At 41.4% G+C, this 288,358-nt stretch overlaps 4 protein-coding genes across 4 annotated transcripts; 1 reads left to right on the plus strand and 3 right to left on the minus strand.

Annotated features, from left to right (window-relative positions):
- The first annotated feature begins 13,132 nt into the window (after window positions 1-13,132).
- On the plus strand, window positions 13,133-121,678 carry MAOB (monoamine oxidase B). Its single transcript, XM_058658862.1, has 15 exons — window positions 13,133-13,348; window positions 54,848-54,942; window positions 56,067-56,204; window positions 85,998-86,102; window positions 87,984-88,075; window positions 92,643-92,784; window positions 93,890-94,039; window positions 95,387-95,546; window positions 103,007-103,103; window positions 104,424-104,477; window positions 106,807-106,864; window positions 110,583-110,680; window positions 118,412-118,523; window positions 119,072-119,134; window positions 120,735-121,678. Exons 1-15 carry the CDS (start codon window positions 13,303-13,305, stop codon window positions 120,885-120,887), a joined length of 1,563 nt encoding a protein of 520 aa, XP_058514845.1. The 5' UTR covers window positions 13,133-13,302; the 3' UTR covers window positions 120,888-121,678.
- A 15,536-nt stretch (window positions 121,679-137,214) lies between these two features.
- Window positions 137,215-191,149, minus strand: LOC101517490 (amine oxidase [flavin-containing] A). Its single transcript, XM_012927779.2, has 15 exons — window positions 189,674-191,149; window positions 178,694-178,788; window positions 175,250-175,387; window positions 159,301-159,405; window positions 156,576-156,667; window positions 153,683-153,824; window positions 151,423-151,572; window positions 150,949-151,108; window positions 150,006-150,102; window positions 145,880-145,933; window positions 143,848-143,905; window positions 142,471-142,568; window positions 140,651-140,762; window positions 139,809-139,871; window positions 137,215-139,648 (listed from the first exon to the last, which is right to left on the minus strand). Exons 1-15 carry the CDS (start codon window positions 190,983-190,985, stop codon window positions 139,502-139,504), a joined length of 2,823 nt encoding a protein of 940 aa, XP_012783233.2. The 5' UTR covers window positions 190,986-191,149; the 3' UTR covers window positions 137,215-139,501.
- An 8,479-nt stretch (window positions 191,150-199,628) lies between these two features.
- On the minus strand, window positions 199,629-202,679 carry LOC131478535 (endogenous retrovirus group K member 8 Rec protein-like). The gene is made up of 2 exons (XM_058658713.1): window positions 201,730-202,679; window positions 199,629-200,057 (listed from the first exon to the last, which is right to left on the minus strand). The coding sequence occupies exons 1-2, from the start codon at window positions 202,120-202,122 to the stop codon at window positions 200,040-200,042; spliced, it is 411 nt and encodes a 136-aa protein (XP_058514696.1). The 5' UTR covers window positions 202,123-202,679; the 3' UTR covers window positions 199,629-200,039.
- Window positions 202,680-236,483: 33,804 nt separating this feature from the next.
- Window positions 236,484-237,236, minus strand: LOC101517246 (UV excision repair protein RAD23 homolog A-like). The gene has a single exon (XM_036497755.2). It carries the CDS (start codon window positions 237,234-237,236, stop codon window positions 236,484-236,486), a length of 753 nt encoding a protein of 250 aa, XP_036353648.1.
- Window positions 237,237-288,358: the final 51,122 nt, after the last annotated feature.

The following is a 288,358-nucleotide window of genomic DNA, read 5'->3' on the forward strand; positions in this document are numbered from 1 at the left end:
TGTATTCTATTTCCCAATTCTCCAGATTAAGGAAATTTTCATTTATTATTTCATTGAATACATTTTTTTTTATATATTTATTATTTAACTTCAGTAATTACATTGTATTATGTGACACAATTACATAGATACTTGGGTTCTCCCCACCCCTCCCCAAACCCTCCCACCATGGTGGATTCCTCCACCTTGTTGCATAACCACAGCTCAAGTTCAGTTGAGATTCCCCCATTGCAAGCGTATACCAAACATAGAGTCCAGCATCTTATTGTCCAGTCAAGTCCAACGGCTTCTTAGGTATACCCTCTCTGGTCTGAATGCCCATCAACAGAGGATTGGATAAGAAAGCTATGGTTCATCTACTCCATGGAATACTACTCAGCTATTAAAAACAACAAAATGCAGTTCTTTGTGGCCAAATGGGCCAAACTGGAAACCATAATGCTAAGGGAAATGAGCCAATCCCAAAAGGTTAAATACCACATGTTTGCCTTAATTTAAGATGATATGATGTTATGTATAACATGTTATGTTTTGAATGTTATATGTTGTGTATAAACTAAGATTGAAGTATAGGTGAGGTGGTCACAGAAGGTGACTGGGAACTCGCATTTACTTTTAACATATTGGTTACTCATTACTATGTCAATTAATTCCATAATGATGTAAATTTTTGCTGATGGTATGTTGGAGCTTTCAATTGACTGGGATGATGCTCTGCTGGCTCTGTCTTCATTGAATACATTTTTAAACCCAGCTTCTCATTCTGCACCTTCTGAAACTCTCATAACTCTTATATTTAGCCTTTTGATAGTGACTCCTAAATCTTGAATATTCTTTTTTAGTTTGACCCAGCTCTGCTTCCAGCTTTTTGAATGCTTCCCATTGTGGCAGTAAATATCGTAAATTCTGAGATTCTCTCTTCTCCCTCATTCATTTTGTTATTGAAACTTACATGGAATTTTTAATTTGCTCCATTGTGTCCTTCATTTCCAATAATTCAGCTTAGATTTGTTTCAGTGTTGCTATTTTCTTTGTGACATATTCCTTAAACTCCTTGAACTCCTATATGTGCTTCTGATTGTTTATAACAAGATTTATAATGAGTGTTCTGAATTCTGTATAACTCATTTCCTTGATGTATTCTCTGTTAACTCTGATGTATTTCTCTGTTAACTCTGATTTTTGGCAGGTTTCTAAGCTGTGTCACCCACAGGTCAGTTTTACTTACTACGGTTGGTACCCGGTTCTTTGTTTGCAGTCACTTGTGCCACTCTCTCCAGTGAGTTTCAGGTCTGGGCTCTTATGTTAGCCTTCCACAGTGATCTCCGTAGCCCCAGCTCCTGGCTTGCCACTCTCCACCTCCTGTGATCCCGTGCTGAGGCTGTTGTTGCTCCGTTGTCTGTATAAACTTTCTTGTACATCTGGTTCAAGCAGTTCCCAGGATTAGGGAGACACCAGGTGCCCTAAATAACGAGGATGTAGGTGGTGCTGATCTTGTTGGAACCTGCTGGCCATCAGGTCTGAGGGCCACCCACACCTATTCTGACCTGTAGGATGCCAAAGTTGGTATTATTTTCCCTTTGGGATCAGCGCAATGCACTGAGCTGGAAGTGAGTTTGCTCCCAGCTCAGCACATGCACAGCTCACTGTTGTCCTTGCAGTCTCACAGCCTTTGCCACTTTGTACAAGATGGCACCTATTATGCCACTGGAGGAGTTCTGGATTTGCTGGCCGTTAGATCTGGGAGCTACCTGGATCTATTTTGGGTGGCTCCTGTAGGATGCCATATTGGTGCAATGTATTGAATGGGAAATGAGTTTGCTTCCAGGTAAGTGCACACATAGTCCCATGCCTAAGCCTTTGCCTCCCTAAACACAAAATGGCCCCTGATGCAGCTCTGGTGAGAGTCTGGGCTGCGAAATCCACCCTGTTCCTGTACTGTTTGTTTGGTTCCTGATACTCTGTCTCGTTCCTCGAATTAAACAAATCAGCAAGATGGGCTGTTCTTTTTCTGGGCTCACCTCCTGAGTTCCTGGAGAACTCCTCTTCCCATTTGGCTTTGTTACTGGAGCTTTGGCCACTCATGGTGCTCAGATTGCCACTTGCTGACTGCCACTGGAATATCTGGTCACTGCAACAACACAACCTTGTCTCTGCTGGTTTCCCACATCATCAGTTTCCAGGTGCCCCTCTGCCATCTGCCTGTCCTTTCTTATTTCCTGGAATATGCCTTCTCTTCTTCACCCTGGCTAATGATGTTTGAACATGCCCTTACTGTATTCTGGCAATTTGATACCCTTGCTTTTGTTTTTCAAACCCAGATTTCAGGCTGAAATATATTCCTTTAATTCTGCTTCCAAGACAGGTTGTTTGTGACCAATGAATCCTTCCATTTGTTCTCTCTGTTTAATTTTTGGACCTTATTCACAAAGCTCAGCTTAAGTATTATTATTATTATCATTATTATTAAGATCTTTTTTCCCTGCAAGATTCAGATTTCTTGCTGCATTAGTTCCAATTAGCAATGAATCTTGCATTTTTTCTGCTTATCCCCTGGAAACATCACTCTGTTTTCTGTGTTTATGAATCTACCCATTTTGAATATTTTACATAGAAGAAATTACACAATATATAACTTTTTTGTCTGGTTACTTTTATTTAGAAAAGCATAATTGCTAAAATCTTTAAATTAATGTATTTTTTTGAAGTGATAGATTTCCAGACAGAAAGAGAGACAGAGAAAGCTCTTCTATCGTTTCACTCCCTAAGCATCCACAATGACTGGGACTGGGCCAATCTGAAGCCTGGTGCCAGAAGCTTCTTCAGGATCTTCCACGCGGGTGCAGCTCCCAAGGCTTTAGGCTGACCTCTACTGCTTTCCCGGGTGACAAGCAGAGAGCTGGATGGGAAGTGGAGCAGCCACGACATGAACCAGCACCCATAAAGGATCCTGGCACTCAAAAGGGGTAGGATTAGTCAATCGAGCCACTATGCTGGGCCCTAAAAATTTATCTAGATAGTTCAACTATTTTGTATTGGAGGGCCTTCCAGGGTATGTGTTATATACTGTTGTTTGATATAAAAGTCCTCCATCTGAATATTGCTTAATGTTACTATGAGTAGGATTCTGAGAAATTTTACTGAAAATCCTTTTTGGCAGATACCAATCATTTGGCATTACAAAACTTTCATACAATATTGTACTTTTTCTCTCTTTCTTTTTTTTTTTAAAGATTTATTTATTTTTATTGGAACGGGCAGATTAACAGAGGAAAAGATCAAGAGAAAGATCTTCAATCTGTTAGTTCACACCCCAAGTGGCTGCAATAGCTGGAGCTGAGCCTCCTCTGGGTCTCCCACGTGGCCGCAGGGTCCCAAGGCCTTGGGCCATGCTCTACTGCTTTCTTAGCCATAAGCAGGAAGCTAGATGGGAAGTGGAGCAACTGGGATGCAAATCAGTGCCCATATGGAATCTTGGTGCATGCAAGGCGAGAATTTACCCACTGAGGCATCCTGTCAGGCCTGTGTCTTTTCTTTTCAAAGGCAAGAATAACAAAGTTTTTTGTACTATTTGGTCAACAACTTTTAAATAGTCAGGAATAAAAAAGGATTTTGTGAAGACTATACTTTCTTGTACCAGGAAAAATTCACTGGTTGTTACCTGGGAGAGTGTATTGTTTATTTCTCACTTAGAAATCAAGTTGTAAGAGCCCCCAAGTATTAATCAAAAATAACAGTTTGTTTCTCAAAATGATGAAATGATATCTCTAGTATAAGATAACCAGAGTCAAACTATATGAGACCCCTCTGTGTAGGTAGATTGATATTGAATGTGTAAGTTTTCAAAATGTTCTTAGAATGATAGAATTCAATATTAATTTCTTAAAAGAAGTTGTCAATTGGGAAAGACCTCAAATTTCTAAGGTTTCCCCCACTTTCCTTTAGCACCGGCAATTTTTCTTGTACACAACATTGTAGAGGCAGAAGCACACATTAAAAGGATTGTCCCGGTAATTAGCTTGTAACCATTTGCCTTTCTGGGTCTACCGCTAAGTGCACTTATTTCAGTGAATGCACCCAGCCGAACCTGACCTAGGACCATTGAAGTCTGGACCTTTGAAGTTACTGTGTGCAGTCTTAATGGCTATAGGTCATTATTTCCCTTTTCATCATCCAGCATTCATCTCTGGCTGTACCTCTATTCATGTTTGAGGCAAGATTCTCAAATGCATAGGCTCTAAGTGCTCAAATTGCTTCTGATTTGCCTCAGTTGCATGGCAAACAATTACAGTAGAGACTTTTTAGTCATCTGATTCAACTGGGATAGAGTGCTTTCATCTCCAACAATGGCTTACAACAGGGTATGATTTTGCACCCCACTGTGATATGTGGCAGTGTCTGGAGACTTTTTTGTTTTTCAGAAACAAATGGGGGAGGAGTGTCATTGGTGTTTTTGGTGTCTTAGTCAATGTGGACTGTTATAACAAACTACTGGATACTTGACGCTGCTATAACAAAGTAGTGGTACAGTTCTAGAGTCCACAATCAAATCTTGGCAGATTCAGTGACCAATGAAGGTCTGCTTGCTGCATCATCATGTTACAGAAGCTATGAAAGCTATGAACTTGGGGCCGGCACTGTGGCACTTCAGGCAAAGCTACTGCCTATGTTGCTGGAATCCCATGTGGGCACTGGTTCAAGTCCTGGCTGCTCCACTTCCTATCCAGCTCTCTGCTAATGAGCCTGGGACAGCAGTAGAGGATGACCCCAATGCTTGGACCCCTGCATCCACATGGGAAAGCACAAGAGGGTTCCTGGCTCTTGGTTCTAAACCAGCCTAGCTCCAGTCAGTAACAACTGGAGAGATGAAACATCTCTCTCTCTCTCTCTCTCTCTCTCTCTCTGTCTTTCAAGTAAGTAAACAAATTTTGAGAAAAGAATGAAAGCAAGAAAGCTATGTGCTTACATGATGAAAAGCAGAAGGACCAAAGGACAAAGGAACACATTCCATGTGAAGCCTTTTTTATATCCTTTTTTTTCATCTGATTCACAAGGAAACACAGCCAATCACTGCCCTGGAGATTGAGTTTCAACATGAATTTTGGGGTGAAACAGTATTCAAATCGTAGAAAATGGCAGAAGCATGAGATACCTGTAAACATGCTATAGTATTTAGAGTGACCCATGCTAAGATTGAGAAACCTCATTGTGTCGTACCTATAAAACTGTGTCACATAATGCAATGTAATAAAAAAAAAAGGAAAAAAAAAGAAACAAGACTAGAATTAAACCTTGTTCTTTCTTGGTTACAAATAACTTTAAATAACATACTGGAATTCTTTCTTTCTTTCTTTCTTTCTTTCTTTCTTTCTTTCTTTCTTTCTTTCTCTTTCTTCCTTTCTTTCTCTCGCTGTCACTCTTTCATAGGAATACAAAAATTATTTTTAATGTTGACCTAATATTTGGTCTCTTTTCAATTTTCTAGCTCAAGAGGTTTAGTGACTATACTGTGGTTTGATGTTCCTAAAGATACAGTTCTTGAGCTACCAGTGGGTTACAAGAATTCCTTGGAGAAATATAAACTCATCTAAAAATGTAAGCTAGTTTTATAGAAGCATTACATACAATTTCATAATTTTTTTCTAATTTTGCTTTGTAAGGTCTTTTTATTTCTATTGCAAAGTGCAATTAGTAGAGTCAGCAGCTATGGAAACTTTTATTCTTCCCAAATCATGCTTAGTCACAAAAAGTTCTGAGAACCCTCCAACTGCTAGGCCTCTTTCTTTCCTAAGTCAGCATATCCCTCCTTCTCATTGCTTCTGTTATACAGCTCTTGATTTTCCTTTAAAACTCACCTCAAGTCCTGTCACATCAATGTATTCATTTGTCCATTTGTTAAGCACACTGAGGATCTATTAAACCTTACCACCTCCATGGACCCAGAAACATCCTTAAGACAGTTTCTAGAGTATTTTTTGTTGAGGAACTGACATCTGTTAATACTTGATCATATTTTGTCACTTATTTCTCTCAGATTGGCATCTACATACTGATTTCTTATCTTGAATCAGAGCAAATCTTTCTGGGTTAGAAATGGCAGAGTAAATAGGATGCATCTAGCTCAATTTGAATTTTAGGTAAACAGCATTTTAAAACTGTGAGTATATTGAAAATGTTGTATGAGACATTTTCCTGCAGAAAAATGTTCCCAATTCAAATTTATAACTAGGCATCTTGTACTTTTATTTGCTAACTCCAGCAACTCTGTATAAGATGAAGTTTTGCAATGTTCTTTCTTTATCTCCAAGGGTGTAACACAGGACTGAATATGCAGCTTGTACTCAAATAACCATCAATTGTCTTATTCCTTTGAAGTACATAGAAAATTAACCTATTCTTGTCTCAAAGAAAGGACAATGAACAATTTGTTCTAGTTCATACTCAACATAGTCAAATCGACTGTGATGTGAAGTAAGAAGGCATCCAGGATAGGTCAGAGCTTAAGATATAACTTTTAAAATACCAAATTAGGAGACAAGAATCAAGGCCCTAGGGATTTTTGTGGGATTGTCTTGGTAGGATAAGATGGATGAGAATTTATGCATTAGTTCCTAATATTGCAAATCTGCCTTTCACATGAGCCCTTGATTTATCGGCAATCTAGGGAAACATTGTATGCTAATCTTATTTACTTAGATAATTAGTCATAGACATGTAGAACATCACAGCATGTATAACATTACACCAAATGTTATGACAGTTTACAAGACTTGAATTTCCTCATGCTTGGAGAGAGAGAGCAACAGAGACAGAGAGAGAGAGGCTGATTTCTCTGCTGGTTCATCACCCAAATGCCTATAACAACCAGGGTTGGGGCAGGCTGAAGCCAGGAGCCAGGAACTCCATCTTGGTCTCCCTACTGGTAGTAGGGATCCAAGTAATTAAGTCATTATCTGCTGCTTGCCACGGTGTGCATTACCAGGAAGCCGGATCTGAAATGGAGCTGGGACTCAATACCAGGTACTCCATTAATACTAGATTTTCTTAGCCAGGAGTCCTGAGCTCCAATCCTAGCTGTAAATGGAGGACTTCAAAAAGTTTGTGGAAAATTGGCATGAAACAAAACAATGGTTGTTGAAACCTGTGCATAGTTTTTCATGTGTATTTCCCCTGAATTTCAGAAGACCCTTTGTTTAACATGGATGTTTGTGTAGCTAGGAGGAAAATCTGTCAGACCTGAGATTTCTTTCCCTGCCTTAGGTGGACTACTGCAGGAGGGTGATAGAAGCGTTAGGTCAGGTGGCACCAAAGATCTTCTCCAGTTCTCCAAATGGCTCACATCTTTAGCCTCTTAAGAGTAAAAGGAATGCACTTGTCATCTATTCTGAGAAGGCGGAAAGGTTCATCTGTGTTCATTCTAGGTAACATCCAGGTACAAAATCAAACTGAATGATTCACTGCAGTGAGTAAGATAGAAAAACTTTATTTTTTTTAGAATACAGCAAAGCCTCAATTACCCAACCTAGATGTCCAGATTTGTCAATGGGATACCAATTTTCAAATTATCTGAGCATTCTAAATTATGCTTGATTAAAATGAAAGTTAATGTATTTCTGAATATTTTTATTCTGTAGATTTTCATGAATGAATGCAAGTAAAATGAATGGTATAATGACTTTTCCCAGGTTCATGTCATTTAGCTTCAATATGTCTTTTGTCAGCCCTGCTTTATCTATGACCACCTCTAATTTCCCAGAACTATTTTTTTTTAATTTATCTATTGGGGCCAGCATTGTGGTGCAGTGAGTTAAGCCGCTGTCTGGGATGTAGGCCTCCAACTTCCAGTTAAAGAACCTGGGAAAACAATGGAAGATGGTCCAGTGTTTGGGCCCCTACATTCATATTGGGAGACCAACATGGAATATCAGGCTTCCACCTGACCCAGCCCTGGTTGTTACAATCATTTGGGAAATAAACAAGAGATAGAAGATCTCTCTCTCTCTCTCTCTCTCTCTCTCTCTCTCTCTCTTTCTCTGTAACATAGTCTTTTGAAGAAATACATCTATAAAAATAATAGTTATACTACTCATGGTTAGATACCAGTGAATACATGGTCAAAATATACATCCAGCTCTGGATGTTGTAACCATTTGGAGAGTGAACCAGTGGGTGGAAGATCTCTCTGTGTCTCTCCTTCTCTCTGTAACTTTGCCTTTCAAATAAAAATTTTAAAAAATATTTTAAAAGATGTGTAAAGGATCTGGATACACATTTTTCCAAGGAAGATGTCCTAAAGCTCAACAGACTCAGCATCATTGTCTGTGCACCTGTCTTCTTTCTCTCCCCAACGTCTTTTCTCCCCCACCTCCCTCTCAAATAAATAATTGCTTGAGACATCATCACTGCTTCCCCAAGTCTGCATTAGCAGAAAATTGGAGTCAGAAGCTGAGCTGTGTATCAAATCCAGGTATTCCAATATGGGAAGAAAGCACCTTAGCTAGCATCTTAACCACTGGGAAATAGCACTGATATGCCAGGCAGATGTGGTATCTGGATTCAATTTCTAGCTCCTGGCTTTGAGTGCAGCCTGTCCCTGGCTTTGTGAGTATGTGGAAAGTCAACCATATTTGTGTAATTGGGAATGTTCTCTCTTCCTGCCTTCTCTCTTTTTTTTTCCTCTCTCTATCTCAAAAAATAGATTTTAAATTGTGACTATGCTGATGGATGCATCAATTAATCTGAAGGAATAATTTCACAAAATGTACACATATCAAATCATCTTGTGCTCCTTGAATATAAACAATTTTTATTTGCCAATTATACCTCAATAAAGATGGACAAAACTCAAATTTAAAAACTATTCATGTTTTTAGTCCGCTAAGGTAAGGCCATTGCCTCCCTTTATTTTGACTCTTCTTTTTCAAAGTCTCCCCAGGCATTCTAAGGCCATGCTATCTGTATTTTCAAAATCTTAACTTGAAAATCCAAATACATTTAAAAAGGCTGCAAATGACAAGAATGTTTAATGAAATAAAGTCCTTCATTCAAAAAAGTGTCATGGTCAAAGATATAACAAAATAAAAGGACTCATTCACAATAGAGAAAAAGTAAGTAAAACACCTAGACATAAAATCAATTACTTACATTCAAAACCGGTATGAGGAATATTATAGACTGTTTGGAAATAGAGAAAGTTACATTGGAACAAATGGAAAAACACTCCATGCTTTTGGATAAAAATAATCAATATCATAAAGATGTTCTTCTCAATTGTCTTATTTTTTCAAAAAGCAGGGTTTAAATAGACGCATATATGTATACATATAATTATGTATATAGATGCATATAATAACATATATAATGTATATATATATAAAGAGAGATGAGAGAAATCTCTTCCATCTGCTAATTCACTCCCCAAATGCCCACAACAGCCAGGGTTGGAGCAAGCTGAAGCCAGGAATACTGTTATTAAAGAGCTGTGGTGACTTAACCTTACATTGTTGTATCACTCATTGCCTGTTTTTTGTTGTTTGTTGTTTTGTTTTGTTTTGTTTTTATTTTTTGCTTTTAAAGATGAGTAGAGTATTGGGTAAGCTCTAAAGAATCTAATTCTAAAACAAATTTTCTAGCCACTGTTAAGCTTCCAGCATCAAAAAATAAAGGCAAAATGTACAACTTAGATCATATCTGGTGAACAATGTGGGCACAGCCTGCTTTTTTTATTGAAACCTTCTGTGGAATATCATAAGAGAAATATCTGTTAATAAAAAGCTGCACAGCAAGAAAGAAGTAATAAGGATATTTTATCTCTTTGGCCATCTTCTAATAAAAAAATCAAAGGAATAGATGTTCATTTTAATTGACGGTAGAAAATGAATTTTATCAAGTTGAAAAGCAAATAAGTAGCACTAAAGGTAAACAACATTGCCTTGTGCACCTTGCTGACAGGTGCCGAGTGTGGCTCCTTTGGAATAGGAATTAGGTTTCTGGTCACTGTCTATTTTAATATTGAATTTCCTAGAACTCACCCCATCTCTTGTTTACAATGGCATATTTCTAAAGATGGGCACAATGCCTGACACAGACTTGGTGCTCAATAAATTATCCTTGAAGGACTAAATAAACAATACAATGCATTTATCCTTTCTAGTTGGAACGTGTCAACACAAACCCACACATAAATAAATGCGTTTCTTGCCAATTCTACTCACTATTAATCATTCACTGTTACTATCTTATTATTCACTGACAGTTTTGTGGTGGGCAAGTCTTAAGGGTGATAGAAGATGTTCTTTCTCCACCAGCCTGTTCCACTTCTTCCAGTTTCAAATTTGCTACTCTGTCTAGAGTGTTTATCTTCCTCAATAACTAACCACTAGTCATCATTCAAGTCGCAGTAGAAACACTGTTTTTCAAAGTCCTTGACCAAGATAACTTGCCAGAGCAAAGTTATCTGACCCTGCTATTGTGATCCAGAGTAGTGTTCAGAACTCTGCTTGTGATCACGGTCTCCAGATGTCCCCTGATGGAGTGTGAGCACCACGAAGTTAGAGCCAACCTTTGCCTTATTTATTGCTAGCCAAGGCTCAGCATAGTAGGTGTTCAATAAATCCCAGTGGAATAAATAGATACCTTCTCAAGCCCAGTGCCCAAAGATAGGCAAGGAACTCCAAAGCATGGGTGGAGGTAGTTCTGGCATTGATGGATAGGCAGAGGCCTAGAGTAAACAAGAATGTGCTCAGAGTGTGGTCCACAGGCCAACAGCAGTAGCATTAGGTGCAGATGGTCAGAAACACATGTTCTCAGATCCCACCCACAACCAGGATGATTTGTGCGCAAGTTCATGTTGGAAAAACACTGCTTCTCATCTGGCCACAAGATGCAGTCATCCCACCTAGGAAACTGAGGGTTCCAGTGACGGCACGGTGCAGAGGGTGGGAGGGTTGTGAGGGTGTCCTCAGAGCCCCTCTAAGGTCTCCAGTTTGCCTTGTGACAAAGACAAAGACTTCACATTACACTTATTTTTTAACTTCACAGAGTATAAGATAACTAATTCCCTCTGTGTTGGGAAGATTATTTGTTGCTGTTTTCTCCAGGTACTATTAGAACTGCCAGTTGCATATAGAAAAGCAAGTCAGTGCTTTGTGTAGTGGCTAGGATGTCCCTTGGGAGGCTCACACCCCAAATTCCAGGGCCTGGTTGGTTCAAATCCTGGCTGCTCTACTTCAACCCAGCTTCCTGCTGATATGCACCCTAGGAAGCAACAGATGATGGCTCCAGTGCTTGGAGCCCTGCCACCCACAAGGGAGATCCAGATGGAGTTTCAGGCTTGTAATTTGAGCTAGACCTAAACCTGACTTTTGTGGACACTTGGGGAGTGAATCAATGAACAGGAGATCTGCTCACTTCCATCCCTACTGCACCTCATCTCTGTCTTCCCAGTAACTAGTTAACTAAAAGGACCAGTTAGTCTGTGCATGCCCTTAGCTAACCCAGCACCACTGGAGCCAAATAGCAAAGAGACAGATTCCAAGTGGATCCCACAAGGGGCCACTCCATGTGCCCCATCTCAGCTGAAAGATGATTCATCACAGACCAGGAGATTGGGGGACAGTGACCACAGCTCAGGAGTGGCCCAAAGCTTCAGAGCCCTGTGGTCAGAGATGCACCAGGAGGATTTGACAAGCCTTCCCTGCAGAGCAGCCAAGGGGCCAGGCCTTGGGGTTCAGGCCCATGGTTTCTAGGTTGCAGGTGCTACTGGGCTCTGGGAGACATTTTGAGCAGTAGCACTGCAGGCTGGAGAACTGCTGGGCAGGAGGGAGGAGGTGCCAAGGCTCTGAGAACAGCACACTCTGAGAGCTAATAAGGAGCCAGCAAGTAGAGACTAAACATCAAGCAGGGATTTTTAAAAAAGATTTATTTATTTTTATTGGAAAATCAGATTTACAGAGAGAAGGAGAAACAGAGAGAAAGATCTTCAGTCTGCTGGTTCACCCCAAGCAACCACACTGGCAGGAGCTGAGCTGATCCGAAGGCAGAAGCTTCTTTCTGAGTTTCCCACACAGGTGCAGGCTCCCAAGACCTTGCCCCATCCTCGACTGCTTTCCCAGGCCACAAGCAGGGAGCTGGATGGGAAATGAAGCAGCCGGGACAGAATCCCAGTGGTTGCAAAATGGGGATCCATGCTGGGCCTGATTTTTTTTTAAGATTTATTTATTTATCGTTTTTATTGGAAAGCCAGAGTTTACAGAGAAAGAGAGACAGAGAAATAACTTCCACCCGCTGGTTCACTCCCCAAGTAGCTGTAACAGGTCCACTGCCTTCCCAGGGCACAAGCAGGGAGCTGGCTGGGACATGGAACAGCTGGGATAGGAACTGCCACCCATATAGGCTCTCAGCGCTTGCAAGTCAGAGGCTGCTGTGCTGGGCCCAAGCAGGGAAGATTTACAAAAGCCTATTGTGTACCAAATAATCAATCCAAGGCCCTTGCTCCTTACAAAAGGCTATCTTGTACTAAATAACAAATCCAAGGCCCTTACCCTGCAGGGAGTGGGGAAAGATGTTCCTTGATTTTTGGGAATTTCCTACATGTTGATGTCAAGCCCCAGAAAAACTTACCCCTGCCCACAGGTTGCTGGATGTAGAGCCAGCCTCCCACACAAGCTCATGTAACACCCCATGACTCCTCAGGGGACACAGGTAGTGCAAAAGTGGAGGAGGGAATAGGGAGGAATTCTTTCTTATTTTTAGCTTACCTTTCTCACTCACTACTTTCACTTTCCTCATCTGTGAAATGTGTTGCCCTGAAATTGCCCAGGAATCATACATAAAGCTCTCAGCACAGAACCTGGAACCTGGAAAGAGCTTAATTAGTATCTGTGATTTTTCGCACTGTAGCGAGGAGGCCTTGGGGCACAGCAGAAGATACCCCAATCTGTCAGTAGCCCAGCCGCCAAGCTCAACAGCACATGAGGTTGGCATATGTAAAAACACGTTGCAGAAGGTCGAGGGTAAGGAAGGCTGCTTTGAGCTCTCTGGTGACCTATGGGCCCAGGTGCCACCCCTCCTCCCCTGGGCCTGGAAGGCCGAGCTGCGGGCGGGGCCGGTGGCCGAGCTGCTCCTCCCGGCCTGTGCGTCGGCGGGCGGGCGTGGCTGAGCGTCCCAGTGGCGCCTGTCCGGCAATATAGCTGCTCGGGACGAGGCATTGGAGCGTGGGGCCAGAGCGCGGCGTGAGGGCGGGAGCGGCGACCTGGAGAGCAGAACAGCAGGCACGGGGCGGCCCGGAGTGAGGCGAGCACCATGAACAGCAAATGTGATGTGGTCGTGGTGGGGGGCGGCATTTCAGGTCAGTGGCAGCTGTGTTCCCTCCTTCCTCATGGTGCGTTCAGACAGGTGGCCGCTGCCCGGGAACGGGTGGAGGTTGGTGGGGAGGCGCTACAGGACGGCCTGGGGGAGCGCAACACGACCTTGCAGATCCTGGACTTTACGCCGTGCCCGGCAGGAATCGGTTCCCTCTGGGGTGGCTAGAGCTGATGTGGCCCTGCGCAGAAGCTGGGGGGATGGGATGTCCGCAGCTGAATGAAGCCTGTTGAAGGTCTAGGGTCAGGCTCTGAGCTAAGCTTGGAGCCTCAAGGCCTTGCTGAAAATTTTCGAAGCCAGGGGAAAGGAGCCCAGCGACTGGGCGACGTCTATTGAGGGGTGCTGCAAAAGTCACTTATTTGCTGTAACTTGACCTGTGCTTGCAGCACAACCCTGGCAGTGGCCTTGGCCAGAAGGAACGTTGAACTGCCAGACTTCTCAGAACCTCCTGATCTTCGGAGGCTCTGTGGTTATGGAAAAGGTCGCTCTGAGGTCGCAGGGGCCTTCTTAGCAAACATCTCTTTTCTTCCTTTTCTTCATTCCTCTACCCCAGATATGAAGCACGGCATGGCCAAACTGCGACTTGGCTCTTGGGCCCAGCCTCTGTATTTGGCAAGGTTAGACAGAGGCTAACACTCAGGGTCCCCTGGTGCTTAAGCAATGATTTGGTCATCTCCAAAATTTGCGGGTGTGTTATCCAAGACTCACCATCAATCCCTAGATCTCAAATAGCCCTGAAGAGCAAGGTTCAGCCTGGCACCGGGGGAGGAGGGCAGGGCTGAGACATTCTCACACTTCTGTGCCTGGTGAGGTCAACAAGCCTTCGCGTATTGGGGTGCTGACCTTGGACCTGTGCTGCCACTGCCTTGGCTGTCACCCTCCTCCCCTGTGTGTCCGATCTCAGGCTACCTCCTCTGTTCCGACTGCACTCCTCATGAGCTCGCCCTTGCCAGGCCCTGTGCCTGGCGCTGCAGGTGCACGGATAAATAAATGCAGCGGTGCTTAGGTCGGCCAAGGCTATGCATGTACAGATTGTTTTCTTCGAGTGTTTTTGTCATCTTCTCTCCTTGAGGAAGTTTTAGAAAAGCTCCTCTTAGGAAGCTCTGGTAGATCTTTTCTTACCTAATGGGTTCAGATTCTTCTAGCTTCCTCTCCATTATCTTTCTGATAAATTAATTAATTTTATGATACAGTTCCATAGGCTCAGTGATTTTACCTTCCACCCCCCCCAATTCCCCACCTCCATCAATTGCTTCTACATTATTACAATAGTATAATCCTATAAAAAAGTCACAAATCCATCATTCTGCCATTTAAGTGTATCCTGACATTGTAGGTATAGACAGTGGTAGAGAGTTCAGTATCCTATTGTCAAAATACATATAGCAGTTCCAACTAGAGACCAATGAAATAAACAAATTATAAAAGGACAAATATCATACGTTCTGTTTCATATAAGGCAACCTTCATGCAAAACACAAGATCAAGAGATATATAGGTAAACATGCATGTACATATAGTCATCTAGAGAAACAGTATAATAGAGACTATCATATTGAGAAGTGAAGATACAATGCAGTATGCATCTCTTCTCCTGAATTAAAAACACCCATTATTTTGCCCTTTCTGATGGGTACGCAAACTCTGCAGCTCATTCAGATTCTTTAGGTTAGATGCACATGAAGAGGGCATGTATGATTTTAGTTGTTTTTACAAGCATTCTCCACCCCCACCCCCAACCTCTGAGGCAACGAGCTGATGAGTAGGTCTGCCTTCTGCCTTTCTCAAAAACATTACTTAGAACAGTGCTTGTTCTAAGGCCCAGCTTCCTTCAGTTGCTTGACTGCTACATGAAGCTCACACTAGTTAGTCACAGCTAGATTGCAGGGCACAGTTCCCCACATCATTTTAGTCATTTTTTCAGACAGTAGGCAGTAGGATAGGCTGTAGTAGGGGATTAAAAAGGGAGCATGTTGTTCCTGCCTTAGATGATCTGTCAGTCCATGAAGGGCCATGGACTACTCCAGAACAATATAAGGAAGGGAAGGCGGCGCATGCCCTGAGAGGAGTTCATTCATTAGCTCATTATTTATTCATTCAATACACATTTGTTTCCTGTCCTAAAGAGAATAAAAGATGAATTATACAAGACCATTGCCCCTGGGGCCCTCACACGCCAATGCACAAGACACAGCAATCAGCAATTAATACTAATAACCCGTGATAGATGTTTTTGAACAGCGGTGAGAACTCCAAATGGACAGGGGCCATTTGGATATCTACAATATTATTCACAGGCCATGCAAAGTTATCAGACTCAAAATTAGCCTGATATAGATTTGTTGAATTTTGACTCTTCACCTGTAGTAGCCTTGGCAGAGCCAGAACTAAGTGTTTCGAGGGCCTTGTATGGCCTGCAGGCTGATTATTCCCTACCCCTGCTGTAGAAGAACATGTAAGGGTGATTTACAGAGCCTATATGAACTCTGAGAAAGTCTGGAAAAACTTCACAGAGGAGGTGACATTTGAAATCAGTGTTCATGGATGACTGTGACTTCATCAAGAGACTAGATGAAGAAAGCATTTTAAAATAAAGATTGGCTTTTATGAGATCACAAATGCATGAAAAAACCCGAAAAACTTTGGTGTGGAGAATTGGGGGAGGTACTCTAGGAGGAGACAAAACTATATATGCCAGTTTGGGTGGCTTATGGGGAGCTTTGTATGTTTTATCCAAACGATGTAACTCCTTTTGTGGTTAAAGGTTTTTGACTGAGTGACATACATATGATAGCTAGGAATGTGATGATAGTGTTGGCATAAAGAGGAAGATGAAGGAGAGAACTGGTTTGGGGTAAAGATAAGCTATCTTGAGTTGGAGGTGCTGGGAAGACACCCAGGGAGCAGTTGGAAACAAGAAGAATAAACTCGGCATACAAATGTGATGACAAAGCTTTAGTTGAAACCACAGAAGTATGTGAAAAGAAACAGTGTGCGAGTGGAGAATCTCAGAATGAGTCAATAGTCTGTTCAATGATTGAAAGTCTGCATTTGACCCTTATTTGCCGACTTGATTAATTATTAAACTGAGAACATTCTGATAATTTGCTGTCAGCAAATTTTAATCAGTGTCTATGGGACCAACCAGTGAATTGAGAGCGTATCTGGCTAATATGTAACTTTGTTGGAGCTTGATGAGTTCCACAGAGATTATAGGATAGTTTTTGTTGAACATGCATATGATACATAATTAAGGTTCTACTGGGATCTTTTCCACCCAAGAGACAGGTTGTCACTGGGGACATGCCAGCTCAAATGGCCTCAACCACAGGGAACCGGATGGCTGCCCATTGCTGCATGTTGCTTCCATCCCTAGGATTGGCTTAAGCATTTGGGTTGGTGCAACCATGGAATGGTTCTTGCTCAAGTTTCACAATAAAGGTTTTAAAGGGGGGCAACTTGAAGCAGGAATGAGAGAAAATTTTTGGGAGAGGTGATCTGGCCATGGGAGGGTGGCAGGCCCTGGTCTGTGATTCCTGGGAGAGCCAGAGCCAGTTTTTGAGATTGTATCCCATGTCTGGCAGGGTATCTATGTGTTCCCAGTGGAGTAAGCATGGCTTCAGGCTGCTGGAGCCAGCCTGAGGAGTGAACAAAAAGAGGCCTCTCAGCAGGGCCCATGAGTTGAGGTTCATGTGAGCAGAGTGCCCCTCCCTTCCCCGTGTTAATGGACATATATGCTGGATTCACACTTGGCAAGACAGGTGAACTTCCTTGGGATCCTCTAACCCATTTGAATGTTGTAAAATAAATATGCTTGAAATGTGTATATTGCAGTTGAGAAAATATGAAGATACTCCAAAGCTTTTGGAAAATAAAATTCAAAGATGACTTAATTTTGTTGCAGTACTTTTTGTATCTATGCACAATTTTTACATAAAATGTATTTTCCATGAGTTTTTTTTAAGAGAATCCCCCCTTTTTTTCTAGGCAGCATTATGGCAATGTTGAAAACAGGGTAGACTTTGGTATCAAACAGATTTACTTTTCACCAATTAGTGACTTTCTTGGAGGGGAGGGCTCTGTAGCTCAGTAGATTAAACTGCCTCTTAGAAGCCTGCATCCCACTGTGGGAGTGTTGGTTCAGGTTCTGGCTCCCCCACTTCGGATCCAGCTCTTGCTGATGCATATAGAAAGACAGCAAATGATGGCTGCCATGCACATTGGAGAGCTGGATGGAGTTCTAGGCTGCTGGTTTCAGCCTGGTCCAGTTCTGGCTGCTGTGACTAATTGGAAAGTGAGCAGGCAAATGGAAAATCTCTTGTCTGTCTGTCTGTCTGTCTCTCTCCATCTCCCTCTTTCATTGTCATTCTGCCTTTCAAATATGGAAGCATTTAAAAATATTTTTTTTTCAGAGTGTGATACACATGCATATCCTATAGTAAGTTCAGGAGAAACTGGCCTGGTCCCAGCCCCACTGTGCCCCAATCCATCCCTTTATTCTCCTCCACTGTACAGTGCAGAGTCTGAGGAACTGAGGCTCAGCTTGACCTGGGACCCTCAAGGCTCTTTGTCGGGAAGCATTTTGCAAGTCCTAGATCTGTACAGCATGATGCCTGCCATTCAGATCTGGGCCTTATTTCAATCACCTGATTCCTGTCTTAAATATAAGTAGAAAGAAGTGCATTCATAGCCAATGAAATTCTTTATTTACTAATTGTTCTGCGTCATCATTAATCATATAAAAGAAGGAACATTTCAAGTTCTGTCTCCATGCTGGGCCAGTTATTCAGAAGTTAATTTTTCACAGCAGTGCTATAAGGATTGAAAGTGAAAGCCTTGTTTTGTATTTCCCTAAGTGCACACCTATGGGGCACAGTGATGGGAGGAGTTGGTGGATAGGCACCATGGGCAGATCCTGGTGTTACTAGATTTCTGTGCTCCCAGGCCCTCATACATTCCTAGAAGTCACCAAGACAGGATCAAGGCCTGGCTTAGCCCTTCACAATGAGCACAGTTTCCTTCTCCTCTGATGGAGTATTGTGGCTCCCTGCCCTACAGGGCAGTACAAGAGCGGAGAGGTTAAGAGCAACGTGTCTGCTTAAGTTCTGCCACTGACTAGCTGTGCTACGTTTGGCAAATGTTCCCATGCCTTTACTTGCTCATTTGGAAAATAATGATAGCAATGGTATCTCTTTTAGAAAGTAGTTAGGAGGAGTGTAAAAGGAAACAGGGGCTAATGTTGTGGTGTGGCACAGAAAGCCACCACCTGCAGTGCAGGCATTCCATATGAGCACCAGTTCAAGTCCTGGCCACTTCACTTCTAATCTACCTCCTTGCTAATGTGCCTGGGAAAGAGAAGAGGATGGGCTCAAGTGTTTCAATCCCTGTCCCTACATGGGGGTTTCTTTTTCTTTCTTTCTTTCTTTCTTTCTTTCTTTCTTTCTTTCTTTCTTTCTTTCTTTCTTTCTTTCTTTCTTTCTTTCTTTCTTTTCTTCTTTCTTTCTTTCTTTCTTTCTTTCCTTCTTTCCTCTCCCTCTCTCTTCCTTTCTTCCCCTTAGGGAATATTACCCTGTTGTTGGGATGGATGCTGTTTCCACATCCTGATGTTCTTGGCTTGTGTGTATGGTGAAAGAAAATCAACAGCCACATTAAAAGGAAAAAGCTTAAAACTTTATAGTACATATATATGTGATAAATATGTCAAAAACTATAAATAACACACATTGCTAGGCAAAAATTTTTAAGACCTTTTGATGCCCAACAGATGTTAATATTAGGATTGCTTTACTGTTACTCTATTTAGCCTTTTTTCCCTGTTTGATTTTTTAAAATAAAATGTTTATTTAGTGTGTGTGTATGTGTATGACAGAGAGAGAGAGAGATCTCATCCAGTGGTTCACTATCCAAATGGGTATATAAGCTTGGACTAGCCAGGCTAAAGCCAGAAGTTAGAAACTCAATCTGGATCTCCCACATGGGTATCAGGGACTCAAGTACTTGAACTGTCACCTGCTACCTCCCAGGGTATGCATCAGCAGGAAGCTGGAGTAAGAAGTGGTGTCAGAACTTGAACCCAGATACTGCAATATGGGATGCTGCCCAAATGGGAGGCCTAGCCTGAGTTCCAGGGTCCTGACTTAGCCTGACCCAGTCCTAGTTTTGGGGGGCTTTAAGGAAGTGAGTCATTAGATGAGTAAAAGATACTTCTCTATTTGTCTCTCTTTTCCTTTTAAATACAATGAAAATAAATAATACATTAGGACAGTTTAAGAATGGTGCAAGAATTAGAAACTTTCAGGACACAGACTCTAGTTCACAAGTGATGTTTATATTTATAGGACAGCAGAGAAGCCCAGTATGGATAGTAAGTCCAGATGGCTAGATATAAGGAGCAAAAACCATAGAAGGGGGAGAGAATCAGAAAATGAGATACTGAAAAGCAGTGAGAAGTCATTTTTCTGTGGTTGGATAAAGGGAGCTCTTGAAAATTCATGCTGTTTTAGATAGGGGGAACACTTGTGTGCTTGATGGACAGGGAAGGCAGAAAATGCGTAGAAATTCAGGAATAGGTTCAGAGATGATCTGCTGGTAATAAACAGATTCTCCTTAAAACCCAAGGGTGGTTGCAAGGAAAACAGGGTGAGGAGGAGTCAAGAACAGATAAGAGAAGGAATCCAAAGACGTACTGTGAGAGTCTATCAGAAGAAGAAGCATGAACAACAGCTGCTGCTTTTCCTGTGAAATTTTTTTAAAGATTTGTTTATTTTTGTGGGAAAGGCAGATATACAGAGGGGAGGAAAGACAGAGAGGAAGATCTTCCGTCCAATGGTTCACTCCCCAAGCGGCCGGAGCTGAGCCAATCCAAAACCAGGAGCCAGGGGCTTCTGGGTCTCCCACATGGGTGCAGGGTCCCAAGGCTTTAAGCCGTCCTCGACTGCTTTCCCAGGCCACAAGCAGGGAGCTGGATGGGAAGTGGAGCTGCCGGGATTAGAACCGGCGCCCATATGGGATCCCAGCCCGTGCAAGGTGAGGACTTTAACCACTATGCTACCGTGCCGGGCCTTTCCTGTGAATTTAAAGAACAACAACACAGGCTAGCATTGTGGCATTGTGGTACCATGGCTTAAGCCACTGCCTGTGACACCAGCATCCCATATGATTGTCAGTTTGAGTCCCGGCTGTTCCACTTCCATTCCAGGTCCCTGCTAACGCACTAGGTGATGAAGCAAGTGCCACCCAAATTGGAGACTCAAGAATTCCATGCTCCTGTCTTTGGCCTGGCCTAGCCCTGCTGCTATGGCCATTTGGGGAGTGAGCAATGGTTGGCAGATCTTTCTCTCTCTCTCTAACTCTGCCTTTCAAATAAATAATTACATTTTAAAAAAGATCTTTAAAAAGTTTTCTTCCAGAGGATGATGACCCTGTTTACTAAGTGATAGCAATGTATTTTGAACACTCTTTTAAAAAAACACAAGTCAGTAGTTCATCTTATTCAATAAAAACTGTCATTGAGACCTTTTGTTTTGAGACAGAGGGAACACCGTGAATAAGTCTTCAGGTAGGTTTGATCTTTCAAATATTAGCCATTTTACCATAGTGATTGTTTAATGGCATGTTAAATGTCATATTCTAGCTAATTTTCACTTTGTATCTGAGATCAAAGCTCTTGATCTTGTGTTACCTAGATCATTTTCTGTTGCTTTTCTGGCCCCCTTATTATCAACATTGATCAGAATTGCTCAAGAGTTGTCTCACCAGATCCTTGGGCTAATGTTATTTCCTTCCAACCTAAATAATCCTGCCTGGTAAGACTCACTTGTGTAACATTTCTAACGTTGATTTTAAGTGAAATTTGGACTCCTGACCTCATCTTCCTGAGTTGGGACAACTTTCGATCCCTGTGATCTCCACTATATTTCTGCTGTAAATTGTGTTTTTATATACATACATATCTTTAATCATATCTTATTTGTGCAGTTTCCATTTTGCTATATTAAAGCAATGAACTCTTCTGAAGGGCTTTTGTCATTCCAAAAAGAGCATCATCTCCCAAAGGACATAGTGAAGAATTAATGGTGAAATTAATAAGCAGCCCAAAATACCTCAACAATTTGCAGAGGCAATCAGATTCCATCTTGGTGATTCATAGCTTGAAGAATTGTAGTTTTAGAGGGGGAGGAATAGTTTTTAATAACTTAACTTGCAGAAATAATGCATATTTATTGGGAAAATACATAAATTATAGAAGATGGTAAAAACAAAATGAAAATCATCCATAATTGAAGCCTGAAATGAAGCAAACAGTACTACGGTTGCCACCAAGATTTTCTTTATGCAACCCGTACCTGGCACTTGGTATTCTTTTCAAAATAAATAACGTTATGAAAGTTAAGCTGTGTATTAATTGCTCTTCTTTATGATCATGATAACTTTATAATATCGCTTCATATGAATGTATGACTATTTAATCAATTTCTTATTGCTGGACATGCTTTACTTCCAAATTTCTGCTATGTTAAAAAAAGCTATTTTGGGGCAGTGTTGTGGCCTAGCAAGTAAAGCCACTAAATGAATTGCCAGCATCCCATATGGGTACCAGTTTGAGCTCCCTGCTAATACACCTAGGAAAACAGCTGAGGATGGCCCAAGAGCTTAGGAGATACAGAGGTAGCTCCAGGCTCCTACCTTTGGTCTGGTCTAGCCCTGGCTGTTGCAGCCATTAGAGAGGGAGTCAACAAATACAAGATTTCACTGCCTCTATCTCTGTCTCCCTCCCTCTCTATAATTGTGCCTTTCAAATAAATATATAGGAGCCGGTGCTGTGGCTTAGTAGGCTAAGGTTCTGCCTGCAGTGCAGGCATCTCATATGGATGCCAGTTTGAGTCCCAACTGCTCCGCTTCCAATCCAGCTCCCTGCTAATGTGTCTGAGAAAGCAGTAGAGGATGGCCCAAGTACTTGGGCCTTTATATCCATGTGAGAGACCCAGAAGACGTTCCTGGCTTTGGATTGGATCAGCTCTGGCTTTTGTGATCCTTTGAAGAATGAATCATCTGCTCGAAGATCTCTCTTTTTTGTCTCTCCTTCTCTCTGTGTAACTCATCTTTCAAATAAAAATAAGTAAGACTTTAAAATACATAAATATTTTTAGAAAGCCAAATCTCCTATTTAAAAATCTGTATTATGAACCTAAATTGTTACATATAATTCTAATAACTTCCTTAGGAAATCTTTGGAAATAAATGGTACCATTCTTTGAAGGCATTTAGTAATTACTGAAAAATTGTTGCCCAGAAGAGTTTTATCAGTTTAATTTGTGGTGGTTTTAACAATGTGTTTATTTGCCACCTCAGTATGGACTGAACCAATATCCTCTTCCTCTAAGCCCTAGCATAACATGATGAAAACCACTAATCCTCATTAGTTTGTGGGCAGAGTTTATTGAAGTTAGAGGTACTGGGAATTTCAAATATTCACGTGTGTAAAACTTCAGTGGTGGCAAGTAAATTTTGCTGTCAGACACAAGCAAGCAGACTAGTTTTTGCAGTTGCTATCCTTATGCCTGGCATTATTTGCCAGGAACATATAGTTTCATGAAGCTTTTAAATGTGTTGGTTACCATTCTTTTGGGAGTCTGACATCATTATTTACATAGCTGTTGTGTTTCAGAGGAGAAAAGGAAAGAAAATAGTCCATAAGAAACCATTCGTATGATTATTTTTATAGATAAGACATGACTATAACCTTGGTCCGCAGTCGATTGGAACAGCTGATCAAACAAGTATTATATGTTTTACATTTTAATTTCCTTTCTAGTTTGCATTCAGATGCTGTGTTCAGTTTTTATTTATTTAGGTGATCCAAAGATGGTGTCAGAATAGGGCTTTTACGCTACACCAGTTGGTTAAAATCAAACAGCCCTTGTTAAACACTGCCAATAGGTGTACACAAAGCCATGCTCTTTAAAGGTATTCACTACAATGAGTTACCCTTTTTCAGGGGAGAAAACTAAGTTTGTTCACTTATTTATTCATTCAACAATCTTTGTGCAGTGCTCTAACAATTGCTTGGCTAGATATGGAAGTAGCACCGACAGGTAATGCACGCCCCATGTTTGAGGATTATACTAAAGCAGGGGGTTGCAAACATGTACAGGTGAATGCTGTGAGGGATGGTGGAGATATGTTTATCTGGTTCAGATGAAGCAGCTTTAAATGATTAGAACTTAATCTATTTTCTAACATCCATAGGGTGTTGAAATTTTAGTTCTGTTCTTTTTACCCTGGGCCCTGAAATAGCCATGTAGTGGATGTTGTAGTGGGCTGCAGGAGTCTGTTTCAGGACCAACTCAGAATGTTAGGTGCTGCTTGCCTTCTGCTGAGCTCTTCCCTGCAAATTGCCCCTGAATGATGGGAGCTGCCTCACCCAAAGGCTCCCCTCTTCTTTCCTGGGGACATGTAGCAGCCCATCAGCAGGTATGAAGGCTTGACTCCTTGTTTCAATTACGGATAACTCTGAAAGGCCATCTCCACTTCAGAGCTCCCCATGCAGACACTGAGTGGGACCATACCACATTTTAACTGCTCCCTCTGTGTGGTGCTACTTTCCTAATTTCTCTACATGTGTTGAACCTTGCTCAAGCTCTCTGTGTACACCTCTGTGTCAGAAACTGAATGCCAGAGATTCTCATCTAGACAATGATTGAACAACGTTTTAGCTCTGCACATCACAAAATAGTCTCATTGTGACATTTCAACCAATTGGAGGGAATGCTAAAAACCAGTAAGGCCTAGGAAAGTCCATCAGTTCTGAAAAACTACTCTTTAGCACATTGAGAGCCTCCTAAGCAGAGGTTGAAAGCAGAGGCTGATCGTTACACTGAGGCAGATATACTTTGGGGAATTCAACTCTTGTTTCCATTTTATGGGCTGATTTATGAGTGAGATTCAGGTTGGCTAGTGCTGGGACACAGTAAGCTATGCTGCCACCCCGAATACCTGCATCTCATATTGGAGCATCAGTTTGTGCCATAACAGCTTCAATTCTGACCCAGCTCCCTGGTGTTGTGCCTGGGAAACTTGCAGAAATTGACCTAAGTGTTTGGGCCCCTGCACCCATATAGGAAACCTGGATGAATCTCTTCGTTTGAACTTTGGCCTAGACCAGCCCTGACTGTTGTGACAATTTAGGAAGTGAACCAGCAGATGGAAGACCTCTCTCGCTCTGTCTCTCTATATCTCTCCTCTTCCCATCATTCTGGCTTCGAAATATTGGAAAATTGGATATACAGAGGAGAGGCAGAGAGAGAAAGATCTTCAGTATGCTGATTCACTTCACAAGTATCTGCAACAGCTGGAGCTGAGCTGATCTGAAGCCAAGAGCCAGGAGCTTTTTCTGTGTCTCCTATGTGGGTGCAAGCTCCCAAGGTTATGGGCCATCCCAGACTGCTTTCCCAGGACACAAGCAGGGAGCTGGATGGGAAGCGGGGCTGCTGGCACATGAACCGGCGCCCATATGGAATTCTGGCATGTGCAAGGCAAGGACTTTAGCCAGTAGGCTACTGTGCCAGGCCCAAATAAACAAAACTTTAAAAAAATAGCTAAGATTCAGGACCTTTAGTACTTATTTTTGTATATGAAAAACAGACTGGAAGAGTGGTAGAGAGAGAGGGAGAAAGAAAGAGGGAGAGAAAGAGAATTGTCCATCCACTGGTTCACTCTCTAAATAGCTGCAATAGCAGGGATTGGGCCAGGGTGAAGCTAGGATCCAAGACTCATCTATATTTCCCACTATTTGGATCACCACCTGCTTCTTTCCCAGGTGCCCTAGCAGGGGGCAGGATCAGAAGCAGAGTGAACTTGCCAGGACTGGAACTCACACTCTAATAAGGGATATGGGCGTTACAGGCAGCAGCATAACTTACTGTGTTATGCCAAGCCTAGATTCATGGTTCTAAAGAGACTAATACTGTTGATGCACAGTTTGATTCTTCCTCCTCTGGCCCTCATGCTGTATAACAGAAAGCTGTATAGCTTTCTGTAGGGGTTTTCGTGGAGACTTGAGATACTGACAATGACTTAAAAATAAATGATGGCATCCATCTAATTTTCTTGAAGATGATTCAAAAAAGCATAAGGCAAGGCAGATTCTATATAACTGAACATCATTGAAAGTTGGGGGGGGCAGCACGGACAGCGCTTTGGCCAATTCCATAGCAAAGGGACAAACAGGCAGAAATCTTGAGAATGTGTGTGTATGTGTGTGTGTGTGTGTGTGTGTGTGTGTGTGTGTGTGTGTGAGAGAGAGAGAGAGAGAGAGAGAGAGAGAGAGAGAGAGATCTCCTGTCTCTCCTTTTTCTACCAAACCGAAGCTCATGGAGCTGGTCTGTTTGGATGACAATGTCATGAACACTTTGAACATTGTGTCCTATGATTGAAAAACAAAGGAAACAGTATTTGGAGTGGTGGCGGGGAGGTGCCTGTAAAAGGAAACTGCAGGCTAGTTTTTAATCTTGTGATTCAACTCCTTACATTTACTATCTACCCGAAATCTTGGCTGGCAAAGTGCCATTCTAGTCCAGTCTGTCTGCTGGAAACCATTAATTGAATGCCTTTTTATGTGCTAGGACTGAACAGTCAACATAATTGAACGCCTTTTTATGTGCTAGGTGCTGGGAGTGAACAGCCAACAAGCAGTCCCAGCTTAATACATGCATCAGGGATAATGTGAAGTTATAGTTTCTGTGCCTAGTTTTTCTTGGGGGAGGGGTGGCTCATCCACAAAAAAGATGCACTTTTTGACATGAAAGGAGCCTCATGGTGCCTTGAAAGAGCTTACATATGGACAAATGCCAAAGGGATGCCATGATCACTTTGGTGTTGGGATCCATGTGTTCTGTCCTCTGTTAGATTTTTCAGTTGTCTTCATAGGTGTTGGTACGATTTCTGCCCATAGGAGGGCTAAGTAGAATAGCATACATTCCTTTTATGTTATCAGAAATCAGACTCTGCACAGGAGCAGTCAGTGTCTGAAAGGAAATCACATGATCTTAGTTGATAAAAGGCAAAACATCCAAAATACACTGCCTGTGTTCTGTTTTTCTTCTCTTGTTCTTTTTTTTTTCTCTGATTTCATAGAGAATGTGTCCAAGGGAAAAATGAATTTTCTGGAGATAAATGGGTCTGCCAGTCCACAATACTGAGCTGCCAGCAGACAGCGTTTAGAAATAGGGAAAAGTATAAAGAGACTGAGGTGACAGAAAGGTAGCGAAGGCAAAAGCATTACTTATGGAAAATAAAAATCAATGGGGACTTGTGCTTGCTTTATTTCTGAGATTCAGTTTGTGGGCAGAAAATGAGAAACTAATGAAAATGAAAAAGCATTTTCCCCCTTCTTACCAACATTTTTTTAAAGGTATGTTTCAGCAAGCATAGAGTCTTGAACTATGCATTCATTCCCTCTACATGTATGTCTTTGAAAGAAACTTGATTTACAGATGGACTTTTAACCTGGTTAAGACCCCCATGACCCACGTCCATGTAGCTGCATTCGGTTTCTGCCTCTAACTCCTCACTCCAGCTGCCAGCCTATTGAGACCATGGGAGGCCAATGGAGGTGCCTTAAGTAATTCGACCCCTGCCACCTATGTAACAGGACCTGGATTGAGCTCCTGCCTCCTGGATTTGACCTGGTCCTGCCCCAGCTATAGTGGACATTTGAAGAGTGAATCAGCAGATGGAAGCTTGCCCTTCCTCTCTCTTTCACCCACAAATAATGTTTAGAAGATTACTTGGGAATGAATTTAAAACTGATTTTTAAAAGAAAAAAAACATGAATTGAATTTAAATCTTGAGCATTTATATCTATATCTATATCTATATCTATATCTATATCTATATCTATATCTATGTTTTGCTGTGTGCTAAGATATTTGAATATAGGGCTTTGTAAAAAAAATGTTAGTACATGGAATTTAAAACAGTCTCCAAATGATGCATTCTCCCTATGCATTTTTTAGCATCATTTTTCAATGCTTTTGAAATATAATGGCAGAATATCTCAGTGACAATGACAATTATCTTTGTGGGTAATTTGAAAAATGAAAGCTTATTCAATCTTGCTGCTAAAATGATTGCAACTTAATGGATAAGCAAAATACACATATGAAATACAGTAACAATATTATCTACATGGTATTTCTAAAGGACCTTGGTTATAGCTCATTGTTGTCTGCATTATAAGAAAGTCAATGTTATAGTTTTTCTAAATAAATACATCCTTTCTGTAAGGCAATATGAGCGTTCCATTGGTTGGGGTGATATATACCAGAAGTGGATGCCAGTAAGAAATGACAGGGAGAAGCGCAGGTTGGGAGATCATATTTATCTCACATTGTTGCCTTCTCGGCTGCTGGCTTGCCATTTGAGGATCGTGGTACCAGGCAGGACACAGATGTTGGGATCTTCTAACCTTTGTTTATCTAATGCTGTTATCCGCATTAGTTCCTGTGAGCTAAAAGATTGTTTAGTTCCTCATGTTGTGTTTTCGTTGGCCATTCTAACACATGCCTTCTCCCTGTCGCACACATGATTCCAGTTTCCTGCCTCCCTCATAAATCTCTAGCTGGTTCTTTAATCCCCTTTGCCAGCTGTCTTCCTGTGCCCACTCCTGAATGCTTTGCCTTTAGTTTTTCCTGTCTGGGGAAATGGACCCACCTACAGGCTGATTGCCAAACCAGGAGCCTTGGCAATTGTAGCAAACATTGTAGGGGGCGCTTCCTTCGGCGCTTATTTGCACACACACAAAGACTTACAGCTTCTGTCAGCTGCAGACTATTTCCTGGTGGCTTTCTCTGCCCACAGGAGCCCCTTCGGGCTCATTTACAGGGCAGGCAGTGATGGGGATGTGGTTGCTCCCAGCCCACCAGGAGCAGCTGTCAGCCTGTGACTGACAGGACTGCAGGAATCAATCACCCAGCTTCCCTGCCTCTCAGAATAACTGAGGCATGTGCCACACTGTCTCTCAGATGTTGACACAGTTGACCCACTTGACAATGCCCCTTTTATGGGATTCCTTAGAGCACCTCCAAAAAGAGCTGGTTGGGCCAGATTTTCTTATTTCAGTGTTTTTAAACACACACACACACACACATTTGAGACACACACACACATTTGAGACACACACACACATACAGAGAGAGAGAGAGAGAGAGAGAGAGAGAGAGAGAGAACACTCCTATCTGTACTCCCCAAATACCTGGAATAGACAGGAAGGCAAAATCAGGAGCTGGAAATTCAATCCAGGTCTCCAACATGGATGGAAGAAACCCAATAAACTGAACCATCACTGCTGCCTCCCAGGGTCCCCATGTGCAGGAAATTAGTCAGAAGGTAGAGCCTCTGATACAGGAGACAGGTGTCTTGGACCAGCATCTTCATCTCTAAGGGCAAAACCCTATTCATACAGCTTGCTTTTGAATGAACTGAAACCAAGACAAATTGATCCTATGTATGTTCCTGTTTGATTTTAAGATTGTTCCTCCTAACAATATTTGAAATTTAAAAGTTCCACTTTCAGGATAAATCTCAGACCCATCAGCCTCATTGTGCTCAGGCACCTTCCCAATCAAGGGCTCCTTACACACTGCTCTGTGGTTCCCAGAGAATACTCATTACATCTCACCATTCAGTCCAACTCATGCTAGTCAGTTTGATTAATTTTATTTTTAAGATTTATTTTTATTTTTATTTGAAAGGCAGTTAGAGAGAAAGAGGGAGGAGAGAGGCAGAAATCGTCCATATGCTTGTTCACTCCTCCAAAGTCACAATGCTGAGAGCTGAGCCAGTCCAAAGCCAGGAGCCAGGAGTTTCTTATGGGTCTTCCACGTGGGTGCAGGAGCCCAAAATATTGAGTCATAATCCACTGCTTTTCCAGCAGAGCTGGATGTGAAATGGTGCATCCGTGACACAAACCAGAGCCCATATGGCATGCTGGTACTGCAGATTGAGCATTAGCCTACTACAAGATGGTGGCATCCCAGTTTGATGTATTCTTATCGGAGAAAAAGTATGCATGACATACATTGACTCTTCTAACCATGTTTTGAGAAAACGGCTCAAGAGCCGGGCCTGGTGCTTGCTAGAGCATACAGGAATCTGATCTGGGAAGATCTCAAAGTTTCTTTGGAGATCTCCTCAATCGAACTGCTGGACTCAGAACCCTAGCCAAGAAGGCACAGAAGACAGAGCAAGTCAATCAACCACCTCAGCTATCTGTTGGGCAGCCTAATACTGGGCAAATGAAGACTCTGCGATGGACTGTAACAATCAGTGGATTCTTCAATGACCTCATCGAGCTGGGAGTGGTGAGATTGGCAGTGATCCATAACTGGAGAACTATTAAAACCACTTGAGCAAGTATCTCAGAGCATGCCCCACATCTGGGACTTTGGGCGATGGGAGACTGGGTGGGGCTTCTCCCTCAATATCCCCCTTTACCTCAGATACATGAAGGAAACAATATGGACATAAAAGTCTTGCCCACTCCCCTATAACCCCTGAACCTTTGTACCGTAATTAACTATGTAAAGATTGTCAACAATAATAAAAAAAAAAAAGAAAAAAAAGAAAATCCTCAAAAGGTTCATGGAAAACTACATATTAGGGAAAAAACATGTATGGATTTCCACATTTTTTTCACTAAAACAAAGCAAAACAACAAAACACAAACCAATCTTGTAACTCAGTTTTTGCATGAACTTTCTGAAGCACCATGCAGCACAAGCATTGCAACCATTCTTTTCCAGCATTCCAAACAGAAACTGTAGCCCTTAAACATTAATTCCCTCTTCCTGTCTCTTCTCAGCTCCCGCTGACAACCATCATTTTTTTACAACCATCATTTTTTTAAAGATGTATTTGTTTTTATTGGAAAAGCAGATTTACAGAGAGAAGAACAGAGAGAAAGATCTATTTGCCACAATAGCTGGAGTGAGCCAATCCGAAACCAGGAGCCAGAAGTTTCTTCTGAGTCCCCCACATGAGTGCAGGTTTCCAAGGGCATGGGCCAGCCTTGGCTGCCTTCCGAGGCCACAAGTAAGGGGCTGGATTGGAAGTGAAGCAGCTGGGACACAGACCGGTGTCCATATAGAATCTCGGTGTCCAAAGGGGGAGAATTAACCAATTGAACCATTGCGCCAGGTTCAGCCACCATTGCTCTGTCCATCTCTGAGAATGTGGCTCTTTGGGGTCCTCATGAGTGAAGGCATCCAGTCTTTGTCCTTTGGTGTCAATTCCTGCACTCAAAGAGAACAAATTGTTAATGGAGAAAATCTTCAAATTTGCTATTCTGAAGGCACACACCATATATTTATCATCAGAAGCAAAGCAAACACAGTAGTTCACAGACAAAGATCATTATTTGAAGGCATTCTCCTCAGCCCCACCCTCCTGAGGCCACACATGGCGACAGTCTAGTTTGTAGCCTTTGTCGCGTTTTTCTGCTTTCTCGGTAATTTTTTAATGTCAATTTTATGAGGTTCCGCCTCCGCTCTACACTCATCAGTGGCCCTCTGTTATCACCAGGATGAAGTCTGGAATACTGATTACGGTCCAGACACACAGCAGACCTGACCCCTGCCTGCCTCAGTGCCTCATCTCCTGCTACTTTTTCTTCCTTTGGTTCTGTGGCCCCACTGGCCACTTTCAAGCTCTTAAATAATCTATCACAGTCCCTGGCCTTTGTACTTGGCTCTTCTCCTGTGTACAGTCTCTTCCTAGCTCTGTTCCCTCCAGCCCATCAAGTTAAATAACTGTCACTCATCCTTCTGAATTTATTTTAAAACGCTACATTAACAGGTCTCTTTGTCTGACAGCCCTATGCAGACTACATCAAGTCCCTCCATTTTACCTGTGGCACTTCCTTTTGCATCTTTTCTGTGATGCCTGTGATATCCTGGAGGGCAATCAATGGATCTATTTTCCCCTCCACCTGGCACAGTGGAAGGAGAAGACTTCAAAAATTTGTAGAAAATAAGGTACAAAATAGTTTTCAATATTCACGCATATTTTTTCCATAATATATATTTTTCACAAACCTTTTGATGATTGCTCATCTGCATGGATTTGAATTTTTTAATTCCATTTTCCAAATGTTTTGAAATACTCCTGCAGTAGGTTCACATTAAATATTGAGTAGCTCATTGCACCTTTCTTTGAGAATCTTCTTTGTATTACATCTGATTCCTTCTATGATGTCACTGCTTTCTGAGTTACTTTACTATAGATATTTTGATAAGCTAAAGGGTGTCAGTTGTTCACAGTTATTTTGAAACAACCTAGTTGGCCGGGAAGGACATAACACAATGAAGGGTATGTCCTAATTTCCCCTGAGTCTTCTTGTCCCATTTTTCACATCTATGTTCTCAATACTTCTTTGATAATGGTGTGGCCTTAATCCATCTTAATATTACTGGGTCACAGTCCCTTTTCTGTGTTTTCCCCAATCCTTAGGACTCTGCAAATGGAAAATGCTTCCCGAGATTTTTTAACAAAACCTGGCCAAAATGAATGCGTCTAGTTTGCAATGATTTCTTGTGTGATTTCCCACAGACACAATAATGCAAGTGATTACAAGATTGACCAGTTCTCATTAGGGCTATTCTATATTATACAAAAATGCACTGTATTATCTCACTCAAATCTAAAGGAATCACAATCATGAATGCATTTGCTTGCAAGATAAGATCAGGGTTGCCACTTAAAACATACACTAGGAGTTGGCATCCTTAGGGAAATAAAAATACTGAGGTCCTGCACACTTATGACCATCATGAAGTTAGTGGGCCTTGCTCACTGTTCTCACCTTTTTTAAAAATTACTTTTATAAATAGCCATGGCTGTGAATGGCCATGTGTAAGTTTTTGGATGGACACATTTTTATTTCTCTCAGACTTATACTTAAGAATGAAACTGCTGCATTATGTGGTGACTCTATTTAACGTTTTGAAATTGTGTTCTTAAGATTGTAAAACATGATCTGCAGTGATTTCCTGGGTGCCACATAATGTGGATGTACATAGACGGAATTATTGTCTTCTGGAAGGAGTAGAAGTGCCCAGCTAGTCCTGTGTATTTCCCAAGATGCCTGGTACTGGCAGAAATTCTTTGGAAAAAACTCTTAGTCACCTGAACTTTTTCAGGTAGAGTACTGCTGCAAGACTGACAGAGCTCTAATCTTAGCCTTATCACATGATAAAGGGGCATCCATGCTCATTATCGAACTATATCTCTGCTATCCTTTAAAAGCTGACCCTGGGCCATTTTTGCGTGTTGAAACAATAATCAGATATAAACCTCTTCTATGTAGGTAAGCCCAAAGTCCAAATAAAATCTCATATTGATAGGAATAAGCCTATTCATCCAAGTGCTATTTATATACCTATTTTTAGGTGATTATTTGCTGAATTGCCCATTCATTATAGATAGTCTTGGGAAATGTTGTGAAGCAAGGTATGCAAACTAAATGGAAATCCAGACACACTTTAGTTTACAATTCATAACTGGCATTCATGAAGCTAATGAAGGCAAAACATATTAGTCACTAAATAATTATGTCAATTAATTGATAAGTGTTAATATTTTATATATGAAGTAATTTTTATATATGGAAATGAAATTAAACTATATGCTTATTCTAATTTTAAAAAGTTTGAAAGTCATGGAGCAGGGCTGGTGCCATAACATATTACACTAATCTTCTGCCTGTGGTGTTGGCATCTTATGCGGGTGTCTATTCATGTCCTGGTGTTCCACTTCTGATCCAGCTCCACGATAATGTGCCTGGGAAAGCAGTGGAGGATGGCCCAGGTGCTTGGAGCTTGCACCTACATGGAAGATCCAGAAGAAGCTCCTGGCTCTTGGCTTCAGATCAGCTTGGTTCTGGCCATTGTGGCCATCTGGGGAGTGAACCAATGCATTAAAAAAAAAAATCTCTTTCTGTCTCTCCTTCTCTTTCTGTAACTGTACTTTTAAAATAACACATAAATACTTAAAAAAGAAAGCAGTGGATGCAAGGAATATTCAAAATCTTATGCAAAATGCATGGAATACAATTTTTGAATAAAAATAAACTTGTAATTCCATAAACTTTTAAAAGTCCTATTGTATGTGTACATAGATAATATATGCATATATATATAATTTTATACATGTATTATCTATTCACTACTTCACAAATTCACTAAAATTCATGTGAAAACTGACTGAAAAAGAAGCTTAGGGGCCAGCATTGTGGCACATCAGGTTAAGCTACCATCTGTAACACCTCAATGACATCCCATATGGGAGTCAGTTCTGCTCCCTGCTGCTCCACTACCAATTCAACTCCCTGCTTATGTGCCCGGGAAAGCAAGGGAAATGACCCAGGAACTTAGGCATCTGCCACCCATGTTAGCCCCTGGTTTCAGGCCTGGCCCAACCATAGTCATTGTAGCTATTTGGGAAATGAACCCGTTTATGGAAGATGTCTCCCTCTGATTTTCCTTCTTTCTCTGTAACTCTGTCTTTAAAATACACAGAAATATTTTAATCATATATTTAATTGTATGCATATGGCTAAGATGTGTACATTTACATGAATATATATTGTATTAATAAGTAATAAATCTTTTCCTTAGTCACAGTTCTCATGTGAATTTGTAAGTATATATGTTGGACTAGGAATCTGAAGTTAAAGATAGTGATGCTAACCTCAGTCCCTTAATTGGTGAACAATAATTGCATTATATTCATCACTTTAGAAAGCACAATATAAACAGTGTTATTAAATTCCAAAGTTTACAGTGTAATCTAATAAAGATGTATTGGTGATGTTAAAGAAAAAGCAATTAAGGGAAACCACTCCCTGGCCCTGAAAAAATGATGTGCTGCCTGCTCTCCATTCCCCAATCCACTCATTCGGTTATAATTGAAGTAAATTTCATAAAATATCAAATAGCGGAGTCTATTTTTATCTAACTTGATATTGAGTTGACCTTTGGGAAAGTATTTCTATCAATTCATTCATTTCCATTTTTTCCCCCTGAAACAGAGAATTGCAGTGGCAAAGACTGATTTATAGAAGAAGTTTGCAATGATGTGACTCTTAAATGCTTAAGTTTAGATAAATTAAAAAGTATAAATGTATAAAGCAATGTCGGTCATGTATATTCAGCAAATGAAACTGCACACATGATACCAGGATTAAACAGGTTTTAAAAACATACTTTATCTATTTATTTTCATCTTGTTTGGAAGAGAGATAGAATGAATAGATGGTTCTTTGCTGGCTCATTTTCCAAATACCTGCAACAGCTAAGGCTAGGTCCTTGAAGCCGGGAGCCCAGAATTCAAGTATATGGGCCATTACCTGCTGCCTCCCTGGGTGTGCATTAGTAGGAAACGCGAACAGTGAATTAGAGGCAAACTGACTCAGACTCAATCCCAGGCACTCCAATATGGAATGTCTGCATCCCAGGTGGCTACTTAACCGTTGTGTCACATGCCTGTCCGTGAACAGAGGTTTTGCACTTATTGTAGCTGATTTCTTTTTATAAGTTCATTTTAAATCTTACCACTCAAAGACAGCCTCTCTATCCTTTGAGTATGTTTTCTTCCAGCCTTTTTTAGTACATCTGTTTATTTCATGTGTGTGTATGTGTATGTGTATGTGTATGTGTATGTGTATGCATATGCCACACATTTACATTTTTAGTCTTGTTATAGACATAATTTTTATCTGGTCATCTGTTGTTACAACATAAGCATTTTTCTATTATTATAGTTTTTTGAGCATAGTTTAAGTAACATCAAATAAGGCATCCTATATTTTACTTAACTAATATTAGATTACTGAGCATTATATATTACTTGGTGTCTGTTGTTATAAATGACACTACTCTAAGGATCTCTAGGAATAATTACTTTTTTCATATCTGGTAGTATTTCCTTAAAATTGAATTATGAAGTAATAATTTCTGGCTTTAAAATATGGACAGTTGAATGTTTTTGACAGACACTGCCAAATTGCTTTTCTCAAATGCTTTACCAATTACTCTTCCAGCCAGCATTGTTTCATCACACTGTTGGGAGCATTTAATATCATCTTTTTCTTTTGGTCTTTCTCAATTGAAAATGAAAATGTTATTCTCACTTGAAAGGTGAAAATAATGGTTTTTCATTTTTAATTACTATCAAAGTTAAACATTTTTCTTGTGTCTCTTATTCAATTATATTTTCTCGGAAGGCTGTTATATTTTATTTTTTCTTGACCCGTGGTTAGATTATGAGGTAGAATCCATTATTTTTTTGAATAACTTCGTGTGTACTTATGTTCGTGTTTCTGAACTGCCCGGTCTCTCATATAGGAAACATTTTAACCAGAGTGCTGAACTGTTCTCCCTGCGTTTTCCAGGCCTTATGTTTTTCCAAAACACACAGATTTCCGTGAGCCCCATGACCACTTTCAGTGGATAAATTTCATACCCAGGTGCATGGCCAGTAGCCACTGGGTGATTCCTGATACTACAATTAAAATGGCTTAATCCAATAAGTAGACTTCCTTGAACATGTTTTCTGGTGGTATTATTCTGTGTCCGTTTTATTCTGTGATTCTATTGCTTTTACAAATCACCTGGGGAACTTAGTGATTTCTTAACTCCTCTTTCTTAATATGATCCCCAAATCTCTGTATATTTTCATCTTCTCCAACCCATGTGAAAACAAGCATGTATTTGTTGGCTTGGCATTTAAATCAATGAAGGGAGGCAGAGGATTTGGGGAAAGGTTAGGACACAGAAGAGTGTAATATGACATAGGCCTCTACATGGAAATGTGCACGAACAACGAAGGAGCTCCAGAAATTAAGAATTTCAGGGAATCAAACAAAAATTCAGAGACATAGACACAGAACAACATACAATCACAGCATAACTTTCTGGCTTTAGAATTTTGCCATTAAAGATTTTGAAACTGTTGTATTTTTTACAACTATAGCTGTAAATGTTGACATCACCCTTTTTACTCGGAAAAGGATTTACTCCTCGGTTGGGAAGGATTTGCAAATGGCCATGGGTTTTCAGAGCTGAACCATACTTCCTTTCAACACAATGAACTTTGCCTCTCTCATTAGAAGTGTCTTTACTTTTCAACTTGGAATGCTGACTGCTATGACAATTTGAGGCCCTGCCCAAAGCTTGTGAGGACAGAGACCTTGTTAAAACTGCTTAAAAATGCAAACACACACACACACACAGAATATTTTAGTTGTAGCCTATTGTTAAAACATTTCATGTGAAAGAAATTTCTGTAAATACCTAGTGCAGCATAGACCAGGTATCTTTCTTTTCAACAATCTAACAGTGCAGGCAGAGAATTAAAATCCCCTAGAAGAATTAATAATTAATAAAGTCCTTAAAATAACTTGTTAAAATTTCAGGTGTTCAAGTGACCTTCAGTAGAGGAAGCATTTTAATTTTCTGACAAGTGTTCAAAACGATGTTACCAATTAAAGGGATCTCCATAGATTTGAGACCCGAGGCAGACAAGTTATGGAGCTCACATTTTTACTGTTGATATTTGAGGGTCTTTTTTTTTAATGAATCCTTGTCCAGGTGGAAGATTGCACTTCTGCCTTGGTATTTTAACCTTTCACTTGAAAAGAAAGCATGTTAAAATTTTAACTGGAGACATTTAGAGCAGAAAATATGAGGCTGAAGATTGCAAAAGACATCTGTGATCAAATAGTCACATAAACCTTAAAATAAATGTGTTTTCTTTGATACCTGCAGTACCACATTTAGTACCTTAGGAATATATTCTGAAGGTGGGCTTTCAGATTAGCAATTAAGATGCTTGCATCCCACATCCATGTACCTGAATTTAATTTCTGATTCTAGCTTCTGATTCCTGCTTTGTGCTAATGCAAACTCTGGGAAGCAGCAGTTGAGAACTAAAGTGGTCAGATCATTGCCAACCACGTAAGTGCCTGCCTAATTCCCAGGGTTGCTTAGCCCTGCCTTGGCTGTTGTGAGCATTTGGGGATGTACCAATGGATGAGAGTACTCTTTCCTCCACCTTGAATAATTAGTTAATTTAAAAAGAGATGCATTCTGATGGGTCCATCAGAGTAAGTCCTTTACAAAAGAAGTCACTTTTCATCCATGCCAGTTGAACTATTTAATTTGTCTGAATCCTTTCATGCCAACAATAAACATGAAGGTACCTCAAAAAGTTAATGTCTAATTGTCTTTTTGGGTCTGATTTCTTTCACTAATAAGCATAACGATCTTCAGTCACATCCATTTTGCTGCAAAAGACAGGATTTCATTCTTTTTTTTTTTTTTTTACAGATGTGTAGTATTCCGTTGTGTATAAGTACCATAATTTCTTTATCCAGACATCAATTGATGGAAATTTGGGTCGATTCCATATTTTAGCTATTGTGAGTTGAGCTGCTACAAGCTTAACTCTCTCACCTGCTGATTTCATTTTCTTTGGGTAAATACCCAGGAGTGAACTGGTCATATGGTAGATCTATTTTTATATTTCTGAAGATCTCCATACTGTCAAGTGATAACGTTTATTTTGGTGTAAACAATTTTGAAGCTTCTTTGTAATATGTAGTTTCTTTTTAAAAAATATTCATTTTTGTTGCAAAGTCAGATATACAGAGAGGAGGAGAGACAGAGAGGAAGATCTTCTGTCCGATGATTCATTCCCCAAGTGACTGCAATGGCCAGAGGTGAGCCAATCTGAAGCCAGGAGCCAGGATCTTCTGGGTCTCCTATGCGGGTGCAGGATCCCAAGGCTTTGGGCCATCCTCGACTGCTTTCCCAGGACACAGGCAGAAAGCTGGACGGGAAGAGAGGCTGCTGGGATTAGAACCAGCACCCATAGGGAATGCTGGCTCATTCAAGGCGAGAACTTAAGCAGCTGTGCCACCATGCCAGACCCTGTAATATATAGTTTCTATGAGCTTCTTGCAGATTCCTCATATATATTGTGGATGTGTACATGCCAAATACTCTCCCCAGATCTGAGGATAAAGTAGGAAAAATACACAATGTCCCTGTCTCTATATAGAGACACTCTAGTGGATAATGGGTTATTCCATACATAACAATTGAACAAATCAAACCTATAAGCTAAGTTAACCTATCTACAAAGCACTTCTAGTGGTAAGTAATTCATTAAAAAGAATATAGAATAGGGTGGACAGGGCAGAGTCATGGAATGCCTCTGTTTTAGATATGAAATGTGAGCTGAGCTATATAGAGCTATATAGAGCTATATAAAGCTATATAGAGCTATATAGAGCTATATAGAGGCACTCTAATGGATAATGGGTTATTCCACCCATAACAAATGAATAAATCAAACCTATAAACTAGGTTAACCTATCTACAAAGCACTTCTAGTGGTAAGTAATTCATTAAAAAGAATATAGAATAGGGTGACAGGGCAGAGTCATGGAATGCCTCTGTTTTAGAGATGAAATGGGAGCTGAGCTCTTTGATGCTGGACACACAAATGTCAGGAGAAAGAGCATTACAACAGGTGGAGACAGTTTCCAAAGCTGCTAAGGTGGAACAACTCTTGCATATTCACACAACAACAAATAAATGTTACTGGAGTGGAATTAACAAGAGGCAAGAATGAGGTAAAATAAGTAGGAAATAAAAGAGGTTATCAGGGGTGCTGTATCTTAAGTAATCTGGTGGGACCTCCTGTTTGCATTGAAGACACTGATGCTTTGAAACAGGGATTTCTCATGAGTAATATTGCTTTAAAAGATACTCTGTGCTGTATACATTGCAATCTTAATAGCAGTCACAATGGCAAGGCTATTGGATTAACTTAAGGGAGAGATTGTATCATCTTAGACCAAGATGGTGGTAGGGATGCAAAAGAATGGTGGTATTCAGAACTGACTAATTGATATATTGTTTGGACAACATTTTCATCAGGGCAAAAAAAAGCCAAGAAAATTCCTGGATTATGGCCTGAGCAACTGGAGAAATCATGGTACCATTACTAACGGGAAAAAAAAAAAAAAGAAAAAAACTACAAAGGAGGTGATTTAGGGGAAGGCCTAGATGACTGTATTTGGAACGTGTCAAGTTTGAAGTGATCTTCACATAGCTGAAGGCACAACAAATAGGCGCTCTCTCTCTCTCTCTCTCTCTCTCTATATATATATATATATATATATATATATATAGGGTGTTGTGTGTGTGTGGAGGGGTGTGTATGTACATGCACATATGTGCGTGTGTGTGTGAACTCTGGGGAAATGAGGCTGAGTGAGATCACTTGGGAATGATTTTTTTTAAATGAAGGGACTAAGAAATGAGTCCTGGGACTCTGACATTTACAAGTTGAATGAGGAGAAGGATTCAATAATGGTGTCTGAAAAGGACAGTGAGTTGGGAGGGTGATTAGGGAATTAAAGCCTTGAAAGGAATGTGACTGAAATCGAGCGGATGCTCCCTTAAAGAAATGACACTGGGCTGAAATTGTAGGAGGTGAAGCAGTACATACAGGAGTAAGTGAAGAGGTGTAAATGGGTTTGGTAGAAAGCTGAATGAGTTCTTTACATTTTCTCCATCAACAATGAACCAGGTCCCTGTGCTGGAGTGGTGTGATTTAGGAAGCTTCCAAAGAACAGGTATAAAACAGCCATTTTAGGCAATGGACAATCAGACACTCAGATTTTGCAATGCCCATTTTATAGCAGAAAATTAACGGTCAAATGTAGTGGTCTTACTTTTACAAAAGAGTGGTTAAAGTAGACCTGATGATGATGGTGATTAAACAAGATACTTCTTAGCTTGTCTCAAGTCAGTGATAAAAATATTGTCAACAGAAGATAGCTGCTTTGTCTTCTGTCTGCTGTGATCAGAGGGCATCTTCCATCCATGACACAAGGTAACCACTTGTTTTGCTATAGATTAAAAAAGATGCTCTTTAGACCTGGTCGTTTCTGTGGGGCATGTATAATTTGAAGAATTATTAAAACCTAGGTGGTTATGCCAGTCTTGTAAGATTTGACTGTGGATAAATCATCTATATATAATCAAAGGGTGATAAGAGAGGCTTACATTATCGATGAGCCTCTTTCCAGTGGATGAACTATTAATTTTCAAGCCCCGCTTACTCAGTTAGTTACAGCAGGTCCATAATCTTTGCACCTGCCTAGAAGGATATAGTCCTTTGTTTTACGAACTGGAATTAGAAGTGAAGAAAGCTACTTGTTCAGGATTCCACGGTGACTAACAATGAGATTATAAACTAGGTTCTTCTGACTTCAAAGCTAAGAGCTTTCTAATGTATTAGGCTCTTTCATTCATTGAATGGATATTTGTTGGATGTGTGCTCTGATGTCCCATAGATGAGGACCCTTTGAAAAGTTCATGGAAATAAATGGAAATAAAAGTTAGGAAATCCATACATGATTTTTTTCAAATATACATCTCCATGAACTTTTTGAAGACTTCTTCTTTGTTGCTTCATTTACTTTTTGCAACTACTTGATACAGTTGGGATGAATTTGTACGTTCTTGTACAGATTTGAAATTTAGATTCAAAGAAGATAAAACATTTTATCACCTATACAATGAAAGACCTGGAATAGAAAAGCTAATTTTGACACATAATTAAACTTATACTTTTGATGCAATGGAATCCTAAGCAGAGCCAAAGATAGGAATTAATCAAAATAGTTGTATTGGCAAGGATTGAGCCCCACCACTGAGTCTGGCATCCAGCTGTTCTTGCTGAAAGAACCTTTGCTTTGGGCTCAGGAAGAGAAGTGAATGGAGAAACCAGATCTCAGGTACAGACATCCTTGAAATCATTTTCCCATATGGCAAAGGGTATTTTGTTTTTCTCTGAATCTTTATTCCCTAGTACTAACTTTTGTGTTCCAGGTCATCTGACAACTGAGTCCAGAACCTCTCACTAAGAACTGTCTGTCTGTGTGTGTGTGTGTGTGTGTGTGTGTGTGTGTCTCAGTATAATTTTCTCTAATAAGGACCCAATGCAATGAAAGCATAAACAATTTCATCTGTGTTCCATTTGAAGCTTTGGCTTTGCAAGCATTGCCAGCTTGCTTTGGCTTTCTGTTAAGTCTTTTATCAAACCACGAGCTGGATGTTGGCCAGACATGGAAAAGTTTTAGCCTATCTCTAGTTAGTTGGAATGAAATAACAGGAAAAACCTCTTTCGAAAATAATTTGAGTGAAAAGTTCAACATTGTGGAGCTTCCAAAATGATTCTTGTGGGTTTATAAGCTGATCCTTATGTTAACCCATCTTTTCCTGATCCTAGCACAGTCTCCTTCTTATTGTAGGTGATCAACTCATCCATTGCCCTGAAAACCATATCTGAGCTCCTAATACACCCTGAGAGATGGTTGGGACAAGTTATCTAAATGAGATGACCACTGACTTACATTTTGAGGGAGAAGGTGGAATTAGGTGACATCTCAGCAGAACAATGGCCTGCACTACACAGCATGAAATATATATATATAAAGAATCACCAGGGTAGGTGGTAATTCAATATTGCTGGAGTGTAGAATGCAGAGAAAAGGCTAGGGAAAACTTGCAGGTGGCACGTTGTGCTGTCTCTTTTAGAGCAAGATAGAATGAGAGCCCAGAAAGACTGAAGGCTAGGTTTCAGCCTTCAGCTCTTGGACTGATGACTGGACCCAATTAATAAGCCAGAAAAATAAACCAGAAGAATGGAGAGGATTTGATCATTCATTATTTTTCAGATTTGCAAATGGATTCTACATTATAAGTATGCTGAAAATCAGGAATTTCCTTAGTGGTTTAATGATGAACTCTGCTCGGGAAGAGGAAGTGCCATTCATGGAGCTATGCAGGGAGATGACATAATGAGGACTCAGGAAAATAGTATCCTCTGCTCATGCCACATCCCCAGTAATGAAATGAGCCCCATCTGGAAGCTTAGGACAGATGTTATAAGCAAGTAGTCTGCAGGATATGTCTTTCACAAGTTGAATGTGGCTCTTAAATACTTCATAGTGTGATTTTGTGCTTTTTTTTTTTTTTAGAGCATACTCTGTTCAGCTTTTCATGCTTTTGCACCTGCCTGCTTTACACTCAATCTACTCCCTGGGGCATTTGGGTTTTCAAACTCTGATTTGGAATAAAACTGAAGGCGAGACCTCAATAGAACCTCAATGTCTATCTCTTAGATAAGCCCAGGCAACATGACTTGGTTTACAGAGCAACCAGAAATGGGGAACAAAATTCTTTGCAACCGTTTTGGCAGAATTTTTGAGAACACTAGACTTTCAAGCAAAGTTTAATCCTGAAATAAAATTGATTCTTTTTAAAAATATAAACTGATTTTCTTTTTTTTTAAAGATGTGTTTTTATTGGAAAGACAGATCAGATTAATGGATAGAAGGAGAGACAGAGAGAAAGATCTTTCATCTGCTGATTCACTCACCAAATGACCACAACAGCCGGAGCTGAGCCAAGCCAAAGCCTTGGAACTTCCTCCAGGTCTCCCACATGGGTGCAGGATCCCAAGGCTTTGGGCCATCCTCTACTGCTTTCCCAGGCCACAAGCAGGGAGCTGGATGGGAAATGGAGCAGCTGAGACATGAATCACACCCATATGGGATCCTGGTACTTACAAGGCGAGGATTTAGCCATTGAGCCATCATGGTTGGCCCCAAATTTAAAGTAGTTGAATCTCTGCTAAAACATTCTGCAGAGAGGGTTTTTTTGTTTGTTTGTTTGCTTGCTTGCTTGGTTTTAATTAATTAATTAACTTGCTTTGTCAAGGCCGAGTTCCTGATGACTAGGTGGGATTGCTGGCTCTGCCTGGTGATACAAGATACACAAGGATGCTTCCAAAAGTTCACGGAGAAGGTGGAATGAAAAGATGGGTTTGTTGCAGTGCAAGAAGTTCTGAAATGTTTACATAAGTTTTAAAATAATATGTATTTTCATGAACTTTTTGAAGACCTCTACCAAATGAATTTCAGGTTCTTATGCATGAAGAACCTGAAGCAGGGAGAGTTAGCTCCCAGGCAGTGGGCCAAAGGCCATCAGCGGACACACTGGTGCCCACCTCCCCTCCTGCCACTCCCCACATTACACTTGCCTTGATGGAGTTTGTCAAGAGAGCCATACGTTCTTTTGACTTTTCTTTAAAGTCCTTTGTCTGTTTAGAATTCTGGATAAATGTCTGTTCCAGTTCAGTCAATAAAATGAATCTCTAAGAATTTTCTTTTTTGTTCTTCTCTAACTATGGTTACACATTACAGTGGTTATGTGTCATTTCCTATTTAACAAGAAGGGTGGCACTCAATCCACAGTGACAGCTGAAGGAGTAGTAATGGCTTGTATGTTGCTTTCTTGATCTTTCCTATACCTCCTAGTAGTGCTCTTAATCTTGTACATTGCTCACAGCTTTGTACATGCATGTGTCTATGTGCTTTCATGCACATACATGCACATACTTGCGCTAATATACTAGAAACTGGCATTGATTGGTGTGCATCAACAGAGGACTATGCCATGGTGTGGAACTAGAGTCTTTACATGAGTCTTTCATGTTAGCTTTTTTTTTTTAAAAAGGAAGAACCTACTTGGCCAGCCTATTTGAGCCAATGTTTAAAGTGCAATAAGAAGTACAATAAGAAAGTGCAATCTATTGACCTGTGATTAATTGGGAGTCAGTATTTTAACCCCAGAACTGGTTCCTCTCTCTCCTTTGGCTTCTGTTTGAAAATGATTAAGGCCTTAAAGGACAGAGTTTCCCAAACACATGTTTCTGAATGGTTTATTTATAGTCAGGTCCACACTGTGTAGTTGTTTTCTTTGTTGTGCTCAAAGACCCACAATGCCTGAGTTGGAAGGATGGAAGTTCTAGTATCTGGGTGTTTTGTAGCACATTCATGGCACTGAAAAAAGAAATGCAGCTCTGCAGTCCGGCTTGGTGGCCTAGCTGCTTAAGTCCTCGTCTTGAACGCGCCAGCATCCCATATGGGCACTGGTTCTAATCCCGGCAGCCCCGCTTTCCATCCAGCTCCCTGCCTGTGGCCTGGGAAAGCAGTCGAGGATGGCCCAAAGCCTTGGGATCCTGCACCCGCGTGGGATACCCAGAAGTTCCTGACTGCTAGCTTTGGATTGGCTCACCTCTGGCCATTGCGGTCCCTTGGGAAGTGAATCATCAGACGGAAGATGTTTCTCTCTGTATATCTGACTTTGCAATAGAAACAAGTAAATCTTAAAAAAAATGCAGCTCTGAAGGCAGAATATTTCTTGGTGAGTTAATAGTTGCACAAATGTCCTTGACGAATCCTTTAGTTTTACTGTAAGGTTTAATGAAAGTCTTAAATATTTGGAATTCTAAAAATGCTGCAAAATACATAGGAAGCATATAATTTGTCTAATCTCAGAAATAGATATTTAATGCAATCCCAGAATGTGTAATTCCTCACCCAGCTTCTACATCACACATTCACATGCCCTTTGTAACTTGCTGCTTTGTGTTGAATAATGAAATGCCTCTAGTTTTTTTATGCTAATAATGCTTCCAAGGCTGATGCTCAGATTCATAGGCTTTGTCATCATGATACTCACACAACTTCCTGCGTGCCACCTATTTGCGCTAAGACCCCATTCACCAGGTACAATAAGTCACCTGAAATATGCTTCTGTTAAGAACTCTTTCTCTGCCCCTCACCGTTAACAATACCCAAGTACCACTGAGCATGTAAGAAACACAGCCTAGCCTGGCTAACTAGGACTTTCATTACTGTGCCATTCTCAAGTAAGTTAACAGTGATGTTAACTTGTTATGAAAGATACAATCTCCCACACATATTAGTTTGCTAGGACTGCTGTAACCAAAGCCCCACACTGGCTGCCTTTAAACAACAAAGTCCAAGATCAAGGTGCCAGTAGGGTTGGTTCCTCCAGAGGGCTATAAGACACAGTCTGTTCCTTGGTCCTCCCATTAGCTTCCGGGGGTTGGCTGGTCATTCTTTGAATTCTTTGACTTTTGGTTGCAATGCTCAGATCGCTAGCTTCAGCAAGGAAATTTAGACTTTAACAGACGAATGAGGGTGGACATGGCTTCACAGGTATACTTCTGGGGCAGACAAAGCAAAGCTACTCTGCCAAGATCCTTGGCTCCCTAAGCTTATAGAAGACAGAGGGAAGGCCATAGCCAGTTTGTGTGTATGTGTATGTGAGTGATATAATTTTTTCCTTATGGTTTTTGGAGGGCCTTTTTGGGTATGGCCAAATGGTCCTTTTTTTTTTTTAATAAAGACTGATTTCATGAAGAAATAGTCAGTTACTGGGCTGTGAGGCTTTTGATCTTCATCTTGCCATTCACAACACCAATCCATTTTAGGGAGTGGGCCCTGGGATGGGCTACAGGGATTGTGGTGGCTATCTGGTTTTATAATCTTCCTGAAAGATGTTTATGATTCTAAAATTTGGCTTCCATGGTTATGAGATATTTGCATCCTTAAGATCACTGTCAAGGTTTCTCTCATAAAACGTCATAGGATCATGTTCTATTCAAGGTGACTTCAAAAAGTCCATGGAAAATGAAATGAAAAGGTAAGGTTCGTTTTGGTACAAAAGAATTTGAAATGCACCTATACCTTTTTCACCATACACATTTTCTGTTATCTTTGAAGAGTTGTAATAGACATGAATTTAGGATTTTTTTAGATCAAAATACATTTATCTTTTATCTTCCTTTCATGATGTCTTTGAAATCCCCTCATAATTACAAGAGCTTTTTTAAAGAGCATAATTATTTGTCCAACTGTATTTCATGTAACTCCAGGATTTAAGACAGGTGAATCAAAGTTTCTTCTTAGAAAAGAAGTTTCAGAAATGAATAATGTAGCAGAGCAGCCTGAGAGAAATAGAGCTGTAATTTGTGGTTTTTCTTCTTTTGTTCGTGATAAACCATAATGAGATTAAGGCGAAAACAGATTTTGTCTACCATAATTACTACACACAAAAGAGATGCAACTTCTTTCAGACAACAAAGGGTAAAGACAAAAGCTACACAATGAAATAAGTCTCATTATGATCAGTGACATTTTAGGAAAATGTAGTCATTTACGTATAAAGCATCATGAAGAAACAATTTTTATGGTTTTAGACATATTCTGAAAAACCTTGGAAGTTAATCTCATTCTAGTATCTCGATGCAGCTGCATCTGGAGAAGGGTTTCTATGGCAACTTATGAAAGCTTGATGCTTTTCATCCTTTTCAAAAGCATAAATCATCCCTTGGCCTGGGGCTTCTGTAAAGGTCTCCTTTATGTTATAAGAGGTTGCCATTTGTTTCTGTGTTATATGTTTTGATTGTCTTAGAGAAAATAGAACAAAGGTTACCAAGCTTCCAAGAAGGCTTTGGAGTCAGTGTTTTCAGTTTTGGGGACCAAGATGCAAATAGTGTAATTCTGAATTTGGCTTCACAACCATCACAATGACAATTCATTATTGGCAGTTTGGGATTTTGTCATGTGATGCTTTGATTTTTTCCCCCTAAGTCGTGATTGATGATTCCCCAGGGAAGAGTGGTCTAAAGAATTTCAACATGGCATAAGGGTTTTTTCCCACCAAAACTGTGTCACATAATGCAATGTAATAAAATAAATAAATAATAAAAAAATTCACTCTAAAGAAGAAGCACTCTTGATGGGGAAGAACTGTTTGGTCAAAGTACATTTCAATATGCAGTTAAGTGAAGCTGCCCTAGAGGGCGCTGTGCTGCTGCTCCAAATGCCTTCGGATCATCCTCTAATGATAGGGTCCCAAGGACTTTGGACAGTGGCAGGCTTGGGTGATTTAACAATACATTCTTTGCAAGGAAGTCAAAGAAAGATTTTCTGATTGTGAATTTTCTCCATAGGCCTTTGTATGTTGGAGGATATAATGTTACCAATAAAAAACCTACAGGACATGGAAACTTGAGTTCAGTTTCAGATCCAGCCCTGGCATGGTTAGTTGTATAACTCAGAACAAGCCTTTCAGTCTTTCGAAGTGTCTGTTTCCTAATCTGAAGAATGGAAATAATAATGCCAACTTCACAAGGTTATTGTTATGCATGGAATGCATGTGCATGCTGAAAACCCACACAGTGTTGCATAAATATGAGGTGGTTATTATTATGGATTGGCTGTCTTTCTTTCCCTTTGAAAAAGTCAGGGGCGTCCATTACCATATCCAGTGTGACCAGAAGAAATCAATTCCAGCATAACTAAGTATTTTAGTCTCTTATATGTTGAGGGATCTTTTAAATTCACAGGAAATATGCATTCTGAGAAAAACTATGCATGAGTTTCCAATTTTTTGTGCCAAAAAGAAATCTTTTAATTTCATTTTCCACCAACTTTTTGAAGTATATATTTAAAAGTACTGTAGTTATATAGACACCCTGTAGTCATTTATTGCTTTATTGCTAAGTAATTAAGCATCAATTCTGTTGAAGGATATTAACTAAATACATTTAGCAGACATTTATGTGCTAGCTGTGTGATAGCTCTGAGGAGACAAAGAGTAGAAAATTAAATTCTTAATGTTCAGGAAGTAAACGTTCTGAGCTTCAAGGCCACAGCATCAGCTATTCAGGGCATGCCCTGTGTGAGGCCACTGGGCAGGTACAGTAAGTAAAAGCAGAATGGTGTCCAGTCCTATTCTACCATTCAAGCCCCTTGCACCCCAGTGAGCTGCATTCAACTGAAGGAAAGCCATCCCTTGGAAATTCTCCTTGCTGGGCACAGCATGTGCTAGCCAGCAGCAACCTTGATGCCTGTATGGTCTGTGATGGTAAAGAAAGAGTTCAGTGTTTCACTGTTACGTACAATGAATGCTGCTGGTATGGCTTATTACATGGAGTTGGATTTCACGCTTTTGAGAAGTCATCCCTCGCTATCTGGGGGGTGGGGAGAATTAGTTCCAGAATCCCCGAGGGTACTCAGATCTGTAGATAACCCAAGTCCCTTATGTAAAATGGTATAGCATTTCTGTTTCACCTGTTCACATCCTCCCGTGTCCTTGATATCAACTCTAGATTACTTGTAATACCAATACACTGTAAGTGCTATGTAAACAGTTGTTATATTTTGTTGTTTAGGAAATCATGACACCAACAAAATGTCTGCAAATATTTTTTGCCGTTGCAGGAATTTTCTCAGATATTCCATGCCTGTGGGGTTTTTTTTCATGGTGGCAGAACTGCCACATACAGAGGGTTCACTGTCCTGATCGTGTTACTTGCTCGCTGCATGCCTTAGGCACAATACTTGCCTTCTCGAAGCTTCCTCACTTTCTATAGTTGCTCTTGTTGGCAGGATAAATATGTTGCTGTAGGGAAACCCTTAGAAGGGACAATGCCACACAATTAGTGCTCAAAATGTTAGCTGTTTTCAGTCCTGGCTTTGCTGGTTCAGGGTCTCCTCACTACTCTGTGTTGGAAAGCTCCAACAACTGAACATCTGAATTCTACTTAGACATATCACTTTAATGAATTTGGTTTCAAATTGAGGAGAGTTTTCTTCTTGCCCCTTCCAATAAGCAACAAGCGTGCTGTTTAGAGACATCCAAGCATTCCAGTACTTTGATCAGGTCACTTAGTTTTTTGAAAATTTCCTCATAAAACTATTGCGTTGTCAGAAGTGACAGAGGTGATGAAGACTATTTGCGTATTCTTGACTTTCATCGGCCCTGAGGGAGTGCCTGTATCGTGTACCAGGGTTACAAGGTTAGAGACTTTTTTGAGGTACAGTGAATTTCATTGTCAAGTTTGGTTAATGTGATTCTCATTCCCTCTTCTTCTCCTTTAGAGTGATGTTTTAAAGTGGGGGAAGAGTCCTTATGCCATGTTGAAATTCTGTCTCACAATGTTTCCAAGACAATTACTTTGCATTTTAAAACATTTAAGAAGCTTGGTTAAATGTCAAATTTCGACAAGAAGGGCATGGAGCAGATTGACAAAGCAAAGAACAAGGCAGATGGTGGTTTTGATTTTACCCTTCCCTCCATATCCTCAACTCCTCCAATATTCTTAAGAAGAGGTCCCTTCCTTATTACCTCTGCTGTATACGTCCCAGAGTTTAACCTGAACGAATTTCCATGGCACGAATCTGGAAACCCAGAATGCAAATGCCACATGCCATCGATTTCTTGGCTTTTCAAATAATTTGGGTCTCTAATCCTAATTGAAATAGCCATCATTTTGACAAAACCTTTCCCAAGGAAATTGCTTGGGAAAAGGATTGCAGCATTTTTATAATTGTGTGGCCTTAGACATTATATGTGTGTTCTGGGCTGTACTGGTTCATCCCAGAGCCTGTATGGGACACATAGGGACTACTTCTGAAAATGCCCAAATTGTCATTTGTGTGTGAAATATGCATTGACCATGCATGTAAAATTCAAGTGTCATTAGTTTCACAAAAGGACAAAATGACTATAAACTTGTTCCTAAATTCTTTAAAGAATTAAGTGAGTATTTATTTAGGAGAAAACTAGTATTTTGGAATTCTTATATTTAACTACAAAGCAGGATATTTCAAGACCATGTTGCATTGTTTGGAGTATAGAGATACTTATTTTTAATTTTTCCTTTTTTTGGCCTATCATGTTCAATTTTGGGGTTAACTCTAATCTTGCCACTTACTAATTATATAACCTATAGCAAGTCACTGAAGGTCTCTAAGCCAGCTTTTTTTTTCAAACAAGGAGAATAATATAGGTTGAGACTCCCTTGTCTGAAATGCTTGGGATTAGAGATATTTTACATTTTGGAAGTTTTTTGAATTTTAGAACATTGGCATATATATGATGAGACATCTTGAGATTGGAACTCAAGTCTAAATACAAATTTTACTTATGCTTCTTATACACCTGACACACATAAGGTAAAGGTAATTTTCTATGGTATTTTTAGTGTGCCTGTGCCTGTCTTTGACCACAGCACCATCAGAAACAAGTGTAGAATTTTCTACTTGTAACATTACATCAGGGCTGAAAAACATTGGACTTTGAGATATTTCAGATTTTGAGTGTTCAGGTCAGGTCAGGAACACTTATTATTGCCATGAGGATTAGCTAAGCTTTGTGTGTAAAATGTTTTAAACAGATCAGAGTAAGCACGCCATACTTTATGATGTTAGGATTGTTGATATTTTCGTTTTTTAAAAAAGCCTTATTTTGGTCCTGGTGCCATGGTGTAGTAAGCTAAATCTTCACCTGTGGTGCCAGCAAAAACCTATATGGGCGCCGGTTCAGTCCCACTGGCTCCACTTCAGCTTCCTGCTGATGTGCCTGGAAAGACAGTTTAACGGGGCCCAAGTCTTGGGGCTCCTGTACCACAAAGGAGACTCAGAGGAAGCTCCTGACTCCTGGCATTGGACTAGCTCAGTGATGGTCATTGTGGCTATTTGGGGAGAGAACCAGTGAATGGAAGATCTCTCTCTTGTCTCCCTCTCTGTCCTTCCTCTCTTTGCAACTCTACCTTTCAAATAAAATAAATAGATCTTTTTAGAAACTATATTAGTGCATTTATCAGTGAACTATCACTTAAATGTTTAAATGGTGTCAGGCATGTTGTCTGGTGTTTTTAGGTTACAATTAATTTAGCTACTTTATGACTTTTTTGCAATAGCATTTACTTATTGTACTTAAAAGGTTTCTACACTTCCCAGAGAATGTATCATCTCTTCTATTTCTGTTTCCATGACAGATGTGCTAAAACTTTCAGACACGGGTAATGTTTGGCGCAATGGTTAAGAAACTGTTTGGGACACCTGCCTCCCATGTGGTCGTGCCTGGGTTCAAGTTCCCAGCTCCACTTCCAGTTCTAGCTTCCTGTTCATATATACCCTGGGAGGCAACAGATGATGGCTCTGGTGGTTGGACCTCTGTCGCTCCTGTGGGAGACCTGAGTCCCTGCTTGGTGGCCCACTCCCATCTGGCTGTTGCAGACATTTGGGGAATGAATCATCAGATGTCAGATCTCTCTCTCTCTCTCTCTCTCTCTCTCTCTCTCTCTTTCTCTCTGCTTTTCCAAATTCATGGATATTTAAATAAAAGATTCCAAACTCGTTGGAAATTACCCTCTTGTAAGGCAAAAACTCTCAAGAGTTAATTGTTAGCTTTTTCTTTGAGCAGTCAACCCATTAGTCTTTTTATTCGTGATCACTAAGGACTCCCTTCAGAGTCACCTCTTCTTTGCAATCTTAATTACCTCCTGCCCAGGAAATTTTGTCTCCCCAAATTTCCTCCTCCCAAATTGCAGAGACTTCCCCACGCCACTGATATTTCATTCAATTGTTTTTCAAATTGGTTTTTGTCGGTTTATACCAGACAAGAATTTCAGATGACCCCTGTGAACATTAGCAAGATAAATTGAGAGATTTCCAGCACTGTACTTTTGTGTTGTTTTCTTTCAAGATTGTGGACTTTTTGATTTGTAATTATTAAGGCACACTAGCATGGAGAACTCTGTTCATTGGTAAGGCCTTGGTTTTAATAACTGCTTATGTGTAGCATCAGATACCATGGGGTAACTGCACTTACAAGAAGATAGTACCTTTTGTGGAATATGAAATGCTAGTGTATACAAGCAATGTTGCATTTCCTTTGGGATCCATTTCTTTAAGCCTCCTCACACTCAGGTGGTTTATCTGAATTCACAGATAATAGCTGTTACTATGGCTACATTGTTGTTTCATTTGTTGAACTGATGCTTGATAAATGTCATTGAATTTTCTACAATTTTGAATGTTAACAGATGTGTGCGTTTTTTTTTTCCTTACAGAGGTAAAATTAGAAAACTGGAATTAAAAATGCAAGTCCTGTGTTCCTAAATCAGGCTTGGGCATCACTTGTGTGCATTACACAAGGGCCATGGTCTTTGGAACTATTCCCTCCTACACTCAGAAGCCTTGGCCCTGGCCCTGGGGACAGAGTGGGAAGATGGATTAACTCAAATAATGAAATGTCAAATCAGCCTCTCTGCAAAATGAGTTTCTTGTTTTAAAAGTGCTGACAGATGGTGACTGAAGCCTTGGCTTTCATTATGGTTTTTAACGTGGGCTCATATTTTATGTTCTACAGATTCTTATCAAACTGCAAGACACAAATGTGTCTTCAAAACATGTTGATCCAAATAAAGTGAAAACAAGATCTTTTGAAATGTGCTTTTCCCCCTGGTAAAAATCAATGTGAAGGTACAGGCAATGAAGAGGGTGGGCCCGCAGAGAAAGCAGTGCTGTGTAGCGGATCTGAGTACAGACACTAAAGTGGAACCCGCTTTGCCATCTACTCCTGATATGACCTTGGGCAGCTCTTTGTGCTTCAGCTTTCCCAATGATAAAATGGGACTATCAGCAGTAGTAACTTATCTCATTCAGTTATTGTACAAATTCATTGAATTAATTTGTTTAAGCATACAATGGCCCAAGTGTAGTATTATATAAGCATTAGCTACAATTACAAGATTTTTTTGCACTAGTGAGAAGCCAAAGAACACAGGACTACTTTCCATTGTTATATCATTATGTATTTATTTGAGAGGCAGAGATGCAGAGAGCTCTCATCCACTGGTTCACTTCCTAAATGTGTACATAGATGTTAAGCCAGGAACCAGGAATTCAGGTCAGGTTTCCTAGGTCAGGGTAGGACCCCAATTGCTTGAACCATTACCACTGTTTCCTACGCTCTACATTAGCAGGAAGGCAGAGTCAAGGAGTAAGGGGCTGGAAATTGAACCCTAGCATTCCCATATGACACACACAGGCAACCTAACCAGCTTCTTAGCTGCTAAGGGAAATGTTTGCCCCAAAACAGTTATTTTTGAAACACAACATAGAAGTTTCTTTGTGTATCTGAGAGACATATCAGCATCTTGGCATGTCCTTGATTATGTTTGTTCTCATAAAGCAAGTGAGTAAGGTAATTGGAACTGAACAAATTCAGCTTATCATGGGAAGAACATCAGACTTGCATTCACTGAAGAAAAACAAAAGCCTCTTTCTGATTACTGTAAGAGTGGCTTTAAACTGATAGGATTTTAAGAGTTCTAAGGCCAAAAACTACATCCAGGATGAATTAGTAGTAAGAACCACAGATGTCCACACTTATATTAAGTTTGCATTCTTTCAAAATTTACTGAGCTCTGTGCTTAAATCAGTAAAGTTTGTTTACAAACAATTGCCTGAATGAATCTGTATGATTTTTAAAAGCTAAATCCATGGTGATGAATATTGCAGATATTTAATGCATTTTTTACTGAATTAACAATACAGTGGCTGCATATTTTTATTCTGTAGTGATCGATTACATTGGGAAATAAAGAATGCATATAAAGTTCAATTTTCTGTTTTGTTTTATAACTGTGCCAACTTCTACAAGTTCAATTTTCATCATCATTATTATATTTATTACAAGTAATAATTGTACTTGGGTATAATGTGATAGTTCCATGCATGGATACAATATATGTAATGATCAAAAAAGGATAACTAGAATTTCCATCACCTTAAACATGTATCATTTCCCTGTGTTGTAAACATTCAACATCCTTTCATCTAGCCACAGAGGCCAGTTTTAGCAGTAAATCGCAGGTCTGTGAACATGCTTTCAAGGTTCACTGTTTTTAAGATTTGCCCTGAGAATGAAGTCAGTGTCCATGCTTTGGCCTGTGTCTGCTGCACTTGTTGTTCCTCCGGAGTGTAACCTTGTGTTCTCATTTACATTGTTAGACGTGCAGCTGTTAACATAACATACAATCTGCTATTGTGACATGGAAAGCTTTTAACATTAGACACCAAAAAAGAAAAGAAAGAAAGAAGGAAGGAAGGAAGGAAGGAAGGAAGGAAGGAAGGAAGGAAGGAAGGAAAGAAAGATCCCTTTTCTTCTTCCCAGAAATTGTAGTTGCTATCTGAGAGTTGGTGTATGAGAAATTCAATATGTGTAAGGAATGCAACACTAGGCTGTGTTTGTGAGCCAACATAGATTTTTTTTTTCCATTAAAGTGAAAAACTTAGGCCCAGCATTATAACCTAGTGCCTAAATTCTCTCCTTGCACCGCCACGATCCCATAGGGCACAAGTTCATGTCCTGGCTGCTCTACTTCCCTTCCAGCTCCCTGCTTGGGGCCTGGGAAAGCAGTCAAGGACAGCCCAAAACCTTGAGACCTTGCACCCGCGTGAGAAATACAGAAGAAGCTCCTGGCTTTGGATCAGTTCAGCTCCAGCCATTGCAGCCACTTGAGGAGTGAACCAGCAGACAAAAGATCTTTCTGTTTCTCCTTCTCTCTATAATTCTTTTTTCCAATAAAAATAAGTAAATTTTTTTTAAAGTGAGAAACTTGATCCAAATCCCTATAAAATGTCTGGTCCTGATATTTCCTTTGTGCTTTGTCACAGGTATGGCAGCAGCCAAACTTCTGCATGATTCTGGACTGAATGTGATTGTTCTGGAAGCCCGGGACCGTGTGGGTGGCAGAACTTACACTGTTAGGGTAAGACATTGCAGATGGAGTGAGCTAGAGTGAGCCTAAGGCTGGTTTTTGTTTGTTTGGTTGGTTTTTTTCCCCCTGTAAATGTTCATTTTCAATTGATTCTTTCCGAGAGGGTGAATATTATTCTGGAACGTTCTTCACTGTCTTCTCCATTTGCCTCCCTCTCAACACTTTTGCTCCTTTTTGTCTTCTCATCTCAGGGAATTTGACATCATATTTGACATTTTGGGGAGTCTGTCTCATTTATATTTTGATAGTATTTTATTAATATTAATTCATATTATTTTTAAGTGACAAGTCATAATGGTATTACCTTTTTAGAGTACGATGAGAAGTTTTGATATATTTATATAATGTAATACGATTACCACAAGCTCATGAACATACCTATCATCTCACTTCCTTGATTAGTTTTTGTGGTGATCCATTTGAAATTTACTTTTGTATTATTTTAAAATCTACAGTACATTTTATTTGATTATAGTCACTTGCTGTCGGCGTGGCCTAGCAGCTAAAGTCCTCGCCTTGAAAGCCCCAGGATCCCATATGGGCGCCAGTTCTGGTCCCAGTGGCTCCACTTCCCATCCAGCTCCCTGCTGGTGGCCTGGGAAAGCAGTTGAGGACGGCCCAATGCACTTGGGACAATGCACCCGCGTGGGAGACCCGGAGGAGGTTCCAGGTTCCCGGCATCGGATCGGCGCGCATCGCCCGTTGTGGCTCACTTGGGGAGTGAATCATCGGGCGGAAGATCTTCCTCTCTGTCTCTCCTCCTCTGTGTATATCTGGCTGTGATAAAATGAATAAATCTTTTTTAAAAAAAGCAGTAAGTCTCAAAACTTCTCCTGTCTAGCTGACATTTTGTATTCTTTGATCAATAATTCTCCATTCACTTGTTTCTCACCTCCAGATTGGTAACCATCACTCAACACTCTATGCATTTAGCCTCTAACCTAATAGGAAGTCAAGTGAATGATTTGGAGTTGAGACTAGACTCCAGTTTTCCATGTATACAGTTCAAGACATATCTAAAACCAGTAAAATATTAATTGGCTTATTTTAGGACTTTATAATTTTATAATTATTTTCCCGAATCTTTGCTTTTATTTCTTCTCATGGGGAAATAGAACCCAAAAGTAAAATATGTGGACCTTGGAGGAGCCTATGTTGGACCAACCCAGAATCGGATTTTAAGATTAGCCAAGGAACTAGGATTGGAGACCTACAAAGTGAATGAAGTTGAGCGTCTGATCCACCACGTAAAGGTAAGCCTGCCCAGTCCTTCAAGGATTTGAATGCTTTTGTTATGGGCATTTTCTTATATGAGTTCCAGATTGTTCTCTCAAAGAATTTTCTGTATCACTGAATGATGTATACTATTTAACGAATGTTATCAATCATTTGGATTATTTATTCAGTGTTAACAAATCATAATTAGATGGGAATTCTAACCCAATTTAGAAAGGTTACTGATGAAATGGCATTCCATTTGGCAAAATGTTTAACAATGGAGAAAGTGTTTGTGATTTATTTATTAAATGCCTCTAAATGCCTGGGACTCTTTCGCATTTTATGAAGATATTCCAAAAATTTTTACAAAAATGAAATTGAAAAACACAAATTATTTTTGCTCCAAAGAATTTTTAAATTCATGCATATTTCTTCCATAATGCACACTTTTTGGATCTTTTGAAGAACCTTGGTGCAGAAACCTGTGGGCAGTTTTACAAGTGTTGCTTTAGACTTCACATTGTAAAGACTAGATCTAGATTTACTTATTTGAAGTGGAGAATGACAGAGAGCAGAAGGAGAGAGAGGAAGACAATGAATGAGCTCTTACCTCCACTAGTTCACTCCCCTAAATGGGCACAATGGCTGAAACTGGTCCAGACTGAAGCCAGTCTGTAGGTGTCAAAGGGTCCAAGTCCCCGGGCCATCCTCTCCTGCTTTCTCAGGTACAATAGCATGGAGCTGGATCAGAAGCAGAGCAATTGGGACTGAAATCTGCACCCTAATATGGGATGTTTGCATTGCAGGTGACGCTTAACTCATTGCACCCCAACACTGGCCTAATAAAGGCTATTTTTTAATACACATAAGGAAATATTTTGAAATTTTACTATTGTGTGCTTTGTATCGGCTAAAGCTATTCTCCTTTGGACATTAGCATAATCTCTTCTTTTGTCAGGGAACCGCACTGTTCTCCCCAAGACTCCTGTGAATTTATGGATCTCTCATTCCAATGATTGTTCCCACTTCCATGACACCGACACTTACTCATGACCTGTGACTTTTGTCTCACCTTTGCTCTGTACAAACTTGGGATCAAACTTGTGTCTTTGTCCGACTTTTCCTCAGATCACCCTGATTCCTCTGCGCCCCAGATATGACTGGAGTTTCAAGAAGTGGCAATGGATGGTTGGGAGGGGACTTCGAAACTGAAGCAACACAAACAGCTTAAAAATGACTATTGAATATTATTCTACCAACTCTTTAGACCAAAGCACCCTTGAGAATTTCTCACCGGTCGTGGTTACCAGTAAAATCCAGTCTCCCACCATACTGCTGGGTCTCAGATTCTCTTTGCTTACCCCTGGCTCCTGCTCCTCCAGATCCTTCATTTTGGTCCAAAGTCACGGATAGTCTCTAACAAGCAAAGGGTTTGGGCTCCAGGACCCACTCCAGAGTTCCATCAAGAGCTGACAGAGGTTTTGAGTTCCAGTTGTTTTTTTCTTGCTCATTTAGAAGTAAGCAATATAGAGATATGTGGGAGGCCTTCGAGATATATGTTGAAAATGTATATTATGAAATACCATGCATGGATTTTTTTAAAATGCGCCAAAATAAACCATCCCCTAATTGTGCTCTCCAGTGAAATTTTTCATCCCATTATATTCCTCACTGGTAGAAGTCTTCCCCTGAGAAGACAGAAGAAATTAGCAATTGTCAGGTTTTATTTCTGTAACAATTTTGACACCCTTGTATCATTTGTGAGTGATACTAGCAATGACAATCAACAGACCATCCATTTTGAATCATGTAATAGAACAGAATCTAAGCAACTATTTGATTTATCATAATGTAGGTAAAGGTTTTCTTAGTTTATATATACATGTTTTGGTGGACCTTAACATTTTGTTTTGCACACTTTTTCACTTTGCTTTCACTTGTGTCTAGTAGAAAAACAGATGCATGAATTATAAATGAGAATGTGTCATGCTAATGGTGAGATCTGATAAAAATCAATCAGTAGTTCGTAGTAAATATCCTTTGTGGAGTTATTTGCTTTGTTAAGTGTGTAGACCATGTTGACTGGTTTGCTATGTCTTTCTTATTCTACCATGAACATTTGCAGAGATAGATTTCTGAGAACACTAGACTCTCTAAGCTTTCTCCAAAGGAAATGACCAGACATTATATTTGCTTTGCTGTCTTTGTGTGTGCAGGGATTCATCTCAGTTCAGAGCTATATCCAGGATAATTTTTTTTCTGGTAATCTTCTGGTTTGACATTAAATCCTTTGTGTGAGAGGGATCGCTCACAGGACTCAGTTAATGAGAATGGTGTTAAATAAGTCTTCACAGTGATGAACAAATATGTTATTTTCTTTGATGATTTCCTATCTGTACGCAGTTAAGAAAATCCAGGTACTAAAGCATATGGCAACAGTGTTCTTTATGAAACTTAAATGTTACCACTGTAAAAATGTAATTTGAAAATATTATTCACAAAAACCAATTTTAAAAACGTTTTCTTAATTCTGTATTGAGAAAAATCACACTAAAACATTGTCTCGGTTTGTAGATTTTCACATTTCTGTGTTGGTATTTCCTGACCTCTGCTGGAGGAAGTGGGAAACATCGGTGCGTTAAAAAATGTCATATGCATATGCATAACTGTATTTGCAACACTGCCTTACGCCCTAATTCTCGCTAATCAGACCAGTCGAAACACTAATGACTCAGTGAGGCTAAGGTTTTTGGAATCGGCGCAGGAGCCAATTTGACCTCCTCGTGGTCATATTTGGTGAGGAACTGCATGCTAAGAAACAATCATAAAGACCTTAGAGTTAAGAAATGTTTCTCAAACTAAATGCTGGTTCTCTACTAGCACCACTCATAGCCATCTTCAGCCACATACCATTTTTCTCATTTTTAACCTATAAAAATAATCTTGGATTGAGAGATACATTTCTAGGGTGATTGGCAAGTGCTCTGACTTTTTATCTCCTACATCATGCCAGATAACGGAGTTCAGAAATTTGTCTCTTCTATCATAGAACATAGGGCCTTGAATGTCTTGACATTGCTTTCTTTTTTTTAAGTGCTTTTTAATTTAGTTTTATTTTTTTAAAAATATGTTTTAATTGGAAAGTCATATATACAGAGAGGAGGAGAGACAGAAGGGAAGATCTTCCATCTGTTGATTCACTCCCCAAATGGCCGCAATGGCTGGAGCTGAGCTGATCCAAAGCCAGGAGCCAGGAGCCAGGAGCCAGGAGCCAGGAGCTTCCTACGGGTCTCCCACACAGGTGCAGTGTCCCAATGCTTTGGGCTGTCCTCGACTGCTCTCTCAGGTCACAAGCAGGGAGCAGGATGGGAAGCTGGGCCACTGGGACACAAGCCAGAGCCTACATGGGATCCCAGTGCGTGCAAGGTGAGGATTTTAGCCGCTAGGCTACCGCGCTGGGCCCTTTAATTTTATTTTTGAGGATGTTTACATAGTTAATCAGTGTGTGACCCTATCTAAGGTTAGGGGAAAGTGGGTGAGACCATTGTTTCCAAATTTTCTTTTTCTTCTTCCTGTATCTGGAATGAGGGGAGGGAGAGAGAAGGAGAGAAGTTGCACTCAGCCTCCCAACTGCATCAGTACCTGGGAATGGGGAACAGACACCCGATGTCACCCTAGGGTCCCCGATGTGGAACATGCTCCAAAGGTTCTGCCCAAGTGGTTTAGACAGTTCTGAGATTTTGTTGATCTCGCTACTCCAAGGAAGAGGAAATCTTTCCCAGGCCCATCAGCTGACACAGTCAACCTTGGAGGCTCTAATCACCCAGACATTGCTGTCAATGCCTGGCCAGGGTAGTTAACTGATTCGTTCTGCCCTCCATCTTCTGTTATGGTACCAGGTGTTCTCTGCAGGTCTCAATGGACTGCTGTATCCTCTGTGTGCATTTAGGTATGCCGTCCACTGCTCTGTCTGAGCCACTGAAGCCCAATTCTGACACATGCATTCCAATCACCAAATACAGTGACCTTGTCGATGGAAGCACCTCAGAAGTGATTCTTCACCTGCAACACACTCCTTCAGCAGTCCTCTCTCCCACATATTCCCTTGCCCTGTTCCCTGGTCAATCTATAGTCCCTGTGCCCAGGAATGCACAGGGCACCCAGTGACAAATGGCATAGGCATGGGCTGTCCTGATGTGAGTTGTGGGCTCGTGGCTCCAAATCGCAGTCCGAGCCAGGCTGGGGCCCGCAAAACCAAATCCCCCCACTTATCTTTAAAAATTTTTTAAATTTAATTTAAAAATAGGCAACTATGCTGGCACACTGATATAGTCAACACTAATTTGGTATTGGTCAGGCCCAGGATGCCCCCCAATTAGTGGCTACTTTTCTCCCAGCTGTGTAATACTTGCCTAAGTTCAAAGCAACCTAGATCGTTGCCTACAGCTAAGAGACATTGTTTTCTATTAGCTGTTTTAATGATTGCCTACAAGCACAAATTATGGTTCATGTAAACACATAGTACAAGACATCTTCTAAAAACCTATGGAACATTCTTCTGGAAAAGAAGAAAAAATACATGGACTTCAGAATTCTTTGCATAGTAATTAATTTATTTTAATTTCATTTTCCAGCATTTATTTTTGAAATATTCTGTTGTATAGCCATCCCTGGTTCCTTCAGCAGACCTGCAGTATTTCTTAACCTAAATCCTGAGGGTATCAAACCAGTTTGTGAGATCCTGCTGTTTGAATCAACCTATTGAAGGGATCTGCTTTGTAAATTTCATACGTGGTTGTTACTGGCAGGTACTTTTATATGCAGCCATATTAACACTAGGCTACGGAACTTGGATCTGGTGGCTGATACTGGAACTGACAAATTTAGCTACCTAGAAAAGGAGAATGATATGGTGGCTCATGGTGTGCTAGCTACCCAATGAAACAGCATCTTTCCTTGAGAAAAGATGACTTTCAGTGTCAACAGTTTCTTGTCATTGTAGACAAGTTGCTCTACTGAAAGGTTGAGTTTATTCATGCAGGTTCCATAATAGATATTGATGCACCCATGGTATGTTTTGTATCTTCTGTATTGGACCTGCCAGAAACATTTTTATCTGTTGAGTGGTCTTCATTTTTAGTGCTACTGTAAATGTGCTTTATGTTATTAAAAATAGCATTCCAACAATGACTTTGTGAATAAAAAGGTATGATGTCAAACTCTGTGGAACTTTAATTGTGGCAAAAGTGCCTCAGCTCAAATCTATGTAATTTAGGTGTTTTCTTTACTGTTTCGAAAAAGATTTATTAATTTGAAAGTCAGAGTTACACACACACACACACACACACACACACACACGCATACAGAGAGAAAGAGAGAGAGAGAGAGAGAGAGAGAGAGAGAGAATCTTCTATTTACTGATCACATCACAAACAGTTGTAACAGCTTGGGCTGGCTGAACCAGGCTGCAGTGAGGAGCCTGGAACCCCATCTTCATCTCCTACATTGCTGCAGAAGCCCAAACATTTCGACCATCTTTCTCTGTTTTCCCGGGCACATTTCCCAGGTGCGTTTGCAATGGACTGAATTGGGAGTGGAGCAGCTGGGACATGAACTGGTGCCTACATAGGATGTTACCATAGAAGACAATAACCCTCTAACTTTCTGTACCACAATGCTAGTCTTTTTTACTGAAGTCAGTGGTGCTATCATTAGTGTTTCATTGTTAAACATCTGCTGAGGTTTTTGATCTGTTTTACAAATAAATGCTGATTTCTACTGACCTTTTAGAAGGCAGTTGTTTCTCTGCCTTGGAAGTGACTCAGAAAATTGTTCCCTTTTAAGGAATATTCACAGTTTAAAAAGATAAAACTTCATAAGGAGTATTGCTATGCACTATTTTGACTTAAACTACTTCCTCTTATGAGTTCTCATGCACACATTCTTTAAATTCTTTTGTTGCTCTTCTTTGAAGAAGTTGAAGAAAATTCTGAGATTAGGAATGATTTAGGCTATAAACACAATTTCTCAATTTCAGCTTTCATCAGTCTGAAATCATTGCTTTAGGACAAAAAGTTGATGTGGATATTAGTTTGGATGTTAACTGTCCCCTAAAGACCCATGTGTTAAAGACTTGGTCCCCAAAATCTTACATTAATGATACTAAGATGGTAGAAACTTAATACAATTACGGCATGCGAGGGTAGTGTTTGACAGCTGAATAGACTGCATTAGGCTGTAAGCCTAGAACCCCTCCCTCCCCATGGTTGAATCATATTGGCTTTCTTAAACATCTATTTTATTTGAAAGGCAGAGTTATGAGAAAAGGAGACACACATATAGAGGTCATCTTTTTACTGGCTCACTCTCCAAATGGCCACAATGGCCAGGGCTGGGTTGATCCAAAGTCAGGAGCCAGGGGCCATTACCAGGTCTCCCACATGGGTTCAAGAGCCTACGTACCTAAACCATCCTCGTCTACTTTCTTAGGCCATAAACAGGGAGATGGATTGATAGTGAAACAGCCAGGACATGAACCTGGGATGCCAGCATGGCAGGTGGAGTATTAACTTAGTATGCCACACTGCTGGCCCCATAAATACGGGCTTTATAAGGAGAGAGATAGAAGTATGCTACCTCTTGCCATGTAATGCTTTGCACTACCTTGGGACTCTACCAGCAAGATCACCATAACCACTCAATGGGTCATCTAATCTTGAACTGAGTCTCCCAAACATATTCTTTCATAATTACCCTTTATCAGCTATTACAGTAATGAAAGTTAATATCAGTGAACTGTAATGACTTTGATCATTTTCAGGACGCAGAGCAACTTAAAATTAAAAAGCTCAATGCCATACTAACAATCATTTCCAAACTTCAGCTATGTGAAGAAAATGAGCAAAAACACTCTTGGCTTAGCCTATTTCTTAGTGGACAGAAACCAAGCTCATTGTTAAAGTCCCTTTTGTGTTGTATTTGATCAACTTGAAAGTGACAGAAGTCTCAAAAAGATAAGCTATTTGTTTCTGTAACCACTATTATTCTAACAGCTTCATGGAGGAGAAAGCATTTGGTTCAAACCTGCAGTCTTGTTGATAACTTGAAGTTACAGTACACAAAAATCACATGCAGGCATACAGAGCTAACTGCAGATATCTATCTACAAGACCATTCCAGTCTAACCTCTGTCAGTATCAGGGAACTACACCAGAGAGTGGAAATATTGAGAAATTGAATAACTCAAGTCATAATTGCATTTAGCAAATGGAAATTGCCATGTTGCATGGGGAACTGCAAACAGTTCATGGAAAACAGACTTAGAGATAAGCTTATTTTGGTGCCAAAAAATTGTGAAATCTATGCTTTTAAGTAGATGTTCAAAAAGTATATGGGCAAAGCATATTACAAAACAACTGTGCATAGCTTTCAAAGTTATGTTTACACCAAAATAAATTTATCTTTTAATTCCATTTTCTATGACCCTTTTGAAGTCTCCTCATGTAAGACCTTGGCCTGCTTTAGAGAGCAGTGAGCCAGAAGTAGACACTTTTGCAGGCCCTTAACATTCTCTTCTTCATGCCCCATCACCAATCCTGTTAATCCAGGGAGGCTTGAATCAAAGTGCAGAGTGCACTTGTGTCTCTGATGATTATAGAAATCTCCAGCTGCCCTTTCGCATGAGCTTCACACTTGCCATGCTGATCTTGCCAGCTCCACAAGTCTGCTGTATCTGAGGTGGGCTTAACGAATCTTTGCTTCCACCCTCACCCACAGTACATTTTATTTCTCATTTATGGGAAACAGCCATGTCTTATTGCCATGGGAAATTTTTTCCACGGGAAAAAATGTGCAGAGTAGTAATTTCCTCCTCATCAAGTGAAACTCGCTTGGTTAGTGATCATTCTGAAGCTAACGCTAATTTATTCTGGAAACCCAAGTGCTTATTTGTGTTCTTTGGAGAATATAGGCAGATCTACAGCAAGTAATAATTTGTTCAAAATTACATCTTGCTGCATTTGGAGCAACATTTGGGAAGTGAGATGCATTTATTCTAGGCCTCCATAGATTACATTTGGAACTTCAAATGTAGCAAAATCAATAAATATACTCCCTGTGCTCATGCACACACATACATGCACACATCTGGATAAAGTTATAGGAACTAGAGTTGTGGGTAGCACAGAATTTTTTAAAAGATTTATGTATTTACTTGACAGAGAGAGTGAGAAGCAGAGAGATCTTCTATCCACTAGTTCATTCCCAAATGACTGCAACAGCCAGGACGAGGCCAGGCCAAAACCAGGAGCCTGAAATTTCAACCTTGTCTCTTTTGCTGTTGCAAAGGCCCAAGGTCTTGGGCTATCCACCAACGTCTTCCCAGATGCATCAACTGGGAGCTGGATTGGAAGTGCAGCAACTGGGATGGAACTCAAACTGGCATCCATATGAGATACCAGTGTACCCTTCTGGTCACAGTGGTGGCCCCATGCATAGTATTTTTAATTACATATACAATAAGCCTTTTCCATGAACTTTTAGAAAGTTCCTCATATATATGATTTCAGAATTTTTGTACCATAATGAACTTATCTTTCAATTCAGTTTTCCATGAGCTTTTTGAAGTACCCTTGTGTGTATGTTTATATAAAAATATATCTATATATGCATATATGTGTGTATAGATATTCACTATATATATATTGTATTTGTTTACATTGAATTTTCTCTATTTTCATATAGAAGAAAAACTGAAGTCTTCTTCACTTAAGAATATTTTATTTTCCAAATGTCATTCAAAGTTCTTTGTAAATGCCATCATAAATAAATACATATAGTCAAGTTTAGCTCATTAGTTCCTATTAATTATGCATCCACACTTTATTCAAAGCATGCACTAAACATCAAATATATGGAAAGTATCAGGGTAAATAATTGATAATGAGACCATTCAGAGCACAGATGGTATGGTATTTGTGGGACCAAAGTGTATCTTTTCCATATGAAGCCAACAGAAAAATATTTTTGAAAGTCACTGAACAAAAAGAGTCAAAAAAAGAAAAGTAGATTCCTATTTCACAAACAAAGAAAAGCAAACAATATTAGATCATACTGTTTGAAAACTGATGACTAGAAAACTTAAGGTTCTTAATCTTAGCTATTCAGTCTCCAGAGCTATACCATTGTTGACAGATTATATGTAAGTAGAGCAACAATCTTTTTAGCGGTTTCTTTTTGAACTTCATGATTGGTAAGTACTTGATCTGCCTCTCAAATTATCCAGACAATGGTTTAACCAATTCTTTGTCATTGTTCTCTACCTTTCAGTCCTGTGGCATCTATTGTCTGTCCACTAAGCCACTGACACATAATTGAAAGTTTTATCATAGTAGCACTCCACTTGAAGTTATCCACTAAGTGTTGACTCAAAGCATTCCGGAATGGATTGGCTCTGGTGACACTAGTATTAGACATTTAATACATTTATATAATAAATGTATGTAAATATAAAGAATCGATATGATTGCCTATAGATGTAAATGCTATAAATACTTTGTAGGGTGAATTATATAATTGACAAAATCAGAATGTAGGGAAGGAGAGAATGAAAGAAGTGTAAGAAGGTAGCAACTACTTAAATCTTATTTCATAGCATGGATTCAAGTCATATCAAAATTAAGCTTGGAGTTAATTCTAAAAAGTCCTATCTGTTACTGATTTTCATGATCTTTTGACATAATACAGTGCTCTTTCCGGAATTAAACATCTCCTGGAGTTTATGAAACATATTTGAAGCTTAGCACTTCCTTCACTTTATTTCAGTTTGTGTTTCTTCTATTAAGTTCAAGTACATTTTAAATCAGTGAATGCATTATGCTTCAATTTTTGTATATTCTTTTTTACCCTTTCTTCCTTTTTTGATGTTTTTCCTTCATCTTCTAATTATCCATCTATTCATTTATTTATCCATGGCAACCATCCATCCATTCATCTCCCCCTCTTCTATTTAGCAAATCCTTAAAAAGAACTATGACATATCATATACCAAATGGCATAGCTTTGGCTTTTATTTGGATGGTGCAGTATGAGATAATTTGGTGATTTCTTCATTGTACGTTTTAGTACTATTACGACTATGTGTAGAGTTCATCTCATTTTTATTTTTGAAACTATGATTAGAAACAGACTGTACTGTACAAAGTACATGATCTATGAGAAGAGGCTAGGTCTACTGCTGCCAACAAAACTGTGTGCCTCCCACCTGCTCAGGCAGCAGTCTCCTGGATTACATATCCACTAGCAACAGCCAAACTGCTTCCAGGCAGGGTTAGTGGCTGAGCTTAGGTCCTTTGCATTTAGACAGTCTAGATCCCAAAAAGCAGCTGGTCACATACAGATCCTCAAGGGTTTTTATCCTGATATGGCGGGGATGCAGATTTATCCCTTTTGTCTAACACACACACACACACACACACACACACAGATACACACGCTGTTGATCATTGACCTTTTGCATGACCTTGGCTATGTAATTTATGCTCCTGTGCCTTGATTTCTCCATTTGATCAGAGGGATGTTTGTACCACTCTCTTAGTGCTTTAAGATTTAAAAGAGGAAATATATTAGCGGAAGACATTGTTTAACATCACTGTCACTGATACGGCTATTGTGATACACTAAATAGAGAATACTTGAATAGAAAGGGTATCTTGTGTCTACTTTGTTTTTGAAAAAATACTTCTGGAATTGGCTTATTATTAAAGAAAGAATTTCAAAAATTAGACACCAGGCAAGATGAAACTCCATGAATCCTTTTGCAAAGACAATCAGACCAATAAACTCTACTAAAATATTTTATAGATTCCTTATGCATTGAAGTATAGGCTTTTCTTTTTCTCGTGTATGAAGCATTTAATGAGGGATAGTAGATATTTTCAATAAAGATCTTTTATCTTTCTTTTTTTTAAAAAAGAATATTTGCATCATGAATACTTACTGCTTCATGTGCCAATCAAATTTTAACATCTCACGATTTCATAATGTTCTTTGCATAAGTATTGTAGATTCAGCAGCTATAAAATAATTTTTATCATATCCAGGGTCTTTAAAATTCTCTCAATCATTTGCATGTATGTTTCAGAGAGTTTTGTGACTCAAATTATTTTTGAAGCATAAGCTTTTATCCTTTAAATCTACTTTTGTCTCCACTGTTTTTGGTTTCTGTATTATGAGTAGACTGGGAGATCAGCATTTACCTGCAACTAAACTTGCATATTTAGACAAACAGATTAAATAGGTTATAGTAAAGAGTAAAATGCCTTTTTTCTGGTTGTGATATCTTTTGCATTTCCATCAGCCACACTGTAATCTTTTTGGATTATACAGTATGAGATTGTGGTTCTGAGCAGGCCAATTGAGACTCTTTCCTCTGAGTTACTAAGCGACCATATTGACACTCTTGTAGAGGAATCAGGAAGCAGTAGGCATGCCAGGGTTTACCAATATCACAATAACTTAACTCTGCCTTCCAAATAAATAATAGATCTTTTGAAAAACATGGAGGCTGGCATTGTAGCACATTGACATTATAGCTTAAACTGTTGCTTGTGATTCTAGCAACCCATTTTGGAGCACTGATTTGAGACCTGGCTGCTCTGCTTCTGATCCAGTTCCCTACTAATGCATCTGGAAAAATAGTAGAAGACAGCCCAAATGCTTGGGCCCCTGAATCCATGTGGGAGACACTAATAGAGTTCCAGGCTCCTGGCTTCAGGTTGGCCCAATCCTGGCTGTTGAGACCATTTGGGAAATGAAATGGCAAATGTCAGGTTTCTCTTACTCCTCTCTCTCTCTCTCTCTCTCTCTCTCTCTCTCTCTCTCTCTCTCTCTTTCTTTCTTTCCCTACTATCTCTGTCCATTTGGCTTTTCAAATAAATAAAATAAATTTAAAAATACAATCAAGAGTCCAATCAGAGAGAGTCATACAGAAACTATGTCTATAATTACATGAAAGAAGTTTATTTCCTCATTTTGTCTTTCAGCACATATACTTTATGCAAAATTCTAAGCAAAAGGGCTGTAGACTGACCTGGAACCTTTTACTGCTGACATTTACTATTTCTCCTTTAGTTTTAAGTTGGCAAATGTTAAGGACAGCTGCTACAGTCAGCTTCTAGTCATGTGCAAACTGAGAAACAAATACAATTCATGATTACCTATACTTTAGACTTTCAAGTTAAACCAAACACACATGTGCATGCTGGCTCTGACATCCAGTTCAAATATGAATTTAATAATAACAATGGCCGGGCCCGGCGGCGTGGTCTAGCGGCTAAAGTCCTCGCCTTGAAAGCCCCGGGATCCCATATGGGCGCCGGTTCTAATCCCGGCAGCTCCACTTCCCATCCAGCTCCCTGCTTGTGGCCTGGGAAAGCAGTCGAGGACAGCCCAATGCTTTGGGACCCTGCACCCGTGTGGGAGACCCGGAAGAGGTTCCAGGTTCCCGGCATCGGATCGGCGCGCATCGGCCCGTTGCGGCTCACTTGGGGAGTGAAACATCGGATGGAAGATCTTCCTCTCTGTCTCTCCTCCTGTCTGTATATCTGGCTGTAATAAAATGAATAAATCTTTAAAAAAAAAAATAAATAAATAAATAATAACAATGGCCATATTTTGAGATTTTAGTATGTTTGCAGAGCACCTTTCCAAGCATAAACGTATCTCATTGAATATTCAGAAAAGCCCCATGACAATCATTGTCCCTCCTTTATGATGGAGAGCATTGAGGTACAAAGCATTTGCATGACTTGCTGCAGATTCCCCAGTTGATAAGTGATAGGTTTGGGATGTCAACCCTGATTGTCTCATTCCAGAGTTTGGGAATTTGGCATTTCAACTGCCATATTGCCCTATTTATACATGTGCTCAAGAACAAGTGATGTCTCAAGAAAAACAAGGAAAAAGCATAGAATACTGAGGACCGAAGTGCAGGGCAGGTTATTGATCTCTGCTTTTTCTTCTCAGAATCTTGCTTCATAATGTCATCATAGGCCCCATCACTGAATTTCTGTAAAATCTCCATTTGGACTCCCTTGATACTTTTGATCTCTCCATATTACCAGGAGCCCATTGATACAAATTCTACATTTGTTTAAGTTGAGGACTATTGGGAGACAGTAAATCAACACATTTATTTGTTAATCCAGGAATTTAAAGTACAGACAATCCCCCAACTTCTAGTAGTTTACTTTGCCACTTAACTTTATGGTGATAGCGATTCAAATTCAGTAACTCTATTGTTCCAATTCTGAGTTTGGATCTTTTGAGTCCTTTCCTCTGTTGTGATGTTGGGCTATGGCAATGCATGCTGCAGCAAGGTTCTGCAGCATGTGGTGGTGCTGCAGAGCCGGGATGTGTCCAGGGTTAGGGGTTCCAAGCATTCACAACTTACAATGGTCACACCCTACAGTGGGCTTTTGGGAAGGGACTCCATCATAAGTGGAGGAATATCTGTATACCAGTGAGATTGCTGGAACTTTGTGTCACAGGAGAGAGAAAAATGATTAGACAGCCATATGCATATTTTGAGTTCATCACATGTTTCCATTGCAAAATGTAAACATAAGAAGATTAGAAGAGGTGTCACTTTATGAATGCCCAGTGTAGATTGGATGATCTGGCAATCAAATGATGCCATTGTGATACCCGATGCCATTGATCCTTTGGATTAGAAAGGATAAGAGTCTATCTAAAAACAACAGGCTGTTTTTTAACCTCCTGTGCTTCTAAGGCCAGGGTAGTTGTGCTGCTACTATTTTAGGGGCCTCAGTTTCTCTCTGATTGATTCCAGGCATATTCTCCACATCCCTGTTGACATCTTGTCTGTTTTCTAGGCTGGAGCTAAAGTTTCTTGATGGTAGAACTCTGGGAGAAAACACAGTAGACTTAAGTTAAAAGGAGAATGAAGGTCATCAGTCTTTATCATGGCCTATAAGTGCTTAATGCTATATCCCCAACCAGCTTCCTGACCCAGCTGTATTCCAGTCACTTTGGGTTCTGAAGTGCCAAGTTTATTACTCCGCTGGATTTGCACTCCTTGAAGCATAGTAAAGGTAGCTGGCAACATGCTCTTTTTAAAAAATATTTATTATTATTGTAAAGGCAGATTTATAGAGAGTAGGAGAAGCAATGAGAAAGATCTTCCATCCACTGGTTCACTCCTCAAATGGCCACAATGGCCAGAGCTGAGACAATCCGAAATCAGGATCCAGGAGCTTCTTTTGGGTCTCCCACATGGGTGCAAGTTTCCAAGAATTTGGGCTAGCTGGGACAAACTGGAAAGAACTGGGATTCTCAACTAACTGGCATCTGTATGTGGAATGCCAGCAGTTGGAGCTGGAGGATTAACCAGTTGAATCAAAGCGCCAGCCCCTGGCCACATATTCTTTTTCTGTTCTCCAATGAAGAGGGAGAAATGGTTTCCATACCCCCTTTTTTTTGAATCCTGGAAAGCTCAATCACTGCTCTAACCAAGAGAATTTGACAGAAGTGTTGCGATTTCAGTTTGGAGGCCAGGGTCTTAAGAAATTGACATATTCCACCTCCCTCTTGGGGCCTTGAATTACATACATCACTTCAGAAGTGTAAATACTGTGAAGCTATCATACTAGAGAGGCTACAAGGAGTAACTCAGACCCTGTTTTGGCTGAACCGAGTGTCCCAACTCCTGCTCCAACTAAGCAGCTAGATTTGTAAATGAAGCTGTTTGTGCATCCTGTCCAGGCAAGCCTTCAAATAACTCTAACTCCATCTACTATTTGGTGTAGCCACATGAGCCTCTCAAGCAAGAATAGCCCCACTTAGCCAACACAATGTACAGAAATGCAAAAGAAAATAATAGATTTATGTCTTAAGCCATTGAGCTGTGAGTTTATTTATGCAGCAATAGATAACAAAGAGGTGGGCATTTGGTGCCAGAGTTAAGATGCCACTTGAGATGCTTACATCCCGCATATAAGTGTCTGGGTGTAAGTCCTTGCTCTGTTTCTGATTCCAGCTTCCTATTAATCAGCACTCTAGGAGGCAGGCAAGTGTGGCTCAAATTATTACATCTCTGCCACCCATGTGGGAGACTCATATTGAGTTCTGGGCTCCTGGCTTCAGCTTGGCTCAACCCTGGCTCTTGTGGGGATTTGGGGGTACTGAATCAGCAGATCGTAGTCCTCCCTATGTCTCTCTACTTTTAAAATATGTAATTGAAAAAATAACTAAAACACATTTTCTTTTCCCTGTACTTGGGACAGTCCTGTTTATCAACTCAAATACCATCTTCTCAGAGAGGTCTTCCCTGATAAGCCTGTGTTAAGGAGTAGCCTCTCCCACCTCCATCAGGTTTTCTTTGTTCCTAATTTATCCTTTCACTGCTATACTGTTAGTTTCTGAGCAAGTCTTGACACTACATAATATGGGGTAACTTCAAAAAGTTCTTGGAAAATGTGTATTAAGAAGACACTATACCTAGACTTCAGAATTTTATTCCAATATAAACATCTTTTGATTCCATTTTCCATGAGCTTTCTGAAGTACCCTAATACACATATTCCTTGCATATGTACCTGTGCCTGGTAGAATAGAAACTTCATAAGGGCAGAAAGGTGTTTGTGTTCTCAGTTTGATCCACTGCTCAATCTGCAGCACTTGAATCAGGGCATTGCACCTGCTAGACCTGAGGAGGGTGTTTCTTATAGGAGTGATGGAAACAGCGACTCTTTGCTTCTAAGTGAACCTGCCCTCATGGAGACTGCATGCTGGTTGGGGAGAGCATGTGATATGCAAGTAAATAACATATATAAGAAAAACATAGATACCTAAAATATGATTAGCATCAGCTGTGTTAACTTTCTTTTTCCTATCACTTGCGCAAAACAGACAGAATCAAGAAGTATGATTAAGCACAGAATAAACACTGACCTAAGCCACGGATTTTCTATGATCAAGTATTGTACCCAAAATTCACTATTGCTTGTCTGAAACTTAATAATGCTTGATTTTCAAGTGTATTTTAGAGGGGAAATTCAGTTCCCCATGAAGTTACCGAATTATGAAAAAAAAACTTCAGTGTTTAAAAATCTATTGCTTGTGTCAAGATTTAATAATTTCTACTGAAGGTTTGAACATTCCAATCAGATCTGCTAAATCTCCTTTAAATAAAGTACTTCAAAAAGTTCAAGGAAAATTAAATCAAAAGATGTTTATCTTTTCTATAAAAATATTGAAATTCTTGCATAAGAAAAAAATCTTCAAAAAGTCTGTGGGAAATGCATGTTGTGGAAGAAAATATGCATGCGTTTGAAAAGGCCTTTTGCCACAAATGTGTTGAAGTACCCTTATATATATATATGAATAAGAGATTACTATGTAAAAAAAGGGGGAGCAATGCATTAGGTAACATGATTAAGATGCTGTGTGGGAATCCCATATCCGACAGCTTGGGTTTGAGTCCCAGCTCCACTTTGGAGTACATCTCCCTGCTACTGAACATCCTGGGAGGCAAAAAAATGAAGGCTCGAGTACTTGGGTCCCTGCGACCTACATGGAAGACCTGACTTGAATTATGAACTGGCTTCAGCCTGGACCAGCCCCTATTGTTATGGGAACTTGGGAAGTGCATTAGAGGGTGGAAGAACTTTGTCTATTTCTGTCTGTTTTTCAAGTATACTGAAAATCAGTAATAAAACATTTACATGAAGTTAAACAATCTTTTAAAAATATTTATCTTATTTAAAATATTTATCTATTTTATTTGAAGGCAGATTTACAAAGAGAGGGGGACACAGGCAAAGACAGAAAGAGAGATCTTCCATCCACTTGTTCACTCCCCAAATGGCCAGAACTGAGCCAATCTGAAATCAAGAGCCAAGAGCCTCTTCCGGGTCTCCTATTTGGGTATAGGAGCCCAAGGCTTTGGGCCATCCTCTGCTGCTTTCCCAGGGAGCTGGATTGGAAATGAAGCAGCTGGAACTCACCGGTGCCCATAAATATTCTTTTAAAAAGCAATATCTGATAAAACATCTGCTTAGCTACAGTTGTAAAAATACATCTAGTATCAGACTCCTATCCAGACACTGCTATTGGATGCAAGCATCCCAAGTGACATTTTAATTGCAGCACCAAACACCATCTCCTTAGATGAGTTTCTTTGCCAACTTTTCATCCTGAAAACAGTAGTTTCAAGCAGGCAGATGCCTCGGATTCCTTTCATCTCAGTAAAGCTTTTAATTCCCTTTAAGTGTCTCTATAATAGTGATTTTCACCTAAAGTTTACAAGTTACTTCTGGGCCAAATTTGCCTTCCTTTATCTAACTCTTAAAGCATGTCTCTCCTTCTGTGTCCCCCAGAAAGTTCTTGTAATCAGGGTCTATTCAGAAACCTTTTCACTGCCTGAAGAAATGAATATTCCTTTGATCAATACAATTTCAACAGGAAGATTTAATATTGATAGCAGGAAAGCTTCTTCTGGGGTCAAGGAAAGTCTTCTTCTGTTTGTTCAGAAAATCTCTGGTTTCTTTTAAAGTGCAGTTCTGGTTATAAGGCTTTGAATTTCTTTGTGGGAATTTTCTGACTCATCTCAATGACTCATCATTTTGGTTTGTACTGCTCAAAGAGGTAAAAATTTCTCCCAAAGAAGTTATGGAGTGAAAAGTTGGCATCTACTAGAGGTAGACCTTAAAACTGGATGAGTTGTTCAATAAAGAGACTACCTATTAGGCATGGTTAAATCCAAGGTTATGGAGTTTCATCTTGTATGGATCTCTTCATAGAGATTTGCATTTTAATGTTGGAGTCATAGACCTCTGTTATACTACTGGGCTTTCATTAAATTCATGTAGACCCTGTCAAGTATTGTCATGCTTTTTAGAACTTCAATTTCTGGTCTGGAGAATGGAAGTATTAATTTTTACCTCTCAGTTTTGCCAGGAAAAATTAAATACCATAATATACAAAATAACTACAAATATCAGAAACTTTCTCATTGTTTTAAAATCTTATATGGTAGAGACATGCTTTACAGACACAATTTTTCCCACACTTGGATAAAGGCATATCCTCATATTTCAAGATAATTGTTTGGCGACCTAAAGGTAACAATTGAATTGGAGAGAAAATCAACTTTGAGAAACATCATTTATTTCAGAAGCCAATTTTTTCCCTGCCATCCTCCCTCTGTCCTCTTATGCTCTAGGCATGTGCCCAGGTTACAGAGAGTTTTTTCATCTCCTCATTACTCTATATATTTCAGGGACATCAAAAGCATTCGGATAATATCTTTGACAGATGAGAGCACACCTGTTGTCCGGCACCTGCGACTCCAGTGAGGCTGCAGTTTGCGATAGGAAGAAGAGTGCAGTTGTTTTGGATTAGCTGAACTACTCTCAGAGGCTGGGGTTCCAGGTCCAGTCCTAGAGGTTTAGAGGGGCCTGTTGGAGAATGTCACTGGATGAGCATCTTCCCCAACAAGGAGATATCAGGGTGAGCAGTTGGGGATGGAACTTCCTGATGGTAAATTTCAGTATGCTCTACTCACTGATGCTGTGAGGCTGGAAAGCTTGGGGCTTCAGCTACATAGTCATCTGTGAGCTCACATAGTGGAATTGCCCCCAACAAGGCCTGGAGAGTTTCGCATCAAGGCTGACTCACGTTGGACACAGAGAGGAGCTTTGTAGTATTTATGAAAATCACTATCACACCAGTAGTTTAAAAATTTGAAAATACAGAATCCAAAATGCTATAAAATCTGAGACTTTTTTCAGTGTCTACATGAAGCCACCAGGTGAAAATTTCATCTGTTGAGTCAGTCATAAGCAAAGTTCAGGTGCAGTAGAAATGCTAAGACTTGCCATCAAGCATTACATATGGAGTATACATGACTAAAGTGAATTTTATGTTTAGACTTGGGCCCCATATCCAAGTTATCTCATGATTCATATGTGGAAAATCCAAAACTCTTCTGGCCCCAAGAATGTTGGATAACAGATTCTCACTCTATTATAACCAAAGTCTTTGTAAAGACTTTGCAGATGTTATCTCATTTAATCTTTGCTGCAGCCCAAGAGGTGGACATAATCTACATTACACAGATGATGAAAGTGTCAGTGGTGTAGTTTACCTAAGGTCATTGAATTGGAATGGCTGTTTTTTGGAATCAGTGTTTCATCCCCTAAATGCCAATTGGCAAAAAATTTTGTGGAAGGAAAAGTATAGGGTCAGGAATCATGATTTTAGTCAATATTTTATGCACTTACTATGTGCAGGGCAATATGTTAGGATATGTGTTTGTATTAGCCCACTGGCCACTGTAATATCATGGTATTGGTTCTAATTATATACCAAGTGCCAAGCAGTTTGTCACACATCTTAGTTCATGAGCACCTATTGATTGAATGTTGAGCCTCACAACTGTGTTTTCTCTCAGAGAAGGAGAAAAACTTGTATATGTACTTTGTACCTGTAGGCAAAAGTGGACCTTGTTCAAGTGGTTTCTGGTATTTTGATATGATAAAAGGAGGGTTTGCAAAGGTGTGGCAAAGCTGAGGGTCCATTTTTAGCTCATGATGTTGTGCTTGGTTTAGTTCCTTACTGTCCCAAAATCCAATCACCATAAAAAGTATTTCATTTCTGTAGTGAAAATTTCCAAAGCTTAACACATCTATGTGAACATGAAATTTTATAACCCTTTTAATCTCAGCTTTTTAAACAAGCACTTTGCTGCTATTTTTGTCTATGAAAAAAATGTTAAATTTACTAATTAGAACATTAGAGCTGGCAAAACTACCTTCTGTGTAAATTATTTGTGAAAGATCCTATGAAGTCTTGTAGCGAGAGGGAAAGTTTGTCTTTAAGAATTACATTTAAACTCATACAATTAGCAGAGCATGTTAAAATGTATAGAAGAGAAGGCTTCATTATTTAAACTTTTTTAAGATTCACTGGAATTTGGACATCACATGTATTGCAATACCAAGACCCCCTGCTATAACTTACTGTGTAGCAGTGCTTTGTCGTTTTTAGGTCGTTGCAAACATTTTTTAAGGTGGTAAACTCCCTCTTGCTCCTTAACTATTGTGAATGAAGCTAAAATAAATATGTGAGTACAGATAACTCTTAGTTGTTTCAAATCAAAATGTATTTACTAGGGCTTTGGCAGAGTGTCACCCAGCTGAGAACGTCTCTGGTGTGCTGGATGAGATGAACACAGTCATGGATTCTCCTGACTGCACTCCCCATGAAACAATTCCCTTTGGCCCAAATCTGTGGTTACCATCTAGGGAGCTGTACCATACACAGCCATGTGCTCAGACAAAGCCATGAAGCCAGCCATGGGCTTCATTTTCATTATGGTACCAGAATTCTGTTTCCATGTATCTGTCTCCAAATACATGCTGCAGTTCCTCAAGTTTGGGACTGTGTCTTACCTCATCTCCGTCTCTTCTCTGTGCCTATTTCTTCTCTTTTTTTAAAAAAGATTTATTTATTTTTTATTACAAAGTCAGATATACAGAGAGCAGGAGAGACAGAGAGGAAGATCTTCCATCCGATGTTTCACTCCCCAAGTGAGCCGCAACGGGCCGGTGCGTGCCAATCCGAAGCCGGGAACCAGGAACCTCTTCCGGGTCTCCCACGCGGGTGCAGGGTCCCAATGCATTGGGCCGTCCTCAACTGCTTTCCCAGGCCACAAGCAGGGAGCTGGATGGGAAGTGGAGCTGCCAGGATTAGAACCGGTGCCCATATGGGATCCCGGGGCTTTGAAGGCGAGGACTTTAGCCGCTAGGCCACGCCGCCAGGCCCCTCTGTGCCTATTTCATAGCCTGTGACTGATATCCTTTTACTTAACAAAAGAAGAAGCAGTCCAAGTGTCAGTAGCACAAAAAGTATGATGTTTGGAGACTTCTCCTGGGCCAGTCCAAGTCCACTGGTCAGGCAGTTTTGATTCTCTTCATTATTTAGATCTCATTTGCTAGCTATCCTTTGCTTTGCTTTGTCTCTCAGCCTAGGGCTCTTCATGTTGCACTTACCCTGAAGCAGACAGGACAGCAGCAGAATGGGAGCTGAAGTGGGTCGGTGGGGCCTGCTGTTGCTTGTGCACCAGAGTCCCTCCAGACCTTAAGTCTTCTGTTCCATGAGAGGCAATGTGAGCTAGGGAACTGGCTTCACGTGAAGCACTTCTGAATCGGAAAGCTACTCAGTAGTTATGTGATATGGAAGAAGTTATTTCTACTAGAATTCACTCTCCTCATAGGTTAATACCCATGTGTTCACAGCAGCATTATTCCGAATGGCCAAAACATGGAAATATCCCAGTGCCCACGAACCAATGAATGTATAAACAAAATACGGTCTATTCATACAGTCAAATATTATTCGGGCCTAGAAAGGAATGAAATTCTCACACATGCTCCAATATGGATGAACCTTGAAGACATTAAGCTTAGTGACAGTCACAAAAGGACAAGTGGTGTTTGATTATGTGAGCACAGCTGTTGTTTACTGAGTTGCCTCTGGTCCCTAGATATGGTTTCAGAGGAACACAGTTTCAGATATTTATTCATTTTTCTCTTGTATATTTACTAAATGAGTACTGTTCTAAGTACGGGGAATACACTAGAACAAAAGACAAAGTTTATGCATTGGTGGGAATTCCAGAGGGGAGAGACACTAAACACATACAGAAATAAACATGTCATTTAGCCTCAGTTGCTACAAAGAATGATAAAGGTTGAAAGGGTGACATCTTTGAGGAAGCAACATTTGAACAGTAATTTGAATGGAATGAGGGAATCATCATGTAAAGCCTGACAGAAGCGTGTTCCTGAAGAACAGAATGAAGGGCAGGTGCAAAGGCCCTGAGGCAGCAATAAACATTGTGTGTCTAAAGAACAAGGAGATGACTGAATTGAACAAAGGGGAGAAGTAGTCAGAGGTAAGAGACAACGATTTAAACCCTTCTTGAACATAGTAAGAACCTCGAATTATCCATAAACATGGAAAAGCATTAAAGGTATTTGGTTAAGGGTGTGACATGTAAGGAATTACAACTTACATAGTTCTCTGGCTACCAGGCAACTGTGTGGGCCAGTAGTAGAATCAGGGAAGGAGTTTAGGAAGTCAGAGATAATGGGACTTCAGATCAAAGAGATAACAGTGAAGGAGGTGAAGTGTAGATACTGAGCATGAATCTGACAGTTTTGATGTCCAATTATGAGATGGGAGAAAAGCGGGAGGGGAGTGAATTACATTTTTCTGCTTTCTAGCTTAAGTACTCGAATTTTTTTTCAAAAAATTTGTGTGCTTAGAAAGCAGTTAAATATCTGTCTCAGGCTTAGACAATTTCTTTTTAAAATTTTGTTCATGCACTCATCAATCCATCCATCACCATCTCATCCACCCATCTTTCCTTCCAACACAAGTTGAGTATGCACAAGCACTTCAAAAAGTTCATGGAAAATTGAATTAAAAGATATTTTGTTTCAGTGAAGCAACGTTTGAAATCCATGCTTTTAGTGTTTTTGTAATACACAATTCCATGAGCCTTTTGAAGAAGTCTTGTGTAAACCTCTTAAGTATTGGGAGAGGATACAGGTGATTGGCTCCTTTCCTGAAGTAGCTGGAGAGAGAAGAAAAATCCACATGGAATGCCTAGAGAAGATTATTAAGATAACATTGGCAAATCCAAGGGAGTATGGTAAGGACTCAAAATGGAGTGAATTTCATGAACAGAGCACTGGTTAAGGGCAAAGGGAACCTCAGAAGGCTTTTTGAAGAAAGTGAGTCTTGAGCTGGGTGTAGAAGGTTGTTTATGGCTTGTACTGATGGAGATGAAGCTCAGGAGCATTAGAGGGAAGCTGTAGTGATGATATAGTGGTGAGGATGCCATGCTTTTGCCAGCCCCCTTTTTCTGAAGCCTTGAGAATCAAGTTCAGAAAGTTAAATTTGCTCCACTGAGCAGGAGGACATTCCTATCATGGAAGAAGAGAGACGATGAGTATGGTCCCTTTCCTGTTCCTTGTGTGATTTGTTCATTTGCCCTGCTCACTGTTGCCAGGGCTTCTGCCTGCCCATAGAGATGCACATGGTTGCTTATGTCACTTCTTCTACCTCTTCACTCAAATGTCACTTTCACATCAAGGCTGTCCCTGTCCACCTTATTTAATATTTCAACCAATCGCAAACAGTTACCATTTCCTCTGAAACTTCCTTACCCTTACTCTACTTGTACTCATAACACAACAAAATGTCCTAGTCTACTACTACAAAATGTCCTTACTGATTTTGTTTAACATCTGTTTTATTAGTCTATTTTGTTTACATTTCATAGAATTTCAGCTCTCAGGAAAGGAGAGACTTGGGTCTTAGGAATATCGGAATCCTTTAAGAAACACTTGGTGAATAAATGAATGAATTGATGTTGCAGCCAACTGAACTGGGTTCACCTTTAGGGGAACAGGTGGGACAGCTACAGAAATGATCTGTCTGATTATTGAACCCATTGTTGGCTTCTTTCTATCTAGTTTGTAAAAATCTTAAGTGGATACTGGATCTAATTGGCTGAGAAATGGTTTATAAAACAGAAACCTCCTTAATAGCTGCACTTATTTCCATTACTCCTATCCACAGTTTTTCCTAGGCCAATCATGCCTCAAACAAATGCATTTTTAAAAAGACAGCTTGAGCTCTAAATACACAACCCTGAGGTTGACTTCTGATCCTCCACAATCTCTGCAACCTTGAACAAGTTACTCAAACTTCCTGTGCTTCAAAACTCATCTGTAAAAATGAAGCACACTGAGGCTGGCATGGTGACACATCAGACTAGTCCTGTGCCCTGTGGTGCCAGCATCTCATATGAGTGCTGGTTTGTGTCCCAGCTGTTCTGCTTCCCATCCGGCTCTCTGCTCATGTCCCGAGAAAGCAACAAAGGATGGCCCAAGCTTCAGATCTGGTTCCCAGCTTCAGATCAGCTTAGCTCTGGCTTTTGTGGCCATTTTGGGTCTGAATCAGTGTATGGAAGACCTTTTCTCTCTCCCTCCTTCTCTCTTTAAAAATTGCCTTTCAAACTAAAATAAATAAATCTTTTAAAAACATAAAGCATGCTATGAACATCTTACATGGTTGAAGATTAAAGTAAGTAATTTAATTAAAGCCATTAGCCTAGTACCTGAAAAAATAGTTTTCAATAATTGTAATTATGAGGTTGGGAAGTTTCATGATGGCATTGGTCTTTGTCTTCATTTAAATCCTACTGCCACATTTTTACTTTGAGGCCCTAGGCCAATGATACTTGTTGCACCTTTTTGTGCCTCAGTTTTTCCACCTAGAAAAAGACAATATTGTGCTTGTCTTCTAGGACTGTTGTAAAGATTAATGAGTCAATCCATGTAAAAGGCACAGAATAGAAGAGACACTTAACGTTGTCTCTTGCAAGTTTTGTTGGTTATTCCTGCAGGGCTTTGCCTAGTTTCATAGTAACTACTGCTCCAGTCTTCCCTGTTACTCCTTGCTTTGGCAGTCTCAGGCCTTTCACACATAAAGGGATGTTAGCTGAGTCAAAAAATACAAAACGAAAAAAGAAAAGAAAAAAGGACTGACCTTGTGGCATAGTGAGTCAAGTCACCTTTTGCAATGCTGGCATCCCATATCAGAGTGCCAGTTTATGTCCTGGCTGCCACGCTTCCAATCTGTATGTCTGTCCCTTATGAAGCAGCAGATGATTGTCCAAGCGCCTGGATTCCTGCTACTTATGTGGGAGACATGGATGGATCTCCTGTCTTTGGCCTGGCCCAGTCCTGGCTGCTGCAGTCTTTTGGGGAATGAATCTGCAGATGGAAAACCTCTGTCTCTCTCTCCTATTGTGTTTCATTTCCTGTGTTGTTATTCTGATTTCAAATAGATAAATCTAGAAGAAAGGGAAAAGCCAAGTAAAGAAGGGTGCATGTGAACAGGGACAAAGTATTTGCCCAAATAGAGTTTGTAGGACTTTTCTCCCTCCCCCCTCCATTGGAAAGGTTACATTTATTTTCTACCAAACTGGGGATATAGATCAAAAGTATATCTGGGTACATCAAAATCAGTTTATGGCCCAAGTGTAACCCTGTAATACTTGTCAATAACTATATAACCCTGTCAATAGCTGTAAAAATGGTGGAGTTGTAGAGGGGCAGACAGCCTGCCCTGGAGCCTCATGGACAGAAAAGCAAGATTCCTCCAAACGTCAGTGGACACACTGGAGAGCAAAAGATCAAACCTCAGCAACTGGGGTTAAGAAGGACGAGGTTACCCTTCCAAACAGCCTTGACAAAGAGCCACATCAAGCATAGGATGGCTGTAGGGCTTCCCACATGTGATTGAAAGTGGGGTATGAGGTCTGGACAAAGGCCAGCAGCAGAGGAGGACATGTGGAGCACTGAAGTTGACATTAGTGATGGGTGTGTCACCACACCAGCCTGTTTCTGTTAAGATTCCACAAAGCAGAGTTCAGATTTTTTTTTTAACTGAGCCTGCCCAAGTTTACAAGTTCCAAACTAAGGCCATATGAGGATCAAATTGGCTGCTAGTTTTCAACAAGTCTGCTTTAAAGAGTGAAACTTTAAATCTTCGTGCCCAGAATTCTAAGCATGTATTCAAAGGAGATTAATCAAAAGTGTGGACATGGATGTATGGGCAAGAAGTGGTCCTTCCTCTGCTATGACACCAGATGTCCTCTGCAGGGCTCAGTGGGCTGCCATATCCCATGCCAAGGGAGACTGCAGCCATCCATGTCCAGCCCAGACCACCTCCCCTGTTCCTGCCCCCGCATTCACCATTGGGAACCCCAACTCAGCTAGGGTATCCCCTTAGCTCCTTAACCAGTCCAGTTCCCAGCCATAGATCTTGCACATGCCAGCAAAGGCTACAGTTCCATAGGGGTGAGCTCACATACACCCCACCACCACCACCACATACACACACAGATTCTGCCTCCAGACCTGATTCTCTCACATGCTAATTAGAGTCATGGGCCAGCCTGACATTACTTGCCTCTTGTTCCAAATCTCACTGGTGGGTACTGCGATCTAACCCTACTAGGTAGGCCCCCAGCCTGAGCTTTAGTGTGCGCCAGTGAGTGGTATTCAGTTGTGGCTGATGTTAACTACCCCAGCTCAGGTCTCCCACATGTCCTGGTACTTTGGTCTGATCCTTAAAAGTCCTCCCATTCTCCCCTTCAAACTGCTTGGTCTGAGTCACGTTGCTTACCTGCAAATATTGGCCTTGTCTATGGAAGTCTGTCAGTAGTCATTCCTCACCTGGACATGAACCCTCAGGTCCCACTTGCCTCAACCTGCTCTATGCCCCAGGACCTCTGTAAGCCCACCCTCCAAGTCATCAAAGTATGCTGCCAGGCAACCTGAGAGCTTTGCCTGGCCATTAGTGCCCGGGTCACTCAGGGCCTCCCCTCCCCTGAGGAGTCATACCACCTGGCTGTCCATACCTCTGCCAGTCCAAAAAGCACCCAGGCCAGAGGGAAGGAGAGGGTTGGAGGTCTTTGCTTTCTCACTACCAGTGGGGCTGTATACCTTTCATCTTTGTCTTATCCCTTCCGAAATACCCACATGTCCCATAAAGAACTTGGGGAAGGTTTGGACCTTTCTCTTTTGCTTGAAACCAGAGGACCATGCACCTTGTTCTCTGATCCCAAAATCCCTATGGCGCTGTTCTTTCCTCATGGTGCTCGCTACTGACAATTTGTATCAGAGAGATTTTTGGTATTAGTCACCAGTATATGTGTACTATTTATTAAATGGCTCTTATGATTGCCATTCTCTGGTATCCCTTCACACTCCAGTGAGCACACACACATCTAACCTTGACAGCATCTGTCTTTGGCCTACCTCACAGGAATGTGGTGAGAATTAAAAAAAAAAAAAATGTCACATATATCTAATCTTTGTCACTTGGGCACATCCTAAATTGGGGAATTACTCTGATGTCTTAAAATTTTCTCAGGCCTCCCTGGATCAAAGTTCAGTCACTTGATGTTTTTTGTACCACAGCAAAATCCGAGCCACAAAACTCTGCAATGTCTTTGGTTGTATAATCATAAACTTGAGAATTTCCTCCCTGGTCTGCTTGTTCCCTGAAGCTTGAAGATTTGAGATTTTTAAATGAGTCTAGCAATAGTTCTTTCCTGTGTTTTATCAGAAGCTTTCCCTAATCTCATAAAAGAACACTGGCTTTTATGAATTTTGCCAGACTAAGCCATTATCTGCTTTGACATGTGTCACTGAGGACCATCAGTGAGCACATAAATGGGGAAAATGTTTTCTTCTGTATCACCCTGGTGCTCCTCCCATGTTACTTGACTTCCATTTATACACACAATGCCTTTTGTGATGGTCATTATCATTCTGTTTTTCATTTTAGAGTTCTGAACATACTTCCTTTCTAAGAATCAGGAGGGTTTCCATGCTGTTCATTGACACCGTTGCCTTGCTGAATGATTGCTCTTTGGTCAACCTCTACTATGGTTTGAGACTCCAGTGAAGGAGAGTTCCCATGCTCCAGGTGGAATGACATTTTAACTAGGCTGCTGAACTGCATTCTGTCAAATGGAGGTCTTCCCCTTCCCGCTGACACTCTAATTACATGACTTGCTTCCATAAAAGTCTTATCCATGGGGAAAAGAGGGAGGGATGGTGGGTGGTGCCTATTTCATATATGCATACAGGTGTCAAAATTCCCCAAATCATGCACATTTAAAATTGGTCAAATGATCCAAAATTTCAGTTGGATAGAAAGAATAAGTTCAAGAAATCTCACGATGAATATAGTTAATAAAATCATATTATGATTTTTGAAGATTGCCAAGAAAGTAGCTTTTAAGTGTTCTAACTACCCCTTATGATGCATAATCTGAAGCAATGTTATTAGTTTCCATTTAGTCATTACATTTCAAAATGTTGTATACCATATAAAATTTTGATTTATCAATTAAAAATTTTAAATAATTCTACCTATAAAAATAAGTAAAATCAAATAAAATGGATACTTGTGTAAATTATACCTCAACAAAGTTAGTGAAAAAGTGTGATGGTTAATTTTAATCTGTTAATTAAGTTAGAGCCAAGTGCCCCAGATATTTGGTTACACATTATCCTAGATGTTTCTAGGAGTGTATTTTTTAGACAACATTAAGATTTAAATCAGTAGATTTTGAATAAGGCAGATGATCTACCATACTGTCCATGGGCCTCATCCAAGCAGTTGAAGATTTTATGAGACTGGAGTCCTCCACAGAAGAGAGAATTGTGACAGCACACAGCCTCCAGACTGGAAGTGTACCATAACCCAGGGTCTTGGGCCTACCCTGTAGAGTTTGGGGTTCCCCAATCCCTCAATCATATGATCTAATTCCTTAAAATAAAGTGGATCCGCTTCCTCCAGAGAATCCTGGCTAAGAACAAAAGCAACCCTGGATCTCAGCTCTTCTGTAAGAATCTTGGGGGCCTTGTTGGAGAAGATTAACACAACCACAGAATAAATACAAGAATGAACACAAAACAGAAAGTCTCTTCACAATTCACAACTCAAGTTTCTCTGCCTACAGAATCAATACAATAGGAAATTGTGGCTGAATGACATGGACCTATTATGAGATTTGGGTTAGCTGAAAGCCCTGAGTTGTGGTAATGTTGCTTTCTGCTGTCAAAATACACAGCCTGACTTCTGATGCAACTTTTCAGATTGATCCAAAGTGGGAGCAGCTTAACTGCCATAAAACAGCTAAGCCTCCCAGAGATGATTTGCAGGCTGATTCTTAATTCTTGCATGAATGTTTTCCTCTTATCTCAAAGTGTCTCCGTGGGATAGAACCACAGAGAGCAATCTGGTAAACATGTGCAGGTGGCAGGCCTGAAGTGGCCTCATCTTTCTGCTCTGATTTTAGTCATCTCTGAGAACTCTCAGTGTTGACCCGGCTCATCTGGCGCCCCTGGGAAGTTTACTGGGACATGCTTTGTGACTATTCCTGAAGACAGTTGCATTCGTATGGTTGGTTTTCTATCCCTTTCTAACTGGCCCCGTTGTCCCAGAGATATGTAGACAACTTATTCAGGGATCCCCCATGGTACAAATATTCATGGATGCTAAGTATTTGCATAGCATGTGTGTATTCTTCCTCGTGTATGCTTTAAACAGTCCCATGATCACTTCAATACCTAATAAGATATAAAAGTTATGTATGCAGTTGTTATACTGTGTTGCTAATAGAAAAATAACAAGAAAAAAGTCTGTTTATTTTCATCACAGGTGAAATGTTTTTAAAAATATTTTCCATTGACATTTGGTTGAGTCTGTAGATATAGAACTCAAGAATGTTAAGCTCTGACTATACCGTGTTCATAGTTGTAATATGCTGAGTTGCTAGACTCACAGGGGCTCCAATCTCTGGGATATTTATTTGCCAATATCATTCCCAAATGAAATTATTTTCAGTAACCCCAGTTTTGCACTGAAAATTAAATTTTACATGGTAACGGTTCCAATTTCAGAAAGAAATCTCTTTTCCGTGCTTGATGTGACACAAACCTTACTTTGTCAACAGAATATTTTTCTTTAATTCTCAATGCTAAAATGTTAATAGTTCTAAAAACAGAAGGAGCTAAGAGACTTGGATGTCTGAAAAGTATTGATAACTAAGATGCTTTTGCTTGCTTGCAGCAATGTACTTAGACTTGGCCGGTTTAACTACATTTACATTGTAATACATATTTCATTGTCAAATATCTTGTATGTCACAGGGAAAGTCATATCCCTTCAGAGGCCCGTTCCCACCAGTGTGGAATCCAATCGCCTACCTGGATCATAACAACCTTTGGAGAAAAATGGATGAAATGGGGCAGGAGGTAAAACTGATTGGACTTTGCTTATATTTTTCATAATAGGTTTACTCCTTGGAAAGAAAAGAAGATAGAGTGCATCAGTAATGCTTAGCACAGTTTCAAGCACACAGTAACATTCAATTAAGATACGTGAAAATGACTTGAGGTTCTCTTCTGCATTCTCTATAAAGTAAATTAGTTGTCACTAAGCAGCCCCCAGACATTCCACTGTTTTAACAGTATAATTACTGACAACCTTGTAGGCTGTGTCAGTGGTAGAAGCTAGGACTAAAGTCATTGATCTCCAGACTGTATTCCATTTGAAAAACACAATGATAACCAAATAGCTTGTCACCTGTATGTCACATATTACCTTTTCATAGCATAAGAACAGCAGATTATGTATGATTTGTTCTTAAGGTAACAGCAGGCAGCATTTTCATTTTCAGGTTACTTGGGTTTTGTTTTACCTTTTTCCTCTTGATGAATATTAGCTTCTCATCTAAAAGACATGCTGACAATTCTTAAATTCTGTGTCTTTCAAAACAAGAATGTTTGACAGCCACCAGGGGAATAGCATTGGACCTGTCAAGATTTATTATTTTTGTCACACACAAAAAGTAATGAAATATTCTACAGAAGGTCATTGTGGCTTTTGCTTGGAGACTTTTACCCCATTATTCCTTCTGTACCCCTAAAAATTTTCTATTTCTTAGTTTTTGTTTTATATGATTTTAAACAAATCAAATAAGAATATTATATTACAACATACACATTTTATAACAAAATCATCTGCTAACGGGAATACGAATGCATGTATAGAAAAATGTGAATCTGTATTTATCATACAGGCTATAGGATAAGCAATTCTAAATTAGGAAGGCCATGATCACTTTGTGACTTTTTTGCTATTGTGTACTAGTTTTGTTTGTTGTGGATGTTTTCTTTAATTCTTCTAAAACTTTAATAAAAGACATAAAATCTGTAAAAAAAAAAAAGATATGTGAAATGAACAAATAAGCATGCTTTTAACCTCTAAAAGAGTGAGATGTCAAACAGGCTGCTTTGTGTACTACTGGTGACAGACTAGAGATCATATATGACTCAACCTTCCAGGCATGGTGTTTTCAACTTAGAAAAGCCTCAGGACATAGCCAAGTAAAGCTTTTGGGTCTTTGATTCTCCACCAGGCCTGAACTTGCAGCCTGTAAGTGAACACACACCAGGCTTAACTGGAAACACCGATTTAGAGGTGATGTACTACAGCTGTCTGAACATTGTTAAAGAGTTGAATTTATGAGTGTGCACTGTAAGTTAGTAGCTTAGTGCAGTAATCCCCCCCTTATCCATGGTTTTGCTCTTGCCTGTTTCGGTTATCAGCTGCCAACCACAGTCTGCAAATATTGCTTGGAAAAATCCAGAAGTAAAAAATTCATAAGTTTTAAATAACTTGCTAAATGACATCATTATAGTTGTTCTATCTTATTACTTATGGTTGTAAATTTCTTTCTGTGCCTGATTTGCAAACTAAATTTCAGTTGTGTATATGAAGAAAACATAGTAGATGTAAGTTTTGGTACTACCCAAGGTTTCAGCCATATGTTGGGGAACGTGAAATGTAACCCCCTGCAGAGAAGTGGATTAGACTGTAATCCATATTTGGAAATAGTCCAGTCACCATTTTCCTTCACTTAATGTGCAGGAAGTATCACCACAAGGTGAGTTTGGAGTGGGTGGTATAGCGATCCATCACAAAAAACCTATACACAGCATTCATCATGCAATGGGAGTTATTATTTGGGGAATTTGAAAAAAAAACCTTACATTCCTCTTAGGTTTTATTATTTGAATAGGTATTTTAAACGAAAATTTATGTTTGTCTTTCTAAACCTTGTCTGAATGTAGATTCCCAGTGACGCCCCTTGGAAGGCACCCCTTGCTGAAGAGTGGGACAATATGACAATGAAGGAACTGCTGGACAAGATCTGCTGGACTGAGTGAGTTGACATAAGGCACAGGCGTTTACTGTGGCCACCTTTCAAGTTTAGCCATACCTTGTAACAAGTATGAGACTAGTAGCTGCTTGGTGTGTAAGATCACATTGCTAGACAGGTGGAATGAAGAACACTGCTGGAATTGGATGCACCTCTAAAGATACAGATAGACCCAACTTACTTCTTTGGAATAGTTTTGAATCACAAAGGTGATGTTACCCATGAAGTCCTCAGAATGTGCCATCTGCTTCACTTAGAACAACTTAAGACCAGCAATTTTTAGATCTTACTCATTTACCATGGAAAATAATAACGTTTTTTAAAAAGTACCAACGTGCAAAAAATGATCTTATTCATCGAGCTGTTAATTCAGGAATATTTCAATATTTCTCACTTGTGATGTAGCATAGAGATGATTCACTAGAATGTGCATTTGAGACCCTTTCATAACGTAGTATAATTTGTCAAGGATTTCAGAGAAGTTGCTTTAATAATATGCAGCTATAGGGGAAAAAAGACTGGAACTACTGCTGTATTTAAGTGAAAAACAGGGCTAAGGAGAATGCAGGTGGAAGACAGGAAGAAGTGAGAAAAATAGGAAGTTTAAAAGAATTATTTTAAAAGGGAAATTCTAAGGTATCTAGTAATAGAATATTGGTTAATTTATGTGACATTGAAGAGTTTGAAGGCTCTAGAATTTTGAAAATTGTATGGTAGAGGAATAATTAAGGACTTGAAAAAATCATGATATTAAATGCATAAAAATAGGCTGTGATGGAGTGTGTGGTTTATGATCTCATTTACAAAAATGCAACTGTTTCTATATGCTCTACAAAAGCACTGCCTAACCAACAAAATGTTTTTAACACTTAATATCAAATGAAAACATTTATTTGAAGAATTCTAAGACATTGCATCTTAAAAATTCTTCATCAGATATTGTATTTCATCATTGCAGAATATTCCAAGGAAAGTGAATGCCATACTGGCTTCATTATTATTATTGCTGTTAATGCTATATATTTCATCATAAATATTTTTGTGCTTCTCCTGCATCTTCAGCCTTTGAAATCAATTAATTCTGGAACAGTCGAATATTTGATATCATAAAATAAATTTGATTTACTTTTATCTTTTAATAACTAATGTTGTTTAATTTGTAATGTTACATATTTCGTAATAAATTTGCATATTTTAATTACATATTTTATAGATTTTTTTCAGAACATAGCAAGTAGGGGGCTCGGCAGCGTGGCCTAGTGGCTAAGGTCCTCGCCTTGATCCCATATGGCCGCTGGTTCTAATCCCGGCAGCTTCACTTCCTCTCTGTCTCTCCTCCTCTCAGTATATCTGACTTTGTAATAAAAATAAAATAAAAAAAGAGAATATAGCAAGTATATAATTATCTGAATTTGTTTTATAACGTTTGTTGTGAAAAAGTATCAATAAGTTCAACTCCATCATTTTTCTCCTTGGAGCTTTATGCTCGTTTAAGTCGGAACCAATGATATTTCCTTAAGATCACAGCGTTCAGGCTAGGTCTCTGCTTGGTGAATCCTATAGATTGCTATGTGACAGAACAGAGCATTCTGATATTAGGAGGATAGACACAAAATGATTTTCTAACATTTCATAAGATGCGCTTGATGTGATTTCCTCTTTTTTTTTTTAATAAGGAATTTTTTGTTTTTATTGCAAAGGTCGGCCAGGTTTATGGAGAGGAGGAAAAACAAAAATCTTCCATCTTTACTCCTCTAATGGCCGGAGCTGAGCCAATCCAAAGCCAGGAGCCAGAAGTTTCTTCCTGGTCTCCCATGTGGGTGCAGGGTCCCAAGGCTTTAGGCCGTCCTCCATTGCTTTCCCAGGTTACAAGCAGGAAACTGGATGGGAAGTGGAGCAGCTGGGATATGAACCAGCACCCATATGGGATCCTGGTGGATGCAAGGCAAGGATTTAGCTACTGAGTCATTGCACCAGGCCCAATTTTTCTGGTTTTAAGGGAAGTAATCCCAAGAATATGCAATCTGCTGTTATTCACACTAAAGCATATTCTTACCTGCAAAAACTAACTTGATCACCATTTCAGTTATTATCACCTATAAAGTGTTCCCCAGAGACAGAAATTCTCTTTTCCACATGACAACAGCTATGCGAATGCAGTTTTGAAAATGTACACCTAGGAAAAAATGCCTCAAACTGATACTAACATTTATCTTTTGGGGGCAGAAATATGGAAGCTATTCATTTGCTCATCTTTTTATTTTATGAATTTTTCATATTTAATATAACTGTATATATTTTTCATGCAGAAAAATGTTGTAACATTTATCTTTTTAAAAGTCAGCAAGGCAAAAAAATACAAAAACATTACACTAGATTCTTTGAACTTCCATCCCCCAAATATTGTTCTTCTCATTTGTTTTCTTACTGAAGATCCCAGAGTAAATGAAATAAAAGTTCCAGAAAGAGCTGGTCTTTCAGAGAGAATTACAGTAATCCTCCCCTTACCCTGATTTTGCTTTCCTTGGGTTTCAGCTACCTACTCTTAACTGCCATCTGAAAATATTATTGTCTTGACTCTTTCTAGAGAGTAAGTTTACTACAATCTATTGTTAGAATTGCTATATTTTAGTCTGTTATTATTGCTAGGCTTCTACTCTACTTAACTGATACACAGAACTTTATCATAGATGTGTATGTGGAAGAAGAAGCAAAGTATCTCTAGGGCTGCATACCATCTTCAGTTTCATGTATCCAGTAGGGGTCCTGGAACACATCCCTGTGGGTAAGAGGGACCATTGTACCATCACATCTATCCTCACTTCCAAACAGGAAACTCACTGCTATTGTTATATTTAATATGGGTTGTCTAATTGAGCCAGCATTAAATTTTTTGCTGCAAGCACCTGCATTCACCTCTAAAATAAGAAGTAAAAGAAGTAGGATATCAGGATGCAACAAAGGATGCTTTTTCCTTTAAAGAAGTGCTTGAAACCGATATCTGGATATTTACTTTACATGAATACCACAGGTTACCTCTGCCAGGAAGGCATGCATCAGCAATTTCCACTCCTTCAGTTACCATCAGAAATCTCACAGGATAAACTGAAAGTTAGTGCAGCATGCCTATGACAGCAGTTTGCAGGCTGTGATAATGGGGACTTGTCATAAAAGTGATGTCAGGATTTTGTCAGTAAAAATGTTGGTAGTATCTGGTATGTGTGATAGACTTCTGCAAACTTCTGTGATCAGGGTACACTATAGTAGAGAGATGCCCCTTTGTTGATTGTGCTTGTAAAGTCATTAGCTGACTCTTCAAAACGTGTTTTAAGGTATTAAGAGTCATTGCTAAAAAAAACTAATAATCTAGTAATTAAGATAACTTCACATAGTGAAAAGTTCTAAAAATACATGATAATGGCAAAGTTATGGAATTCCAGAGTGTTGGCAATGTGAAAACCAGTGTTCATTTTCATAGATGAATGAGTGTATCATTCTGTGGAAACAGAGTAAGTGGTAGGGGGTCAGGATTAGATAGTGAAGATGGGCATGGGCTAGATCACTTTGGGTTCAAGAGGCCAGTAATAAAAGGCATGAATTTTATTCTGGTTTTGATAGGATGCCATTGGAATATTTGAAGTAAGAGATTCACAGGGCGAGTGCTTGGTCTCCAGTTAAAACATCAGTTAGGATGCCTGTGTCTCACACTGACCCACTTTGGTTTGACTTCTGGCCCCAGCTTCTGAGTTCAGCTTGCTGCTCACGCAGCCCCGGGAGGCAGCAGGATGACCTGAGTGATTGGGTTCCTGATACTCAAATGAGATACCTGGATTGAGTTCCCAGCTCCCAGCTTCAGACTTAGCCTGGTCCCAGCTGTTTTGGAGAGTTGGAGAGTGAACCAGCAGATTGGATCTGAGAAAGAGAGAGGGAGGGGGGAAGAGAGAAGAGGGTGAAAGGTAAAGAGTGAGACAGGGGAGAGAGAGAGAGGAGAGAGAGAGAAACAAGAACAGCCATGTGTTACATAATATTTTCGTCAATGATGGAGCACATACATGCCAGTGGCTGTACTACATGGCCTAGGTGTGCAGTGGGTTATACCATCTATGTGTCCTGTTAACTGACACACATCTAGAATTATAACTCTCCTGACAAAAGATGAAGTGAAATTAGTGGTGATGAAATTGGAGTGAGATAGGACTTACTGATGACTGCATTGTGGAGAGAATAGATGAATTAAGCTTTATTTCTAGAATGTTGACTTTACCCATCTAACAGTGGTGACTTTCACTGAGATGGGGCTCAGTGAAAGAGCAGCAGGTGGTTGGGGAGAAATCATAACAGCAAGAATATAGACTAGAAACTGATTCTCAGTAAGGTGTTTTGTTTAAGGTGAGCAAAAAAAAAAATCTCATTTCCCAAATCGCTGATGTCATGTTTCATGAGATCAGATTCTATCAACCTTTCTCTGTAACTTGTCAAATTATGTTAACCTAGCCAAGAAATGTATAATTTTACTAAATGCAGAAGATGCTTTCCTATATTTGCCAGTCTTGTTTTTTTTCCTGTGCAGATCTGCAAAAAGTATTGCCACTCTCTTTGTGAACCTGTGTGTCACTGCGGAGACCCATGAGGTCTCTGCACTCTGGTTCCTGTGGTATGTGAAGCAGTGTGGAGGCACAACCAGAATCGTGTCAACAACCAATGGAGGGCAGGTACCTTATCCCTGCACCCCCACCATCTTAACAGGGAACTAGCCCCACCAAAACGAAAATGTGGTGTCATCCTGCAAGCATGAACTGCTGAAACAGGAGGCAGCCTTGTTGCTTTTTAAAGCTTTGTCATAGCAACTTCGTGGCTTTCCTAAGGTGCCCAAAGTGAGAACCCAATGGCTAACATTTTAACGCTAGACTTGTGCGACTACATCTAGTTGCTATAGAAATAGGGGACATAGATATTTATCTTTCACTTTTATATTTTATCTAAATATATATATATAGATACATGGACATTTATGTGTGTAACATATGAAGATATCTATGTGTATACATTGTATGTGTGATATTAAGTTGTGCAATACCTCAGTCATCTTGAAATTAAATGGGGCTTATCAATACCTGAGGTTTCTCTCACTCAGAATCTTTATTTCTTGGTACTATCCATTTAATTTGATCAGAATGATCACTAAATCAGGTACTAATCAATTCTTCTACAAAGGCTCATTCTGTGACTTCAAATTATTTTGGAAAAATGCTGATTTTGTACAAATGGCCAAGAGGTATATATAATATGTTTTCTTAAAAACAACAAGGTGATTGTCAGACTTCATCCTCAAAAAAAAAAAAAAAAAAGATTAGACTTGTCCCTTTTTATGGACGTTTGCCATTTTCCATTTGGGTATACATTCCATTATTATTTGATAAGTTTGATAAGTATATAAGGGGATCTTCAAAGAGTTCATGGAAATTCTGTATTGTGAAAAACTGCAGTACATTTTCCAAGAAGTTTTATAGTCCTCCCTAGTGGGCAAGGGGGTGCTCAGACAGGTGGGATGCAGGATCATTCTGAGGGTATATGGCTGAGCTTGGAGGCAGGGCATCTGTAAGAGTATAACCTGGAAGATAACTTGGAAAACCTGGAATATTTTCACAATGCAGCAATCTCTTACTAAACAAACAATGATGAAAGACACTATTTGCAGGAGCAAAATGAAAGGTTACCTGCATTGGAGTAAATACAGGTGGGGAAAGCCAGGCACTTCGCAAAGGGTGCCTACTTGTGGAATTCTCACCTGCATCCTGAGTCCTTTTTTGTTTCCAGGAGAGAAAGTTTGTGGGTGGCTCCAACCAAGTGACTGAGCGCATAATGGAGCTCCTTGGGGAGCGAGTAAAGCTTGAGAGACCCGTGATCCGCATTGACCAAACAGGAGAAAGCGTGCTTGTGGAAACGCTGAACCATGAGCTATATGAGGTAACCAAGGCCCTAAAATTAAGGGGAAGAGCGCAGAGTCCTATAGATAACTAAGGCTGAAATAAAGTCAAGAATAACGCAGACTTCATAGGGAATCCCTTTGCCAAAAACTACCTCTATTGGAAAGACAAGAAAAGAGAGCTCACATCTCAGCAGGTTGAAGTATCACACCTCTGTGTCAGGCTCTTACACGATGAGGAAATCAAAAAAGGATTTATTTGAGAAATATTAAGGTCCTCCTACATGCCTGACTTCCTTTTGAGAGAACACAGTGCCAAACAAACCAGATACTATTCTCTGCTCCCTGGGGCTTACATTCTAGTGAAGAAGAGAGGCCATAATTAAATTAATATGGCCTGAATATGAAGTGTGTCAGATAGTGATGGGAATACGGGGGAAAAATCAAGCAGGGGAGGGAGAAGATAAATCAGAGGATGGACGGTAGAATGGGTTGTGCAAGTTTCAGTAAAGTTAGCAGGAAACGTGATACTTGAAGGAAATGACAGATTGAGCCATGTAGGGTCTACAGCCAAGAGTGATGGGAAAACATTGGACATTTTGAACTAGGGAACAATAAAAGCTGCTTTCAATTTTAACAAGATCCCTATATTATAGTGTTGTCCATCCAGATGTCTTTAATGGCCAGAACAAGGCTGGTCCAAAGAAGGGAACCAGGAACCTCCTCCATGTCCCCCACATGGGTGCAGGGACCCAAGGACTTGGGCCATCCTCCTCTGCTGTCTTCCCAAGCACATTAGCAGGGAGCTGGATCAGAAATAGAGCACAAGGGACTTGAACTGGTGCCCACGTGGGATGCCGGCACCACAGGAAACAATTTTACCCACTATGCCATAGTGACAGCCCCAAAATATGTATTTTGAAAAATTACTTTACAAATAGTGCAAATCACAGTGGTATCACTGCTACTTTCTTCTAAAATTTATACCTAAAAATCTCAACTGCTTCCACACCTGCCCTAGAAGACAGACAGAGACAAAGGTAGAGGGCTTTTCTGTACTAGTAAAACTGTTTTACTCACATGTAGTTGTAGTCATCTTAAAAATTCTTGGGGACATTGGCTAATAATTTGCAGAAATACAGTCATATATCCATTTAATAAAATACAAAATATATGTCATATAGCAGATTTGCTTTCAATTAATTCATCAAGGAGAAGAAAAAGGATAGAGGCCAGACAAAATGATAAAATGATAAAATGATAAATGATAAACTGAAAAAAGAGAGATTTGGAACAGGGACAAGGGAATTATCAGAAGAATAAGAGAATCATAATTAGAAAAGAAAACTAGAGTCCACTGATGCTCAAGCATGCTGCTTTTCTTTCAGGCTAAATATGTCATCAGTGCTATTCCTCCAGTTCTGGGCATGAAGATTCACTACAGTCCTCCTCTGCCAATGATGAGAAACCAGCTGATCACTCGTGTGCCTTTGGGTTCAGTCATCAAGTGCATGGTCTACTATAAGGAGCCCTTCTGGAGAAAGAAGGGTGAGTACTTTCCTTGTATGAGTACCTCTAAGAGAAGGTCCACGAAACCTGGTGCCAAGAGATGCATTTAACTTGTAAATGTTATTTTTAGAATGCTTAGTCCAAGTTCCAAGTACAATTCCTTTAAGTAAAACTTGGCATTAAATTCCTTTGGAATGTGACCAAATCTTCATAACGCAATGTCAAGATTATTTAATCCTTCCACAAAATCTTGTGAGAGTAGATGATTAAGCTTTCACAATACAGTTTTTAAAAGTATGGGTTTCTAAAGTTATTCACAAAGATGAAGAGTTTGAAAATGCTTAGCAGGCCATCTCTTATTAGTGTCAAGCTTCATAGAATAGAGAATTAAAAGATAAGCTTATCTTGGTGCAAAAATGTTTGCAATCCATACATACGAGAGGTCTGCAAAAAGTTCACAGAAACTATGGAGTGAAAAAAACACATGGCTTCCAAAAACAGAATTTACACTGCACTAACCTTATAGCTTCCAACTTTCCCTGAACTCTTTGAAGTACCCTTGTGGTAAACTAATTTGTTCACTCATATATATTCAACACTTGTACACTGAAGAACCCCTTCTTTGTCAGTCTTCCACTTCCAGTCACTTTCACCATCACCACACTGCCCTCCTCAGGGGCCATCTCAGCCACCTGAGCCTTTTGTGCTACGCACACACATACAGAGAGAACAATGCTTTGTATCCTTGCGGTCTCCCTGCTTCTGCTCATCTTTAACTTTTGAAATGTTCCCTTAAATCATTACACCTAATTTCTACCAATTTATATCATTTTCAGTGATAGGAGAAATACCTGCTTCATAAAAACTTATGCAAGCATAGGGTAGGCATTTAGCCCGCTAGCTAAGATGCTGACAACTGTGCCAGCATGTCATGTGGAGTGCCTGGGCTTGAACTCCTGACTCTAGCCTCCTGCTAATGCAGACCCGGGAGACAGTGGTGATGGCTCAAGTTGTTGGATTTCTTCACTCACCTGGGAGACCTGGATTAAGTTTCCAACTCCCAGCTTTGGCCCCATGCCATGAAGGAACTTTGGTAAGTGATGTAGTGGATGAAAGCTATTTCTCTCTCTACTCCTGTCTCTGTCTGAAATCAAGCAAGCAAGCAGTAAGTAAATGATTTTAAAACTAAACTAAAAATTGCGGAACTAAGCCCATCATAAAATTTTCAGAAAATTAAAGTGCATGAAGAATGTCCCTCTCTTATTGTCATTCCTCCTAGGGAATAATTTTTTAAAAGAATTTGTCTTGGGCCCAGCGCAGTAGCCTAGTGGTGAAAGTCCTCGCCTTGACTATACCGGGATCCCATATAGGCATCGGTTCTAATCCCAGCAGACCTGCTTCCCATCCAGCTCCCTGCTTGTAGCCTATAAAGCAGTCGAGGACAGCCCAAAGCCTTGGGACTCTGCACCCATGTGGGAGACCCGGAAGAGGCTCCTGGATCCTGGCTTCAGATTGGTGCAGCTCTGGCTGTTGCAGGCATTTGGGGAATAAATCAGCAAATAGAAGATCTTCTTTTCTGTCTCTCCTCCTCTCTGTATATCTAACTTTAAAAAGAAAAGAAAAGAAATATGTCTTTTGTTCTTAGATATGTATCGTATGTATTTGTAATACTTCACTTAAGAGAGGACACTTCAAAAAAAATGTATAAAGTCCAAATAAACAAGGTTTATTCTGGGGCAAAAATTTGTTTTCTTTTTTCTTATTTTGAAATGTTTTATTGCTGAAGCTTTTCAAAAATCAGAATCTGATAAGAGAAAAACCTAAAAACCCCATATCCAAATGCCTAGATACAAAAATACATTACATTTATTTTTCAGAATTTTATTTGCATGTTTTTGATCAATGCTTTATCAACTACATGTCATAACTCATTGTTTGCTAAGAAAGTACTTCAATGAGTGATAATACAAATTATTTTAAAAATTGGGGCTGACATCGTGGTATATCAGGCTAATCCTCCACCTGCGGTACTGGTGCCAGCATCCCATATGGACGTTGGTTCGAGTTCCAACTGGGCTACTTCCTCTCCAGCTTCCCACTTATGGTCTGTGAAAGCAGCAGAGGATGAACGAAGTGTTTGGGTCCCTGCATCAACATGAGACACTCAGAGGAAGCTCCTGATTCCCAGCTTCAGACCAGCCCAACTGTGGACATGGCAGCCATTTGGGGAATAAACTAGTGAACTGAAGATTTCTCTGTGTCTCCTTCTCTCTCTGTAATTATATCTTTTGAATAAAAATAAATAAATATTTTTTTAAAAAATAAAGCCACAGATCCTTCAAATTTGAAAAACAAATTGAAATGGGCAGGGGAATCAGTATACATTACATTTAATAGGGTGAGGCTTTACAAAAATGAGGTTACAAAAATCTCATTTGTACATATTTTTTAATGCTTGCCTGTTTCTAAGAAAGAGAGAGAGACACAGAGAGAGACTGCTTCCATTTCATGCATCTGCGGGGCTTTAAATAGTTCGTGGAAAATGTCTATTAATAGAAAATTTCACATGGCTTTCAAAGATATTTTGTATCAAAATAAATTTATCTCTTATTTTGATGTTCTGTAAACTCTCCTGAACACCCCATATGTATATATATTAAAAATAGATATATTTCTACAAATATATAAATATGTATATATGCATAATATATACAATACAGTTTATGTGTATTATATGCAAATATAAGTTACAAACATGTATTCTTCCAAAAGCATTTCTTTTACAAAAAAGAATGCCCATCATACTGACATTTACTTTGTCCTATAAATAATGTACCATGCACATCTTCCTACAGCAGTTCATTCGAATCTGTCTCCTTCCAACAACTAAATAAACAATTTTCTTATACAGCTTTATCACCATTTATCCAACCCACCTACTGTTGTTTGACATTTCTCTGCTTTCCACATTTTCGCTGTCAAACCCCATGCTGCACTAAATAGCTTCTCACATACAACTTAGCAGATTTGCTCAGGAGCAATTATTTTTGATGAATCTGGGGTTATGAGTTCAATTGACTTGTGTAAACCATTGACATTTGTTAGAGTTCCTGTCCTCTTGTACCCTTAAAAGCTGATATTTCTTTAAAAATTTTTTGCCATTCAGATAGAACTATCTCATTATTTGTAATTGTTAGCTTTAATAAAGCTTAAGTGCTTCACCAAAACGTTTTGTGAATTATCTGTTCATCCTTTGCTCATTAAGAATTATTTTGCAAATATTTCTTCCATCAGCACCTCCACCACTAAATTCTAATGTGCACATGGGACCTTTCTGTTCCACTGATTTCTGACACTAAGAGCCAAGCATTTTTTAAAAGCTCCCTAAATTAAAAGTTTAACATAAACAACCACTCTATGTATTGATTCATTAGTTATACACACAAACCTCTGAAAACTAGATGTGTCACTGTAACTCTAAAATGTACTAACATAGACATATGTAAAAGGTTAAAATTAGCAGGAATTTCTGGTGTTTCTTCCCTGATCTGTCTGTCTGTAAAGTTAAACACCTCACTTTACACACAGCTTTATATTATTTAGCCCTATTATACCACTGCACTGCTTTTTCTTAAGTATAATTTCTGCTTTATGTTTCCTGAGAATAATCATTACAAGGGCCTTTGCTGGAGATTGTGGAGCAGTGCCAGCAGGAGCAAGTCAGGGTGTGGGAGACTGGTGCTTTTGGTTTCACGAGGTGGAATTACAGCACACTCACACACAGTACTGTAGCTGCGCACACAGCCTGGGGAGCACACAGGCATCAGAGACACTCATCTAGAAAATGTCCATGCTGGCTACGCTTCCACTGTATCTCAAATGACCTTGTCCTTTGGCTTACAGGGAGCATAGTTGGCTGCGGGGAATAGGCTGCATGTGGCCACAGCCCTTTTGATAAAGCCTTTGCTCTTTCTTTTTTGTTGTCTTGGAAGCGAGGATCTAAAAGGGCACTGCACCGCTCTGATCATGGGAGCTTTATGATATGTTTTGATAGCAAATATCACACTCCCCTATCCATAATTTCCCCCTTAATTCCGTCTTGATAGGCTTCTCCAGACATTCTAGCAGACAAGTACTATTGTTGTCTGATCAGAACTCCTCCCTCCACACAGATAGCTTCTCTCCCAAAGTGCTTTGCTCTTCATCGCCTCCAATAGATACTCTAGTCTCTCCTCTTTTCTAAGGGAAATTTACTCCTTGAGTCATTGTCTAATTTTTTTTTCCTGAGAGTTCTTCTGGTTCATTTGTTTCTACTTTTGTCCTTGTTTTTGTTTTTTTGTTTTTGTTTTGAGTCAAAGACAGAATTTCCACCCTCTAGTTCACTCCTCAAATGCTTGCGAAGGCTGGGACTGTGCCAGGCTGAAGCCAAGAGCCAAGAAGAAAATGTGGGTCTCTCATGTGGATGGCAGGAGCCCAGTCATTTGTACCACCATTGCTGCCTCCCATTAACAGCAAGCTGGGAATTGGAAGCTAGAGCTGGAAATCAAACCCAGGTGCTCTAAAATGGGACCCCAGTGTCCTAACCAACATCCTAACTGCTAGCCCTCATTTTTCTTCTTCCAAGGCTCTCTTACATGTCTGGTATAGCCACACCTGCTCAGGAGTGAGGCCCTGTGAAGCAGATGGCATGAACTGTGTGAGCAGACTGAACTACTGAGCTTTCTATCTGTGAGTGGAAAACTCCACTGATTCTGCTTCGGCATCAACATGACTGTTTCTCTGCTGCTTATCCCTTCACCTCCTCCAGGTGTACTGGCTCAGAAACCAGCTTCACCTTGGGAAGGAGGTGTCCCTCAGAGTCGAGTCCCTCTACCCAGAAGACACTGCTGCCATCCTAGTCTGGCATCCTATGCCAGCTCTTTGTCTCATCCAGCTGATTGCTTCATGATCGATGTGTACTTTCTCTTCGATCATATCCTGTCCTGTTTTTCTCCATTCTTTCATTTTTTTAAAGATTTTATTTATTTTCATTGGAAAATCAGATACACAGAGAGGAGATCTTTTGTCAGATGGTTCACTCCCCAAGTGGCCACCTGCTGAGCTGATCCAAGGTCAGGAGCCTCTTCCAGGTCTCCCACGTAGGTGCAGGGTCCCGGGGCTTTCGGCCATCCTCAATTGCTTTCCCAGGCCTCAAGCAGGGAGCTGGATGGAAAACAGGGCTGCTGGGATTAGAACCGGTGCTCATATGGGATCCTGGCTCATGCAAGGCGAAGACTTTAACCACCAGGCTGCCATACCAGTCTCCCTTCTCTTTTTTGTCTTCTTGTACCAGGTGATTCCTTAACTATTTCTCTTTTACTCTTTTTTAAAGACTTATTTATTTGAAAGGCAGAGAAGGAGATGGAGAGAGGGACAGGGAGGGAGAGAGGGAGGACAGAGGGAGAGGGAGAGAAAGCTCAATTTCTTTCATCTGCTGATTCACTCCCCAAATAGCCACAACATCTGGGCTGGACCAAGCTGAAACCAGGAGCCTGGAACTCCATCACAGTCTCCCACAAGGGTGACAGGGGCCCAAGTACCTAGGCCATCCCCCACTGCTTTCTCAGGCACATTATTAGGGAGCTGGATTAGGGAGAAAGGATGTGAACTGGCACTCTGAATTGGGATGCCAGCATCACAGGTGGTGGTTTTGGACTTGCTTTGCTACAACTCCAGCCCCTCTTGTATTCTTAAGTCTCTGAGCTCTTGGATAGACTTTAAGCATTTCTTCTTCCCACAAATCATTCTTTCTCAGCATCTTTCCGGTCTCACCATATTGGAGGGGCATGAAAGTGTGCCTCAAGCTAGTGACTGACTAGCTTGATTCCCAAAGGGGATGGGCAGAGACATGGAATATGCATAGAGAGGGTGTAGTTTAAAATGCCTCTGAGTGCATCTGATCCCACAATGTGCCCACACAGAATTTGAGGAGGTGCATGCCCTCAAACTTTGCTCTCTTCTCTCTCCTTCATTTTCATACCCTCTTATTGGATTTTCCATACTATGTTTATTTCAGAGTTTCTACAACAATATTCTTTAAAACACCTCAGATTGGATCAAGAGGAGTGGTACACTGACATGGGATATTTCTGCAGCATTTCAGACTCTGCCATGACATTTTCACTATTGCTCTGTCACAATCTTTGTTAAAATTGCCTATACAGCTGTCCCTTGGTACTCATGGGAGAATTGGTTCTAGGAGTCTCCATGGATACCAAGGTCCATGGATGCTCAAGTGGAGTATAAAACTGTGTAGTATTTGTATATAATCTACACAGCCTTCCCATATACTTTAAATTATCTCTAGATTAGTCATAATAGTGAAAATGATGCAAATAGTTGTTACACTGAATTGTTTAGGAAATGACAAGAAGAATGTCTGCACATATTCAGTAGAGACACTGTTTTTCTTTTTAAAGTTTTTTTGTTTGACTGTTTGAAAGGCAGAGTCACACTGAAAGAAGGAACACAATGATAGAGTTTTCCATCTGCTAGTTCATCTCCCAGTGGCCACAATGGCTGGAGCTGGGCCGGTCCAAAGCCAGGCATCTGAAGCTTCTAGGTCTCCCATGTGGGTGCAGAGTTCCAAGGACTTGGGCCAGCTTCTGCTGTTTTCCCAGACCATAAGCAGAGACCTGGATCAGAAGTGGGGCAGCCAGGACTCAAACCAGTGTCCCTATTGGATGCTGATGCTGCAGACAGAGGTTTTGCCTGGCTATGCCATGGCATCAGCCCCCCACACACATTTTTTTTTAGTATATTTTGACCAGAAGTTGTTTGAACGCATGCATGTGGAACCACAGATAAGGGCGACCAGATGGATTTTGTTAAAGGGGAGGATGAGGGAAACATTTTTGCCCAGGATGAGCGGAAGTTGTTTCCTATGCTGTTCTTGGAATGCAAAAGATCTTTGGGGGTCATGTTTGAAATGAGGGCTTTGGGACTCTGGATTTTTGTCATCCACATTCTCTTTGCCCTATTTCCAAATAATCAAGAACCACTGTAAGCAGATAAGTGGCTCCTCATGAAATGTGTACATTCAGTTCCTTCTACTTTATAGAGATGGACTAGTGTTTCTTTTGCATGTCTTTGGATTTTCTTCTGGCTTCTTATGAAAGAGGAAATATGGAACACAAGTGTTAACATCATCGGAAACCAGATTTGATTGAATAGTGGCCTGGATAAAATCATATCTCCTGGCTCCGTTTTTGCAGAGAAAAACTTGGAGTTTGCTTTTTTTTTTTTCCCATGGATTTTTGGCTCCTTAGGCCTCTTTTGACATCAATTTAGTTTGCCTTCATATATTTAGAATATGCTATGCTAACATACACATATGTACACAAAGCACATATGTTGAATTCACCTTTTGGGTTTCTTAACTTGAAATGTGCTTCATCGCGTCAGCTATGGGTAATTTGATATGGTGGTAAATATGTCCTTCAATTTTGCTCTCCTCCAAGATTACTGTGGAAGCATGATCATTGAAGGAGAGGAAGCTCCAATCGCCTACACACTGGATGACACCAAACCAGATGGCACCCATGCAGCTATCATAGGGTAAGGCACAATTGTGGTGTTGTCGCTGATGTTTGGTGTTGAGAAAATCATCACATGCCATCAAGAAATGTGTCTCAAATTTTATTAAATGAATTTGTACTTAACCCGTATGTCTCATCATTCTATATTTAGAACACCATAAAGATGCTCTTTGAGTGATGGATATACTACTTTGAGATAAATATGCTGTTGAAATATTCACAGGACTGAAAATGTAGGACTTAATGCGTTTATGACCCTATTCTTCAAATTCAACAGTGGAAATGTTTTTGCTTTATTTTTAAAGATTTATTTTTATTGCAAAGGCATATTTACAGAGAGAAAGAGAAACAGAAAGATCTTCCATCTGCTGGTTCACTCCTCAAGTGACTGCAACAGGTAGAGCTGAGTCAATCCGAAACCAGGAGTCAGAAGCTTCTTCCTGATCTCCATGTGGGTGCAGAGTCCCAAGGCTTTGGGCCATGCTCTACTGCTTTCCCAGGCCACAAGCAGGGAGCTTATTGGAAGCAGGGCCGCCAAACCAGTACCCATATGGGATCCTGGTGGATACAAGGCGAGGATTTTAGCCACTGAACCATTGTATGGGGGCCCAGAAATACTTTTGTTGTTCTTTTTGTAATGACTTCTAGTGGATAAATATCTTGAAACACCCATAGAGGTGTTTTAAGCAGCCCAGTCCTCAGATTTCAAGGGAAAATCAGTACAGAAGTCGATCTCTAGGGGGCCGGAATTTGACACAGAAAAGTGGTTAACTGGAGCAGGCAAACTTTAGATGGACCCTAGGACATGGATGAGTTTGTCACAGAGACTGCCAGGCATCAGAACAAAGAGCTCAGAGCCAGTTGTTAAGTTGAAAGCAAGGCTAAGTTAAGTTGCAGTTGCACGTGGAGGCAGAATCTAGAAGGCTGGATGCTAAGGATGCTAAGGTACCATGACAGAGAGTGAAGGAAATAGTAAGGACAAGACGAAACTGGAAGGATTCAGATACAACCCTAACAGGGTATTTGCAGCCCAAGGCTTATTCCTATTGGCCACCAGCCTGGGTGTGGTGAAGTACATCACTTGCAGTATCACTCTAGGCAGGACTTATGGCCAGTCATCTGCTTTTTGTGGTACCCTGACTCTTTGAAAGCTAGAAGGTGCTGTTCTGTATCTGGAACGTAACATGCAAATAGTCAAAATGTTGAACATTAAATAAACTTGTTGTTTCTGGTTGGCATTAACATCATCGAACAGGCACATATGTGGCTATTAAAATGAGACCAGGATGAAAACATCATTCACTTACTTCCCCCTTTTATTCTTGCTTGTATGTTTCAGATTTATTCTTTCCCACAAAGCCAGAAAACTGGCACGGCTTACCAAAGAAGAAAGGTAATGAAAGAAGCACCTTTCCCTGCCTTCCTGCCTTCTTGTCTTTCTCTCCACATCCCCGCCCTTCACTGCTCCCCGGCCTTTCTTCTTTTTTGTCTACTTACCAGTTTTCAAATTTACTTACGTGTGTTGCCAATACTGTCTATTATCTTAATTATGAGGGTTTTATTATATAAAAGCACAAGGCCACAACTTAAGAAGCAAACATTCAAATGAATGTGTATTGAGTTCATTGCATGGTAGGACACTGTGTTAGGAGCTATGGAGAATATGAAAATGAATATAACCCAGGGGCTGAAAGTGTTGAGATAACTAATCCGATAGATTACTGTGTTTGCAAGGTTGTCTACAGTGCACATAACACGAGGGACTAATTTCTCTGCAGGTGGCAGTCTCTTTACAAAATAAGTGTTTGCCACTGCCAATTATTTATTCCCATGCCACATATTTATCACCTAAGAGCCCTTGAATTTCATTATGTCTCATTCTTTCCCCCTCTGTTTGGGTTCTCTTCTGTGACTCATGCCATCCATGTCTGTGGCCAGGGCTATGGAGATCTGCCTGGGTCACTCATCTAAAATCATCCCCACTGGAATGTAAGAACCTTGGAGATAAGTTTTTTTTTTTTCTGATTTCTTTTGTTGCTAAACTTGCAGTGGCTCAAAGAGACTTTTCCCAGTGTATCATTTGTTCATATTTATGGATTATTCATTTTCTACTGTAGTAAAATTTTGTCTTTTTGTGAAGTCACATTAATCCATTTTAAATCCTACCTTCTAAATGATATATTATGCATAGAAAAGACTTTTCTATTCCAGATTTTTTTTTTCTGTAAGATTGTCCATTTTCCCTTTACTTTTATGGCCTCGTCTATTTACATCTATATGTAAATCTTTGATCCATCTGAAATATATTTGGTAGCAAAAGTACTGTAGAAGTACTTTTAATTCTCTTTTTTATGGGCAGTCATTAGCTCCAGTGCTATTTGGCTGAATAACCTCTTTCCTCCATTTTAAAAAGCCCACTTTTATGTAGTCTAAAGTATTCTAAATTCCTTTAAGTACTTGGCTCTATTTCTTTTCTTTTTTGATAATTTTGTTTTCCTTTTTGCTTACTTCTGTAAAGGGACCAGATATATTTTTAAGATTATAATGATACATCCTACCTTCCTTTCTCCTTTTCTTTTTCTTTTCTAACTTTTATGATGGCATGTTTTCAATATACATTAGAATCAGGAGCTCAATCCCCCACCTAACAAAAAATGCACCAAATAGTTAAGTAGAGAGCTCAGGATTCTTCAGGGTTCTAACTCTGAATTTTATCTCATGAGTTTATTGTGTCTAACTCTTCCTTTGCTTGAACAAAGAGAAAGAGAAGAGGCAGGGAAGGAAATTAGGCATTTTCATGTACTTTTGTTTTTAGGGAGAGTTACTGAATTTAAAACAATAATAATACTTTTAGAAGCCAGTGACCTAGCTCCAAATCATCTTTAAGCTCCCCTTAGTAATTACTATTCTACAAAAGCAGGCATGATACAACTACAACCTGGTGTTTTAATTGACTGATAATAACTGTTGGCTTACTGCCAATCCTCCCTTGACAATTTCTCAAGAACTACTATTTATTGAACATTAATATATTATGTTCCAGTTTATTGGTATGTTCCAGCTATTGGAGGGGCAACCAGATGCACATTTTAGTACTGGCTTTCAAACTTGGGAATCATCCAAAGTTTTTTGAAAATAAGGACTCCTACCATTCACATTTCTTATTTAGGAAATCTGGTCAGGGTCTGTGAACTGGCAATTCAAAGACTTTTCCCATGTCCAGATGCCGCGGCAGTACTGCTGCTGCTGTGGGAACCATATGCTTTTAAACCATTAATGAGAAAATCATGAAAGACCGTTGATGAAACTAAAGATCAGACAACTTGAGTGAGCTGCTCAAGAACTCACAATATGTAAGAGGCAGGAGCAGCATTCAAAGTGTTTCCTGTTTCCCTCGCTTTCCACTCTGCCTACCGCCTTGTATCAAGGCGAGGAGACAAACTGGGATGAGCAAGGGCAGTGTCTTCATGATCATTGAATCTCTAGTGCTTGGACTGATGCGGAAGAGGTGTACAATCTGTTTTCTCCAGGGAATGAGCAAAATTGTTGTGTGTCCTCAGCCATTCAGGCAACACATCACTATAGTTTCTTCTAGATTTATCAGCAATGTTACACAATTCAGATTTGTGACCTCATGACTTTAAGACTTCATTGAAAGCAAGTGCTTCTTTTCCTTTTCCCTTCTTTCTTTATGTTGACCTTTGTCTTTTGCTTGCCCATAGGCTGAAGAAACTTTGTGACCTGTATGCTAAAGTGTTGGGCTCCCCAGAAGCTCTGCAGGTGAGGTTGCTTATCACCCCCTTCCTAGAGAAGCGAGATCTTGCTTCGTCCTTGAGGAACTTGTAGGGATAGGTTCATGAAACTCGGAACCAGGAGCTCTTGTTTCCCAATACGTTCACAGAGGGGTCTGTGCAAGGTGGATCTGTTTCTTAGTGGTCCCACAGAGTGGGGCATGTGCGGGTGACCACTCAGGGTCCCTGTAGTATGCAGGAGTGTAGGCCGTATCACTTGTCCCAGAATTCAGAGTTCTACCTGCAGCAAGATGCCAAACCATTCTGCTTCCATCCTTGTCAAGGCCTCAACAGAGGAGCTCCTGCTACAACTACCCCAAGAGAAAGCCTAAATCCTGGCAGCCAGGATGGAATGAAAAGAGCTTTGCTTTTCTAAGAAGTTCTTGTAAAAAGTCCAGGGTCTCATTCATTTGACACTCCCTTACCTCCCACATGTTATCTTTTACATCAGAAGAAGATGAGCTCCTACTTACCATTATTTTACACCTTGAACATTAGGGACGGAAGGAGGTCAGGATGATAGGCTCGGTCCTGTCTGCTGAGTTTCCTAGAGGACAGAGGTAGCCTGAGGAAATAGTGATCTTCAGGTTAATCAAGTAGAGCCCCCGAAGTGATTAAAAGCAGGGAGGGGCAGAGTGGATTAGGGAGTCAGGATGGTAGGCTAACCAGTACAATCTAACCAATAGCCACGATCGACCCCCCCACCAATATTTAAAATGGAGAATTGCTGTTCTTACTTTGGTGTAGATTAAATCTCCTTTAGAAAGTAATCATTAAATCTTCATGAAGCATTTGATGTCAGAGGAGACTAATGTACAAATGAGCAGTATAAAATGTGAGAAAAATCTAAAAAAGGAGGTTAAAAATTTACCTTGTTGAGTCTCTGAATGTTGAACCTCTGCAGTATATGCTGTGAACTAGTTGATCAGCTATTCAGCTAAGTCTTGTGACTTTATCCCGTGACCTTGCTCATTTGTGATGTGGCAGGCATTCTCCCAATCCAGTTGATATAGCTTTGACTTTGGCATTTTGGTTCATTATTTTAAAACCAAACCTCTGCTTCCTTTCCCCCAATGCAAACTTGTGGTAGGTAAAACTTTTGAGATTTTTGGGGAGCTCTCTGCTAGCAGATAAATAAGACCAATTAATTGATTGCTTTGCAAAGAAACATACTATTAATGAGGAAGGCACTTGTTTCATTTTTTTCCTTTCATTCACCATTTGGCAAGTTTAAATTCAGTTATGGCCTCTAGGCTCAAGGGTAATGTATTGAGTGAAGCAGCAAAACCGAAAATATATATACACAAGAAAATATTAGTTTTTCTGTTTAAAACTGCTGTTCCAGATGTTTCACCATGGAAGATAGGCAAGCATTTGTGAAGTTACCTTCTGAGACACTCTCAGGTTCATACATTTTGTAATTGAAGTTCCTCCAACAACATGTGGAATGCTTGTTTTGAAAACCTCGCATGGGGTGATAGGAGTTTCATCTTTCCACCAGTCTATCATGTTTCCTTGTTGAAAGTCTCTTTTTGCAAAAAGAATGTGGATGATTCTACTCTGACAATAAGGAAGAGATTGTTCTGTCCTTGTTGCTGTTGGCATAGAAAACTCCACCTGTTCTGCTGTTGCTTTGGTGTCTGTTGTGTGGAAGAAACACATTTCTGGAAGCTAGGAAAGATCACAACTAAAATACAATCTTCCTTTCTCATTGGCTAGAAACTGCTGAAGAAGGATGCTCGGGAGGTAACTGAAGCCATCAGCTATTGGGACAGAAGCGGAGAATGTCCTCATTGTAGGCTGTATGAAATCTGTAAAATTACTTGGTCTGGTCCCAATAAGGCAACTGCAGATGGGACTTGAGAAATTCAATCTATAGCAGGCTCATTTTTAAATTGACAGTTTGTGTGGCACACAAATGGTGCTATAGATGTCCAAATGGTCCTTGGCAAGAAAAACGTTCCCCACCTCTGTTGGGTTGTACAGTCCCAAGGTACACTACAAAATACCTGGACTCACTTAGCCCATCAGGCACGGTTAGCAGACTACTTTGCAAATGATTATCCAAAGTCAGCTGTATGACCACAGATTTTTAAAAATATATCTCTTTATTGGAAAGGCAGAGTTACAGAGCGAGAGAATGGAAGAGAGATAACTTCCATCTACTTTTTTACTCCTCAAATGGCTGTTAGAGCCAGAGCTGGGCAAGGTTGACATCAGGAACTTCATCTGGTCTCCCACATGGTGCAGGGGTCCAAGCATTTGGACCGTCTTCTGCTGCTTTCCCAAGGTGCATTAGCAGGGAGCTGTATCAGCAGTAGAGCAGCCCAGATGCAAATCAGCATCCATATGGAATGCTGGCATCACAGGCAGCAAGGTTAAAACATGCTATGCCACAATGAAAAGTATTAAACAAAAACATTTTTAAATTCATTTTAAATCGTTCATTTTTATCTTAAAATTTGCAATATTGATTTTATTGTTTCAAAGGAGTGCTTAATGATTAAAGTTTTCACTTAGTGATTTTAAGAGGGTGAGTTTTGCAAAATCTCAGCTCCAGTTTTGCTTGTTTATGGCAAAACAGATTTTTCAGATTAGTAGTTGTTTGCAGGTGTCACCATCAATGTAAGTATCGACATGTCACAGAACATTATTTATTTGTCCAGCTTCTTTAACTGAGCTCTCCTCCACCAAAACCATGAATCTGGCCATCCTTTCCAATTTTACAGCTGTGTTTTTCTACTTTTTTCTTGTTCAACTACTCCAATAAGTATAAACCCCCTTTTAAAAAATATGTAGTTATTTATTTGAAAAGAAGAGTTACAAAGAGATGGGTAGAACAGAATAAGGGACATCTTCTACCCACTGGTTTAGTCACCAAATGGCTGCAACAGCCAGGGGCTGAGCCACACCAAAGCCAGGAGCCTGGATCTCCCACATGGGTGGCAGTGGCCCAAGCACGTGGGCCATCTTTTAGTACTTTCCCAGGAGCATTAGCAAGTTACTGGATATGGAATGAAATACCCAAGACATGAACTGGCACCAGTGTTACAGATGGCAGTTTAACGCACGGCACCACAACACTGGCCCTGGTATAAATTATTTTTAAACTTTTTGTGAAACTTTGCACTAAAATTGTCTCAATAGGTAAGATCAAGACAGTATCAGTCTATGAACATTGCAAAAAAAACTCAAATGGAAAGACTTCCAATGTCTGAATTTCTTATGAGTTTATTACCAAGGACATTTAACCTGCCCAAAGACATAGCTTCAAAAATATCAGGATAATAAAACTGCAGTTGAAAAAATATATACAGCCCTTCATATCAGCAGTTTCTACTTCTGTGGAACTAGTCAACCATAAATAAAAAATATTTAAAAGAATAGTTGATTTGGCACTGAACCTACACTTTTTTCTTGTCCTTACTAAATAATACAGTGTAGCAACTATTTATATAGCATTTATGCCCCATGAAGCAATCCAGAGATGATTTAGAAAGCAGGAGGTTATGTGTAGGTAATATGCCAATACTAGGCTATTTTGTCTAAGGAACTTGAACATCTGTGGATTTTGGTATCAGCTGGAGGTCGTGGAACCAATCCCATATAGGCTCACCAGCAAGAAGCCTGTGGGACTGTGTTTGATTTATTCTGGCCTCGATAGCTTCCTCTGTGTCCCTTCATGCTTTTGTCATTCTGTCTTCTAGCCAGTGCATTATGAAGAGAAGAACTGGTGTGAGGAGCAGTACTCTGGTGGCTGCTATACAACCTACTTCCCACCGGGCATCATGACTCAATACGGAAGGTAGAGTAAAAATGTGCTAAGCAGTGACTGTGATTCTCTGCACCAAATCCTCCTCTGTTTCTTGCAAATACATGCCCCCCAAAAGGATCCCTAATTCCCTTTGTAGTTTATGAATCTCATGAATGAGGTCATAATTCAGTACCCGGGTGCCCCTTTCATACTTACTTGCTCTGGAGGAACAATTTCAATCAGTGTAAGCAAAGATGTTTGCAGCATAAGAGGATTCACGTATCTGTCAGAGCAAGTATGCCTCTAGGCACAGACACAACTCAGGATGCTTTGGCTTAGAAAAAAAGTTTTTCTTTTTGCTTTCTCACTTTCAGTACAGTATTGAATAAGTTACATGAGACAGTCCACACTTTAATAGGAAACAGGCTTTCTGATAGATGATTTTGCCCAAACTTAGAGGAAGAGAAGTATTCTGAGCACATTTAAGATAGGTTAGACTAAGCTACGATGTTTTGGTGGGTTAGGTGGGAAGATGGAGAAAATGCTTTTTTAAAAATGAGAGAGAAAGAGACTGTTGCCATCCACCAGTTTACTCCCCAAATGCCTCCAATGGCCACACTAGGCCAGACTGAATCCAGGAGCTGGAAACTCACTGCAGGTCTCAGATGGCAGTAAACCAATTATGTGACCCATCACCACTGCCTCCCAGAGTCTGCATAAGCAGAAGTTGCATTTGGGAGCCAGAACTGAGTTTTAGACCCAGGTACTGTGGTATAGGATGTAACACATCTTAACCAACATCTTAACCACTAACCTAAATACCCTCCCCTTATCGAGGCTGTGGTTGCCATCGTTTTTGTTTGCTTGCTTGTTTATTTGTTTTGGTTTTTAATAAAGGAATGACAATGTGTATATTCAGGGGATGACGCTGATGGAGTCTACCATTCTAAGGTTTGGGTACTGGAATGGCTTTTTGGGAAGATGGGGCCAGGAAAAAGAGTGCTTGCTTACCTGGACGTCATAGCCATAGTCTGGGTTTTTCTAGTAGGTGCTAGATTGGTATCTTAAGTTTATGACATCCTGGATACTATTAACTGACATTTTTGTGTGTCATCCTGCTTCAAATTACTTTCTGGAGTTGGAACAAAAACACAAAGATGAGCATTTTCGTGGGAAGGGACAATTTCTTGAGCACTGAAAAATAACCTCATAAGCATAGTGAGCAATGACGCTCAGTAAACATGGGTGAACTACTAAACAGATCCTGCCTTGCCATTGTGAGCAATAGTATTCCCATACTGTACCCAGTATTCCTTGAGATGTCCCTAACCCATCTCAGTCCCTGGATTCATTCCTACTCCAGGGCCTGCCAAAGGGTTACAGGTTAGAAGGCAGGCCAAAGGATTTCCCCAGACAGAGATCTTGGCTTCTGCTCTCTTCCTTCAAATACTTAGAGGACTGAGTGGATTATAGGTGAGAATGGTGGTTGATAGATACAGAAAGATCAGGGAAGAAATATCACATATCCTCCCCTACACCCCAGGCCTTGGATAATTGATTCTCCTCAATCCCCACAGCTAGAAACTCAGCTAGGATATGGCAGTACTTGCCTAAGTAGAATTGAAGATGATGAGACAATGACACTGAAATGAAGCCCTAGAAAGCAAGAGGTTAGAAGCAGAGGAAAGGAGAGGAAGCTCCTCTTGCAAGGCCAGGTTCAAGCTATTCTCCATTTGATTTTGTGTGCCAAAAAGTTGACCAGGGTCTATATCCTGAACCCCAGCCTCCCTGAAGGTGCTGTGCTGCGAGTAGCAGGCCACAGATGGAGGAAGCCTGGCACATTTCTTGCCATTCCCCACCCTCTGAGCTTGGAAACTCCTGCTGTCCTTGCCAAAGGAGTTCCCTATGCTGATAATATTTCTGTAACAGTGTATTGTACTATTTGAAGATTAGTAGATATTTGGGGAGGGAGGGTAGTATAGGGCCATTTCTGTACATTAAAAAACAAAACAAAACAAAACAAAAAAAACAGTGTTCTGGCTGGCACCATGATGTAGTAAGCTAAGTTTCTGCCTGCGGTGCTGGCATCTGTTATGGGCACTGGGTTCCATTCCCAGCTGCTCCACTTCCAATCCTGGGCCAAGCAGGTAGAAGATCTCTCTGTCCTCTTTCTAGCTTTGTTTTTCAAATAAAATAAACACGTGAAAAAAAGAATCCATATTTGTTGTGCAACTATTGGGAGCAGTATATCCTATGTGAAGTCGTTATTTTTCTGAATATTATTGTTTCTGTATTTGTGTCCTCTGCCTTCTCAGCTGACATAAATATGCATGCCAGATTGTCGTCAAGGGTCATACTTCAATAAAAGGTACTAAGGACAAAATGCATTTTTGATTTAAGGATATTTTCAATTGATGGTAGACTTGTCGGAGATCATCTATGTAAAAGAACTCAGTGAAATGTCCTCAAATGCAGCCCTTTAAGTACCAACATGGGACAAGCATTATAAAAGCAAAATGAGCTCTAAGCCTTGGTGTTAAGACTCCTCATTTCAGTCTTGATTCTACTGATAACAAACTTTGTTACCCTAGAGTGGTCACTTCTTCTCCTCTCTAAGCCTCAGTTCACTTAGCAGGTGGATGACAAAGGACCAGATGACCACAGTTGGTAATACTCTGTATGCTAGTGAGAGTAATTTTAATATATTTATCAAGATAAAATCCACATATCACATGATTCACTCAAAGTACACATTTCATTTGCTTTTAGCATTCACAGCATTGTGCATCTGAGTATGAGTCACTGATGCTTAGCCAAATTGCATTTGATGATAATAACAAGGTATAAATTAATTCTGACAGTAATTATTATGATAGCTATGGTAATACTAAACCAAACAATAATTTCAAGCTGAGAGTTCAACATAAACAAAATGGGAGAAGTAAGAGCAAGTAGTTGGCCTAGTGGATAACATGCCTGTTAGAACACTCACCCACATCCTACATCACAGTGCCTGATTTGATGCCTAGCTTCAGTTCCTGGCTCCAAACTTCTTTCTGATGCAGACCCTGGGAGACACCAGGGATAGCGCAAATAGTTAGGTGCCTGTCATCCATGTAAGAGATCTAATTTGAGTTCCCAGCTCCTGGCTTAGTGCCCCCACTAGTACAGACATACAAAGTGTGAACCAGCAAATGGGAGCTCTCTCATTTTGTCTATCTAATTAACTAATTAATTTAATTAAAAATAGACTAGTGAATAAAATGAGAAGATGCAACCAATAGAAGGTATGAGTTATTACTGGAAAGAGAGAATCAGTCTCCTTATGGGAACCAATCAAAGACAGGTTAGAAATTTGCTTGTCAGAAGGCTCATAATGACTTTTGTTAGCACTTTTGTCTTCTTGAAGGTGGAAAAATATGATCATGAAAGGGAACATTCCAGGACCAACGGGCACCACTTGATAAGCTGCTGGGTCATTAGATTACCTTTTGGATATGCTGAGTGTTGAAGTAATGTCAGTTGTAATGGTTTGACTCAGTGTTTATCCACCATTTGCTAAGCAGTGTGCTGGAAGAGTTCAGTACCAAGGAAAACCCTCTCTGCGAGGAAGGGACAGTGGTGGGGATGGGAGAGAAAGAAGAATAACAAAAATTGCATCTAAAATTCCAAAGTAAATAGAGGACATAACAACTACCATGGAGACATATGGAAGGGCAGGCTTGCTTTACCTAGGAAAATTTGCAAACACTTTGTACTGGACATTCACCTAGGAATTGTAGGAGGCAGAGAAACTATCTAGAGTGCCTACTATGTAGGCAGTTGGGATGATGTGAGCAAGTGCTTAATGTATTACAAATTTCTGCCTTTAATTTGCAAGGAAGCAAGTGAGGCACAGAGTAGCCCTCATAACCCTCAGCCCAAGCTAAGACTCCTTGCCCTCCAAGCTTCTCCTGACCCTTCAGGGCCATGACATTTAGGATGCTGTAAACAATTTTACCTTCAGGACCCTAGAAATACAAAATGCTTGTGAAACTTGGAATGAAACATATATTTATTTTGGTGCAAAAGAATTTCGAAGTCCATGCAAATGAGTTTTCCAAAAGTTCCTGGAAATGTGTATCATTAAATAAATAAATCAACCAACCAACCAAATGCTAGGCATGGATTTGAACTTTTTTGAACCAAAATAAGCCTATCTCCAAATTCCAGGTGGTCTGCTTCCAGATTGAAGACAGAGGGCAGAATTGATAACACCACCTTAGTGAGGAGCTATGAGCAGGGAGCAGGCATTTAGCCTTGTCTGCCACATTGCAGAGCCTGGGTTTGCTTCCCAGCTCTAAGTCTTGGTTCCAGTTTCTCACCAGAACAGACACTGGGGGACAATGGTAATGGCTGTGAGGCACTTGGATTGTGTTTCCAGCTCCTGGTTCTGGCCCCAGCCCAGCTCTGGCCTTTGTAGGCATTTAGGGAGTGAACCTTTAGGTGGAAAACCTCTCTCTCTCTCTCTCCTTCTTCCTCCCGCCCACATTTAAAAACATTGAAAAATTAAGAAAAGAATTGGATACATTTATCAAAGACTTTCCCTTCTGGATGAAGTAAAAAAAAAATCTGTGGTGATTATGCAGTTAAACACATAAAACAGGAGAACTATCTGTGGAATTCTCGTTTATGACCTATGTCCTGAATCCTTTGTAATACCTACTGTCTACTTACAAAGGAAGAGCCTGGAATTTTTCTTTGCTAACAGTTGCACTTTCATTTCCTCTAGGAAAGAAAGCGTCTGCATGAGTGAAGCGAGACTGTCTCCATCTGTTTAAAATTAGTGATTGTAACAGTGATTAGTTCTCAAAGCATTTGTTTTCTCCTCAAATATTTAGCTACAGGGCTTGGACAGGCCTCCCAGAGATACCAATTGGAGTTAGTTCCCTCTGTTTTAAAACAGTGAACATGCAGTAAAGTGGTAGTGTTTAATGGACGCAGAGAGGGGCCCGGCGGCGTGGCCTAGCGGCTAAAGTCCTCGCCTTGAAAGCCCCGGGATCCCATATGGGCGCCGGTTCTAATCCCAGCAGCTCCACTTCCCATCCAGCTCCCTGCTTGTGGCCTGGGAAAGCAGTTGAGGATGGCCCAATGCATTGGGACACTGCACCCGCGTGGGAGACCTGGAGGAGGTTCCGGGTTCCCGGCTTCGGATCGGCGCAGCACCGGCCGTTGCGGTTCACTTGGGGAGTGAATCATCGGATGGAAGCTCTTCCTCTCTGTCTCTCCTCCTCTCTGTATGTCTGCCTTTCCAATAAAAATAAATAAATCTTTTTAAAAAATGGAGGCAGAGAAAGCAAATTTACTTTCTCTTGCATAGAGCCTTTTCTGAATGCCTGCAGGTTTTCAATATTTCCAAATGATTCCATGTATTATTGTCAGTATACTAATATTCTACAATGTGGTGCATTTTCTCAATGGCTGCAGTGAGAGGACATGAAAGAAAACCCACCCATTCACGCCGATCTCTTTGGATTCTGGATAAAAGGCTCAATAGGTATACAGTATTGACTAGGATGGGACGTGGGCATTAGCTCTGAAATTCCTTCCCTGATGTAATGGAAACGGGGACCAGGATGGATATGGCATGTTGGCAGTGTTTACCTTACAGTATTTGTTGAGAGACTAACAACACACTGTCCCTCTTTAAGCCAAGTCTGGACATTTAGGCCCCTTTGCATCACATATGAGCACTCCTTGCATCTTAAAAAGATTTATTAATGTATTTATTTGAAAGGGAAAGTAACCAAGATAGAGACAGAGACGCACGCGCGCGCACACACACACACACAGAGAGAGAGAGAGAGAGAGAGAGAGAGAGAGAGAGAGAGAGATTGTCCATTTATGGGTTCCCTAAGTGGCTGGGATAACCGGGGTTGGGCCAGGATGAAGCCAGAAGCCAGGAATTCCATCCGGCCACATAGGTGGCTGGGGTTCAAGTACTTGACCTATCATCTGCCACTTCCCAGGGACACTAGCAAGGAACTGGATCCAAAGCAAAGCAATCAGGACTGAAATTGGCACTCCGATAGGGATGCCAGCATTGCAAGCAGTGGCTTAATCCACTGTACCACACTATTGGTCCATAAGTATTCCGTTAACTAGTGATAATGATACATGATATGACAAATGGACACTTTTGCCACCTGGTAGACTTGGTTCAAATCTTGGGGCCTTGCTGTTATATAGTAGTGTGGTTCCTGGTGAGTCACTGAGCATTTCTCTGAGCTTCAGTTTTCTAAAGTATAAAATGAAATCATGATAATAGCAGCTGTGTGTCATGAAGGTTTTATTTACATCTGAAGAAAAAAATGGGGTGGGCATCTGGCACAGCAATCAAGAGGCTGCTTTGTATGCCCACATCTCATGTTGGAGTGCCTGGGTTGAAGTCCCAACTTTGCTCTCCATTCCAGCTTTCCTACTAGTTTGCACCCTAGGGACACTAGGTGATGGCTCAAATACTTCGGTCCCTGCTATCCATGTAGGATACATGGATGGCCTATCCAAGCCTCAGCATTTGTGGGAAGTGAATCAGCAGGTGTAAAATTCTCTCTCTCACTCTGTGTGTTTCAACTAAATCAAAAATAAACAAAACTTTTAAGAAATTGAAGGCATACTGTAGTGGAAGAGGCGTACAATCACCTGGGTTCAAACACCAGCTCTGCTGCTTACTGGCTATGCTCTAGAACCACTTTGGTCTTTATGGCTGGTTAGGTGCCAGGCAGCAGAGTCTATGCTGCCTGACAATGACTGACAGACAGCATAGAGCTGAAGATACTCCTCCGGACAGAGAGAGGACTCAAGCAGGAGCAGGCAGAGGGGGAAGTTGGGTTGCAGTGCAATTCCACTGAAAGTCCCCAGCTGAGCCCCACAGGGAACTCTGGAACTAGAATGGTCCTTCATGGTGATTGCAGATTGGAAACTGCAGCTTGGGTTGGACATGTACTCACTGGATGCCCTTGCTCAGAGGAAGCATGACCTACAGGGAGGTGATTTTCTCCATCAGAATAAATGTTCAAAGAGGGCTGATGGTGGAAGGCCATCACCTGGTAGCCCATCCCATAGGTGGGAGTAAATGTTTGATTCTTGAATGGGGGTTTGAGTGACACATCACCATGTCTATCATTATCTACCTTGGTACAATCATCTGCAAAACGGGTATAATAATTGTTAAATAGTTGTGATGAGGATTAACGTGCCTAAAATAGTACCTGGTGCCAAGCACTGACTGACTGTTGCAATCTAATGCAGTGAAACTCAATACTGGTAGATGTTCAATGAAGAGTAGTTGTGGAGCCCTAGTTAAAGCCACAGATTTGTTAGACGTTATTGATGGAAAATGTCTTTGAAACCATTAGTCTCTCTTCCCTTTCAGATATGGGGGAAGCCAGTGAGAGTAAGTGATTTGCCGAAGTCAATGGTGGAATAACTTTAGGGGAAATCAGGGACACATGCCATCTTGCCTAGAACTAGTGAGCCCTAAAAAGGCAGGTGTGACTGGCTTAGGTACTCAACAAATATGGATTTCAGTTCCTTTACCTCTAAACTCTTAGCTTTTACCCCACTTTGTCTGTGATAAGGATCAGGCAAGAACTAGAGGGATCTGATTCACGTTGTTCTCAAATTATCAGTGTCCCTTTGATATTTAGAATTTGAGCAAAACAGGCAGCCTAAGTATTTGTGGGGAAGCTCTTGGCTGACTTACGAAGACTAACTGCTTTAACCTCTTGCTGTCATTCCAAGGGTTCTACGCCAGGCAGTGGGCAGGATTTACTTTGCAGGCACTGAGACTGCCACACATTGGAGCGGCTACATGGAGGGGGCTGTGGAGGCTGGAGAGAGAGCTGCCCGGGAGGTAGGACTTGGGTCCTGGGCTGGGAGTCAACCCATGGGTATGTTGAGCTGATCAAAGTTGTTTGAGAGCCTGGAGGTCAGCTCCACCATTAACCACCTTCTGAAGATACTAGATACCCCATTTTCCCCCATAAGTTCCAGATGGAGCAAGCATATTAACCCAAAAGTAATGGCAAAAATATCTCCCCCAAGGTAAAAAGAACCCACGGGGCAAAAGATCACCATGGCTCTCCTTGGGCAATATCCTAGACCCAGCATCACAAAACCAAACGTGCATCTGTGATCTTTCAGGAAAATTCCTTTGATCTCATGCCTACAAAGGCATGCTTATAACTTAGAAAACTTACTGTGACCCTAGTAGTTGAATCTTCTGAAAGCATAGACAGAAACCGTTTTGGTCCTTTTGCAAGGTGGAGTGCACTTTTCTGGACTTCAGCTGGATGTTTTGCATGGCTAGCCTGAGACATTTACTTAGTCTCATATAGAGCAGTTTGGGAGAAGTGATCGTGATCCCTTTTGCTCCTCACGAAGAGGCTCTTTCCTTTTCAGATCCTGCATGCCGTGGGGAAGATTCCGCAGGATGAAATCTGGCAGCCAGAACCAGAGTCTGTGGTAGGCTTTATTTTATTTCAAGAATTTAGATGTTTTTTTCCTCTACAAATAATGGCTTGCAAGAACAAATGCGTGTATCTATTCATTCAGTGCATGTTTGAAATAGCATTATGGGATAAGACAGAGGTGAAAAATTTTAGATGAATTTCTATAAATTTGTAGATGCCACATCCATGGAAGATTATTAGGAAGAAAATAAGATTTTTAAAAAGATCTATTTATTTATTTGAAAGCAACAGAGACAAAGAGAGAGCAGAGAGACACACAGAGAGAGATCTTCCACCTGTGGTTCACTCCTCAAATGGCCACAGTGGCTAGAGCTGGGCCCATCTGAAGCCTGGAGCCAGGAGCTTGTTCCAGGTCTCTCAAGTGGGTTCACACACTGGAACCTTCTTCTGCTGTCTTCCCAGGTGAATTAGCAGGGAACTAGATTGAAAGTGGGGCAACTAGGACTCAAACCAATGCCTATATGGGATGCTTTACCCCTATGCTACAACCCCAGCCCCTGAAAATATTTCTTGATGGGAAACATTTTTGAGTTCTACATATACTAAGAAAACAATAAATGTTTGTTAAATACCTAACATGGTGATTTTCAACAAGAGTTAGAAAAAAAAGTGTGTTGACATTCCGTGTCCAGGGACAAGCAGGTGGAAGGAATTAGAGCATATTTAGATTAATAATTCATTTTCGGTATACTTATAACTTTTGTAATTCAGCCCCCTTAAGTTTTCCTGGGCAAAAGGAAGGCCACAGAAAGGATGATGTGGAAACATATTATAAAAGCCAGTGTTGTGACCCAGTGAATTAATCTACCACTTGCTATGTCAGCATCCCATATGAGCACCTGTTTAAGTGCCAGCTGCTTCTCTTCCAATCCTGCCCCCAACTAATGCTCCTAAGACCGCAACAGAGGATGGTCCAAGTGTTTGGGCACCTGCCCTGCGTGTAGGAGACCCAGATGGAGTTCCAAGCTCCTGGATTTGGCCTGGTCCTGCCCCATCCATTTGGGGGAGAGAATCAGTAGATGGAAGATTTTTCCCCCTACCCCCTCAGCCTCCCTCTGTAACTATGCCTTTCAACTAAATCAAATCTTTTCAATGAAAACACACTGTAGAGGACAAGGTATGAAAAGGTCAGAGGCATTCTCTGTGAAGTCCTCCTACAAATGCATCTGCTAAAGGTGGGATTATAGGGTGCAGGGAAGGACCATTGATTCACCCACAGCATAAATATTTACAGCCCACATGTTGTTCATGTGCTGTTGGAGTAGGGACACAGCAATGCTTTTGTGGAGCTTAGAGTCTTGGGTGGGGAGACTGATATGATAACCAAAAAGGAAGAGTGTGACGAAGAAGGCATGCTGAGGGAATATGTAAAATGAAAGGCTGAAAGCTCGGGAAAAGCTCCCTGAGGAGGGCAGTTCAGTGACATGCTCGCTGGGGAAGAGGAAGGGAACCATGTGTGTGGAGGCAATGTCCTGTTTCACGACCTAGCGATTTGCAAACAAGAGTGATGTTTAGATCCTTGGAGGAGAGGCAGACTTTGTGGAATGCAGTGCACGGGCTCTGTACTGACGGCTGCTCTTCTCTCCACTCAGGACGTCCCAGCTCGGCCCATCACCACGACCTTCCTGGAGCGGAACTTGCCCTCGGTGCCTGGCCTGCTGAGGCTGATGGGACTCACCACTGTGTTTTCGGCCATGGCTCTTGGCTTCCTGGCCTACAAAAGGGGATTGCTTGTGCGGGTCTGAGAAGAGGGCATCTTTATAACCACAGCCTCTTCTTAACTCTCTGTAGGTTGTAGGTCTGGGGAAGGAGCTGGGATGAAGATCCACCAAGACAGAAAGAATGCGTAGCATGGAGAGGGGCATAAAGCAAAGTCAGACCATGAGCACAGGCAACCCACTTAGCTCTGTCTCCATTAGGCCCCTAGTTAGTGACTCGGTACGCTATCCCATCGATCTTCAAGATTATCGCCTTTGTACTTAATTAGCCTTGTTGAAGGTCCTGCCTGTCCCACAGCACACCTTGCCCATGTATAACCAGTTTTCCCCCCACCTTTATTGCTCTGTGCTTAACCCTCCTACTCGTAACACTCTCGTTTTTCCAAGAATTCTGTGTTTGTCTTTAGGAGCCTAGACTGTTATAGCTGGGGAATCTAGCCCTCACTTTCTGTTTTAGAATTGAGCCAACTGAAAGTGACAGAAGTGGAACTTAAGCAGTCACTGGTATTTGGCAGGCTACAACACAGGTACAGGCCTTTTCCCGTTTCCCAAGATGTGCAGCCACTTCCCTCCACTCCCTGCTGTGATTGCAAATGTTGCGCCCTTATGTGGGTTTTCCCTGAACTAGGTGGTCTTATGCTGCCCAAATGCTACTCAGTGTATCTCCTTACATCTTGTCTTGTGCAGTGTGCCTCCAGATGAGTTTAATTGTTCGAAATGTAGGAATCCTGGCTTTTCTTCTTTTTCTGTCCTCCACTATATCTTGACATAAAGGTCAAAACACGCTTAGTAATTAAAAATAAAATTGATTGGCCAGATGTCTGCTGTCTTTTCTTTGGAGGTAATGACTTTCAAGGTTTTGACAGACCAAATAAAGATCCAGTGATAGGCACAGAACTGTGACTTTAGAGTGTTCAGTCAAAATTTTCTTGAAGACTGGATGATGCATGCATTTTGAATGCATAATCCATCATGGATAACACACATGTGAACACTTAGTAAATGATTTATAATGATATGGGAAGGGTGCTAAATGGTGCAATCCTTTGCTTTTGCTTCCCTAAATCTGTCAAAATAATTGACATATTGATAAGTGAGATGCTAAAATTATTAAAATAATTACAGTATTTCAGTTGACCTTTCCTATTCCTTATCTACTGCAAAGCTTTTTACTAGATACACTCATTAATTTAAAACCACAGTGTTATGGTCCATTAAATCCTGTTTGATCTACTTTTTAAATGAGATCATCATTTGAGAGCATGCATGCCTCTCAACTTCCAAGGTCAGATTTTATCAGGATGTATTTTAAATCCATGAATGACTGTTCTCACATACTCCTTTAGAAAAAGAAGCTGGTTACTCTCAATATAAGTGAAATTCAAGAAACCCATAGGATCAATAAATAATAATATAGTGTTTCTGATTTTACAGTGACATTTACATGCATGAATTCAGATTAAAGATTCAGATTACAGTTGTAATACGTAATCACAATTACAGATTAAATGAGAAAATCAAAGAAGGTGGTAAAACTTGTTTTTCTAACCATTTAAAAAAATCTGTTTAAAAATGCAAAATGCTTGGCTTAAGAATCTCTTCTTTCCAAAAACTCCCCCTAAAATGTTGTTACTGTTGCAGGGTGCCAGAGAGATTATGCCAGACATACATGTGAAATGTACTAAGAAGTCTTTATTAACTAAGCTTGCTGACAGCACTGCCTGTTACTCCAGGAACCACCGACATGTTCAGAGTCCCACCTTCCTAAGTACTAGCTGCAGGTACTAGGCAGGCACTCATCCTGTGATAACAGAAATTAGTAAATGAAAAGTCACAGTGGCAATCCAGTCTGAACTGAAACCCTGCAAGGAAGAAATGGTCATTACTGTGAAATCTGTTCATTAAACTGAAGACCTATGTTCCAGAAGAGAAGTACAGGGAAGAATCTGGATACACCTACAAAATTGCAAACATTTACCGTTTCCTGGCTTCTCTGTCCACATTCCTTTAATGCTAGGCTTCACCTCTCCTAGATCTCCTGAAAGTACAAAAATTAGTAATGCAATGCATCTTAGCATTAATGTCTTGGCTGACTCGCCCAAGCAGTGAGCAGAAGGGGAAGAGCACAGACATGCAGGGACCATGCTCAGCGCTACCTCTGTCCTCAGAGTCTGTCCATTGGAAACCGGCGAGCAAGCAGGTACTTGGGAATCCTAGACTCAGTGCCAGAGTGATGAAAGTGCAGGGCCAAGAGACTGAGCCCCTCCCCATCATGGGCCCTTATGGGGGCTTGAAAGGGGAATAGTCATGCAACAACACAATACCACTCCCTCCTCAGGTTCCAGGTGATCATAGGTGAGCATCATTTGATTTACAGAAGGGTAGAAAGCATTACAGGGATAGGAGAGGCATGGCTTCTAAGTTCATGACCCTGAAACTAGTTCTCCAAAACCATAATTACATTACTAACTCCACTACATCCATTAAGAAAGAGTGAAATAAGAAATTTCCCTCTAGAAGTGGGGTTGTGGCACTGTGAGTCAAGCCACTGCTTGGGATGCCTACATGTGATAACAAAAGTGCCTGTTTTAAGTCTTAAGGTACTCTGTGCTTCTAATCCAGCTTTCTGCTGATGAGCCTAAAGAGGCAGTGGATCATGGCCCAACATGGAGTGAGACTGGTAGTAGAAGACCCCAATGAAGTCCTGGATCCTAGCGGCCTAGACTTGGGACCTTGCACCTGCGTGGGAGACATGGAGGAGGCTCCTGCCTTTGGATTGGCTCAGCTCTGCCTGCTGTAGCCATTTGTGGAGTGAACCAGCATATGGAAAATTTTTCTGTCTCTCCTCCTCTCTGTAAATCTTTGAATAAAAATAAATATATCTTAAAAAAATGCTGTGCTCCCTTGCAGAAAGGCAATTTTCATTTTTCCTCATATTAGTTTTAAATATTTATTCTTATTCATTTGAGAGAGAGAGAGCGCACATCTGCTGGCTCCTGCCTTAAACACTCATCATAGCTGGGACAGGGCTAGGCCTAAGCAAGGAGTGCAGAGCTCAGTATGGCTCTCCCATGTAGGTGGTAGAGACTCTGATACTTCAGTCTTCATTCATTGCCTCCCAGAGTATATGTTAGCAGGAAGCTGGATTGGAAGCAGAGGTAGTACTTGGTCCCAGGTCCGCTAATATGGGATGCTGGCAGCTCACCATACCACAGTGCTGGGCCCCTCACGCTCATGTTTCAATGGCCAGTTGTTGCACCTTGCTCAAATATTTTTTAAACTGTCAATAGTAGTTTTGGAATAGTGTAGCACTGGCAAAATAGTCAAAAGCAAATGAGATGTATCAAGTGCTAGAAATGAATTTGTTTTCTATACCATTGAACAAATTACCACAAACCCAGCAGCTTAAAACAACATATATTTTAAAATGTGGGGTTGTCTTTTTAACTATGTTTTATTTGAGGCAGCACTAGTAACTAGCTAGATACAGTATCAGAATGTCTGCTTGAGGAAGACACTGATGTCAGCTTGCACCTCTGGTTGCTGTAGCAAAGGCTGCAGTGAGAAGCTGCAGTAATGTGCAAGAGGTGTCACACATAGAGGCAAATACACAACTAAAAGGAGTTCTACTGAGAGAAACTGTTGGAACTTCATTTTGCTTCTTTCTTTTTTTCCCTTCTGGTCCATGCCCCTCCTCACCTCTCTTCCCACACACCCAAGGTAAACCCTTACAGGCAAGGTTCATACTGGAAAGTTGTATAAGACACTGAGTGCTCACCATACCTGTGGTTTCCTGTTTTGAAAAGGTGGTGGGGAGTGGATCTTTGCCAAAAAGTTAGCTGTCTTTTTTTTTTTAAGGAACTACAGAAGCACAGAAGTAGACAGAGAGGGGTTGAGAAAGTGAGGGACTTCTACACTGGTTCATTCCCCAAATGTTTGCCATGGTCAGAGCTGGGCTGGTCTGAAGCTGGAAGCCAGGAGCCCCATTTGGATCTCCCACATGGGTTCAGGGGTCCGAAGACCCGAGTCTTCCTCTGTTGCTTTCTCAAGGCACCAGCAGGGAGCTGGATCAGAAGTGGAGCAGGGCCCAGTGTGGTGGCCTAGTGGCTAAAGTCCTTGTCTCGAACGTGCCAGGATCCCATACGGGCACAGATTCTAATCCCAGCAGCCCTGCTCCCCATCCAGCTCCCTGCTTGTGGCCTGGGAAAGCAGCAGAGAACGGCCCAAAGCCTTGAGACCCTGTACCCGTGTGGGAGACCCAGAAGAGCTCCTGGCTCCTGGATTCAGATAGGGGCAGCATCGGCCGTTGCAGTCACTTGGGGAGTGAATCATCGGACAGAAGATCTTCCTCTCTGTCTGTCCTCCTCTCTGTATATCTATATATCTGACTTTGCAATAAAAATAAAAATAAATCTTTTTTAAAAAGAAGTGGAGCAGCTGGAAATTGATTTGGTGCTCAAGTGGGAAGCTGGCACCACAGTGGGAGGATTAGTCTGATACACTTCTACGCCAGTCTTGTCGTCTAATTTTTTGATCCTCCTACCCTGGCCACAACCAAGTGCTTGGGTCTTAATGTCTGAACCAATGCACTCTGTGGGTGTCCCATGATTCAAAGCCTCTTAGTGATAGCTGTGAAGACAGAGCAAGCTCTAGAAGAGAGGAGGTTAGTCACTGGTACGGAGGAATAATGGTCAAAATGAGGGCTTGACAGTAGAGTGAGTGTTATATCACTTGATCTATTGAAGCATCTCAACAGCTATGGACAATGCTCTAGGACATCTTTTGACTTGACTCAGACCTGCCTGCCTGCCTATCTGCTTCTTGCCCACTTTGGGGCTGCATATCCCCAGTTACCAGCTCCTCTGACACTAAATATTCTTAGAGCCTTCTCCCTTGGCCAGTCTGTTTGGATGCTCTTATTCCCTTCTTAGCCTTGGCTATAAACCAAGGAATACAGATCCCATATGAAAGCAAGGATGCTTTTTCTCACTCACTCCTCACTGCAGTAATGGGATAAACATTAGAGACAAATAGAATGATATAGAATGTTCTCGACATCAGAGGGATAATGACTTGGTGAAATGGGCTGGTGGATTTTGGTGGTTATTCATTCGCTTACAGTTATGTTTAGCTAAGTGCAGAGGAGGACTCTCATGAGTTGAAAACTCTCATAGTGAGTAAGCCTGATGACATTTCAGCCTGCCAACACTGAAGCCATGCTCCCGTATTGCAAATAACAGACTTAAAAAGATCCTGTACTTACCCTGCACTGATGCTTTCTGATATAGTTGCTCTTGTCATTTCTGCTGCGACCCCGTGAGGGGTCACGGTCAAGTCATATGCCCACACTGCGGTGGGATGACACTTCAACCCCCGGCTGCCTGATCTCACTGACCTCTTCTTTCACCTTTCTTTATATCTCTAAGTCCCAGCCATTTCTTCCCTAAGCATCCTGGTACGGTTTCTTGTCCTTGAAACACCATTTGCCTATAAGGCAAAATGTTGACAGCACTGAGCATTTTGAGTTAAATATCTGACTGTCTCACCTCTAGGCCATTGCATGACACTATAGTTTCTTTCCCTCAACTTGCTACCAAAACCTTTTCAATGACCAAATCTTCCCTGCATTATAGCAAATCGGGGAGGAAACTCTACAGTTGGCTGTGGGGCAGTGGAAAGACAGAGTGCTTCAGAAAAGAGTGAAGACTGGCTTGGGCCATAGGCCCTTCATTCCCACAACCCATCCTTGTTCTCTGACATGTGTTGTTCTTTATCTGATCTCTTCTTCTACCTCCTGTGCTGCCAAATACTCAGATCCTTAGTCCACCGTACAGAGCTGGCTTTGGATAAATGGAATTGCTTCTAGATTCTGAGACTCAGTGGGGCTGTTGCCCCTTTGGTCTATCTGTGTATCTTGATGCTTTGGAAGCCCTCTGAAGGCAGGATTGTGTTCAGAACTGCATGTTCTAAAAGCTGCTTGTTAACTAAGCACATAGTTATGAGACCTTGAGGAATAAAAAAGCCTCCTTGCCAACTCCCTATATGCCCTGTCTATGTATCTGGAGCCCATGTCCCTTTAGGTCCCCAATGCCATGGATACTGATTAAGCAAAGAAAATATAACTGATGAAACCTGCAATACAGAGGAGTGCTACAGAAACATGGCTCACAGAGATAGATCTCGATATTACAGTAAACAATAGAGGTAAGATTCAAACCCAGATGACAGTTGCTATAAACCTGGAAATGCTCTGTCTACTCGCTGATCTAGCCTTTGAAGATCACGTATTCAAAATGCCCAGGATCTGATCATTCTGAATTATGCATGCCTCCAAGGCTTAGATTTTTTTGTCTGTTTGTTTTGCTTGAAAGAGGTATTATTTATTTATTTGAAGAGTTACCGAGTGGGGAAGGGAGGAGAGAGACAGAGAATGGTCTTCCACCCACTGGTTCCCAAACAGTGACTGGGCAATAAAGGGATATAAAGAACCATCCAAGCTCCAGCTAAAGCCCTTAATTACAATTGTTTCTGTCTTCAACTTCACCCTCTGCACAACTTTGCTTCCTTCACTCCTCAGCAGGTGTTGATCCCAAGGCACTCTTCTGTCAACTTCCTGTGTGCCAATCTCCATCTCGGAGCAAGCTTCTTGGAGAGCACAGGCTAGGACACATGTTGTGACATGGAGCTCATGCTAAAGCAGGAAAGTCCTCACCTTGAATTCTCCGGGATCACATATGGTCACCAGTTCTAATCCTGGCAGCCCTGCTTCCCATCCAGCTCCCTGCTTGTAGCCTGGGAAAGCAATGGAGGATGGCCCAAAGCCTTGGGACCCTGCACCCGCATGGGAGACCCGGAGGAGGCTCCTGGCTCCTGACTTCAGGTTGGCTCAGCTCTGGCCATTGCAGCCGCTTGGGGAAGTGAATCATTGGACGGAAGATCTTCCTCTCTGTCTCTCCTCCTCTCTGTATATCTGCCTTTCCAATATAAATAAATAAATAAATAAATAAATAAATAAATAAATAAATAAAAAGAATCATGCTCTTGGGGCCGGTGCTGTGGCTGTACGAGGTTAAACCTCTGCCTGCAGCACTGGCATCCCTTGAGGACGTTGATTCAAAAAAAAAAAAAAAAAAAAAAGAAAGAAAGAAAAGAAAAGAAAACAAAACAAAAAGGAAGCAGGAGGCTAATTAGGAAGCTAGAGCAGTTAGTCAGTCATGCCAGAGACACCAGTGGAATAAATGAGATCTTTCAGACATCCGTGGGCATCCAAGTGAAGACATCAGGCTGTTGACTGTAAGTGTTGGAGTTCAGGGGAGAGATGGGAGCTGGTGATGAATTTGAGGTAGAGAAGGGGTTGAGTATAATGGAGAAAAGTTCTGAGGATGAGCCCTTGGACCCCCAAATTAGATGCAAAGTGTTCCATATACAGAGAATCTGTGGGTTCCATATCCATGGATTCAAACAATCTTTGATCAAGAAAATTTTTAAAATTTTTCATCTCTTCTGAACACATACGGGTTTTTTCCTTGCCCTAATTTCTCAAACAACAGAGTGTTGCAACTATTTATATATCATTTACAATGTGTTAGGCATCATCAGTAATCCGGGGATGAGTTAAAGTATGAAGAAGGATGCGTGTTGCTTCTATGCAAATATTGTGCTATTTTATACCAGGGAATCTTAGTATCCATGGGGATTCCTGGAACCAATCGCCCCATAGATAATGAGGGACAATTATGTTGCTCAATTACAAACCACTGTGATCCCCAAAAGAGACATTTATCTAAGAGCTATCATAACTTGTGTACTCAGATGATGGTGATTTTTCATTGCAATCCTTCATTACAAACCCCCATTGTTACAGCTTTTCAATGATTCTAATAACCTGCTATTAAAATGCAAATAATTACTTTAGAAATCTTTTAGAAATGTTTCTGTTTTATATATATATATTTCTGGTGCTCAGGCACCTAGTTAAACAATTTGTTGTTGTATTTATGTGATTTGCTTGTTGTCTGCTACCTCCTAGGGGATTTGAGACAACACCCAGTAATACATATAAAAATAAAGATAACAAAAACCAAACAAAAGGAGATGGCATGTGAGCAGTAAGTAGATGAGAAGGATGAACCACTGAGCTCAGGGAAGGCCAACTGCTATCTAGGTTGAAAATAAAGGGACTCCAGCAACGACCAGAGAAGAATGATAGAATTGGTCTGTTTCATTTGTTGCAGTGTCATCACATTAGAAAGCTTCTTGGATTGGATTGTCTCAAAATGCACATTTGTGCAGTTGGAGCTGTGGCATAGTGGATAAAACTACCTCCTGCGACATCAGCTGCCAGAGACCAGCTCCAGCTGAGTTCAGAGCTCAAAGAAGGGTGTGTGGGATCGGTGAGGGAAGAAAGACAAGAAAGACATGGACCACTACAATGTAGAGCTCATAATGGACAACTCAAAAAAACTGCCTTCCTTTATTCATACAGAAATCATCACAAGCTTTTGTGTAAACATCCAATTGTTTCATTTTTATTTCATGGGTAAAAGAATGATTGCAAAAACAGTTCTGAAAAAACATTATTATCATTGACTTCAAGGAAACATTCTCAGCAAGCCATTACTCATTCAGACCTGCAGTCACCCGGCTGAGGCCAGGAACTCCATGGTTGGCAGCACATGTGGTTACATAGTAACAGGTGATTCCTATATATTCAAAATCAATTTTCACTAAACTTAAACTAATATTACTCAGAACATCAAAAATACAAAACTAAAAAGAAAGCTTATAAATGAATTTATACAGACATGTATCATAGATTCTTATTAAATCTTAATCATACACGAACAACCATTACCTTCACCTAGTACTGATTCAATTGTTTTTTGTTCTTTTGTTAAAGGGCAGCGAGAAGGATCAGGGCAGCTTGGTCTTCCTATGAACGGAGGACCTTCCTAAGAAACTACTTTTTATCTTTTCAAACTATTTTCTTTCCCAATGTAAGGTAGAAGTTTCACACCATTTTCCCCAAGGGGTTCACAATATTTATCTCCCTTTTAGAAGATTCCCCATATACGTTCTGCTCTTTGTGGTGGGACGCCAAAATGACTACATCATTCCATGTATTGCAGCAGTTCGAGGCTGTGCAGTAAATAAACTCTTTGTACCTCCAGGATTGCCATCTGTTTCTAAGATAATATCACGCCATTTCTTAAGGAGAACATTACACATCATAGGGTAAGTTCTAGGACAAAGGTGGGCACATAATAAGACACGTAGGAACACTATAGGCTCAATTGTACTATTGTATGCTTTTAGCTGTGTCTCATTGTCTTAAGTTGCTAAAGACCCATTTACCATAACATGATTGATAAAATCAGTTTCACGTATTATACCAGTTACAGAAATCATCTCACATTATCAGAAACAAAACCACCCTTAAGAGAATTTCAAGAAATACCAAAGAGGTGATTGAGTGCCCATACAATGAGGTGATTAGAAAAACATTCCACCAAGCATTGCCACACAGCTAGAAACTCCTCATAGCCTTGCCAACAGGGGAACTGTCGTCCTTACATCTTTGAGCCATTGGCCCCCAACTGCATGGCTCCCCATAATCACCATTTCATATCGGCACCAGTTTCAGTCTCAGCCGCTCTACTTCTGATCCAACTCCTTGTTAATATGCCTGGGAAAGCAGTGGAAGATGACCCAAGTGGGGCTGCTGTTCCCACATGAGAGACTCAGAAGAAGCTCTTGGCTCCTGGCTTCAGATTAGCCTAGTTTCAATTGCTGTGGTCCTTTGGGGAGTGAACCAGTGAATGGATGATTCTCTCTAACTCTATAGCCACCGTTTCCTTGGACCCTGATCAATGGATGAAATCACCTGCTGTGAGCTTAAAAGCATACAGGCAATACCAAGCAAGCCTCCTGTTGTTCTGCTACTCTCTGTTCGCTTCACCTAACCAGAAATGTCTTCTACAGATTCACATGGGGAGTTGTGAAGAGGTGCTGGGGATAGAGGAGAAGGCTGGTTCAACCCTGACAAGCCAGTGTTCAGTATCAGCCCCAGCCCTTGTAGTGAGCTGTGAACAGAGTAGGCTTTCTCCTCTTTGTGCTTGTGCATTTTATATTTGTTCATTTCGTATTTCAGCCAGACATGCAGCTTCCCCTAGAGAATGAGCATGTCATGAATGATCAAATGAAATAAATAATGAATAAATGCTTCTCTCATGGATTCCAATTTAAATCCAAGGATCCCTGGAGAGATCTGAGGACTAGCCCTGTCACTTATTTCTTCCAGACTGACCTCCGATTACTAATTGGCTCATTTAAATTCCTTCTTCTGAGAGCATGTTACAATGGCAGTATAATAATTAAAGAGCAGCAAACTTGCATTTGTTGTTGGATCTGTTTGAAGTTATATCTTTACTGTTACGATACTGGGGACCATATGAAATTGTGGTCCTGTAAAATGATAGGGTTTTAATTTTTGTTCTCATGCAAGTGATGTTTCATAGAAAATCCTGAATATTAATAGTGATCCTTAATCCTTGCTTGCCCGTATTTGTATTTGAACCAAAAATACCAGCTTAAGGCATTGCTTACCAACATTTCTCATGTCATAACCTACAGGGAGAATAAGTATTGCATTTGTAGAATGCACTGGGTAAAGGGATAAAATCATTGCATGCCTGGAAGTGAGCCATGGGGGAGGGGCAGCATGTTCATGTAGGGAAACAATTGCGGCCACCTAGCACTCTGCCCCTGTGCCTGAATCTCTGCACACACATAACCCACTTGTAGTAGGGCCTACCTATCATTTGAGCAAACACTGAGCAGTCATTTCAGGGGCAGGCATTTGGCTTGACAGGGACCTGCATCCCATGTCAGAATAACTGGGCTGCATACCCAGCTCTGATCTTGACTCCAGCTACCTGCTAATGCACAGTCTAAGAGGCAGCACTGACAGTTCAAGTGACTGGGTTCCTACTTCCCGCATGAGGGACTTGGATTGAGTTCCTAACTTCCATTTTGGGCATTTAGGGAGCGAACCAGCAGATAAGAGTTCCCTATATGTGTCTCTCTGCCTGTCAAATAAATAAGAACTTTAAAAATACCAATTGTTTCAACAAAAAAGTAATATTAAATCTTATTATTTTAATTAAATCTATATATGGGGTACAAGTGTAATAATTTGACACATGTGTTCAAGATGTAACCACAGATTAGTTAGCATTTCCTTCTTGTTCAACATTTGAAAGACATTTTTCATTAACATAATTTAGTGATTGTATATATTTATGGAGCAGCATCTGATATTTCATTAATTCTGTGAAATGTGTACTGATCAAGCCCGGTAATTCACAGTTCCCTCTCCTGTCACTACTTTATGTTTGGAGGCTTCAAGCTCCTCTCTGTTACTTAATCATGAAATATATTGTTATGAACTAGAATCACCCCACTGTGCTAGGGAACAATCCTATGTATCTGCTTGGTGTTGGTACTCATTATATAACCTCCCTTTATGTCTGCCCCTCCCCTTGGCACTCTCTTTCTTGCTTCTTGTATTTACCATTCTAAGTTCAGATCAACTTTGTGGAAGCAAAGTAAAAGTAGTGGGACCTAGCATGATAGCCTCAGGCCGAAAGTCCTTCCCTTGCATGCGCTCTCATCTGGGCACTGGTTCTAATCCCAGCAGCCTGCTTCCCATCCAGCTCCCTGTTTGTGGCCTGGGAAAGCAGTCGAGGATGCCCCAAAGCCTTGGGACCCTGCACCCATGTGGGAGACCCAGAAGAGGATCCTAGCTCCTGGCTTCAGATCAGCTCACCTCTGGCCATTGTGGCCGCTTGGAGAATGAATCAACGGATGGAAGATCTTCCTCTCTGTCTCTCCTCCTCTGTGCATATCTCACATTCCAATAAAAATAAATAAATCTTTAAAGAAAAGTAAACATAGTGGTAAGATATCATGATGGAGAAGTAATTGTGGGGGAAGAATTATCAGGAAATGTGTCTCCAAGGAAGCAGCATTTCACCAGAGGCCCATAGGATTTAGACAAGGAAGGAATGGAGAGAAGAACCTTCCGGAAGAAGGACACTGAAACAGAAAAAAAAACCCGGGATATGTCTGAGGGTTTATGAGACAAGCTAGATAGATGGCTGGGAGTTTTTAAGGGAGAGGGGAATGAACAGCTTGAGGCCAGGCATGGAATAGAGCACATAAGGCATTGGGAGCCATGGTGTGCCATATCCAAAACACAATGAGCAGCCAATAACAGGAACAATTTAAAAACAATTTAAAAAGCTTACCTGAGAGGCAGAGAGACAGAGAAACAACAGCAAGCTCTTGCATCCGCTGCTAAAAGCAGGGCTGGGCCAATCTGAAACCAGGAACCAGGAACTCAGTTCAGAACTCTCACTTGGATGGTAGGGACCTAATATTTGGTGTTTCTTGAGAACTGCATTAGCAGGAAGCTGGAGTCAGAGCCAGAGACTGGGATCAAACCCACAAATGCTTGATGTGGGACACAGGTGTCTTCACTGGTGCCTTAACAACCCCGAAGGCAAACACCTGCCCCCAGATTTAGCTTTCAAATGTCACTGGAGATGCTCTAATGGTGTGGATAATAGGAAAACCGGAGTGTTTTTGGCAAGAGATGACTCCACCAAAGACACAGTAGTATTGGAGATAAGTAAATTCATGATGTATTTTAGAAATGAGAATCATAGTGGACCACGCAGTGTTAAGTTCTCAATTTTCTGATTTTATATACTCATTGGAAAGGCAGAGACAGGTCTTTCATCTGCTGGTTTACTCCCCAGATGGTTTCAATGGTCGGGCCAATGCCAGGAGCCTGTAATTCCGTCTGGGTCTCCCACATGTGTGGCTGGAATCCCCAGATGGATGTTTTTGGGATAATGGAATTCACAGTCCCAGATAACCAAGGCTGCTCTAGAAACTCTAGGATGGTCCCAGCACAATGCTTCATTTTCTATTCTTTCTGAAATAGTTTTTCACTCCCCAAACTTAATGAATTGCATAGGTATCTATTGTGCCATATAATTGCCAGCCAAATTTGTCTTCCTCCTCTCCTTCCTTTCTGGCTCTCTAGCTCATCAAGGCGGATTTTGCAAACCTCTTTTCCCCAGCTCTGTACCTGCACAACCTCAGGTAGGTTTTCTCAAGTTGTTTTAAAAGTTTGTCTTCTACCCACAGAACTCTTTGGTGCTCTTTAAGAGGCCATGCACTATTATTTGTAGGCTTTGTGATGTTACAGTCATCCTGCTTCCCCACATGACTTCGCTGCCGTAAGGTGAAACCAATCCATGTCTCTCAATGTCCTTTAACCTTTCTTTTTGCTGGATGGACAACAGAGACTGAGGAAGCTGAGAGTGCAAACATCTTTCCAAGAGGCCGGGGCAGAGGAAGAGCTTTGAATATGATATACTAACTTATTTGATCCATGTCAAGACTGAAAAGAAAGCACAGGCAAACACGCTTGGAGGAATCATTTTCCCAAGAAGGCAATACTCTTGAATACTTTAGGACTTCCATTGGACGGAAAAAATTATGTTTGGCCAGAAGATGGCACTCTTTCAAAACAAATTCTCCAGTGCAGCGAACTGGGAGAAAGTGAATCACAGTTGATAAAGATCTACAAGTAAAAGGACTGGGTAGACAGTGACAGAAAGACCCATGGGATACAGTATTGCCAATGGGGCCTAATGTTCAGCACTTAATTGATGTCGCCTGTTGTCGTTTATCACTAAGCCAGGCGATCCTTTTCCTTTTTGCTTTCTTACTCTCTCCTATGTCGGGTCCTTGCTGTCTGGCCAAACAGACATGTTTATGGGGGGTTGAGAGCACATCCACTAAACTCCCCATGAATCTCATTTCATCTGTATGTATGCTGTGCTTTTCTGTAATATAATTTCTGACCAAAGCCTCAGTTCATGCATTGCTTGGCGTCTGTGCTCAAGTATGTTCCTTGGAGTGGACTCCTAGTTAGCTCCTAATCAGTGCCTAATAAGGCAAGAATTTTCAAACAATGCAAACAGTGCTCTCTTTGCATCTGTTCTAAAAGGATGATGGATAATAGCTAGTACTTCAGTTGCTTGCTTCATGAAGCCCTTACCTACATTATCTCACTTTCTCTATCAACTCTATAAGGCAGATGATCTAACTCACAAAAAGGCTTTCTAGGGACATGTGAGCAACAGATGACACAAGATATTTTTTGAGGAGGGGTGGCTCTAACTTACCCTGGTCGTATCAATCCATCAAGATTGTCATTTGGGGGCCCAGCGCCGTGGCCTAGTGGCTAAAGTCCTCACCTTGAATGTGCCGGGATCCCATATGGGCACCGGTTCTAATCCTGGCAGCTCCACTTTCCATCCAGCTCCCTGCTTGTGGCCTGGGAAAGCAGTCGAGATGGCCCAAAGTCTTAGGGACCCTGTACTCACACAGGAGACCAGGAAATAGCTCCTGGTTCCTGGTTTCGGATTGACTCAGTTCTGGCTGTTGCAGTCACCTGGGGAGTGAATCATCGGACGGAAGATCTTCTCTCTGTCTCCCCTCCTCTCTGTATGTCTGCCTTTCCAATAAAAATACATACATCTTTAAAAAAAAAAGATTGTCATTTGGTGTGCTAGCTTATGGAACTTTAAGCATCCCATATTGTCTTTTCCTTTCCTCCACTCCACCTCTGAGCACACTGCCATAACACCCCACTACATTTCATCTGCGGATCTCAGTGGTTTGTGGAAAAATATCCAAGGACCATTAATAGGATAACCTGGTTCCCACTGAGGTGTGAGGTTTTTTTTTTTTTTAATTGGCATCGCTATTTTTCATGATACAGTTCTGTAGGTATGACATAGCAGGAAGTAAATGCTGCCATGGCTGAGGGGAAGCATTATTTCTTAATGAATAGTTCTGGTCTAAGAGGGCTTTTTTCTATCCTTGTTTTCTTTTTGCCTTTGTGGACTTCTATTACCTGCTCCATGCAGTTTTGCAATAGTTTTCAGTATTGATACTAATTTCTCAGAAAATAAAAGGCATCCAAAAAGAATTTGTCATTTAATTGATACAAAAGCAAGCTTTGCATTTATCAGAGACTTGAGGACAATTTGGACATGTGAGCCAAGCTAAGCCAAGTGTATTTTGATTGGTCAGCAGACTTTCAAAGAAATTTCAATGTAAGTGTTCTTCAGAAGAGTACATACTTCCTTCCTAGGTCAGCTACGGTCTTCTCTGTTCCTTAGTCGCTCATGCCTACTGCCACTCATTTTTAGCTGACTGAATCCTGAAGACATTTTGGACTCGTGTTTGTGAATGCATTTTTCCCTTTGAGATTTCTGTGAGTAATCTGTAGCTGGGGCTCATTTATTGAGACAGGTATTGAATCACTTCCAGGGTTCCTCCCAACTCTGATGCTTTTTTATGCCATGTAAAATACGGTATAAAATATGGTACAGAAATAAAACCTTCTAAATTAAGAAGCTGACTTATCTAAAGGGGTAGGTTCTCAGAGATAGCTTCATTATATCCATAAAAGCAAAACTAAAACCAATGTTATCTCATATGTGACAAGGTAATTTTCTATATTGTGTGAAGGATAGAGAGGGCACAGGCAAAATACTATGGTCCTCAGCTGCTAGGAGTAAAAGCTAATCTCAATTTTTAGCAGAAATTGCTCTTGGACCTCCTTTCCCAAGGACCATCCTCACAGATGGTATCTGATGAAGGGACACAAAGGCCACCTCCTTCCCTCAGAGGGCCTTCTGCGCCTCTCATTAGGATCTGCTGAGGCCTCTATAGCAGCTGCATATAGCAGCTGATCTTCCCCCCACCCCATCGCATCCTGTTTTGCTCTTAGGTGTATTTCCTGAGAGCTTTCTCCAATAAGCTTTCTGCCTCAACTCTGCATCTCAGAGTCTGTTTCCAGAGAAACCAGAAAGAAAGAATGGGCCAAGATAAAGGTTGCATGTCTTGCCTCTGCCATATCAATAGGCATAAAAAAAAATCCCTGACAATGTAATGCATAAACCACATAATGCTACCAAGGAAAGAACCCTTAGAAATCATCTCATGTGGGGAGATTAAGACAGAGAACCGAACTGATACACTCAAGGCAACAGGAACTAGCTGGGCGAGAAATCTTGGATCAGAATCCACCTCTTTAGTCCAGTTAGGCAAAGCACAGTAGTGTAGAATTCATTCAGTTTCTAGGAAAGTTCAATAACACATGAGAGTCAAATTCACCTCTGCAAATTGGAAGTCAATACCAAGACGGTTTTTAGTACGCCTCATGGTGATCTGCTATAAGCCACCGTAGAGAAGAGCCAGGCCTGAATCAGGAGTGGTAGTGTATTTTATTAACAAATAAAAGAGCACCACACAAGCAAATTGCACTTCGATGACAAAACACACATATAGGCATAGTCCCACATGTAGCACTGGGGGTAAATTTTAGACACGGAACAATAGGTACCAAGTTCATAAACAAAACAGGGTTTACAATCCTTCAACATATTCTTCTTCAGTGGAGTATGAGATCTTATTTAGCAGTCAATTGTGACAAACATGAAATTTCCAAATCCAATTCTCATCCTAACTCTAGAATGAAGCCAACTTCAGCTTTCAGAACTGTGAGGGGCATGCCTTACAGGGCAATACCCTATCAGCCATCTTAAACTGTTGTTTGTCTCTTGGTTTGGAGAAAATACCAATGTTATCTTCATGGTGGATGACCTCACATATGGTGGGAGTTCCTAGGTCCAATTTCACGTCTAGGCACATCTGGACTGGCAATAATTTTGAGACCCAAACCTGTAGCTTAACAGGACTGGTTAAAGTAGGATCAATCAACTGGCTTTCTAAAAAGTGGAGAAGAATGTAAATGGTACACTCAGGAGTTCTTCAACATGCAAGACTTTCATGTTACCTATTTGATTACTGCTAAAACTGTTGCTAGTTCAGAAGTTTAAGTCAGCAATTCCCAAAAGGTGTGTCAGGACTAGGTTAACCATTAAGTGAACAGAAAAACTGCTTGAGATTTGAGGTGAGATTTCTCAAAGCAGTTTGATATAATAATGTGCAGTAATGCTTGATAGTACTGGAGCATATCCAAGATGTTGTCGAAACTCCTAAGTTAGCTAAAATGCTTTTGAATCACAAGATAAAGAGTGGCAGAAAAAATCCAGCTCTTTGCTCTTAGGATAAAAAAACCTTTGGAGGACCTTGAATCTTCACACCAGGGTCCAGAGACTACGTTTGTATTTCTGATAAGGTTAATGGAGTAATAAACTTGGTATGGCTGGTTTCTTTTGGCACTCTTTAACTCTCCTTAAATAAAAAATATATTTGTAGTTTTTAAAAAGAAAGCTTTTATAATTGAAATATTTGGCAGGAGCTTTAAAAAAATCTGGCAGTTTTAAAAATGGCCAAGGTAAGTGGTGGGCACCAGTCTGAGCCCACTTTATAAGAGAACTCAGTTTTCAGATACAAAATCAGTCAATTTTGTTTCTGTTACAAAATTTAGAAATGAGGTTATCATATAGAGCCCTAATTTCCTTTCTTTGTTGACAGTTTTGACAAGTAATAATCAGAAATTTCTCATATATATTTCAGCATAAACTGGCATGCTAATATTTATGCAAAGTAGCTACATTTAAGATATATGGGTTAAAAGATACACTTCTAAAGTTATAGGAAAAAAGAAAAATATATGCCTCTAAGAGCCTTCAGATATTTGGGGGCTACCTGAAAAAAAATGAAACAAAGCTTTGCTGAAATCTTCCGGAATGAATCACTGACTGTCCAGCCACCTTCCACGCAGAAAAGATGCCCACTGGATCTGGGCTCATAGGGAACTGGTCAGGGAGGCCTCCTCAGGGACAGTCCTGCTGTTCTCTTCTGCCGCTCATTTGGGGAGATGCACACAAGTTCCAACAAATCCATTTCAGCATTCTAACTCAGTAAGTGCTCACCTCGGGAAGAAGTGAAGGGGCAAAACGTGCTGGAGTGCTGAACCTAGGTAGCTAAGTCATAGGAATCTGCTTAGGGGATTCCTGTGAATTAGACAGGCAGCCCACAAGATGCCCCCACCCTAAACCAAGAGTCCCCAAGTCCCACTCCACTGTGTCTCATTTAGCACTTCCTGATCCAATGTAGGAAGTGCTCACCTCAGGAAGTTGAGAAGCCTCTGGGCTCTGCACTAACACATTACAATTGTTCAAGTAGAAAGGTCAGCCACAGGCTGGATCTTAACCTATTGCATACTGACAAAAATTTGAACTCATTACTTTTGAAATTATCAGATACTTCGCATTAAAGGAAGAAAAACAAGGACACAAAAATTGTTTCTGAGGAGCACTTCAACTTTAACGTTTTGAAATTAAGAGGCAATCACAAGATTTTATCAACACGAGCTAGTCTACATAAACAAGGTGGTATAGGATGTTACTAAAATGAATTGATTGGTTCTTTGGGTGGGTTTTATATTAGCATAGACCAAAACTACATTGCAAATGGTTAAATCAAGTGCACTTAAAACTGGCCCAATGACACAGCTTACAATTGGCCAACTTTTTTTTTATAGGTTTGGGGTAGGACTAAGTAGAATGCATGAAGGTGAAACTTTAGGGACGTGGCAGCAGCTTCAACTTGTACAGGATAAAACACAGAGCGGTTACTGATGTAGACACCCCGATGATCTTCATGAGGCCAGGAACAGATGGCAGATTTCTTTCCAGGAAGGTAGGTGTGATTTCCAATGATGGAACATCCTAGATGAGTGAACAAAGATCATTAGCAGAAAATCCTTGTACTTCCCAGCAGGAACAAAAGATACGTGTAAAATCAGTGCATGGGTATGCACTAGACAGACACATTTTTAATAAATCAGGGGCCAGAAGAAGGGAGATATGAGTTTTATGGTAAACTCACCTCTGACTCTGGCTCTGGAACCCATATGTCTTTCTTTGCCACTTTCCCCAGGGCATTCAAAATCTGAAAAGAAAAAGTGACCATAACATTACTAAATAAAGTTGTAAAGATTCAATAGAGCCAAAGCCCTGCAGGCCATGGATGATACCAACACAGAGAGAGAAACAGAGAAGTAGACATACATATTCTATCAGGGTGAAGAACTAAACAAATAAGTGGATAAAGAAAATGTGGTTATGTGTATGTAATAGGATACTTTCAGGCATCCTAAGGGATGAAATGCTGTCATTTGTGGCAGCATGGGTAAGTCTGAAGAATGCTATGTGAAGTGAAATAGGCCAGTTATATAAAGACAAATACCATATGTCCTTCCTTATATGCTGGAACTAAAAAAGTTGATCTCATAGAAGTTAAGGGTAGAAAAGGCCACCAAAGTCTGGGAAGGGTAGAAAGTGAGGGGATTTGAGAGGATGGGTAATGGCTACCAAAATACAGTTAGATGCAAGGAATAAGTTCTAGTGTTCGACAGTGGTGCATGGTGACTACAGTTAACAATAATTTGGTGTATGTTTCAAGATAACAAGATGAGAATATCTTTACAGTTCTCAAAGAGGTGATAAATGTTTCAGGTAATGGAAAAGCCACATTGCTTAAAGTATTGAAGTATTACCTGGTACTCTACAAATATGTACAATTTTTATGTGTCAGATTTTTAGAAAGCAAAGATTCAGCTTCACATATGTCATCAATGCATCATACAAAGGAAAAGAAGAGCCAGAAATATCAGATGGCAAGAACACTGCTCTGCCTGAGGAGGGCAAGTACCCAGCTTCCTCCCTTACCTCTCGAGCAGCCCGTTCCCCAGCCTCCACTGCGCCTTCCATGTAACCGCTCCATTGGGTGGCTGTTTCTGTACCAGCAAAGTAAATCCTGCCCACGGGCTGACGAATCACCCTTCAAGGAACAAAAAGTCACACAGAGTTACTCAGGAAGGCTCTGAAGGAAAATGAGCAAATTGCTGCCCTCATTTTACTTCACTTAGGAAAACTCTAATTGTGAAAAAAAAAAAAAAACCAGCCAGCGTGACACCACCCCAGGTGACAGGCTGCTCTTTGTTTTATGGTGGCCTGCACACAAGAATCTGGACAAGCCAGGGAGGACAGGGCTGTCAGGTCATTCATTACCAAAAGCAATGCTGACCTTTTCCAAGTCAGCCAGAGTTGGAATGGGAGAACATGCATCCAATCCACAATCAGACACGCTTGATGTATGCCCTGTTTTGTGATCCATTTTACTGGCCTACATTGTCTTTCTGAGCTCTAACAGGGTTACAGATCTCAGCCAGCCACGTGGGTACTTTCAGTGTCTCAGGAGGAAATACAGTGGTGTGTGCCTAGACAGGAATATTCATGGTCATTTCTGGCAAGGGGAGACTAGAAGGACTATGTAGATGTGCCCCCTTGAAAGACAGCCTTTATATAGCTGGTTTCTATTGATTTACCTAGGGACTGGCTAGAGGCCAAGGAGATGGGCCTCCTCTTACAAACAGGGCTTGCCAATGAGAAACAAGGAAGGGCTGGGCCAAATGGGCAACTCATCCTTCCATCTATTTGGGTGTAGACTACTATTACATCTGCAGGCACCATCATGAACTCTCCCAAACTGCACCCTACACCCCCACCCCAAAGGCCTTCACTGAAGCCCCTTTTCCAATTTAGGACCACTGGGATTCATTGATTCCTAATCCTACTTCTATTTTCTTTCTCCTTTGACTCCAGAACTAATCCAGTTCATCAATCCTGTTCACTAACAAAGGGTATTTGATTTGATTAAGTGGGGGGAAAAAAAGACAAGTAAAATTCTCCTGAAGGAAAGGGCTGATAAACAACTCTTCCTTCTTGGTGAACAAATGTGACTTTGTATTAATTTCCTAGCTCTGTCCCTTGGAAAGCAGATGTAGGTGTAATTCTACATATGCGACCAGACAACACTGCTTATGCTAAAAATGCCTCTTTCCACTCCTAGCTTGGTAAACGGCATTGAGGCTTGGAAGACTGCCATAGAATCCTTCTAGGAGATTATCCCTTTGGGTTTTCCTGGCTACTGTATTCCTGTAACTGAACAATTGACCCTGGACACTATGCCTATGATGCAAAGTATCTCCAGCTTATGGAGCAAGGGCTTCTAAAGTTAAGGTGAACTTCTATACTCCTCCAACCCATGTTCTCACACTTCAGCTGCACACAGTAAGAACTGCTCCCTCTGAAAAACTGATGCTATGTTGGAAACATGGGTGCACTGGATGAATACACCCAATGTCCCTTTGTGTAGACTAGTGCCAAGGAGTCCAGCATAAACTATGTGAGACTATATGTTGAGCTGAGCTCCAGAAGGCCCCTTGGCAGCCACTGCATCTTCCCTCACTCCCACAAGCACTGCCAACATCTTAAGTCCCCCGTCCCTACCTCAGTGTTTTTGCTATCACTCTATGTGCCAGCAGCCATAGTTCTATTTAATAGCTGCCTTATTTTCCTATGGACATCTAGAATTATGCAAATTGACTATCTAGAATATTAGAAATAGGAATGCTCATTCTATTTCCAGACTTCCCATTGAACTTTGTACATGTCTTGTATTAGTTGGTATGGTGCTTAGGTAGTACCTTCCATATTGACTCATGATGCCAGGTGGGAAATAGGCTGTGTAGCAGCCTCCGGAGTACTGTTCTTCACACCAGTTCTTCTCTTCATAATGCACCGGCTGCAGTTTAGTGGGGAAACAATTGCAAAGAGAAAACAAAGCTGAAATGCTGCCAGTCAACAATGAAACCGCTTGTGTGCTTTACTTCATTAAAAATTTTATATTAAAGAAAGATGACCCAACTGTTCTAATTCATTAAAAGGGAAATATCAGGCCCAACATTATGACACAATGGTTAAGACTGCTTGGGATGCCTGTATCCCATATCAAAGTCCCAGGTTTTGAGTCATGGCTCTGTTTCTGGCTCTGGAAGGCAATGGTGACAGCTCAAGTACCTGGGACCCTGTAAACTGAGTGGGAGACCTGGATGGTGTCAGCAAGACTCCGCCCTAGGTGTTGCAAGCATTTGGGGAATAAACCAGAGGATGAGAAATCTTTTTCTCTGTATCCTTCAAATAAAAAAGACCTTTTACAAACAGAGGAAATATGATATCATCAAAATATATACACTTTGATTTTCTCAAGATCTTGATGAGGGTTAAAGTTTTTAGACCACAAGTCCACAGAAAACCCCACAAGAAATCAGCTTATAGGAGGGTCTGCTTGAAGCTTTTCTAACTCCTTCTCTAACATGAATGATGGGAATACTGTTTTGAAGGGAATAGTTAAGATGTCCCCAAGGGACATGCGAAAATCATCTTTGATTTTCTTAAGACTAACATTCTGAAAGTTTATTATTTGAGCAGTTCAGATATAAGCTCCTAAAAGGGTCCCCAGGTATTGGCAGGTTCTTCAGAAACAATTTCATTCTCCTAATCACTTTTGATGGTGAACTGAAAGCTGAATGTCCTAAATGACCTGTGAATTGAGTCTATACATGGGAAAATAAATTAGTATGACTTGGACTTGCGCAGATAGTCCAGATTTAGCGTATCTTGTCATGTATATACTACTGTTCCTTCACTAACAAATGATGACATACATCTGGGGTTTTGTTTTGCAGCAGGCAGTTGACACTAACAACAGGATGGGACCTGTGTCCTGGGAACCACTTTCACCAGTCCTTGACATAATAATTGTGTCTCCTGGCTCTGATCATAATTGGGTGCCAGTTATCGGTGAGTACCTAAACAGCCTAAGGAGCTGCTATGTCAGAAACTCCATGCACCTGACACCAACTTTTAATGGCCTTTTGTGCTTGTTGAAGTTAATTTCCAAGCTAAGCATAACCCTTTATACACTCTTCGTAAGACTGTCAGGAGAGCAGAATCTGATTTGCTTTACCACGTAGAATAAACAGAGCCAAACATGCTAGGAATTTATGCCAGGGATTTCTTACATGTAAAGCTTCTTCTGATCCCAGCACTTTGGCATAGAGCTCACAAATTTTCCGCTTCCTATAAAATAAGAACCAATAATGTTAGGGAAGTAATACGCTGATGGGTATAATATATATATAGAGAGAGAGTCAGTTCTACGGCTCTTGCCAGTAAAGCAGATGGAGTACAGAAAAAATTAAATCAATAGTTTTATGTACTGACACAAAATGAAAAGCTCAATAATGAATCTCTGTATTCATTTAATTTTCTATGCCTCAGCATAGTTATTTGATTGCAAGAATCAAGAAAATTTACCTTCTTTTAACATTTTTTTGCCTTCCATATCTAATTCTGCATCGATTTGAGTTGGAAATAGATAAAATAATTCTTAATTAAATTTAGTTCAGTCTTAGAAACTGATTCTGTATCATTTTTCCGGAACTCTATAATGAATATTTTTATATACATATAGTACATTTGATAGTGTCTTGCAACTTATCCTGTATCTCTTTCAAATAGCTACAAACGTACAAAGCTGATTTAATCTTTTGAATGTCATATAAGAGATAGTTTAAATGTATAAAACTGCTCCAAACTCTGTTAAACTTTAACAAGTAATATTTCTTTTTAAAAATATATAGCAAATGTAATGCAAATCTGTTTAAGACAAGCATAAAAAGCAAATGGCCAAAATATACAGGAGTTGGGGAGGGAGAGTAGAAATCAAGCTTGCTGGTAATAAAAGAAATAGAAGTACAAACAGGAAATTTTATGTCATCAATTCCATTAGAAATTATTTTTTAAATATGCCTCTATTTTTTCTGAATACTGTGTGACAAAATATAATCAGAGAAATAGGTCTAAATCTTTAATTAACATCATTTATATAACTTTCAGAACTTCTATAACATGGGTATAAAGTCTAAAAGAAGAGGTAGAATTAGAAACATGGATTATTGCTACTATTTTCTCATAGAAGGTTTTAGGGAGAGACATATGCAACTTTCGAGATCATGTCACATAGCATCAGGTAGATGTTTAAATTCCTGTTCAAACCATACATCAAAAAAATCATAAATAAAAGAGGCAGGCATTCAGCTCAGCTATTAAGCAGCCAGCTGGAATGCCTGCATCCCATACAAGAGTGTCTGGCTTTGAATCCTGACTCCATTCCCAATTCCAGGTTCCTGCTAATATACATCATGATAGCACAAGTAGCTGGGTTCCTTCATGGGTGATAGCTCAAGTACTTGGGCCTTTACCACTCATGTGGGAGATGTGGGCTGAGTTCCTGTTTTTTTGTTTGTGTGTGTGTGTGTGTGTTTTTTTCCTAGTCCAGCAAGAGATATAATGGATATTTATGGAGTAAATCAGCAGATGTGAGAGCTATCTCTGTGACTTGCTCTCTCTATATCTCTAACTTTTCAAATTAAATAGATAAATACATACAATTTTTAAAAGAAAGAAACATCCACTATGGAGTTTTGATACAATTAGTCCTGGAAAAGACCTGTTCTTGTCAATGACATATTCAGTAAGGGTCTTGCTTTCTCAGACATTTTGAGACAGTCAGCCACCATGTACAATCATAACCAAATGTCTACCTCCAGGCTGCTATTTATTATATTATTAATAAGGAGAGCAAGCAGGAAATCCAAAAGAAAATGTCAAGCTTAGTGGGTGTAATGAAAAAACTATATGTAATACGCTATTTCTGGTTTCTATAGTTGGAAAAGTACATGTCCCTTTCAAAATTCCTATGCTGGAACTTAAGAAGAAATATGATGGTTTAATGAGACAAGGCCTTTGAAGAAGTGATCAAGTCACACAGATTCCTCCATTCCGCTTATCTTTTCTATTGTTTTTCTCTATTCCTCTTACAGATAAAGTCTACCTTTCAACTATTATAAATGAACACAAATATGTACTTATTATGGGATTTTTGAGAGTATCTGTAAACTGTTTTTTCCCGATGGTATTCTATTGTTGTCAGTGAGACAAACAAAATATGAAGCTGACCTTTCATCTCTTTTTCAGATGATACAGTCTTACCTGATTTCTTTATGAAGCTTGGCAAGCCGATCAGCTTTACGGGCAAGAATGAAGCTAGAGAGAGAGAGAGAGAGAGGTTACATTTGAATGATTAGGTCACTACCCTTCTTTTGAAATTGTTTATATCTCTATGCATTCAGAATTAGAGAACTCTCCTAGACCTTGCCCTCTCGCAGAGGAAATGTCATGTGGTCTTTTGTTGTCTGCTGTGTCCAAAATCCCTGGTAGACTATGGGCTTCTAAATCACAGGTTATCTCCACCTCAATATTTGATGCTCAAACCATAACAGTTTTGGGCACACAATGTGCTGACTGAATTAATGTTGTGCTACATGAAGACTTACTTGCTGCCAAATTCTTGATCAAAGCTGGGAAAACACATAGAAGTATGTGTATGCAGTCAATGTAATGGCTGGGTCCTCATATCTCTCTGTAGGACCGTTAACTCACTTAGTAGAGACCTGCTTGGCTCCAGCTCCTAACCCTTCCAGAGGCAACTGATATCCAGTGACCTTGGGTCAGGTTAGCACAAATCTGAGACCCAGAGTTTCCCATAGGCTGAGGCCTTTGTTGGGACCACGTTAAAGCTCAACTTCTCCCACTGTCTAGTCCTGATTTCTTCTGCTGCCATAGGTAACAATCCCCAGTCCACTTCCTGGTAAACCTCTTGCTCTCAAATCTTCATCTCCAAGTCAGCTTCCTGGGAAAATGATCTAGCATAGTCCCTACATAAAGTATCTCTATTAAAAACTCAGTCATAATCTGTCTGCTTCCCTTTAATCAAATAGATTCTATTTATTATACGGGCATTACTAATTGCCTACATATTTTAAAGAATTGAATTGTGACATAAATTCCTTAGTTATACTATTATTAGAAAGCTTTCAAAAATCCAAATGAGCTAAAGGACAATGAAATTATTTCTCCAACAGAAAGTAGTTTTAAAACTGTATTTCTTTTGTTCTAGATCCAAAAGACAAATAGATCAGGGCTAAAAATGCAAGGGCTGGAAGCAGATATTTCCTCATCTCCCCACCCTGAAATTAAACTGTTCCTCAATTTGATTGACAATGCTTTTAGAGCTGTTATTTAAGACCATTCTGGGAAACCGAGACACAAAATGTGTTAACCCCAGGAATAGCTATTTCAAAAGGATCTATGGAATATTGAAGAAATCCAAACAACTTAACATTATGGAATAATCATAATTTGCTTGATTTAACACTTCAAGTCATGGCTTGCTATGAGTGATTTTAAATTTCAGGTATATGCAAGAATCACTCAATATAGATAGATGTATGTAGTATTTAAAAGATTACAACTAGTAATTGATGAAAGGTTTAAATGATTTATATGAAAGCTTTTTAATCCTAGCTATTTTTGTAAAATCTCATGTCATCAATTAAATAACCTCTTTGACCTCATTATAAGAACAGACAAATATCCTTTTACTTTCTTTGGTTTTTATTGTGGAAATTTTAAGAGCTGGCTGGCTTTGTGTTGGGGATATTTCACAGTTATAAAGTACAAGGTCCTTTCCAGTTCCCAAAAGGTGCTGGTTATTCCATAGTACTGGGCAGTTACCACTCCTATCTGTGAGGTTCTCATGGCCAAGAGCAAACAGCAGAATGGGATCACGTCTCCGCAAAGCTTTAATTATCAAGAGCAAAGAGCAGGGTAGAGTCAATTGTCTTGATAAAACGGGAGAGGTTAGTCAACCAGTATGAAGGGGAAAAATAAACGTTTCCCTCATCTCCCATAAATCCCTCATAAATACAGATTTCTGCAGCAAAAGACAGGTTAACAAGAGAAAGGTGGCTAAGATGTGTAGTGTATATCACAGGGGAGAAACCTCAATGAAAACTAACTCAAGGCAGTGGCTTAGGAGTGTTGCCTGATATAGGACACCTAACAAAGAACAGTAACTTCTAGATAACTGATCAAACAAATAAAAGCAGTCCCAGGTTTCTAAAGGCAGGAAATAGTGAGAATGTAAATATCTGGAAAGGCACTGATGGAGTAAATTCTTCTCCACTTCTTTGAGCTGATAAAGGGTTGTCTCCCTCTCTGTCTTGCTTTTAGAGGAGAAGGAAGACAGTCTCCCCTCCTCCATCTTAACTATCTTCAGCTCAGCAATCCTTATTTTGGGGAGGCATGTTCTAGTTTCCCTCAGGTACAGAGTTAAAGTTAGGAGCAATAAGTTCTGGTGATCTCCTACAAAGCAGGGTAACTAGTTCATACAAATATAGTTTATATTTCAAAATATCTAAAATGGAGGACTTTACATGTTTTCACTAAAAAGAAATGATAAATATTTCAGGTGATGGGAATCCTAATCAGGCTGATTTGATCACTCTACAATGTATACGTATATTGAGCTATCACATTACACTCTATAGATACTTTTTCTTACAATTACTATTTATCAATTTCAAGGAAAACTAATGAATCAATAAATACAGGTGCCAATGCTGTGGCAAAGTGAGTAAAGCCACTCCATGTGGTGCCAGCATCCCATATGGGTGGTGGTTCAAATCACAGTTATCCTACTTCCAATCCAGCTCCCTGCCAATGGCCTGCAAAACAGTAGAGAATGGCCCTAGGCCTTGGGCATCTGCACTCATATGAGACCTAGAAGAGAAGCTCCTGGCTCCTGGCTCCTGGCATGGGAGCTCCAGCCATTAGAGAAATGAACCAGTAAATGGAAGATTTTCTTTCTCTTTCTTTCTGTCTTTCAAACATATAAATTCATCTAAATAAATAAATACAGATTAGACCATCATCCTCTAGGAGGTATCTAAATAATCCTATTGACATCTGGAAGGATCCTGCCACACATATCCAAGTAAATAATGCCAAAGAAAGCTGAGAAAAGCAGATGTCACTGTATCTAAGTACCAGGGGAAAGGGAACATTCATGAGCTTCCATCCAGAGTTAGACCTTCTGCTTTTCTCTGTCACATAGCAGGTGATACTACACTGCCAAAAACAACTTATGTCCTTCCTTTCTCAATGCAACTAGAGATAAAGGGATGTATTATTCTTATGGTCATTACTTTGTAAGCACTTGCGCTTCTCAGGGATGCTGATACTATTTCTCATAGCTGCAGTTAAGTGGTCATAAAATGTCTTGCTAGAAGTTCAATAGCTCAGCCTGCTTTCTAATGCCTTGGGATGTTGATTTGCTCCTTTGGACTCTGTAGATTTCCTTCAATGATATGATATGCAAGAGCTCACCTCTCCCTCTGGCAGGAGGCATGTATTCCCAGGAGCAAAGGGGAAAGATACTGGTGTCTAAAAGTCACTGGACTGCTGAGGCTACATTCTTTGATGAAAATGTGGCAGAAAAAATAACTTGTTTGTATTGTTTTTGATTGACTAAAGGGCAGGCAGCTGGGAGGTTAGGGTGCTGCTTAGGAGGGTCTTTGTAACAGGCTTACTTCTCTCTGGAACCCTAGCCTTCTACAGGCAGGGGAACCATGTGTTGGGATGAAAGGAGAGGGAAGGACTCCCTCCTGTACACATAACCATCCTGCACCATTCCTGTACTTCCACAGGTGGAGGAAGTATTGTTGGTGAAGGATAACTATGGAAAATCTGACAGAAAATTCAAGCCATCCACTCAAGGCCTGGCTCTACTTCAACCTACCCTTCCTAATTGGACAGCCATCCTTGATCCCAGTGTAACAAACTAACATTTATTTGAAGCAGATGTTTTGAATGGAGAATAAGTTAAAGCTTTAAAGCTCAAAACCTTGGATATGATAGGTTTTATAGGATAAAATGTTTTCATTCCACAATGGGTACAAACCTGCTATCTCTAGGCAAAGTTAGCTACCATATCATCTGTGTAGCTGTTCTTTCCATTTCCACCTCAGCATATACATTTTATGGGAGGGAAAAAATGGGCACAAGTTCAAATGGTGTTAAATTCAGTAAGATATCTCAGTGTTCTCGTACCAAACTCAGATTTTACTATAATGTTTTAATCCGTGGAAACATGATACAATTTTGTAGGGATACTTATCATTGCCCTAACTCAATTCCAAAACAATATACTTGGCCAAGGTCTATACTAATCTACCAATATAATATGGAAAATGCAGAACTCCCAGTTCTAACTTACCCCATTATGGCAGGTACCGATCCATCTGGCTTGGTGTCATCCAGGGTTATTGCAATTGGAGCATCTTCATCTTCGATGAGCATGCAACCACAGTAATCTTAACCAGGAAAAATTAATAGGAGATTGATACCAACCTCATCACAGACATTGATACACATATAAAATACATACGAATTATTTTTCTAAGAGGAAGGTAAAACTTATTTATTGTTCTTTGATCCAAGCCTAGAAGCTACTTCCTGTTGCTTATGCACATTGGCTATACAAGGATGTCTATTTACCCCCACATATGGAAAACAATACACTGCTATCACCTTTAACACAGAGGGTTCATGACCAATATACAGCATAAATAAATAAATAAATAAATAAATAAATAAATAAATAAATAAAAACATGGCCCTGGATCCTAAAATACACAGGAGGAAAGTAGACATATATTAGAGGGAATCACCCCATCTATGATCAATCCTGAAGAAATGGTGAAAAGGAATACCATATGAGCAGAAGGCTTTTCAAAAGGAGCTACCATATCCAAGTATCATATCCAGAACACTTTACATTTAAAAGACCAATGCTGGTAAGTAAGTGAAGCCCAGGGATGTCTGACCTCAAAGCAATGACCTTTCTATAGTGCCCCTTGGCATTAATTTGTTAATGAAGAGAAAGTAGCAAGACAAAAAAAGACCAGAAGCCAGGGTAGTGGTGGCCTTACAACTGATATGGTCTTTTCCTTTCCTCTCACTGCCAACAAGTGCTTCTGGGGTCACTTTGTGTTGCCAGAGCTATGGTCAAGTTGGTAGAATAATATTGCTGAAACTTTCATTACCTTTTAAAAACAGTAATTTTTGTTATTGTTTTTTTAGAGCATTTCGCTCAATATTTCTAAAAGATCACCGTTCTTTCATTTAATTCAGTTAAAATCTGAATAAGAACCACCTACCCTTCTTCCTCCAGAAGGCCTCCTTGTAATACATCATGCACTTAATGACAGCTCCCATGGGAAGACGTTGAATTAACTGGTTTCTTTCTGATGGAAGCTCCGGTTTGAAGTGAATTTTAGCAGTCAAGATCGGAGGGATGGCACTAATCACATATTTGCACTAAAACACATGTAAACAAAATATCACTTTAAACATGAGCTACAGTTCTTGCTGTCAGCATGAAACACCTTTAATATTTTGAATGACACTGAGAAATAACAACATACAAAATGAGGCCACAAAACAGACTTAGGTCAATCAGTGCTAGTAATTAGGGAAACTGAGGCAGAAATATGTCAGCATTAATTATGCCACTTCTTGGATTATTTCATTAGAAACTGCAGAAGACACAAGGCCTATTTTATACATATATATATTTCAATATGTGTATATATATATATACATATACACACATTCATATTGAAATCAGTTACCTCATAGGTTTCATGATTCAATGTCTCAACTATGATGTTGTCATTAGTTTGATCAACATAGGTGACAGGACGATTGAGTTTCACTCGGTCTCCAAGAAGTTCCATTATCTTCTCGCTTATTTGGCCAGATCCACCAAGAAACTTGCGTTCCTACGAAGGTCAGTAAGAAAGGAAAAGTTAAAAAATCCAAAGGAAGGAAAATCATACTGGCGCCAATTAATTAACCTCCAGAAAGTCACAAGTTATAACTTCAGCCTCTGCACACTTGACTGTTGGGAGAGCTCACAAAGACAAAAGCAATATGTGTCAAGATTCCTCAATTATTCTACACACAGCTTCCAGCAGTGAAAAATTGTTATTAGTTTACAAAATCATACACTCAGAAGAAATTTTTACCTAACATCAGTGATGCCCTGATTAAATGAAGACATTTTAGCAAGTCCTTGGACCGCAAATGTCCCAAGAGTGTGATGCATAGAAGGAGCCCTGGAAAGAGGAGGGTCTCACACTTTTCCCACCGGATGTGGTTTCTAACTGTACTTGGCTGTTCCCAGTCTTGGGTTATGATTATCTAGGAAGGCAAAATGTAGGCAATGCACTTAGGGTGTCCTACCTGTCATTATCAGATGAGGTTCTCAGAATAGGAATCTTGGATCCTGAGTACCTTTATACAAAACTGTCTGGAAGTTTGACAGCAGAGGCAGAGGGATGAAGGATAAGCACCTTATTTGTGTCTTCAATTCTCTGCCCACTGCCATCCGCTATGCTTACCATGGAAACTGGTCCAGCTTTATCTGAGAAGGTAAGTCCTCAGTACAATACATTTGGTAAGAACCAGGATGATGCTTTTACCTTGCCATAGAAGATCTTTTCAGTGGTTAGAAAAAGCACATCCCAAAATTTGAAAATTAAATACCCCAATCATAAACACACAGTGATCTTCTGCACTATCACAACTGGCTACTCTTTAATGATACCACTAAAGCTCTTCATAAAAATATTCTGTTAGTTATTCAGATATAAATTCATGATTTGTCCAAGAAAACTAGCATCATTTGATGTGTATTCTGACTTACATTTTCTACGAGTTTCTTGAATTTTAGTAAAGTATTGAGTCATCATGAGTTATCTCTATCTTGTTCATATTTACTCCTTCATGCTTAGTATTTGGTGAATTATATTACTAAAGGACAAAGTCAAGTTCTTCAACAAAGCTATTATGTTAATAGTTTGACATTCCTAATCTGAATCTTACTTTCCCAAAGGTCAAGTAGAGTTTGGCTTTAAGTATTGTAGCTTCTCTGAATGTAGAATACAAATATCAAATATCAATCAAGATATCTCAGAAAGTAAAACATGGGTTAAAAGGAGTAGTGTGGGATTTCTTCCTGGTAAGTACAGACATAAAATGAAACTGCCTTACATTTGTCAAAGATAAGGATCAAATGGGCAATAACTTTGGTGTCATAGAACAGCTTAGGGATTTCCTGAGGAAAGCAATGATCCATGTGCATAGAAAGTCTTCACACTTTATACTGGCATTCAGAATTTAGGGAATCAGAGAACAGAGCATAAGTTAGAAGTGAATTGCTACTGGTTAAGCTCATCTCATCTAAGCACAGCATTCTTAAAAATGTTATCCATTTTCTCTGGACAAGGAGGAGCCTACAAAGAATCGCAGAGTCTGAAAAATCAAAGGATTAGGATTCTTGTTTTGCCACCAGTTTGCTGCAGATCCTGTCAATGAATCAAGAGAGTTCCTTTGTTAATAATGGGAATGTGATGGAAGCTGGACAAATGCAAGTGGGTAGCTAAAATGAAGATTTCAAAATATAGAATTTGCTATTGCCTACAGTAGCCATAAATTACTTTTGTGACTAGAAGGGAAAAAAATCACTTTCATTCTATCACAGTTAACCCAAAATAACTGAGAGGAACAGGCAGGTCAAAAACTTTGTTTGACTTTTCCAGTACAACGATTTTGTAAATTGAATTTATTTTATTCTAGGAATTTAGCTTCCTACATTTAGCCTATTTTTCCTATCTAAAAATGTAAAGAACTTATTTCCCAAAATCTATTAGTTCAAAAGGAAATAGCTGTTAGCTGTGAACTTTTCAGGAATGACAAAAAAACAGAAAATTTTTCAGAGAATTTTTTTTAGATCATTTCATGCTGCTAATTGTTCATGTTTCAAAATATTGATATGGGTGAAAGTGAAACCACACATGAAGTTACAGTCTCAAAACAGACATGACATACCTGACCTCCGTTGGTAACTGAGAAAATCCGAGTGGTGCCACCACACTGCTTTACATACCACAAGAACCATAGGGCAGACACCTCGTGGGGCTCGGAGGTCACATTGATGTTAACAAAAAGATAGGCGAAGTGTCTGGCAGTCCTGCTCACAGAACAAGAGTGTAAGTCAGTAGTTTATATATACATGAGCCAAAGAATTATAAATTTTAAAATATAAGGTATTTAGAAAGTAATTTCACTGCTTTTGAAAAAAAAAATCTCATGGCTCATCTGAAGGAATCATTTTTGTAGCTCTTGGGGGGGGGATAAGGTATTCTGTTTTTAAGAATTTAATCTCAAGAATTTTAAGAAATTGCAGTTCAGGTCCAAATGTTCAGAATCCAGTCTGTCTAAATTGTCACTATGTTTGCCAGTGATCAAGAGGAATACTTCTCATCTGTTGTAACAACCATCCTTTCTTCTCCCTCTACACTGCTTCACCCTGCTCCCAGGTTACCATGTTCCCTCATTTTGGTTTCACCAGTGGTTGATACTACTTGATCATCTTATATGCATTCCCTCGTGAATTCTTTTCCATGCTTTATATAATCAATGAAACTGCAAACTCAAAAATCTCTCTGCCTAAAACCCTTCCACAGCTTAAAATGGAGAAAGGCCAAATCACAAATGACTACAATGTATCGTGTAACACTGGCTGCTGCAGAAGTACTGCAACTTTCTCTAATACTGCACACTCTTGCCATTCTATGATGCTGGCATACAGAGCACTCAGTTGCTACAGCCTATCAGTCTGTAGCAGGAATCACAGGAGGTTGGTTCAACAATCACAGCAAGCTCACAGAACTGTTTCAACAATCACTCTGCCCTAGAACATACCATTCACTCAAAGTCCGTGTGAGCCATTCCTAAAGGACACCCCTGAATACCATCCACCTTGCCAGTCTGGCCCTATTCTTTGTGTCAAATATCATCTCCATTACAATATTCACCTACCCTCCCAGTTCCCCTCACTTTCTGTGCCATGTGGGTGATTTCTGGAAGATACTAGTCTCTGTAAATTAGCTACCCACTCCTGCTACCCATTACCCAGGTAGGTCATTCCTGAAAGACAGCATCTTGTCAACAACACTAAGTATATTTCTCATTGCTTGGGGATATCCCCTTACAATGATTTGTTCCTAGAGGATATGATTGCTTCCAAAACATACACATTTCCTGATGCTCATCTGATCCTGTGGATCATTCCCAGCTCTAACTATTCCTGCCTCTTCTCAACACACCTGGCTCATTCATGGAAGAAACCTGTCCTCAACATCATCCATTGACTGTCTCCTCCTCAGTTTTGCCATCTTCAGTGGCTCATTCTCCAGATAGCAGTCCTTCAAACCTATTCACCCTTCCTTGTTTCATCCCAGCCCAGAAACTATTGCCACTTATCAATAATCACCTTCCTAATTCCCCCTGCAACTCTGAAATATCCTTGGAAGATACCATACCGATTAAATCAATATTTCCCTCCTCCTCCAGGTTAACTGATTTATTCTTGGAAGACACCATTCTCCAAGACACTATCCTACCAATTTCTTTTATGCACCCTTTCTCCCCTGATTGGGTGGGTCATTTCTGGAAGACACCATCCCACCACATACACTTGCCTAACTCCCCAACTATGGTTCAATCCTGGAAGGTACCATTTCCACACATACCACTTATCTGTCTTATCACTGCCTCTGTGGTTCATTCCAAAATGCACTATGCCTCAGACATCATCCCAGATTCCCTGTCTTGCATCAGCCATTCAGGTCATTCCTGGGAGATATCATTTTCTTTTCTCTAAACTACACAGTGGATTAGTTGCAAAGGATACTATTCTGCCACAGTATTTACCCTTCCTGTTTCTTCCATCATACAGGTTATTCTTAGATGATATTATTCCCCCAAATCATTCATCCTCTGTATCTCCCTCGACTCCTGAGGTGCATTCTTAGTTGAACAATAGCCATAATTTCAACTTAAAAATAATTCATTATTGAATGTTTTCTTTTACCCTCAGACAAGGTAAGCTCCTCCTGTTGCAGGCACTATTCTACTGTTAGGTCATTATGTGGTCACTGTGAGTACCTCTTGCTTAAGGAATGTGAACTTCATGAAACTAGTTATCATTTCTACTTAGTTTACCACCATTCCTTAATGCCTGGTATAGTGTCTCCACATATCAGGCCTCAAACACATATCTCAAATAATTGCATAAATATTATACACACTAATACATAAGCAAGTACAGCCAAGCACTGAAAAATGGTGTTTTCATCAGTGAGGGACTATATGTATGATGATAGCCTCAAAAGAATACAACACCTAGTGATGCTATAGATGTTCTTGTTCATGTGAATTACATTCTATGATGCCTACCCAATGGCAAAGTGCCTAATGAGGTACATGCTGTATTGTTAAGCAATAGAGAACTATATTACTGAAATGTAAGTAATTACACTATTAGTATAGATTTCAACAGAAAACATACAGTTTATATTTTTATTTATACAGGACCAGCCATCTATGTGGACTTACTTTAAACTCTTTTACAAATTGCTTTTGTGGCCAGTCTTTATAAAGTGTAAAACACAATTACTGGTTTTATTAAGCTCACAACACTTTCACTAAAAGAAATTATACCTCATTTACTTACTTTTTTAGGGCACAGATTAATTTCCCATTGAAATCTGCTCTGAAATGTCTAGAGTGGTCTCAAAGTTGCTACTGACTGAAAGAATATTAGGATTCTTCTCAACAAACTTCCTATAAATTATTAAGAAAAGCAATATGGCACAAGACAGAGTAGAAAACATAGGAATGGAAGATATAAAAGCAAATTTAAAATGGTCAAGTTTACTTTGTCCAGCATATTTTATCGATAAGTTCTTTCATGGTCATCTTGTCCCACTCATCAGCATGAGGTGCCTGCCAAGGAGCATCTGCTGGAATCTGCAGAGAAAAGAGATCCCACATGATGGTCAGTGTCATGGCCCAGCTGAGAAGGCCACCTGAGAAACTTTGAAAACTGGTCTCCTGGTCTCTATTGGAATGTGTGACTGGCACAGAATTGTACATGGAGATCAGGGAGGAAAAGAGCTGTCTGGATTCTGTGCCTTAATGCTACTGCCAAAACAATAATATTAATAGTATTTATATTTTGCTAGCTATAATATTTCTATCGATTAATGCATGATTTTATATGTAATGGGATTATTATGACAATGATCATTACCAATGTTTATTATTATTGAAGATTAATACCCATTTAGGGATGCTAATTTACACTTCAGAGTGTGAAGTTATGGAGCCTGTGACTAAGAAAAAAAAAATCTTTGGGGCAGCAAATCTTTCTCTCCTTTATTAACTTTAGAAGCATGAGACAATGGTAATCAGCTAGGAAATGAAACTCAAAGGGTAGCAATGGAAAAATGAAGGCTCTGTGACTGTCGAACAATTCTCAATACTGGATTGTGTATTTTATATGTGTGATTTCTGTTTAAAGTAACATGTATTGCTCCTATAAAATTATTTAAACTACATCTCTGTAATCTAGAGCTCACTGAGAAGGCAGTCTGTTGGTAGCTCTTGATGTATATCAGTTTAATTAATTCATAAATATTTTATGATATTTTTCATGGGCACCCAGGTAAGTTTGTGAATAAACTGTTTTATACAGGAAACACAGGTACCAAAAATTAGTTCGAAAGACATATGTATGCTTTGATTCAGTTGACTCTCTCTGATTCTTAGCTGCTAAACTGGAATATACATATATCAAAAGTCATTATTGTACACCACATATAGATGTAACTTTTACTTATCAATTATTTCTCAGTAAAGCTGGTAAAATGAAAAAGCTGGTATAAATGGAAGAAAGTCAAGATATGTAAGAAAAAATATGTCATTTAAATGCTCAGTTACTTAAAGGCCCACAGGCATCAGTATCAGAGAGAGGGGATTTGAATCCTGGTTTCTATACTGTGTAGTCTTAGATTTAACATAACTTCTGGTCACTCATTTTCACGATTTGTCAAAGAAGAAATATTACCAGCTTGCACAATTCTTGTGGGTTAGAAACAAAATGCATCAATATACAGAGCAATGTTCCCTATAATACTGTGGAAGGATATTAAACAGTTGCCATTGCATGGGGTTCCCCTGCTGGACCACCAGTCCCACTGGAGAGCATGAGTTGGGATGCGGGCAGAACAGGCCAGGTAGGACTACAGTAACACCTGTTGGCCTCATGTGAGCTGGATCAGGGAAAAGTCAGGTTGTGTTCACTGGTCCTACTGGTACATGCATAAGAAAGAGTGAGTGTGTGTTGGTTGGGCAGCATCAGTTGGCAGATGCTGGTATGGGTTGGGGGGAGAGAGGGCAGGCAATTCTGTCAAGTTAAACTACAGAACCACCTGGAGAGTGAAAAATCCAGTAGTGGGAGTGGGCCCAGTAGGGAAATAGTGGGCACCTCCCCCTTGGGTTGCCACTCCAACTGGTGAGCATAAAAACTAGGACTGGGGCAGGCATGGCTAGACAGAGAGTGGCACCCGCCAGCATGTGTGTGGGCTTGATAGTGGGGCTGGTTGGGTTGAACTAGGCTTCAATGCCCATTGACATGTATGAGAGCTGAATGGGATGGAGGACGGACTGGACCAGTCTGCTGTACATCCTGGCAAGCATGGGAACCAGGGCAGAGGGCGGGCATGGTGAGAGTTATTGAGGGGCACTGCAACTAGGCTGCAGCTCCCACTGCTTTGCGTGAGGGTCGAGTGTATGTTGGGAAGAATTGGGCTGGGCTCTAACACCCATTGGTTTGTGTAGAAGACAGGGCTGAGGGCAGAACTGACCCATCAACTGCAACCGCCAGTGTGTGCATAAGCTGACTGAGGTGACGGACTGTGCAGGCCCCTGTACTGGCAAGCACACACAAGCATCAGGTCTGGAATCACCTCAGATGAAAGTTCTATGGGGATCCCTCAAATTAAACTGCTGATCTCAGAACCCCAACCATGAAGGTTCCATGGTCTGACCATGGTGCATGTGTCAGAGCTGAGGTTCCTCAGTGGCTCAGATGGAGCAGTGGACAGCATATCCAGGTGCACATGGAAGATATGGCAGTACATTGGAGCCTGCAGAGGACACTGGTACCACGGCAGGACTGAACAAATTGATCAAGTATCCCAGCCAAGTGTTGGCAGTGAAAATTTGGGTAAACGGAAACTCTAAGGCGGACTATTGCAGCCAGTGGATTCTGGAGAGATTTCATTGTGTTTGGAATGGTGAGATTGGCAGCAATTCAGAACTGTTGAACTATTGGGACCACTTGAGCAGTGCCCTCAGAGCATGCCCCACATCGGGGACCCTGCGACGGTTGGGAGGTGGATGTGGCTTCTCCCTTTATCTCCCCACTTCCCTTAGATATAGGAAAGAAAAAACAGAATGTGGAAACAATGGTCTTATCCACTTTCCTTGTGCCCTAATAACTATGTAAAGATCATTGAAATAAAATAATAATAATTTTTTTAAAAGTTGCCAGTTTATTTCAGTAATGGGCCATGTGCAAGGTCAACAGATAATTTTACCTCCTTTCCCATGTTGTCCATGGTGCGCCACAGGTTGTTGTAATCTAGGTAAGCGATGGGATTCCATACTGGAGGAAAGGCACCACGAAATGGATAAATTTTCCCCTGGTACATAAAAGGAAGAGTAAGCAATTGAAAAGCAGTAGAAACTAAGAAGCATTCCAAAAACAAAACGAAACAAAATAACCAGTTTAAGTCAGCCATTTTCAAAGTGACAATATCCTCTGTGGCAAAAGGATTTCCTTGAATGTAGTCAATATAACTTAGCTATATAGGCCTCAATTACAGTGAGAATAGCAAAAATTTTCCCATTGCTGTGTGACCCTGGAATAGTCTCCCAGGTATAGAAGACAGAAGGGTCTGTGGTTTCTCTTTTCCTGTGGTAGTGTGCTAGGAGATGCTCCTTGCTGGAATGACTACAGTGCCAGCTCCTGCCCCTAACTTGCCAGAGCTCTCCTGCTCTCTGCTCATCCTCCAGTTTCATGTCGGTTTTGTAGGGTCTCTCACAGTCTTTCAGTAGATTACTTCCTGTCACCCCAACTTGGATTCCATGGCTTTGTACAAAGACCTCTAACATGAAGATGTTTCATTATTGGCAATCATTTCATCTTACTGTGTGACAGGCCCTGTTTTAAGTGAAAAGACGGAGTAAGTGGAATGTGAATACTTATAAAAAGAAGAGCAGGCCAAGGTAGCTTCTGTGATCTTCTCTGCTAATTTAATTCCTTTTACTTCTAAAAAAAAATGTCTTGGGGAGAATATCTGGTCCAGTAGTTTAGATGTCCGCATTCCTAATCAGCTTCACTCCAGGTTGCAAATTCCTGCTTATCTGTGCTCTGGGAAGCAGCAGCTCAGGTATTCAGGTCCCTATCACTCATGTGGGAGACCGACCCAGATGGAGTTTCTGCATCTTGCCTTTGACCTGGCCTGCAAAAACTTGCAGGCACTGGAGAGTGAATCAACAGATTGAAGATCTTTCTGTGTCTCTCTCTCTCTCTGCCTTTCAAAGAAAACGAAAATTAACAAATAAATGTCTTCTAAATATTCATAAGGTCAAGATTATGTTGACTATGATGATTTTGTAAAAAAATATGATTTTAGTCAAAAAAGTATTTATAGAAATCCTTTTGTGTGTATTGCATGATATTAAAAGTTGCGTTTTTAAAAAGCATATAAAAAAACTCTGAATCACCACAAGGTGTAACAGCACACACACACATTCTCCAACTGAGTAAGAATGTATGGCAGCCATTAAGTGACAAAAGAAGTAATTTTCCCTTGCACATAACAAAAATCAAATAACCTTGGCAGATTATGTGATCTGATTTCTGTCAGAAAATGTCATGTTGTAATGCTGCAGTACAACTTTTCAAGATACCAAATCCTTTATCATCATCACCACCATCATCACATTTATTGAGTTTTTTTTTCCATGCCTGACACCAGCTAAAACTCCTCATATGCGTTATCTCATGTAATGCACATTCCAGTCCTGTGGAGACAAGCACTACTGATGTTTCTATTTTATAAACGAGGAAACTAAAGCCCAGTGACAGTAGCTAGTAAATAGCAGAACGGAAATTTCCTGCTCCCAAAGCCTAAGCTCATAAAACATGCTTTCCTGACTTCTATGTGGTTGATGGAATGAGGAGATAACTTTGTTCTAGAGATATTTTAAGCTTCTCATATGAAACAAAGAGAACTTTGAAATGTGAAACTTTTATGTCTTCCACATGCATGTTTTCCATTTCTAGGAAGTAAAAATAGAAGCTAAAATTCCCTAGGGATGTAAGTTGACTGCTGAGGAAAGAGGGCCAATTTTGGAAAAGGCTAACGTGTGTTCTGAGAAAAATGGGTAGAGACATTTTACATAGCACACAAAAATAGTTATGGGGAGGACAGAAACTGTGCTAAGTAATGGCTTGGGCAGTCTTCAGAACAGCTGGTTCTTGTTACAATTCTTCCCTTAAGTGAAATCTGAAAAAAATCTGCATTTTCCTGGGTGGAATGTAGATTTTATACTCAAAGAATATCTTCCTACAAACCTGGTTGCTTCAAAAGTCTTATTAAAAACTTTCATGTTCTCAGTCACTAGGAACATTAGAAAAAGCATTATAGTTTAACGAAATGTGTTCCACATTCCTAATGCAGTTCTTTACAGAACAATGCCAGCTTGAATACAATTTCATGAAAGGTCTTTATGATTTCATGATCTGAGCCTTCATAACACAAAGATGGCAGAAGTGCAAGCAAAGAAGAGAAGGTAGTCTGGTAATCTTTCTAGGAACAAGTGCCATGAAATATTTTTTTTAAAGATCACAAAAGCCCCACTCTAAGAAAGTTCGACAGAGGCACCAAGTAGATAAAGGATTTCATTCTCTAGTTTTGCAACTATCCATTTCTGGATTCTTATTTCACAGAAAATCCAACCCTGCTAAAAAAATGTCATGTGTATGGGGCGCCAGCAACCACACAACACTGCCTCTGTCTTACAAAGTGTCCAGAAGGGCTCCTTGTTACCATTGCCCCATTGCCTACTCTTATACTAGACAATTTGAGACTATTTTGTGTACGTGAGTGAGTGTGTGTGTGTGTGTGTGTGTGTGTGAGAGAGAGAGAGAGAGAGAGAGAGAGAGAGAGAGAATCCTTAAAGTAGTTGAGAGAGAGAGAGAGAGAATATACATAAAGTAGTTTAGTAACAAGGCCAGGGGATGTCTCTTGGCTGAATGAGAACTACCTTTACCAAGATGTCAGTCATTTTTCAATCTCTAGCCACTTTTCAGCAAGAAAAATTTCTGTGACCTAAGGGTATGCATGGCAGAAGCTCTTGAACACTACCTGCAAATGATCACTGCTCTTCAGTAACAAACTTGACTATTACTCCAGAGTTTTTATCTCCTTATGTTTTATGCCTATACTCCGAAATCTTACTATCTTTCCAAAGTGCCTTTAATCTCTACAGAACTGACATAGTAGAAATGGCTGACGTTGAGTAGAACACAATGTCCTTGGAATTGTGCCCCAAATACTTTAGTCCTCTTGAGAAACCAGTTTCTTCTACCAGTGTTCATAATAATAGGATATGTTGCCAGGAGATGACAATTTATGGCTCACACAAAACTTTTTATTGTTTGTCCTATAAGAAAAGTCAAATTTGTAGTATAAAGTAGCATTTACTGATTGGCACATTAGAGAGCTTCATCTGTATTCTTACATTTTTCTTAAGCAAAAGGGAATACTATTAAAGTATCAAAGGTCACTGGGGAAGCTGCCAAATATCTTTGTTTAATCATCTTGAAAATAAACAGATGCTTTATTTCTGGATTGTTTTAGGAATACGCCTGTCTAGCCCATACGAATTGTTTGGGACCAGAATAGTCCCACTGTATTAGACATAATTGGTAAGAGAGATCTTTTAAAAATTTATTTATTTGAAAAGTAGAGTCACACAGAGAGAGAAGGAGGGGGGAAGTAGGAGGAAGAGAGGGAGGGAGAGGGAAAGGGAGGGAGAGGGGAAGGGAGGGAGAGGGGAAGGGAGGGATGGATGGATGGATGGAGGGAGGGAGGGAGGGAGAGAGAGAGAGAGAGCTTCCAGCCACTGGTTTGCTTCCCAAATGGACACAACAGATGAAATTCCATTTGGGTCTCTCACAAGAGTGCAGGGGACCAAGCACTTGGGCCATCTTCTGTGGTTTTCCCAGGTGTATTAGAAGGGAGTTGAATTCAAAGTATAGCAGCTGGGACTTGCAGAGGCACCCATACGAGATGCCAGTGTTATTGGTGGTAGCTTAATTTGCTATACCACAATGTTGGCCCCAATGGGAATTTCAAAAAACACAGATTTCTATATTATTTATATATTTGAAGGTCAGGAGCATATATAGAGAGGAAGAGACAGAGAAGTTTTCCATCTGTTGGTTCATTCTCAAAATGGCCCAATGGCCAAGGGCTGGGTCAGACTGAAGCAAGAGGTTTATCCAGTACTGGGGCCCAAGTACCTGAGTCATCTTCTATTGCTTTCCCATACACAACAGCAAGGAGTTGGATCAGAAACAGGGCAGCCTGGACTTGAACCAGTGCCCACAAGGGATGCCAGTACTGCAGATGGCAGTTTAACATGATGTCCCATAACACTGACCACCATCCCTCTCCACAGAGAGATCTTTTGAGGTTTCTTTTCTGTAGTCCTTAACAATGCTTTAAATAAAGCAAGCACTTAGGGTGCTGGTGTTGTAGCACATTGGCTAAGCTGCTGCCCATATGGGCATCAATTCATGTCTTGGTTGTTACACTTCAGATCCAGCACCCTGCTAATACACCTGGGAAAGCAGTGGAAGTTGGCTCAAGTACCTGGATCCCTGTCACTCACATGGGAGACCCAGACAGAGTTCTAATGTTTCCAGTGAGCTCCATTTAGCCATAACTGAAGGGACATATCCATCCCATTAATACTTGGCTTCATCTGACACACCCCAGCAGATGGTGTTGGTTTTCCCTTCACCCATCTACCAAAGCCTCCAGGGTAGAATCCACACTCATTTCCTCTTTCTCCATCCACTCATTTCCTATTTCCCCAAAGAACTTCAGCTGCCATCTGTTTGTTATTATTATATTTGCACTATGTTGTGGTTTATATTTTTCTACCTCTACTCCTTCTATATTTATAGGTACCAAACTGTTATCCAAACTCTCACACATTCAAAGACTGATAATAACACATTCTTGTATGCTTGCTCATGACCTGATATTTTATCACATTCTCAGCTCCTTTCTAAAGACTTACATGGTTGCCAGCCAACACAGTGGCACCTGAATCTTGCAGTTCCATTTCTGGAAAAGGGGAACTATTGCCCTCAGAAATAGAAGAGGCCATGAGCATAAAGAAAGAATGGTTTGAGGGGCTTGTGTGGTGGCATAGCAAGCTAGTTCTCTCAGGTACTGGGGCAGGGAATGACAGAGGGATTTAAATGTTGGCATCCTATATGGGCACCAGTTTGTGTTCATGCTGCTCCACTTCTGATCCAGCTCTATGCTTATAACCTGGGGAAGTAGTAGAGGATGGCCCAAGCCCTTGGTTTCCTGAACCCATGTGAGAGACTCAGAAGAAGCCCCTGGTGTCTGGTATCAGATCACTCAGCTCTGGTCATTGTGGCCATCTGGGGAGTGAACCAGTGGATGGAAGGTCTTTTTCTCTCTGTCTCTCCTTCTCTCACTGTAAAATCTGCTTATCAAATAAAAACTTAAAATTTTTTTTAAAGAATGGTTTGGGCCAGGCATGGTAGCTTAGCAGCTCAAGTCCCTTGCCTTGCACGCACCAGGATCCCATACAAGCACCAGTTCTAGTCCTGGCAGCCTTGCTTCCCATCCAGCTCCCTGCTTGTGGCCTGGGAAAGCAGTCAAGGATGGTCCAAAGCCTTGGGACCCTGCACCCGCGTGGGAGACCTGGAAGAGTCTCTGGGAACCTGGCTTCACATTAGTTCAGCACTGGCTGTTGTGGTCACTTGGGGAGTGAATCAGTGGACAGAATATCTTCCTCTCTGTCTCTCCTCCTCTCTGTATCTGACTTTCCAATAAAAATAAATAACTCTTTAAAAAGGATGGTTTTTTAAAGAATAAGCATGGTATCTTTCTCAAGGGATTCTAGTCATATACAGAAACTGCAAGCAAGGAAATTAAGCTAGAAACAATATAAATTGTTCTGGAAGCTCTTGGGTAATTACAGGAAATTAAAGAGTTTTTAAAAAAATATTTGTTCCTTTTTCGCAAATATCACTAACTTAGTAGAAATAGGCAGTTAGGTAAAATATTAAAATGTTATACTGTGACGATAGATGGCTGCTTAAATGCATTATTAACATATCATATATATATATATAATTTATTGATTTAAAATGTACAGTTCAATGGAATTTAGTATTCACTCTGTAACCATCATCACAGTTAATTTTAAAGCCTTTTTATCACTTCAAGTAGAAGCTTACTCATTTGCAATCACTTTTACTCCCCACACCATTTGACAGAGCTACCAAGTTCTTTTTCAAAGCAGCTACCTATTTCATATTCCTATCAGCAATGTATGTGTTCGTCACTCATGGGCCTAACTATTCTCACTTCCGTATTGAACTGATTTGTGAATATGCATTATTTCTCTATCCACCTCAATGTACTTTGGAACAGGAACTATGCTTCCTGTGTATTTATATCTCCAATGCTGACTTGTGAGTAGTAGAGTTACAAGAAATATCTGCTAGGTAAAAAGATAAAGTAGGGAAAATGAAATGTTTGCTTTCATACCCATCCTGTATCACATTTATTCTCCTATGTCCCAGATTGGGTCTAGTCATCTTCTACACAAATGACTCCCCCTCTTTGCTAAATGCAAAGCCAGTTTAGCATTAATATCAGTTCCACATATAACCCTTTCCAAAAATGGTCAGAATAATCATTACCATCAAATTCACTAGAATTCACTATATACTAGCTGTTGCAAGCAACAGAGAAAGATGGAATTCCTCAATCTTTAGGAAACCTAAATCTCCAAAGCCACTTCTCTTACATTAGTATCTCTCACTCCGATCTGTATGGACACTATATGCAAATGGTTTCCATTTGCTAGGCCTTGTAAAACTTCTAATTTGCTAAGGGAATCTTGACTTGCAAAGACAGGGACAGAATAGAGAACACTTTAAAGTTTGTGTAACTAGTAAACCTCCTCTCCTGCAAAGCATTTTGAGATTAATGCTGTTTAGAAAACACTATTCATCTATTCATTCTTTCTTCACATTCTGGTTTGCACTATCAAAGTCTTGAAATAACGCAGAAAAATAAGAGATGAAAGTAAAACTGTGATAACCAGAATATTTATTTTTCAAACACTACCCATGGGAAAATACTTTCTTGTATTCCTCCTGGACAATAGGATGTATAATCTCACCACACCAAATCAAACAGGAATGAGCTGGCATTGTCTGCATACCTACTAAAATTGTGAATGTATCCTGGGTTCTGTGCTGTATTTGCTCTGGAACCTTTCTCCCTGTAACAGGGCAGTCTAGTGAGAAAGTGTCAGAGCAGGTGGACAGGACTGAGGGCCAAGAAGCACCTCTTGCCAGGTAGGCTACTAACGGTATCCCTCTCTTGGATGAAGTTATTTTCGTGATGGCTCTGCAGGGAGTAGGAGGTAGCATGGACCAGAAGCCAGCACTCTCAGAACAATCTTCCCAGAATTTGCTCATCAGAAAAGCATTTTTAAAACATTTACAGATAAGAAAAGTCATAGATACTCAGGACTACTCCGGTGGTGCATGTGCAAATTATTATATGGATTTTGATGGCCAGCAAGTGACAGCCACAGTGATTTCCTCCCATTGTCTCTGAAGTCTGATTTTTTTGTTGTTCAGAGAAATTCATATGGCTGTAGAAACTAGGTCACTGGATACTTTGGCAAACACATAAAATTAAATTTTAGCTCAAAGTTCATTATGTATCATTTAACTCTGACAAATTATAGGCAAGCTATGGGAATGAAAGGAAATGGATGACTTCAGTAATCATTCCTTTTGTTTGAAAGGGAATGACATGAGGAAAATCTTTTAAGCAAAAAGGATTCACTCCCGCAGTCCCAAGATCAAAGCATTAACCACAGTGAACCATAATTAACACTCAATTTCTCCCTAATTCCATTTAGAAGTTTCTTCTTGTGGTTGTATGAAATCTAAACTCGAAGCAAAACAGAAATGACATGTTACAAAAATAAAACTGGAGTGTTTTTATATAAAATATTGACATTATTACAATGTGTTATTTCAAAGTAGGGATAATTAACTGAAATTTCAAAAATATCGTTTATGTTTTCTGTGTCACTAAATTTGACACAGAAATAAAAAAGCGAAACAGGGTTACATGGCAGCACTGATCCTGCTACATGGTAGAACAATGCAATGACAAAAGGACTTTCTAGCTGGTCAATGTGCATTCATGGGGCAGCTAACTTCTCTTCTTCTGGAAGAACCAGATGATGAAAGATCTCTTCTTCTCTCCTCTTTCTGTAATTCTGCCTTTCCAATAAAAATAAACACATCTTCAAAAAAAATAAATGCCCCTTATGCAAAAAAGCATTCTGAAGTAAAGGGTCAAATCAAGCATTAAGACAAACTAACACAAAACAACAGCTTTTACCTTTTACACAATCTACTGGCTAAATCAAGAACATTGCTTAGCAACAGTGACAAAACACTTAGTATTCCAGAACACACACACTCTCAAAAGCCCTTCATTTCAGTTGTTGGCATAGAAACCTGGAGTACATGACTGTAGGAAGAACAGGATCAACAGCAGGAAAAACTGCTTACTGAACTGTTACTATCTGGAGAGCTTACGTATTTTTAAAGTAAATATCGCATCATTCTCTAAAAAAGAATATGTGGCATAATATTTATAGTTTAAAGTTTTATTTACAGAAGATGTGAAAAACAAGAAAGTGAGAATGTTAATTTATTTTCAAAGTAGCTGTTGCGAAATGTCTTGCTCCATTCCTAGCTAAGTGCCCCCTTTCCACATCCCTAACACTACCTGTATTATGATCTAGATTAGGAAAATCCAAGGAAAGCATAAAAAGGAATCAAGCAATTCCCCTTCCTCTGCAAGAACTGGCACTGTAAAAATTTACAAAAGGTCTCCACAACTCAAAGACAAATCTTAGTTAGTAATTAATCTAATAGGGGATTCAGGACCAGTTCCATATCCACTATCCAAAGAGCAAGAATTTATAGAAAATATTTTTAAACAGATATAGCTGGGATCTTTTAAAAATCTACCTTTTAGATTCAAAACAATACTATTTATATCCATGTCATAGGATATAGTCTCAAAAAATCATTTCAAACTCACAATATTCATAAAAACTTTTACACTGTATAAATGGGTCAGGAATTTATTGCATAAGAATCAGAATTTAGGGATAGGCATTTGGTGCAGTGGTTAAAATGCCACCTGGGACATCTACATCTCATCAGAAGACCTAGGTTACAGTCCTAGCTCTGCTTTCAATTTCCTACTAATGTGCTCCCTGGGAGGTAGCGGGCGATTGTTCAGATACTTGGGTCCCTTATACCCATGTGGGAGACCTTAGACTAAGTTCCCAGATCCTGGTTTATCTTCCCAGCCCTGTTTGTTGCTGGCACTTGCAGAGGCAACCAGAAGATGCAAGACTTTTTCTCTGTCTCTCTCTATCTGCCTTTGAAATAATAATAATGAAAAATGGTAGAACAGGGGCTGAAGCTGGTGCTGCCTGGGCTCCAGGCTGCACCCAATGTGTACATGCCAGGCTGTTGGCAAACCAGGGGCCAAAGTTAGTAGCATTGCCAGAGTCCTAAGCTGCACCTGCAGTGCATACACCAGGCTGAGGAGGGCGCCCACAGATGGATCTTGGCATCAGCAAGCAATCTGTGCTTTGATGTCCTGTTGGCCTCAGATGCATCAGGATCTCTGATCTCTGGGACCAGAGTAAGTGTGTGTGTGTGTGTGTGTGTGCGCGCGCGTGCACGCATGAACACACGTGTGCCCTGGTCTTGGCACACATGTTGTATGTTAAGACCACCTATGTTCTAATATAATATTACAAGACACTGGTATGCCATATGAAGCTAGTAAAAAACAAACAAACAAGCAAAAACCTTTGCTTTAGGTAATTTGGCTTACTTTTCAGTCCAACTTTACAGCAAGTACCCAAGTCTGTGGACACTCTGTCCTAAGTTCAAGCATGGACAACTGACAGGCCTGAGAATATGTAAACCTATAGAACAAGGATCTGTAACCTCTACTCTAACAGTAGTCTGTTCACTGAAATGGACATTAACAATCTCTATGCTCAAGCTAGATGGTTTTACAATGCACACAAGGACAATCTATCATCATCCAGCATTTGGGAAATAATAAAATGTGATCTTCCCTTCTCAAAGAGTACTCCACCTGCAACTTGTTTCCTTCCAATTTTGCTCATGTTTATTAATACAATTGTCTATCAGAAGCCAACAACTTCTCAGTATAATAAGGATGATGCAGGGGACACAGCTACTGGCACTCACTGGAAATTCTTGGACTTGTGAGATTAATCCATTAGATGACATTAGGAGATTTCTTAACCCAAGATAGGCAAGCCCCATACCCCTAAATCAGTAGCAAGTAGCTATGGGAGGTATGATGAGTCTGCATCCCTAAGCATCCCTCTGCATCCCTCTTATTCTTAAGAATAAGGGTTGAAAATCTTTGGGGTGGAATGAAATGGGACAGAAAGCTTGCTAGCTTAGGGTCACAAGCGGAATGCCACACTTCTCCCACTCTATTTAATTCCATCTGCCCACCTTTTGTTTACCATTGGATCTGTAGCCTGGAACATCTGGTTCAAAGTAAATATTTATTGAACTGATAGATGAGTTTAAAATAATGATGTGAACCTTCGATGAACGAATTAGATAGGCATAGTCTCCTTGGGAAGGAAGAAGGTGGGGAAAGCACCACTAAAAAATATGCTATCCCGGGCCCGGCGGCATGGCCTAGCGGCTAAAGTCCTTGCCTTGAAAGCCCCGGGATCCCATATGGGCGCCGGTTCTAATCCCGGCAGCTCCACTTCCCATCCAGCTCCCTGCTTGTGGCTTGGGAAAGCAGTCGAGGACGGCCCAATGCTTTGGGACGCTGCACCCGCGTGGGAGACCTGGAGCAGGTTCCTGTTTCCCGGCTTCGGATCGGCGCGCATCGGCCCGTTGCAGCTCCCTTGGGGAGTGAATCATTGGACGGAAGATCTTCCTCTCTGTCTCTCCTCCTCTCTGTATATCTGACTTTGTAATAAAATAAATAAATCTTTAAAAAAAAATATGCTATCCCCAGTGCTCGGCTAAGATGCTTGCACTTGGATCTGCACATTGTCATATCAAAACTCATACTGTAAATCAATTTTTACCAAACATAAAGAATAGTTATTTGGCAAATACTAAAAGTCATCCTTGTGTGGGTTGAAGCTACATGCACTACAGACCGCTGACATAAGAAATAATTTTGACATTCTTTCAGGTTGCACAATGGGCAGATTCAAGAACTGAAGAAATCTGGATCATAAAGAATGTGGCTTGGATTATCTTGACAATGACAACCTTTCTGTGATTTGCTCACTTCATTTCAGTGTTATTTACAGAAATGAACACATTGTATTAGATTGTGGCAATGCAGAGTGTGGGAAAGACAATTTGCATTATTAACTGCATACATTAACATGTCGGGAAAAGTTCATTTTTTCCACTAGAACTGAAGAGAATAGTGAGAACTCAGATGCATTTAAATAAATAGAGTGATTTTTCACTAGAAATGGCTTCATGAACAATCTTATTTGGAATAACAGACTGAGCATCTTCCTGTTTATCCCTCATATAGCTTTCTCTGTTTACAGTTTCACGATCTTCATAAAAATACCCACTATACCGACTACTATTCTTGTATCATAGCAGGTGATTATACTGCTCTTTCAGGCTTCCAAGACAAAGAATACACCAAAATGATTGCCGGTGCTGCATGTGGGGAAGAGAGCTGCCACAGAAGCCCAGGACAAGCACAAACTCTACTGGAGCCTCCTGGAGTCCACAGTTCTTGACACTTTGGCACAGTAAGAGACTACATGGAAAAAATCCAAACACCTTGACCTAAATTTACTCACTTGACATGTTTATTTGACTGAGCTATGACATGGTGCTACAGGTCCTAACTGAGGATCCTGATAAGGATGACAATCCTGGCACAGGGTCTGGAACAGAGTTCAATAAAGAAGAGCCATCCCTATCATTACTATGGGGATGATGCTGACCTTCAGAGATAGACTATTGAGGCTACAATTTTAATGTCTGCTATTTGTTGTGCGAAGTAAAAGTAAAGCATGAGTCTTATCACCAAAACTGACACACACTACAAGTTCAGTAATGAAAACCTCATCTAGGGACTGGTATGGCGTAGTAAGTTAAGCCTCCATTTGCAGTGCCAGTATCGTATATGGGTTCAAGTACCAGCTATTCCAGTTCCAATCTGGCTCCCTGCTGGTGGCCTGGGAAAGTGGCCAAAGTCAGCTTAACTTCTTGGGCCCCTGAATCCATGTGAGAGACCCAAAAGAAGCCCCAGACTCCTGCGTTCAGATCAACCAAGCTCTGCCCATTGTGGTCATTTTGGGAGTGGGCTGGTGGATGGAAGATCTCTCTGTTTCTCTTCTTTTTGTGAATGTGCCTTTCAAATAAAATAAATCCTTAAAAAACTGTAACTCTTATGCTAATGTGCATGGCTATGTGATAGCAAACCACCTAAAGTTAATAATTATATGATTGAAAGCAGCCTCAGGCTATCAAGTCCAGTGTCCTAACAAGATGCCTTTTTCTACCAGGTTATGTAAGTAACAGCCACATCTACAGTTTTGTAGAGAAAAGTATAGTAGAAGTTGAGCAGCTCCCACCTCCAGAAAGCTGAGGCTGTGCTTCTTAGTAGGAACAGGCTTTAGGGACAGTGGTGAACCAGCCTTAAAGAAGCACTAAACAGCAGCAACAATGAAAGTGACTCAGCACTCCCTTTACATTCTTGCTACTTAATTACTCATCCAATGTACTATATAGCATTTCCTGGGGTCTTCCCATGAGACCATCCTCTACTGCAGCAGCCACTCTTTAAGCAGAAAGGTCATACCTGGAGCTCTAGAAGCAGGACTCCTTGCAAAGTTCAGAAAATTAGACAGATATTAGAAAGCCCCAAACGTCACTAAAGATAATTAGCGTGTAAGATCATAAAAACTGCACAGCAGGCTATGATTTGTTAATAACTTTCAGGTAAAGCAAAAATTTTGAAACAGCACTTTCTTATTTTAATCTTACCTTCATCAAGAATGATGAGGAGCTGAATTAGAAAAGTTAAAATCTTACCTTGGCATCGTGTTTTAGTGTGGGTAGAGGGGGGAGATATGCAGATACCTAGTTTGAGGACATACCTATAGTGCAGTTTTCCCCAGTTTTAAAATATGTACTTAATACAACATGTAACTAGCAGAGACAGTAGTCTTTCAATAACTGCACCTACTCAATGTGTGACACACATTTGAGTGAAGTGGATGGTGAGATGCTTTACAACAGCCGTATGTTCTGTCAAATACTGGAGGCACAGCACACTCTGTTAAGAACTCTCAACTTCACACAGGAGGAAAAAACTGAAGCATGTGTCCCACCCAACTTCCTCCATACCCCAACCCTCCCCACCCTAATCAGAGGCACACATGGGAATGCCTTCCTCTCAAAGACGAAAATAATATTAAAAAGAAAATAGTAATTTTTAAAAGAACTCAACTTTATTTTCTGGATCAGAAATAGTTGGTGCTGTGCATTCACGGGTTCTGCACCCACATATTCAACCAACCATGGTTCAAAGAAATTGCGTATGTAATTTATTCCTTGTCATAATCCCCTAAACAGTACAGTAAACATTTACTTGGCATTTACATTATATGCATTAGGTTTACTGAACAGTTTAGAGATGATGTGATGTAAAGTATGCAAGAGGATGTGAACAAGGTCTATGCAAATACTACGCCACATAAGGAACTCGAACACCTGTGGATTTTTATATCGTGTATCAATGGTGGCAACAGGCAGGGGAGTGTCCCAGAAGCAATCCCTGAAGGTTACCAAGAGACAACTGTATTGGGATAATGAAAAGCATGCAATCAAAGGTTAGTAGGCAGGTAGTAGTTTTATTGCCTTGTCATGTCGCTTACTTCTTTGAACTTCAGCTTTCTCACCTGTCTAGCAGGGTGGGCATAATGACTTCATGCACAGAAAGAGCTTAGTTGTTGCTGGGTTGTTTTTTTTTTTTTTTTTGCAGCCTCTAGGTAAACAGAAATACCTAAGTACCTGATTCTTCAGGAGAAAGAGATTATATGCATGAGTTGCCAAGATTCCAGGAGAATCATAACTCTCAATTCCCTTCCACCTGGAAGGCTAGTGAATTTTTTAAGGCTAGTGAATTTACAAAATAATTTAATAGTTAGAAAAGCATTTGGCCTCCCTCCTCATATTAAATGTAAATAACGTAAAAGGGCTCAATAAATGTTAGCTGCTATCACTTTTACACTTCTTATTTACTAATAGTTTTCCTTTTTGACCATGGACTAGTGATGCCAATGATCCTAAACATTTGTATAATTTTTAAAACTATTTATTTATTTTTATTGGAAAGTCAGATACATTGAGAGGAGGAGAGAGAAAGGAAGATCTTCTGTACATTGAATCATGCCCCAAGCAGCCGCAGTGAACAGAGCTGAGCTGATCTGAAGACAAGAGCCAGGAGCTTCTTCCGCATCTCTTACGTAGGTACAAGGGGTTCCCAAGGCTTTGGCCTGTCGTCAACTGCTTTCTCAGGCCACAAGCAGGGAGTTGGGTGGGAAGCAGGGATGCCAGGGTTAGAACCGGCGCCCATATAGGATCCTGGTGTTTGTAAGACGAGGACTTTAGCTGATAGGCTACTGCGCCAGGCCCAACATTTGTGCAATTATTTATACTTTCCCCATTCCTTCCCTAACCTCTGAACCCACAGTTTTCCTAAGGATACGGGTTTCTTTTCTCACATGTGTCACTGACAGATTCTCCCAAACATTCCAAATCATGTGGCTATCAGAGTTTGCCAAGATTTCTGATTTCCTAAATGGGCATCCTTTGTGCATACAAGTATTGTTAACTCAGCAGGTGTTTAGCCTGTCTGTCAAGGTGCCAGTTAAGACAGCCATTTCCCAGATCACACTAACTGGATTCAATACAAGGCTCCAGCTCTTGTGCAAATTCTTGCTAATGCAGACCCTGGGAGGCCTGGAGTGTGTTACCCAAGTACCTGGGTTTCTGTCACCTACATAGGAGATCTGGATCAAATTTCTGGCTCGTGACTTCAGAATGGCCCAGTTCTAGGTTTTGCAAGTATTTGAGGAGCTAGTAGACAAAAGTCTTTTCTGTTTGTGTGTCTTTCAATTTCTCTGCCTCTTGTCAACCAAATCAAAACAAAATTATTCTTAACTGCAGGGACATTCTCAAAGCTCTACAGCTTGCAGACCCACAGTGTTTGCCTGAGGCTAAGTGAGGTGGAGATAAGTGTCTGCTGAGAAGTGATGTGATCACTGCTGTGGAAATCCTGATGTTAGAATAAATAAATGATCCCTGCTCTAGTAATACTAATGGCAGGAAGTGGGCTGCAGTGTCAGACTGGAAACTTGATTTCTCAAGGCAAGTTTTCAGACTCCAGCCACTTGCTCCTTGTTTGGTTTCAGTAAGAAAAAAAATGACACTGGCAACAGCTGCTAGTTCTTGGGTGGATGTCAGCAGCTAGAGTTTAAACAGTCTTTTGTTTAAACAGTAGGAAGCTGCACAAATTATTAGACTTCCCAAGAGTCAAAGCCTGGTACAGAGGAAATAAACAAAGTGTTAAAGACATGTTAGGTAAGAATGAGGCTGAATAACTACTTCAAAAGCTAAAGGAAGTAGCCTCAAATGATTGCGTTCCTTGGGGACTTAGAGTAGCCTCCAAGGTGACTCAGGGCTCAGGGGTTGCTTAGGGCTAGGGGTTTGTACATGTATTCATGTGCATATGTATTATAAATTTCCCTCTCCTGTGCCCTTTGGCTGCATCAGGAGGAAGTTAAGAGCCTCCCATGCCTATTCCAGTAGGGAGGCTGTGAGGACCACGGTGGGGGATGAAGTATGCTCTCCCACCATGATTTCAGGAGTCCTTAGGGCTTTTTGAAAAAGAAAAAGATAGATAGAATACAATTTTAAGGCCAAGAAGTCTATTGCTATGTTTTGAATAAAAACAAAACAAAACAAGTAAAATCAGATATTTTCTCAAACAAAATGCTCCGTCATTGGTCATTTGCATGAAAAGTCAGGCTTACCTTGACATATTGAACAAGACGCTCACTGATGTTCACTTTGTATGTTTCTATGCCCAGTTCTTTGGATAAGCGTAAGATTCTGTTCTGAGTCGGTCCCACATAAGCTCCACCAACATCCACATAATTGACTTGTTCATTCTGCACAAAGAAATAAAGGGATCAGAAGTGCACTTAAAACCTGAGAGAAAAATGCCTTTATATCTCACGAAAAATGAACTCCATTGATCTTTCACATTTAAGTAGTCTGTATATCTCTCTTAGAAAATGCTATTGAAAACAGCCATAACTTCTCCTCCATTCAAGAACTGGAGCACAGCCCTGTTGTCACTCTTCATAAGGCATTTTCATCAGAGCTAACAGGGAGGCCCATTCAGCAACATAATGAATAATTAGGAACACTGCAGTATATCCTGCCGGTCTAGATTCTTTTCAAAACATCTAAGTTACTATGTGTACTCTTCTCTGGGGTTACTGCTGGAGAAGCTACCCTGAAATTTACCTTGTTTTGTACTCTGATTTTCACTAGATGAAATTTTAAGTCAGCCCATCATGATGGGCTCTTGGCACTATTTTAAAATAATTCCAAGAAAGAATTCATAACAGAGGACAGAAAAGGTACTAAAATACTCATATGCCTACTAAATTATTTATGCATAATGCAAGCTCTATTAGACTAAAATTATTTACTTTCCCCTGTTAAATATAGTTTTTCATGTTTTTAGGCCCTTCAATATTTACCAATGATTTAATTTAAAAATACAACATTGCTGAGCTATAATTCCTCTTTGTTTTTGTGATAGCTTCTTAATGGTCTACGTCTACACTATGGCTTGTACTAGTTCTCACGTGTATTTTCTTTTATCCTTGCTTGCCTGATTATTTTTTTGTTGTGTGTAATTCATTACACTTGAAAAAAATTGAAAAAGTAATTTGAATCCTAAGAGATGACAAAGAAAATTTATGCTTACTTCTGCCCAGCCTCTGTGACACTAATAGTACTACATAACTATTCCATCTTTAACACCTGGCATGATTCGAAGCTCCATTGAAATGTACATGTGGTCTAGTCTTTGCAACTCTGTTAGTCCGAGCAAGGAGTTGACCAACACCTCCCTGTCCTGCCATGCACAAACACTTTGCTGGGCTCGACTTGATCTTATGTAAACTCAGCTTTGTAAGAATCAGTCTGCCAGCAGCTTCTTCAGTGGCTGACAGTTCTACCTTACCATCTACAGAAAAGTAGGTCAATCCATTCCAATGTTGTTCCAGAGAATCTTTGCTATCTTGTCGAAGCTCTACCTATCTGCTGCTTTGAAAGTCGTGTATGTGTTTCTGTGTATTACAGTTTGTCTAGTAAGTCCTTTATACAACCTGTCTCATTTGTTACCTCCAGGAAAAAAGCATTCCTGACAGAAGAAAGAGCTAGCACAGAGACTTAAACATAGAAATGTGCACACTACATTGAAGAAACAACAAGCGTGGCTAGCAAGGTGGCCTAGTAGCTAAACCCTTGCTTTGCATACACCAGGATCCCATATGGGTTCCGGTTTGAGTCCCAGCTGCTCCACTTCACATCCAGCTCCCTGCTTGTGACCTGAGAAAGAAGTAGAGGATGGCCCAAACCCTTGGGACCCTACATCCACATGGGAGACACAGAAGAAGCTCCTGGTTCCTGGCTTCAGATCAGCTCAGCTCCAGTCATTCCAGCCACCTGTGGAGTGAACCAGTGGACAGAAGATCTTTCTCTCTGTCTTGCCTTCTCTCTGTAATTCTGTATTTCCAATAAAAATAAATAAATCTTAAAAAAAGAAATAACAAGGAAGCCAATGTGGATACAACAAAAATAGGCAAGGAAGGGAGAACCAGAGATAAGGTTAGAGAGACTATTAGGTGCCCAGTCAGATAAAACTTCACAGGGATTGCAAAGACACTGGTTTGTACTATGAACAAAAAGAGAAACTTTTGGAAGGTTTAAGGCAGAGAAGAGCAAAGTTTGACTTTCAAAGCTTCATTCTCTATGCCTAAGGATAGATTCTGGGGTGGAAGGATGAATAAAGGTAGGGAAATTAGTCAGCTGGTGCCAGCAATCTGGCAGAGATGATGGTTTTTCCCACCAGATGGTACCAGCCGAAAACAGGGAGTAGGTGCTGAATTCTGGATGTGACTTCCCTGTCACATTAGAACAGGAGACCTTATTCAGACTTTTATGTATTTCAATAGGAAATTAACAGTGCCCATTCTGCCAAAATAGCACAAATAAAGTGCTTCTCTGACTTCTTTGATCAGTCCCTCAAACTTCTTATATTCCCCGTCACTAACCATCAGTGAAACCATCTATTTGAAGATCAAAGAACAAAACTGGATGCCAAGAAATTTCCAAGCTTTAACTAAGACAGCAAGAGGACTCTTGGGAGTTTTTCAAACATTACATCTTTAGAATACTGACATGCTCTTTAAAGGGCAGGCATTTGGCATGGCACTTAAAACTCTGCTTGGGATGCACCTGGCTGGAGCTCTGGACTCCAGGCTCTCGCCTGGTCCAGCCCTAGCTATTGAGAGCATTTGGGAAATGAGCCAGCAAATAGATCTCTCTCTCTCTCTCTCTCTCTCTCTCTCTCTCTCTCTCTCTCTCAAAATCCCTCTCCTCTTCAAATAAATTAAAGACTAAAAAGTAAAATGACTACTTTTACATGAAGGTATTTTACAGAAAGCTTCTGTACAAAATAGAAACATTCTATTGGTCTAATCTCATCACTCAACCTTCATAAATGCTAAGCTCTAACTCCCAAGATTTATTTCTCATATACTCTCTGGTATTATAATATCATGCCAAATACAAAATAACAGTGCCCATGTAGTGCTGACATATATTAATGATGTAATATGCTAAAGCAGCCTGGGCCAAAATCATAGATAGGGACAACTATGTTGGAATTCTCATTTCCGTTAAACAAAGAAATTCATTCTTAACTGAAAATCTGTAACATGACTGATGTTTTTATTTAATAGGCAAGAGGTTTGAGACTAAAAAAAAGTATAGCTAAGCAACAACTTCACAACAATCTCCAAAATGATGGAATATTTTTCAGAAAATGACAGAAGAATCATATCTAACAAAGGCATATAGGCATAACAGGCAAGCCTGTTTTCACATAACTGAATGCTGTCTTCAATTAGAAATTGAAGATGGAAGGGAGATTCTTGGAGGACATTTAGATTTCGTCTTATTGTCAGAGGAAAAACTGGAGATGTAGTATGTTAGCAGGACTTATCTGAGATAGCATGATAGGCAGGATCCCAGTCTCCTCACTCTCAGACCAATAACCTTTCCAACAGACTATATCTGAGGGAGTACAAAAATGTAATCCATATATAGCTTTTTCATATTATGCATTTTCCACGAAGTTTCTGAAATCCTAATATATAAGTACCAAAATCACTTACCCTCACAGTGTATGTTCTTCCTCCAACCCTGTCCCGGGCTTCCAACACCAAGACATTAATATCATACTCAGATAAGAGTTTGGCAGCTGCCAAACCTAAAGGGAAAATAATAGAACCAGATTAACATCTAAACACTAAATATCTAAGATTTAGACAGGTTTACACATAAAATTAATGCAAGGCATCACATATAATCCATTTATTCTGCTTTCTTTCTAATAGATTCCAACCACACTAATCAACAGGTATCAATTTCATTTTTTATCATAAAGGATTCCAAAATGACTTATTTATTTATTTTGTATTTTAAGGTGGTTGACATATATAAACTACAAAAAATTTTAAAATGTGTATCTTATTGTCTGGTAAAATCAAATCTCAAATACAGCCTTTTGAGCCCTGAAGCAACCCCTATAATGCCTCTGTTCCAGAAATCCTGTTCTTATGAACCTAAGAGCATACTTTCTTAACAACTTTTCATTTTCAACCTAGCACTCACTATGCATATCGGCTTTTTATTCAATCTCAAAGTCTTGTACCATTCTGGATCACAAGCTTTATAGACCTTTTTCCCTACTACTTTCTCAGTTGCCAACAGGCAGGAATCATGCTTTACATCTAATTCATTGGCTCAAAGCTGAAAACAAGTTTTAACATGAAAATAAAAGCCTTAATAAAAGACAGAATATTTTAAACCCAAAGTAGTAATAGCAGGAAAGTTGGAAAAATCTTCTAGTGCAACATTGTACCAAGGGTGTGTGCTAGCAACGTTATTTATCGATGATGTTGACCTTGACCTGATTACCTAGCGGAGAACCTGTTCCTCATGTCTCCCCACTATGAAGTTAACTCTCCACTCACCTTCCATACTGAGCTGGCTGGATGGAAGGCTCTCTTTAGCATACATCTGGGGAGTAGGAAGCTAGGGTGCTACCTATTTGAAGGTACAAAATCTATATAAACTATTTGGAATTCTTTTGCACTGGAGAGTTGTCTCTTTTTCATATTACTCAACCATTTATATCAGTATGAATTCACAATTTACTTGACACTTTGGGATATAATTTGGTACTAAAGTATTTTGTGGCTCACATTGCTTCATCTTTGGTCATTGGGAGCTATTTCAGCTGCTTTTGTGTCCCTTTGACAATCGCCCTTTGTTAAATCTGTGTGTGTGTGTGCATATCTGATCACTTTGTTACTTTCTGGAACTAAAAGATTCCTCAGTCTTGTCTTTTCCTGACTCAGACTTGGACTAAGCCACTTCTCTAGAGTGTGCTTGCTTTTATTAGGGAATGCAAAAAAAATGGAACACAGAAAAGTAGTAACTCAGGTATGACACAGGTAACTCTTTAATTACACTGCATTAGGGAGGATGCATTTAAAACAACACAATTCCTCTCCTCTCCTGAATTCTCTCTTTTCTATCAATTGGATTTTACAGAAACAAGCAAATAAAAGATTTGGTTAATGGATTTGCTGAAAAGGTGAGGTTAAAAAGCAAAGCAAATCTGCTAAAAATACACACCTTATTTGACGAGTTTCAGCTGTGTTAGTCCTAGTTATAGTTACTTCGATTAGGAAAACCTGAGGAGCGGTTTACACAGGCAGAGCACTGTTGCCATAGCAACCTCAAATCAAGTTCCAGCTCCTTAGCCTCTGCTCATGAAAACTGTGTTCCCAGAGAGCTTCCAAAATCCTGAGATGGCTACTGTCCCCAGATAAATGGTCTACAAAATTATTTCACTCAGATAGTACCGTTGGGTGTCAGTAATGTCTGTGATGAGGCCTTCAAAGAAACGATCGTTCACTCCCTGGATATAAATTTTGGGCATCCTATCATAGTGGAACATGATTTGCACACTTACTGCTGCTTTTTCTACTTTGCCAAGAGACAGAGATCTCCTCTATGCTGGCTCACTCCCTAAATGTCTGCAATGGCCCAGACTGAGCCAAGACCAAAGTCAGGAGATGAGAATTCAAGCCAGGTCTCCCATGTGGATAGTAACAACACACCAAAAGTTGTCATCTGCTGCCTTCTAGATTGCATATTAACAGAAAGCTGCAATTTGGAGTGGAATTGGGACTTGAACCCAGATATTGCTGTATAGGATATGGATATCCCAACTAGTATCTTAGCCATTAGGCCAAAGAACCATACCAAAAATACCATGTCATAGGAAAAACATCAATTTCTTTTGATTCACTGGTGCCACCCTTTACAGTTCCTGTGCCTTGATGCAGTGGCACACATCCAATTGAAGAACATTCCCAGGAAAACAAAACAAAAATCTTGTAATGAACTGAAAAGAAAACGTGACTGGGACAGGCTCCCATTTGATCACCCTAGTACGGTTGTTCCTTGTCTCAGTATTCGCAGGAGATTGGTTCCGGGAAACCACCCCCACTAGGATACCAAAATTCATAAGTGGTTAATTATCTCTTATAAAACGGCTTAGCATTTGCAAAGAACCTATGCACAACAACTTTAAATCATTCCTAGATTACTTAAACACCCTAATACAATGTAGATGTTACATAAAGAGTTGGTATGCTCTACTGTTCAGGGAACCATGATTAAAAGAGTATCAGGGCCCGGCGGCGTGGCCTAGCGGCTAAAGTCCTTGCCTTGAACGCCCCGGGATCCCATATGGGCGCCGGTTCTAATCCCGGCAGCTCCACTTCCCATCCAGCTCCCTGCTTGTGGCCTGGGAAAGCAGTCGAGGACGGCCCAAAGCTTTGGGACCCTGTACCCGTGTGGGAGACCTGGAGGGGTTCCTGGTTCCCGGCATCGGATTGGCGTGCATCGGCCTGTTGTAGCTCCCTTGGGGAGTGAAACATCGGATGGAAGATCTTCCTCTCTGTCTCTCCTCTCTGTATATCCAGCTTTCCAATAATAATAAATCTTAAAAAAAAAGAGTATCAACACAGCTACAGTTTGTATGAATATTTTCAATCCGCAGTTGGTTGAGTCTGTGAATGAGAAACCAGTAAATACCGAGAGACAACTACTTTATGCTGAAGAGCTCCTGCTACGGAGCTAGCACACTTTGGAATCATACTTCGCTATTTAATTGGTGATTATCTTAGAAAAGTTTCCTTAAGCTGTTTTTGCATCTGTAAGAGGAAATGATAACAGCTCTGCCTTGCTGATTGATGTGAGATTAAACAAGGTAACATATGTGATTACTCAGCCAAGTGATTCATGCATGGTAAATGTTCCATTAGTATGAGCTATCATCAGCAGCATTAAGGTCACCAATAATGTCCTTTTTCTAAGGCTCATGGATTTACTTCAATCCTTAAATTCCCTTGTATTATAATTGCTATTCCTGATTCACATATCTGTAACTTTAGTGTCTTCCTTAAGCAATAGTTCTTTAGTACTGATTTTTAGCATTTCCCAATGGGTGTTGTGCAGAAAAATACTTTCTTCTGGTGTACATAAAATTATCTCAGCACTGTTCAATAAGATAAATATCAGATTAAGTTCACTGCATTGCAGAGTATAAAGCTAGATTTTTGGGGACTATATGGCAGGAGTTTTTTAAGTAGGAGACTGATTCATCCCACTTTAACTTCTTAAAGGACCATCCTGTTTATTGTGAGGAAAATAGACTGTAAAGAAACAAAAAAGAAGGAAGTGTGGGGTCTAGTTAACAGGCAGATCTCTGGCCAAGAGATCATGGTGACTTGGCTAACAGAAAAAGAACACAGAGGCTTGGGGGATGCCTGTTGCTATACTAGTGAGAAGTGGTCAGGTTGAGGGCATATTTTGAAGGTAAACCAATAGGACTTGCCATTAGAATGGATATGGTAGGAGGCCTGGGGTGGTGGCATAGCTGCTAAAGTCCTCGCCTTGAACACGCCAGCATCCCATATGGGCGCCGGTTCTAATCCCGGCTGCTCCACTCCCATCCAGCTCCCTGCTTGTGGCCTGGGAAAGCAGTCGAGAACGGCCCTAAGCCTTGGGACCCTGCACCTGTGTGGGAGACCTGGAGGAAGTTCCTGGCTCCTTGCTTTGGATCGGAGCAGCACCAGCTGTTGCAGTCACTTGGGGAGTGAATCATCGGACGGAAGATCTTCTCTGTCTCTCCTCCTCTCTGTGTATCTGACTTTGCAATAAAAATAAAATAAATCTTTAAAAAATAGAATGGATATGGTATACGACAAAAAAGAGGAGTGGAAAATGGCTAAAAGATGTCTGATCTGAGAATATAGGTAAATGGAGGTGCTATTTGCTAAAAAAAATAGCAAAAGGAAAAATTAGTTATGAAGTAACAGCAAGTGTCCTATTTCAGACATATTAGGTTCATGATGCCTAAATGACCTTGGCATATGTTATGAATTCCTAGAAAAATAGGAATGGGTCATATATCCTTCCACTCCTAGAACAGAGCTTGCTATATCATAGGTGCCCATATGCTTGCTGCAACTAGTACAAGAGTCATACAGTGAAGAAAACTATGCTGATGGATGAGAGCAACAAGGTAAGTTGCTGATGCCCTTTAAATTATGTTTATCTCAGACAACTAAGAAATATTGACAAGGTTAAGGTGACAGGCCATTTTGATCTTCACACCTAAATAAGCCAGCAGGTTCTAAATAGCACTAGCATATTCTCTCATCTTCAGGCCAGTATTGCACTTCTGGCAGAAGAAAACAGACTCGCAACATGCATACAAACTTGTTACTGATACATACAACTGTAACATCTCATCTCTACCCTCTCATCTCTCTGCATTTTGTGCTTCCTCTCAAAGAAACAATTTTCTGCTTTAGAAAAGGTCAAATCTCCTAGTCCCTTTAATGAGCTAAAAAGAAAGGGCCATTTCAAATGATAAATAGATGAAAGCTAACAATTAACTTCAATTTGCCCTGAATTCAACAGACTGGTTGTCTAGACAGTCCTAATTTATTTGATTATTGCCCAGCATTCATCTTCACTTTACATAAACGGATCTCAGCCACGTTAGAGAACGCAATTACCTCTTAATCCATTATTTGGGCCATTCTTTCACTGAAACTTGAAGCACAACAGGGACCCTCACACTGCTATCTTATTCTGTACACTAGGATGGATTATGGTTTGGAGCAACACTTCTGACAATGTTTTATGAAATGTTAGTCCTCAAACAAGATGCTATGGGAGGAAAGTTTATGGAAATTGAGACAACTAATGCTAATTTTCCCCTCCAGAAATGCTTGGTGTGCATTACCATAATCAAGGCCTTGAAAAGTCCTACAGTAAAGAAACCCATTTAAATCAGCATTTCTGCACTCTTTGCCATTAAAACTAACAACAGAAATTATACCTCAAACCAAATTTTGGGAAAGCTGGCTTCATTCCTTATAAGATTGTACAAATAGATATGGTAATAAATTCCTATAACAGAGTCCTAGTAAAACAATGCCTACAGAAGTATCTGAGAGCATCAGAGCCAAGCTTTGCTATAGCTATGGCTTATGCATTGTCACTCATGATAATAAATCCTCTTTATTCCAAAAAGTGACATTTTTTCCTATTTACCATTCACTACCACCTAGGGACAGGTATAGAATACATTGCATAATATATTTCTTAAGTTAATTCTCTACTATTCAGTTAAGTGGTCTCTGGCTAACATAAATCTTATGTAACTGCACATTTGCACTCTTGGACTGAACACTCCAAGGACAATAAAAGCTCATATTGACATTTTTGAAGCAATATTCCCGAAGCACAAAAGCAGAAAGCAAAATTCACATTTTCACTTAAGGCACATCATGAGCATTCAATTAACAAATATTCACTTGACAACTGAGTAAATAAATGAACAGATGCAAGTAGGCATATAAGCAGAATGTCTTTAACTGAAATCACAGCTCACAATTAACTAATTTAACCTGGAAATGGTCACCTTCCAAGCCATCTTTTTTGTGTTTCAGAATTTATCCGTAAGTCAACACTTTGGCTAAGTATTACTTCCTCTCCAAAATCCTTTACCTGTAATTTCTTCGAGATAGAATTAACTGCTTCCTTGTCAGTGCCACCTCTGGACTTCTGAACCAATATCAAGCACAAGCTGAAAATTTTACTCAAAATACTTGGGACCAGAAATGTTTCAGATTTCAATGTTTTAGAGATTTTATAATATTTACATACATATTATGAGATATCTTGGGGAGGGAATCCAAGTCTAAATCACCAATCATTTATGTTTCATATGGCAATTTTATACAGCATTTATTGCACACCTTTGATTTGACTGAGATCTAACAGATGAGGTTGAGGGGGATCCAATGACTCACACAAGTAATTCCTAGATAAATAGGCTGACAGATAAATGGGAGAATATTCTCAGACCAAATTTTTCCTGTTTCACATGAATCTGAATGTTGTCAAATTCTTTCAATGACCAATGATCTAATAAGCTACAACAATTGCAGATTAAATCAGAAATGCATGTTTGATAAGAATGAATTCATTTGAATATGCAAAACATTTACATACTGATCTTGGAAAACTACTTTGATAATACATAAAGCATATTACATTCAAACTATAAATATACTAATTATACTTCACATAAATATTAAAATATTTATAATTTAAAATTAAAATTTCACAAAGAAATAACATGCATGTAACCTATGAGCAAACTTCAAACAGTTAATAGATCATAGAATTAAAAGGTAAGTTTTATTCCAAAGAAATCTGAAATTTATGCATAGCTTTTCATAGAGCACTTTTTCAAGAATTTCTAAAATGCCCCTTGTACACATGGATTTCAGCATTATTTTCATCAAAATAAACTCATCTGTTAATTTTCCATGATCTAGTGTCCTGATATTCCAATGTATAAATTACTGTTACACAACAGTTACAAGGTTGTAAAGCCACATGCCTCAAATTAAAGCAATAAGTTTTACTCCAGATACATAGATAAAGCTATAGAACAAATCCAGTGAACTAGAACTTAACGTACTGTCCTAGAAGTTAATAGTTTAGAGTTCCAAGGTCAAGTTATGTCACCAAAACTATCGTGGCATTGGGTAGTTAACTAGATTTTCCAAGCTTCCAGCTCAGGCCTTTCAAATTTTTTCAGGTGGCAATTCTGTGACTATTACACATGGTTAATATGTAATTAACTCTCAAAGCTTATCAAGCAGTTTTTAAGTTCTTATTGACACTCTTACCTAATCAATCAAACATTTTTATTAAATGAGACTTTACTTTGGCCTTACAACTTGGAAAGTAGTTCTCGATCACTCAAACTAAAAATGAAAACAATCTTATCATCATGAAATTAATCTCCTACATGCAACCATGAGGGCACTTTAAAAAGTTCCTGGAAAAGTAAAACTAGAAGTTACTTTTTTTGGTGCAAAAATTTTTGGAAATCCATACATAATTTTGTTCATAATACATGTGTCCCATGAACTTTCAAGAGTAACCACATATAACCACGCAGCTACTTACTGAGTGTCTAATACTTTCTAAATCACAGGGTTAGGTACTCTTGGAAGCCCCTGTGAGTAATATAAAATTACAATACAACCTCACATTTTCCAAGTATATCTTAATGTAAATATCATAAGATTTTTCATATGTTAAAATTATTTCTATGTCACAACTGCGTAAAGACTGTAAGACTCAATGTTAAATAATAATGACCTTCCACGTTTCTATTCCTCCATCATTAGTGTCTGTGAATCACTCAATTATACTAAGATCTACTGTTAAATACATTTTTCCACATTAACTGAAAATTATGCATAAATTCAAATTAATAATTATTGACTTTATAAGTGCTAAAATTACTTGTTAATTGCCAGATAAACTCGAAAGTTCATTCAACCATGAAGATAAAAAAAAGAACCCAAATAATTCTATTTCTTGTCAGCATAAAAAATTTCAGTAAGTATTCCAGTTTATTTTTGAGGGAAATAGTACCAAATATAAAATACAAAATAGGGAAAAGAATTGTCCTAAAAGGCTCAAAACTAATTCACAGGACATACTGGACATACCAAACCTCAGAATAGTTATAAAACTAAGGTACCAAAAATTTTTAATGGAATTTTAAAAATGGAAGCTTTTCTGAATCACCATAAAACCATACAGTACACTCTGCTAAATTCTGGGTTAAAGTGTTTCAAACAGTACTAGCAGAAGTTATGCTTATGGGTAATATATTTCAGCAAAAAGAGAAATGGTAGTATTGTATGAACTTAATTGTCAGAACCCAGAACATCAGTTATTCTCTTACAAAATGGCTTTTCTGGATGATGACAAAGTCAACCCTTGCAGGTTCCAGGCAACCTGATTTCTGGACAGTTACTGCTCTCAATTCTTTAAGTACAGCCCAGCCTGTGGATCAAAACCTGAGGTGACTCGGTTGCTTAGGTCCTGTTTGGATACTAAGAACTCTGTCTATATAACACTCAGAATTTCAGTACAAATAACAAGGATGGGTTCTACTCAACTGTGACCATCCTAAGTCAGCATTGTTTCAAGTGTCTTTCACTGTGTAGTCAAACCATTCACAACTTGCACATAGGCACAAAAATCTTGCACAGATGTGGCATACCAGGGTCACTACAAATAGCTACCAGGATCACCAGAGGCATAGATAGGGGGCAACTCCCATCCTTCCTTGGAACCAAGCTATGTGCTGAAGTTAAGTACTACTCATGCCTAGCTGATACCTCATGACTCCATTTCTGGGCTCTTCAGATCTTTCTTATCTTGTATGTCTTTTTTATACTCTCTTATCTCTACCTTACTTCTTGAAAATCTTACTTCTTTGAAAGTAAGATGAATGAACAATAGGGATCATGATCAGACTCAGATTTTGTAAAATCTGAAGCTTATATAATTTGGTTGCCCTTTGGAAGACACGGGAGAGCAAAATTGTGAATATAATATTCAATATTCAGCTATTTACTTTGAATAAGAATCAAAAGGGACCTGCAGTTTGAAAGGCCATCAGGTATGAAGCCCATCAGCTGCATGCTAAATCTGCCTCTGCTACCAACCAAGTAAGTGGTCAAAAGAGCACATCATAAGGGAGACAAAAAAATAAAAGACAAAACGCTCTTTAGGTGTTCCTGGAGACATACCAAGAAAAAAACAAGAATCAAATCTTCCCCACCCCCCCCAAATACTCTGAATTTATTGTGGAATACAGATGGTATGGAAATGGGAGGGAAGGCATAACTCATAATGAATTTATACAACACATTACAATCGTATTTACTCCCCAATGATCAATAATCACACTGCTTCTAGGAGGCTTGCCTGGGAAGCCCAGGCTTTCTGGAAACACCAGTCCACTTCTTCACAGTCACTCAACAAGTGTAGCCTAAATAAATGAATGATGAAAGAATAAATGAAGGAAAAAAATGAAATGCTTCTTTTTTTTTTTTTTTTACTATTCACACTAGGCTCTGCTTTCTTCTTCTGATGACCCGCCAGAGACACGTTTTCCCTGACACGGGCTGCAGTTGTCAAAGCAACACTCCAGGCCCATCTTTTCTCTGCTGATTGACTGTTTATCCTGAACAAAACAAGTCAAAAGCTATCTGCACCTATAATTAATTCTGTAAGCATGTTCACAGTCTCCTTGCAGGGGCTATACAAAGGGATTTCAAAAAGTTTGTGGAAAAATAGCATAAAAATATAAGCTTATTTTGGTATAAATCAATCTTAAAATATAGCAGAGCTTTTTTTAAATTTAAATTTAAATTTTTGCTGATATTTACACAGATGATCAGGATGGGAAGCAGAGCCTTTTTATAATGCTCAGTTTCCATGGACTTTTTGAAGACTTATATACAAGAATTTATTAATTTTTTTGCACCAAATTAAACTTCACACTTCATTTCCCTCTCCCATAAATGTAACAATGGCTACTGTTGGCGCCATTCATTCTTCCACCTTCTTGTCCCTCTTTCTAAATCTGCTCATTTAGGAATCTCTCCGAAATGTTTAAGATTTCAGAGGGCAGCGGGACAGGTCAGAGTAAGATGATAGCTAGGGGTTGAAACACAATTTTGACATTTCAAATATCTTACCAATTCTGACAACACGCATGATAGTTTAAGGTATCAACGCCGATGAGAAACAAAGTCTCATGCAGCACTCATTTGGTCAGCCACAAACCCAAGCCAGGAGCACCAGGCAAAATTCAGGCAAGTGGGAGTTCTTCATCAAAGAACACATCAGGGCATTCCCAGAGCTACCTTGGGCACCTGCTTCATAAAGGAATTACTTGTGGGCAATGAATATCCTACACTTTCCTGACACCCCTTTAACAGGACCAGCAAGTTCTTAAAACTAAGAGCCGGCCCCTCCCCCACCCCTGCCTTTTTGTTGTTGTTGTCTTTGTTGAATTGTAACTTTTCCTGAAGGCTTCTGCCTCCTTGCTCCTCATCTACTGAATCCTCTGAGGAGAAGTGCTTAGAGCCGTGCAGGATTGAAGTTGTATTGCTACTACTACTGCTCAATGCTACAGAAATCCTATGCTGAGGTTTCTGCTTAGGACAAGGGCTGTGAAATCAGTGAGACCTCGGGAACTGGGAGTATGGGTCTTGAATGGGAGAGAAAGGCGTCAGCCACTTGCCAGCTAGGCAATTTGACCTCAGCAGAGTGAACGAAACTCTCCCAGACCCCAGCCGCTTGGTTTTGGGGAAGCAGCCGTGCATTTGGCTCCCACCTCACAAAACTGCAGGATTCACACAAAACGCTAAATGTAACTGCATAGCAAAAGCGAAATTACATATTGGCATTTAATAGAAGCACTAACTGTCCTTGTCACCCCCAGAGCACATCACCCACAGGACTGGTCCAAATTCCCCTCTCCCACCTTGCAGGATCTGAGCCTAATCTAGGGCAACAGAAAGATCCCCCCTCCCCAAATCACAGCGCTGCTGCGAGTCCCCCATCCCAGGCCAGCCAGGGCTCTTCCTTCAGGCTACCACTAAATTCACACTGACCTGATATACCGCCTCCGATCACCACTACGTCGAACATGTGGATCGCCTTCTCTTGATTCGCCATTCTGGGCTGCAGGCTCTCCTGGGGCGTGGGTATCTGAGCCGGCACTGGCAAGGGTGGGGCAGACCTTTCTGCGGACACCCGGGGGCAGCACGAAGGTGGAGTCGGCCTTCTTAATAATACCCAGTGGGGGCCGGCCACCGCGGGCGGGGCAGATCCACGTGCTAACACCCAGGGAGCGCCGGGGGGCGGAGCCGAGCCTTCTAGAGATAGGCGGTTGCAGCCCGGTGCTGGGAAGGTGTTCGGCCCTTGCAAAGATGCCCGTGGGGTGTTATACGGTACAGTAGGCACTGGGATCGATATCTGAGACGGGAAATTACGTGAAGGTTGTTCCATCGAATCCCGGCTGGTCATCGAGTGCTGACCAGACCCATGAGGGGTGTTATGGGGTACACGGGGCCCTTGCACAGACAGTTGGGAAAAGTATCTGGGAAGAGGGGGCCCTAACACTGACACCCACGGATAACCAGGCGCCGGGGGATTGTGGAATCCCTGCCCTCGGGGTCTGTTACGTGCTGTCGCAGTGGGTGGTACAGATGCTGGTGAGGGGTGATTCTCTGTGGGAAGCTCTGGCTCCGATAACCAGCGATAACTGGGCTCTGAAGCCGGGATGGGCTCTTCTATCAACCCTCCCTGGGAACCGGGCACTGGCCCTTCATCAATAGCTTCTGAATGCAAATCACCCAAACTAGGGGGGCTGCTCAGTAAAGAGGGCTGTGAGGATCCTTGAATTGACATAACAGAATCAGAAAGCGGAACGATAGTTTGTGCTACCGGTAAGCCCAAAATGTCGGTGTTCGGGTTAGTGGGAGGAGCAGCCCCCTCCGAAACCTCCAAGTGAGTGGCGGGCTCTAAGATCCGATTCCTCGGGTTGAGGACAGTAAACCCCCAACGGCCAATCCTAGTGTCGGAATCAGTAGCCCGGCTAATACTGCTGCTGAGATGGGCGGACACGCCAGAGCTCCACGAGTCGGCCGGGTCCCGTGAGGACGAACTCGACTCTGAGGAAACGAACGGCGGTAGCGAAAGTGTCTGCCACTCAGAACGGATACTATACTCGGACGAATCGGAAGTGGAGGGCTGGCCCGTTTCGTCGCTTGTACTGGGCACCGGGACAGGTGAAATCCCAGTTTCGGTAGCAATGACAACCTCTCGCTCCCTCCTGCCAACCCCGCCGCCTTCCCTGATTCTGGCCCTGCCTCTGCCCCTGCCCCCGCCCCCGGGAGAAGCTGACTGACTGGGAGCGCTCATGGTTCTAAATTGGACGGACTGCCGCCGTAGGTGTTCCGCCCCCTTACAACCTGCCCCAACCGAGCTCGCCTCTCAGACCCAGGGCTGGGCCTGTAGTCTCGAAGACCCGCCCAGAAGCGCCCGGCCCACTGGAGGGCGGAGAGCGCCACGAGGCGTTGTCGCGGCCAACGCTCCGCCTTCTCCTTTGGCGGGCGGCGCGCGCTCTGGAAATTTGACCGTTGGAGATTAGGCGATACCACTTCAGGGGGGCGCCCTGTGAACCGGCAAGCGTAAGGACGTGGATGTAGGTGTGGGCCTGCAGGGTTTCAACCAGATTCATTAATTCTAACGATTTAACTAAAAGGAGCATAGACTGACTGGGCGTATGTAAGACGCATTTGAATAAAATGAACCCAGAGGGCAATATCGTGACCCCATATGCTCTACATGGTCTGGTCCATCTGCGACCTCACGCACGCTCGGCGAGATCTGCGTAGCCGTACGTCCTCCCCAGGGAGAGGGGGAGGAGCTTAAACTCGGAAAGACGTGTTGCTTCACGGGGTTTTTTTCGGGCTAAACCAAGCAAGTAAGCCAGAAAAATGCTTTAGTTGTCACAGATTATGTGAAATTACGGTGTAAAAATGAAAGTCGAGGGGTCGGCGCTGTGGTTTATCGGGTTAAACCATCCCTCCCGGCCCCCCGTTTTGGCGCGGGTTCGAGTCCCGGCTTCTCTACTTAGATTCCATTCCCCACAATGCACCTGAGAAAGCAGCGGGAAAGTGGACCCGGATGAATTCTGAGCTCCCGGCTTCCTCACGGGCTAAGCGACTTCTTCAGGAGGGGGGGAAGTGGGAGGTGAAATAGCCGGTGTAACACCCCCTCCTTATCTCTGTCACTCTGCTTTTCGAAAAGAAAAAAAAGTTTAAGTGAACGTCAAGGAAAGTCAAACAAGTATTTTCACGTTCTTTCGATGAAAGGGACGTCCAGTGCGTATATTAAAAGTTTGCGTATTTATTTGAAAGGCAGTTACATGACAGCGGTGCGGGAGAGGGTGGCGGTGAGAGATTCTATCCGCTGGTTCACTCTTTAGATGCCCCAGAGGGCTACAACAGTAGTCTGGCACCCGGTGTGGGTGTCTGATGTGCGTGGCAGGGGTCCGAGTACGTGGGCCATTTGTAATGCCTTCCCAGGCACCTTAGTGAACTCAGGACAGAACCAACACTGATATGGCGTGCTGTATCATAGGCAGCAGGTTAAACTGACCACAGTGCTAGCCCCAAGTGCATTTGTTCGTGCCAGTTTAATCCTGTCCTTGAAGATCAGCTTTCCCTTGTTCTCCTAAACCTGAATGTGTTATCCCTGAAGCCCTCAGAAACGACTGTAAGACGTGAACTCAGGAGTGTTGCAAACCTCAGGAAGTTAACTAGATATTTACTCCAACCTACACACATTTTTCCTCCCCTCTTCTATATGAAATATCCTGTTGAGTTAATGCTAAGGAGATATAGATTTAGTCTCTGTTTTGGTCCTAATATCTTTTAATTTCTGGAAAACAAGTCAACACTTGTTTAAATTGGAGATGGTTTTCTCTTGTTCCATTTTGAGGCATAGAGAAAGGAAAGACTCTAGCTCTTTCTAACGTGATTCTGTCCACTTTTCTCGTTTTCGTTGCTTTTATTTTTTCCAATACTTGGTCTCACGTCGTATGCCACACATCACTCCTAGCCCTCTCTGTGTCCTTCACCTGTTTGCCATTCTCTCTCTGCTTCTCCAACAATTAAATAATGTCCAAGTCTTATTAAATAATCAATAGACTTGGAGGGTAGCTTCATGCAGATTTTCTCTCTGTATTTGCGTTGTATATTTTGTATGTTCATAATTAAAGCAATAAAAGTTTTCTCAAAATAAGATAATGAAATAATCCACAAGTATCATTTACTTCTAAGTGTGACCTTTGGCAAATTATTTCACTTCTCTGTACCTGTAGATTCTCAACTGTAGTATCTGTCCTACGTTATTGACTAAGGCCAGGGCACCAACAGGAAACACCAAACTCAAATCATTTGAGGGGAGTACCATTAAAGAACAAGTTGGGGAGACGCCACAGGAATGGAGAGGCTGAGGCTGCTGGGCAGCAGGACGGCAGCATGGTAAGGGGGAAAAGCGCTCTTCACAATCTCCTGGCAGAACTGCTTGGAGAAGGGTTGCAAGCTGTGGCCTTTAGTAAAGGTGGCAGGTAGCCCACAGGCAACCCACAAAGGGAAGCTGCGAGAATGAATACCCACAATTTTCCTATTCTGTGTTCCCCCAGGCTCTGCTGGCCCTCGCCACTGACCTCATGTCACCAGACGCTACATGACAGGAGAGCCTGTTGCTGCAGTCCAGAGAGAGCCAGGTCAGGAGAGAACAGTTGAGAAGTGCAGCAGGTATCTACCCGAGAGAGGCTTTAACTGAGGGTCCAAGGAGCACAGGGATATAGGCACTGAATGTGCTACCTGACGTGAAAATTTCTTAATATATATTTGCATTTTAATTTTTAAAATGTTATGTCATTTTATAGTTATATTTAACCTTTATCTTCTAACATTAAGCATTGTGTTTCAATTTTTGATATGTCAATATTTTGGGCATAAAATATTGTATATGTTTATTAAACTTTCCTTGAGATGAAATCCTAAAAACTAGATTAGAAAAAGGAGTAGAAGCTCTTCAGTTTTGAAATGACCAAATTATTTACCTAAAGATCCTATACGTATATTTTATGCGCATTGTCTAAGAATGGCTGCCGTCTTACTATACCCACATTAAGCAAGCATGTTTTTGAAGGTTGTCAAACTTTGTATTTGAAAGGCAGAGTCAGAGAGGAGAGACACAGAAATTTTCTATCTGCTCGGTTACTCCCCAAATAACTGCAGTGGCTGGAGCTAGGCTGGTCTGAAGCCTGAAGCTAGGAGCTGTTCAGTCTCCCACACAGGTGCAGGGACCCAAGGAGTTAGCCCTCCCTCTGCTGCTTTCCCAGGCCACAGCAGGGAGCTGGATGGGAAGTGGAGCAGCTGGGACACAAACTGATGCCCATACAGGCTGCTGGCTCTGCAGGTGGGGGCTTGGCATGCATGCCACGGCACAGTGGCATGCTAATTTTTTAACCTTCATGCTAATTTTTTAACCTTTCTTAATTTGAAAGGTGAAAAATGAACAATGACATTGGTTTTTAAATGAGCATTTCTTTGTTTCCTGATGAAGTAATTTTTGTCTTTATTAGCCTTTTCAGTTTATTTTGTTGTGAATTATCAGTTCCTGCCTTTCTGTAGCTGATATCCAAAAGTGCTTTATGTAACAAGATATCGACCCCTTGTCATTTTGACTGAAGAGCCTGCCAGTTTTTAGTGTAGTATTTATGACATTTTGGATATGCAGAAATGTTAATTTTGTGTACTTACATCTATTACTTAGTGATTTCTTTCTTTATATTAACACTCAAAGGGTACTTATCTTTCCAGGGTCTGAAAGACAAATTCTGTTTTCTTTTAGGTTTTTGGTGGTGTGTTGTTTTTATAGCTATTTAATAATAACCTGCTGGGATGTGTTTTCGAGTGCGGTTCTAAATGCGCATTCCCTTCCCTCCCCAGCCACACACAAAGAGTTAACTAATCTTAACAGGTTACTGAAAAATCCTTTAATTCTTCACTGATTTACCTCAGAAAGCATAAATACGAGATCTGGTTTTGAAGCATCTCTTCTATTATGTTGATCTGCTTATTCTTGCCACATGGATTTACTTACTGCTACTTTATAGTAAATTTTGACAGATGGAAAGGTTAGTCGCTTCCCAATATTTTTTTTTTTTACAAATCACATAGTACTTGTGTGAATTTATTCTGATATATTTAAATAAACTTCAGAATCATTTTATCCCTGAAAAATTTCCTTGGTTATCTTATTCAGGATGATGATATTTCCTAGACATTAATTTTGGAAATTGCTATTTGGTAGCTTCCTGTAAGGTCTTGAAAAGCTCCTCATTTACGAGTTGTAGATAGGAACTTGCAATGATAGTTACAAGATAATCTCTGCAATGATAATTTTAAAATTTAGCTTTTTGGAGGATGAGTGTTGTGCTTTTCTCTATGAAGTGCCATAAATCCTTTCAATCTGTTTCTATTTGTGGTTTTTATTAATCTCTATACTGACACAGCTTTCATCTGCTCTAACTTGGTTTATTTCCTCTGTTTTAAGTGTTTGGTTACTTACTGAAAAGCAACCATATTTCTCTTATTGGAGCGCATGTCTTTTTCCTGTAAATGCTGAGAGAACAAAGCAGGTGTTTCTTTCATATAATTGATTTTACATTGTGCGGTTCTGCTTTTCTACTTCTACTGGTAAATTTAACTATGGCTCTTAAATTCAGATTTTTTTTCATTTGCTTTTGTTTTGCTTTTCTTTTAAATCCTCATTTCCCCAAGTGACTTTCCATTTATGCCATGAATTTTATCCTGATGACTTTCTGATGTTGTCGCCTAGAAGACCTACTTTTAGGCATCTCCTGGGGGGGGGGTGGAGATCAAATGTTGTTGAAAGTGCTGTTCTATCTACAGACCTGTGTGACACGCTCCCACACTGCTGGCCCAAGTGTTACGGATACTGCCACATTTTTGTGATCTGTTTGGATATTTTCTGAAATACTTGAATTAGTTGAAGTACTTGTGATGTTTTATATCAGAAAACTTCAAGCTGTACTTAGGATAAGAACCTTCTCCCTTAGAATTAGAGTACCATTACCACCTCATGAAAATGAACACTAGTCGGTAATGCCATATACAATTCACATTTACATTCCCCAGTTCTCACAATGTCTGTGGCTTTTTCAGATTTGTTCATTTTTATTTGAAAGGTAGAGTTACAGAGAGAGACAGAAAGAATCTTTAGCCGCTAGGCCACGCTGCCGGCCCCCAAGACAGAAAGAATCTTACATCTGTCTGCTGGTTCACTCCCCAGGAGGTTGCAGAGGTAAGAGCTGAGCTGATCTGAAGCCAGGAGCCAGGAGCTTGTTCCAGGTTTCCCACACAGATGTAGGGTCCCTAAGCCTTGGGCCATCCTCCACAGCTTTCCCAGGCCACAAGCACGGGGCTGAATGGGAAGTAGAGCAGCTGAGACACGAACTGGCACCAATATAGGATGCTGGTGCTTGCAGGCAGAGGATTAGCCTGTTATATCCCCATGCTGGTCCCATCTATAGCTTTCTTTAAAAAAAAAAGGCTTAATTTTACTTATTAAGGCAGAGTGACACACACATGAAAGAGAAAGTTCTTCCATGTGCTGATTTACTTCTCATATGACTACAACAACAGGCTGGCCAGGTCAAAGCTAGGAACTTAAAACTGCACGTGTGTAGTTCCATGCAGGTGGCAGAGGCCATGTACTTGGGCCATCTTCTGCTTCTTTTCCAGGCACATTAACAGGAAGCTGGATCATATATACGGCAGCCAAGACTTCAACCAGCAGCCATGTGGGATGCCAGCATTTCAGACCACAATACTTCTCTTTTTTAAAAAAGATTTATTTATTTTATTGCAAAGTCAGATATGCAGAGAGGACAGAGAGGAAGATCTTCCATCCGATGATTCACTCCCCAAGTGAGCCGCAACGGGCCGATGCACGCTGATCCAGAGCCGGGAACCAGGAACCTCTTCCGGGTCTCCCACGTGGGTGCAGGGTCCCAAGGCTTTGGGCTGTCCTCAACTGCTTTCCCAGGCCACAAGCAGGGAGCTGGATGGGAAGTGGGGCTTCCAGGACTAGAACCAGTGCCCATATGGGATCCCGGCGCATTCAAGGTGAGGACTTTAGCCGCTAGGCCACGGCGCCGGGCCCTTTTTCGAGGATTCTGGAAGATCCAAGGCAGTGTGTGTGTGTGTGTTGTATGAAACGTCCTATATCTATATTTCTGTGATCATTTCCTCAAGTCAAGACTTAAAGATTTTTGGTGGGAGTACTGTCTAAATGAGATTGTATAGTTGTAGTTATAGCATATTGAAAGGACAGATTTTATTAGGTCGGTGATGAGTAGTGGTTTTAAATTCAGTCTTTTGGTTCAGGTGGCAACTGTAAGGAAGTGATTTTTCTTTATAACTAGCAAAGTAATCTGAATGAGAATGATACTTGAAGACCTTATAAACTGCTTTTCAATAATCTTTTACTCTGTTTTTAATGTCTGCTTAGAATCTTGCTTAAATTAATTATTGTGACTTCAAAAAGGAATATTTTTATAGTTCCTTATATACTACCTGATATTTTTCTGTAAAAAAAAAAACTTTTTAAAATTCTTGTTTCTGTATGTCTTATTAACTTTCTTATTTTGGCACAACACAATTGACTGATGAATTTTTAGCGTAATGCTTTTGTTTGTTATCACCATAGTTATTTTTGATGCTAAAATTGTCTATTGGCAAAAAGTGCCATCTCATGCAGATACCATAATTTTGGCTTCCTTAAGTGTGGTGACTGTTACCATGTCCCATATGAATAACCCTAAAAATATGCCTATTCCAAATAAGCATAAGATTGCTAACCCAGGCTAGGTTACACATTTTTGTGATATGAAATTTGTTTGCTTGAGCCTGAGCTACTGCTTAGGAGACTAAAGGGAATAGCTACACTACAGTTACTTGGACTGCACTCTGACCTGCTCGTAAGACTCCGCTGTAGATAGACATTGGATGTTGCCCTGAGGTGAATCATGGTCTTTGTCCTGTATCCCGTGCAGCAGACGGATGCCTCATACAGCTGTGAGACTGGAGGCTTGGGTGAACCTATGAAGACTTGTAATGTGAGCAATGAACTATATTTTTTAAAAAGTGAATACTCAGAGAAATCTTGCTTCTGTCCATTATTTATTAACAGGAGAGTTTGGTGGAAGTGATGCTGTGTGACTTCTGAGGCTAGGTCATTTCTAAGGTCTGAATGTATGTGTCCCCCACCTGTTCAAATTCATGCTACTGGCCTTGGGGCAGTAGCTTAGCAGCCAAAGTCCTCGCCTTGCACACACCAGGATCTTATGTGGGCGCAGGTTCATATCCTGGCGTCTTCTCTTCCCATTCAGCTCCCTGCCTGTGGCCTGGGAGAGCAGTCGAGGATGGCCCAAAGCCTTGGGACCCTGCACCCGCATGGGAGACCTGGAGGAGGCACTGGGTTCCTGGCATCGGATCCGTGCAGCTCCAGCCTTTGCGGCCACTTAGGGAGTGAATCAGCAGACAAAAGATTTTCCTCTCTGTCTCTCCTCTGTATATCTGACTTTCCAATACAAATAAATTAAATCTTTAAAAAAAATTCATGCTACTACCTAACCCCTATGATGATAGTATTACATGATGGGGCCTTTGGAAGATAAACCTTGTGAATGAAAATAATTCCCTTTTAAAATCTAATTTTTATTGTCAGTGTTTTCTAAATTTATTTTTGTTAGAAAGGCAGATGCCGGAGTCCAGCTCCAGCCGAGAGTTCGGAGCTCGGGAAGGGTGCGTGAGATAGGCGTAGAAAGAAGAAGAGAGAAAGAAAAGAGAGACGGACCATTAGGATTCCTTGATGATTGTGGACATTGCAAGAAAGCTGTCCGCTTTATTTATACAGAAGCAGTACAAAGTTTTCTTTTAGGGGCATTTTGACATAGTTTCAGGGGGGCACAATTTACAGCTTCTTGAGAAATGATTGAGGAAGGATCCCACATTCCTTGCTTATCTTGGTTTGCCAGTCTTCATCCGCTCTCCTCAGGTCTGGGCTCTAACCTTGGCGCCACCTGTGACAACCAGGCCCCTACCTTGAATTATGTATGGGTTAGTAAATCCGGGGTCTTGGTGTATGGGGATTACGGGCCATTGGCACTAAAGGCCCTTAGGTCAGCAAGCTCACACAGTTTGTTATCTGAACAAGTAAAGCAAGAGTTATAACGGCGGAAAGAATTGTAATTAGCAATGAGCCAAGTTTACTCCATTTAAGTTTCAATTCTGCAATTGACAAGTGAGTGTTTCCAAAGACAATTCTACAAATTGTTTCACCTCAAGACAGGGCATTATCCATTCCAACGTTGCAGCCAAAAATTTATCAGTAGGCAACACATCGTATTCAGTAATACACTCTTACTACAATTCTTATTCTACAACTTATCCATTACTTAATGGGAGAAATACATCAAAAGAGAAAAAACAAAGATCTAAGACAAAAGGTTCCAAACATTAAGTTCCTCTACAACTGCAGGTTCTACAATCTCATAAGTGATTAAACAATAATCAAAAGTATATCTTTGTGATGTTAGTGAAATCAGCTTATATTTCCTCTAGTTAGAAATTATGAAAGCAGCTGAAGCAACTACAGTTTCTATGTTCTAAAGAGTTGCAAGGACAGGCTAACCCTTAAGGTCACAGTAACTATATATTTTTTGCTTTAGCAGGATAGCCTTTAGGGTCCCAGTAACACGATAGCCTTTAGGGTCACAGTAACAAAATAACTTTTAGGGTCCCAGTAACAAGATAGCTTTTAGGGTCCCAGTAGCTATATTTTTTGTCATGGCAGTTTTAACCCATACTCCCATCATTTCCATTAGTTTGTAAAATTCTTATCAAGCCATTTCCCAGAAAGCATGCTAAATGTCCAGGCCAGATTTTATGGCAATGGGTAGGTACACAATAAGGTGTCTGGAAACAGCATGGGCTTGATTGTACTCCTGTGTGCAGTTAAAGGCCCACTCACCAGGACATTATCAGTAACATTAACTCTCAAGCTGATATTATTTGCCAAAGCCATCTCACAGGGGCAAACAATGCCTCAATAGATTACAGGATTCTTAGTGGGGTGCTTGAGTGTCCATGCAAAAGGGTGGTGAGACTGCATCAAGGTGGTCAGAGAGAAATCCGCCGGGCCCTGCCAAACAGCTGGAAGCTCCCCCGGGCCCTGCCAAGCAGGGGAGCTGTTCTCTTCACACCTTCGTGCCATCTACACCTACTGCACGGACCCTGGCATTTCCCCCTTTTTTAGTATTAAGCTGAAGGATGCGCAGTTCTCTGCGAGTGGCTTGAATCATGGAGTTCAAACGTCGGAAGATGACTGGGCCAAGAAACAACACAAAAAGGAGAACAATTAGCGTGATTCCCAAATTAGTAAAGAATGAAGAAAATGTCTTATTAGAAATAAAAGATGAAAGAGATTGTAAAAATTGATTAGCAATGCCTCCTGCGGAAATGGCCTGAAGTTGAGAGTGAGAGATGGCAGAAATCTGGGCATGTAATTCCTGGATGCTAAGAGTAGTAGAAGTGCTATTCCATACACCTTGGAGATGAGTTTTAACATCATTCCAAGAGACATGTGAGTCATTATAAGGGAGAGGAGTGACACAGATCCACTTGTAAATACTGTGACAAGTGGCACCAAATCTGGTTTTTAAGTGTTGAATTTCATTGCCAATATAAATCACTGCCTCTTCTAATGCATTAATCTTAGCTTCTAAATTTTTATCAATACTTTCTTGGGTAAATAAGGCAAGGCTAACATTACGAGAAAGAGTATTAACATGATGAGCTGTATGCACTTGTTGTGTCAAGGCAGTCGTTGAAGCTGCAAGAGACCCAATAAGAGTAATAAAGGCAGTAAGACCTAGAAATAAGGAAACCACAAAGCGTTTAGGACGGGATAAAGCTGTAGAAATTGATTCCAATGCATAAAGAGCGGCATCATCATACCATGGTTCAGTCAAGTTTACAGGTAACATTACATATGAGGGCCTTCTTAAGATAACAAAAGTGCCAGGCGTCAGGGAAGAATTAAGACAATTAGTAACAATACACTTAGTACAAATTACAGTGTACACAGAACCATTTCTGGTAATGGAGAGGGAACCTAAGGGTCCCTTTGTGAGGATAAGGAAAGGGGAGGGAAGGCAAGCACGTACATTTTTGGAAACTGGTGATTTAAAGGGGCGTCGAAAAATGACTGAATCTGTTGCTGCAAATAATTTGTATAGATGGGGCTGAGGAATAGAATGATTAGAAGGAAGAAGTAAAAAAATAGGAGTTATCCATCCAGGGTTATACCAGTGATTAATGACTGTGGAAGGTGGAAGAAAGTTATTAGACCAATTAAAATGATTTGTCAACGAATTAAAATATGGAAGGAAATTATCATGAGGAGTGGAGGTGGACCATTCATATATGAGGTTGGTGTCATTTGGTACCTGAAAAGAAGTACTTTTGTCAGGAAACACACACTGATACCAGGTTGGGTAGCCTGTGTAGGAATTAATGTGGTCCCAGGCATGAGGAAGGCCAGCAGGTGGTTGACAAGCTGCAATAGATGAAGGGGCAGAAACAGAAGGGTGAGATTTAGCATCTGTAGGTCTCGAAAAATCTGTAACAGAAGCAAAACTAAGAATCCAGAGCAGTTGTTTCTGTTGCCAGGGTTTTAAATGACTTGAGGGGTTTTTAGGTTGATTAGGGTTAGGGGAGTCTGTAATGACAAATCTACGAGTTAAAGTAACACAGCCGGGGGTAGGAAGGACACCTGGGGATGAGAAGCAAATAGGTAAAGCATCTGCATGTCCATGATAATCAAAGGGTTGGGAAACCTTGTAAGTAACAAAGGAGTCCTGACCACCTCCCATAAGGGAGGAGTCAGAAGTAAATACCTTAATCTCTTGATAATTCCATGTGGTTGGATGGAGTAAAGGAGGGTCAGGAATATAAGCCCAATATTGTTGGGCAACGGTCATGGGTAGGAAACCCACCTGAATTGTAAGGATGGCAAGCATGGCAACAAACAAATTATCAGGAGTACAAGGGCGCTGCTGAGAAATTACCAGCCGTTGGGCTGAAGAGGTTAGGGCTTTGATCTGGCCCCAAGTAGGAGGAGAGACTCGGCGTGTAGAGGCTGCTTGTGGATGCGAGGTAGGAGGAGGTCGAAGTTGTAAACCAGACATGAGGATCGGGAGGAATTCTTCAGTGGCTGACAAATCGGGCTTTTCAGGCGCAATGCTCTCAGGAGGTGATGACTCAGGCGGGCATTTCACAGGCATCTGAGGTGGAGCTATTGGCAGGAGCGGCTGTTGCTGACGTCTCTTGCGGGACCGAAGCCTTGATCGTGGCAGAGGAGGCCCCGGGATTTGAGGAAGGTTGGACATGGTGTCTAATTAGTCGATCTGGAATCCAAATTGGCGAGTCTGAGTCCTGTGGGAAAACACAAGCATACCCTCTTCCGGAAGTTAGGAGGAAATCAGGTCCTTTCCACTGGCCGGTAAGGACATCTTTCCATTTCACTAGAGGCTTAGGGGAGGACCCAATATGAGAACAGTGTCTAGAGAATGAGCTTTCACCATTCTGATCCAAATTAAGGTGGTTAAGCACAAATAAGGCATGATTTAAAATATATTGAGGTGATGAATGTTTGAATTCACCCTGTTGTAATTTGGATATTTGAGTTTTTAAAATCTGGTTAGAACGCTCAACTATAGCTTGACCTTGGGGGTTATAAGGGATTCCAGTGGAGTGAGAAATAGAAAACATAGAACAAAATGATTGAAATGCCTTAGAAGTATATGCTGGAGCATTATCTGTCTTTATAGCTTTAGGACAACCAAGTACTGCAAAGCAAGCACATAAATGCTGTGTGACATCCTTAACTGCTTCCCCAGTTCGAGCTGTAGCCCAGATTATATGTGAAAAAGTGTCAACAACAACATGCACATATGCTACTCGTCCAAAGCTGACAATGTGGGTAACATCCATCTGCCATAAATCATTAGGCCGTAAACCTCTAGGGTTAACTCCCATCTTAGGGGCAGGATGCACCTCAGGACAAACTGCACATTCTCGCACAATAGCTCGAGCCGCCTCACGGGGCAGACGAAATTGGAATCTAAGTGCAGTAGCATTTTGATGGTGAAGAGCATGATTTTCTTTTGCAGCCTGAACTGTACCCACAAGAGTTTTAGTTAGAGAGTCAGCAAGTGCATTGCTCTCATGCACCGGTCCGGGAAGATTAGAATGGGCTCTCACATGTCCGACAAAAAAAGGCAAGCTCCTAAGGTAAATTAAATCCTGCAGTTGGGTAAGCAAGGCAATGATGGCAGTGTGGCTGCCAGTTAAAGGGGTAGTCTCTATATGTGGGAAAAGAGTGGCAATATAAGATGAATCAGTATAAAGGTTAAAAGCAACATTTTTCAAACGCTTAAATGCCTCAATAACAGCACAGAGTTCCACTCTCTGGGCTGATTTCTCCTCTGTTTTTAAGGAAAATTTTTGAGAATCTATAATTAAAGAAGCCATCCCATTTGATGACCCATCTGTAAAGACTAAGGAAGCAGGTTGAGGCACAGGAGTTGAGGAACAAGTTTTTTGAAATATAACAGGATGGTCTTTAACAAAATGTAAAAGAGGATTTTTGGGTAAGTGATGTGAAATTTTACCCACAAAGGTTAAGAGAGCAATTTGCCATGTCTCGTCCTCTGATATTAAGTAAGTAAGTTGCTCAGAATTATAAGGAATGATTATTTCATCTACATCTTTACCAAACAATTCCTTACTCCTATAACGTCCTTTTGTAATTAAAGTAGAAACCAAAACACAGTAAGGAGTAATAACCTTTTTATGCATAGAAGGGAGGTGCAGCCATTCTAACGGTCCTTGTTGCCACAAGCATCCAGTTGGAGTATGAGCAGTGGGCAGAATAATTAATTGCCAAGGGAGGTTATAGTCAATTCTAAGAACTCTGTTTTGAGATAGTTTAGACTCAAATAACTGCAATGCCTTCTTTGCCTCATCTGTCAGTAGTCGTGGAGACCGTGGATTAGAGTCTCCTTTTAATATATTAAACAAAGGCTGAAGGTCAGCAGTAGTTAATCTTAAATAGGGACGTAACCAATTTATATCTCCCAGAAGTTTTTGGAAATCATTAAGGGTTGTTAAATTATCCATCCTAATCTGTAAAGTCTGGGGTGAAACAAAATCAGAATGTATTTGTCGTCCTAAAAAATTATAAGGAGGTTGTACTTGAATTTTTTCAGGAGCTATTATCAAGCCATGATTACTCAAAACTTCGATTAATTGAGCAAGGGCTGTTTGTAAAAAAGCTCTGTCCTTGTGAGAAATTAATATATCATCCATATAGTGAATAACATAAATTGCTGGAAAATTCTTTCTAAACTCCTGTAGGGCTAAATCCACAAATTTTTGACACAAGGTAGGACTGTTTTTCATACCTTGGGGCAAAACTTTCCACTGAAACCGTTGAAAAGGTCGTGTTAAATTAGTGGAAGGCAGGCTAAAGGCAAATTTAGGCCTATCATTTGGATGCAGAGGAATGGTAAAAAAACAGTCTTGTAGATCTACAACAATAATATTATCTCCCCTCGGAACAGCAACAGGGGAGGGCAAACCTGGCTGAAGCGCTCCCATGGGCTCCATAACAGCATTAACTTTCCTTAAATCCTGAAGTAATCTCCATTTTCCTGATTTTTTCTTAATGACAAAAATCGGAGTATTCCAAGGACTAGTAGAAGGTTCTAAATGTCCTAACAAAAGTTGTTCATTAATTAATTGAGATGCTGCCTGTAATTTTTCTGAGGTTAGGGGCCACTGCTCTACCCACACAGGCGTGGAGGAGGTCCATATTATAGGGTCTGCTGTTATTTGGACAGTGGCCCCGATAAAAAATCCTGATATCCTAAGCCTGTTTTGTCATGCTTTGGTCGTATGGAGACAGGACATGTCCCTCCCTGAAGAGACTTACCCAAGCCTCTATCAGGGTGGAAACCCATTTTTAGCATTTGTGAGGTTACAAGCTCATTAGGACTCACAAGTAAAAGGCCCATTTGTGCCATGACATCCCTTCCCCATAAGGAGATGGGGAGAGATGGCACGACGTAAGGAGAAAAGGTTCCCTGCTGCTCCCCATCTGACCAAGGCAGGACTTGGGAACTCTTAGCTACATTAGAGGCATGACCAAGCCCCACAAGATGCGAGGGGGTCATCTGAGTGGGCCAAGAAGGAGGCCAATCTTTCTGAGCTATGCAAGATACATCAGCTCCTGTGTCCATCAGTCCAAGAAACTTTCTCCCTTGAATTTCTAATACTTTAGTAGGCCGCTGAGCCTGAATTTCCTGAATCCAAAAGGCTGCATTGCTAGAGCCGAATGCATTCTTACCTCGAGGGAGCTGAGAGGCTGAACTACCCATGTTAAAATAAGGCATAATAATTAACTGTGCGATTCTTTGACCAGGGTGTATGACAACAGTTTTTGTTGGTGGTTCTATCATAACTTGAATTTCACCAGAGTAGTCAGCATCCACTACCCCAGGAATAACTTGGATTCCTTGTAGAGAGGTGGAGCTTCTCCCTAAAATAAGTCCCATCGTGTCTACTGGCAAAGGTCCAAAAACTCCAGTGGCCAGGCAAACGACTGGCGAGTCAGGGGTTAATACTGCTGAGGTGGAGGAGCTGAGGTCCAGTCCTGCGCTGCCTGGGGTGGCACGCTGAAGATCTGAGACCCGCCTGGCTGCAGGAAAGGGTTGAGGGAGGCTTGCAGTGTCCCCATTATTTGGGGGGCCCGGGACTGGGCCCGCCTCCCGTTTCCCTGCATCTGGGCTTGGACAGGCTGATTACTCAAATTAAATTGGCTTTGAGGCAATAAAACAGCCCCATTCTTGTGAAGTTTAGACCGACAATCCTTCTGCCAATGAAATCCTTTCTCACATCGCGGACAGATAGTGTGAGGAGGATTTATATTAGGTTTAGGATTGTCCATGTAAATTTTTTCCTGTCTGAAATTTTGAGGCAAATTTTTGGTGGGACAGCTGTGGCTAAAATGCCCTACTCCGCCACAGGAATAACAATTGTTTCTTTTTTGATTTCCTTGATTGCTTCTCATGTTCTTTAAAACATGAGTAGCAGTTTGACCTTGAAGAGCTGCAGCAATAGTTAACCCTTGCATGTAAGTTGGAGTTACCTCAGCACAAGCTCTAACATAGTCTGACAAGTCTCCTGTCCTTCTCACTGGCTGAATTAAGGTCTGGCAAGTTGGAGTGGCATTTTCAAAAGCTAGCTGTTTAACTATGAGATCTGTAGCTGTACTGTTAATTACTGTCCGGCTCACTGCTTCAGTGAGTCGAGCTACAAAATCTTCAAAAGGCTCCTCAGGCTTCTGTTTAACATTTACGAAACCTGAAGACTTTTGATCTGGAGACGGCAGGCGTTTCCATGCTCCTAATGCCAGGGAGGAGATAAGCTGCAATGTCTCCTTAGGCAGAGTAAGTTGCTCTGCAACACCAAGATGAGTGCCCTGCCCTAAGAGCATGTCTAAGGTAAGAGAAGGTTTGCCACGCCTCACAGATCCCTGAGACTTCACCTCTGCTTTAGCTAATTCCTCATATTCCATCTTCCACAGAAGGAAATTTCCTCCTGTGAGGCAAGCCTTAGCAACCTGAAACCAATCATATGGTGTCATCCACTTTGCTGCTAGTCCCTCCACCATTGTCACAGTGTATGGGGAATTTGGCCCATAGTCAGAGACAGCATGCTTTAATTCTTTAATAAGCTTATAAGGCAATGGTTCCCATTCAGGTTCATCCCATTCATAGACAACAGGAAAACAGAAAAAATCACCTTCCTTATGTGCCTGCTGTATTGCTCCTCTAAAGCCAATCTTTGCTGGATCTGGTCTAGCTGGAAGGGGCTCACACTGCTTAGCCGAATACTTAGGAGGCTTATCATCAACAGCAGGAGACCATCCATCATGTAATTCAACTGTCCGCACCTTTTCACAATCCTTTACTCCTGATCTAAATGTTTCTGGTTTTAAAAGATCCTCTTCCTCATCTAGTAATCCTTCCTGATCATTTTTACAATAGTTTACCTTATCTTCAGGATGGACACTTTCCATAGAGCCGTAAATGGACCCTGAGCGTCCCTTTTTACGATTAATCAAGGGAGTGTGTTCCATAGGTGGAGCAGTCGGGGAGGATGGGGCATAAGCATCTGTCCCCGTATCCAGTGTTTGTCTCAATACTGTCCAAATAGCATAGGTTGAGGAAGGCATATCAGCTCCCCCATGGCTCTGATACCACTTCTTAATGTCATTTCCTACCTGATCCCAGGTTTGCAAATCTAAAGTTCCCTCCTCTGGGAACCAAGGACTAATTGTCCTTATAAACTGCAAAAATCCTGAAAGCTCTTTCTTACTAACCTTAATGCCTTTCTTTTGTAAAGTATGCTTAATAATATCAGCGTACAGGCTTCTGTCACTGGATGCACTCTGTCCCATTTTAATTTAATAGTAACAGAGGGTAGAAAACTTCTCAAAAAATGTTCTGACTATTCACCCCTCCTAACCTGACCTTCTGTCAGGGGGCCTGCAGCACCCTGGGTGAAGTCCTACTCACGCCGCAAAGAGCAAAAGAGAAAAGACTTACCTTCGTCGAGCCCTCACGTTAGGCGCCACTTGCCGGAGTCCAGCTCCAGCCGAGAGTTCGGAGCTCGGGAAGGGTGCGTGAGATAGGCGTAGAAAGAAGAAGAGAGAAAGAAAAGAGAGACGGACCATTAGGATTCCTTGATGATTGTGGACATTGCAAGAAAGCTGTCCGCTTTATTTATACAGAAGCAGTACAAAGTTTTCTTTTAGGGGCATTTTGACATAGTTTCAGGGGGGCACAATTTACAGCTTCTTGAGAAATGATTGAGGAAGGATCCCACATTCCTTGCTTATCTTGGTTTGCCAGTCTTCATCCGCTCTCCTCAGGTCTGGGCTCTAACCTTGGCGCCACCTGTGACAACCAGGCCCCTACCTTGAATTATGTATGGGTTAGTAAATCCGGGGTCTTGGTGTATGGGGATTACGGGCCATTGGCACTAAAGGCCCTTAGGTCAGCAAGCTCACACAGTTTGTTATCTGAACAAGTAAAGCAAGAGTTATAACGGCGGAAAGAATTGTAATTAGCAATGAGCCAAGTTTACTCCATTTAAGTTTCAATTCTGCAATTGACAAGTGAGTGTTTCCAAAGACAATTCTACAAATTGTTTCACCTCAAGACAGGGCATTATCCATTCCAACGTTGCAGCCAAAAATTTATCAGTAGGCAACACATCGTATTCAGTAATACACTCTTACTACAATTCTTATTCTACAACTTATCCATTACTTAATGGGAGAAATACATCAAAAGAGAAAAAACAAAGATCTAAGACAAAAGGTTCCAAACATTAAGTTCCTCTACAACTGCAGGTTCTACAATCTCATAAGTGATTAAACAATAATCAAAAGTATATCTTTGTGATGTTAGTGAAATCAGCTTATATTTCCTCTAGTTAGAAATTATGAAAGCAGCTGAAGCAACTACAGTTTCTATGTTCTAAAGAGTTGCAAGGACAGGCTAACCCTTAAGGTCACAGTAACTATATATTTTTTGCTTTAGCAGGATAGCCTTTAGGGTCCCAGTAACACGATAGCCTTTAGGGTCACAGTAACAAAATAACTTTTAGGGTCCCAGTAACAAGATAGCTTTTAGGGTCCCAGTAGCTATATTTTTTGTCATGGCAGTTTTAACCCATACTCCCATCATTTCCATTAGTTTGTAAAATTCTTATCAAGCCATTTCCCAGAAAGCATGCTAAATGTCCAGGCCAGATTTTATGGCAATGGGTAGGTACACAATAAGGTGTCTGGAAACAGCATGGGCTTGATTGTACTCCTGTGTGCAGTTAAAGGCCCACTCACCAGGACATTATCAGTAACATTAACTCTCAAGCTGATATTATTTGCCAAAGCCATCTCACAGGGGCAAACAATGCCTCAATAGATTACAGGATTCTTAGTGGGGTGCTTGAGTGTCCATGCAAAAGGGTGGTGAGACTGCATCAAGGTGGTCAGAGAGAAATCCGCCGGGCCCTGCCAAACAGCTGGAAGCTCCCCCGGGCCCTGCCAAGCAGGGGAGCTGTTCTCTTCACACCTTCGTGCCATCTACACCTACTGCACGGACCCTGGCAGGCAGAGTTGCAGAAAGAAGGAAAGACAGAGAATCTTCCATCCGCTGACTCACTCCCCAAATGGCTATAGTGGTCAGAGGTGAGTTGATCCGAAGGCAGGAGCCAGGAGCATCCTCTAGATCTCCCATGTGGATACGGAGTCCCAAGGCTTTGGGTCATCCTTCATCGAATGGGAAGTAAAGCAGCCACAACACAGACTGATGCACATATGAAATCACAGCCAGAGGCTTAGCTTGTTATGCCACCACATCAGCCACCTTTTAAAAATGCTCAAGGAGCACGTTTGCCCTTTTATATGAGGACACTTCCATGATACGAGGACACATAGAAGGTGCCATTTGTGAAGAACGGGCCCTCAGCAGACAATGGTTCAGCCAATACCTTTGATTCAGACTTCTTATCTTCTAGATCATGAGCAGTGAATTCTGCTCTTTGTAAATCTAAATGTCTGGGAGTTGGCATTTTGTTGCCTGTGATGTTGACATTCCATATGAGTGTTGGTTCCAGTCCTGACTGCTCTGCTTCTGATCTTGTTCCTTGCTGATGCACCTGAAAAAAGCAGCAGAGAGCCTGAGTGCCCGGGTCCCTGCTACCCTTGTGGCTTCCACCTGGTCCGGTCCTGGCCATTGCAGCCATTTGCAAATTGAAACAATGAACGGAATCTCTCTCCGTGTCTCTTTCTCTGTTCTTCTGCCTTTCAAATAATTATATATCTACATATACCTATCTATGTGTGTGTGTATCTATATATATATAGATATATAAACTAAACTATTTCAGTATAGCAGCCAGAACAGATCAAGGCAGTCACAAAAGTCGTGAAATTTCTGCTTGCTTCTTTTGGGTGCTTGCCCGGAGAAGCTGGCCACCATGTAGAAGTTCCAAGAAGTTCCACTGAGATTTCCATGCTGGAAGGACTGTGTTAAGTATTCTGGTGAACAGCCTAAGATGAGCTTATGGCTAAAAACCACCATCAGCTGTTGTAGCCACGAGTGAGCCATCTGGGCCATGCAGTCCAGCTGTGTCTTGCGAGCACTGTAACATAAGCTAACACCTATCTGCAGTGACTTTGGAGGTTTCAAATAAGAACTTCTCAGCCAACTCCTTCCTGAAGTCTCAATGCACAAAGATGCACAAAATTCAGGGGTGGCTACTTTGTATTGCTATGCTTTAAGATAATATAATGTGTTAGTTATACAGGAAGAGTCACCAGAACAGCAGGTGAGAGATGACAGTAGCTTCAACCTGGTTGTATAACTGCAAGTATTTGGAAGTACTCATATTTGGGGAATACTGTCCAACTGGAACCAACAGAATTAGGCATAAATATAAGGGGAAGTATGGGGTCAAAGATGGAAATTATGGTAGTCCTAGCCTATGAGAGTAAAGCAAACAAGGTGATTTCCTGAGAAACAAGGTTGAAGAGAGCATAACCAATTCAATGATCTAGTAGATACTTTAGTTCAATATTTTAAAAACCAAATGCAGGGGCCAGCCTTGTGGTACAGCAGATTAAGCAGCTACCTGCAATGCTGGTATCCTGTATGAGGACCAGCTCGAGACCTGGCTGCTATACTTCTGATCCAGACCCATACTGAAGTGCTTGGGAAAGCAGTAAAAGATTTCTCAAGTGCCTGGGCCGATGGCACACATGTGGGAGATCGGTTAGAGTTCTAGGCTCCTGGCTTCAGCTTGGCCCAGCCCTGGCCATTGCAGCCATTTAGGACGTTAAACAGTGCATGGAAAATCTCTTTTTTCTTGTCACTCTGCCTTTCAAGTAAGTAAATAAGTAAGTAAGTAAGTAAATAAATAAATAAATATATTTTTAAACATGCCAAAAAAAACTGATAAGCAAAATATCACATTTTTTAAAGGACTTCATTATTCACGAGGCAGGGAGACAGGGAGCAATCCTATATGCCAGTTTGTTCTCTGAATATCCATAATTTTCAGGGCTGGAGTCAGGCTCTGAGAACATCACACAGTCCTCCCACGTGGGTGGCAGGAACTCAGCTATTTGAGCTATCATCTGCTGTCTTCCAGGGTCTGCAGTAGCAGGAAGCTAGAATCAGTAGAGCATGATACGAACCCCGGGTTTCCAATATGGAACTCAGGCATCTTTCCCAGCCTCTTAACTACTAGACCAAACACCCAACTCAGTGTAATTTTAAATAAAGGCATTATATTAATTTTGTTTTTTTTTTTTTTTTTATTTTCGGGCTCCAGTATGACCATGTGTAAGCACTGTTCCTTGGTCTCCTCAATACGCTTCTGTAGAGGGTAAGTTTTCCTCCTCTCAGGAGGTAAAAGATGCATGGGCGTCACTCTGTTCACTTTCATTGTGTGGCTTTGCTATTTAAGAGTTGTCCTGGGAACCTCGAAATGCTTCATTTGCTTTCCTCTCTTTCTTGAGCTCTGAGGTCTAAAGACTCGCACTGGGGGCTGTCAGAGCAGGCCCGTATTGTGCACGTGTTTCGGTCCCAAGCATGAGTGTGTGTGGTGGGGGAAGGCCCCATGCTAGTGTCGTGTGTTAGTAGATCAGGCCTGGGGCCACACACATGCACTTGCGTCCCAGGAAGGCAGAGGGGTAAGGTCCCAGGCCAGCATGTATGCCAGAAGACCACGTGTGGGTCAGGTCTTGGGTCCCTGGTGGGCAGGCAGAGGTCTAGGCCAGCACACTACCTTACTGGAAGACTGGGCTGTGGAACCCATGCACCCTGGTACACGGGGCTGTGGATTGCTCAGGGAAGGGGGTATGGGAATGTGTGAGAGGGAGGACTGCTGAGGGAGTATGTTGCAGGTGATGAATGCTTCTGGGGGACTTACACTGGCAAGGCCACTGTACTTGCAGGTAAGCAAAAGGGCTGGGATCAAGTGATTTGGAAGGCGGAAGCTGGAGGACCTTTTTGGATCAGACTGATGCACCCACCCACATGGGTGACTTGAGCTAGGCTAGTTAACACTGACCACCACTGACTACTACCCACTGGCCCACACTAAAGCTAGGGCTGGGGGCCTACCTGGCAGGGCTAGATCAGAGTACCCAACACTGAATGTTGGAATAGGGGAACAGGCCAGGCTGGCCCAGACTGCAGCATCTGTAGGCACACTCAAGAATATGGAGGGGGGTGGGCCAGGTCACAGTATTTACCAGCAAAAACAAAGGCTGAGACAGAGAGGGCAGACTATGTTGGGTAAGGCCCTAGCACTCACTGACACATGTGAGATCTGTGTCTAGGGTTGGGCCTGCTAGGGGAACTTGGGAAACTCCCTTGGTGGGCTGAAGTTCCTGCTGGTGAGCACTTGATTCAAGCCTGGGTGTTGGTCAGGCTAGGCAAGGCAACTCCATTTGTTGGCAAATGTGTGGGTTGGTTCTGGAGGGGGTGGGATGGGCCGGACTAGGCCAAACAATAACACGCTGGCATACAATGGAGCCAGGATAGGGTGCAGGATATGCTGAGCTATCACACATACCATTGTGTGTGAAAGCCAGGGATGGATGCAAACTGACCAGGGCTGGGGAGTTGGGACTGGTGGCATGGGGCAGGCTGGGCCAGAACAGGCCAGGCTGCAGCATATGATGGCAAAGGCCAAGACAGGTGATGGACTGTGCCAGGCCGGGTCAGAGCAACAACTGACACATGCAAGATTTGTGGGTGAGAGCAGGCCTGATGAGGGAGCTAATGGTATGTCCTGGCTGGATTGTGGTTTTCACTGGAGAAAGTAAGACCTGAAATGGGGGTGGTGAACTGGACTTAACACAGCTGAAGTGTAGACTGGGTCTGGGGTGTGCTAGACTAGGCTAGGCTCCAGTACCCACTGGTACTTGTGAGAGCCCTGATGGATATAAGCCAGGCTGGGCTAGATCTCTGCTCCCGCTGAACCATGTGAGAGCTGGGTCTGTGGGTGGATCGGGTGTGGCTGGGCTGTAGCACACAACAGTAAGAGCTGGAATGGGTGTGGGCTGATGAGGCAACGTTGCTGTTCCTGCTAGGACAGGAGTTGGACCAAGTGAGGCTGGTCCAAGGACCCACTGGTGTGTGTGAGATCTGGCACTTGGAAATGAACGTATGGAGGGGCTTGGGGAACTCTGTCAGGATGCAGTCCCTGCAGGTGAGTGCAAGAATCAAGGCTGGGGTCATATCAGGCTGGGCAGGATTGTAACACCCACTGGCCTTCATAGGAGCTGGGTAAGAGGAAGAGCCAGGTTGGGCTAAGTGACCACATACACTGGTACTGGCATAAGCCGGAGTAAGTGCCAGCTGGTTGGGCTTTGCCGCAGTGTGAACTGGCAGGTGCTAAGACTGGGGCAGGTCCTGTCAGACTGGACTGTAGAACCACCTGGAAAGTACAAGATCTGGGGCTGGGAGTGGGCCCATAAGGAAACTATGGGCACCTCTCTGATGGGCTGTAATTCCTACTGGTAAGCATGAGAACTGGGACTGGGGGCAGGTCTAGCTAGACAGATGGTGGCATGAGTGTGGCATGAGTGTGGGCTGGATAGTGGGAGTGGTTGAGTTTAGCTAGGTTCCAATGCTCATTGGTATGTACGAGAGCTGAATGTGATGTGGGACAGGCTGGACTGGTCTGATGCACATATTTGCATGTACAAGAAACAGGGCTGGGGCTAGGCCTAGGTAGGTTATTGGGGATCATTCTAACCAGGCTGTAGTTCCTGCTGATGTGTGTGAGGATAAAATGTGTGGTGGCAGGTTAGGCTGGGCCACAGCATCCATTGGTTCATGTATGAGATGGAGATGGGGGACAAAATTGACCAGGTGACTGCAACCACCAGTATATAGGCTGATGTGGTACAACTGGGTTTGGGTCCAGTGTGGTAGCCTAGTGGCTGAAGTCTTTGCCTTATATGTGCCAGGATCCCATATGGGCACTGGTTCTAATCCCCAATGGCCCTGCTTCACATCCAGCTCGCTGCCTGTGGCCTGGGAAAGCAGTCGAGGACAGGCCAAAGCCTTGGGACCCTGCACGCACATGGGAGACCCAGAGGAGGCTCTGGGCTCCTGGCTTCGGAGCCATGCAGTTCCAGCCATTGTGGCTGCTTGGGGAGTGTATCAATGGATGAAAGATCTTCTTCTCTGTATCTCTTCCTCCACTCTGTATATCTGACTTTCCAAAAAAAAAATAAGTGTAAGAAAAAATAGTACAAAAAAGAACTGAGTCATCTTGGTTGTTGAAGCCTGTACAGCAGATGGCATGCTCAGATGCATATGGGGGACATGACACCAGTTCATCGAGGCCTGCAGAGGAAGTTTAGGACCATGAAGGGCAGGACAAATTGGACAGCACTCCTGGCCAAGCTTTGACAGTGAGTGTCTGAGCAAGTGGAGAGTCTATGGTGGACTAAGTCAGCCAGTGGACCTTGGTGGACCTTGGAAGGATTTCCTCATCCTTGGAGCAATGAAATCAGCAGCATGTCAGAACGATCAAAACCACTTAAGCAGCATCCTTGGAACACGCTCCACATCGGGGACCTGGGGTGACATCGGGGGGCCTTCCCCCATTCCTGGATACTGATGCAGCTGGGCTGCTGGGAGTGGTTCTCTCTCTTTCTCTCCCCACCTTCTGTAGACATGAAGGAAAAAGGTGATCAGAGGCAGTTGTCTGATCCACTTTTCCCTATTCCTCATCCCTCCCCACCCTAATCGGTGGTCCACATGGGCATGCATCCTTCTCAACTATTAAACATCATCAAAAATAAAGGGTGTTTATTATCTATATCTATATCTATATCTATATCTATATCTATATCTATATCTATCTATCTAAAACTTCTTATCTTTTCTGTTATCTCCCCACTGGATAAGCTGAATTAACTAGAGACCAGAGCATATACTAACCAGTTAAGATCAGAGGAGGCAGCCTCTCATGTCACGAAACAGCGTGGAAGAGTGGAGTGTATATCTGGAGTGGTAACTAGAAGAGACTGAACACAAGGAGCCTTCAGTTAAGGCCACACTATGAATCAGATACCTTGTTTTTCACAATAAAGCATCAGGTTTGCCATTTTCAGTTCCAGAATTCAGAATCTATGGCTCCCTTTTTATTTTTTAACTTGACAGTATGCTTAGTCTCTGTCCTTCTGCTTGTAACAGTGTTAACTGGCAAAAAGAAAGTCTCCAAGTGTTAGTGGAATGTGCTGGTACTGATGGAGCTGGTAAAATCTATAAGGACTTTCATTTCCTAAATTCTCCAATGATTTTTCTCTTTGAAGTGACTTCTTATGTTGTTTCAGAAATGAAAAAGACTGCAGTGAAAAGCTCTCTTACTAACCTTGAGATCATAGATTGGTGTAAACTCATTAGAAAAGCAATTTAGCAATGTGTATCAAAAGCCTTACAAATGTTCCCCTTTACAGACTACCACTTCTATTTCATGAAATTCTTTCTAATAATACAAACACAGGGCCCGGTGCCATGGCCTAGTGGCTAAAGTCTTTGCCTTGAACACGCCAGGGTCCCATATGGGCACCGGTTCTAATCCTGGCAGCTCCACTTCCCTGCTTGTGGCCTGGGAAAGCAGTCGAGGATGGCCCAAAGCCTTGGGACCCTACACCTACATGGGAGACCCAGAGGAAGCTCCTGGCTCCTGGCTTCAGGTTGGCTCAGCCATTGCGGCCGCCTGAGGAGTGAATCATCGGACGGAAGATCTTACTCTCTGCCTCTCCTCCTCTCTGTATATCTGCCTTTCCAACAAAAATAAATTAATCTTTAAAAAAAATACAAACACAGGCAAACAATTTATATCAAAAGACTTTATTTCAATCATTTTATTTTAAAATTTATTTATTGTTTTTTAAACATCTATTTATTTCTATTGTAAAGTCAGACATGGTAGGGAGACAGACAGATCTTGCGTGCACTGATTCACTCCCCAAGTGTCTGCAATAGCAAGGCTGAGCTGATCTGAAGCCAGGATCCAGAAGCTTCTTCTGGGTCTCCCACATGGGTGTAGAGTCCCAAGGCTTTGGGCTGTCCTTGGCTGCTGTCCCAGGCCACAAGCAAGGAGTTGGATGGAAAGTGGGGCTGCTGGGACACGAACTGGTGTTCATGTGGTATCCTGGCATGCATAAGGCGAGGACTTTAGCCACTAGGCTACTGTGCTGGGCCCTATTTCAATAATTTTTAAAACTTATTTATTTATTTATTTGTTTTTATTTCCTCTGCCTCCTCCCCAAATCCCCTCTCCCCACTGAATTCCACTATATTTTTACTATAGCATAGCTCTTCATAAATAGTCACATGTTGATCATTGCGAGTATGGATAATGGCAGACAGTGCAGCCTCCCATTGTCAAGATACAGCTAATAGTTTTATTTGGAGTCCATCTCTGATCTGGAAATAGGGATGCACACTGCACTGCATCCTCACATCTGAGCACAATAGTCTCCATTACACAGTCACCACACATCCCTCTTCAATGAAAAGCCATGATACAAAATCAACAACAGGAAGAAAAATAGAAATTTACAACACCATGAATTTCTCAAGAGGTTTTGATAGTTCAACAGTCCTGAATTGCTGGTGATCCCACCACTCCAATCACGATGAAATATCTCACGAATCCATTGGCTGCTATGGTCCACCTTAGTGTCTCCGTCTGCCCAGATCTTTACTGCCAGTGATTGCCTGGGGTGGTTGATCATTTAGTTCTGTCCTCTGTCCTCTGCCATGGTACCAGCTGTCCTCTGGAGGCTCCGATGTACTGCCATATCCTCCATGTACATTTGGGTATGTTGTCCTCTGCTCCATTTGAGCCATTGAGGAGCCCCAACTCTGACACATCCACTCCCACAGTTATCTCATGGAACCTACAATTCTCTTCATTGTTAGGGTTCTGAGTCCAGCAGTTCAATTGGTAGGGAATCGCCCAAGAAACCTCATCTGAGGCCATCCAAGACCTGATTCTTGTGTGTGTTTGCCAATACAGGGTCTGGCACAGTGTGTCACCCAAATCAGCCTACACACACACTGGTCGTTGCAATAGCTGGGTCAGTTCTGTCTCAAGCCCCGTGTTTTACGAAACCTGATGGTGTTGGAGCCCAGCCCGATCCTGCCCACCACATACTCGGCCTTCACATAAACCAGTGGGAGCTGCAGTGTAGTCAGAGTGACCCATAAAAACCCACACCAGGCCTGCCCCTGCCCTGGTTCCTGTGCTTGCCAGTATGTACAGCAGACTGGTCCCATTTGTCTCACATCCCATTCAGCTCATACATTTTGATGGGTATTGACGCCCACTTCGTCCCAATCAGTCCCACTATCCAGTCCACACTGGTGCCAGAGGGTGCCACCATCTGTCTAGGCCATGCCTGCACCTGACAAAATTTGGCCCCTGTGCAGCAAAGCCAAATCAATCCACACTGACACTGGCTAATGCATGTACCAGACGGTACAGTCCGCCCAACCTGACTTTTCCATGATCTAGCTCACATGTAGGCCATCGGATGTGGCCCTGCTCGCCCTGATCTGCCCCCATCCCAGCTCTCATGCTCACCAGTGGGAGTAGTGGCTCAGCGGGGGAGGGGGATGTCCCCCCACCACCCGTGTTTCACATATGTTGGTTGGGTACTGCGGCCCAGTCACAGCCCCCTCACCTCAGCCTGGTGGGCCAGGCTAGGCCAGGCCCACCACCAATTCTAGCTCATGCTGGTGAGGGCTAAAGGCTAGCCCAGCCCTTCCAGCCCTCAATCCCAGCCCTCATGTGGACTGGCTGGTATTCCACCCTGACCCAGCCCGACCCACACTCCATTCTGGCACTCGGATTCACTAGTTGGTGATATGGACTGACCCAGTCTGGCCTGCCCCTGACCTGCACCAAGTGTATGCCAATGGGTACCGTATTTTGGCCTGGTCTGGGCTGCTCCCGGTCTTGGTTCTTACACTCACCTGCAGGGAGCATGTCCCAACAGAGGAGTTCCCCAGGCTCCTCCATCCGATCTCTCCCAATGCCAGATCTCGCACACATCAGTGGGTCCATGGGCCAGCCCTACTTAGTCCACCTCCTGTCCTAGCAGGAACAGTGACCTTTCCTCACTGGCCCTCTCCCATTCTGGTTCTTGTCGTTGGGTGCTACAGCCCAGCCAAGCCTGCTCCGTACCCAGACACAGCTCACACATGGCTCAGCGGGGGCAGAGACCTGGCCTAGTCCGTCCTATACCTACCCTGGTTCTCATGAGTACCAGTGGGTGCTGGATTCTAGCCTAGTCTGGTACATCCCAGACCCAGTCCACACACATGCTGTGGGATTCTGCTGCTATAGCCAGACCAGACCACATCCCCCATCCTGGCCCTCGTGCTCTCCAATGGGGATAACAACACAGCCAGGGCGTCCCCTTAGCTTCTGAGCCAGGCCTGCTGCCTTCCACAGATTTCATGTGTGCCAGTGGTTGCTCTGACCCAGCCTGGCATAGCCCCCATATGTTTTAGCCTTTGCCTTTAGATGCTGTAGCCTGGCCTGACCTTGCCAGCCCCCAGTCCCAACTCTCTCTGGGGGGTGCTGCAACCTGGCCCTGCTCAATCTACTCCCATCTCCGGCTCATGTGAGCCAGTAGGTGTGATACCCTAGCCCTGCATGACCTGCACTCCAGCCTGGTTTCTGCACTCGCCCTGCCTGGTCTGCCCCCTTCCAAAACCAACCCACACACTTGCTAACAAGTGGAGCTACCCTGCCCCCCCCACCCCATTTGCCTGACCCCTAGGCCTGGAATACATACTCACCAGTGGGAGCTATGGCCCAGTAGGGGATTCTCCCAGTTTCCCCACTCAGTCCACTCCCAGACCTAGATCTCGCATGCTCCAGCAGGTGCTAGGCCCTTTCCTGGCATAGCCTGCCCCTCCATCCTGGCCTTTGAGCTGGTGGATGTTGCGGGCCAGCCCGCCCTACACCCTATTTTAGGATGCACATGCTGGTGCTGCAGCTTGGACCTCCCCAGCTTGTTCTTAGCTCCAGTACCCATGAGTGTTGGCAGGTTCCATGTTCATTCCTAGTTCAGCCAGTCAGCACCCCAACTCTTTTTTTTTTTTTACTTTTTTTATTAATTATTATGCATTATGTGACAGTTTCATAGGCTCTGGGAATCCCCCCACCCCTCCCCACGCCCCTCCCCCCTGGTGGATTCCTCCACCTTGGTGCAGTATTACAGTTCAAATTCAATCAAGATTCTTTCCTTGCAAACATATACCAAACATAGAGTCCAGCTACTTATTGTCCAGATGGGTTGAACAGTTTCTTGTTGGGGACTTTCCTGCACACCCCCCCCAAAAAATGTTCTGCACCTTAATTGTTGACAAATGTCTTGTTAGAGTTACAAGCCAGTCTAGATTATCCTAAAATCTGCCAAGATCAGTAAAATTATACTTCAACACAACAAATGGCTAAATACTAAAATGAAATAGACACGAGACAGCTGAATGGTACCTTATAGCCATTTTAAGGTATATAGCAGCCGGTCCTGTATACAAACTAAAATTGAAATGTCAATGAGCAAATCATAGGTTGTGGTTAAGAACTTGTTTTTTGTTTTTTTTTTTAACATACTGGTTACTCAGCACCCCAACTCTTGAGCTAACCAGCGGGACTTGCCTTTCCATAGTGTTGGGCCCACTCATCCCCCACAGGATCTACCTCCGGGCCTGGTTCTCTCGCATGCTGGTTAGTGTCATGGCCCTGCCTGATGTGACCTATCCCCTGTTCCCACACTCAATCAGGTTCTTGGATGTAGGTCAGCTAGACAGGCCCCCAGCGATAGTATGGGGTGTGGTGGTCAGTGATGCTCTGCACTAACAAGCCCATCTCAGGACTCCCATTTGGGCTGAAGAATCAGTCTGACCCATACAGACCCATAAAGATCTTCTAGTCTCTCCCCTCCATACCACCCGGTCTTAGTCCCCTCACTTACCAGCAAGTACTGTGGCCCTGTTGTTGGGTGTCCTTCAGGATTAATTTCTCACTTTTACACATGTGTCCGTATCCATGGATGTCCCTATGCAATATTTCGTCAGCCCAACTCTGCAAAGCTCATTGCTGGGCGGCCAGCGGGCAAAGCCTGGCACCCAAAGGGTGCCCCGCCTGTGGAATAAAGATGGTGGCAGCCACCGGGGGGTGGGCTGCCTCCTCCGCTTCATCGCTTCATCCGTGAGCCTGACCTACCCCTATTTCAATCATTTTAATAGTAATTCTTTCCAAAAAAGAATCCCTAAAATTCAGAGCAAGAATATGAAACAATTTTAGTTAAGAAAAATGAATGACAAGAGTGCATTTGGAGAGCATGAATCCTTCAAAAATTAGGTTTTAGGGTAGGCAGTTGACACAGCATTTAGGGAATCTACATCATACATTAGAGTGTTTGAATTTAAGAAGTCCTGGTTTGCCATCTGATCCAGCTTGCTGGAAATGTGCAGCGGGAAGGCATTAGGTGATGGCACAAGTAATTGGGTGCCATGGAAGTATATTTCTTCGCGGGAGAAATACATTTTACATGGGAGACCTGGCTTGAAGTCCCAGCTCCCAGCTTCAGCCTGGTCTTATCTTGGCTGTTGCAGGCGTTTGGGAGGAATGAACTATTGTATACACGGTCTTTGTCTTTCTTTGCCTTTCAAATATAAATAAATTTATAGTAAATATTTCAAACTATATCAACAAAGGATATTTTCATAGCTTGGAAAAATAACTGTCTAAGACTGAGTGAATTAAACACAATAAACATTTGTATAAATTGTAGTCTTGATTGTATAAAGCAAAATTTATAGGATGAAGGAAAATCATCAAAATATTAAGTAAAAATTTTTTATTTTGAAATAATTATGGATGCACATGAGCTTGCAAAAGCAGTATGTAATGATCCTGTGTACCTTTCATTCAGTTTCTCTCAATGGTAACAACTAATATAAGCAAAGCACAGTGTCAAAACAAAGGCATGTACTTCCATGGGTTAGTGTATGCTCACCAGCGTCACTAAAGTTGTTTTTAAATGATGATCCATGTAAAACATTAGCAATGGTAGTTATGCACATATCCTTATGTATATATCCTTGTTGAAATGTTAATCTGCAACATAATTTTTAAAATTATGCCTTTTATTTTTGATGATGTTCAATAGTTGAGAAGGATGCATGCCCATGTGAACCACTGATTAGGGTGGGGAGGGAAAGTGAATGAGATAATTGCCTCCAATCTCCTTTTTTCTTCCTATATCTGGCAAAAGTGGTGAGAGAAGGGGAGACAGCTACCCCAAAGTCCAGCTGCATCAGTGCCCAGGAATGGGGGAAGGCCCCCCGATGTCACCCCAGGTCCCCGATGAGGAGCGTGTTCCAAGGGTGCTGCTTAAGTGGTTTTGATCGTTCTGACATGCTGCTGATTTCATTGCTCCAAGGATGAGGAAATCCTTCCAAGGTCCACTGGCTGACTTAGTCCACCATAGACTCTCCACTTGCTCAGACACTCACTGTCAGAGCTTGGCCAGGAGTGCTGTCCAATTTGTCCTGCCCTTCATGGTCCTAGACTTCCTCTGCAGGCCTCGATGAACTGGTGTCATGTCCTCCATATGCATCTGGGCATGCCATCTGCTGTACAGGCTTCAACAATTGAGACCCATTTTTTGACACATACACTCCATGGTCAGTCCACAGATCCTGTATTTTCACCGTGGTTGGAGTTCTGATTCCAGTGATCCAGTTGGGGCAGGGGAGTTGGCAAAGAAACCTCACCAGAGGTGACCCTAGACCTGACTCCTGTGTGTACCAACCAGTGTGGGGTCTGGCTCAATGTGTCACCCACATCAGCCTACACACTAGTGGTTGCAGTTGCCTGATCAGTTTTGTTCCCATCCCCATCTCATATGCAAACCATTGGTTGCTATGTCCCAGCCCATCCCTGCCCACCATGCACTCAGCCCTCATACACACCAGTGGGAGCTACAGTCTTGTTGGAGCGGCCCCCAATAACCTCCTAGACCTAGACCCAGCCCTTGTTCCTGCCCATGCCTGTGTGTACAGCAGACTAGTCTAGTCTGGCCTGCATCCCATTTGACTCTTGTACTCATCAATTTAATCTGCAATTTAAAAATGTTTTTATTTGATAAAATCTAAGACAGATCCGTAGTTGAGTTGACTTGTATTAACTTGTGTAACTTGTTTTAACCAGTCAATATCTTGGTTTAGCCATCCATTCTCCTTTCTCATCCTTCTTTCTATGTCTCTCATACCCACACACATGAACACATTCCATGCACCAGCCATAGCAGCACAGTGTTTCATGATGGCACCCTTTACCTATGCTACCTCCTAGGCTCCATCCTCCATGTACATTAATTTTTGCTTGGGTATACCCTATTGATTCCTGCAGAGTAAATCATTATCTCCTTATGCAGTGGTCATAGATTGGGTTCTCTGGGAATCTGAAGCTGAGGTGAAGCTAAGAATGCAGAAGTTTCTTTCACAGGCATAGCACCTGTGCAAGGAGACAGGGAGGAAGTAGGATTATGGAGGGAGTGCCATTCAGTAGCGATGTGGCTGTAAAAAGTCTCTGCCAGCCTGTTGCAGCTCTGAGCAAAAAGGTGCTGCGTATAGGAGCCCATGGTTGGATGTAAATGTCCAGCTTGCTCAGTTATTCTCTAGACATTGCCCCTAGAAAGGTGTCTTGCTTAGTCAAATGGCTTGTGCTTCCTCAGCAAAGTTTTGAAGTTAGCTCTTAAGGTGAGGCAGATTCTGAAGAAAATGACATCTACCTGTATTAATAAACCACAATACTTACAATGGGCCAAGCCCTTTTGTGAAAAGCAGTGTGGCAGAGTGGGAAAGACAGATTTTTTTTCCATTCACCAGTTCACTCCCTAAATGGCTGCAGTGGCTGGGGAAGGGCCATACTGATGCCAGGATCCCAGAACACCATCCTTCACTCTTACATGGATATCAGGGGCCCACATTCTGGGGCCATCTCCCACTGCTTTCCTAAGTACAATAACAGGAAGCTGGATCAAAAGCAGAGCAGGTGGAACTTAACTTGCCATTTTGATAAGAGATGCTGACATTGAAAGTATCCGATTTAATCTGCTGAACCACGATGCTAGCCGTAGAGTACTTTCTTGCAGAGGTGAGTAGCGTAGTGGCATGTTATCTGAGCAGACACAGGACCTTACCCTTCATGTCCTGCTGTCATTCTTCTGAAATTGTTAACTTTTTTATTTTTAAAGATTTTTTTGTTTGAAAGGTAGATTTACAGAGAGGAGGAGGCACACACCCACACATGTACCCCTTATATCTGCTAGTTCACTCCCCAAATGGCCACAACGGCTGGAGCTGAGCTGATCCAAAGCCAGGAGCCTACCCTGAGTCTCCCACATGGGTGGAGGATCCCAAGGACTTAGGCCATCCTCTCCTGTTTTCCCAGACCATAAACAGGGAGCTGGATGGGATGTGCAGTGGAACAGCCGGGACACGAACTAGTGCCCACATGGAATGTTGCTGCTACATAGAGGATTGTCCTGTTGAGCCACCATACTGGCTCCCTAAACTTACATTTTGTAAATGAAGCCCAGTGAAACTACATAGGGATATGGAGTATGCATGTGAGCTGAGGAGACTGGGGTAGTTTGCATGTATTCTGTTGCTTGTCACCCAAAGTTTGTTCCATTTGCTTATAGCCTTATGGATGCCAGTTTTGACCAAGGAGCTCTGCCTTTCCTTTCCCCCTGAGTCATGCAAATCATGTCGCTGGCCATGATAGCAGTAACTCTGCTTGATCAGACCCCAGCTGTGAATTAAGTCAGTCCTGAATGGTTTGTGTAAATTACATCTTCTACTATATGTAGTACAAATACAAAGGGCCTTATTATTTTTTATTTATTTTTAATATTTTTGAAAGGCAGTGGTGTAGAGATAGAGGGAGAGAAAGGTCTTACATTTGTTTGTTCACTCCCCCCAGTGACTGCAATAGCTGGGGCTAGGACAGGCCAAAGGCAGGAGCCAGGAGCTTCATCTGGGTATTTTATGTGGGTGAAGGGACTCAACAGTTTAGACCATCTTCTGCTGCCTTTCCAGGCATATTAGCCAGGAGCTGGATTGGAAGTGGACTAGCCAGGGCTTGAAGCAGTACCCATATGAGATCCCAGCATTATGCCTTTATGCTACAGTACCAACCCCTAAAAAGTTTGTGGAAAATGGAATTAAAAGATGCCCATATGGGATCCTGGTGCGTTCAAGGCGAGGACTTTAATACCATGCTATTGCGTCTGCAACTAACTTCTAATCAACACATAGTATTGGAAATGTCAAGTCAAACTTCCAAGAAGTTTTCTTTTTCTTTTAATATTTTAAGATTTATTTTATTTATTTGAAAGCAGAGGAGGGAGAGCAGGAGAGAGAAGAGAGATGTATCTTCCATCCACGATTTTGTTCATTAAATGGCTGCAGCATTCAGGGCTGGGTTAAACCAGTGGCTGGAGCCATGAACCTCATCCATGTTTCTTGTATGGGTGGCAAGGACTCAAGCTTTTGGGCATCTTCCACTAGTTTCCCAGATGCATTATGTTAGCACGGGGCTGGTTTGGAAGTGGAGCTGCAGGGACTTAAACTGGCACTCATGGGATGCCAGAATTGTAGGTAACAGCTTAATCAGCTGCACCGCAGTGCCAGCTCCAAAAGCTTTCTTACAGGGAAGAACTGCCCCCTCTCATTTCCTTCCTCCTTTCTGCTACTTGGAATATAGACACAAAGGCAAGAACACACATTGCCACCTGAGACCATGAGCTAGAAGGAAGTTGGTACACTAACTGGCAGGAGTGCATGCATTTCTGGACTTATTTTATATAATATGCTTTTTTTGTTAAACCACTGTTATTTAGGCTTTTCATTCACAGTGGTTGAGCTCAGTCTTTCTTTTATAGTTCTTGAAATGAAAATGCAGCAGTTAAATGTGTGTCTACTGTTGTCTTGTTCAAGGAGCATAATTCTAGCCAGTCATGTTCAGTTCCATTTTACTGAGGGCTGAAATTCTCTTTTCTTATCTCCTGTCCTCATAGTTTGGTTGGATGGGAGCAGGGGTGCGTGGAAGAGACTTAGAAATGTCTGATACTGTTGAAATGTGGGTTGTTCATAGGTTATGAGCTGGCAGAGTTGGCAGAAAGGGACTCTATGCTCAAGATAGCCCCTCCTCTGTTTATTTTTATTTCAGTCTAATTATGGTGATAGAAAGTTTCCTGCTCCCGTTCTAAACTCTTTTCCATTTGAGTCTCCATTTTACCATCTCTTCCAATTTTGTCTATGCTCTGTCTCATCTAATCTCTAGGAGAGAATGTTTCTTAAAATGGATTTAATTGAGAAGTAGAGACAGGAAGAGAGAGTCACAGAAAGAGAACTCCCATCTGCCAGTTCCCTCTCCTAACGCTTGCAAGTTGTCAAAACTGTCAGGCTGAAGCTGAGAGCCAGGAGCTCAATCCAGGCTTCCCAGAAGGGAGGCAGGACCCCAGTAAGTTACTCTCATCACCACCTCTTGTCAGGATCTGCAATTGTAGGAAGCTGTGGTCAGAACCCAGAGCTGGGAATTGGACCCAGGTACTTTGATATGGGACACACACGTGTTGGAATTACTAGGCTAGCTACTTACCCCTGAATATTTTTTATGTACCATTATTTGGTCTTCAGTGTAGCCCTAAAGAGTGTATTTGGTCCTTGGGCCCAGCACAGTAGCCAAACGGTCAAAGTCCCTGCCTTGCACATGCCAGGATTCTATATGGATGTTGGTTCTAATCCTGGCAGCCCCATTTCCCATCCAGCTCTCTGCTTGTAGCCTGGGAAAGGAGTTGAGAATGGCCTTAAGCCCTGGGCTCCTGGCTCCTGGCTCTGGATCGGCGCAGCTCCACCTGTTGCAGCCACTTGGGGAGTGAATCATTGAATGGGAGATCTTCCTCTCTGTCTCTCCTCTCTGTATATCTGACTTTCCAATAAAAATTAAAACAAATTTTAAAAAAATAATAAATATTTTTTTTTTAAAAAATTAATTTGGTCCTTACTGTATCAGTGAGAATGAAGAAGGGACAGGGAAAAAAGCACAGGGGAAAAAAAACATAATAATCTGAAGTATATCCTTATATTGGAAGGAGTTTCCCAGACATAAGAAAAATAAATGTGTGTGGTTGGGTCCCTTATTAAGTGACGGGTGACTTAAACTCAAGTGTGAGGCACTGCATGTGCCATGTAGTGACACAGGAAGTGCATCATCCCTGTTGCACACTGGCTGAAAGGTAAGTTTCTGTTGGGACCTCAAGAGCTGCTGGCCCTTCAAAGAAATCCTTGTGTGCCAGGCAGAGGATCAGGGAAAGGTAGGAGTTTTCAAGCACATTACCCTCAGCTCTTTCTCAGACTTTTGGCCCATAATGATATTAAGTCAAGCCCTTTGGATGCTTTTTTTTCAATGCTTGCTCTGGCTGTCTGCATCAATAGCTCCCACAGGGGCTATGTCTGACATTTATGAACATGTTTACTCTTCACCTAAATAGTCAAGAGCCAGAGAATCCTCTGAATCATGTAGCTCTAGGCAATCTTAAGTTCAGGTTCTTCTTTAAATCATCCCTTTAACTTTCACTCTTTCAAGACACAATTTGAACAGCAAGAAGGACTTTAAAAAAAAAAAAAATCCAGGCAGTGCCCTCCCTTTGAGTGATAAGCAATTAAGCTCAAATCAGCCTCAGTTAAGAGGTTGCAGCTCCAGGCATGCCCACTGACTGGGACCAGGAAGGCAAAGTAAAATGGTAGGTAAACAAACAATTATCTACACAATTTGATCAATATGGAGCTCTCAGCAAACAAGATCTCTCTTAAAAGCATCATCGTAAGTGGGACTTAAATTATAAACCAGATAACTGCCTTCAATTTCCTCAGCCTGTTTTTGTATCAACAGTGTTCAAAAGTGCTGAGGGCATATGCTGGTTATTCTCCAGTCTTCCCTCCACAGTGTTTTTCCACCCTTCTCTGCCCTGCCCTGACCCTCATGGCATGCATATGCATCATGTGGGGGTTACTGCTTTTTAGCTTCTAGTTGGGTTGGACCATGGGAGTGCGAGACTAAAGGGCAGGAGAGAGAAGGTCAGGGTGTTTATTCCATTATTATCAACATTTCTCTGTGCTCTTCACCCCCTATTTAGCTAAGGTCATGGCCATAGTTGCCTCCCTGTCACTACAGCTTCACTTGCCACCTTTTGTAGCTCTACCTGTTAGCTGGGATCTCTCTAAAAGAGTGATTGTTTGTTTGATTCATTTATTTGAAAAGCAAAATGACAGAGAGAGGGAGAGAGAGATCTTTTGAACCAAAACTTCAGTGAGGAATTCCCATGTGCCACAGTGCCGGCTCCTCAGCTGTGAGTTCTCTTTTCAATTTTTAAAGTTTTTTTTTTATTTGAGAGGCAGAATTACAGTTTGGAAGAGGAAGAAAAAGAGAGAGAGAGAATGAATCAGGCTTCTGTCTGCTGGTTCACCCGCAAAATAGACACACCCAAATGGACGCAACTGCTAATGCTGGACCAGGCAAAATCACAAGTCAGGTGCTTCTTCTGGGTCTTCCACATGAGTGCACGGTCCTCAGTACTTGGCCCATCCTCAGCTGCTTTTCCAGGCACGTGTGGAGAGACCAGGACTTGAACCAAGGTCTGTTGGGATGCTGGTGCCGCAGGAGGCAGCCCAATGTACTAGGCTGTAACACCTACCCAGTTGTGATCTTTAAGCAGCATTACTTTCCCCAAGTAGTGGCTAGTTTTGGGGTGCTGTAACACCCCTTGATGGTTCTTTTAAGTCAAACTGTGGTAAATATTTCCTCCTTTTAAAGTGTATTCAAAAAGCTTCACTAAGTTTGTCATGTATTTCTTATCATAGTTGAAGCTGATCAATGGTGAGGTGTCACAATGCAACCTACAATGAGTATGGTGGCAGCAAAATTTTGTAGCTGTAGCCACATTCTATGTTGTATTTTTTTTATTTAAACTTAGCAGTTTTTTGCTTGAGTACATTCCAAGTATTTCAGAGCTGAGGTTGTAAACCATAGTGTGCATGCACAGTGAGTATCCCAGCCTGAATTTGCTGAGTTGGAAAAGAGCGTTGAAAGGAGAAATTGTGACCTGTTATCAGTCACAAGAATGAGGGTGAAAGTTCTTTAGAACAATTTGAGGGGGTAAATCTGGGCGTGACTCAGCTGGTTATCGTCATTAATTGCTTTCACATTTGCAATAAAGATTTGCAGCTATCAGCTCTTATCTATCAGTGTAGAATACTGTGTCTGGAGAAATCCTTCCAGTTTAGATTTGTGGCAGATTAAGAAAAAAAATTAAGATTTTTTTCCCAGGAGAGAAGCAAAAGCTGAAACGATGATTGTTGCAGTTAAAAGTGTCAGTGTTCTAGGCAGGGATATCAGAGACAGGGCCGAGTTATTTATGGGAAGGAAAACAGATCCTGTGGAAGTAGCAGAGTTGTCAGGCTTTGCATATGCTCATGACCACTTAAGTATGATTTGAGGAGGCGAGGGTCTGGAAAGGCTTGATTATTATCTCTGGATATGTTACTTAGTGTATAATGGGAATTTTGTCAGGATGCAGAGAACAGACCTCGTATGGGAGCTGTGCAATAAAACCATATTTGTATGACCAGAAACTCATAAATTGAGATCAGTTTGAAGTATTCAGGGAAATCCAAGATCTTCTTTTTAAAGGTTTTTTTTTTTTTTTATTTGAAAGGCAGAGAAGGGAGAGGGAGGGAGAGAGGGAGAGAGAGAAAGAGAGAGAGAGAGAGAGAGACATACTGAGATTGAGATTTCATCTGCTTGTTCACTTCATAGTTGATAGCAATGGCTAGGACTGGGCCAGGATGAAGGTAGGAGCCTGGAACTCCATCCAGGATCCCCATGCGGATGGTAGGGGACTGAGCACTTGGGCCATTTTCTGCTGTTTTCACAGTTGAATTCCAGGGAGCTGAATGGGGAATAGAGCAACTGGGACTCGAAACAATGCCCACATGGAATGCCAAGGTCACATGCAGTAAACTTAATCCACTGCGCCACAACATGGGCAACAAAGCCTACAACCTTTTATAAAAAAAAGATTTATTTATTTTTGTTGGAAAGTCAGATTTACAGAGAGAAGGAGAGACAGAGCTGTCTGCTGATTCACTCCTCAGTTGGCTGCAATGGCCAGAGCTGAGATGATCCGAAGCCAGGAGCCAGGAGTTTCTTCTGAGGCTCCCATGCAGGTATAGAATCCCAAGATTTTGGGTCATCCTTGACTGCTTTCGCAGGCCATAAGCAGGGAGCTGGATGAGAAATGGAGCAGCCGGGATATGAACCGGTGCCTATATGGGATCCTGGCACATGCAAGATGAGGACTTTAGTTGCTAGGCTACCATACTGAGCCCAGCCTATAATCATAAACATGAAAAATTTTACATCTTTATTTTCACTGGATTTTAGCTGAAATGACCATTTCTTTTAATTATGAATGTAAGTAATAAATGTCTACAGTGTTAAGAATACCAGTGATTTTTCTCATCAACAAAACCCACGGACATTCTCATATAGCAGTGTTTCAGATAACTTGAAAAATCTTTTGTGATCATCATAATACTTCAAAATTTGTCATGAAACTAGACCCTGCTATTTAAATGCACTAATAAGAATCACATCTATTATTGTATTATGAAGTTTTTTAGTACTTCCATAACTCTGTCTCATGTAATTTGTTTCCTTTTGTAATCTTAAATCTTTGTACTCATTTAGAAACATTATTTTCTAGACTGCTGAAGGGCATGTAGCACAAGAATCTTTTAAAATAATCTGCTTTGACTATTACTATTGTTATAATATAGCAGAAATCAGTGGGGAGAGGGGAAATCCCTGAGTCTATGGAACTTTATCATAAAATAAAAGAAAATCTGCTTTGGACACCCAGCCATGACTCAGGAGTCATTGGATTTTTTACTCTATTGCCTTTTTATCCCAATGATCAATTCAGTCATTATCCTTTGGATGATCACAATAGATATTTAGCCTAGGAAGCAGTAATTTCCATGAAAAGGACTCCTAGGAACACTGTCCCCAGGCATAGAGGAATTCATACTCTTAATTTTTCAATAATCCTTTTGAAAATCTCATTTGCCCACAATTCAGGAGCAAAGAACAAAACTGACAAATCTGGGCCCAGCACTATGGTTCAATAGCTAAATCCTCGTATGGACACCAGTTCATGTCTCAGCTACTTCACTTCCCATCCAGCTCCCTGCTTGAGACCTGTGAAGGCAACAGAGGATGGCCCAAAGCCTTGGGACCCTGCATCCACATGGGAGACCTGGAAGAAGCTCCAGGCTCCTGACTTTGGATCAGCTCAGCTCTAACCACTGTGGCTGGTTGGGGAGTGAACCATTCAGATGGAAGATCTTCCTCTCTGTATATCTGCCTTTCCAATAAAAATAAATAAGTCTTTAAAACAAACCTGCCAAATTTAAGAGACCAATACCCATCATGGTGTAGGAGGCTAAGCCGCTACCAGTGTTGTCCATTCCACATGGGTACTGTTTGGTGTCCTGGTTGTTTCACTTCCTGTCCAGCTCCCTGCTTGTGACCTGGGAAAGCAGCAGAGGATGGCCCACATTTTTGGGCCCCTGCCAACCACACAGGGAAGTTGGAAGAATCTCCTGGCTCCCAGCTTCAGATCAGCTTAGCTCTGGCCATTGAGGCCATTAGGGGAATGAAGCAGTGGATGGAAGACCTTTCTCTCTGTCCTCCCTTTTCTTTGTAATTCTGCCTGCCAAATAAAATATTTTTTTAAAGCCTGGAAATAGTTGTTTATTTCTGCTATCCCAGCAGAAATAGCAAGCAGCACATTTAAAATTTTTTCTGCCCTATTACCTTGGATTACATGAAGTTACTACTGCAGTTATTTATCCAGCTGTTCCAATAGGATCCTTTTCACTTTGAACTTTTACTAAGCACTTCAATTATGTACTCACTTCTTTGCTGTTTCTAATGTAACAGATAAGAATATACCATCCCAACATATGCCTCTTTGGCATAAGGATTATTTTGAGTAATAGCTGCCATTGCAGAACTTCTGAAAAGAAGTTCCCTTTTTGGAAGGGAAATTGCTATGTATAAAGAAAATCTCTAATTCTTTTTGTTTCTTGTTGTATATGGGGGAGAGGAGTATACAAGAGGAGAAACCACACCCAGCCTCCCAACTACCACATTACCTGCGGGATGGGGAACTGCTACCCGATGTCACCGCAGGGTCCTCCCTATTGAGCATTTTCTGGGGGTTCTGCTCATGCGGTTTCAATAGTTCTGAGATCTGCTGATATCACTGCTCCAAGGATGAGGAAATCCTTCCAAGGTCGATTGGCTGTCATAGTCCACCTCAGAGTCTCCATTGGCCCAGATATTTGCTGTCAAGTTTCACTGGGGTAGTTGATCAGTTTGTTCTTTCCTCCATCCTCAGCAAACCAATGCGTGCTTCAGCCAAACCCAACCCTGCCCAACACATGCTCAACCCTCACGAACCACAGGGGGAGCTGCAGCTTAGAGTGATCCCCAATAACCCTCTCTGAACCATCTCCCCAGCTCTGGTTGCTGTGCCTGCCAACATTTGCAGTGGACTGATCCAGTCTGCCCGAATTCTCATTTAACTCTCGTATACATCATTGGGCATTGAAGCATAACTCAACCCTGTCAGTTCCACCCTCCAGCGCACACTCATGCCAGTGGGTGCCACAGTCTGTCCAGCCAGGCCCGCCTCCTGTCCTGGTTCTCTTGCTCTCCAGTGGGAGTTGTAACCCATCAGAGAGGAACCCACAGTTTCCCCACTGGACCCACTCCCTGCCTTGGATATTGCATTCTCTAGGTGGTTTTGCAGTCTAGCTTGACAGGACTTGCCCCCAGTCACAGCACTTGCAACAAGGCCCAACCCACCCGCCCTTACTCTGGCTCATGCCTGTGCCAGTGGATACAGTTCCCCTAGCCTGGCTCTTCCCCTAACCCAGTTCACATGTAGGCTAACAGGTATTATAGCCCTGCCCAGCCTGGTCTGCCCCTAGTTCCAGCTCTCACGCTAGCTAGCATGAGCAGTGGCCCAGCAATGTAGACCCCACTGCTCCCCTACCAGGCTCACCCCTGCCCCGGTCTCACATGCGATGGTGGGTGTTGTCACCCAGTCTGGCATGGCCCGTCTCACCTTGGCATTTGCCAGTGGTTGCTGTAGCCTGGCCTGGCCCGGTCTGCTCCCATTCCAGCTTGTGCTGGCTGGAGCGACCCGGCACAGTCAACCCCCAGGCCTGGCCCTAATGTGAACTGGCTGGTGATGAGGCCAGATCCAGCCCGTCCTGCACCCTGTCCTGGTTCTCAGATCTACCAGTGGGTGTTATAAACTGGTCCAGCCTGGCCCACCCCCATACCTGACTTTCACATATGCTGGCAGGTACTGTAACCTGGTCTGCTCTGTGCTGCTCCTTGCTTTGGTTCCTGTGCTCACCTGCAGGAACTGTGCCCTGAAAAAGGAGTTCCCCAAGATCCTCTATTGGGGTCTCTTTTCAGTGGCGGATCTTGCACATACCGGTGGGTCCTTGGCCTGGCCTAACTTAGTCCACCTCCTATCCTGGCAGGAACAGTAGGCTTACCTAACTGGCCCATACCCCATTCAGTTCTTAACGTTGAGTGTTACAGCCCAGCCACACCTAGTCCATTCCCTGCCACAGCTCTTATGTGGCCCAGTGGAAGTGGAAACCTAGCCCAGCCTGTTCTACACCTACTCTGACTCTCATGAGCACCAGTGGCTACTGGAGTCTAGCCCAGTCATGCATGCCCCAGACCCTGTCCATGCCCATGCCGAGGGACACTGCAGCTACATCCAGGCCAGACCGCCACCCCTGTTCCAGCTCTTGTGCTCACCAGTGGGAACCATAACCTAGCCGGGGCTTCTCCTTAGTTCCCCAACCAGGCCTGTTACCAACCCAAGATCTTGCACATTTCATTGGATGCTGTGACCCAGCTCTGCATAATTAATTCCCTGTCTTGACCTTTGCCATCTGCTGTTGCAGCCTGGCCTGAGCCGGCCTGCCCCCAGTCCCTACTCTCACTGGCAAGTGCTACATCCTGGCACTGCCCAGTCTACTCCCATCCCTGACTCATGCCAGCCAACAGGTGTGATAGCCTAGCATGGCTTGCTCCTCATTTCAGCCTGGCTCCTGCACTTGCCAGTGAACTAAGACTGGCCTGGCCCTGCCCAGTCTACCTCCTTCCAAAACCACTACACACACATGTGGACAAATGGAGCTACCCTGCCTTGTCTGACCAACACCCAGGCCTGAATCACATGCTCAGCAGTGGGAGCTCTGGCCTACCAGTGGAATTTCCCAGGTTCCTCTACCAGACCCACCCCCAGACTCAGATCTTGCTTGTGCCAGCAGGTGCTAGGCCCTTACCAGTCATAGTATACCCCTCCATCCTGCATATGTATGAGTGGTGGATGTTGTGGCCTGGCCTGCCTACACCATATTCTTGGGTGTGTCTGCAGATGCTACAATGTAGACCAACCTAGCTTGTACCCAGCTCAGTACCCGTTAGTGTCAGGGGGTTCCATGGTCATGCCTAGCTCAGCCTGTCACCATCCCCAGCTCCAAGCAAACTAGCTGAATTGCAGATCACAACGGTGGGCCCACACAGCCCTCTCAGAATCTGCTCCCAGACCCAGTTCTCTGTCCCCTGTTTTCAACACTTGTTGGTGAGTACTGTGATCTAGCCCTGTCAGGTGGGCCCGCTGCTCTAGTTTTAGTGTGCAGTGGTGGGTGGTATTCAGCATTGGTCAGTACTAAACTAACTACCCCAGCTCTGCTATGCCACAAGGGCTGGCGCTTGGGCCTGAACCTTAAAGGTCTTTATGTTTCCCCCCTCAAGATCCCACCACCAGGTGGCCCAGGTGTCATTGGTGCCTGGTGAAGCCCTTGGGCCACTGGGCCTGAATCCTGCTGCCTGAGAGCCCACCCCTGAGGCTAGCTGGCTCCCTCTGGCTCTGAGTACCCAGCAGGCCGATGAGCACATGACGAGCTGATTGGCTGTAGCCTCCAGACCTAAGCTGCATGCATGGACCAGCTGAACCACCTGTCTCCAAGCCCTGGCTGATGGGCCCAAGCTACTGAGCCTGAGCCATGCCACCTGGGGACCCACCCCCGGGGCTGACTGTTCCCTTGGACTCTGATCAGCCAGCAGGGCAAAGGGCTGAGTGAAAATCTCCATTTCTAAGTATGTCTTTCTATACTAGAAGTAAAAGGATGGCTAGATTACTAGAGGCTTATCAGTGAGAAGATTCTAATATGTGTGACAAACCTTGTACTTATTCACTGTGATGTCCTGGACATATCCCCACAAGCAGTCTGCTTAAGTGGCCGCGCAGCCAGAACTGAGCTGATCTGAACATCCAGGAGCTAGGAGCTTCTCCCATGGCAGGTGCCTCTACTGCTTTCCCAGGCCAAAGCAGGGAGCTGGATGGGAAGCGGGACTACTGGGAGAGGAACCGGTGCCCATATGGGATCCTGGTACGTGCAAGGCAAGGACTTTAGCCGCTAGGCTACTGTGCCAGACCCTGTTCTTGCCTCTTTAAGCTTGGGCACCAATGTGGCTTAAGAAAGTGGCTTAGTTAAAAGGTGGGGTCACGGATGCACATGGGACGCATCAGAAAGAGTGAACTAGAAAGGCAAATATGGCAGAAAGAGAAGTGTCTACCTGTCTTGTGCATCTATGAGAGAGAGAGAGAGCTTCTTTCTTGCCAGACTTCTTGTGAAATTGCAAAGTGGAAAGGGAAGTAGCCACCTGTTATTGCCCTCACATCCAGTGTGAGGGGAAGTACTTCCTGAGGAAGTGGTAATTTGATTGACAGCTAGGGGATAGCGTTATATAGGGAGATGGAAAGTGTGGCTTCCAACTTCTGAAGCTAAACTAGCTAACTACCTATATCATATCAGAGGAGGTTTAAAATATAACAGCAGTCTCTAAGTAACATGAGCTAGGATTCTTCCCTTGCCGCAAGAAGGAAGGTAGAGGCAATAATTCTAAATCATTTTAGGGTATCTGCTTCCTGGCACATCAGGTCTGTCAACATTCTTTAATGCTCTTTTGACCGACTCTTTCTCTCTTTTGTTCTCTTTGTATTTTTTTAACTTCTCATCTATTCTGTTTTTTCCTTTAGTTTGCCTCTAAATGAAGAAATGGAAATATTTCCGTTGAGTTTTTAAATGATTTTAAATGTTGCCTTCTAATGGAAGCTTGAGGAAATTGGCTATGGGTGGGGGTTAGTTTTTTAAGGACTATTTATTTATTTATTTATTTAAAAGACAGGGTTACAGAGAGGGAGAGATTGAGATCTTCTTCCCACTGGCTTATTAGCTAAATGGTTGCAAAAGCCAGACTCTAGCCAGGAACTCAGAACTCCATCTTAGTCTCCCTCTTGGGTGACAGGAACTCAGACACTTGGGTCACCTTCCATTGCCTTCCCAGGTGCAATAGCAAGGAGCTATGTTGCAAGTGCAGCAGCCAGGACTCAAATCAGCGCTCATGTGGGATGCCAGTGTTGCATGTGATGGCTTAACCTGCTGTACCACAATGTTAGCTGCAGCATATGTGTCCTGGCATGAGTTCCTAAACACCATTTTCTAATTTATTTAATCTGCAGCTTGTCAGGTGAGTGCCGTCCGTGGAGCCCAGGAGCCGTTTGCCTTCCTTTCTCTTGGATGCAGGAACTTTAGATGTTTTTTGGAGCAGGATTTTATTTTATGTATTTAGTTTTTAAAAATGTATTTACTTCAAAACCTTTGTCAGGGACATGTTTCTGGGCGGGGGTGGCCTTGGCCTCCAGAACTGATGTTATCCCTTCCTCAGGCTGGTGGCCAAGACCAAACTGAGGGTGGATGGGGGACTTGGGCCTCTCAGGGCTCAGTCCAGATGGGAAGAGTTCAGCTGCTCTAGTGGAACATCAAAGTTGGGGCTCCAGCTTCCACTAATTCTAGAAGAGAGCAGGACAGGGGAGTCCTCAGGGGATCTTCAGAGGGTGGGGAAGCAAGCAGCCACTTCTCCATCTGGCTGCAGGGAACTGGGAGAGAACCCACGAGGGAACCATTTGCTTTTGCTGGTCCTGCCAGCAACTTCATGCAGCTTGGGCAATGGACCAGGATGTGGACAGATATTGCATGGGGGAATGGCAGGAAGCTGGGCACTTGCTGGTTTTTTTGTTAGTTTGTTTTGTTTTTTCAAAATAAACACAACTACACATATGCGTTTCATTTATTGAAGTTCCCACGGGTGGTAAAACCGGGTAAATGGGGTGTCAGGGGAAAAACGGCGTGGTGTCAGTGGTGGGCCATGGTGGTGGCCTCTGGGCTTCACTTTGGCCTGCATGTAAACACACGGCTGATGACATGATGACTGCCAGGGTCAGGCGATGGTTGGCCTGACCTCGTCTCCTCCAGAATTGCTGGTGTTAACTGTCCTCAAAACTCTGGTTCAGGAGAAGATTGGCAGCTAGATTTTCATTCTTCTCACATGCAATGTAGGCCTCGATCGCGACACTCTCAGTGAAGCCCAGAGCCTGCAGTCTTTCGATAACTTCTTTCTCCTGTTTTGTCACTTCAATGTAGTTGATTTGTGTTGTTTCTTCGCATGTATCCTCCATGTCCTCTTCGGTTTCTGAGAGATCTGCCAGCTCCCTGTGGGGTTCGGTAATGGTTTGAATGCAGGGCTCATGCTGGCTGTTTTCCTCCGAATTCTCCTGATCAAGCTGCTGGAAGATGGTGGGCAGCAGTTCCCGGTTCTGCTGAAGCCCCTGCCGCAGATTTTGGAGCTGGTGGTGGTTGCGCCTGCGCTCCAGAGGGATGACTCTGAATGCCTCCGCCGCCGAGGTCTGTTGGCACGACTGGACCTCTTGGATGGAAATACGATCCAGTTCTGAGTTCTCAGGAATTCCGGTGACCAGATATTCTACGGCTCGGTGCGGATTGTTGTAGCTGGCGTCAAGGGCGGCTATTACCAGTTCTTTCTCGTAGCCCATAGACATGAGTTCCGAGATGGTGGTATCGTACTGGGGGCCGGTCACCAGGGTGGAGGCAGCATCTTCCTCATGCCGGTTGTTACTCGAAGAGCTCGCTGAGCATGGCCAGCATTGTGAGGATGTTGAGCAGTCTGATGACTCTGACGAGTTGTTGCTGTCTCTGCGGTTTCGTGAGGTTTGAGACATGCTGCTGGTGGTGGCTGGTGCGAACGATGGAAAGCTTTTTGCGGAGGTGCGAGCGGCAGCGGCCGAGGCTTCTGGCGGTGGTGGCAAACTGGCCAGACTGGGCCTTGGTCACCATGACAACAACAAAGTGTATGTAACAGTCCCCAACTGGGACGTCATCGGTCAGGGCCCAGCTGGTCTAGATGAGTTTCTGTCTAGCCAGGGACAAATGCAGCAGTAAACATCACTGCCCTTCTTGGCTTTTAGCTTTTGCTTTAGCACTTTCACTGCCTCTTCAGGCTCCTTTATGATCTTGAGTAGTTTTACCGTGATGGCGACTGCCATGCTCCCTCCGTCCCACCCCCCAGCTCCCCGGCGGCCATTTTAGCTCTTAGCACCGCCTGTATCAGAAATTGAATTTCTCATTATTATACTTTGCTCTTGCCAAAAATCTGATTGTTGTGCTGTTGCTGACATTTTAAAATGACACTTCTAAAGGTCCTAAAAGCCTTATTACACACCAAACGACGTTATTACGTAGCTGATGATCCAGTGAATAAAACCATAGTAATTATCCCTTCCACAAGATTATTCCAACTTTATCACTAATCATTAAGCAGAGCCCCAAGCAATGCTTTTTTTTAAAAAAAATTGTATTTGAGGATGAGGCAAGCAGAGAGAGACAGAGAAGGGGAGAGAAAGAGAATCAGAGAGAGTGAATGGGTGTACATCCATTTGCTGGTTCACTTCCCAAATAGCCACAATGGGTAGGTCTGGGCCATATTAAAGCCCGGTCCCTGGGCTCCCACGTGGGTGACAGGGGCCCAAGCACTGAAATCATCATCTCCTACCTTCCCAGGTACATTAGCAAGGAGCTGGATGGGAAGTGGGCCAACTGGGACTTGAACCAGTACTCATGTGGAATGCAGGCCTTATAGGTGATGGCTTAACCTACTGTGCCGCAATGCTGGCTTCCAAACAGTTCTTAAAAATATTGTAGGGGGGTCCGGCACAGTAGCCTAGTGTTTAAAGTCCTCGCTGTGTACTTGCCAGGATCCCATATGGGTGTCAGTTCTAATCCCAGCAGCACCACTTCCCATCTAGCTCCCTGCTTGTGACCTGGGAAAGCAGTGGAGGACGGCTCAACTCCTTGGGACCATGCACCCGCGTGGGAGACCCGGAAGAGGCTCCTGGCTCCTGACTTTGGATTGGTGCAGCTCTGGCTGTTGTAGCCTCTTGGGGAGTGAATCTGAACAGAAAATTGGGGAGTGAATCAGCGGATGGAAGATCTTCCTCTCTGCCTCTCCTCCTCTCTGTATCTGCCTTTCCAATAAAAATAAATAATTCTTTAAGAAAGTATTGTAAGGGGCCCGGCGGCGTGGCCTAGCGGCTAAAGTCCTCGCCTTGAACGCCCCGGGATCCCATATGGGCGCCGGTTCTAATCCCGGCAGCTCCACTTCCCATCCTGCTCCCTGCTTGTGGCCTGGGAAAGCAGTCAAGGATGGCCCAATGCATTGGGACCCTGCACCCACGTGGGAGACCTGGAGGAGGTTCCTGGTTCCTGGCTTCAGATCGGCGCGCACCGGCCCGTTGCGGCTCACTTGGGGAGTGAATCATTGGGCGGAAGATCTTCCTCTCTGTCTCTCCTCCTCTGTGTATATCTGGCTTTCCAAAAATAATAAATCTTTAAAAAAAAAAAGGAAAGTATTGTAGGGGCCATTCTTGCAGTATAGTTGGCTAAGCTTCAATTTTTTAACACCAGCTCCTGTATAGGTGCTGTTTCAGTCTCCACTACTCTAATTCCCATCCCGTTCACTACCAAGGAACCTGGGAAAGCAGCAGTTGATGGCACAAGTCCTTGGGTCTCTGCACTCAGGTGAGAGACCCAGATGGAGTTCCAGTATCCTGCACATTGCTGGCCCCTGCAATTTATTTATTTATTTTGAAAGTCAGAGTTAGGAGGAAAGATGGAGAAAGAGAAGAAAGATTTTTCCTTCTGGCTCACTCCTCAAATGTCTGCAATCTTCATATTTAAAAGGTTGTATTCCACCAAGAAGACATAAGGTAATAAAATTTATGTATAAAAAAATAAGAAAACACAGATAATTATCTTCATTTTTTAAGACTTATTTTGATTTTTATTGGAAATTCAGATATGCAGAGAGGAGGAGAGACAAAGAAGAAAATCTTCCATCTGTTGATTCACCTCCTAAGCCGCTGCAATGACTGGAGCTGAGCCAATCCGAAGCCAGGAGCCAGGAGCCTCTTCCGGGTCTCCTATGCGAGTGCAGGTTTCCAAGACTTTGGGCTGTCCTTGACTGCTTTCCCAGGCTGCAAGCAGGGAGATGGCTTGGAAACGGGGCCACCAGGATTAGAACCGGGGCCCATATGGGATCCCAGCACATGCAAGGCGAGGACTTTAGCCGTTTGTCTACTGCAATGAGCCCAATCTTCATTGTATTTTTTAAGATTTTTTAAAAAATTTTTTTAAAGGCAGAGCAAGTGAGCACGGACATGTGAAAGAAAGAGATCTTTCATCTTCTGTTTCACTCCCAAAATAGCTACAGTGTTTGGAGCTGGGGCTATCTGAAGTAGGGAACCTAGAACTCCATACACATTCCCTACGTAGATGACAGGTGCCCAAGTAAGTGGGCCATCTTACACTTACTTCCCAGTCACATTAGCAGGGAGCTGTATTGGAAGTGGAGCAGCTAGGACTTGAATTGGTACTTCCATTTGGTATGTTCAGTTGTATCAGTTTAACTTTCTGCACCACAGTGCAATCCCCTATGAACTTAATTTTTCAGTGGCTTAAATATTTTAATATATTAAGGATGAATTTTTACAGCTACGTGAAAAGAGGATAGCTGATGTATTTCTCACTATAATTTGGAGTTAAAGTAAAAAAAAAAGTGAGAACTAAGACATTTCTTTATAAAGATAAGTGCTTTTTCTTTACATTCCTTTGAGTGTATGTATCATACTCATGCAAGGCAATGAGACTAAGAAAGTGTGTCATAAATCAAATGAACTGATAAGCATTTCTCCCCTCAAGAATTATTGTTCTCTGAGTAGAAGAATATTATTGAGATGCCAGTTAGGATACCTGTTTCCTACATTAGAGTGTCTGGGTTCAATACCTCATTCCAGGTCCTGACTCCAGCTTTGTGATGATGCAGATATGGAGAAACAGTCTTGATGATTCAAGTAATTGAGTTCCTCCCGTGGATGTAGAAGATCTGGACTGAATTAACAGTGCACATTCTTTGGTTCCTGGCTCAGCCCAGGGCTGTTTGCAGGCATCTGGGAAGTAAACCAACACATTGCAATTCTCTCTTACCCTCTTTGTTTGCTTTCCTTTTCTCTGCCTTTCTGGATAAATTACTATATTAAGCATCTCAAAAATTATTTTTCTGGAGCTTGCATGGTGGCATTGCATGTTAATCTTGTACCCTGTGGTGTAGCATCCCCTATTGGCTCCAGTTTGTGTCCCAGCTGTTCCAGTTGTGATCTAGCTTGTGGTCAGGGTAAACAGTGGAGGATGGAGCAAGTCCTTGCGACTCTGCACCCACGTGGGAGACCTGGAAGAGCTCCTGGCCGTATGGGGACTGAACTAGAAGATGGCTGGCCATTTCTGTATTTTGCCTTCTCTCTATAAAATCTGCCTTTAAACTAAAAGGAATTATTTTCTATGACTATGAGAAATATAAAGAATATTTCTGTGTTTTTAAGTACCTTACTGTGGATTTTTCCCTAAAATATTTGTGTAAGACATAAAACCATTACCTTCTGGCTGCTCGCTGAGTCAACAACACTGGGACTAGCAAGCTGGTGTTGAAGAGCCAGCTGTAAGTGTGGCTCTTCCTGCCACAGCTTATGCTGCTGGGTGTAGTCTCCTTCCAGAAAACCCTTGAATTTTCCTGTTGATGGTTTTTTGGGGTCAAGTGACATTATAGCAAAGTACCCATGATAGCTCAGTAAATAAAATCTTTTTACCGCATTTTTCTAGAGCAAATACAACTAGGGCAATGATTCAAAGAACTTTGGAGTGGTTAAAAGCTCTAAAATTCTTGGAATCCACTGTATAGTAGAATATTTTAATCTGCTGCTATGTTGTATTGCAAACAAAATTCCAGTGAACCATTCATTCCAATTCCTGGATAAAGTTGGTATATCAATTAGTTATAACCAACGTAAGAATCATCTTAAAAGCGAGTAAAACTGATATAGAAAATATGCTTTCAGTATCTTAAGTTGTCAAGAAAAAATTGTTTAAATGCAGAGAATAATCATTTACAAGTAGTGTCTGGACAGAGACATGTTCTACTCAATGTCAGAAAATAAATTTGGACTATATGTATATTTCACATTAAATTATAAACATTCTCCAAATTTTTATGAACTCATTTTAATTACTTTCTATGGTTGTGGAACAGCTCATCAATCGCATACTATACATATTTATTTGTTTTCATGTTTTTTCAATTTGAATTAATGTTGTGATAAAAAGTATATAGAACAAAACATTTCCTGTATTTGCAATTGTTCTTTAGGATAGATTCCAAGAAATGAAATTGTCTCAACAATGAATATTAATCTCTTGGTTTTAATATCACATGTTTAAAAATGGACCTCCCATATTGCTTTGTTTTAATTATATTCTTCTAAACTGGAGATTGCTTTTATTATTTGCTGCTGTTTAGTTGCTTACTCTCATCATTAAAAATGCATATCTTTTGAAGTATTAATGCTTTTATTTATTGATGTATGAGTATATAAACTTCTTAGACATTAAAAAATATCAACCCTGGGTCTATCCTTACAAAATTTACCACAAATGAAAACTCAATACTTTTGCTTGGGTCTCCAGTTCTAAAAAAAACAGAGGAATAAACATCTTTAAAACTACATCTAAGTTCAACCTCTTCCCTATTTCTTAAAATGATTTATTTATTTTTATTGGAAAGGCAGAATACAGAGAGGAGAGACAGAAAAATCTTCCACCCACTGGTTCACTCGCCAAGGGATTGCAACAGCTGGAGCTGACTCCCCAAGAGGCTGCAACATCTGGAGCTGAGCTTATCCAAAGCAGAGAGCCAGGTGTTTCCTCCAGGTCTCTCACATGAGTGCAGGGTTCTGAGGCTTTGGGCCATGCTCTACTGCTTTCCCAGGTCACAAGCAGGGAGCTGGATGTGGATGAACCAGTGCCCCTGTGGGATTCTGCACATTCAAGATGAGAATTTAGCCACTGAGCTATTGCACTGGGCCCCTTTTCTCCATTTTGAATCGCAGCTTGTACAGACCTCTTTTCCAGTTTACCATTTCTAAAGTTTTCTAAGGCAAGTGTATTCTGCTGAATTGATATCTTTAGAAATTTTATTTGAAGGGAGACAGCAAGAAGGAAAGTGAGAGGGAAAAAGGAAGAGAGGGAAGGAGGGTAGGAGGGAGAGAGAGAGAAAGGTAGAACTTCCCTACTGGTTAATTGCCCACATGCTGGCAACAGCCAGGTCTGTTTGGATCAGGCCAAGCAGGGAGACAGGAACTCAGTCCTGACTTCTGGTAAGGTGGCAGAAGCCCAGTGATTTGGTCTGTCACTGCTGCCTCTCAGGGTCTGTCTTAGCAGGAAGGCTGAAACCAGAAACCAATTAAGGAATCAAACCTAGGCACGCTGATGTGGGGCTGAATGCCCATTGTCTACATTAATAGGATTTTTATTTTTTTATTTTTTGCTATCTCTACATATAGTCTTCTGTTTCCCTTCTACATTTTATAAGGGATTGTGTGGGGTCACATTCCATGTTCTCCAGAAAACTGACTGCGGTCCAGAGCTTACTGTATAGAGGAAGTATTTTAAGGACCCCCTTTAGGATCAACATTTGGAAGAGGAAAGTGAGTGTCTGGAGTGAGGAAGTGAAGGAAGAACGATCATAGGTGAGCTGTGGTATACTTTTCAGCAAAAACAAACAAACAAACAAAAAACCTCAGCTCATTTCCAGGGTCGTTTCTGTGTGTATTTATTACTATCTACAACCAGGCAAGAGATGCACAAAGCCCCTTAGAAATAAAAATTGGCTCTACTAAGAGCCCAGCTATATGTAAGGTAAGACTCATTAAATGTTATTGAAGCTTAGTTTCATTGCCAAAAAGAATGCTATGTACCACTCAAGAAAATGGTATCCTGCCCCACCTTCTGCCAGGGAGAACAAAGATTAGCCACTGGATACAACTTTGAATCCTTATGTCCTGGCCATGGGACCACAAGAATCGACCTTACCAAGTTTTATTAACTAGGTTTTATCATGCATTTATTTGTGCTCCATCAAATTGCTGCCTCTGGAGATTCAAAGTCGTTTTCCTTTGTCTTATCACTTCTTGAAAGGTTTGTTGTTGTTTGTTGAAGATGCTGTACAAGGTAGAATTCAAGGCTATCTCTTTGAGAACTTATTTCCTGGCTTTCTCCCATATATATAAAAATATGCATTTTTAACTTTGGTTTTCTCTTTCTTAATTTGCAGTTTTGACAGGGATCCATTCTAAGTCCTATGTAGGCTAATTATTTTTGTTTCCCCTAAACCTGCAATTACTACTGCTGCTTCTCAACTCCATTATATTAATGAATAGCATCCTCTTATACCTGGCTAAAGCACCACTTTTTGTAGGAAGCCTTATCTCATTACCATCACTGGTTTAGATCTCTTAGTCATGTACTCCTTTGGTTTCTCTCCAGCCTTGGCAACTGTAACATTTTATCTTCATTATTTTACATATGTATCTCAGAGAAGTTATGATTCCTTTTGCTTGTTTTTGTAATTCAAACAACTGGAGAAGAAACTGATGTAGTAGGCACCCAAGAAATATAAATATAAATGTTTCTAGCACCAAGCCCAAGAAATGTTTTTTAATGAATGAATGGAATATGTTAGTATTGTAACTAAATCATGTAGAATAGTTTGAGGGCTCTCTAGTATGAATAAATTGCAGGGGATTTAATGCATAAAGTTTTTTTTTTTTTTTAGTTGACTGATGACAGGATTGAGGAAAAGGCATTGGTTTTTATTGCATAACAGTTTAGAAAATGCTACTTTATTCCACAATGTGGGAAGTTTGTAAGAAAATCAGCCTATATGTTCTCAGCCAAATATGTAATAATCATGCAAAAGGCATCCAGCTGCTATACAATATACTTGGAGAATGAGCTTAATAATCCCTCCAGCTTGATTTTTATACTTCAGGATAGCTTTGGCTATTGGGAGTCTCTTGGGTTTCCAGATGAACTTTGTATCACCTCTTCTATTTCTAAGAAGGTTGTTGGGGTTTTGATTTGGATTGCATTGAATATGTATATTATTTTGGTAATATGGACATTTTGATGATGTTGATCCTGTCAGTCCAGGAACATGGTAGATTTCTCCATCTTTTAACGTCTTCTTCTATTCCTTTTTAAAAATGTTTTGTAATTTTCATTTAGACGTTTTCCACATCTTTGGTTAGGTTAATCCCAAGGTATTTGAGGTTCCTCTCCACTATTTTAAAGGGGACTGTACTTACATTTCTTTCTCAGACGTGGAGTTTTTTGTGTATATTAGCGGCATCATTTACATTCATTAATTTTATAGCCTGCTACCCTGCCAAATTTTCTTATGAGTTCTAATAGTCTCTTGACTGTTTTGGTTCTCCTATGTAGAAAATCATGTCATCTACAAACAGGAATAATTTCAGTTCCTCAGTTCTAATTGAATTCTTTTGTTTTTCTTGCCTAATAGCTCTAGCAAGGACTTCCAATACTTTATATATACTTCCAATACTTTACATGGTTAATCAGGATCAAGGACTACAGGAAGGTGGGTAAGACCATTGTTTCCACATTAATATTTTTTTTCTGTATCTGGGATAAGGGGAGAGATAAATGGAGAAGCCCCATCCAGCCTCCCACCCATCCCAGGTCCCCAACATGAGGCATGCTCCGAGGGTCCTGCTCAAGCAGTTTTGATAGTTCAGCAGTTCTGAATTGCTGCCAATCTTGCTTTTCCAAGCAAGAAATCTCTTCAGAATCCACTGGCTGACATAGTCTCTTCATGGTTGGGGTTCTGAGATCAGCAGTTCAGTTGAAGGGATCGCCAAAGAAACTTCGTCTGAGGTGATCCCAGACCAGATTCTTGTTGTGCTTGCCAGTGCAGGGTCTGGCACCGTCCGTTGCCCCAATCAGCTTATGCACATGCTGGTCATTGCAATTGCTGGGTCAGTTCTGTTTCCAGCCCTGTCTTCCATGCAAACCAATGGGTGTTGCAGTCCAGCCCAATCCTGCCCACTTCACACTCAACCCTCACACAAACCAGTGGGAGCTGCAGCCTAGTCGGGGCGACTCCCCATACCCCCCACCTGGCCTTCCCCCTACCCTGGTTCCCATGCTTGCCAGTATGCACCGCAGGTTTGTTCAGTCTGTCCCACATCCCATTTAGCATTCCTACATGTCAATGGGTGTTGAAGCCTAATTCAACCCAAGCAGCCCACACACATGCTGGCGGGTGCTGTTCTGTCTACCCACCCCTGCCCCAGTCCTGGTGTTCATGCTCTCCAGTGGGAGTGGTAACCCAAGAGGGAGGTGCCCACTGTTTCCCTACTAGGTCACTCCCACTCCCCGATCATGCACTGTCCAGGTGGTTCTGCTGTTTAACTTGACAGAATTAGCCCCCAGTGCCAGCCTCTGCCAGCTGATGCTGCGGCAAAACCCAATCAACCCTTACCCACTCTGATTTATGCTTGCACCAGTCGGAACAATGAGCCCAGCCTGGCTTTTCCCTGATCTAGCTCACATGAGGCCCACAGGTATTGTAGCCCTGCCTGGTCTGGTCTGCCCTCATCACAACTTAGGCTCTCCAGTGGGAGCAGCTGTCCAGCAGGGGAGCCCTCCACATTCCCTCTACTGGCTTTGTCCCCTCCCTCTCTGGTTTTCACGTGTGCTGGTTGGACGCTGTGGCCAAGTTTGGTACGGCCCACCTCACCTTGGCATTTGCCAGAGAGTGTCGTAGTCTGGCCTGGCCCAGCCCACCCCCAATTCCAGTTGACGCTGGTGAGGGTTACAGCCTAGCCCAGCCCAGCAGGCATCCAGTCCCAGCTGTAATGTGTACTGGTATATATTGCGACCAAACCTGGGCCCAACACACACTCTGTTCTGGTGCTCTGATTCGCCAGCGGGTGATGTGAACTGGGTCAGTCTGGTCTGCCCCCGGCCTCTGCCAAATGTACTCCGGTGGGTATCTTTCCCTGGCCTGGTATCGGCTGCTCCCTATCATGGTTCATACGCTCACCTGCAGGGACTGTGTCCCGACAGAGGAGTTTCCCAAGCTCCTCCATCAGAACCTCCCCCATTGTCACATCTTGTGCATACTGGTGGGTCCATGGGCCAGCACTACTTAGTCTACCTCCTGTCCTAGCAGAAACTGTGGCCTTTTCTGACTGGCCTTCAACCCATTCTGGTTCTTGCTGTTGAATGTTTCAGCCCAGCCAAGGCTCGTCCATACCTAGACACAGCTCACATATGGCTCAGTAGGGGCAGAGACAGCCTGGTCCATCCTAAATCTACCCTAGTTCTCATGGGCACCAGACGGTAGTGAAGTCTAGCCCAGTTAGGTGCACCCAGCCCCAGTTCATACTTGTGCCAAGGGATACTGCAGCCATATCCAGACCAGAACGCAGCCCCCACTCCAGCTCCCGCACTCACCAGTGGGAACCCCAACCCAGCTAGGGTGTCTGCCTAGCTCCCCAGCCGGGCCTATTCCCAGCCATAGATTATGCACATGCCAGTGGTTGCTGTGACCCAGCTTGGCATAGCCCCTCACCTGTCTCAGCCTTTGCCTTAGATGCTGTGGCCTAGCATCCCTGGCTCATGTAGCCCAGTAGGTATAAGAGCCTAGCTCAGCATGACCTGTGCTCCAGCCTGATTTCTGTTCTTCCTTGTGAGTTAAGGTTTGTTCAGCCCTGCCCCATCCACCCCCTTCCAGTTGCAGCCCAGCCCACCCCACATCCTGTTTTAGGATGCACATTTGAGTGCTGCTACTTTGACCTGCCCAGACTGTTGTTGGTTCCTTTACTTGTGAGTGATGGCAGGTTCCATGGTCACACCTAGCTCAATCCATCACACCCCCAACTTGTGAGTTAGCCATCAGGACTTGTATTTCCACAGGGTTGGGCCCACACATCCCTCACAGAATCTACCCCCAGACCTGGTTCTCTCGCATGCTGGTTAGTGTCTTGACCCTGCCAAGTTTGACCTGTCCCCTGTTACACTACTCAGTCAGGTACCTGCCAGACAGGCCCCCAGACATAGATTTTGTGTGATTTGATGTGTGACAGTCAGTAATGCTCTATGCTAACAGCCCATCTAAGGATTCCCATGTGGGCTGGTTTATCAGTCTGACCCAAAGAGATCTTATGGACTCTCCCCTCCAAACCACCATATCTCAGTCACACACTTGCAAGCAAGTTCTGTGACCCCGTCATTGGGAGTCACACAGGATTCATCCCTCACCAGCACTCATACTGGCCTTATCCATGGATGTCCCTAGGCAGCAATACATACCCTAAAAACCCTAGAGCTCGCTGCCAGGAGCCATCAGGCAGGACCTGGCACCTAATTGGGGCACTGGCTGCCCACCAGCCTAAGACTCGCCGAGGTTAGGGCACCCTTCGCAGCCGCCATGCTGCAGAGGGCTCCTTTTGCTCCAGCCCCCCGACCAAACCAGGACTTCCAATACTATATTGAATAGCAGTGGTGAAAGTGGACATCCTTGTCTGGTTTCAAATCTTAGTGGAATTGGGTTTTTCGTGTATGGCTTTGATTGTGTTATAAAATGTTCCTTCTGTGCCTATCTTGTTTAAGGTTTTTTGCATGGAGTGGTGTTGAATTTTGTCAAATGCCTTCTCTGCATCTATTGAGATGATCATATGGTTTTATTTTTCAATTTGTTGGTGTGGTGAATAATCTACTATGCTAAAAATATGTTTGAAATGTGGCCTGCTAGCTGCATGCCTTTTGGCACTCAGGTTGGTGTCTTTGAAAACATCAACCTGACAGGCCCTTACTGTCCTGCAAAACACTGAGAGCTGCCTTTGAGAAACACAGATCTGTTTGGCTCTCCTGAGAAATGTCTTATAACAGAAATTGATAGGGAGTTTACGTTCATAAGTTAAGAGGATAATGTATAATTCCACAGAGTATCATGCGACCCCCCTGGCCCCATGCCCTGATAGAGGATGCATTCTGGCAGGTGACTTCTGTAGCCAGTTGCCTTCTGAGTGCTTGGCCATTAGTTAATTTTGGGGGCCATCTGCTTTGTGTCAATTCTTGTCTAGATAATGCCTTAGTGACACTCTCCCCTTCCCCCAGAGTTTGACAGGGCAAGAGGTGATGCTAATGTTAGAGACCGAGGGCCAGACGTTCAGTTTTGGGGTCAGTTGCTACTCAGTCGTAAGGAACTTATTCATCCGTGCCTCATAATGAGTGGGCAGAGGGTGAAGAGCTGTTTCATATGAATATTCATAGAAGGGGGTCTTTTATGTGCTTTCAAAGTTCTGACTATATATTGTAGCATACAGAGAGCTAGGAAACCAGTCATTTGTAGGGAATTTAGAAATCAACATTTTTAAGTATTGGGGAAAGTCAGCAAAGCTTGTATTTTAATTTGTCTGATTCTCATAAGGCTGTGCCACCTTTGTGTTATTAAACAAATCTTGGAATAATTTGCTTTGCCCTTTCTGCATTTCAGTGATAAATGATATCTCCAAGGGAGTTAGTGGCTTATTAGAGTTGAAAACCTGGTGTGATTCAGTGCTTTAGTACTGTTCCTCAAATTTATGTTTAACCTAAAATTATATTTAATATACTAACATCCAAGCCTTTTTCTTCTTTCCCATGGAAAATTTGTTTACTTAATTTAATATTAGGCTTAAGCCAAACTTCAAGGGACCTCAGTGATTCAATAATTACAGCAGAACTATGATGAGCAGTGCTGTAGGCACAGTGGCAACATAATGCAATTAAGTATATATACTTCTTGATATCATTGCCTGTCTCCCGTGTGGTCATACCAGAGTCATAATTTCTCCTGGTGGACTTAATGTGAGTTCCAGCATGTTATAAGGAAGAAATATTTCAGCTTTCAGTAATTGTTGTCACAATCCTGTGTTTCCATCAAACATTAGCTGAAAATTTTGAGGGATGAATATATGACTTGATTCTCTCAACACATTCACCCACACAAGTAGCATAGAAAGGCTTTAGGACCAAACACACCTGACTCAATGTCACAGATAATGTTCTTCAGCATCTGTATCCTCATCCTTACAATGTGAACATACTGACTTTGGCCTCACAATGTTCTTGTAAAATAATGCACACAAAAATCTCACACCATTTCTTTTCCACCTTTATTCATCATTGTGCACCTTCAGTTATACTTCCTACCCAAATGTACTTCATCAGATTGCATTGTGTCTCTTTGTAGTACTTCTCAATGAATGTTTACTGAGTCCTTAATCTTCTTAGTAGTATTGATAACACTTTGGAGTTCTACAAACTGTGACACAAATAACTGTTATTGACTACCCAAATTGGTGTATGTGTTTATGCCTATGTGTCTGTGTGTGGTAATAATTATATTTGTGTACTCCAAAATGTTTATAGAAAAGGAAATTAAGAGATTAATTTATTTTTGGTGCCAAAATTCCTGAAATTCATGTTTTTTTTATAGCATACATTTTTATGTGAACTTTTTGAAGAGCACTCCATACTTGGATTTCAATTTTTTTGCATTATAATGAAGTTATCTTTTAATTCCATTTTCTACACACCTTTTGAAGTACACTTGTACTACCTGATGTATCCTTACCAACACAAGTCAGTGCAGACAGAGTCATGGGAGTAGAGATAATTCTTCTCTTTAGAAATTAGTATTTGCCTTTATGGTTCACTAGTTTTATTTAACTTATCTTTTAGAAACACACTTTGTTAGAATATTCATTAATTATTTGTTATTGCTATTTGGATATCATTTTTGTGTTAACTAAAAACAGAAATTTCCTTGAGCTTGTAGGAAAATCTGGTTCCTCATTCTTTAAACAAAGTTTTGTGTCTTTTCATTTTGCTTTTTTTTTTTTCTCCTTCAACCAGTGGTTCTTAAACTTGATATCAGGGCGCTGTAGAACCTTGACATTGGAACCTTAATAGAAACAGATGCCTGGAATCTGTGTCCTCCCAACTGCATTCAGTAGGGTTGTAGAGGGGCTCAGAAATCTGTGTAGTAAAGAAAAAAAAAGCTGTAAGATATTCTAACACAAAAGTTTCAAAATTGAAGAAATAAATCTTCATTTTAAAAATTGAGACTATGGTCATTTACAAAAAGAAAACCCATTTTTAAAGCTTTATTCTGTAACGACAATTTCTTTGAATCTTTTCACTTTATAATTGAGAGTAGTTTTAATCTGCTTCTTTTCCATCCCTGCATATATTTAGTCCATGGAAGAGTCTAATACTTCCTCCAAGACATAGCCTGTTTCTGTTCACTTTGTCCCTTCTCCATTGGTACTAGCCTTGTCCAAGTATGGACCAATGTGACAGCTCCAAAGTAACTTTCCTTTTCCACCCTTGATCTGCTATAGTGCATTAATTCCAAAAGCAGTAAATAATCAAAGTCTAAGGCAGGAGACCTTTAGGAACCTCAGTGTTTTCTGCTTTTGTGGTTTCTGCCTTGCTTGCTTGGCTGAGGAGCTGTGTGAACTCCAGGCCTGGCAGTCTGCCTGGCAGGTCCTGCAGGCAAAGCACTCCTCAGGAAGTAAGCCTCTGGTGTTAGATAAGACTTGCTCGCTACCCCACAGCCCACCAGTTTGTCCTATTTGAAAGTTGCTTGTTTCAAACCCAATAGCCTGCCAACTTGATCTTTTTAAAAGTTAACAGTTAAACTGACCAGTCATGACTGTGAAATTGTGTGGAATTGGCCTGAAATATATAAAAACTCTGTGCTATCCAACCTCGGCCCTTCTGCCTCTTCTGCTTCTGCTGCTTCTGCTACTCCTGCTGCTGTGGCGGCAGCGGTAGTGGCGGCGGCTGCTGCCACCCTCTCCACCAGTCCCACTGGACTGCAGTGATGGCTGGGAGCCTAGGCCCACCTGAATAAATCGAACTTATGCATTTGCATTGACTTCAGACTCCTAGTGATTTCTGGAAATCTCAAAATCTGGGTACAGCAACCTCATGGTGGAGTTGTCTGTAAAACTGCTGCCTGTGCTGCTAGCATCCCATATGAGTACTTGTGTGAGTCCCAACTGCTCCACTTCTGATCCAACCTCTTGTTAATGGCCTGAGAAGAGCAGCAGCAGATGGGCCCAAGTGTTTTGGTACTAGCACCCATGTAGGTGACCTGGATGAAGCGCTTGGCTGTTAGATTTGAGTTGGCCCATCCTTGGCAAGTGTGGCCATATGGGGAGAGTGTACCAGCAGATGGAAGATCTTGCTTTCTTCTCCCCTCTTTTCATAACTCCTAAAAGTAAAAAAAAATCTAAGGTAGCTTGTATCACTCCCTGTCTGAAAGCTTTTCCATGATTCTGTCTGTCCCTGGAACAAAACCCAGGCTCCTCCTCCTCCTTTTTTTTTTTCTTTTTTGATTCATTTTTTTATTGGAAAGTCAGATATACAGAGAGGAGGAGAGACAGAGAGGAAGATCCCCAATCTGCTGACTCACTCCCCAAGTGGCCACAATGGCCAGAGCTGAACTGATTTGAAGCTAGGAGCCAGTAGCTTCTTCCGGGTCTCCTGCGCAGGTGCAGGATTCCAAGGCTTTGGGCTGTCCTCAACTGCTTTCCCAGGCACAAGTAAGTAGCTGGATGGAAAGCAGGGCCACTGGGACACAAACCAGCACCCATATAGCATCCTGGCATGTGCAGATGGAGAACTTTAGCCACTAGGCTACCACATTGGACCCCCAGGCTCCTCCTTACAACCTAGAAAGCTCCATATCACTTGGTCCCTGATTATCACTTCATCCCAATCTTGGACTTGGACTGCTTCCTTTGGTGTATTGGTCAGTTTTTTTGTTACCACAATACAATATGTAAAGGGATTAACTTACTATAGAGGAAAGGTTTGTTTAACTCATGGTTTTGGAGTCCAAGGTCAGGCAGTGCTGTTGGTCTGTTCTCTGTTAGTGGCAGTTTACAATGGCAAAGGTGAGCTAGAGGAAGGAGCACAAGTTGAGTCAGGAAGCAGAGAGCGGGGGTGGGGCTGAGTCCAACAGGACTTTTATAACTAACCCTCTTTTGAGAACTACGTACTTAGGGCACAGTTCTAACAATCATAGGACTTTGCCCAAGCCTGGCTTCCTAAATACCATTATTGGATTACGTTTTGACTCTGTATTAGTTTATGAGTTTGGGAAGAAGTCTTGCATGAGTTTGGGAGCCAAATCATGTTGAAACCATAGCACTTTGTGTGCTTCAGCTCCACTAGTTTTCACTTGTTCCAACATAACATAATCTGTTCTCCTACCCCAGGGATTTAATATAAACAGCTTTTTCCGCTTGCAAAGTGTTTCCCTTTCAATGTTTGTGGGGCTGATTCCCTCCTGATTTAAGTCTCAGCTCAAATGTCATCTTCCCAGTGAAGCCTTCCCCAATAACCTTTTCTAAGGTACAGTTCCCCCTTCCTTCCATTATATTGTATTTCCTAGATCAGCCCTTTATTTGTCTCCTGTGAAGACTCAGTAACAAACTTAGAGTGATTTTGTTGATATCTGTGTTTAATAGACTTGCCTCTGTCTCTGCAAGATGAAAACTCCATAAAGGCAGGATGTTTGTCTTATGCCCTGTTATATTTCCAGTACTCTTTGCATCTTTTAAAAAAGATTTATTTATTAGAAAAGCAGAGTTACAGAGAGTTGGAGGGGGTGAGAAAAATACAAAGAGAGAGGTCTTCCATCTGCTGGCTCACTTGCCAAGTGGTCACAATGGTTGGAACTGGGCCTATCTGGAGCTAGGAGCTTCATCTGATCTCCCACATGAATGTGGTGCCCCCAATAACTTTGGTATCCTCTGCTGATTTCCCAAGCCATTGGAAAGGGGCTGGGTCAGAAATTGAACTGCTGGTCTGTGAATTAGCACTGCAGGTGGTGGCTCTACTCACTGTGCCACAGCCCTGACATCTGCTCTTTGTATCTTACAATGAATGATATGAAATATTAGTTTGCCTCATATCTCCTCCACCTCCCATCCAGCATATCTTTGTACCTTTTCTCTCCATTTTTATGTGATGGACAAAGAATGATACAAAGTTTTTAATAGACTCAGAAAAATCAGTTGATTTGATCTGTGATCCTTGCTGTTTCAATAAAAAAAAGCTTTCACTGAGTGAAAACTGTACAAGCTTGCTAAAATCTTGTTTCCTGTCCAGGGGCAAGCCTTAAGGGACCATTCCCTGGGCCACCATCTCACTGCCCTGTTTGCACAGGTTGACACCTCAGGAAATCACACTTTCTTATGAACAGCCTTAAGAATTGCTCAGACATTTCCTAATTGGTTGAGAGACCACTAATTGGAATGTGTTCCCCACAGGTTCCTGGGCAGACAAGGAGGAGTCAGGGAACGCTTTGAAACCCAAAACTTTTCCAAATTCTGGTGTCTCTCCCTTTCTCTGTAGGAGACATCCCATCTGCCGGTTCTGTGGTGGGATGTGCTTTCTCTTTCCTTTTTCTTTTCCTGTTAAAACTCTGTCTGCAACCGATACCTGGCTTTTTAAGTTCAACACTAAGCTGAGGAAAAAACCCACCAAGCTTTGCTGGTATAACACTGAGTCACCTGGACAGCTTGGCAATGCAGCATGCAAATCAGTGGAGTTAAACCAGGTGGCTTTAAAACACTTTTAAGCATCAAGAAAAACTTTAGAATATATTAGGGAAAGGGAGCAAGAGAACTAGCTTAGATATATCTCAGACTTAAGGCAGGAATACTACTAACAGCAACAAAAAGGAAAAGGTAAATCATTTACTGTCTTCAAGGAAGTACTAACAAAAAGGTCTTCTAGTACTAGATAGACTTCTCAGTAGAGTTAAATATCCACCAAAGTCTTTCCCAGGGATCTTCTGGTTGCCTTGTCATTATGAATCCTTAGCAGGAATGCCTCACTGCAGAGGTGTCAAGGGTATTTCTAAGTACCACTAGGTCTGTCTCGGCAGACACTCTGGCTGCTGTAACAGACTGCTAGTGTATCTTTGGAGAACTCCTACCTACAAGTTAAACTGGCATTATTTCTTGAGACCTTCCAGGCCTCTGAGGTCTTGGCCATACCTTCTGGTGGGCGGCACCAGCATTGCCCACCCATTTCCTAACTAATGAAGACCACCAATGGGGAATATCTTACCTTAGGTTCCCTGCCCAACAAGGAGGGGTCAGGGAATGCTTAAAATCCCAAGACACTTCCAAAGACCTCTTTGATGTCTCTCTCCCTCCCCTTTCGAGAGGCACCCCACCTCCTGGCTTTCTCTCCAGAGAGAGCTTCCCCTTCTCTCTCCCTTCCCTTCTCACCTGGTCCCTTTGCAAATAAACTTTTCTGTCTGCAACAGATTCCCTGCTTTTTATTTCTAAAGGCATTTCTGGTAACATTTCTTCCATGGGCCAGTGGAGTAGCAGAAATTGTTTGAAAGCATTAGGAAGAGGAGGGAAGGTACCAACATTCTGTTCGGTGGTGAAGGTTTCCCGACATTCCTCCTGAAGCCCTCTACATGGACTCCAGAATCCAGTTACTACTGGAGTAGAGGGGAGATGGGCACGCTGGGCCAAGTTCCACGAAGCCCCTTATTCCCTTCCTTCATGTACACAGCTCTGTTTCTAGAAATGTCCTTCCTCTTCATGAAGGAAATCTTTCCCATGTGGCAAGCTGCTTTATGTGAAGGCTGTTTTATGACACTGGGCCTGAAGCTCCAGGCCTCATGAAAAGTCTCTGGTAGTTCCTGTAAAGGCAATGTTTATTGCTGCGGAAGCACCTGGGGACATTCCATACTGTCAAGACAATGCAGTGTCCACTCCACCCAAGAGCCTTTCTGCAGTCCCCAACCCACCTTAGCAGGGACCCTGTGCTAATGCTGCACCTCCTCAACAAGCAGCCTAAGAAGAGGCTGTCTGCTGTGTGAAAGGAGTGAAGTCAAATTTCAAGCCCCCTACCCTCTCTCACCCACTATCCTGTTCTCCCTAAAATGGATTCTGTAACCACCTGCCTTCTCTCCTTTGCACCATAAAATCCTGAAAGCTAACAAGGACAAGGACACTTCCAACAATTCATGGAAACTGGAATTATTCAGGTTAAGTTTATTTTTGTTAAAAATTTTGCAAGTGATGTAGATGAGGGCTCTCCAAAAAAGGGGAAATGCATCTTATGAAAAACTGTGCGTGGATTTTCAAAAATTATGGTACTATAACAAATTTTTCTCGTATTTCTATTTTCACGAACTTCTGAGAGGACCTACATATTTCTAAACATTAATTGTAGAATCTGCTACTGGCAGAGCAAGGATATAGCCAGGTGTTTGAGGCCAGTTGTCACCTTGCAGAGCATAATGCTCACACTCCAGTAGACCTCTGTGGTTAATAAATTTGTTAATTGGAAATAATTTTTGACTTATAGATACTTACAAAGACAACACAGAGAGTTCCAGTACACCTTTTATGTAGTTACTCTGATGTTTAGATGTCATGCAACCATGGTGCATTTGTCAAGATGAAAAACCAACATTAATATAACACTACTGATTAAGCCACAGATTTTACTAGGTTCTCATCAGTCTTCACAGATTTTTTTTTCAAATTTTCCCACAGTAGGTTCTTGATGAGTGATTTTGCTAACAGAAGTACTTCTGAGTCACAAGTTTAAAGGGAGCACCAGTGTCAAAAGGAAGCCTTCATTTTTGTCTCACCTGAGGAAAGAATTTTCATGAAGACAATTTCAGTGAGCAAAGCAAAAATTATCAAAAATATAAAAATAGAGATTTCCTGCTACAGCAACTGGAGGGGGTTCCAAGAGGAAAGATCTGACAAAAATGGTAGAAGTGGATCAATTAAATGGTACAAGGGGAACTCAACAAAAGGCCATACTCATGTCTTGCTATTTGTTCAAACCAAAAAGACCATCAGAAGGGTGTGATTGGCCACCTCCTCTTGGCCTTTTCAGAAACTGAAATTTCAGGCACAGGCTTCTCCTTGCTTTCTCATGGTAAAGCTGGGGGCTCAGAGAGATGGTGTTTGACATTTTGATCTAGTGAGAGGAGCCCTTTGTATTCTCTCTGAGACTTGGGTAGTGGGATTCATATTTCCAATAAGGGCTGGAGGTTGACGCTTTGGTTCAGAGTAGCTTTGGGGGAGAGGATTTTGTATTTTCAAGGGAAAATTTCACCAGAGACTGTGACCCTAACTACCTATCCATCTGGCTGCTTATATGAAGATCACCAGTGAGTGATGGGTATCAGCATTCAACCAAGCAGGCAGGAAGTCAGTGCCTAGAAGGAGTAGCCAGGCATTCCTTGTCAGGATCTGGTCTAGGTAGTAACTCCTTCCCTCTTGCTTTGGCCTTTTGGTTAAGTGAGACACAATAACCCTTTGTTTGATGAACTTTTTCCTGTTTTTTTTTTTTTTTTCCCTCTGTGAATCGCTGGTCTTTGAGACTTGGCCTTTCAGTTGCGAACTGAAGTTTTTTTTATTTTGTTTTTTTTTTTTTTCCTAAGAGTCAGAGCAGAGGGCCAGTTTTGTTTTTTTGTTTTTTTTTTCAACTATAACTTGTATATTTTGAAGTGTAGTCCACTTACTGGGATTGTAGTAAATAACTGGAAAGACTACAATGGTTTGGTAGAGACAAAAAAAAAAATCCACATCTTTTGATTTTTCCCTCCTCATAAATGGGTTAAGTTTTGGCAGTTCTGAAACAGAAATCTTGGCCTGATTAACTCAACTACTTGGGCAGATGAGAAAGCAGACATTAAAATTATATTTGTTATGCCTTAGATTTTTTAGAGACTATGACTGTGTATACAGATTGTTATGCTTTTGAGACATTAGCCTTTGAATCTTTTGGTTCCCTTGAAATGTCAATTATATTTTAAATATTTGCTTTCAACACTGGAGCTATGAGTTTAATCAAAAAGAAAATACTTCAGAAAATACTCTAATGAATTGTTTTTAAAGATTTACTTATTTTTTACTGAAAGGCATAAAAAATGAGAGACAGTGAAAGATAGTCCATCTGTTGGTTCGCTCTCCAAATGGCTAAAACGGCTGGAACAGCTGGAGCTGAGCAGATCTGAAGCCAGGGGCCAGCACCATGGTCCAACACACTAATGACTTCTTATCTTCTACCATGTGGTCAGGGAACTGGGCGGGAATGGGCAGCCTAGAGATCCATCATCCTGGCACCCCTGTCACAGGTTATCTTGAAATTGATACATCTTGGGACTTTGTTCTTGGCATTGATATCTGCCCCAAATGGACCAGTCTTGGCCTCACAGAAGAAATGATATTTTGCATTGCACGTTGCTCTGCAGCTCACAAAGCTCTCTCCCACACTTAGTCTCATTTGATCTTTAGGAGTAACTGCGAGATGTGTACTCGGTGACTTGAGCAATTGAAGTTAGGGCAGACTTACTAGGTGTGACCAAGTTGTGATGAGACTCTAGGTTTTTCTTTTTCTTTCTCTTTTTTTGTTCTTAGCAAATGCTTGCTCTTAGCTCAAACCCAGCCTAAGGCTCAGCAGGGCTGCCCTCTGTGCTCCAGGGATTCTGTGTATGCTTGTTCATCCTTAGCAGCAGGAAGGGCCTCGCATTTCAACAACAATCAAGTCACTGACTTTCAAATGTAATTCTTCTTTGGTTCTGAAGTCAGCTGGCCAAAAACAATCTAATAATATGGGGCTTTCTCTGTTTAATCACCTCATTGGAGAGGCAGTAACAGAAGAGTTTCTCAAACTGTCAACTTGGATTGTCTTTAAAGAAAAAAAAACTTGCTGTTTTCATTAGAGACTGTTCTGTTTCTGTAGAAGTAGAAAATCTAGTACTGTTCCAGCCTGATTTGTTTTTTTCTAGGCTTTCAGTTGCCTTGGTAACACCTCCCCAGTCTAACTTGTTTGCATATGAATTTGCTTTTCTGCTGTGGTCTGGCTTCAAGAGAAAGGTTTTTTCCTCTGGGTCTCCTCATGATTGTAGAGCACTAATGACCTCAATTTCTGTTGTTCCAGGTACAATCAGAACTTCTTAGAAATAATGAAAGTTGAACAAAGACATAATTTTTGTAAAAACTCTTGGAGGCAAATGTTGGGGAGTGGAAAGGCCCTCAGTGAAGATGATCTAGGAAAGAGTAGCTTAGGTGAAGATGAAATCTGCCTTACTGGTGATGAAGTCGGCCAGCAGTTAGGGATAAAGCCAGCTGCAGATAACTGGGGACAAAGGTCTTTTCTGCCCTTTGCAGGTGGGAAGGGTCCTAAGCCTCTGTGTGAGTTTTTTCTTATTGAGCCATGTTGTCCTCTAAAATCTTAGATTATAAGTAACTGGTTAGAAATCAGATCGGTAACACGAAGCCCTTACTCCATGCCTGGAGTGTGAGGAGTCAGATGGGATAGTAGGCAGTTAGGTAAAATTATCCTTTAAAATACAAAAATGGGGCTTTCTCCCATTTCCATACCCTTCCTGGAGCACGCTTTCCTTAGGGGAGGGAACAAAGGGTCCGCATCTCTTAGAGCGCAAAAGCGAGGAGGTGTGACTCACTATAATCTCATGTCTGGGTCGCTGTCAGAGGACCAGCACTTTAGTGTTCAGCTTATCAGGATGGCAGAAGGAAGTGACAAAGCTCACCCTTTTGTTTCTGGGTGAGATGGTAGACATTACTGCCTATTGGGAATAAGTTTATTTTTTCTTTCTGCCCTTGGGGTGACTCATGTAAACCCCTCCCTGAGATGATGTATAAAAAGGCACCATTTCCTCAGGTTTCTTCCTGGGATCTTTCTTCCCTTGGAGCCCCCTCCTGTCACAAAGACAGGAGATCTCTTTCTTTCCTACAAACATCATTTTTTTTTTTTTTTTGGCAAAATAGAGTTGTCCGCAAGAAAATTCTTCTTTTGTGTGAGACAAGAAAAACGTCAAATTCCCCGTAACAGGAGGATCCCCATCACTGTGTCACAAGCAGCCTGGGGGTGAACTGAAGTGCTCTTAAGAGGTTTCAGGATACAGCATCCTGGATCTAACTGAGCTTGTAATTGCCTGAAGGTCGGGGGCCTGGGGCTGGTTTGCACCTCACCCTGGCAGGCTGACTTTTCGCACTGACTTGCTTTACCTTGAGTGCATCTTTACCTAAACTCCACCTTTCTTCAAATTTGGCATTAATTACATTGTCCTTTAGCAAAAGTAGCACCTTTCCTCCTGTTATCACATGTCTTGCTTATTACAGTGGGTCTACAGCCCCACGTTCTTGGGTTGCTGCTTTGTTTCTGGCTGATTTGGGCTGCTTGGACTAAGACAGATGGTCAATAGATTTGTGTGTGTGTGTGTGTGTGTGTGTGTGTGTGTGTGTGTGTGTGTGTGCAGCAAAGATCGTTCATTGGAAAAACACCACTGTTAAAAATCTTTCTGAAGCAAGGAAACTGAATTGGTTGGATGTTGCTGTTCGGGTTGTTTCGTAAGTTGCCTGTGGCTAATATTTTGGCCAAGATGTAGCTTCCCAGTCTTGAAGCAGGTTCCTCCATATGCCCTTCACTCTCCATGCGTAGCTAACTCAGCTCTCAGTTGAAAATAAAGGATAAACTCAAATACCTTTATGCTGATTGTTTGATGAAGGTTTCTGTTGGAAACTGGCATTCTTCATACTGCTGAGTCTTGTTTATAGCCTGATAATGATCTTCAATCATTAAATGAGTTGATGTTTGGAGGAACAGCTTCACACCTGACATAGGCCACATAGGAAAAACAGCCTGGCTTGATTTTACTATGTTTTTCAGGATTTATTTATCTGAGCTGCTAGTTCACTTCCCAAGTGGCCCCAGCTATGCTAGGCTGAAGTGAGGAACCTGAAAATCCATCTGAGTCTTCATGTCGGTAGCAGGGTCCCAAACTCTTGGGCCATCTTCCAGTACTTTTTTGTAAGTGCGTTAGGAGGGAGCTGGATCAGCTGTGTAGTAGCCAGGTCATAAAACTGGTGCGCATGGGATGCCAGTGTTACAGGAGGAGACTTAAGTCACTGTGCCTTAATCCTCATCCCAGGCTGGTCACAGCAAGCTTTTTTTGCCATGTAACATTTGTGCCCTGTGATAGTGACTATTAAAAAGAGAGGCATATTAAACTTTCCTGTTGATGAAATCTCTGATTTCATATCTGACATTTTCTCATTAAGCCTGCAAAACAATAAACTACTTTTTAAAAAAATTTTATTTATTTTCATTGGAAAGTCAGATTTACAGAGAGAAGGAGAAACAGAGAGAAAAATCTTCTGTCTGCTGGTTCACTCCCCAAGTGCCTGCAATGGCCAGAGCTGTGCCAATCCAAAGCCAGAAACCAGGAACTTCTTTTGGGTCTCCCAAGTGGGTACGGGGTCCCAAGGCTTTGGGTCGTCCTCTGCTGCTGTCCCAGGCCACAAGCAGGGAGCTGGATGGGAAGTGGAGCAACTGGGATATGAACCAGTGCTCATATGGGATCCTGGGTGCGTGCAAGGTGAGGACTTTAGCCACTAGGCTGCCACACCACGCTGGGGACCAATAAGCTACCTTTCACGTGAAATGTTTCTCAGAACGACTCAGATTTGACTTTTTTATCTGCAAATGGTTTATTTTACCTCTTCACCTACATACTATGCTATTGTATCTAAGCAACTAGCTATGGAGAAAAATTGAATATAAATTCATTAAGTCATGTCATTTAAAATATTAAGAGGTTGATTTAGGGCCCAGCGTGGTAGCCTAGCAGGATGCCTTGAATGTGCCGGGATCCCATATGGGTACCAGTTCTAATCCCGGTGGCTCTACTTCCCATTCAGCTCCATGCTTGTGGCCTAAGAAAACAGTTTAGATTGGCCCAGAGTCTTGGGACCCTGCACCCGCATGGGAGACCCGGAAGAGGCTCCTGGTTTTGGATTCGCTCAGCTCCGGCTGTTGCGGCCACTTGGGGAGTGAATCAATGGGCAGAACATCTTCCTCTCTGTTTCTCCTCCTCGCTGTGTTCTGACTTTGCAATAAAAATAAATAAATCTTTAAAAAATATGTTAAGGTGTTGATTTAGCCATCAGGGATTCTGACTTGGCCTCTAAGTTGATGTGTTACCTTGTCCTTGTTTCATTTCTTCTCAGTTCCAAAGTTTATGAAAAGGAGGATTGTTTCATTCTGTTTGCATAATATCAGGTGGGTTCTGAAATTTCAGGCTTCCTTACTTGGTTAGGGGAGGTGCCTGGAGTGTTGAGTAGTTTTGCCCTGCTGCGCTGCCATGCTTTACTATCAGCGGGTGCTGTGTGGCTATAGCTTGAATCTTGCAAGGTGCTCGCAGAGGGTCTACATTTTTAGTGCTCAGTGAGTTGTATTAACATGTTCAGAGTTTTGCCTGTGAGAGAGGCTCAGTTAGCTTACTGTGGCCACACGGTCATAACACCTGAGACCTAAAACCTGTGTGGACCTCTTGGGACTAGAAGAAGGTTACTGGGCAAGGTAAAAGGGACAGTGTAGAAACACCATTTATGTTGGTTTCTGAGGCTGACTGGTGATCTCAGATGACTCCGTGGAGGGCAGCTGGGAGCAGAAAGAGACATTTGGAACCAGCAGAGGCAAGTTCAAAAACCAAGTTCACTAAGCGGTAGGTTGCATGTTAAGCCATGGTTGTTTTGCTCATGCTGGCTGTAGCACTTCTGATCTGGTTCTCTGCTGATGGTCTGGGAAGCAGCAGAAGATGGCCCAAGTGTGGAATGGGATGAAGCTCCTGGCTACGACCTGGCCCTGCTGGTTGCTTCACTTCTGATCCAGGTACTCGGGCCCATGCCATCCATGTGGCAGGTCAGCTCCTGGCCCAGCCTGAGCTGTTGTGGCCATTGGGGAATGAATCAGCATATTGGGTAATTTGTCTTGCTTTTAAATATTTCAAATAAAATAAATTTTAAAATATAAAAATAAAATCTTAACAAGAAAATTTGAGGTACACATTTTGGTGAATCAGCCTGCAATGCCCACATCCCATATGAACACCCGTTCTCGTCCTGGCTGCTCCACCTCCGATTCAGCTCCTTGCTAATGGCCCTGAGAAAGCAGTGGAAGAGACAGCAGCTCAACCATTTGAGTCACTGTCATCCACATCGGAGACTCATTTGTAGGCTCTCAGTTTCAGCCTGGAGCAACCAGGCTGCTGTGGCCATTTGAGGCGTAAACCAGTAAATGGAGGATGTCTGTTTCTCTCTTTCCTTCTGACACTCATAGTCTCCTTGGACTCTACGTGCATGTGAGAGAAACCTTCAGTGGTAGATGCCAGAAGGTTAGAAACTGGAATGTGTGTGGAACTAGTTTGGGGATAGGGCATTGCTCCCTAAAGCAGTTTCGACTTCATGCCATTTGTGGGGAAATAAAACTATATGAGTATTCCTCAAATCCTACTGATAGGTTTTGGGTGCTTGGGAATGATGGGAAAAGGGATGTGGATGAAGAGCTTTGTGCTTGTCCTCAAAATGTGGCTTGGCTTGGAAATCAATTGTGTTGGTCTGTGGAGATGTATAGTTTTATTAAGCAAATGAGCGGTGTCTGGAGTAAACATATCACCTGTATTATGTTGGAAAATATTGCTTCTTTGAGGATGTTCACCAGGGTATTAACCACAACAGCCATAAGGGAATTCATACAAAACCCAGGGCTATTGAGAGCCTGGAAGAGTATGAGTGTTTCAAGCTCCCATATCTTGTTTGAAGCCCAATTCCACTGTTTCAGAGATTTTCAAAGATTACCTGGTATATATCCACTATGATCCTCAGAGATCTCTGTATTACAGGTGTGCTCAAAGGAAAACATGAATGTCAACCTTCTGGAACAGGATCTCAAGGATGCCATGTGCAGGTAAGCTGTAGCTCCACCTTGAATTTGATCCTTGTTGGGTGGGTGGACACTGATTGATTGCTCAAGCCAGATTTTCTCCAGATGTAGTAATGGCAAAAAGTGCTTCCTGAGGGCTTTCTGAAGATCTGTGATCTTCACGAGTGCAGAAAGATCGAGAAACGGTTAAGGGATGGGCAGCACGCTGATCTTAGTTATGTGGCAGAGATTGACTGTCCATTAGCTAAGCCTTGGGATTACCTCTGATGCAGTTTACTGTCAGCAGACTCTGTCTGGCTTCCATCAGTGAATCTCCTTTGGCTTTAGCTCCTGGGAACTAGGCTTGTTGTACAGTTGCATAAAATAGATGTAACTCTCTTATCTGAAATATTTGCAGGGATGGAACACTTGGAATCTTGAGTATTAAAAGCATGGCACTATGGAACATAGCAGTCATTGACGTGATTAAAATCCCAGGACACCCAGTTCTTTAGGGATGGACTAATACCATTTCTTGCAGAATTATCTTGAACTTCGCGGAACTTATATAGGAATGAAGTTTACATTTTATCTTCATCTTTTCTGTGAATTCTGTTAAGTCACCTCTGATGGTTGACAGATTCCATGACTAAAGTGAGGTTAACTCTTCATCCCTTTGATAAGCTGGGACCTCAAGAATGTTCCTGTTCCCTGTGAATTTTGTGTTCGGTATTTTCCATGTTTGCTTATAACCAAGCAGTGGTAAACAAGTAGATGAAGTTGCCTGGAAATATTTTGTTGTGATAGCAATATGTGCACTGCAGCATTAAAGCAGTCATCAGTTAAGGTGCACTTGTTAGCTAGTATCTCACCTGATGGGTTTTTCTGAAGTCCCAGGCTTTTTGTAACATCTGAGTTGCAGTATTCACTGAAACCTTAGAATCTATCGAGTTGCTTTAATCTGATCCAACTGATCAATGAATGTACTTTGGGAAGTGAAATTGTGGTTTTTGTAGCTACAACCTTGTGCCACTCTCATTTGCTTACCAACCAAGGGAAGTCTGTGAGGTTTGAACTCTTGGAGGCAGGGGGAAAAGAGGAAGGAAGTTGGATATCGTGGTTAGATCTGAAGGCTCGGAAATGAACTGGTCAGTACAATTGGCTTTTATTTGTACCAGACCTTGAGTGAGATGGACCATTGGTTAGTTCCCTATTGAATTGGTTTTTTTCCAGAACAAATGTTGGAGTCATTTAGTTTTGTTCCTCGTTTATCCACATCTCCAAAAGGCTATTAGGTTTTAGTCTCGTGTGACAAACCTCCCGAGGCCTTCATCAGACCATCTATGTAATCATTCACCTAATGAGCCCAGGGAAGGTAACCTTTGCTAAATGGCTCCCAGCCCTTCATGATCATGATCTTATAAGACCCTTGTGAACCTCAAGTGTATGTTTATTGAATTCGAGGAGGCTGTTTATGCTGAGAAAGAGGTGGCCATCTCTTGTACAGGGAGCACCAGGTAAGTATCTGATTCTGAGGGACAGGGCATGGGAAAAGGGACAAGAAAAATGAAAAGGGAAGTGGTTTCAAGCTACACAAGTTAAGTGCTGGAAAAAGAGAATGAGCCAATGTTTAAGATGGATAAATTTGGCATACTTTACTATCAGAAAATGCCAGCCAGGAGAGTGGCTATCACTGAGTCGAACAGTCAGCAGACATGGCACACTACTTGATCACTGGGCTCTAGAATGAGTGCTCGGCCCCAAGGAGCTGACACCTGCATGTGAACATTTAGAGCTATGTGCCATTAAGACAAAATGTGGCGATATGGTTGAGATGGCTGTTAAAGTTGTGAAGGAGGTCTCTTTAATGTTGAAGCCTGGAGGAAAAGGAAGCAACGTAATGAAAGTCTGGGTGGAAGGGAAGACTGTGCAAAGAGACAGAAATGTGATCAGTGTGGCTGAAGAATTTTGAATAAGGAGGAATCTAAAAGGAAATAAGATAGCTAGGAAATGGATTACATAGCATCTTGTAGACTGATCGGGAGAAAGGAATTATTTTTAAAGTATTTGAAAGAATCTCGGAAGTTAGGTCATGATATTTGACACATGGAAGGAAGGTTAACCTGACTATTACAGGGGTACATGTGGAGCCGAGCCAGCTGGCAGAGATGAATAAGACCTAGGCTCGGCTTAGACTGGGGTGGGTACTGCCTGCAGACCTTGAGCCATTATATTTTGAAACTGTTGAGTTTTGTATAAATAACCTAAATAACCAGACTGACAGGCTGCAAACTTGATTGATTGAGGTCAAGAGCAGCCATTCATCGTTACATCTCCACACCTGACACACACCAGGGGCTGGCATGGTTAAAATGGATAGAAATACCATATTTTTTTAGATCATGAAACTAGAACTAGGAGAGTTAGCAGGTATTTTGCCATCATATGATGAGGCCCACTCTTCTCTATCAGTTTCCAAAGTAATTTTTTTCTAGTATGTATACTTGGGTTCTCTGTGACTAGACCTTTTATGTTAGACAACAAAATGGGAATTTCTGTCAATTAAGTCACTGAGCCGTATCTCTTCGGTATATTGAGGATTCCATATATCCTGTGTGGGAGTCCGGGTTGTGGGATTTCACAAAGAATCTGACTTTAATTCCCAATTACCCAGAGCACAGAGCACGTGAGTCCTATCATGTTCTCTATAAGGCTTTTACTAGGGGCACAGACATCCAATTAATTGCTCTAGATCCCAGAATCTTCAGCTTCTGTTTCTTTTCTCTGGCTTAGTTGAAAAACTTGTCTTCTTCGCATCTAGAAAACACTGGTGAAGATGGATTAAATTTGCACTTACTCAACTACCCATAGCAATCCTGCTAAAAGAAAGCCAAAGCCTTTTTCTGAAAAATGAAAAAAAACTTACTAGATATTACCATTATGCACTTGTATAAGTATCTGCTTTACAGATTTGATTGTAATGGTTATGAATAAGCCATCTCTCAGATACTGATTAGCTTGCATTTTAAGGGACAAAGTATTTTCATATAAGAATGCCAAAGGCCTCATTACTGATTCCCTTTGCTCCCAACTGACTAAGCAGTATTGGCCATTCCAATATGCAGTTTAATTAAACTGAGATAAGAAAAAGGCTGAGCATTATGGGCACTGGCTATAAGGAATACTTCAAAAAGTGTGTGTCTGGTGAGGATGGAATTAAAAGATAAGTTTATGTTGGTGTAACATTGAAATTAATGCCTAGTTTTTTTTTTTTCAAAATAAGGATTTTCCCTGAATTTCTTGCATCTGTTATATAATTCAGTCTAACATTAAGAAAGTATACCTCCTGCTCTGGAGGATGCATTGTCTCTATGGTTGCTGCAGAAGTTCTGTTTGTGGGTAGTGTAGAACAAGGGGTGTAAAGTTTAAAACACAATGTCTTATAAAGAAATCTGAAGGAATCAACTTTAAAACTTGTTATATAAAATATCTGCCTAATGTTACCTAAGTGTGTTAAATAAGAATATGTTTGAAGCACAGGCAAGTTAAGACAACAGTGTGAAAACTGTTTGGCTTGAAGTGAAATAGCAAACTGCAGATGAGGTCTTTTGGATAAGATGATAAAAATGTCATTTTGGACATGCAGTTCCAATTTTCTGTTGAATTGGAATAGGATCGAAAACTCATTTTCACAAATTATTTCAAAGGGAATGCAAATGTGCAAGGCAGAAACACTTGAATCCACCCAAGCTTTTTGAATTAGATTCTAATTATAGTAAAGGCATTTGTGCTAAAACCAATAGAATGTCTTAAAACTGAAAAATAACACGATGTAAAAAATGGGCGTAGGATTTCAGTAGGCATTGCTCCAAAGGTACTTAAATGGCTAATAAGTATAAGTTACTCTGTCCATCGTTAGAAATGTGTAAATCAAAATACAATGAGGTACCACTGCTGGAGGCCAGCTCCAGCCAAGCTCAGAGCTCGAGAATGGTGTGTGGAGTTGGCTATAAGAAAAGACATGGACCCTGTCACTTGTTTCCCTCTTGTAAGAGCTCAAGAAGAAGCTATCCTTTTTATTTACTTAGACACATTACAAACCTCTGCACAGACTTTTTTTAAACTGTCTTTAACTTCAGAACTAAACCAACATGCACAAATGTTCAATTAATGAATTTTTACTTCATGGTCAACCGGATGTTCTTTTTTTTTTAAGATTTATTCATTTTATTACAGCCAGATATACAGAGAGGAGGAGAGACAGAGAGGAAGATCTTCCATCCGATGATTCACTCCCCAAGTGAGCCGCAACGGGCCGATGCACGCCGATCCGAAGCCGGGAACCTGGAACCTCTTCTGGGTCTCCCACGTGGGTGCAGTGTCCCAATGCATTGGGCCATCCTCAACAGCTTTCCCAGGCCACAAGCAGGGAGCTGGATGGGAAGTGGAGCTGCCGGGATTAGAACCGGCGCCCATATGGGATCCCGGGGCTTTCAAGGCAAGGACTTTAGCCGCTAGGCCACGCCGCCGGGCCCCAACCAGATGTTCTTAAAGATAATTCTGTAAGTTACTATAATCAGTTTCTTCAAGGCAAGCCGTTATTCATTCTTCAGTAGTAGCCATTAGGTGACAGCCAGAACTCCAAGGCCAAGGCACAGATGTTGTCTATTAATTAGTAAAACATTCCTACTACATTTTATTTTCACAACTTATCAGTCACTTAATGGGAGAAATACATCAAGAGAGAAAAAACATGAAGATCCAAGACAAAAAGTTTCAAACATTAAATCCCCCTACAACTGCAGGCTCTACAACCTCATAAACAGTCAAACAATAATCAAAAGCATATATCTATGGTGTTAATAAAATCGCCCTATAATTCCTCTAGTTAAAAAATTATGAAAGCAGCTAAAACAACTACATTTTCTATGCTGTAAAGAGTTGCAAAGACAGGCTAACCTTTAAGGTCACAGTAACTGTATTTTTTGCCATAGCAGTTTCCACTCATACTCCCATCACTTCCGTTAGTTTGTAAAATTCTTATCAAACCATTTTCCAGAAGGCATGCTACATGTCTGGGCCAGATTCCAGGGTAATGGGTAGGCACACAATAAGGTGTCCAGAAATGGCATGGGCTTAATTGTACTCCTGTGTGCAGTTAAAGGCACACTCACCAAGACATTATCAATAGCATAAATCTCAAGCTCATGTCGGTTGCAAAAGCCATCCCATGGGGCAAACAACAATGCCTCAGTAGATTACAGGATTCTTAGTGGGGTGGTTGAGTGTCCATGCTAAAAGGGGGTGAGACTGCGTCAAGGTGGTCAGAGACAAATCTGCCGGGCCCTGCCAAACAGCTGGAAGCTCCCCCGGGCCCTGCCAAGCAGGAGAGCTGTTCTCTTCACACCCACTGCACGGACCCCAGCAGTACCACTTCACTCACATGGCTGAAAAAAGGTAATGAAAAGCTACATAAGTGTGGACCCGCATGTGTTGCTGGGAATGTAAAATGACACCACTGCTAATAATGTGGTAACCCCTCAAAATGTCAAATATAGAATTTCCATGTGACTCTGCAATTCCATTCTTAAGTATGCACCCATGGGAAATTTACAACATATCCATATCAAAATCTGTACATGAAGGTTCACAATATCATTATTCATAATTACAGAAACAGCCAAGGCATGTGTTAGTAGGCAACATTGGGTATTTATATATTGCAGCATTATTTGGCAAGAGGAGTATAAAGAAGAGTGTGTTTTCAAGGTTCACCCCTAAGTGAAAGAAGCTGGGCACCAGAGGCAATGAATTGTATGATTCCATTAATACTAAGTGTCTGGAAGAAAATGTACAGGATGAGCGTTTAGCCTAGCAGTTGCTTAGGATGCCTGCTTCCTATGGAAGAGTTCCTGGGTTTGATGCCTCCTTTGCCCCTGACTCCAGCTTCCACTGATGCAGATCTTGGAAGCTACAGTGTTGGCACAGGTAGTTGGGAGCTCCTGCTACACTGTGGGAGACCTGGATTGAGGTCCTGCTTTTGTTTCTGTTTCTCATATTAATGACTATGTTTTGCCTGGCTGCCCTAAAATTAGTTTTCTTTTTGAACACATATTGTTACCTAATAATTTTGTTAGGATTGTCTGTTCCTACATCCTAGTGTGGCTTTAATGTCTTAAGAACTTTCTGGAAAGACTACCTTGTAAATAGTGATCATGTTCTTATTGAGTCTCATTTGAGCAAAAATTTGGAAAAATGCCTGCAGATGGCTTTGAATGGACATTGTAGATATCCGGGAGTGAATCTGTTGCTTAGAAAGCATTAAACATAAAATTCAGATAAAATTGCTGGATAAGAAACTATGGTAAGAAAACTTAAAAGGGACAACTGTTAGGTGCAGCAGGTTGAGCTACCAGTCAGGAAGCCCGCGTCCAATTAGGAATGCACATGAGAAGGCACCAGATGATATTTCAAAGTAGATGAAACAAATTTAAAAAGTACTCACATAAGTCAAATGCTCTTAAATATGTGGTTGACTAAAGTACATGTGGTTATCACTTTCTGTTTTGCAGCTGACAAAACTAGATGGCAAGCAGTATCATCTCTAATATTGTTAGTTCATGTCTTAGTTGATTTCTTCGTGTTTTATAGTTGAGAGGTCACATTATTGGCCATAATAGTGTTTATATTTAATTTTATGTTGTTAAGGCAAAGGAGGACAATATAATCAATAAAAATCACATTGTGGGAGGGCAGAGAGGGGAGGGAGGAATGGTAAACATACTGATTTGAGAAGTAAATGTTAAGCAACTTGTGTTTCAAAATACCAACTTAATCTAGGAATTAGCGTTACTGAAGGAAAACTTGCAAAACCAAAGGGGAAAAGGTAGTTAGATTTGTGCTTAGACTTTTGGGGGTTAGTAGTTCTTAAGGAACTTTTGTTCTTCATTTTAATTTTATTGTTTAAAGAAATTGGCACGAAGATGAGAGAGGAGATGAGAGGAAAAATATCAACACATCTTTGGAAGCTAGGAAGGATACTTGCTGCTTTATCTGCTTCCTAATGGCAAGTGCTATCAGCATGCCGTGACAGGAACAAGTAAAGGATCCCTAAACCAAAATACTCCAAAATCCCAAACATTTTGAACACAAATATGCTACAAGTGTAAATTCCACACTGTGAACTTTAGTTCATGCACAGCATTACTCAAAATATTGTAAGGGTGGGCATTTGATGTAGTGTAAGGCACTGCTCAGGGCACTCAAATCCCTTATCACAATATGTGCGTGTGTCTGTGTTGTAAGCACAGCAGGAGAGTTTTCCTGTTTCCATTTTTTTTGTGCATTAGATCTCAAACTAATTCTACCTAAATGGAATTTTGTACCCTCTTAGCATCTCTACATTTTCCCTACCAGCCCTAACCTCAGGGTACAATGATTCTACTTTTCTGTGAGGTTGATTCTTACAGATTCTCCATGTAAATGACAAGATGCCATATGTTTTTCCTGTCCCTGGATTATTTCACTTAGCACAGTGTCCTTCATGTTTATACATGTTGTCACAACACAATTCCGATCTGTTTAATGACCAAATAGTATTCCATTGTGTATGACTATTACATTTTCTTTATTCCTTTATCTGTTGATACTTCGGTTGCTTCCATGTCTTAGCCATTGTGAATAATGCTACAGTGAACATGGCAGGTATCTTTTCAACATAATGATGCCATTTCCTTTGGCTATGTACTCAGAAATGTGGTTGCTGGAATCCTATTTTTTTTATCAAGTACCTCTGTACTGTTTTCCATAATTGCTGTACTAATTACATTCCCACCAACAGTGTAGAAGTGTTCTCATCTTTTCCATATCCCAGACAACACTTGTTACTTTTTGTCATTTGGATACCAGCCATCCTAACAGTTGTAACATAACTCACTGTGGTTTTAATTTGCATTTTCCTGGTGGTTAGTGATGTTAAATAACTTTTTTCACATAGCTGCCGGGCATTAGTATGTCCACTTCAGAGAAATGTTCATTCATGTCCTTTGTTCATTTAAAAAGTTGGTTTGCTTGCTATTGGATTGTCTGAGTTCCTTATATATTTTGCATAACCATTATAAGATGTGTGGTTGCATATGTTGTCTTTAATCTGTGGGTTTGCCCTTGTTTTGCTGTGCAGATGCTTTTTGGTTTGATACAGTCCTATTCACCTGTTGTTGGTTTTTTTTTTTCTTGTCTACGCTTTTGATGTCACATCCAATGAAATCACTGCCCAGGCCAGTATTTTGGAAATTTTCCACATGAATAATCATTAGACTCTGTGTGGAAAATGATATTCATAAGAATTTGGGGTTATGTTGCAGAGCCTGAAGAACTATTGATAGGGAATCAGGAAAGTGGGAGTACCGAAAACAAAACAAAACAAGTCAACAACAACAAAAGACAATGGATGGACACTTGTGTGTGTTTCAAAGACTAACAAGTTCCACAACTGTGGCAGAAAACTTTCTGGTTTCTGTGTGGAGGTTTCCACCCTGGACCCTATAGTGGATGCTTACGTTGGGGGGTGCTTGATAAGACTGCCCCCTGCTGAACATAGGGATTATGGTAATGCTGTTGCCCTGTTTACTAGATTAAAGCTTTTTTTCACAGATCTAGCACCTTCCTGATGGCACAGCTTCTCTTCAGGGTACTGTCCTTCTCAGTATCTAGTGCCCTCTTTGTTTCACATCCTCTTGAATTTCCAGTTCTTTTTTCTTTTAAAACTTATTTTGTTTTTATTGGAAAGGCAGACTTACAAAGAGAAGGAGAGACAGAAAGATCTTCCATCTGCTGGTTCATTCCCCAAGTGTCTAAAATGGCTGGAGCTGAGCTGATCCGAAACCACGAGCCAGGAGCTTCCACCAGGTCTCCCACGGGGGTGCAGGGTCCCAAGGCTTTGGACCATCCTTGACTGCTTCCCCAGGCCACAAGCAGAGAGCTGGATGGGAAGTGGAGCAGCCAGGACATGAACCAGCTCCCATATGGGATCCCAGCACATTCAAGATGAGAATTTAGCCACTGAGACATTGCACTGGGCAGAATTTTTTATTCTTATCTGAAATGTTAAAGCACTTGTGCTGAAGAGATCATCCCTAATACTGTATTATTGAAAATTCATATATCTTTGAAAGCAAGATGTAGATTTCAGTGATCTTAATCATTTTTCTCAGTAGTAAATAAGAAAAACTACATCTTACTGTGGCTTTAGAAATCAAGCCAAGTATGACAAATACATTTGCAAACATGCAGTGTGTCTTGAGGTTGGTTGTCCTTTTAGTTTATGTTGTCATGTTCCAGTGGAAAATCGTGTATGTTTCTGCTTGAAGATCGAGTGAGAAGACTGCAAAATGGAGGGAAGAAGGAAAAGAAAGCCATAAAACTTATGGCCATTTCAAAAGAAAGTGAAAAGAAAGTGAAAAAAAAAAGAAAGTGAAGGGGAAAGAAAGGAGCAGTATGGCATGACGGAGGGGATGTCCAGAAACTTGCCAATGGCAAAATGAAGTTATGGGGAAAAGAGCAGAAATGAGAACAGTGTGTTGAAAGGAAATAAAAGTGTGGGTCAGGAATTGCTAATATGGTTTAAAAATAGGTGTACTAGAGGTAGATGCATTCAAAGATGTGCAAGAAGATTTTAGATCTTAGTGTCTTGCCATTTGGATTGAGGCTGTGAAGAATATTAGAGAATACGGATGCTCAAAGTGACACCAAACCTATGCTCAGTTATGAGAAGTTTTGGAAGACATTCACATATCAAGGGTCAGAGAAACTAACATTTCCACCTTGGTGCTCAAGACTATTGCTCAGGATCTACATTACGAAAAGTGAACATAAGATATCTCTTGGGACCAGTGTGGTGGCATTTCAGGCTAATCCTTTACCTGCACTGTTGTCATTCCATATAGGTGCTAGTTTGAGTCCTGGCTGCTCCACTGTCCATCCATCCCACTCCCTGCTTCTGCCCTGGGAAAGCAGTGGAAGATGGCCCAAAGCCTTGGGTCCTTGCACCCATGTGGGTAAAACAGCACATGGAAGACCTCTTTTTGTCTCCTATCTCTGTGAAATTTGCCTTTCAGAGGTGAAGAACAAATATTGAAAATGATGAATGTCAAGCAGCAGCAAAAAAACCTGCCGATTCTTCCTTCTCTTCCCTGCTGTTGGCAAAACGGAGCATCTATCTCCTGAGAAATATTTTGTCTGGAATTTGGCAGGACAGAAATGATTGTGTGTGTGTGTGTGTGTGTGTGTGTGTGTGTGGGAGAGAGAGAGAGAAACAGAATACTTAATTCTGGAATACGTGGAGATCGAGTAGGAGATCGAGTAGGAGTCTGAACACTGAAAGCTGAGGTATATAATAGTAGTGTGTTGTAGCAGTGTCTTACAGTTCAAGAAGAGTTCACAAAGATTACCTTCTGTTAACGGCTAAAGCTAGATGAAAGTCCTGTAAGATATGTTGGAGCTCTGAACTATTTTCTTTGCACCTATGCAAGTAAATATTTAACCAGGCAAAAAAAGAAAAAAAAAAAGGAAGAACACAAGCTGAATGAATTCTAGGAATGGGGTAGAATGGTACCAATAAGGAATGATGATGTACATTACTTTAGCTTAGCAGTGACTCATAGTAATCATGGTAAGGTGAATGGTAAATACTGGTTTAATCAAAAATTCATAAGAAATTGGTGCAAAAATGTTATAAAATCTATGCATATAAAAATGTCATGAAAAATGTGTATTATGAAAACACCATGTATGAATCTCAAACTTTTTGTATTGAAGTAACTTCTCATTCTACTTCCCTTGAGGTTTTTTTTTTTTTGAAGTGTCTTTGTACTATGAACCTCTTAACAATATTCACTGGAAATTATCAGCCCGTTTGTTTATTGCACAGACTCAGTCAAGAAGCCATGCTGCCATATCCCTGATTCCAGCATGGAGTGTGGACACTGCTACCTACCTGATGTTTGAGGATAGACTGTTCTACTTCCAGAAATGTCCTTATCTGGTTATATAAACTCTAAACTTTCAATTGACATTTACAACACTGGTTGGCTACTCCCTGCCCCATCTTGACTTCCTTATAAAAATGTGAAATGTCAGGAAAGTATGATTCCTTGGTGCCTCCAGTCATATCCTACCCAGAGGCATGCTTTTCTGGAGGCGAGTACAAGCCACTCAGTCTTCCAAGCTCCCATCATCCCATGAAATGTAAGCCAGGCTATAGCATGGGCAGGTGATTTCACATATAATGTTGTTGGATAGGGTTTCAGGAAAATGGTTGGGTCTTAGGCATATTTTGCTGCCTCTGCAAACTGATAAGCAAGAAACTAAATGTGATTAATCAATGGACATGAGGATATTACTATTACTCTTAGGTACAGTACTGGTGGGGAATAATAGAGGTATCCTCACTAAGTGTTGAGCATGGTTAGGAGAACTGACCACAAATGGTGTCTGCTGTCTGTAGCTTTGTACAGTAAGTTTGCTTTAGACAGAGTCCCTGATTGAGAAGAATTCTGCAGTGCAGATGCGAGAGGGCCAAGCACGCATGGCCAAGCTTTTGTGTTCATAGTTTTCAAGCTATGGTAAATGGTTTGAGACAAGTGGGGGAGTTGCTGGTGTGCTCTCTCGCTACACTCTTCTCTCATATGGACAACTGTCTGGCTCTCTGCTATTCTTACCTGTACATTGTCTAAAAGTAAGTGTGTGCACAACCCTCCAGTAACAGAATACGATTACTCAGAGGCTTCCAGTGGACTGTGTAAAACCTGGTGCTTAACTCTTCAGAAGACTGCCCTGAGTTTTCTTCAGGAGTTAGTAGGTATGGATAATCTGTCCTTTGGGTTCTTAGTAAGCTGAGAAGCTGAGGTCCTTGGACTGATGTATTAGGTGTCCCATAGAAGATTGCTAGAACTGCAAATTCTCATGCCCCACACAGGATCGGTATGTTTAGCATTTGTTTCCTAACAAAATTCCTTGGTGGTTAATTGGCTTGTTAGCTTAAGAAGTGCGGTGGGTCAGGATTCCTGTTTATGCTCAGCATTATGAAAGAGTCCAGAAATGGTCAAACCTGTCTTCAAGAGGATAGTGCCCTGGATGATACCTTATCATGGAAGATACCAGAAGTATAGAAGCTGACCCTGGTTATTCCCACCCATACAGCTAGTCTCTTCTCTTCTAAGACTCTGGATGGCCAGTCTGGAGGAGCCTTAATGGTCCTATCACCAGGGTAATTATCTGGTGACAGTGTTGCTATTGTCAAAATTGCTAAGTGACAGAAAACTGTTTCTCAAGTTTCTTGGATAGAAGGCAGGATATGATAGGATAGGGAAGGGGTAGCTTAAGCTTGACACATGTCTTTGCTATAAAAGATAGGGACATTTTTATTCTACCCCAAAGAAACTTAGCTTCCCAGTTTAATGTAAATTGTGAAAGATTCAGGAGATACATGCCTGTATTAATTGATATTCTCCAAAGAAATAGAACCAACTAGAAACGTACATAACTAGGTATACTGTATGAAACAAGCTCTTGTGATCATAGAGGCTGGCAAATCCGAAATCCTCAGTTGGAGTGTGATGCCATCTGCTGGCAGAATTCCTCCTTGCTTAGGCGCCATCAGTTTTGTGCTCAAAATTTCAACTGATTGAATGCTGCCTGTCCACATTATGGAAATCAGTCTGCTTTATTAAAAAATTACCAGTTTGTTAGTCTCATCCAAAAGCATCCTTGGAGAACTATCTAGAAAACTGTTTTACCAAGTATATGGGCACTTTTGGCCCAGCCAAGTTGACAAATCAAATACTACTAACAACACAATATCTTCTTGCGTACAGCTCTTTACTCTCAATGACCTTGAGTGATCTTCTCTTGTAAACTGCTCCCAGTTGATTCCTGGAACCATATTTTGATCATTGTTCCAAAGCTCTGTATGATTTCTTGCATTGCAGGGTTGTCCATCGTAGCTACTTCAAAGTGGTTCAGTCATTGAGCTTCCTTCCTCCTCAGTTGCTCCAGCCCCCAACTTTTTCCGGTATTGACAATTACATGTGATAGCTCCCATGGCTGACTAACCATGACTCTGGTCACCAGAGAGGATCTTTAACTCTTTCATCCATTCCCCTACTCTGCTCTCCCACATCCGCTACCAAAGGAAGATACTCCATTTAAACTGGTGCTTGCGTGGGAGATAGCAAAGGTAAATGTATCGTTGCAATCAGCTCTTACCAGTGAAAATTAATTTAAACATGCCTTTTTACATGCTCCTGGTAAGCAGGGCACTGGATTAAGTGATGGTGTTTTCCTCACCAATGAAGGATAGGATCTGGTCAGATCAGTGGATTCATTCTCCTGCATCCAGAGTGCTAGGTTTCCATTCTCAGTTATAACTATTGCAAACTTCCTTTATCTTTTTTTATTTATTAATTTCATTGCATTATGTGACACATTTTTTTATGCACTGGAATTCCCCCCCCAACCCCCCCCCCCACGGTGGATTGCTCCACCTTGTTGCATTTCCATAGTCCAAATTCAGTTGAGATTCTTTCATTGGAGGTTTTGACCAATCATAAAGTCCAGCATCTTATTGTCCTGGTAAGTTCAATGGCTTCTTGGTGAGACCATCTCTGGTCTGAAGGTAGAACCAGCAGAGTATCATCCCAATCAAGTAAAAAACCCAACATAATATTTACAACCACTTACAACATTATGACATTTATTGACATGGTATGGATTAACCAATATGTTACTAGGGAAATGCATGTTCTCGACCACAACATGTGACTTCCTCATAGACATTTCAATTTTGTTTATATTCAACCATGTTCTGTATACCTTAAAATGGCTATAGATTGCAACTAGGAATGCTTAGAAACAGACAGGAAGCAGCCAGCCGGGATGCACTTATAACTCACTGGGTGGGACACAAAGATCAGTTACTCCTCTCTGGGGTGTTGAAGATTTCTCTGCACACCCCTCCCAAAAACGTTCACCTAAACTGTTGACATTTGTCCTGTTAAAGTTATAGAGTTAGACTACCCGAAAAATAACCAGGTTCAGCAAAATCATGCTTCAATGCTATAAAATGCTAAATACTAACATTGAAATAGACAAGAGACAGCTGAATAACTTCCTTTATCTTTACAAATTATTTGAAAGCCGGAGTGCACCTATCCAGTGGATCACTTGATCTCTGTCTCTCACATGAGTGGTAGGGACCCAAGTATTTGAACTACCATGAGTGCTTCTCAGGGTCTGTGTTAGCAGGAACCAAGAGGCAGGAGCTGGGTATTGAACACAAGCACGCCAATACAGGGTGTAAGCATCCTAACCGGTAGGCCAAACACTGGCCTCCTTAACTCTGGCATGTATAAATTCCTATATTTTTCCCTTCAGTGAATAATGCAGTGCATGCGTTTCTTCCCTGACATGCTTTCCTTTTCCTAAGGAAATTTAAATTCATTTAAATTTTTAAAAAAGATTTATTTGGGGGGGGGGTTTGATAGCCTAGTGGCTAAAATCCTCACCTTGTACATTCTGTGATCCCATATGGGTGCTGGTTCTAATCCCAGCGGCTCTGCTTCCCATCCAGCTTTCTGCTTGTGGCCTGGGATAGTAGTTAAGGATAGCCCAGGGCCTTGGGACCCTGCACCATGTGGGAAGATGCTCTTGGCTTCGGATTGGCTCAGCTCCAGCTGTCACAGCCACTTGCGGAGTGAATCATGGGAAGCGAGATCTTCCTCTGTGTCTCTTCTGTGTATATCTGCCTTTCCAATAAAAATAAATAAATCTTTAAAAAAGATTTATTTTTTTTTTTTTTGGTAAGTCAGATTTACAGAGAGAAAGATCTTCCATCTGCTGGTTCACTTCGCAAGTGGCCACAATGGTTGGATCTGAGCCAACCTGAAGCCAGGAGCCAGGAGCTTCTTCCATGTCTCCCATGCAGGTGCAGGGTCTCAAGGCTTTGAACTATTTTCCACTGCTTTTCCAGGCCATAAGCAGGGAGTTGGAAGGAAAGTGGAGCAGCTGGGATATGAACCAGTGCCCACATGGGATCCAGGCATATGCAAGATAAAGACTTCAGCCACTAGGCTACCATGCCAGGCCCTTTATTTTATTTTATTTTATTTTTTTTATTTAAAAAAAAATCTCTGCTGGCTCTTTTTACATCTTTTGACATCCCTAACACTTGAATACCCAGTTCTATTCTTTTTAATCTCCTAAATATTTATCAAATAAATTTCATATACCTAGATACTGTTTAAACTAGCTCTAATTCTCATCTCTTGGCAAGGTTGTGGTAAATTTTCACTTGTTTCTACATTGCTTACATTTGTCTTCAGACTGTCCCAATTTCATGTCTGGTTAAAGCTGTGTTCAAGATTCAAAAACACAGTGTTCTTTGAGAACTACGTTCCTCACACATGGGCATAAGATACTAAGTGCCAGATAATGAGAGCCTCATGTCTTGGGTGAGGAAGACATCAAAGTTTGTGGAGAATTAAAAGGTAAGTTTATTTTAGTACAAAAAAGTTTTGAAGAGCTTGAGTTGTGGTACAGTGAGTAAAAACCACTACCTGCAATGTTGGCACCTCCTATAGGGGCTGGTGTATGCCCTGAATATTCCCCTTCTGATCCATCTCCCTACTAATAGCCTGGGAAAAGCAGTGGAAGATGGCCCAAGTGTCTGGGCCCCTGCCATCCTCATGGGAGAGCCACATGAAGCTTCTGGCTTTGGCCTGGCCCAGCCTTGGCTCTTGTGGCCATCTGGGGAGTGAATCAGTTGATGGACAATTTCTGTCTCCCTATCCGTGTAACTCTTTCAAGTAAATAAATATTTGAAATCCATGCATACAGAGGGCCTGTTAAATGTTTCTGGAAAATGTACTTTATGAAAAATATGGTTTCCAAATTTTTTCTGGACCTTTCGCTTCTATTTTTGCATGAACTTGAAAATGTTTTGACAATTATTTGGGGGTTAGGGAGGGAGCAAGTGAGCTAGCTAGTGATTCCCATCCACTGGTTCACTCATCAAATGTCAAGGTCAAAACTGGGAGTGCTGTCACTCCCAGTGAGTGGCAGGAACCCTAACTATTTGTTCCGCAGAGACTGCTTTAGCAGGAAACTGATGTCAGGAACTTGAGCGGGGCATCAAAAGTAGTTATTCCTTGGAGTGCCTTTGGAGGCCAAGAACTCGGAGGTCATCCACTCCTGCTTGGATCTACCACATGGGATGGAAGAAGCCCAAATCCTTCCTCACAGGATCCAAGGGCATCAGAACAGCAGCCAAGAGCCCTGAGCAGTCCGCAGAAACAGAAGAACAGTAAACTTCCTTTGGGACTAGGGAGGGGAGCTTTCTCTGGTCCTTGCTTGGTTCCAACTTTGGGTCCCCACCCTCTCTGGCAATGACCATCAGGATCGCTCCAGAAACCCCTCAAAACAAACAAATAACCAACCAACCAAACAAAAAAAATCTAGAATAGATAGAGAACAACAAGGAAAGCTTAGAATCAGACAGGAAATGGTCAGCGTGAATTCACTTATACCTTACTAGGTGGGACACAAAGATTAGTTACTCCTCACTGGGGTATTGAAGATTTCTCTGCACACCCCTCCTAAAACTGTTCACCTAAACTGTTGACATGTCTTGTTAGAGTTACAGAGTTAGACTACCCGAAAAAAGCCAGGTTCAGCAAAATCATGCTTCAATGCTATAAACTGCTAAATACTATAATGAAAATAGACACGAGACAGCTGAATAGTAATCTATAGCCATTTTAAGATGTATAGAACCCATTGTATATAAACTAAAATTGAAATGTCAATAAGGTGGTCACAGAAGGTGGTTAAGAACTTGCATTTATTTTTAACATATTGGGTACTCAATACTATGTCAATTAATTCCATAACGTTACAAATTGTTGCTGATGTTATGTTGGGACTTTTAATTGATCGGGATGATACTCTGCTGGCTCTACCTTCAGACCAGAGATGGTCTCCCCAGCAAGCCGTTGAACTTACCTGGACAATAAAATGCTGGACTCTATGCTTGGTATATGCTTGCAATGAAAGCATCTCAACTGAACTTGAACTGTGGTTATGCAACAAGGTGGAGGAATCCACCATGGGGGGAGGATGTGGCGAGGGGTTGGGGGAATCCCAGTACCTATGAAACTGTGTCACATAATGCAATGTAATTAATAATAATAAAAAAGGAGTTATTCCAGAGTGGGACATGGTTGTCTTAACTACCAAGCTAAATGTTTACTCCTCCATGGAATTTTTGAAGTACCCTTACGTTAATGTTTCAGTTTCAAATGAACTGCCATGTCTGGTTTGAAAAATCTATTTTCTGGCAGTTCTGAATTCCTCGTGGTCATTCATGAAAACATGAACAGCCTCCATGAAAATGACTCCAGCAATTCCTTGTCTTTTTCTACCTGAGTTAGTCTTAGTGGTTGAATGTGGTTTATCCAGATGTTGTATCAGTAAGAATCCCGGTAGGAAACAGATGCCACACACAGATTAGGATCACTTACTGGCGGGTTTACTTACAAAGTGTAAGACATGTATAGGAGGCGTGAAGATGTCTGGGAACGAGCACAGCAACCCAAGGGCAGAAGTAGCTGCTGCTTCTAGAGCACACACACACACACACACACACACACACACACACACCTGAAGTGGTTGCTGGACAGCATAAGAGAATCCTGCACAACAGGAACCTTTGTAATAGGGCCAGAGCTTGATAATCTCCTAAGGGTAAGGAATGAAAATGGAAAAATGAGCACACTCACTTTTTCCTTTATGATCTTCCCACTGAGCTCACAGGCTCCTGCATCCCCTGCTGACTAGTCCACACCCATCGACCTTCCGGGGCAGAGAAAAATGTAGAAAGTAGGTTTGGAGCACCAAGAACACCCAGCACAGCTGTGGTTCCTTAAACCTTGGGCCTTGGTCTTCCTCTTGATTGTCCTGTTGTAAGCACATCTGGCTTCTCTTTGCTACTAGATTGTATCTCCATGGAAGAGATTTTTTTTTTTTTCAGTCAGCTCCTGGTCCAAAGAGTCTGGAACATAAGTAGTGTTTCAGGAGTGTAACTGGGTTCACCTTTGCTTACCTTTTATGAAAGTATTGACCCATCTTTGGAAAAATAAGTTTATTACCAGATAATATATGTCTTTCTAGAGCAACATGTAATGTTTCAATACATGCATACAGTGCAAGCTGATCAAATCAGACCATCCCCTCCTTCCCATCCTTCCTCTGTCTGGAGTCTATCAGTGCCTCTCCTCCAGTGCATACAGAGTATAGTGCATTCTTGTGAGCTGTGGTAGTCTCACTGTGTGATGTGGTGATTACCTTGATCTTGGTCTGTGTCTTTTGACCCCAGGCATGGTATTACACCATACTCAATCTGAGATGGAGGTAGGGAGATAATTTAAAGCCTCCTCTGCTGAGTATCTGGCAGACAGAGTTGCCCACTCCATGGTCTTTTACTGCCACCTTCTGGCATCCTGTCACCATAACCCAGTCTCGTTGTCTGGAAGTTGAATGAAATTAGAAGTCCTTATGGTGGATGTTAGACACAGTGGTAGTGGAGGGAGATTGACCTTGCTCAGAAACAGGTCCACCTGGCCCTAGTCAAAGGGCAGGTAGTGCTACTAATTCCAGAAGCAGTCAAATAAAATTGTCTAGTCTTTAGTTACCAAACCCTAGACCTTAGTTGCATCCTGCTCTTCATATTACTCTAATGCCAACTATAGCACCTCTTGACCTCTTCTCTGACTTACAGCTGCTAGCAAGGCTATGTTTAATCTTTTCTACCACACTTAAGGTGTTGCCTAGAAGGAAGAACCTGATTGTGAACATTTTTTGTTCATCTGTCCTTTTTCTGGTAGTGAAATGTATGTAACATTTTAGTCGTGTTTAAGTGTGCAATTCTGTGGCATTAAGTACATTTGCATTATTGTGTAACCATTGTAAAATCCATCTCCAGAACTTTCTTATCCAAGACAGAATTCTTTATCTACCCTATCTTTACTCCCTCTTGCCCCCTTTCTTCAACCCTGGAAAAGTTTATTGTACTTTGTTTCTGTGACTTAGCGTATTTTAGGTTTTAGTGAAATTATGCAGTTTTTGTCTCTTTTTGGCTGATTTATTTTACTGAGAATAATGTTCACAGCTTCATCCATCTTCTTAAATAATTTACTTGAAAAGCTGAGTAAGAGAGATCCATTTTCCATCTGCTGGTTCACTCCCTAAATAGCTGCAACATCCAGATGTGGGTCAGTGCAAAGCCAGTTGATTTTTCCAAGTCTTCCTGGGGCCCAAGGACTTTCACCATCTTCTGCTGCTTTCCCAGGCATATTAGCAAGAAGCTGGATTGCAAGTGGAGCAGCTGGGACTGGAACTGACACCTGTTTGGGATGCTGGTGCTTCAGGTGGCAGCTTTACCTGCAAAATCATAGTACTGGCCCTAGATTCATTCATCTTGTAGCATGTATCAGAATTTTCTTTGTGTAGCTGAGTAATGTTCCCCTTATGGATGTAAATGTGTAGAAAGAGACAAACTTTTGAAGTTGGTGGGTTCCCTCTACTGAAATTCTGGCAAAGGCAACATACAGTATTCTGTGTTTTTATATTCACTTATAAATACCTCTCATTCATCTTTCATGCATCATTCTGAAGTTTGTCCTGTTGCTTTCCAGAGTTCTCCTTGTTGATCCGTGCAGCTCTAGTTCTGTTGTATTGCTTTTTACCATTCAGTATATGTATATGACAAATGAGTTCGCCTCCAATTGTTGAACATTTAGGACATTTCCCTTTTATTACTACTTTTTTTGCTAGTACATTTCCTTCAGCAGATATTTTCTGAGGTCTAGAATACACTCAGAATTGCTGATCTGCAGGTGCCTTCACTTTCACAAGATACTGTTAAATTTCTACTTGCACAGTAAAATGGCACTTCCAATTTGGATAGTAACTTTTGGGAATTCACATTTTTCTACATCCTTTTTTTACCATAAAATGGTATTTTGTTGTTATTTTAGTTTTTATGGTTTTTTCCTTTGGAAGATAAGCATCTGTTCCTATGTTTATTAGTCATTTGAAATTTCTTTTTTATAGAAAAGTCTAAGGCTGATTTTATATTTTAGATTCTCAAAACAGCAAATCAATGAAAGCTTGCGATGGGTGTTGACCATCCAGAAATCCCTTCCAGAAATCTCAAAGGAGAGGTTTAATTCTGGCTTTCAAGGCTTGCTGCCACCAGATGTCAGTACTGCACTAGCAAGTATTGCTTTGCTGGGCGTTTATTTTCTGTAAAGCTCAAGATGGTGGATTTCTGCTGTTGCAGCTCAGGACCTGCCAGCCAATAGGTGACTGTAGGAGATCAGAATATTCCTGCTCCAGATAAAGGTGTCTGGCGTATTGTGGGTTAGTCAGAGAAACTGTAGACCCACGGGTAGCAGTGAAAACTTGCCTTCTATACAAGAAATTTACATCTACTAAAGAAATGTACATCAGTAAAACATCTGCAGGTGAAAGAGGTTTGTTCAGGTTTTATTACCTGAGAGACTTTTATTATCTGTAGGACAATACAGTTTTCGCTTAGAGTCCACTTCCTTCTTTTGCCCTCCTTTACTCATCATACCTTCTCTCAAGAAACCCCAGGTCCCAATTGCTTTCTGTAGCTGAGAATGGTATTTAAGTTCAGTCATCCGGCCCTCATTTGAGCCTCAAATTTTGTGGGACTCCATGCATGGTATAGTTATAGTTGAAAGTAGGTTCTTTTTCCCTGTTATTCTGTCCCAGGCCCATTTAATTTCTAGCCCAAGCAGATAACCTAGAATTTTGAAGGGAAGCCATTTTCTTCCTTCCCCTATGGTATATGTTTATATAAGCAACTGTAAAATATATATTTCACTGATATGTTTCAGTTAACAGTGTTATTTACAACAAAATTCCAAAGTAAATTAAATGCTGGGTCTAAAATCTAAGGTGCATTACTCTATTTCTGTTTTAATCTTAAAATTAGATGGTGAAAAAAATGTTGAAAATGACCATCTTTTGACTGATTATGTGCCAAGGGTTATGCTAAGCACTTTTCATACATCACCATGTAATTCTTTTTCTATACAGAGAGAGCAGATTTTGTGCATTCTGTAGGTGCAGCCACCATGTTTGCTTTCTGCAGTGGTGTGGGGTGTCCTTACTTCATTTGTCAAATAGGGACAGCTGAGCCTTAGAGTTGAGTAAATTGTGCACTAGCACACAGCTAGTTAAATGTCACACACAGCCCTGGTCTTTCGGCAGGAGCTTACCGGCTCCAAAGTCTCTGTTCCCCATTATTATGCTACTCTGACTCTCAACATATGCAATTCTGCAATCTGCCTGTGTCCAAATCCTTTAGGCAGTTTGTGCTTAGGGATCAGAATAAACTTGAACTAACAAGGGGAATCCTTTCTAAAACTGTCTCCTGGTGGTGGAGGCGCATCTGCTTATGTCTGAGGTCAGCTGTATCTTCTAGTAACAAGCCTTTTTTTTTAAATCTTTCTTGCAAGATCAGTTTCTAAAATAATGACCCAAATTTTCTCCCACTCTGCCTCTTTGTAAACTTTCTTTGAATTTTATAGCACCCAGTAAGAAAATACGTAATTGCTAAAGTCACGTTGCATCTCTTTTTTTTGCTACCTTCTATTACTGCCTCTGTTTACAATAAATGTTCACCTAGAAAGTGTAACCTTGTTTCTCTGCCTTGTGTTTTGTGTAGCCACAGCAGATTAGTGCCTTGTAGGTGGACCCTGGAAGGCAACAGTGATGGCTCAAATGATTGTATTCTTGTTACCCATGTGGGAGACCAGGGTTGAGTTCCTGGCTCCTGCCCCAGTCAGCAGCTGTTATTGTTTGGAGAGTGAACCAGTGTGTGGGATCTCTGTTTCTCTGTCCCTCAGATAGATCTTTTAAATGATTTGTATTTATTGTGAAAATTTTGAAATCCATGCATAATTGTTTTCATAATACACAATCTCCATTAACTTTCTGAAGATCCTTCATAACTGAGAATGTGGGGCAAATAAATGTTAGGGAGAAGCACAGAATCTGAGCTCAGTTTGAAGTTGTAGCACTTGCTCCCCACTTGGCACCTTTGCTAATCAGCCAATGCATGTCATTAAACCTGGGATGCTAAGTAAGTGTCTTACTCTGTTTTGTGTTACTGTAACAAAATGTATGAGGCTGGGTATTCTATAAAGAAAAGAGGCTGGTTTAGCAAATAGTTATGGAGGTTCAAGAGCACGATGCAAAATCAGCTTTTTATGAAAGCCTTGTGGATAGCATTATGTTGCAGGAGCATGTGTGTGGTGGGGGTTGGCGGGGGCAGGATGGGGAGAAGGAAGAGGGAAGGGATACACAAGGTAAGAAAGCAATTTATTGATCATGTGCTAACAGAGAACAGGCAAGAGAGCAAACTGAGGAAGTTGAACTCATAATAACATCCTCCCCACCATGCTTACTGCTTTACTCCTGTGAGATCTAACCCAATCTTGAGAAGAATATTAATCCATTCATTCCGGAGGATTATTCATGACCCCAACCTCCTTAAGCTGCAATATATTTCGGTGGGGGCAAACTCCATTCAGACTTACAACAGTGAAATTTGCATGCCTGTTGATGGTGCCTTGGCTTCATGGAGCCCAGGACTCAGCAAATTCCTTCTTTCTGGAAGTAACTCCTCATAGTAAGCTGAATTGTTTCAAGTACCTCTTCTAATCTTATATTGATTAGGGTGGGGAGGATTTCGGTAATCAACAATGGCCTCCTGCCCAGTTGATTCTTGATCTTAATTACAGCCACCTGCCCTTACCATTGACTGATGCTTTAGTTCTGGGACAAGAAAATTATAGGAGAAAACTGACAGAAGTGTTGCATTGTGAAATGCCTGGATCCAGGACCCAAAACAGTGATGCTTTATTTCCAGAATAACATTTAATAGACAAAGATAAGAGAAAGTGTCCCTGCGAGAAAACGGTAGCCTAGCTACTGTTGAAGCCAAGGCTGTCCATAATCCAGTGTGTTGCCCTATTGAATTTTCTTAAGAGATGGCAATGCCAAGGCCTTCACCTATGCTGCCAGCTGTTATATACAGAAAGACATTGCTTCACAAGGGTGCAGGCAAGCTGACATCTCGGCTATTGGGAAGCACAGCAGTAGAAGAGAGAGGGCTGATGCCACGGAGTGACAAAACAAACTTTCCTATGAGCTCAGGCGAGGTGTCCCATGGAGATTCCCAGAAATAGTACCTCCCTCCCCTTCTCTCCTTCTGCCTTAGTGTGAAGATCTTGCTTTAGCATGTGTGGGGAAAAGATTCTGAGAAATGCTGCTGGTGACTGAGCCTTGTTCCATATGCAAATGTATTCCCAGGAATCAGCACAGGTCATATAGAAACAAATTAGAGTGGAGAAATATGCCCTCAGGGGTTCCTGTTGGGGTATTAAACCATAGCTTTATATATTAATGTTTCCTGAATCACATTAGATACAGAAGAAAAATAATGTCCCCATGAACAATGCCCTGAGCTACTTTTGTCTTTCTAAATCATGTTAGAAGAGAGTTCTTAGGTTTTCTGTTTATTTAAAAAAGATTCATTTCTTTTAAATCTCTTCTTTTGAATAAAAGATTTATTTATTTTACTTGAAAGCCAGAGTTCCAGAGAGAAACACAGCTCTTCCAGCTACTAGACCAATCCCCAAATGACCACAACAGCCATAGTTGGGCTAGTCCAAAGCTAGGAACCAAGAGTTCTTCCATGGGTGCATATTTTTAAGGCCTTGGGCCATTCTTGGCCACTTTTCCAGGCTATCATCAGAGAGCTGCATGGAAATGGAGCAGCTGGAACTCAAACTGGTGTGCATATAGGATGCCCTTGCTGTAAGTGGAGGATTGGCCTGTGATGCCAACTCATTGAGTCTAACTTCCATCTTTGTAATGAGCACAGGATAGTGGCTTAGCTAGTCCTAAGGGTTCGCTCTACTGCATATACCTTGAGGAGGAGAAAAAAGGCAAAAAACCTCTTATAACTCCAGAGGGTTCCAATTGTCTGGTCAAGGAATGCAATTCTGTCTCCATCAAAGTACTGGTCGTGACTGAGGCGCTGTCTTTGATTTGATGCTGGGGTCTCTTATTATCCAAAATTGTGGATTATCCTGGACTTCTCTGGTCTCCAAGTTCTAGTTATTCACATACAAGCCTTAGTTTGTCCAGCTTAGCTACTTCCCTGGGGATAAATTCCAGGGAATTTAACAAACCCAGGACCATATTCCCCTTCAGTGATGCACTCCTTAATTATCCTACTTGTATGGAAGCCACTGTCCTGGTCCAATGTCTTTCTACTTTGAGAAAAATGTTTGACATCTAAGTGTGACCATCTTTTCTATCACTGAATCTTAGCTTGAAACATGTCCAAGTGCCAGGATGACTACAATGACTTCGAGTCTCAGAAAAAGTTAATGGCCTCCACTTCTTACAGAAGGGCCCTAGCAAAATTTCATAGTGCTTTCCTAGAACACTTAGTTTTACAATTAATGGGAGTAGGCAGGGATATGGAGAGGAGGTGCACTGGGTTATTGTATCTCAACTATTGAAAGAGCTTTTTTGTCAAGTGGCAAGTTCCTAATTCACCCCAGTTTCAAATAACCAAAAGGCAAGATCTAATTTATTCCTTACAAAACAAGATTTAATGTCTCCATTGCTATAAATAGAAAGGATTCTTAAAGAAATGGTTATAAATTTTCAGGAAAACAAGACAAAAATGCTACAAACTATAGATCGTATGAATTGTCCCTCATATTATTACTTTTTAATTTCAGTTCAGTATATGGATGAACAGTTTTTTTTTAAAAAAAATTTGTGGTCATTGATGTCACTCCTTTCAGGCTTTCCATCTAACAAGTTATTGAACTTCCTGTCCCTCTATGATTGGCAGGACCCTGTACATTTTGACCTATGAATTGTGAGAGGCAAAACATGGAGGTGAGGAGAATAGCAAAAGTCAGAAACCTTCTAT

Source organism: Ochotona princeps, chromosome X, assembly GCF_030435755.1.
Source record: "Ochotona princeps isolate mOchPri1 chromosome X, mOchPri1.hap1, whole genome shotgun sequence".
NCBI lineage: Eukaryota > Metazoa > Chordata > Mammalia > Lagomorpha > Ochotonidae > Ochotona > Ochotona princeps.

Excerpts from the sequence above, each read along its gene's own strand:
- MAOB (XM_058658862.1), top strand. The coding sequence starts at position 13,303 with ATGAACAGCAAATGTGATGTGGTCGTGGTGGGGGGCGGCATTTCAG. Across the intron at positions 54,943-56,066 it reads GCAGAACTTACACTGTTAGG|AACCCAAAAGTAAAATATGT; the intron begins GTAAGACATTGC and ends ATGGGGAAATAG. Across the intron at positions 88,076-92,642 it reads GACAAGATCTGCTGGACTGA|ATCTGCAAAAAGTATTGCCA; the intron begins GTGAGTTGACAT and ends TTTCCTGTGCAG.
- LOC101517490 (XM_012927779.2), bottom strand. The coding sequence starts at position 190,985 with ATGAGCGCTCCCAGTCAGTCAGCTTCTCCCGGGGGCGGGGGCAGGGGC. Across the intron at positions 156,668-159,300 it reads TGGACAACATGGGAAAGGAG|ATTCCAGCAGATGCTCCTTG; the intron begins GTAAAATTATCT and ends TTTTCTCTGCAG. Across the intron at positions 150,103-150,948 it reads GGCCTTCTGGAGGAAGAAGG|ATTACTGTGGTTGCATGCTC; the intron begins GTAGGTGGTTCT and ends TTCCTGGTTAAG.
- LOC131478535 (XM_058658713.1), bottom strand. The coding sequence starts at position 202,122 with ATGTCCAACCTTCCTCAAATCCCGGGGCCTCCTCTGCCACGATCAAGG.
- LOC101517246 (XM_036497755.2), bottom strand. The coding sequence starts at position 237,236 with ATGTCTCAAACCTCACGAAACCGCAGAGACAGCAACAACTCGTCAGAG.